Consider the following 288,358-nt stretch of genomic DNA (forward strand, 5'->3'; position numbering starts at 1 on the left):
TTTCTCCCTCCCAGCAAGAGGGAGGACAACCTCCTAATATTACTCAAAGACTTTTCTTCCAAGGACTGACAGGAACAAAATAATGATGCACAATAATACAAGAACTTCCTAGGGCAGGGGAGGGGCAATAAAAAGACACCAGAAACACATTGTGGACTTGGTAAAAATAAGATCACTAACAAGGTACAATTATAACTTCAAGAGAAGGCCCAGCTAATAAATGCATGCATAGTATTAGTTGAATTTCTTTATAAAAAATACCAGGGTCTTTTGCTGATTTTAGCTATGAACTCTGTTCTGTGCAAATAATATTTTGACCAGGTTACTCTTTTTTTTTTTTTTACAGCTAATGTAGCATTGCTAGGAAACGTCTTTTGGAAGAAGCTGCTTGGTTAAAAAAACCAACAACAACAAAAACCCAAACAGAAAACACCAGTAGCTTTGATCTGCGTAAACCAACATGTAAGTTCTCCACTGGAGAGTGATGAATGAAGACATTTATTCCATGTCAGCACTAAGGAATTTTGGAGGAAACCTTTCTGTAAATTACCACTGGCCCAGCTGTGGTAGTGGAAGCATTATTTTGAGTGGTATCAATAGAGCATTGGGGTTTTTTGCTTTTCTGCCATTTTAAACAACTGAAAATTACTTTGTGATTAAGTGGAAAGGACAAAAATTCATCCGGGGAAAGGAAATTAAGTTCGAAAATATTTATGGAAGGAGACAAGAAAAGAGGAGAAGCTGCCTCTGGATTTAAGAATTTATTAGAAAGAGAATTCTTAGTTGGTTTGCTTTGGGTTTTTGGTTGGGTTTTTTTTAATATAATAACCAACATTTTCCTATTTTCCTGGTTTCTTTTTCTTAATTTCATTACCTGAAGGTAGAGAGGACATACTACTTGTCTTTTGTTACACTGAAAAAAAATGCCCCAGAAAATGCAGCGCTCCAAACCAAAGAAAGACAGATAAGCCTTACAGGCTTCTTTCTTTCTTCCTACAGAATACTGATTTTCCCTTGGAAAACCAAAAAAGCTGTTGTATGTGTTTTTAAAATGGATTCATTTTGACTGTAGTTACGTTGTCTTGTTAACATGGCAAAGCAATTCCCCTCAGAATCAGTGTGCCAGAATTCTTTGTGGTTGTTGTTAAAACGGATAACCACCAATCGGTAATATAGTCATGTAAAGATCACAAGATTCGTGAGCACAGTTTCTGTAAAGTAATGTCTGAGTTCTAAGGATTCTTGGTGTGTTAGTAGAGTAGAGGACAAGGGAAAACTGGCTGATTTTCCTCTAGGAGAAAAGCCCCCAATTTAAACACTTGGAGATAGTATTGTCATGGATCTAAAACTGGAGAGGAGAAGGGAAATCCAAGGCGCACGAGGTCACAACAGAACATGAGTAAGAAGTGAGGTGTCTCAAGTTTCCCTCAAGGCTTAGCTTTGTGCAGGTCCACACTGATGTCTCTCAAAACCTTCTGCAGGATCCCTAAGCCCTCTGAACTCTGCTGGCGGTGAAAAATATCTCCAAACTGTTGAAAGTTAGTGCTATATGCTGGCAGGCAAGCTAAGTCAGAGAAGCTCACACATTTAAGCAGCACAAGGCAATGTGGAGCAGAAATACAAGTTGGGGCCTTGCAGTATGGATGCATGCAGCTGCAGCAGGCATCCTTTGCTGAGCCGCCCAGGAGGGCTAACTGGCAGGAGCAGACTGCTGAACTGAGGCAAGTGTACTCTTCTTATTCTTGCATTCAAAGCTAGGTCTCCCATCCCTTCATGGCGCTGTGTAGATACCAAAGTTGTACCCCAAAGGTCTGGGTTTTTTTATGCCTGTAAGCACCTCAGCCTTGAGACTGCAGAGCAGTTAGTACAGCTTTGATCATGTCAGAACCTTACCAGGCCCTTCAAAATAAACATTCTTCACAGTCTTGCTTGCAGCCTCTCTCTGGTAGGCATTCTCAGGGACTGACAGCACTAACTGTGCAGTCCCTGTAGTTAGTGATAGTAGGTTTCCTTAACTGGTAGTTCAAAAGTTAAAGCACTCACATTTGATACAGAAGACAGGACTTTCCAGCTTCTGGAGATTGAGAATAACAGCTTCCCTTTCAATGGAACAATCAAGCCGCGAGCCTGCAGGTTTTTCAGAGGTGAGAACTGTCTTAATTCTTCCGACTGAAGCTAATGCTGTGTGCAGAATAAGATAAAGAAGATGCTGGACCAAATAGCTAGTGGCTGGGACACACTCTTCCTGAAAGTAACGACTGTTGGATTCCTGGCCTGGTCCCAATGCTTTCCCTGTAGTTTACTTTAAAGAATTACACAGCAAAGCAGAAACAAGCTGTAGAGACTCGATTGTAACCAGGTTCAGTCTTCAGGTGTGTGCCCTCATCACTGGGCTAAAGAGTCTGGTTCCTTTTACACTGCTGGCTGATGCTCTGTTGGGCTTTTTGCGCAGTGAAGAAAGGGTAACGTGGTCTCACCAGGGTGGAATATTCAGAGCGTGGCAGGAGACGCTCTGTGTGGCAGGGGAATCTGTGTTTGAGCCCACATCTCTTCAGCTGAGGAAAGAGTTGAACATGGGCCCACCACATTATGCTGTCATGTGAAAGATGGATATCTATACCATCACTTTTTGAGAGAAAGCCTGCATTGTGTTTTGTAGAGAGCCTAGGCCTGTGATGCTTGTTACATGTAACCGTACTAGGCCATCTGGGATCTCTGCTGCAGAAAAGCCTTTTTTTCATCCAGCTAGGTGTGAGCATGAAACAAATGCTAAACTGCTTAGCTCTTTCCAGGCTGTTCCCAGACTTGGGCATAGCCAGAGCTGTTTCTGCAGGGGAGCATTATGTAGGGGAGGAAGGTAAAATTACAAGGTGCCTATGCAGGAACTGCGTGGGTAGTTTTCAAGATCATCTGTTTGGGACTTCGAGGCTTGCATTCCTTAGTGGATCTTGTTTACAGTCTTTAATTTCAGTATTTCCAGTCACCTAGGGCAGTCTCTCTAATGGATAAAATGGGGATCATGCTTAATAAATTTGGATATTATTTAACATTTCAGGATGAACACTAGGTCTTACAATGTGCTCCCAATGCCCGTCCCCATTCCATAACTCAACACAAAATTTAATTATTTTCTTATGCTTTTCTGGTTTACTCTTCTTTACAGTATCTGAGCTGTGTGCAAACATTAAGGTGCTTATTGGAAAGAAGGTATTATGTCCATGGTACAGATGGGAAAATCAAACAAGTTTGTCCAAATTTATCAGATTTAGAATGCCCACTGTAAGACACCTGAAGATGGATAGTTTGAGAATTTAGCACCGTACATTCAAACCACAACTATGTTCAGTTAGGTTCACATGCTCAGGACCATTCTAGATATCAGATTCCAGGTATCTCAAGTTCAGCACCCTGCAAGTGAGTAATGCAGACTTAGTGTCTGTCCCTAAAAGGAAATTAACGTTTGTTATACTATGGGTGAATAAGGACACCAAACGAAATTTTCATAGTCAGTTTTCATTCTGTAATGCCTTCACTTTTGAGAGTTCCTTTACGGTCTTTGTTCAGGCTTTTGAGTAAGTTGTCCTAGGTTTAAGAAAGTAAACAATGGTAAAATAAAGCAAAGGCCCCTCCAAATAGCAGCTTTGCCTTCCAGACAAAGGGTGGTGTTGACAGCCATAGCCCCAAGAGGTATCATATCAGAACTTGCTGAAAGCGCACTCTGTTACCTTGGTCTTGGTCATTAATAAGGACATTAAGAGTTTTGGCCCCTGAACGTGTCCCTGAGAAACACCACCAGGAAGCGGCCACCCTTTTGGTGGACCTCGCACAGCTGATCAATACCCGTTGTACTCCACAGCACAGCTGGTTATCCATTCACCTTGTGGTACGTTTTTTCATTCCGTGTTTCACCGGTTGGACTGTAAGGGTGCCATGGGAGACCATGCTGAAGGCCTCCCTAAAGTCAAGGTAACCAGCACGCACTGCTCTTCCTCCTCTGCCGAGCCAGTCTTCTCATCAAAGGTTTACCCTTGGGAAAGCCACATTAAACCAGCTGTTCTCAGTCACCTTTGTGTCCTTCAGGTGCTTGGAAATGTCTTCCAGGAGTATTTGCTCCACAGTCAGCCTGGGGATGCAGGTGAGGCTGACAGACATGTGGTTCCCTGGCTCTTCCATTCTGCCCTTCTTGAAGTTGCAGCAGTTCAGCTTAGTGTAACGCTCTTGCTATGCTGTGCAAAGAGCAGTGACTACTGATGCATTGAAATGGTCTGTGTCTAACATCTCAGAACGTGTAAGTATGTGTGTGTAAGAAAGAAAAAGAAGCAAAGCTTTTGGAAGCCTGAGGCAGAAAAACTTAAATAATCTAAGGAAAAATGAAGCAAAGGAGAGCATTTTAAAAAGGAGGCATTTTATGTGGTATTCTTGCAAAGAAGTTGAAAATATATTATTGAAAAGTTATGGAAATTCCATAGTCTGCTGTATGCAAGTGTCCAGTTTTAAAGTTCATTAGAGTTTTAAAAAAAATACTTTACAGCTACTTTAATTATGGATGTCAATACAATCTTAAACATGTAGTTATAACCTACATTACAATAATTCCTTCTTACAGAACCTTTCAAGATGTCATAGCTGGCCATTATCTTAATCTGGGCAGATCAACCTGATGAGTACTGGGTGTTTGATTTACTACAAGTCTGTCAGCACTTCTGGTTAGTTAGTAGATTAAAATTACAAGATAATGTATTAATTGTATGTAAGCTAAAAAAAAGATAAAGGCTGGAGCTTCAGGTGCCTGGTGAAGGAAACTGGAATACTTCTTCAAATAGAAATTCTAGAAACAAGAAAATTGTAATTTGATACATTTAGATTTTTTGAGAGGTTTATCCAATAGCTACCCATGGCAAAGTACTGAAGAAGCATCTGCTGTTTCCAACCTGGTATTTTGCTGAATTCATTTTGCTGCTTCTGCAGATCACTATCCTTTTATAAAGAATTGTCCTGTAAAAGGCAAGGTAGTCAATGGCAACATTTCATCAGCTTTGTGGGTATGTAGAAAAATTCATGTCTCTTGGCAGGTGTGGTCTTCTTTGTAGGAAGTAATGCTAGTATCTTTCTGCTGGTGGCAATTACATATAGCTTGGGCTCCCTTAATAAAACATTCCTTCACATACCAAATAAGAGTTTATCCAGCATTAGAGTATGACTCATTTCTAGCCAGATATTTTCCAGAATATACTACCTTGTGTTTTTATTTTATTTATTGACTTCTTTTTATTTTATATTAAGGCGTATTTGCACTATAGTGGAATAATTTCGGTGTAATAAACAGAACTTGTACAGAAAATAATTTTGCTTCTTTTTCTGCTTGCAGGTTACCCACAGAGATCCAAGATTTTTCTCCTTGTTCAAAATTCTTGCAAGGTAATTTGTAGATGTTACTATAGAAATAAGGCAACTATTTTGTTACACAGTAAAACACCTCAAGTGAAACTGTTGTTTGCCTTGCAGATCACTCAACTCCATGTTATCAACACGTATGTTATCAACAATTAAGCAAAGCATATTGCTTAAATATTCTTTTATTTTAATATGTTTCAGTGGTGGCTATATTACTCTTAGCTTTTAGTAGATACTTTACATTTTAAAATGGGAAAAAATTGGATCATTTTCTACTTGGCGTTACTAATAAGTCAGAAGTGCTTATAAATGGCTAATAACACGTATTAGTTTACAAATTTGTAAGATAATATTTGCATAAGAAACCGGAGCTGTGAAGTGATACGTGATAAGGATTTATTCCACAGTGCTACCAGAATCTTTGGTAAGGTGACCTAACTTCAACAATGTGCATTTTAATATAGTTAAGCACAGGCTAATATTTCTAGGAAAAAAAAAAAGTAGATCAGTTATCTGATGGAGGACTGTATTGTGAAAAGTAGAGATACAGGAAAGCAATTAAGAGCACACAGAACTGCTATCCTTGTGGATAAATGTAGCAATAGGGATTTCATTGGTGGAGCAGTATGTCTTGGCCTGATGCTGAGACAGAAATTGGGAAAATGGTTAAGCAGAACTATATGGTTGATTTGAGATCTAGAAACCCTTCTTACAGAAAAGACTTAAAAGGTTTAATCTCTTCAGCCTATCAATGAATCACATAAGAGCTAACACCTGGAATTACATAAATGAAGAGAATATTTGTAACCTTAGAAATTCTTGGTTTAGCACATAAATCGTTTAAAACACGTAGTGTTTGAAATCTGAGCCAAGACACATTTTATGATTAAAAAACAAAATACAAAACCCCCTTAAACTAACTTAGCCTTGGGAAAAAAAAATATTAGATCGATAGGCCTGTGAAGTATTCATTGTCACCTGAAGGCTAAATCAAGAAAGCAGACTTTTTCCAGAGGTTGTAGACATCACTTATCAAACTGTCACCTGTACTGTGCAAAAGGGCAGCCTGGAGAATCATGGTGCTTTCTTTTGGCCTGAAAACCTGTGATGCTATGAACATCACAATGGAGGAAAAAAAACCCAAAAACCCTTTAAGATGTTTTATAAGATTTTTTGAATATCTGCCATAGTATTCTAGTATTCATATAGTATATGGTTACAGACTGCAATGAATGGATTTTAGAATAATTTAAGGAAACAGACATTTTAACTTACATTACAGGTTTTTTTTCTACTTTGTGTTGCTAAATTTTGATGAATAGTCACTAGAATTGCAGTATCTCTTTTATTTAAGGCTACCCAGCCCCTTTTCCCTGATAAATTTCTGTTTCCTTTCTTCATTAGTTTATTAGATCTTTAAAGACTGATATTGCCATGCTGGGTGTTCACCTCAGGATAACTTTCTGGAAAGTGTATTTCTGTATTTGGTAGTGATCATAACATCAAAAGCAAAATGACTAAAGCTAATAAAAACAAATGTTAATGAAAGAAGTAGTTGCAAAATATTAGACAGATTGGTGGGAAAATTTTGAGATTTACCAATTCTTTCTCTTTTATATTATAAACTCTCAGTAGCAGAACTTTTTTTCTTATGTGTTGATAAAATATGAACATGTTTTTGGATGTTTATAAGTGCTAATCACAAATTAAGAAAGGTAATGACCATTGTAAGACATTTAGCTGGCAACATGTAATAATCTCAGTGTCAGATAAACTCTTTTTCCCAGTATGCATATGTAGCTCTTATTAATGAAACTCAAGCTGCACCTAATTACTAGTAACAGAAAATCACTGGCGTTTACCTCCCACGTACAGAGCCACACCTTGCCCTCCAGGAAACCCAGAGAGCTTCCCAAGAACTATTCCTAGCTCTGCCCTATATTTCAGCCTCTTTTGTAGCATTTTACAGTAAAAGTTTGTCACAGCCAATCCTGTCTGTATGCACAGGGTTTGACTGAATGCAGAAATGAAGCTCATCAGGAGATCTGGTCTTAAGTTAGACCTTTTATTACAGTAACTCTTTTGCTTGGTCTACATGGCTCAGCAAGTTTGGTGCTTTATGCAACACAGACTGATGCTGAAGACTATCTCTATTCCCTACAGTAGGAAACAGAGGGCAGAGTCAAAAGTACCATTTTGGTAAAAGTTACCATACAAGATGAAAGGAAGAATTGGACAAGATAGTATTTTTTTTTTTAGTTTTTGTTTCCAGTTTGATCACATTTTCCTCCTGCTTGAGAAAATACTTTATTTATTTTTGGAAAAAGTATGTGTGGGATTATTTATGAAAGAGAAGGTACAACATGGTTACCTTTGACAGGAGAGAGTTAGGGTAAATGGGTTGTTATTTCACCACGAGACTTTTTAATGCATCTGAAAAGAAATGACAACATTCGGTTGATACTGGGATGGTATCCATGAGCTGACAATGCATTTGGTCATGGCCTCTGCAATTCAACTTCAAATGTAAGTGTGCAGTACTAGTGCCAGTATGGGATTCAGGAGACCTGTCCTCAGTTTCCTTCTTCACAAATACTTCATGCTAACCACTCATAAGTCCCTTAGTGCCTTATTCTTCTACAAAACTAATGTGAAAGCATTTTTGCCATATATAGATAAATAAGCGTAACATATTCTAGAAAGAAGAACAAGAGCCCAGCAAATCTCCCAGGGAGTTCTCTCCTGGAAAGCAAAGTCACTGAAAAGCAGCTGGAAACTAAGAGAGTACAATCGTTACTTCTCTGACATGGTGACTAGAACAGGGAATCTAACTCGATTGCCCAAGAATATAGAGAAAGAATAGAGAGGTATAGAGAAAGAATAGAGAGGTTTATACTTTCTCTGTGTCTGGCATTGATGGGGGGTTGTGTCCTAAATTCAAAATGTGTGATGAAAAATGAGAGGGATTTCATAGAACAGACATGAGACATGATTAAAGGATTGGGATACTCCCCTTCCTGAGTGGGGCTCACGCTATTTAGCTTATCAAAGAGAAGGTTAATGGGGGCCCTTTCATACACCTTTCTCTGTAGTAAATACTCATTTTAAAATACATGGGTTAGCTCTAGCAGACAAAGATCTAAGACCTTCAGTCTTAATTTATAGTTACCCATAATTAATCATTGAGAGAGTTATCAAGAATTATGGTAACTTTTCTGTTGATATTTTGTATCAAGATGTGATGTTTCCCCCTTAAAATGATACAATCTAGTTCAGGGAAATCTCTCCATTATACAGGAAGTCAGATGAGAAGATCACAGGTCACTTCAGGCTTTCTAATCTGTTAATTAGATAGTTTATATAAATTCAGTTTAATTGGTTCTGTGATTGATAATAAACAGTACTTTTAATGTATCATGTTTGACTACAGCCTCACCTAATCTCAATTATTTCTTGCTGTACGTGGGTGGTAGGACTTTGTCATCCTACCAGCATCTCCACCTTCATCCCTAAGGGTTGCATCATTATCTTGTTACACAACCTGCAGGGTTGATATTGTTGACATGATGCCAACCACAAAATCATTGAGTGATGGAGTGATGGCGTTGCTGGAGATCCCAACAAAACTGCTCTAGATCCTGCACTCAAGTTAATTGCATCATTATCTTGTTACACAACCTGTAGGGCTGATATTGTTGACACGATGCCAACAACAGAACTATTGAGTGATGGAGTGGTGGCGTTGCTGGAGATTCCAACAAAACTGCTCTAGATCCGGCACACAAGTTATTTATCAAGACCAAGTTCTGTTGTATTTTTAAAGAAACTTAACTAGAACATAGGGCTCAGATGATTGTAGTCTCTTTGCAGGTCTCTGTTGAGGATTTTTAGCATGTCATTCTAGGGTTTTTTTACAACTAAGTGTATAATTTTCCAGGCTTTTATCCAGGCTGAGGCTGATATTTAAAATTTTGTTCTTACTTGTTCATTCAGCTGTATTTTGCTCGGTAGTTCTGTGAACAGCCTGCACCCTGACAAGGACAAACAGCATCCATTGGCCATGCTGTTGTTTCTCTGGGCATCCCTCCAGTTTTGCATGAAGAGCAGCCTGTCCTTAACACCATCTCGTGAGGAAGCAGTCCATCTTTTGGGGGACACAATGATTTCCTTTCCTTTGGGCTCAAGATCTTTCATTCCATTGTGCCTGTTGGCAGAAATTAAATACAGTAATTCTGTTGTTTCAGATGAGATGTCAGTCTGGTAACCGTCACCTACTGGCTATATTTCTAGATTTTATCCTGTCTCAGGAAGAGGCAGGCACTCCACAACTTTCTGCAATTCAAAATTCTTTGAAAAGTGCTGTCCCCTTCATGTTTGCATTCCTACATTGTTTACATTTTTCTCATTCCAAAAAGCAAGCTGCATTACATAGCCCTCTTCACTCTTTTTGTTGTCCCACACTTTGGTGCCAGCTGTCTCCAGTTAGCTTCCTGAGCCATCTGGCCTTTAAATACTTCTTACATTTCCAAGAATTTTGAACAGTTACAACCTAAAACTTCAACGCTACTGGATATTACAGTGTATTCTCAAACCAAGCTTCCACCTACTGTGATTTGAAAAAGACGTTACATGTGTACAGTACATGCAGAGGAATGTGGTGTGGCAGAAAACAAACTATGTACTTGGGGTGAAAAGCATTGCAATGGGTTTTAAGAAAAGCTTTGTTATGAGGTAAAGGCTTAGCGTGAAGCCAGGATAATCTTGTGACTAACAATATATTAAACTCAGAAAAATTGTTTAGGAGCAGAACTTGCTATAGTATACTGGAAGGGGACCCGCAGAAGGAAGGAAATGAACAATATGAGTCTGTTAATAATACATTCTCTTTTTCCCTCCACCCACAGGCATACATCTTACTTGTACCACTACTACGTACCAAACGTGAGAACCATAATACTTCAGGGAGCTAAATGTACAACATTCCTATGACAGAATTAGGTTCTGGGATGGAGCTGGCTAATGAGCAATAAATAATACCAGAATACTATACACTTACTGAAAAGGATTAAAAACCAGCAAAACCCTTACCCATTATCTGCTAAAGATGTAGATTTTTTACAGGAAATGAAAGATGTTCCAGTTGGAAAAGACAGCTGTACACAGGCCAAATCAAAGTTGCACAGGCAAATGTAGTTATTTCCTCACTTTTGAATGCTATATTTTACAGTATTAGAGCTCTTCAGTTTTAAGTTTCTCTTTATATGTTCATACATCTGTATACAAGACTTACTGGAATGCATTTCAGTATTAAGCCACCTGGGACACAGTGCTGTGGGAGTTTGGAGTAAAAGGAATCCAAATATCTGGTCTGGTAAAAGTGCTTTCTTTTCAGTCCAGGAGTTGTTTTTTAATAAGCCTAAAGAAGAAAAAAAAAACCAAACCCACAAATTAGAGTTACAGTGAAGTAAGCTGGGGCATCTAACAACTGCAGTGGAGGGAAATGGCTGAGCTGCACTGAAAGCCAGTCATCTGGGGGAGTCTGGGGCATCTGCAATGGCAACCTCCTCCTGGAAGTATTCGAAACAGAAAATTCAAAGCAGTAACAGATACAAAACTGTATCAGCAATGAAAGAAATATCACAAGGGGCTTTTTTTCTTCAAGAACAAAAACTTGAGTTCTAATAGAGAGTATTGGCAAAGAGTCTATGTCTGAAATATTTTAAAGGCTTATACCTTTGAATGTATTAGGTCCAATTTCCAAGGCTGCTGAGAATTTGCCAGTTGCGTAATTTTCATTTGTAATTATGAGAGATTACTGTCAGAGAGTTGACTTTAATTTCTGAAGCCCAGTCCTGAGGAGATACTGGAAAACCAGGACTCACCCTCAGTATTTCTGGTCATGCTTTAACAGTTCCTTTTGATGGAGCAATACTGGTAACATAATAGCTTTGCTAGAGAGCTTTTGAAAACTGGTCTCTCAAGCTTAGAAAATCTGTGTGAAGAAAGTAATAGTTATCATTCAAACTTGACGCCAGACTCTAATTATTACTTCAAACACAAGAAGAACACAGCATCAACAGATTTATTTTTTTTTTAATCTCTTTGGTACACTGTAGTAGCCACACCTACATCCTCTTAGAAGAAACATATTTCTCTTCTCCTGAATACATTGCACAAATACGTATTAATTTGTGCAGTGCATTCATAAATTTGTCCAGAGTTTAGCTTTTCTAGTTTTTTACCGAATTGATCTTATTGTCATGCTTCGTACAGTACTACATTTAAATTACACTAGACTTACTTCAAATGCTGTTAGCCCTTGAAATTCTCCTTGCTTATGGAAGATACCATGCTTACGGTATACGTGGTAACAGCCATGAAGCTGCTTAGTTTCACTTTGCCTTTACCACATTGGTTTGACTAATCTAATCAAATTGGTTGTGCTCAATAGCATTATGTTTAAGAGTGTCACTTGATCCACAAAGTGCTGGGCTCATATACCCAGAGAAGACCGGCACCATGAAATAAAGATTAGTTTCTTATCTGCAATACCATGTTTCACCTTTATTGCACTATCTGTCTAGCTGACAGCCACTTTAGTCGGACTACCAAAGCAAAGCCTACCAACTCAGATAGCATTAATATATGATTTTTAAAGCAGCCAAACCACATGCTTCATTCCTGATTTCTTAGACTGATTGTATACGTGCTGATTGTTAAAAATTAGGACACTAGAAACTAAAGGAATTTAGCATTAAAGCAATACTGCATTTTATTGAAAAAAATTCTGAAACCAGAAGTTCTCTTTTCCTGCAGGATCCTGAGCAATGCTCACTCTCTCAAAAAATCCAAAACCCCACAACTATATATTTTGACATGAAATATAGGTCTGACTTGCAAAAAACACAGGTTTTCAAATTCCCTATAGTTTTCCAGTAGAGGCATAGGCTTCCTTAAGAAATGTAATGGTTGGGAAATATGTGTGAACTTGTAGTTTGTAGTCATATTTGTGTCTTTCTTAAAGGTTGTCCATAGATCTCTCTACACCCAGGGACTGAAAATCATTGCCATATAGTACACAGGCATATTAGCATATGGTAAACATATATTTTTTAACATGTTTGTAATTTTGTTCTTGATATGACCTGCAGTGGACTGGTGGTGCAGATCCTGTGTGAAATATAATATGAAATTAATGAGAAGGCCTCTAGTTAGGGTACAGACTCCCACGGAACATTTTCCTGAAACACCATTATTTGGAATTTGAAAAGGTCTGTGTTGTCAGAGTTATTTTGGTGACCAATAATGAAGGACAGAGGGAGGCTTTTTTTTGAAGAGCTAAAATAGGACTGACTAGGAGGAGCTGTGTGTTTGTGGGGCAGAGGAACTTACCCATCAAGAATGTAACAACTCTAGGTTGCACATTATACATGTTATCATACAGTGACTTGATATTGTGTCTTACTATGCAGTCCCAGGAATGGAAGAAGCATAAGGAGTTATCCAAAGGAAAGACAGGGAAACTAATTCTGATGTTACCGGAAGAATGGTACCTCTCTTCTTTTAATGTCTGCTTTGCTGTATGGTTCCATACCAAAACAAGACCTGCAGAGATTTCCCATGTTGTTTTCTCACAGCTTTAGCAAGCAGAGTGCCTCCAGCTTGTGTCCTTAGTCCTCAAGAGGGATCTTAAATCTCCCTGGAGAGGAAAAGATTCTTTCTATCCACACTGCTCGTCTTTCTTAGTCTTTCTTAGTGCTTGTCTTTCTAGCAGGAGAAGGCAGGACTGAGGAGATACAGCCTTCAGTCTTGATCCTGCCGCAGACAGGCTTGGAAAGAATATCTTAAATTACTGAGATGTAAAAGAAAATTACCTCTAAAGGTGGGGATATCACTTCTTCCTCATTTGGGCACTGGAAGTATAGCCATGAACAGCAAGAGAGATGGTGTTCCCCAAGAAGAGGTTCACCTCTGCCCAGCTCCTGCGTGGTCCTGCCTCAGAGGCGTTCTTCTGTCAAAGAAACTGTTCACACACGTGGCCTCTCTGACATCTGTCCTAGCAGCCACCCTGGCAGTGCTGGGGACAAGGCTGTGGTCAAGCCAAGGATGTGAAACTCCTGCTGGGGACGTTTCCACCGTGTCAGGACTACACTACCATCCTCTAAACACAGTTTGTGTCATAGACCACGAAAGGTTCCGATTTTATCCTTCAGGTTTTATGGATGATTCCCATGTCTTTGAAGTTCTGTTCCCGCTGAAGATGAAGGCAAATTCCTACTGATATTAATGGGGTTAGGATGTGTCCTTGTCTTTATTTTTGCTGTTCTTTCCTTTGTTGCAGTAGACCTATTCCTTTATTAAAGCTTTTGCCTGGGGGAAAAAGAAAAGCCATGTTACTAAATTATGAAATATTTACATTCATGAAGCCAACCCCTTATGCCTAGCTCCTCCTCTGATATTAAGATGACACTTCTTATAGAGCTACAGCTTCTATGCTGCCATTATTCCTCTGTGGGATCCAAGACCGGGAGGTGACAAAACAGCAGGCCACCATGAGCCAAGTGACAGTAAGTAATACCTAGGCATGCTTGCTGATTTTGACTCGGTGCAGTGGGAAACAACTGTGTTAGACTGATGGTGGTTTGTTTAGTGCTGGAGAGCAAAGCAAGATCAGAGATGAAATAGAAGAAAACATAAAACTGGGGAGGTTTCTAAATTAAACTTGATTTTTACCTGAGAATAAAAGGCCATATGTTGTAGATATATCTGTAATAATCATCCCAAAAGCAAAGTGTTAAAGGCATCGGTTTGCTTATCACCATTTATTTCTATCTTCTTTTGTATTTATGTTTACCTTTTTGCCTGCAGTTCTCTCAATACCACAAGAATGAATGAAGCTTTAGTGTCACAATCCATAACGAAATGATGTGCAGTTACTCTTCTGAATGTTTTGCATCTCTTGTTTTCATTGTATTTTTGTATTGGATGTAAATCTTAATAGTGGTTTCCTTCTTTTTTAAAAAAAAGTTTTGCCTGTTATTGAAGTATGTGTTGTTCAAACTATTTAGCGTAGCTTATTAATTTATTCCTCATACTTTCACATATTTAATGCTTTTTATTTTGCCTTGCCCAACCTCTTGTAGGTTTGGTAAGACAGGTAGTGACTTTCTCTCTGGGTGTTGCTTTGTTTTGTGGGTTTTTTTGATACTTGGGTAAGTCACTTCAGTTTATGCCTTTCATTTTTATCTCTCTGTGGCATAGCCTATGGAGACCATATCTGTAAAATGGATAAATATTAAGTAACTATCATAGTAAAAGAAACATCCTGTTAACTGGATTTCTGCACAGTTCACTCCTAATGGTTCTCTGTCACCAAACTCAAGATCTCTGGCCTCTCTGGTGTCATCCTAATGTTCCTTTTGCTCTTCCCTTGCCTTTTCTCTCTTGCTGACCTTCAGTTGTCTCGCTCCCTCTTCTCCATTTCTCCTGCAAGCTCTCTTTGCTCCCATTTATCTGGTCCTTCACATCTTTTGGCAGTAAAGAGGAGGGCAGGTTGGTGGGCAGCTGGAAACATAATTGTACTGATTGTCCCTATCTGCTGTGCAGCATTTCTTCGATGGTCTTCCTTTGGAAAATGTCCCATGCAAAACTGTCACTTCCCTCATTCTCACCTCGCCTTTCATGAAAGAAATACTTAAAGTAGTTAGAGGGCAAGAGAGGAAAAGATGCAGATTTCATTTGCACAATGCCTAGGATTTACAAAGTCAGCATGAGAAATGGAGCAGCTTTCAGAGCAAGGAAGGAAACAGTTCCTCAGATGTGTACTGAGCTGGGCATTTTTAATCCTCAACATGAAGACAGTGGTGCTGAACATATTCATACTCATATTCATACCAGTGCAAAAATACATTTTTAACACTGCACTATAGGACAAAAACCACTGATTTTTGGCTGGCAGAATCTTAGCCCGAAAAGGAAACCTGAAAAAAGAGAGACACAAAAAAACCTTGGAGCTAAATACTCTCACGCTTTAGAAAGTCAAATGTAAGGACCAAAAGGAAAACACTTTATTATGTGGCTTTTAGTGACCTTTTGGCAGGTTTTGGAATATAATGGGGCAACTACCACTGTAATGTGACATGCTTATTTGTGGGCATTAATACAGGTGAAGACAGATTTTTGTTACTGTATTATGATGCACAACTGTGTGGCTAATTTGCATGCAAAATTTCTATGATTAATAAATTAGGCAATGCTAGTACAAGTGTACTACAGTGAACCACTTGTAGCAATCACCAGCGCTCTAGCAGGCGACATAAAATACTATGCCCTGCTCCAGTAAAGCTTTGAATATTTGAATATCAGTTTGCAGTTCCCAAGCTGCAAAGCGATCAAAGGAGGGGAAGAATGTTCCTTACTTTTATCCCTCTTACAGCAGAATCAGCATAATCACCAGATACCTTGTGTAGAAATGTCAAACAAACTCAACTGGAAAAAATAAAATCAAGCAGATTTACCTAAACCACTTTAGTATAAGAGTAACACAGCTGGTTATAAAAAGCAAGATGTATTTTTTTCAAGTCCTAATGTTTTGTATTGAACGGTTTGAGTAGAATGAACATATCAAATATGCATAGAATAGCATATTCTTAATACTGGGATAAATCAGTTAAAAACCATAAAGGTAAGCATAGAGTGGGCCTGCATTAAAAAAAATTATTATGAGCTAGCTCCCACCTGAGGCCAAGATCTGAAAGTGCTACAACTGATTTCTGAGTTCATATGCCGCTTCTTTTACTTCATTCATGCCAAATTCATAAGGATTATGAGAAAATTCAGCAGATTAGTCCTTTAATCTGGTGTCTCCAATCTAAATAGAAAAAAGTCAGATATGGCTAAGCAACTTGGGGCATCAGGGTATCCAGGAAACACTCACATTGACATCCTAGCTTGAAATTTCAGATCAGGCCCTCTACCTTGTACTATGACGTCTTCTCTACTACAAGGGTTTTTTCCCCCCACGCTTTGCCTAACATAAATATCTATTCATCTCCATTGTCATTTTAAAATTCCTGTCTTTTTGAGAAACCTCTTGTGAAATTAAAGAGGCGCATCATATTCTTGCATCACATTCTGAGCACAGTTAGGCTTTGGCTTTTACTGAGCTTTTAGGAGGCACTGCCAGCACGACTCTGTCTCCTGAACATTTTACCCAGGGCATAGGCAGCTTACATGTTCTGAAGCAATTGCTGTACTAAGTACCCGGTAACGTATCTTTCCCAGAAACTGAAAATAAAGGCATAAAAGAGAACCACATATTAATTTATGGGCGTTAACATATGGGTGTAAGTTTCTCTGGGGATAATTATGTGACTATGCTAATAACGCCAAGGATGCTTTGATACATCACCACAAATTCTCACAATGATGTTCTTGAGCATTTCATTACTGTCAGGAGTGTATATATTTAAACAGGAGAGAGGGATGAGAGAGGCCCACACGTCTTAACAAAAATAACCCTCTCCCTTCATGCTGCAGGCGAGCTGATGAAGTCCTGTTAGACATGGGCGCTTACATTAGATGTGTTTACTGGAAACTTCCCATTTTGAGAGCAGAAAACTACACTAAGTGCGCTGAAAGGGGAGCAGCATGCGTGGTTTGCAAGGATAGCTGGAAGCATGGGTATTACTGACAGTGAAACGATGAAAAAGTCCTGCATTTTGCAGGACTTCTGTACTTTTTTCAAAAAGTGCAGTCTAGCACACTTTGAGGCTGTGGTTCAGAAATCTTCCTGCAGACCTCTGTGACAAGTCCAAGCGCCAGGCTAAGTTATCATGCCTTGGAAAAGGGAAGGTTCCCAGCTCAGTCAGAGAAATTTTTCCCAAAGCTTCCCTTGACTTGCTGGCAAGACAGCTGGTGTGGAGCCCCAGGTGTCCTTGAGAAATTCTCCAGTACATTGCTCAGCACTTCGATCATGAAGGCTCGGTGTATTTCCAGTTGTTGTGGGGACACCAAAAGCAATCACACCAGAAAGGCTGCCCTGTGCAGGGGGCTCAGGCTGCAATGCCTTTGCCTGTTTCCCAGTATTCTAATTGCCCAGCTGAAATTAAACTTCACACAGTTCAAGTTTTTATGCCTTCATATACAATTTTTTTTTTTTAAAGCTTTTCTTCTAGTGAGGCTAACGTCTAATCCTTTGACCTTTTGCATTAAGTCTGCGCACAGCAGACCACTACCCTAACGACACACAGTTATGGGTGTTATAGAAGCATTCTCAGGCATACAGGCATTTATAGATAAATCATCACCATTTTTTTTTTTTTTTGAGCAGTGATAGGCAGACAGAGTTCAGCCCTTGCTCTGGGATAGCAGTGGCTGCGGTGAGGGTAGGAGATGTCCTGGTGGGTGAGCAAGTGGCAGGCATGTATTTCGAGAGGCTGTATTTGCATTTTCTGCCTCTTGTGAGCTTGTCAGGCATGCTGGGACCGAGCCTCGGCTTGTGGAAATTATTTCAAGGCAATTTATACCAAACGACGATCCCTACTGTTCTGTTTGTTACAAACTTGGCTGTAATACAGTAATGTTTAGTGGCTTAATAACATCTGCTTTTGGCCTCTCCTACTCCCTCAGCAAACAATTTTCATATATAACAAATGTTCGCATTTAGTCTAATTAGAACAGAGCCCAAGGGTCAGAATAGTCATACCTGCACGCTGAGGAGGAGACTCTGGGTTTCCAGATGAGAGACCAGGTTTCTCCCCTCTCCATGCCAGGGTCCAAGACTTCTGCCCTTTCCCAGGATGAGCTCTTCTGGGCAGATCCCACTGAAATTGCAGAGGTGGGGCAGCACCAGATGTCCCCTTCTGCAGGAGGTCTGTCCAGTCGAAAGGGTCACAGTAGGTAGCAAAGGTAGCACAGAGTCACTGGGACAGGCAGATATTTCTTGAGCGTTTGGCATTTTCAAAAAGAACAACACATTTTAAAAATAAAAACTCTGAATATATATATAAAACATGCAAAAATAAATATTTCCCACTAACAATTGATCACAGTGCATGCTGTGAGGGTGCATGAGGTTAAGTGGCGTACGGTTTTGCCTTTGCACAGGAAACCTGACAGTTACAAACCCTTAAAAAATCTGTATGGTTTATCTTGTTGATTATCACTCTTTTTTGGGCAACAAAGATTCTGCCCATGTTTCATCATGTGTGTAGTAGAAATACCAGGATATGCAAATATAGAAATTACACAACAAAATCAAAACTGAATTAAAGCTCTTTACAGTAAAAAAAAAAGAGAACCAGAACTGCAGCCTTTTTATTGCTACATCACTGAATGCGCGCACAACCTGGCTATTTAGGTGCTTGTAATGTATGGTGCAACTGTCTCTCCATCTTTCCACTGCTGTTTACGCCTCTTCAGTAACAGCTAAAATGGAGGCTACCGATCTTGGGTATAATGAAAGAGGAATGTTTTAGGTAGTCTTGGGAAGCTTTATGACAGCTATCAACTGATCAAATAATTAAGAATAGCAATCGGCATTTATAATCAAGAGATGGGCTGTTGACTTTTGGCTTGGGGAGCAGGGCTGCGGCAACACTGTTGTGACAGCTGGTGGATGGAGACTCTTTGCTGTTGAACTCTGCGACCCAAATGCTGTGGCTGAGCATCTACCATAAGAAATACAGGTTGTGTCGTAGTTCTGGGTGCCCTCTGGTGCACTGGGGTGAACCTCACCAGCAGTCTCCAGCGAAGGATTTCTCACCATTCCTGTACACTAAGGTCATGCGTATGCAAAGCTATGGGCAGGCAGGCAGGTCAGGTTAGCGTCTGCCATGAAGAGGAGGGCAAGAGAAATGAATTTTATCTTGGCTTATCTGAGTGATGCCCTACCATCTCACTGCTCTGGGTTCTGTGTCACTGGCGATTTTCGCTGCCACAAATAGGTGTTGCTTGACCACAGCTAGGAAAACAACGCAAAGTAGATATGTAAAACAATTTGACAAGCGTCAGAGAAAAAACATGATCAAGCGAATTATTTATCAAATGTTATTTGGTCATATGCAGGGAAAAGAAAAAGACCTGTTTTGTGCAGAATATCTGCAGGTCAGATACATTAATTTTATTTCCTCAAGAAGTATGCACAAATGTTTTCTGAAATAAAATTTTTTGGTACTTCATATGCTTTGTTGTTTGGTTGATTTTTCAGGTTGAAAAGGGAAGGAAATCTTTGGCAACTTCTTGTGGTTGCAGGGCATTTCTTTTTATCTACTTTTTAAGACACTTGTAGGAATTAACATTATGGACTATGAACACAGTGAACCAGAATTATTAGTGGGACAGCCAACTCTTCAGACTGGAATTTTGTATTAGCAATTCAGGAAAAAAAATACAAGTGAGATACAGCCCTATAAATATATTTAGGAACATATTAAATACAGATAAGCTTTTGAAATCTGAACTCAAGAGTGTATGAGGATTTTGCAAGTTAGCTTTGTCTTTATAGCAAGTGCATGCAAACTTCAGGTCCTAAGCCTGAGACTGGAGGTATCAAAAATTAACAGCCACGTTTGCTGTAGTGTGAAAATATAGGTGAAATACCATCTTCCTTTAAATATTTTCTTCTCTTTTTTTTTAAAAAAAAAATATTCCTAATTGTCTCCATTTTTCCTTTGGCAGCTATAAACCATTGTAACTAACCACAAATAACTATAAAGATGGAAAAGGGAGGCTGTAAACAGACCATTTTTTCCTCTTAATTTATTTTGCTTCTTCATGTTTTGGACACGTTTATTTGTTTATAAAATTGCTGTACATCAATAAAAGCACTAGAAATACTCCCAAGCTATTGGTTACAAATGATTTAAAGCTCATTTCTTCTCTAAAAATGAATCATGCAAAAATAAAGCCTTCCTGTCCACAGATCTACTTGTCTCCTTGCCTGTATCCAATTATGTCAGATCTTGAAGAGATTCAGCCCAAATGGAACAGAAATGCTGTGATCAATCTCAACAGCACCTGGAATACGGGGCGATTTGGAAGCATTTTGGGGTACTTTTCTCTTGCTAACTGCCCAGCCCGACAACCTAGCTAACGAGACAGGTTTCTGGTTTTTCTCCCATCCCACATCCAGCATCATTCACAAGTTCCTGCGGGGACATCTGCGCACAGCCACTCCCAGCGATGTGCTTGGGTCCAGCCTCGTGCAGCGGCGTCCCGTCACAGCGCTGATGCCGCGGGGCTCAGCACATGCAGAGCCTGCTGCTCCGGCACCCAGGCAAAACAGCCCTCATCCACCTGCAAACCGCCTGCTTTTATAGCTAACAGCGTGAAGGTCTAACGCATCTGGCTCTAACTCCCAGGGCCATTTTTCAGTGTGAAAGTACAGTTTAAGGGAGACACTTCCTACACTTTCTCTGTGATGAGGGGCGGTACTCTTTGGGAGGAATGGTTTATTCTATCAATGTGGAAGCATCAGTGCAACTTTCGTAGTGAATTATCAAATGCCTGAAGGCTTTGTAGATGTGTTCGTTCTGTGTACAGATGAACCCACCACTTCTCCAAGCCTGCTCAGCAGCACGGTTTAAATCTCCAATGCAGGTCCACTGATCTTTGTATTCCCTTGAAACAGCCCACTTGGAATGATCGTTAATGGAATAAAAGGTGGAATTCGATGGCATCCCTATTAGGTTTACGTTGTAGACATGGTAGTCAAGAGAGCAATTTGAGGGAAGTTTTTGGCCGGAACGCTGCCAGGATTCAGCCAACAAATCAGTCTTCAGTTCCTGAGCCATCCAGGCTGCGTAGATATCTGTGGAATAAAACAGGGTGTGAGGAAATTAGTCTTTCATGTTCCTTCATTTAAGAGGGGACTGAAAAGCATCATCTAAACTGGGCTCATTTTGTTCCAATACCTGAAGTGAGCCAGAGGGGATTTTGCCCCCTCCCCTCGCTTTAACCTTTATTTCAGAAGTTCATTTCTACTTTTCCTTCTTCTGGAAAACTTGTTATAAACAATCAGCAGGAAAAAAAAGGAAAGGAAAAAAATGTCAAGCCTTCTTCATAACAAAAAAATAGCAGGTGGTTCAAACCCCATCTTTGTTTTGTTGTTACTGTTGAATAACAGGAACATTGTTGAACACCTTAAGGCATTTGAAGGACCAGATCTCTTTTTGCTTTGTGGGGCTGAGAGAATGCTATGATGGGACACCATTCCTTGCCCTCTGTTACATTTATTTCTGAAGCTGAGCTTCTTTTTTTCCCCTCGAAGAAAATACTAATCATCAAAGAATATATTAATTGCTTATTTGCTTAGGAATGTGTGAGCAACAGGTTCTCTTACCATCTATGAATAAGTGTGACTTTGCAAAGTGGAGCAAGGTTTCCCCATGAGCTGACTGGAGCTTGGAGAGGTGGCGCAAGGGGCCCGAGGGCAGCCTGGACCCTGCACAGAGCTTCTGCAGATTTGGGAGATCAGCTTGGAAGATGTTAGGGATGGAACAGCTGTAGATTCCTGGATTATAACTGAGCATCTGTTGGTCTGAGAAAAATCCAAAGAAATGAAGTCATGCAGAATTAAAATGGGTTAAAGCAAAGCAATCAAGACCATAAAGTTCTGCCTTGGAAAGGAAGCCTAAATCCTTCTTAATCTTCACAGACTATCTCCTGGAGGGGTCCAGTGTCAAAGTATCTTATTTTAGCAACCAAAAACATGTTTAATTGGTTTGTATTCTGACTGGTCCTGCAGCACGTAGACCAGACAGGGAGAGTATGCTCAGGTATTTCCACTTACACCACATTATTCTTAGCAGAACTGTTAACTGGTGGTCTCAGTCCACTGCCACCTCCACCCAAGCTCATCTTCAAGCCTCTAAGTAGTCACACAGGGCTCAGACAGCATGTCTGACAGCTCAGACAAGCCTGTCCGTATTTACAGGACTAATTCCCAGTCAGTTACAATTGCCAAGCGAAATGAAAACGGAACAGCTGCCAGAGGGTCTAGTTTGGTTTTAGGGAGAACAGAGCTTGACTTTCAGCATCTGGATTGAGTCTGCAGAAGAAATTTACTTCTCTGTACAGTGCACAGCTTAATTGTAGAAGTCTTTGCTAAGGATATCGTAAAAGGCAAGGGAACAAATAGGCTCATTAGATGAGTTCATGGAAGAGCAGTCCATCAGGAACTTTCCAGTCTTTCCAGCTCAGGAAATCCCTGAATCACAGATTACCAGAAGCTGGGAGGATGGAGCAGAAAAGGCATTAGCGTCTTATTTTCTTGTCCTCTTTCCCTAAACACATGCATAGATGCGCTTCCACAAACAGGAACCTGGTTTAGACAGCTCTGGGGTGTGGCCGCCCTGGCAATTTGCACAGCATGTGTGTTTCATTAATATCATTTGAGGTTTGGAAATAAGAAAAGAGAGAAAACCAGTGTGAAAAGTGCTGAAGAGCATGCCAGCATGACTGCTTGCAATGCCTTTTGATAGTCCCTTTTCAGGATTCCAGTACCAGGTATTACTGTCAGATTGTTCTGAATCTTACGGGTATAGGTTTTATTGTTTTTTTTAAATGAATATTAATATTTTTAGTATTGATCTTTTATGTGGCAAAGAGTATCTGGGGAAGTTATGTGTGATATTTATTCCATACTTCATATTTCTGACAAGTCACAGCTACTACTCCAGCTGAAGCAGCGGTTGCCTTACATTCATACATGCAGACAACTGCAGCTGAACAAGCTATTACTGTTTAAAATGATTAATCATCCTACTTTATATTCCCAAAGCATTTTCTATGCATGGACTGAGTTTACCCTTGATACGGACTTGTGACTATTATTATCCCAATAGTCCCCACGGGGAGATGGAGACAGAGTGGAAGAGTGAATTTCCCACATTCACACAGGAAATCATTTGATAAACATAACTGAAGCCAAAAATCCTGTTTCCAGGCCCCACTTGGTTTCCCAGTCTGACACAGAGGAAAAGAAGAAGCAATTTTTGAGGTGAAGCCTCAAGGAAAGCAGTCGGAGGGGTGTGGTGGCTATCTTAGAGAGAAGCTTTTCATACCTATTTCTGTGAACTGGTCGTATTTGAAGGTTATACAGATGGCTGTCTGTCCGTAGGACTCCCCAGTAGCTGGATACCCGTAGCCATCCTCAGGGACGGGAGGGAACAGGGGCACACTGTGAATCACCCAGAAGCCTTGTGTTTTGTCCAAGAGCATAAATCCTGTCAAAAAAAGAGAAAAGTTACTGCAAATGAATTAAGGAGGAAAAAGCCCTGAGACGATAGAGTTGAGTCTGACTTTGGATTTAGTGCTGGAGACATCACACCTCGATGTGTTAATGTCTACAGTAAACTGGCTCTAGTGTAGATTAATGGATTATAGGAGACACTAACATTGAATTGAAATTGCATTGATTCTCTCCTGCATAGCCTAACTCAAACCGTCATCATGTTTCTTTTGAAAAAAAAAAAAACAAAAACCAAAACCCAACAACAAACACAACTTTTCAAAACCTTTCTCTTTCTCGGCTGAGATTTTGTCTTCAAAAAGTCTGATGATTTAATGGCTGTGACCCTCCCTCCACCGCTCATTTTCCTTCTCTTCATACATTCGCTGCCTAAGGGGAAACAGACTCTGTCAACACCGTGTCTTTTTTTCTAGACCAAATTCTTCTTCACGGGGAAGCAGCAGAGAGATCGACTATGCCTCCCCCTGCGGCAGGGTGCTCCAGGGAGGAATGGGGCTGTGAACTGTCCCCATTGCTGCAGCCTGAAAATACAGCCCTGCAAAATGTGTTCATCCCAGGGTCAGGCTGGGCAAACCCCAACTGCTTCCTCAAGGGAACATCTAGACCTTCACCTAAGTTTATGCTTATTTAAAGCCTTGCTTTACTTTAACCGCATGCTTTAGCACTTCTGTGATCTTGGCAGCAGTTTCTTCCCCTGGAGAGAGAGAGTTTGGAGGAGTTTATGTTTAGGGTGCCTTTCCCTTCACCTCTTGTACTGGGGTTGCCATTAGGTTCAGAATGATGCAGCCTGTACTCACTGAAAAGAGCTATACGAGTTTCAATGCTTGAAAACAAAGGGTTCATAAGCTGTAAGAGTTCTTCAACACAGCACAGGCATAGCAAAACCAAAACAGAAGGTTCAGCTACAACAAACAATGCATCATGCAAATCATTCTCCAGTTTCGCTTTAGGCAGTTATTTTAGATACGCAGCTAGACAACAGACAAGTAGATGCTATCCACAACTTTAGAAAGGAGAAAATAGTAGCTTGGGACTCCCCCTGTACCTTTGGTATGTCCGTTTTTCCAGCCATCAGAGTCTGATTCAGGGACCTCATCATTGTATATTGCATATGCAATTCTGTTCTTCTGCAGGAAAACACACATTTCTGAAATATGACATTCAGTAAAGGGAAGACATTTAAGTGAACATCTTCTGCTGGGAACAGAAGAAAGAATTCAGGCCTTCTCTGAGTGAACATCATGAGCCTAATCCTTCTCCCAATTCAGCTGACACAGTCACTGCAGAAGTTACAGTAAAATAAGTGGAAGTTCAATCATGAGAGTAGCCCTTCCTCAGGAGGTCGGATATGCTCACTAAGGCAATTTACATGGGTTTATTGGGCACTCACTTGCAGAGAAGTTCCTCCCTCTATTTTTTGTGCGTGCCTCTCTCTGATTTAGCAACCAGATCTGGTAAAAATGTTTGCTGAGGAAAAATAGACATGACAAGTGTTCTTATGAAGGACAAGCAATTAATGCTTTTTTTTGCAAAATATTTGCATGTGGCTGCTCCTTATTCCCCCTGAATAGAGAACTTCAAAGGAGCTGGGACAGGCTTCCCCTCCCAATGTTCTTTGACTTTGTAAACTGTTTATTACAATTACAGTGAGACCTGGAATAGGACAGTTGACTGGATTGCCGATATTTGACTGACTTGTGGGAATCTCTTCTACATATAAATTAATGACACCCTACCACTAACCCACAGCAGAAATGCAAAGACACACCCAGACTCCCAAGAATACCATGTAGATGGTAAAAATTAACTATAGGCAGATCTTGTGGTATTTTATAATCACTTCACACAAATATGCCGAAGAAGTCATAGTGATTTCAGGGTGAAGAGTAAAACCCAGATTTGATTTGAGACAGAGTGAAACACATGCACATGGGAGGGCTTAAGACAAGGATCTGTAATAGTCACCACTGGACCCGGTCAGAGTTCACAGCTTCAGATGTTGCTCAACATGAATTGCAGAGAAGCCAAAGGGAATATGTGCCAACACTTGTCTAGATGGGCAACACGCTAAATGTGTGTGAAAGGCCTGACTAGAAATTATAAGTTCAAGGATAATTTCTACTTGTAACAAAACCCACAAATAATCTGCCCAGCTGCCTAGACGCTGCCCTTGACGTGTTTTACTAGATCTAGTTGGCCACGTCCGTCCATACCTCCGCATACTTATTTTGGCTAGTTTCATTTCATTTGCATGCAATATCAATTAAACATGCTAACAAAATAATAATTAAATGCCACTTGCCTTGGATTCATACATCTCGTACAGCTGCTTCAGTGTTTGTCCCAGAGCACCTTGTGTCATATTGACAAGGTATTTACTGAGCTGCCACTGTGGAGCCAGGGCATCCATGTACATGTATTCCAGCCCCAGGATGGGAATCTCTCCTTTGGCATGTTTGGGTAGCTTGTAAAGAGCAAACCTGCAACAGTGAAGAGCAATTGTTTTTTTACAACCATCCTGTTTAAATGCATAAATCGTTATCTCCTTCCCACCTGAGGATTTAAGAGAAGGATGACTCCAGGGATGCCTATGATGGCGGGGGACCAGTGCTCCCAGTGTGCAGTGTGGGTGTCTCAGCCTCCAAGTGGTGACCCAGCGCAGGAACCAGCAGCAGTCTGACAGCACAGTATCTACTGCAGACAAATTTGTTCTGCTTCTTAGTGAGGAAGGGAGGCTGATTTGCACCAAACTCCTGTTGCTGTGGCCCAGACTAATGCTGGTACCCTGAAAGAATCTGAGGTAGCCCTGGTCTGGAGTCCCATTTAGCCACCAAACCGCTATTTGCTGCTGGTTCTGGTAGAGAACCTCAGGTCCCAAACTCAGTCTGACATTCTCATGGTTAACCTGGACGATATAACTTTATATGAAACACATGAAATTATGTATTAAAATATAAAATGCATAATGTTATATTTATACATACTAAAACCACAAAATAAGTATAAAGCCATGTGATAATTGTTGTTCCAATTCTGCTTTTCATAACATACTCGCATTCTGCTGAACTGTTGCAGACTGGATATTTGCAAACCGTTAGCCAGAAACACAAATCTTTTCAAAAATTGTAGAGTACTCTATATTGTCAGTAAATGGCTCAGTTCATATTACTGTCCCTGATGAAGCAAACAGCTTTTTCCAGTGCGCAAGTCCATGGAATTAATTGCAATATAATTAATTGAGCCACTTCCTTTGAGTGCTGTTTTTAAGTAATTTGCTATTTATGTCAATGGTAAGAACGGAGTGGCATTATTGCCAATTCTGTACTATTTACCAAAAATCCAGCCTGATTGTGCTTAACTCTTCAGGTATACCAGGAGGAGTAAGCCTCTCCCAGTGGATGTACAGTCTCAGGGTGGTCAAAAAGGGTATCTCTGAAAGCAGGCAAGGAGTGCCGGGAAAGCATTTTGCTAGAGGAACGTTTAATCCATGGGAAACATACATGTACAGGCAGAAGAGAAACACACAGCACTGGTGATCCTGGTAATCCACCTGCATTGCCACTGACTGAGTGATGTTCCTTAAATAGCTCAGGAGAAACTGTTGCTGATGACAGATCGCAGAGCAGAGAAGGTGATTTATGCAGCAAGGCTGGGGAGAGCTGCCCAGGCACGAGGAGTCACGACAATCTATTTGAAATGAAGATTTGGAAAGGAGAGAAATGGCACTAACTCCAGTAGTACAAACTGGTCCAGGAGTTAGTATACAAAGCCTTTCCAAACTACTTTGAAATGTACGGGAAGATTTATGCTCTCAGGGTGCCTACAGCCTTGCATTTGACAAACCCGCGCTAGCAGGTATGCTCATGGACGCACCAGTAGCTGAGCTATCAGTAAATTGCTTGCCAGTTCCCAGTGGATACATGTTTTGGCCCTTTCCAGAAAGCCAGCTGAGTCACAGTTGTATGAAAGTCTTCACTGCTATTTGGGCACAGGAAGTTTCTCATGAGCTGAGGCATTTGTGGGAGCAGAGTGAAAGTTATTTTCCTGAGAACCAAGGAAAAGCAAATCCGCTTATACCCGATTAGGTTGTCACATTGTTTGCTTGTGACTGAACTCTGACTTGCTACAAATAATCACATCTTTACTACTTAGTCACATTTTTACTCCCCCCCCTCCAAAAAAAACAAACAACAAACCAACCAAAATGCCCCAAACCAAACAATGCGCAGCTGTGGCTTCAGCCCTTGACTCAACACTTCTCAGAAGGCAGAGTTTTTGCTTGTAGTTTCATTAAAAGCTTCCCACAGAATACGATGAGTTTGGATGAACGCAGCAAAGATGCTCTGCCACCCTTACAGCCTACGGCCGTGTGCTCTGGCAGCCCCTGTGCAAGGTCGGTGAGGATGGCAGGATGAGCCCCTGAGTAGGAGGAAAACATGGGGGAGACAGTGACCAGCCCAGGCACTGTGTGGTGGGAACTGCAGGCACAGCTGGGGAGCGCAGATGGGATCAGGCCAGAAAAGGCCGGTGATCCCTCTGGTTTAGGGGCAAACGAAAGGGTTCGTGAGTACTAATAATGAGTAATTATAGAATACTGCAGGATGAAACCACTGAATAGCAGGAACTCAGACAAAGCTCTTGCTAACTGAATATAAAACCTGCAGCCCTGTGTGTGTTTGAAAGGGAATCAACATCTTTTGTTTAAGAGGAAGCTTTTCTCAGCAGTTTCAGTTCTGCTTCTCCTATCAGCTTCATAGCAACCAAGTCCAGAACCAGGCAATAGCTGAGTCTTTCTTGTAATAAACTAGAATGACCCCTGCAGATGGGCAAGTTTCTCTTTCATTTATCACGGAATACTGGAAAGGAACGTCCACGCGCCCCCCACCCCCTACCCCTGTTAAATCTGTCGGAAGGGAATATGGTTTTGCCTGTGCAGACCCCCCCCAGTTCCCATCTAGAATGGGTCCCACATTGCCGGTGCTCACATGGAGGCGCACATGAATTACTCCTACCCACAGCTTTCAAAGCATTTTTCAGAGAATTTGCATACAAAAATTGTGTTCATTTAAAAAAGGGTGGTAAATATTTTTGTTTGTTTGTTTGTTTTGTTTGTTTGGGTTTTGGCCTGGAATTTTTTTAGCTTTATCACAAACAGACTCATTCTGCAAGACATAATTGCAATTTGTGGAGAAATGAAATTTCTCATACCTTTAAGTTGTTGGGTAGTTAGCTGCACCAACTAAGAGTCTGATTCCTGAAAAAAATCACGTTATCCAGAAGGCCTTGGCAAGGGTGACAAGTCACAGGGATGGACCGGCCCCTCACATGTTTGATGCTACGCCACTACAGAGCAAAGCTGGCTTTGTGCTCCTGCTTGTGTGCCTGCCTGTGGCATGGGGAGCGCCTGCCTCCCCGGCAGTTAGCTCTGCGTGCAAGGGAAGGCACGTGCAAGAATAGCACCTGCTTCTTTATCACTTGTATCCAAAGTAATCATTTTTCCACGAGAAAGACACTTTTCTTTTTTAAATTAATTGATACTTCTCTTTGGGAGGCTTCTGTGCTCATTTTAGGAGCCCTCATTTCACTTTTCAGACCTGGGCTGCATATTAGGTACTTATACTGCACGTCTTTCATCTTCAAAGCACATTAATCCCATTAATCATTTAACACCCGAACTTGGGCTCGCTGCTGGCAGTGGGATGGTACCAGCTCTAAGCGCCGGCAGCTCGGGCGGTGGGGAAGGACCTCTGCTCCTCCGCAGCCCAGCGCAGCCAGCGCTCTCCTACACTGCCACTGCCACCCCTGCACCCGCCCGGGCAGCTCAGCCTCCACTCCCCCTCGGCGATGGCAGCCAGGGCACAAGTCCCACCGTGATGCTCTTTGGGTACAAGTGATGAGGTTAGGGACAAGACACGGACGTTTCCCCGCTCGGCTCGGGACTCAGGCCAGGCGAGATGCTTGCTGGCATCCTGGCTCCAGCCGGGTGCTCCGGGGGCTGCTGCTGGCAGGCGCAGCCTTGGCACCTGAACACAGGTTACGCACCCTTTGATGATGAGACATGAACGCTGTGTAAAACGGTAATTAATTTTGCAGCTAGTCATCATGCAGTAGGGTGGTTGGTTCGGTGAAACGAAATCACATTTCGGTAACTTATCCTAGGTTTTCCAAATGCAAAATTCAGCTCCTACTCACAGGCAAATGGGATTAGAACAGTGATCGCTATGCATTACTTCTCAGCGATCCACCTACTTCACGCAGTTTAATCTCAAGTGTTATTTACTCACCCAGCACTTCTCCCCTGCGCAGTATTTACTTACCAGTCCACGGTCTCCCCGTCTTCATTCCTGCAGGAAATCTCGGCTGCCCACAGGGGCGCAGAGGAGAGAAGCAAGAGCAAAGCAGGGTGACACCACGCAGATCCCGCAGGCATTTTGGTTTCTCGGCTGCTCTGGGTGAGCACTGAGTAGGCTCTAAAAGGAGAAGTTGTGTTGCATTAGCCGTCAGCTCCTGCTGCGCGATGCAGCAAGCACAGCCCCGCTGGCTGCCGGGAACAGCCTGGGAAGCCAGGCTCCCACCGCAGGGATGGCTGTCGCCAGCGGGGCCCGGGCTCCCAGAAGCCGCTGGAAGTTGCTCGCCATTTCTTTGGGCAACAAAATGGCAAAATAACAGTTATCAAGTTACATTTTCGAGAAAACTTACCTTTGTATTTTAGGAGGTAGTATTTTCATTAGTTAGAATTCACAGTGTTCTGCTTTAAAAAAAAAAAAAAAAAGCTGCAGATACCGAAACCCTTTTGGTTTTCTTTTTCAGTACTGCATGACTGACGTATGAATCTTTTACAACTATCTGAAAAAAAACCAACCCTTGGTGTTCAGACAGGCAAAACAAAATCATTTCCACCTCACTACTGCTCCACTCTGCCCCTGCCACGAGCACAGCCTTTGCACCATTCCTGCAGAGAGGGTTTCTGGTGGAACGCTGCGCCCTGCCTGGGTCTGACCCCAGCAGCAGGGGAGTTGCTTTGTTTGTGGGGATTCAGCCTGCAAGGACTGACAGTCAGAGATAATGCTTTGATCTCTGAGCCACGGTAATTTACTGACAATTAGTTAATATTTTTTGTGCACTAGTTAATATTTTAAGCGCACTAGTGTTTCTCTTAGGAACAAATATGTCTGAATCAAGCAATTTTACATCTGATAATCTAGCAACTCACACATAAAAAGCTTCAATTTATATTTTGGTGTGCAAAATATTCTTTCTCCCTCCTCATTATTCTTACATGAAAAGGTGCTGATTTACATTAAAAGATGTTGATACCAAGCATGGGATATTTCAGCCTCTGGAAAAGTGTAGTGCAATAAGCTCTAGACATTTCAGCATAACAGAAATCCTCACAACCTTTGCAGTATTTTGTCTCTCTAGTATAGCCTCTTCGACACTGTCATGGATGTGTTAATGGGGTGTGTTTGACAGAAGCAGGATAAAACTGTATAGGGCTTAGCACAAACAAAACCAGTGACCCCAGAAAGCAAGGATTTTGGAGGTGGATGAAGACCTGAATTTTGCTGCTCAGACTTGCTTCTGATCCCTTTTGTAGGAGATCAGAACTGTAACACAGTTGTGAGGAATTGCTTTCAACCAGCCCAACCCGGTCGGTCTTTTCTTCTTGCTCTTAGGAATTGCAGCATGCATAGAGGGGGTAATAAAATACACAACAGGTCAAGAACATGATAGTTGTTTCCATGTCCTCTTTGGGACTTCTGCCGGCTTACAAAGCAACCTTCCCACCCCTCACGGAAGAACTCCTTTGGTACTCACCATTTCCACTTGGCCTCAGAGCGGCAAGTCCCTGCGCCCCTGTGTGTGTGACAGGGGCAGCCCTGGGGACGTGGAGCCTGCTGGGCTCTGCCTGCTAATGGGGGCTCTGCCACGCAGGATGGTGACCGTGTGTTGCCAGCTTCTGCGTGAAAATGGAGAGGGCTCAGTGCATCACACGTGGAGCCTGACAGCAGTTGTAAGAGCTGGGAGCCAGAGGAGCAGGAGGTTGTGAAAGCCTGTTCTTGGTGCCAGGGAAAATCAGGACTCGTCTCTAGAGGCTGAGCCCAGCCTGGCAGAGCCAGCGCTGGTGCAGTGATGGCAGAGCGCACGGGTGTGACTGCTGCCTGCCCCTGCACGGCTGTACCTGCAGGGACTGAATGCACTGGGGCGCTCTGGGTTCAGAAAAAGATGATGGAGGTGACACTCAGTGACAGTCTGTATAGTCAGGACTAATCCAAAGATGACGGACAAGAGAAACTAGTTCAGTGTTACTCATGTTGTATGATCTGCCCCCCATAATAGCTTCCTAAAGCGTTTTTTCTTCCCATCAGGACTTTGCAATTTATAATGGAAATATTTTCATTATCACAGGTAACCTTAGAAATAAAGGCCATGAACATTGTTTATGTTTCATTGACTGAGCGTAACTTGGGCTTCCACTGAGTTCCTTTACAACAGTCCCGTATTTTGTCTGCAGATCAAGGATGTAGAAGTCCTCAACTGTGAATATGGCAAGAACACAATTAAGTTCCTTCGCCTTCATAGAGAAGGGAAGAAGCACTTCGTTAAAGAAGTGGAAGTCTGCACGCATCTCCGGCTGACTTCTGCTCAGGAGTACCTGGATGGAAACAACTCTCTTGTGATACCTACAGACACCATAAAGAATATTGTCCTTGTGTTGGCCAAAAAAAATGGGGTATTTTTTATTTTTTAACTAGCCTTGCTGTTTCTTCTGACTTGATTTGAAAGTGTTTGTTATATTAACTTTTTATTTTCAAAATGCAGTAAACCATATCTCCCCCCACCGGCATGGCAGGTAGGCACTAAAGTCACCTTCAGTGATTTGGGAGAGATTTTTTCCTCCTCCAGTGCTTATCCTGAGGACTCTGCCTTAGTTTTCCAAAGTCTTTTTTTCTCACAGAGCTAGCAGTTCTTTTTGTAGATTTGTCATATAAGATCCTTTTTTTTTTTAATTTAGTAGTACACAATACTGCATTATTCCTATATTGCATTTTTAAACAGGTGTCAAAGCACGTGAGACTCCTCTTAATTCTGTTAACAGTGTTCTTACCTCCCTCAATTGCATCTATCATAATGACAATCTGTAGCATAAATTGTCTGTCTCAGTAATGAAATCCCATCTTTAGCCTGTAAAACTTAATCATAATATTGCCACAATTATTTAAGCATTATACCCTCAAAGCATAAAGCTTCTGTAGCAGTTTCTCAGTCCAAGGACTGCAGCTCACTGTACCACAGAACGGGGGATTTTTGATGCATCTGTAGCGGCTATTTGCAGTGTCTGCTGCAAGCTGATCAAATGACTAGACAGCATGCGCAAAACCAGATATAAGAGAAATAAGTATTTTTAGTAACACTGATCCTTCCCAAATATTTACAACAATCAGAACACTCTACTTCTGCACGAGGTAATTGCTTCTTTCTAATAATACTGTTTGCTCTCTTAGATCTCAACTTTAGAACAATTTGCTATAGATATCTGCAAACACTTCATGACAACGTTTTGCCAAGTGGCATACGTCAAAACCTACGTTCAAGAAGTACCATGGAAACGTCTACACGAGGTATCTAAAATACTAATACGTTCAGTTTGTTTATGCTGGAGTGATTCGTCTCTCTCTCAGTTCCTGTTTTCAAGTTAAGATAGTCTTTACTTACATGTCTGCTCTGAATTGCAGAACGGCGTTCCCCACATCCATGCATTCATATGCGCTCCTGATGGGATCCGCTTTTGTGAAGCTGAGCAGTGCCGAAATGGTGAGAAAATAATATGCAACTTCCCCTTACTTCTCTGTAAATATTTCTGCTATGAGAGATGAAGATGGCTTTAGAGGCAGCTAAAGGTATTAAGGGCTTACAGCACAGCCAAACCACTCCAGAAGTCTAAAACAAAGAGTACTTCTATAATTTAATTTTGCAGTCCTTGACCTTTGAGACATGGCTGAGGAACTAAGGTAGCTCACATTGGTATGTACATCCTAAACATATAACGGTTACAACAGCACACTCAGCAGAACTGCTATGTGTTCTCACAGGATTTAATAGCCCTCTGAGAATGGCCTGCTTACTGTTTTACATCATTCTCTATTCTGCAGTCTCACTATTATCATTACCTTATAGAGAATGTATTGTGAAACCGCAGTGCTGTAGGCCAGTTGCCTAGTTTGTGGTTATTTTCAAAACCCTGTCAACATGCCTTGGTTTTATTTCTAAGAAAGAAGCAATTTCACTGCTGCAAGCCAAGCTGGCTTGAACATTGTGAGCGCTCAGGTCTATGTGCAAACAATTTCTCACATGTATTTAAGTGTGCTTACTATTTTTGCACATCATGTGTAAACAAAGTGCCATGTGACTTCACAAAGAGTTCTGCCATACTTAAAAGATAACAGGCTTTCAAGCTCAGCTGTTGTAAATTGGCATTCCAAAGGGAGTGCAAAAATTATCTTTTCCTGCTATGACTCACAACAAGAGTGTAAGTTCAATGTCACTGTGTTGGTGTTTCATTTAACCCATCTCTCAGACTACTGGGAACTGAGCTGAGACCACTGCATCATTTTGCACCACGGATTTAGAGGTTTTAGGCATTATTTTGGTATCTGTCTATTACTGCCTTAGTGTAACAATAACCAAAGAGCAATTTTTTGAATATTTTCTATTTTTCTTATAAGAGAACCTTCCCTACCTTTAGCATTCTGCTATGCATTTATCAGCCAAACACAGAAATTTATTGTTCAGTTAATCCTCTCTTTTAACACTTTTCTCATAATTAAAAGAAACCTAGTGAGGCTTAATAGAATTATAGGTTTTTTTTTTTTTAAATACCATTATACTGCTGATAAAAGTCTCAGAGCTATTGGAAACTGAAAACATCGTAAATAACTTAACAGAGTCCACATTTGACAGCACAAGCACAAAACATACTGAAAGCAGAGCACAGGCTGTTCACCTCAAAAACTTTGCCTAAGCGTTATATTCTTCAGTGCCAGTCTTAGGCCAATTGCTACACAGCACACCAGTCAGCCCGCCTTTCAGCACATCATTCATTGCAAGGAGCTCCTTCAAACAAGGCTATGTATTTGAAAATTAAATAAATATGTCTCCAGGTCCACTGATAGTATCTGCACTACATGAATAGCCGTGCATTACAGCCTTATACCCGAGCAATGAAGTCATTAAGATCCGAACAAACCCCAGAATATCCTGTCCAAGGACAGTCTCTTCTTGAGACTTTTTTTTAAGCTTTAGTAAATAACAGGGGGATGTAGCCAAAATTATAGATACACCTCCTTGGACTCATTCAAAAACAATAACGAATGTAAACAAGAAAAGAAATAGATAAAATGCAATTATGATAATTTCCAGTGACAGAGCAGTTTAAAACCCCAAACCTCTAAACGATCATGTCATTTAGAAACATCTGTCACAGTGGAATTATTTCCGGTATAAATTCCTGCAAATACATGGTTTAAAGGCAAAGTCTGTCAGTCTTCCCAGTCCAAGGCAGGATTACTATACGCCAGACATATTCAAGGATTAATTTTGAACGAGCTAGTGTGAGCACTAAGAGCAGCACAGAAACAGCAGCTCAGGCTACAGCCTATCTGTACAGGCTCTGAATATGCCTGCGAGCCATAAAGTTTCTCTTTTCTGCATCTGCTTTTTTGGCAGCTCTGGTTGGTGAGATTTTTCAGTTATCAGTTTGGTGTGCTCTAAATGACTGACAGCTTGAAATTGTTTAGCTGCCACCCAAAGGGTTTGTCAGAAGAAAAAGTTCAGAACACAACTGTTTGGTCTTTAGAAGACGATAATCCACCCATGCAGCAGTGATCTACAACAGCACATTTTATAAATAGTAGCTAAGAGCAAAAACATTGTCAGTTCGAACCTGTGGGTGGCATCTGTACCAGTGCCAGCTCCTGGTAACCAGCTGAACTGCAGGGATTTGCTTTGGCTCCTTGCCCTCTCGTTCTTAGGGATGCAAACCTCACAACAGGATGGGTATGCAAAGCAGATTTCTGACTGAGGCTCCAAGCCTTTGTGCAGAGGGTTTCTACACTTACCTGTATTATCAGAAAAGGCTCACCACACCTCTCCTGTACACCGCACCACTACTAGCCTATTTCATTTCCCTTTGGAGCAACTACTGGTCCCTGAACTGACATCAGTGAGAGCTAACCCAGTGCATACCCCAGCTCCACGAAGGTGAGATAAAGGGTGTCTTCAGCTCTCCTTGACTGCAGGTCACTTGATAGGATTCTCTGTTTTCTAGGCTGAGCTCTGATTTCAGTAGTTTCTCTCTTGTTTCTTGCCATTCTGCTAGCATGAGTATGCAGAAAATAATTTCAAAAAGTAGCTAGACTTACAACACAAGCACACAAGTGAGTCCTGGAGAGAGAGCTTCACGACTGTGGAGCTGTCACTGCAAGTACAAACCCAGAGGTTTATTTCTGTCTGCCTGAAAAGGAGCTCATATTGTTGCGTATTTTTGGATCACAGGTCCTCTGGTTGTTTATGCTGGAATTAAAGATCTGAAACTTATGAAGACAACACAGTCTGGATTTGAAGGCTTCTATAAGAATGAACACACCACGCTTCCTGAAAGGAATGACAGGATTTTATGTGGAGAGCTCTTCTGCAAATGGTCATATGGCGAATGCAAGGATTTTGACTTTGACTGCATATGGTATACATCACATCAAGTAGCGCTTACTACCTTATCTATGATCCCAAAGCCCCTCTATACAACACAGCAGGTGTAAGGGCCAGGTCTGCAGTGGCTGTGCAGCAGCTGCTCGCACAGATCTCAGTGGCAGCGCCAAGCACTTGTCACTGGGGGTGAGGCATGCCTCGGGGGTACTCCTCCCCCGATGGGGTGTTAATGGGCAGTGTTTAAATGGACAGTTCAGTGTTCAGTACAGAACATACTAATAACTGATTTGTTAACTACTTTTTAGCAAGACACCTATTTGTGAATTAAAGAGCAGGAGGGGATGGGAATTTGGAGGTGACTCGACAAAGAAACTGTTCTTCCATAAAAACCCATGTGCTATGTATTTGTCAGAAAAGACAGAGAAAATACAAAAAAAAATCCCTCAGTAAAACATTATGGATCTAGACAGAGACAGCTGATAGAATGTTTTGTAAGACTCTGTGTTACCTCTAGGAATCAAATCCGTGAATGTATCCTTGAAGCCTTTTCTGGGCCACCTGACAGTGGGGAATATTCGCCCTCTTACCAGAAAACTGTCAACTGTATCCAGATGCATGTCCTTTCCAAAGTGTCACAGGTATCTTCTTTCCTCCTGCTGGTGTTTTACTTGAATAATAGTGCATTTTAATCAGACCACTGAGAAGATGAAAATGAGCTATTTCTTCCTCTGGCAGTTCTAAATGAGACTGGAAACTGTTTGGTGGTACAGCTGGATGGTCTGAAAAAAATATGAACACACTGAGAAGTTCATCTGCTGCTCCCCAGCTGTGAACACAATGGGGGAGAATATCACTCAGCGTTTGGCAGGACCTGACCTGAGTAAAAGTGAAAGGGGTGCTACAACATTGTCTACATACTCATTAGATTGCATTTGATCAACTGTACCTACGGGGGTGGGGGGGTGTGGCATTGCCTTTCTTTACAGTGAATGAAAAGATTGCCAAGGCTGTTAGCTGGAAAGGTGCCCTAATTCACTGTCTCATCCATTGTCGCGGTTTCAGGTACAGGTCATAGAAGTCGTCTTGAACAACACTTTTTATAATGTCGTAGACATGAAGAATCTAGGCTTGATTAACGACAAAGAAGTAAGTGAATGTTCCAAACACAGCTTGTCTGGACTCTTTAGAAATACTCAGCCTTAACGCATAGCAGCAGCTCTGCACAGAACAGAGTTAAAGGGAGCAGACTTTCTCCCCCAGCCCCAGTGAAAGCTCCACCTTACCTCTAAAAGAGATTTACACTGATTACAGAAGAAGGATAATTGCCTTCTTGTGTTGTTGGTAGAAGCTAAAGGAGCACAGTGGAATGCTTTGGAGATCAAAGGGATCTGAAACAGAGACTACCTCTGAAAAAATCATTCCTGTTTTCTCCACTGAATTTACTTTTAGTTATCATGTCAACCTGTGCAGCTTTAACCAAGCAGAATGCATCGTGGCATCCTCACACACAGCCAGGCGGTGGGAAAAGCTAGCCACTATGGCTCTTCTTTCTGTTCCACTGGCAGCACCGCTGAGGCCAGGGAGCATCCCTGGTGCAGTGGGGTTACAAGCAGGTTAGCTGGGCCATAGGCTAACTCCAGGTGACAGCAGACCATTGCTCTAAGGGAGCAGCGAAAGGACGTTGTACCCATTAGGAGCCAAAGCTCCTAACAGTGTCCAGCAGTGGAAGATTATAAGCCGGGGGTCAGGCAGAGGGTGAGAGATGTAGAGGGATGAGATATATTGTTTGCTCCTCCCTCCACAGCCGCTCTAGCTGACAGCCAGGCCCAGCTGAAAGTCTGTTATGTTATCCTCATGCGGCAGAGAAACTGGGTTATTCATTTTGCATCAATGATTTATAGTCTGTTTATGCTCTAGTCTCCCTCCCTAAGTCTTGTGATTCTGCTGCCATCTTACCCTACCCTTGTCCTCTTTCAGGTGGACATTATAGATCCACTTTCACTTGTCATAACAGCAACATCTACCATAGATGTTCATAAGAGAAGGAAAGGGCCAGGGCCTGAGCCTATGAGGAGGTGAATAGTTGTGGTTTCTGCTGTGATGGTGCTTGGCACAACCCTGTGTCAGAAATGACCTCTGTGTTTGTGCTTATCCCCCTCAGGTTCTGGTTCCAGTGGAAACTCCCTATGGCTCCTGCGCTTGCACGCTTGGCAGGAAGAAGTTCTTAGAAGCACAAAGCCACATGCTAAAAGATGAGAGGCAAAGTCAGTTTGGACTGGCAGCTGCCCTGGGAAACTAAACCTCTTGGCTACACTCACACCTTCCTGATAAACTTAACAGCATGGCTCTCCTATCAACGTATACGCCCTATTGGCCTCTTATGTTGCTGACTGCTTTTTCCCCTATGAACTCCTGAGGTTGGGATTTCTGAAGGACCCTCAGGAATTCAGAAATCAAAGTCTATCCCTGAACCTCAGTGTGATTTGCAGATTGAAATCCCCTACACTCTTTTGAAAATCCCAGCTGGAAATATTAATTAATTTTTAAACCAGCTATTTCCAGACCTCTTAATGAAACAATTAATTAATGAAACAATTATACGTTGGTAACATCTTTTTGACACGTAAAATCAGCAACTCTGTATATTCTATTTACTAATGTTCCTTCAGTAAAATGAATACACAGGCACGAGACCAGATGTTTCATTGATGTAACCTGTCATGACCCCTTGATGCCACACTGATCTACAGAGCTGAGGTTCTGACCCAGTAACTGAGACACCAATTTCTTTGTAAAGGAAATGAAAAAAAGGAAAAAAACCCACACACACAAGTATCTCTCATATCTCCTTTGCGGTGTGAATAGTTACAGTTGTTGACTAATTTCTCTGCATGTATTCTGACTGCATGGCTGCTGCTGTGACTTATCAGACTATACAATTTCTTTTATATTAATCACTGAAGTGTTTGAGGTTTTGGGCTATCTCTGTAAGTTTAATTAAATAGTTTTCTTTAGGTCTAATAATCTCATCATGACTTCTGAGCAGGCAGGAGTCAACATAAGTAACCCTATTATTTTTGGGAGGGGTAGGCAGAAAGCCAGCCAGCCAGCCAGCCAATGCACATCTTACCTTAGTTACCCCAGGTGATAGCTTTGAACATGGAGATAAAACTACGTAGCCAACAATTCTTGTCTTGCAAACTGTGGCTACCACATTTGTAACAGAAATCCTGCTCTGCTCAACTTCTGACAGCTTCTAACCGCTGCTCTCATTTTCTGTGAGCATCATTTTCACAGACACCATATGACAGAACACAAATCCAATGGGACGTGGCCAAAGTTACTTCCAAAACCTGCAATTCAGTCGCCTTTGTGCCTTCTCAGATCTGCAGCATTCCTCTGGGTACAATCATGAAATTCCTAGGCACCGAAAATGAGGAGCATGACCTGCACCATGTGACATTTTGAGGTGCTTTGAAAAATAGGAACTTGCCTTGCTGAGCAGGATATAACAGATGCGAAGGGAAGACGCTGTTCACAAGCCTGAGATATCTCCTGAAAAACAACAGGACAAATGACACCACAGAGCGAAGCTGTCCCAGATACGCTGTTCTCTGGCCATTAGTCAATTCTGAAAGTTTTATTTACAACACTTCTAGCTTTTGCTGGGGACATTCTTTCCTACCTTGTTAGATTGTGTCATATTGTACTTGTGGGCTTATGTCTTGCTATTTCTACTATTTTTAGGTGCTTGTAATTTATTAATGTATCTTTTAAGGGCAAATAAAGAGCAACATCAAAAAACAAGCTAGTATTTGACTATTTACCAAACAAGAAATGAAACTGTTTACTACTTTACGTATAAATGCAAACACTGTAAAAGAAATATGTTTTAGTTCAGCTAATTTTACCTCAAAAAGTGACAAGTCTTGTTCCAAATGATGGCTCGCTACCAACAGATGGAAAGAAAAAAAAAAAAAAAAAGGAAGAAAAAGGCTCTTACTGAACATTTCAGCATTTACCTGTTTCTAAACAAGGCAGATTTTCACAACCCACCTCCTTTCTACCTTATGAGAAATTTATTGCATTAGGCAGGTGGTTTCCTTCGTTACTATTTGTGCTTCATTTGTGGGCTTGTAAGGTAGCAGTGGACTAACCTTCATGGCAGAATGAGGACACAGAGCAGCAAGCAGCTGTTTATATAGACTTTCCTGTGGCAACAAGCACACATGTATACTCATGCAATGTGGTTTCTATAAAGGCATCTTGGCACAGCTCCATTCAGCACTGCAAACCTGAGTCACTTACGTGGGCAGATTGCTTCTGAAGAAAGAACTTAGGCAATCGGAAGAAGCCCAAATTTTCCATATGGCAGTTAGATTCAGGTAACAATGGCATAAATCGTTCTTGAAAATGGGACTTAGCCAGACTTACTCAGGCCTGAAACCTGACCAAATTCCCATCGGCTTCATTGGATTCAGTCTCCACAATGGACTTGCATTATTTTAATTGAGAGAGATTTTTTTTTTCCAGTTCCTGTCCAGAGGAGCTATTCAGGTTGCTTACCGCATTTTACTCAGAGGCAGCTGTGATGCTTTGCCAATGAAATCACACTTGATGAAACTGAGCAGCAGTTAGCAGATCATAAATTGCCATTTAAAATACATCTTCTTGCTGATAACATGAAGTTGCTGGTCCTGGGCTATATCCCAGTAGTTTATAGGGCCTGCAGCCTCCTACCAAAAACACTATTTCAAGCGTACACACATATTACTATCATTTTAGCATCTGATTCTTTCACATCCTGTTCCTATTCGATTCTGATAGCAGTCCAGCCACAGTCCTCCTCAGCTGATGATCATGCTCCACATGCAGATAATGTCACAAAGATAAAATGTACCAGCTAAACTCATTAGCCAATATCTAAAACAGAGAAGAAATGTCACCGTCAGGGTCAGTACAAGTGATCTGTCTTCACTGGCTGTATTATCCTACAGATATTCAGGCTACTTGCTTTCCAACACACATTTAAACCTGTCAGTTTTCATTAACTATTACAGCTACTTTTTTTTTTCTTCTTTAAAGTTGTCTTTTTTTCTTTTTCTTTTTTTTTTTAATCTTGCTTTATCAGGAATACAGAACCCTGATTCTAAGTTGAACTGAGCTGACAAAGTGTTCAAATAAACCCCTTTCTGGCTAGAAATCGCAATATAAACACTTGTGAAGTTAGAATCCTGCTATTTGTGTACATACAACAGCCAGCCATCTTCTTACTGGAAAGTGCACAGGCTGTATCTAGAAAGGAAACCTACTGAATGTCTCCACTTAGAGGACCAGAAATGTCAACTCACATCTCAGCTATAATTAGGATATAAACAATTTTCTTATTCTGAAATTGAACTTTACCATTCATACCAGTCTAAGAAAGAAAAAACCCACACACATACCTGAGTGCATGCACACACACCTGGTCCCATACGTATACATATATGTATTTAAAAACACATGTATAAATAACACTTACTAGATCAGTTGAAGTATGACTGATCTATGGCAACCAAATAAGAAACAACATGAGCTAGGGTTAGTTGTTACGGAGTTTTATTACTGACTTGCAAACTCTCAGCCGCATTGAGTTGAAGCTTGTCATGTTCCCTTGAAGATCCATCCCAAATTACACACCAGGACAGCAGTTCACCTCTGCCAGGCTCATAAAAAAAACAAGCGGTGGAAAGAACCAGGAAAGGGGCACATACCCTACTGCTGCCTGCCAGAGAGAGCTGGAGGAGTACTTCACGGACCTGGGGGGCAGAAGCAAAGGTAATCATTCAGTCCCGTTAACTGACTGTAGCAAGTCAGGTATTGCTGCAAGTAAATGCTTGCCTGTGGGCACAGGCACTTTTAACCCAGGCCTTGATGGATGGAGGTGCACAGGGGAGCCAGCCTGGAACAGGAACATAACATAACAGAGGCAAGAAAGACTAGAAGATAAGCCAAAAATATGGGGGGTGCGGGAGCAATACAGTGATAGTAAAAGAATCAGACAAACCAAAGAAGGGAGAGAACGGAAGATACAAAAAGAAAAAAGTGAGGACCAGTATTTCTCCTATCTGGATATTGAAGAGCTGAAAAAAAAAACCCCAAAACAAAACCCCAAACAAACAATACTGGAGGAACTCAAAACTAGTAAAATAAGGAGGTAGAGAAACTGTTGGCGCAGAGGGAAACAAAACAGCAGAAAGCAGAGTGCCCGAGTACTGAGGGGATCTTCTGCTGCCTCTCAGGAGTGCCATTAGGCATGAATTACCATGTTAACATCTACACCGGACTGGAAAAGACAAAAGCTCAAGTTTTAATGGCCTCGTAATCCTGCAATGTTTCCAAATTCTAGATTACACATATTTCCAGGTAGAGAAGCCCAGGCAAACTAGCACGGGATATTTGTAGAGATGGGAAAAGGGAGTATAATAGGAGTATCCTTGTGAAACAGGATTGCTACATTCAGGCACACACCCGCCTTCCACACTTCTCCCTATGGTTTGGCCACCAGCTGAGGAACTAACTCAGCTACAAGTTTCCTACTCTCTACTTCCTTCCTCCTGCTGCAATCCACCAGTACAAAACAAAACAATGTTACTCTTGAAACAGAGATAGGTGCAAGTGATGAGCCTTCCCTCTCTTTTTTGGTATGATTTAGCTGCTACAAAGTCAGGGGCATCCTCCACATAGCTAGTGCCGCAGAGGGTTGAGGGGCAGCTGGATCATAGCAATCATCTGAAAAAGGGAAGAGAACATCTTGAGATGAGTGCAAGCCTGCCAATGCAGAGACATTTGTTGTTGCCTTATCAGCAGATCAGCTGATAATACAGCAGTTACAACTGCTGACTGTGCCTTTGACAAAGATGCTCACGAGTGCAGCATATAAACAGTGGCCTCCAGTACTCACCAGTGGCCTTTGGTAGCAATAAAACCCTCATATGGAGACCAAGGGCCACTTATAGTCCTAATGGTGCTCCCCTTGGGCTCTTCGTGTGTTTGAGGTTACAGCTGCATTCCTCAAATTTACAGCATCTAGCAGCTAATGTTATTGTGGGAGTAAGTTGAATACACATCTGGGATCCAATGGAACATCACTCAATCAAACAATTCCCTAATTATAGAGACTAAGTAAAAAAAACCCAACAAACTAATGACTTTGTTACATTATCATATGAAAAAGAACACAGCCTTTCCCAACAGGAATGCAAGCTACTTATTAAATCGGTCTGCCCGTTATTGCAATGAAGACTGCCCTTGCAGGTTGCCAGTGGGCTAATGACAGCCACTGCCCTCTGCACCGCCCTGGGGGAAGCTGCTGTCAAAACTGAGCAATGCAGAGGTGACAGTGCACAGAGGCCTTCGGTGCGATGGAACAGGACATGGATGGCCTCTCCTGGCTAACATCCCCAGGCACAAAGTCCTCTCGTTCTCCCAAAGCAGAAGGCAATCCGCTGCCTGTGTAAATTGTCCCCAAGGTGAAGGTGAGAGAGCACAGCAGACCCTTTCTCTGTACTGCTCTACTCATCCTGCTGCTTACTGAGCCAGTGACGGTTACACTGCTCACATGCATATTTAGTCAATTTCCCATGTGACTTTTGGGACAAAACCCATTCCTGGAAGGGAAGGAACTGCTGTTTTGACTTGGAAGGAAAGAACCAGAATGGAGACAAAGTGAGATAATGTTTTTCTGGTCCTGCTCAGACTCAGCCTTCAAATTTTAGACAATATTGCCATTAAAAAAAAAAAACAACAACAAAAAAAGAAATTTGTAGATTCCCCCAGACTCACAGAAAGTAAGACCCTCTGCTCTTCAGGTAACTGTGATTGTAACTTAAGTATGACAGCGGAAAGAGGAGTGTTGAAGATAACAGACCAATTAAATGCTGATTTTTATAAATGAGAATAAGGTAAAGGACTTGGTAGAATTTGAACATGTTGAAAAAAGGCTATTTAGCAAGTAATCACTGGCAACAAGGGCCTAATGTGACATTCTGCCAGGGCCGTTTCTAACGAGGAGCGATGCGTGGGTAGCTACTCCCTTTGCTACAGCTGCCGAGTCTTGTCCTATAATTGTAAGAGCAAAGAATTTTCTACGAATTGATAAAAGTGTATCACATTAGAGCAAACAGTTTTAAAGGGGATCAGCAAGCACACAAAACAATTTTCTCTGGGCTGAGGAAGTGACCTTGGTGGACAGGCACAGCCACAGCCTCCACACTTTGCTGACAGTTGCCTTATATGTGCTTTATGTGTGGTACTTGTCATCATATTTGCATGCAAAGTAAGCATGCTATGCATTGCGTATGTATCTATGGCTTGAGAGGAGACCAAACAGCAAAGATCAGAGCTGATGAACACCACCTATATATATTTCACTACCATCGCACCAAGAAGGCCATACTGTAATGCCTTCAAATCAATTTAAAAGTTGTATATAAGACTCTGAGAGATGTGCACTAGTGGTACTACGAAAAGGGTAAGAGGAAGGACATGGAAAAGGCAGACCGTGGCTGCAGTGTGCCCCTCTGTTCTTGTGCAGATCGGCAGCAGGGCAGGGGAGCTGGCTGCTGCTTTGCATCTTAAAGCTGCCTCTAGGAGGAGGAGGCCACTCTCAAAATTGCTGGTTCAGTGTGAAAGCAAAGGGACTTGCAGCACTGAAACCATCATCGCTCTCGCACCCAGTATCAGCTGAGCAGTGGGACACTGGGAGCTTCACCACCACCCAAAGCACAGGGAGGGCTTTTGAAAAAAGAGGGACTCTCCTAGCTGCAGGCACATTAAGGGCATATTATAAAGCGGATTCCTGCATAGCTCTGCGACTCACAAAACTGCTATATTGACATGGCATCCAGTAATGCCCATCAGTCACTTCCTCATCTTAACAGCAGCTGTGTTTTCTGCAAGAGGAATGGTAGCTAAAAATAATCTGGCTTTGACTTCCTCTTTCAAACCCTCCAGTCTTTTAAAACAGACTTTTTGTTCTCCCAGAAACAGCAAGGAAAATGTAACAGACAAAACCAGAACAGTCACCTGCACAAAGACAACAGTAGCATTAGAAAGCTCAGAGAACAGCAGGAAACTACAGTAAAGATCAGGGACAGTAAAAAAATCATTACATTTCTGAGCCACATACTCCGAATTCCTTTCCACACTTGCAGCAAGCTTTCTGTTAGGCCTCTACTTGTATGAACCAGTTAGTGGTGCAGATCAAAAGGGGAATACAATCTGGATGTTTCTGAATGCAATTCATTTGCTCATTAAAACATATTAAAAGAAAGAACAGTGCTCAGTAATCACCAAATGCACTCTCACAGCTGCACGGCAGAGCGTTTTACTTCCTCATGGAATAAATGTATTTTACTTTTAATTCTGTGTCACTCTTAGATCTACAAAATGTGTCAATCCCCCACCAAACACGCAAATCGAGAAAAAGAGAATATTCAATTCATCTTTCAGTAACATAGCACTATGTATTCTCCTCCAACAACAGTTCTACAAATACAGGGCTGGTAGGCATCTCCAGACAGCTACACGCAGCTGCTTCATATAATCCTTTTCATAAACATACCTAATCCCATATTAAAATATTTAGGAGTTTCATGTATAATTTTTCAATTGTAGCCTGTAATTAGCCTGATACAGACTGTACCTGAAAAATTCCCAAGGATGATGCTTTCTACCTGAGTCTAGTTGTCCAGAAGATCCCTAGTCCCAGTAAGTATCTCTGAACTCTACCACACTATAAATAAAATTATAAGCAGAAATCAGATTGTGACTTACAAACCCGCTAACAGACTGATACCTGAAGTGACCTCAGTACAAAGGGACAGAAAGAGAAATGGTGAATACATCTCCACCTCCTATCATGTGTCTCAAATTCCTAATAAATATGTTACACAATGTAAAGGTTAGAAAGTATACAAGAAAGCATGCTGCTGCATAGTTTATCTATTATACCACATACCATGAGCTTTCCCTACAGCATAGCTATTAGTAAGGCTTTACCCCTTCTCAATCTCAACACCAGAAACCATAAGCAACTCTTCTAGCACTGTAGTATCAACAGCCACCTCACACTTGGCCAAGTCAGAAGCCAAGGCAGGGCCACCACCTAGGCAGGAGATTACAGGAGCTTCTTCTTCCTCTCCCTGAATCCTATCTCCACTTGGCAGAAAGCATCACCCTCTGTTACCTTCTCCCTCCTCAGCTGCACCCCGCCACCATTTCCACGTTCACCACACTGTCCTGCTTATTTCCTGGTTCCTTTGCCCAACCTCATTGATGCAAACCCACATCCCAACTTCAGGGGTCATAACGAAGTTCTCTGGGCCAGAAAAGATGGTGAGCCCAGAGAGTGCTTGGCACCATCCGTGCGCTATCGCCCAGGCATTCTGGGGTATGTTACCCTGCTCCCCCAGGGCCAGCACAGCACCTCCACACCACTGACAGCTCTAGAAGGGACTAACAGAAGCACAGATGTTACTGATGAACTCTGACCAGGGCTTCTCCTTCAGTGGTATATAACACTAGATAAGAAAAAGCAAAAATAATGAAATCTTTAAATATCTTGGTAGGTGGTCTTAAAAGTAATCACAAGAACATAGAATATTAAGTAGGGTTTAGTACCTTTTTAATGGGAAAATGGAGAAAACCAGGAGTTCCAATATACCACAACAAAGAAACAGAGAAAGTAAAAGATCTATAAAGTAAACAGAATCCAAACATAAGCAATATTTTATTGGGATATAGCAAGCAACCTATCAAATAGGGAACTGGTACAAACAGATTGAACAAGACTCTCTTTTAACAGAGATGTATGGTGACAAGACAGCTTCTTTCAGTTTTTAAAACAAGTATTCAAATCGTTAAGTAAAGCATAAAAAAAAAATCAACCATTACAACACCAATGACAGACAATATTAAAAATGTGCAGAATTTTACTTTTTACAAATTTCTGCATGTTAGAAAACAAGTTATCATAAATTAAAAAAGGAATAAAATGAAGCTTTTTTGTTTTGCAAAGCAACACAAACTTTTAAAAACCAACTATACTTTACATAGAACTACTATTAAAAACAGGTGAAAACAAGCTGAAAATTTGAAGGACAGCAAAAAATACACAACCCAGTTTCACCTGTCTGCAACACCTTCTGCTATCGAAGGGGTTATGTTAGTTGTATATACAGCTTTAAACATTGCAGCATACCGCGAGTAAACCTTAATAAGGTCAAAATAGGACCCTCTGCAAAAAAGGGTGAGTTGGCAAGTGTCAGTCCCATCCTAAAATTATAAGTAGTAATAATTTTAGTATGTCTTTAGTGTAAACCAAACCCTACTTTAATTGGTTTCTGTCTCCCAAAGATGCATGTAAACTTTACTTGGGTTGGGGTGTTTTGTTTTGGGGGTTTTTGGTATATTAATTCATGAAATCAAGAACATGTTGGGCTCAAAAATGAGAATGACATACCTCCCTTTTGATCTGGATACAGTGACGTAGCTATCTCAACATGCTCACTGACACTTCCTAAAAGAGAAAATCATTATGTACTATGTAAAAAATACACACCACCTCTCTCAGTTCAGACTCAGTATATAGTATATTGCCAACTCTATCCAATAGGATATATATCATAATTTGGTTTAAATTCTTAATAGATATATTCTCTCTTTACAAAGTTCCATCACATGAAACCAAATTGCTTATTTATTGTTTGAGGCACAACACGACCCCAATTAGGCAATTCGCTATAAAGAGTTGTTCTTTAGATGTTGTGTCTGTAGAGGTTTTACGTGATATTCATAGATTTTCAGCGCAGGCCCCAGTTTTAATGAAAGTCCAGTCAGTACATCATTTCTTGTCATCAACAGTAATGATTTGCCATCAATTTCCTATAAGAAGAATTAAAGAGTTGATAAAGACAAATGTACAAATCTAACAGATGAGAACAGTCATGCAACAAATGGAAGACTGCTACAGGGGGTCAATGAGAAAATAGTAGCCTTGATTATCCTGAAACTATGTTTATAGCTGCTAAACACTGCTGTCTGCTTTCCAAGTGCTCACCTGTGCTGACTAATATGTAAATACTATTTAGTCAAGCACAAAACCCAAATGAACCCAATTTCAGGATTCCCTCTTTGTAAATCTGTTTCAAATTAATAGGTACGTGTGCAGATTGCCTAATGATCAGCCATTAAGGGAAGGATGCTCTTAAGAAGGCTTATGAAGCGCATTTCAGAAGAATTACCATTGACAGTGATATGCAAGTTTGGACTAGTCAGTATCTGCTAATAACTTCAGATGCCTTCTCTAAAAGACCAACCTTCCCATACATCCTGGGGGTGGGGGCGAGACTCCTGCAATTAGAAATTTCAGAAGGGCCTAACTGGGGATCTCAACAGTCTAAGGGAACTTCTTTTCCTCCACTTACAACAGAAGAAGCTAAGAGCAGCAGCTTCCCTGCTTAGGTCTCGACAACCCCTACTTGTTCCTGCTTAAAATTCCCACTTTAAAATCACAGATATGTTTTGTTGGGGTTTTTTCTCTCCAGCCTTGGCTTTCTGACTTGTTTAGATTAGAAATCCTGTAGGCTTTGGGGTTTTCCTACCTCAAAACCTTGCTCTATGTTTGAAAACCACCTGTAAATGATTTTTTTCAAAGTCTAAATGGAAGAGGAAGAATCCACATCTCAACTCCTATTCAACTCCTATTTGCGTTTTAGACATGGGACCATCCTTTTCTTTACACATTCTTGCACAGTTCAATCACACTGCGCTACGCAGGAAACAGGACCTGCAGCTACACAGCCGTGCACTGACTGGTGTCTTGCAACACAGCCAGACCTCCCAAGGTAGTCACAGCCCAAAGCAGTATATAGCCTTATATAGCATTGTATATAGGCATATATATAGCGTTGTATATAGCATTGTATATAGCATTGTCCTGCGCTGGACTTCACTCTGCTGTTGCTTTCCCTTTTATTTTTAATAATAACCCCCCCTCACTATTAAATGTTGAATTTAACTATTAAATGTTATCAATAGCCAACAACCTGTTCAAATGCTTGCAGATGTTGTTTTCCATGATAATATATTGCCAGAATTCTGTATTTTTATAAACATTCTAAACATCACACATCAGTTTGTCCCACTGCAGCATCGTCCTTGGGAATATTGAACATTGTCTTGGAAATGTCAGAGATCCCATCCTCCATTAAAACTCAACACAAAAAGAGGAAGACGTATTAAAATTTAGCATGAATTTGTCCAGACCGATGTCTCTTACGATTTGACAGTTTATAAATACAAAATATATGGACAAACCACAACATAGTCAAAGATCAGCTGAAAGTGGAATTTCTTTAAAGTCTCCCCAAGAGATATGACTGCTAATGCCTCAGAGTGCAATGTAACAGCATTTCTAAAAGAAAAAAAGGTTCCAATAACTTTTACCCAATTATAGCAGGTGCCTCTTTCCAATTACTGTTGAGAATGTTAATGGTTAAAACCAGTTTCAATCCTCTCTTTTCCATGTGTCACAATTCTTTCTGTGGGAATTCTGACACCAGAGAGTATTTTGCTCATTGCTATGACCCATCTGAAGTTGGCTTTTCTGCTGCTGTTCAACGATGCTATGGAGGAAGAACAGCCTCCAGCTTGGCAGGATCCAAGTGAAGTAAATCCAGTACCTGGAACAGGAGAAACTCCAAGAATAGGAAAAATGCACCTATTCCTTTCCCTTCTTCCACAGGGTAACTACTAAGGCTTTCACTGAATACAAACCCAATTCTTTAAATATATCTGGGTAGAAATTAGTGACTATGTATTCCGAATTCAAGTGTTTTATATCTTTGTGTGTATTGTGAGCTTTACCTCTTCCACTTAAAGCCGCTTCATAATCATTCTAGTTTTTGGCACCAGGTAAGCTTTTGTATGCTTTGGTGACTTCTCTGAATTTCTTCTCTGCTACTTCTCTATTTTCTGGATCTTTTTTTCAGGATGCAACTTCAATGCCAACTTTTGGTATGCCTTTTTAATGTCATCTGCAGAGGCACACCTCTGCACAACCAGAGCTAATGGGGGAATTACCCCACTGTGCCAGGATGACCTCAGCAGCAATACCATGTTGTCTTCAGCAAAGAACCAGAGGACCAGTGAAGCTTCAAGTCCACCCAGCACTCCTGCTCTTTCTCCAAGTCACTAAGAACTGTACAGTTTTACAGTACAGCTAACATACAAGGATGGCAGCCAGCATGCTCACATGCTCCTCCATGCCATGGCTTTGCCAGGAAGCAGCAGCAGACAAGCTAGCACCAAACCCCAGGCTCCCTTCTGGTAAGGCACTGCAGTGATGCCAGCAGACTAGCATTGGCTTACTTGGGCTTATCTGGCTATCGCAATACCAACGGTTAAGCCGCCACAGGGGCGACAATGAAGGTCAGCCATAGCACCAGCATGTCTCAAGACACAGCATACAGCTTCAGTCTTTGAGTGAGCCACAGCCCACTGTGCTCCCCAGGGCTCCTGGCAAAAGCTCAGCCATGTACTGACAAGCAGCAGTTCTTTGAAGTTGTTCACACCCTCATCCTGCATCTGGTCTGTCTCTCTCTTTAGTTATCCTGTGCCTCCAACTTTGCACTTGTCTGATTTGCTTGCTGACATTTTAATTTTATTTTTTTTTTATTAGTCAACATCTTTCAGTTGAATCTGTTTTCATCAGTGAGCTCTTCCGACTTGCTGACATCAGTGGAACTCCAAGAAGGAATAATGTATAATCATCATACAATCATTACTTCTTTACTACCACTTACAGCCACTTACAGTACGGTTTTAAGAAAACCTTCTGCAGTCCTTAAAATGCTGTAAGAAAAATTCAGGTCTTAAAAATTCTTTGAGTCACTTGCTTTGGGTGAGTCCACAGGCATTCAGATTCATCAAAAGGAAGTGTGGACTCAGTTTCTGTTGTGTAAAAGCTGAATGTAATAACAGATTTCATGATTATATTCTGGGCTACCGAAGTTTCGTAAGGAAACCATTATGCTACCCCTACTGAAGCAATTCAGTGGAAAACAATTTCCTAGTGTTGTAGGTGAAACAGAATATTTTACCATTTACAGCCTCATTTCCCATCCAGTACATATTCAGGGCAATAGCAGATCAAATTAATTTAGGTTTCTGAGGCCCAGGCCAGCTGCAGTACAAATGGCATAGAAAAATGGAGGTAGCCAGAGCTTCAGCTGCATGCCTGGTGACTCTATAGACAAAGGATGGCTAAGGGTTCAAAGAGAACCTGACTGCACTGCCATACCTGGAAGGCCTGTGAGATCCCGATAACAAAGACCATAAGTACACAGAGCTGAAGTTAAAGGCTAGGAAACAGTGTAGAGGAAACAGAACACCACCACTGTAGGAGGTTAGGGACAAGGCTGTTCCTGGTGCGTACAGGGGAATGGGCTGGCAGAGCTGGCACGTAGAATCAGGCACTTGCTGCTCTTCAGGCTGCTAAGGGAACAGAGGGCGAAGGAAGTGGCAATGACTTCTGCTGTGAGCGTCCATCCCACATCTCCTGGCTGCACATCCTGGTAGCAGCTGTCAGCCTCTCTCTCCAAGGCTTTGGCATAAAGTGAAGTTGGCAACGGAATCACAGCCACATTTCTGCCCATGGCTATTCTAGCAGAGCCCTGGCAACACATTGCTAAAAAGCAGCTTGCTTCAGCTATCCTCCTGAAGTCACCTGCCCTCACTGCAGAGTAATAATAAAACCTTTACACTCTACTTCTACACTGCATTCCATCAGGCTGTTGCAAATTGCTTTGCCAAAACTCATGAGTTAGCCTCACCTTGCTGCCGCAAGATCAGTAGTAATTACTGCAGTATTATTGACAAGCCAGCTGAGGTGCAGAGAGGTTAAGATATTTGATGAAAGTCAGAGGTATCTGTCAGTATAAGGGAAAAACTCCCAGAGGCCGCAATTACTTTGCCTGTGTGGTTTTTAACCCACATTTCCAGGGCTGTTGAGGAGACAAGGATGCTGGTATTAAGGAATGGATACACTTAATATTTTTGGTCTTGTTTACCCATCTTGAAATTCTGAAAAACTAGTAGCAGCTGCAGGAAGAGCCTCTCTTTGCACCTGGACAGAGAATTACCCAACACCAGCCTTTTTACCCCCAAGAAAAAAGAGCTAAATTTAGATACTCTGTTACACTCATCAGTTAGGATCAGATGGGATTTCACTGTCCAAGTGCTGAAGGTCAGCAGGATTAACCTGACCAACAGTAATGTTATTTCACATTAGATGCACAATTTCCCTGCAAAGCTGCCAATAACTTGCAGTAGCTTCAGTGCCTTGGAAGGTCAAGCCATCTATTTTGATAACTAAATATAACTGTTGTTAACTAATTTCCTGGTAGTCACACACAAACCTGTAGACTTACCAGAGAAGGTGCTGAACTGACAATCTGGAGATCTAAGTTCCTTCTTTACGGAACAGGTGGGCTGTAAGCCAAGCAAGCCAGCTCCTCTATCCTGCCCCACTAACGCTCCTTACCAGTGTGCTGACAGGCGAGTTACAAGGGGCCATATGACTATTAAGCTCTTTGCTGATCAAATCTACCAAAAGAAGCCATCCATTAGCATCAGCAGTTACAAGGCCCAGAAACGAAGACCCAGCCTCTTTCTCAGACCAAGTCCTACAAACATGCTGCTCCTACACCTAAAAAGATTCTTCCCCTTTATTGCCAGCTTGTCCTTTCCCTGTTCACCTGCATGGCGCGTGGCCAATTTCAATGCAACACATCAGCCCCTTTTTCACCTTAGGCCTGCAAAAGCAACTTGCTTCTTAGGAGCCCCAGACTTTATAAGTACCCTTAAGTGTATTTGCACAACACAGTAAGGAAGAAAGAAATTACCATTCACATTTTAAGTAACAAGACAGCAAAACCAAGTGGGTTGTATAGGGACTGAGCTTGAGACAGAAAATTTGTTTAGATTCCTCACCTTTCAGACGGCTGCTGTAAACACACTCCAACCCATTAACGACACCTTGTAGAACAGTATTATTACTCAAAGACCATAGTCCCATGGATTTTCACCCAATAACAGACTCAAATCACCCTATTAATGTAGGATTTTCACTTCCATTTAACTGTATATAACCAGGTCCATGGCAAAAATGTGCAATGTGAGAAACTGGTGGCAGCCAAAAGGTGTTTCCTAACAGATTTACCTGTTCTTGAAAAGCATTGGCTTGCTCCTCAAATCCAGCTGTTCTGAAATAATTCACAACATCGGTAACAGCCCAGTCAGCAGGATCCGGCGGTCTCCCATTCTCTACTGAACTGCAAAGTGCAAATCCAGACAAGTAATCACTAAACGTGTGCAGAAGGTCTGCTGATTCTTTGTGCACACCCTGTGTACATCCCCTCCTTCTTTGTACCTCCAGGAAAAGTAACCTTTGACACAACTCCCCCGATCCTGATACAGAACAGTCACTCCTGTTCCCTTCCATTTCAAAGACCTGATGCTGGGGACAACTGAGGTACCTCTCCCTTTACCAAATAAGAAAAGTACATGAATCTTCACATCAGCCAGAGGTAATCAGTCAGGAACTTTTCCTACAGGTGTGCTGCCTTTGCAGTCGGAGAGCAAAGACTACCATGACTGAGGTACCAGATCCCTGCCTTTCAAGACTGCATCTTGTTTTCAGCTACCAAGTACTTTGCAGCATGCGGATTATTCTTTTCCCAGATGAGATTGTGCTTCATTGTAACATGTGCAGAAACTACTGGAAACCATCTTTACCTTGTAAACAAAACAAAACAAACAAACAAAAAAAAGAGGCACCAATGATTGCACTAATTGTCCAATATAGAAAATTTCCCAAAAGTGTTTTTGGACTCATCTTTGGAGAAATCTATGGACAAAGCTATTCTAAAATAGCTATGAATCCAAGAAAACATCTGTTAAACACAATCAGAATTAATTCCTTCTGTGACTGACCTTTCCACAGTAGCAAAAACAACCAATCACTCATATTACTATCCTTCTGTATTTCTTATCCTCAACCTGCCATCACCCTATCTCAGATAACTTTTGCATATCTTCAAATTCTTGGTAAAAAAGACACACAGTGAGCTTGATTGCCTTTCCTATAGCAATGTAGGAGGATGAAAGGCAAGATATCAACAGAAAGAACTTCTTTAACATGTTTCTCCAACTAGAAGTCCCAAAGTTCATGCCAGATGTTTTCCACTGTTCTGCATGCATAACCATAATGCTAATGAAGAAATAGCAAAAATGTACAGATGGGGGCAGGTGTCAGAATCCTGTCCATTTCAGGTCCTGAAGCTTAGAGGCAGGACTTTGATTTTCAACAGCACCAGCTGGAAAAGAAGCACAGATTGTGCTCTCCTGACAGCATTTTTGTTCTGTCCTTCAAATTTTTCTTTTCCAACTGTCACCACCTCTTGTCTTGCCTAGACTGGCATGTCTTTCAGCAAAATAACTGAGTGAATTGGGAGCCAACCATTTTTCCAACCAGCCATGAACAGGAGCAAACAGAATCACACAGAGTACCTCCCACCACCGTTTCTACAACATCCCAGTTTCTACAGCGAGCTGAGCCCTGGGAAGGGAGGACTCCTGAACACAATGATTTTTGCTTCTCCCCTAACTCTGGGAATGCATATGTCAATACGGCAACAAAACTCTGGTCCTAGGCACTCACACCGTAACCTTGATATCACACTGTATGCTGCACTTGACCTTGTAAAAGCAGTTTCTTTCACTTATCACATGGAATATACACATACCTCAGAGCAACGAGCAAAGGGCCTGAGTTTCTTACTTTTGCTCATCAAGTAACGACTTCATGAACCGCTTCACTGATTGTGATTACATAGAAAGGCAACACTCAGCAAAATTGAAAATGAGGCTATCTGGCCTTATCAGAGCAGCACTTTGTTTTTTTTTGATCAAAGAATGCTTTTCAATTAAGATTTTTGGTGTTGTGCGCATTCTGAGGCTTAAGTAGTAAAGCCTACGCATATTTGTAAAAGCAGCATTTGAAGAATTATATTTAAATTCACATAGCTCTTCTTTTACTGCTAGGGAACTACAGCCTCATCCAGCCCCATCCCAGGCTCAACTGCAATGATTTCAGGGGCTCTACCTTAGTCATTAACTAATCACAGGAAATAATCGCAAGTTCTGGCCTCAAGGAATAGCATCATGCTGGACCTCAGGTGGAGCCAATTTCCACAGATACAGCTGCAGAAGACTCAAAGGCATGTGGCAGACTGTTGGAAGCTGGCTGGGTTTTAACCCATCTACCCACACAGATGCTCGTTTGGCTTACAGACTTCAGCAGCCTCCTTCTTGCCCTGCTGTTGTACATGGGTCTATTCTTTAGGCAAGAAAAAGAAATACATAACAGCCACGGCTAAGCTGTACACCAGTTTATGCCAGACATCCTGGATGCTGTAAAATATTAAGAGGACTGGCATTTTATGGTTTGTAAAGAGATACTAGATGCACTGATAATGAATAAAGATTAGGTTTGTCTGCTTTTCACCACTGTCCCTGTGCCTTTATTGCCATCATGTGGCAGAAGCAGCAAGGCCTGAAAGGATATAGCTGTGAACAAACGGATTTTATCCAAGCTATTTATAACCACTTCAGGAAAGTGCCAAATGTTTCCTTTGTAGATATGCACACATACAATACTGTATACATTCGTTTAGAAACCAGAGCTCCTGATCAGTTTAATTACAATCCCCATCAATTCCAAAAAAACACCTTCTCAATCCATAGTTGAGCCTTTATCACGTAAGCCTCAGGGGGAAACGATTAAATGTGAACTGTCCTTGCTTTGACTGCCTCCCTTCTCCTCCCACCACACAGCGCTCACTGTAGAAGCAAGACTGCCAAATGAAGGTGGCTTCTGAGGGACATACACGATATAATCTATTCATAGTCACTGAACAGGAAAATGCGTTTTATGTTGGTGTGGTACAACCAGTGCCTCAAGTGAAGAGGGAGCATGCTGATTTTAATGGCTGTCATCAGATCTTTTGATGCTGTCATAATCAGGTGTTTTATCAGCAACCTGAAGTGACCATTATTATTATTTATATTACTCTCGTGCCTGGGAGCCTAAGCATTCTCAAGTTTTCTTGGAAGACTTATGGAAAAGGGATCTGAAGGAGAAGAATGAGGTGCAGCTTTGCAGAAATGCTGCAGTTTGAGAGGAAAGACTAAGAAATCTCTCTAGTATCTTTCTTTGTGTTGGTTTTTGGTTTTTTTTTTTTTAATATATCTATATATTTATATATCTATCTCAGCATGGCTTCTACAACTCTAAAGCAGTAAGGCTGAATTTTTCCCCACAGAACTTCATTTCTCAGATCATAACTTCACTCAGAATTGCTAGTCCTAATCTAAGAATTGCTGACCTTTGAGGATACAGAAATGCCTCCAAAACAGTTCCTATCCCTTAGCCTACAGTCTACCACACTAAAGAAAATTGTAGAGCAGTGCACACCCTGCCTCCGTCATATTCCCACCCTAGGTCTGAACCCATCAGCAGTTTAGGGCTTCTCCAGCAAACAGCTTAAAATATCTGTTTCAGAAGAGAACTGACACCAAAAACATATGCTGCTGCTACTACTTAGCTCTAGATGGCTAGGCAGTCAGTAGAGAAGGGTGTATGTCTCTGAATGAGACAGACGGGAGTCTTCCATACAGGACACTTCTCTCTATTAGGCGCTGTTCTGCAAAAGCCACTAGCAGACCCGTGAGCAGAGGCAGGGTATTGATTACGGTGCTACCATCTGCTTTAGTCTCTGGGTTGAGAGGAGAAGTCAATAGAGAAAGGTACAACCCTAACTTAAGTTACTAGGCTCCTACATCTCTCCATTGCTATATAGTCCTCCCACACATCACTTTTGATCAATTCAGTGCCTGAGAATTTTCGAAGTTGAAATACAATAAAAAGTAATTGAGTACAGGAAAGGTTTGAAACGGGCAAAGGAATAACCCTTATTGCCAACCATATTAAGTCAAAGGAAAACTACAATCAAAATCCATGTGCTGTTTACATAAGCCAAACACTATGGATTCACTTACTTTTTGACATCCAGAGAGCCATTTTCCTTGTTTTCCATGTCAACAGTTAGCATGGGGAGGATAGAGGTTTCTTTTACTTCAGCAACTGATCAATAAGGGGGAAAAAAAGCTGTGTTTAATTATTGGTAGTATGAAAAGAGCAACATAATATAACAGAAACAAGCATTCTACAGGGATACAACCATGTTTCCACCAGAGTGTAAGGTGCTGTCAAAGACCGCTTTCCTCAGAAGCCTGGCAAAACGGGTAATAGCTAATGAACTAGGAAAACTCGACCTATGCTGCAAATGCAAGAAATATTTCATGCCTGAAAATCAAGGAAGGTAATATTACTTTTGATCCTTTTTGAAACTAAGAGAATTTTGATCGAACTATATATTCATACACAGAGACTGACGTGCAGTATATAACTAGGTATCGAGAGAGTTTATTATGCCTTTAGCCATCCTGCTACACAGAGGACTCAAACACACATATCATCTTATCCCTAGTGAGGTTTTGAAATCCGTAGCCTTGTTTTACAAATGGGGAATCTGGGATACAGATGAGCACAAAATGACTTACACCCATCTCACACAAAGCTGGTAAGCAGAGTTACTAATTGAGTGCCAAACTCCTGAGGCCTAAATCAGTATCTTATCCATAAGACCATCCTTCCTGTACTAGCACAGCTGCTTCTATAGGTATGGCATACTGAACCCTGAAAAGGAAAGGAGCATACAAAAGACACAGGAGACAATCCAGTTTGTTTCCCTCCTCGCAGCGTGCTGGAGTACTTCCACCAGACAGCTTTTTCCACTGCTCCATGGAACACGCAGAAATGACCCGTGCCTTTTCTTTCTGCTCTCAAGTAAGCCATTTCTATTTCCGAGAGCACCAAAGAACTGACCAAGGACTCAGGATGTTCTTGCTGTAGAATTAATGGATGCCAGTGAAATGTAACAGAGCTCTGGGAAGTACAGAATAGGGAAATCACACTCTTCAGCTAAAACTTTGCAAAAAACATAGGATAGCAATTAATACTGCTGTTAGGGGGGGAAATAAAAAAAAAGACCCTTTATTACACAGCTAGCAGCACGTAAAGCACCACGAAAACAGTAACAAACTAATCGAAAAGATGCTGCTTCCTGCACCACTGACCAAATAACTCGCACACATTCCTTCAAATCACTTCTTGGTTCACCTGAGGTGACTGCAAAACGCCACCCGCACCAGCCGGTCCCGCCGCGGCCGCAGGACCCGGCAGCCGCCCGGGGCTCGGGGCAGGGCACCTTCGGCGGAGCCCCGGCCCCCGCAGCCCCCCGGCGCCGGGGGGGTCCCGGGGCTCCCCTTCCCCCGCGGCGGGGCGAGGAGACGGCGCCGCCGGGGCTGTGTGACACGCGTTCACCATTTTACAAGCATCTCCGAAACCGTTCGCCAGGCAGCACTGCACCACATTGTCATTTTTGGGCTGGGGGAGAGGGGGGGGGGGGGGGGGGGGGGGGGGTAAGTAAGACAGAAAAACCTACCTACGAGCAACTAAACCAAAGCATTGCTACAGGCTGCTCCGGAGCAGCGGAGCCCCCGGCTCCCGCCCCCCCGCCGGCAGCGGGGCGCTCTGAGGCGGCTCAGTTTGACACCGGGCAGCAGCCCCGCCTGGCTCCCGGCCCGCGTGACGCGGCCGCCACACTCGGCCCGCGCCAACCGCCGCCCGCGTCATGGCGGCCGTTTTAAAGGCGCAGCGCTGCGCCGCCCCCCCCCCCCGCCGCGGGGGTCCCCCCGCCGGCCGCCCCGCAGCAGCCCCCTCGCACCGCACCGCGGAGGCTCGGGAGGGGACCCCGGGAGCTCCGCCGGGCTGGCGGGGGGGGCGGGGAGCGGCTGCCCTCCGGCAGCAGCGCCGGGGCCGGGGGCGTGCGGGGGCGCCCGCGGCACGCGGCCCGGCAGCGGCACCCGGCGCCACCTTCGTGACCCGAGTTTCTCTCGGGACCTCCCTGTGCGCGGTTCCTCTCCTCCTGCCAAGGGGGTGTACGAAGTGGCGGCAGGAGCCGGGGGAAAGGGGGAGAATCCGCAGGTAGCTGTGAAGGGTGCAGTACCTGAGGCGAGGAGACGTTACACAAAGCGGGAAACGGGATCAGCCAGATCTCGGAAAACGGATAAAGTGGCATAAAATTCCTTTCTAGTATGAGCTTGTCAGCTTGCCGGGGAACAGCAGACACTTGGCTTCCTCTGGAACCAGAGCATCGGCAGGCTCAGGGTGACCAAGGACAGCATGGCCGTGCCACCCCACTGTGCCACCCCACTGTGCCACCCCTGGCAGCGGGGCCAGGGAGAAGACTGAGACCGCCACATCTCTTACTCCTGTAAGCACTGCACCTTACTTCAGGAGGAGACCCACGGACACCTACAGGATTTGCTGTACAGCAAAAAGTACAACTCCGAGTGCCTACAAAATGACAGACTGGCCCACAGGCAATAAAACCTCACCCGCAGAGATTAATATAACTTTCTCCAGCAATTATGATTTTTTTTCTTTATTACACAATTTTTTAGATTTCTTCTTCCAAATTTCTCTTGATTCAGGATGCTTTCTAACAGCACAGAAGTGTCATGTGGATGATGTGCTGTCACAGGCTAGGGAAAGTAAGCAAGTGATACCAACTGACCAACATACCCTGCCTTTCCCACACACGGGCTTCGCAGGCTTACCCTGCAGCACCAGGGCTGACCCCTCCAACCACAGCTCAGGTGCTGTGACCTTTTGAGCATCCTTAGTAGTCTGGGTTAGTACAAATTTGTGGAATGTTTTACTTGCAGACTTCCCTGCTGAGTCACACCGCTCAAATTACACCCCTGCTGTTCACTGAGAGTGAAGGGGGACATTACAAGCTACCTGGAGATTTGTACAGAACCAACTGGTGACTTCAGCCTGGCTTCTACAGAGCAAGTCCCAGCTCCATGACACGAGTGTCCCAGCTGGCACTGACAGACGGCGCCTGCTGGCCAGCAGAGCGGGCGCAGGGCTGTCCCAGGCAACATGCATCTGTCTCACTCCCAGAAAAAGCTTACTACATCCTGGCTGCGTGTGTGAACAGAGATCAGAGTCACCTAACTGCTAACTGGACACAGTTACAAGCACGAAAATCACAGGAAAAGCAAAGGACTGTAGACATGACTTCCCCAACCATTTCATTTTGCCTGACTTACCTGCTGCTAAATAAATGGCCGAAGCTCACAGAAACAATGCAAACAATGGGACTCAAGTGTTGATAGGAGCGTCGAGAACAGAGAGCAGTGGGAGTTCTTACTGCTTTGAAATTTAAATAAATACAGATAAGCAAGTTAAATAGAGTATTAAACATACTGCACCCTAAAGAAAACCCTTACTTCACATCCCAAAGCATACTATAAAATGTGGCATACTTGCATTGAATGAGAAAGCCATGCAAGGCAATTCTTTTTTTTTCTCTCAAGAAATAAGCATTCTAAATGAGACTGTAATGAGTTTTCTGTATCAGCTGGTTTCTAACTTTGGTAATGAACTGACATTTGAGGATACAAATATAAAACAGCTATTTTACTCACACTCTTCCCTTCCTTCCATCATGTCTTCAATTAATCCTCAGAGTATTCGAAGTGAGGCTCATGCAGTGCGTGCATTCTCTCAGAAGGACCCTGAACAGAAGAGAGAGGAATTTTAAGAAAATGGGCTGTGGAAAAACTCAGTATGGAATACGATCTGTGGTTTGTATTTTCATTCATTCGGGTAAGGTAATTTAATTAAAACAAGATTACATCCGGTGGGAAACAAAGCTGGAAAGTGAATTAGGCTTTTGTTTGACTATTTGCATCTTGCTTCTGGCAAAAAAAAGTTTCCAGGCCACGTAGGGCACAAAGTGAGAACAGGGCTGGCAGATCCAGGTTGAGGGGTCAGACCTGTTCTCAACTTCTGCTGTTACACAAGGGAGACACATGCAGAAGTCAGTGTAGGCATTGGACACCAACTGTTTTCTGGATATTGGGAAATGCTGGTTTTCTACTGAAAACCTTTGTTTTGTGACGGCAGCACACAAAGACAAAATGTGCTGCGCATGTGGCAGAGGAGAGCACGGCACCCTTAGCTGTGCAGTGGCGACTGAATTCCGGCTCCCCCAGAGCACAATGAAGCCCTTTAAACCTTTCTCACTCCAGTGTCCTGGGTAAAAATAGGGTTGCACGTGTTCGTGGGGAAAGCTAAGTAAGGAAACGACGGAGAGCTTTGGTGGCTTCGCATTGAGGGGTGCCAGGAAAGCTCCTCTGTGCAAACTAGTCTTACACAAAGCACAGTGGACTATATCCGCGTATAAAGCATGTGTTTATTTGTCAACAACGACTGAACGTGCCAGGGCTACCCCCGGCACAAGGGCTGGCGCTCAGCGAGGGCAGCCCCCGCGCAGGGCGGGCCGCAGCCCCTGGGCCGCCCCGGGCGGCGGGAAGAGCCGCGGGGCCGCTCCCGCCCGCGCGCCGCCCCGCCAATAGCCGCCCGCCTGGCGGCCGCGGGGCCTGCCGGGAACTGAAGGCCGGCGGGGGCCGCCCGGCAGCGCGGCTCTCGGGCCCGGCGGCGCTCTGGGAGCGGCTGGCTGCCGCTGCTTACTGAGCCACGGCGCGGGATAGCCGCCGCGAGGGGCTACGCTTCTCCTCCGGGTGTTCAGGGAGACGTTTCGGGGCTGGCGCTGGTCATTTGTGGCTCCTGGCACCTCACAGAGGGAGAGGGTGAACCAGAAGGTGAACCAGGTAGCTCGCATGCCCATGGATGTCATCCGAACGTGACTAGCGGCCAGAAAGCATCCGCCTCTCGGAATGTGCTGCACTGGGGCAGGGGAAGCCATCAGGGGGCACAGGCTGGTTGTAGGTAATTCCCATCGCAGGTGTGGAAGTGGCACAGGGTTAAGATGACTGCCTGCCACCCAAACTGAATTAGTGTATAGCTATTTCCAGTCTATTAGTAACAGCAGACTTAAAAAATCCCTTTTGCATCATTTCCTTCCTAGCAATGAAGGGCTAAAAAGGGACCTTCCAGGCTGCAGAGTCCGGCCTCCTGCCGTGGCAGGCGCATCCACACAGCCTCACACCACCACATCCATACCTGGTGCGGCCCAGAGCCGGCTCAGCTGCCTGAATGACCATAGCCCTTTTAGACTCTCTAATAAGCTCTGCATTTTCTGAGCTCATTCCCCTTTCCTCTTTGTGTACATCCACCTTCCAGGAACAGGCTTTTGGAGCTGCACCCTGGGGTGCAGTAGGGTCTCAGCAGTACCTTCCATCTTCCCTGTCTTCCCTGTCTGCTCTGAATAGCCCCTATCTCCACACCACACTTACAGAGGTTTTTTAATCACACCTATATGGCACTGATGATTTTAGACATCCTAGGATTGGTAAGTACCTCAGGGTCTTTTCCACAGTCCCTGCCAGTTACCGTACACAGAGAAACAGGCATAATCCCTGTTACTGGTCCAGGTTGCACTTTTCCAGCACTTCATTCTCAGCTAAGATCTTTTCCACTCCAGTCCATATTTTTTCTAGCTTGAAAAGAATTTTGCCACTTACCTTGCTCCACAGCATCGACAGCTTAATACCTGTCGTCCTGCTCTCCCTTCCCTACTTCGGCAGAGAGGCATGAGGGACAGTTCTCCAGCAAGGTACTCCCAGTCCGCCCAGAGTCCAGCAGTGAAGCACCTCTCTTCAGTTCCTGCCTTGGCCAGGAAGGTCATCCAAAAGCCATGCTGTGTCTTCTTCGCACTCCCCATCTGATCTGCCAGGGTTTTCTGTGTGGCTGAGCACTGTCATGCTGCTCTGAAGTTCTGCATAAAGCCTAGACAAAAGGCCAAAGATAGCATTGGTCTAAAGCAAGTGTGGAGGGAAGGAAGGCAGAAAATCCGTGGCAAGAATCTGGCACAGTGACTTGTACCAACCGGGCATTCATTTCAAAGGCAGTTAAGTTGAAGTGCATGTTTAAATACTAGGTGAGAGCACAAAAGTCATTCACCCTTGATTTATATTCCATGCAGTTACCTGGGTACCCTCTCCTAAGGGAAAAAACAGGGCCTGTAGATGTGCAAAAAGTTTTGTAAAAGCTCCGGGCTTCAGGATCAACATGGATTAAGAGCTCTGCAGGTGCATGGTGCTGAATCAGCAACACAGCTCCCTTGCTGCAAGCCTGGAGGGGAGGAGGACTGCTCAGGTTTACTGACCAGGCAGTAATTAATAGGATGGCAGAGACCCTCTGTTTTGTCCTCATGGGCAATCCTTTAAGTCTTTGCTTTAGTATGCTAAGGTCCTTTTTACTCAAAAAGCATTATCCAACCTTTTTTTTTTTTTTTTTGTAATCCTATGAATCTTCAATGACAGAGTTGTATCCTCTACACACCAAGCTAAAAATGAATGTGTGCAGCAGCTGACTACAATGCAAGGCCAGTGCTATCTTTCTGCTTTTGCTTACTTTGGTTTCCAAGACTGAATTGCTTAAATAAATCTTCCTGCACATGAATTATATACACTTCACCGAGAATTTCCTGCCCTACTTATTTTGTTTTGTTTCTTCTTATGATGGTAGCTGCTCGTATTTAAGAAAACAAGGGTTTAAGTCTGGATGGTAGCTATTTTAAAGCTTATACATTATAAAACAACAACAACAAAAAACATTGTGTAAAACAACTCATCCTGCCCCAGCTAGCAGTCGTACTCGTCACATATTTGCCTAGCTTGTGATAATGTAGCAAAAAGCTTATAAAAACTATTCATATGAAATACCAACATTGTAAAACTGAATCCAGCCTAATAAAATTATATTATAGCAATATGGCTTAGACATGTCAGTGAAATAGCCGTTAGATCTATGGGAAATCTGAAAGGTAGCACTTTGGTTGTATGAAGTGAGCAAATGAAAAAGCACAACATGCTGATGCACACAAGAATGGAAAAATACAGTTATAGACAGAAAAATGTCAACTGTACACAAGCAGAAATCTCAGCTATATTTCAAATGCTACATTAAGGCATTAGTGCTAGGTTTTTCCCCCACTTTTCTGGGAAGCCTTTTTTTTTTCCCCAGGAGTGAAGAACTTGCCTATCACAGAGAAAATATCTAAAGCCTGATTTCAACACCTTGGTGGCCCAGCGACCACTTGGTGACCAGCAGTGACAGTGTGATTCACGGGTGCTGTTGCTGCAGGGGAGGCACAAACCCGACTCCTGTCAGACAACCTTCCCCTGCAGTGGTCTTGGGGTTTGCACTGTACACTTCTATTCTTCCTCCTCCTTCTCCAGATAGTATTTACAGGGGTAAGGCTGCCATCTTCTTAATAACAAGACATTCCTGGCTGTAAAGTTGACTTCCAATACCTCACCAGCCTCCTGTGTCAGCTTTTACTTCCCTGGTCACTGTGCCAGGGAACTGGGCCCAGTACAGAGCCCTGTGGACACCAGTGCACCTATGAGCCTGTGCAGCTCTCACACAACACTTTTTCAGGAGATGGAGGAGACCTGCACCCAGACCAAGGAAACGTTCACCATAGACATCTACTCCACAGGCTGGAAAATATTTTCCATAGGGACAACCCCAAATACCTCCTTTGTTTCTACAACCTTAACTTAGGCATTATTTTTACAATAGGTAAGACTAATATCTAGTTACCTCCGTAGCCACCTGACAGCAGCAATCAAAATGTTCCAATGCAGTTGTATCGAGCTCTCGCTTTTCAGCATGGGTACATTAAGAGCTTTCTCTACACCTTCCCCCCATGAAGGTTTCTGCTCAGTCCTAACACAGACTTTCTGGGATGTTGTAGATTTCCACTTAAAAGCACTGATTCTTGTATCAGCTTTCCGTCAAGTTGTTTTCTTAGAAGCCAAGGTCAGTAAGATTCAGGTCCACGTATATACTCAATAAAGAAAGAGGAGCAGAGGCTTAGTCACAAACCAACCTTGATACCAGGACTCCAGCCAAACCAGTCCGTTCCTTTGTGGTTTTCTTCTAAAGAAATATTCTGAGCATGCACAGAGATCTACACAACATTTGGATAGTGCCAAGCCCTTGAAGAGTGTCCACCTTTGCTAACCATAGCCATTTTGAGGAATGATCATATTTCAGAGGTGTTCGGGCAGACCATTCAGTGAGTTTCTAGGGTGGTGAAGTTTCCCCACCAGCTATGCAGCAGGCAGGCAGTTAGCCAGGAGCACGCAGTTTTAGCCTGCTTTAGAAACATCCAGATTTCTCAGACTTGTCAAACACCCACGTCCTGGTAAATACTAGCATCTTCTTTACACATTACAGTTCTGGTGCAACTGCTAGAACTGACACCAGGTGTGGAAGACCATAGTATGGCATTTCTTCCATTGGTCAGCCAGAGGATGCTGCTACTCAGCCCACTGAGAACAGCATGGACCCAAAGAAGGGTGTTTTCTGCAGCTCTCAGTCACTGGTGCCACTGGTGGCAGGGGGGAAGGGAGAGGAGGGGCACTTACAGGTTCTCTATCTGCTTATAGGCACTAAAGTATAAAGAAACCAAAAGAAATCGTGACAACCCTGTGCTTTGTGTGTAAATACGTAAAAAAAAAAAAAAAAAAAAATATCAAAGGATGCACATTTGGCAGATAGTGGTTGCCAAAACTACCACAGGCTGCAAGAAAGGAACCGCTGTTACAGCACAGGAAGTGTTCCAGATGCACATTAGATGACCCTACTTCCCCTCCCTACTTTCTCCTTTGATATAAACCAAACCCAAACAGATACTCCTATGTGAACACGAGCAGACATGACATTCAAAAGTTATGCATTAAGGTTGTAACAGTTAAACTGACCTTTTAAAAACTTGCTCAGCTCTGAACAGGTTGATAAGGCTCTGATCAGAGATGCTCTCAAGAACGTCTGCTCCAACTGCTCTGGTGGTACATAATTCAGAAAAATATTGAATCATGTTTTTGCCTGTAAATATTATAACTATAATTAGTAGAGATATGTATCAATTTGATCAGCATTCAACTCTAGAAAATGCATATCCTCTCTACTATAAATGCCATATGTTTAATGATCCAGATTACACGCACTTTCCAATTTTTGGTTTTGGTGACAATCTTTAGTTAAAAACAGTGTATTTCTGACCTTTCAAGTGCACATAATACAAAAATGTGATTGTGTGCTATTACAACAGACCCTCTGATTCTAGCCTCTATTGAAAATAGGATTTATCAGTCAGGATTTTTTAGTGGAATTTTCATACGGCATGTACAATAATACATATTATTTAAAAAATGCTTTTGTTCAAATTAGTTGTGTCAAAACTTCCTTTTTTTGCTGATACCGATACAAAACCTGATACTGACAAAAATACTGCAGGTATTCATGATTAACTACAATGATTTCAAGGCAAAAAGGCAACAAAAAATATACTAATGCACAAATAACAAATAGTCATGGTTGGTATTGTATGTATTATCTGACATCTTATGCGACTGGTACAGTCTAAATTTCTCACTCACTACTGCTCTTAAATATTTTTAGAATCTCTTGTTCTTACTACACTCTGCAGCTGACATTTCTTAACCGTTTCCCACCATATAAACGTGCCATCTACTGGCAACCGAACGCAACCAGAGCATATTGTTATAGAGAAGTTAGGTAAAGGTGGAGTCATGAGTCATTAGTCTACAGGTTTTTGTAGTAATCTGGAACATAAAAAAGTTCAAGGAAAGTTGAGTTGAGTTCTGTTAGTCAATAATCTTTTTTTGATTCTGCAGAAGATTGCAGAATTAAGACCAGATTAATAACTTCGGATATTATACTAGAAATGCCCTAAAGCACAGCTTTGGGTTATGCAAATCCCGAGTAAAAAGCATTTGCATTGATATTTCAAGTTTCCTCGTGTAACTTTAAAAAAGACCGACTAATTTATGAGACTTAAGGGTGTTATTTTTCCCCCAGCAATACTTCTCTTGGCAGGGAACTTACCTTGCAGCCAACCCAGTCCCGGTATGAAATTCCCTTCCAGGATGAAGGGGCTATGGGTGTGCTCTGGCCATGGGAGGTGGCTCTCTGATATTGATGTCCTCCTGGAGCCAAGTCCCTGGGTTGTGTCCTAAACCACAGAGCAGATACTTCTGTAGAACACCCGCCCTGACATGAACTAACATGCTAACGTTAACAAACTATATCACTGCATTACACATGTTATGTAGCCCTTAGACCGATTCTGTCACCATGATCTTCTTTCTGGTACAGTATCCTGCTTTTACTGAGGCTACCTGCTCATCTCCTCTTTGCTTTTCCTGCAGGTAAGCAAGCCTGTACTTTCTGATAATACATGGTAAGAGAATGGAGTGAGATAAAAATCATGTATTTACTGGGGACACACATTTTTTATATAGTTTTTTTTTTTAATGGGGGCAGTTGAAAATGAGATTATTTCATAAACTCTAGGCATTTATGAAATAATAAAAATATTGCTTAACCTCAATTAACACACCTGTGAAGTAGGTGAATCACATTGTTTTACTCATCCAAGGTGTTACCTATTATTAATGGAATCCTAACACCTAGATCCCCACTTCATGCAAGCATCAAGTAGCAAGATGACTGTAAAGTTGGTAGAAATTGAAAGGACATCCCAATCAAACATTTACTTTGTTGAACTGATTGATACTTAACTGTATATACATTCAAAGTAGCAATGTAGATACACAGTAAAGAACAAAAGACAGTTCTTGTGATATTGTTGTGTCGACCAAAGCATTGATATTTTTTAAATTGAATCAAATTATCCTGGTGGTGGAAGAATTTCAGAAAGTTAATCAAACCTTTCCAGCACTCCAGTTTTTTCTTTATTGCCCTAATCAACAGTATTTTTTCCTGGAACTGACTGGACACACTCAGAACATACTGTACTACATGCCAGGCTCTGAGATCTTGCTCCGTTTGCGTCTGTATACCTGCAGCTGCGTTCTTTCCAATCTTCCACAGCATCTCGGAAGCAAAGGCAAAGGAGTAAGTCTCTGACCTCTACCTCCCAGCAAAGGAAAACGCCTGTTACTGTGTGGTTGCATATGTACGGGGACAGATCACTGACCTCTGTCCTCAAACTCCTTCCAACTAGAACAACCTTTTCATCCTAAAGAGCTTTCATACTGCAACCACGTCCATATGTTGGGCGAAGTGTTTTCTCTATCTTGTCCTTAGCAAAGATGCCTCATCCTCAGACAGGCTGCTTCTCAACACAAAAAGCAGAAATCGTAATTAGGTACTAGTTTGCTATGGTACAATCTATCACAGTCTAAATCTTCTGAGCTGAGCGCTAATAAGGAATGTGCAAGTTTGTCACTGGGTCTTTCTTACATGCTTCACTGGCCATGACCTACTGCAAATGAACACCACAAATATGTTGCTTTTACATTTTAAAAGCAACAAAGTCACATAAACACGATGTTTAGAAATACATTTTTGCAAAGACATTTGTATTTGGCCCTCTGAGGGATGGAACAGGTCACCCAGACTGAGGATTCTAAAGGAAATTGTACTGGCTTTGAAAGAGACTACTGGTCACTCATCCCAGTGATTCCATGGAAACTTCAAGCTACTGTTACCCACTGAAGCAGGAATTTTTTGTAGTAGCGAATTATAAGAATAAACTACATTTTCAATACGTGCAAGTTTCCTTCAGGCAGGCATCCCTTTTTGTGGTATATCTATATATCTCAAATAAAACTAGAAAATCCCACCACAAAACCAACACCAAAAGGTCAAAATGTGACTAGGCCTCAGATTTAATTCAAACTTTTATTCATCATCAAATTCAAAAGTTAGGAATGGAAGTTACCTGGCCCTGAGATACTCATCTCATCCTTCTAACAAAACTGAACACTTTACGTAATTCCTGCGTAAGATGACAAATATTTACTATCTATAAGACATTTAAACATCTTTGTGGAGCTCTAACCCTTTATACTGGAAGTGATCCCTGCCATTAGATGCTCATATTTTACCCCTTCCGTCAGAGGCCTCAGATCAGTTGATTCCTAAAGCTCTCAATAAAAAAAAGTGTGTGCAAGACACACACTCATAGAACTGTGGTGGTCATACAATTTTATTTTTTCTTTTTCCTAACACATCCAGATCAGCTATACACACCCCAGCTGGAGAATGGGATCATCTTTTTACCAGTTTCTCATGGAATGGGTCTCAAACTCCTATCTGGGGTAAGTCCTCCTTACACGTGGCAAATTAGAAGAAAAACAGATTTCACCGACACCTTCAAATCTGCTGCTTGACATGCTGTGTTTGTATGGGAGCTGTAGTAAAAGCAGAAGACAATCTTTTTGCAGTTTCTTAGCTTTAGAAAAAGTACAAAGGTCTTTAAAAAGTTATATAGCATTTGTACTAGGAAACCAAGATGAACACAAAACCACAGTCAGTAGGCGTACGGCAGCAGAAGCAAAGAGGCCAAAGCTCCGCTCAGAAAGCAGGAAGAGGAGGAGCTGCGTTACAGAGAGCGGGTACCAGAGCCTCTCCGATCACCACTTGCAGAAAAAGCCTCAAGACAGACAATGCCAAGACCATGAACAGTCTTTACTTCTATCAGTTTTTTCACAGCACAATGAGACACAGCACAAAGTTTGTACAGTGGGATCTGCAGACAGTTTAAAAACAGGCAATTATCTTTAATAAAAAGCATCGAGGCTGAATATGAAAATATGAAGACAAACAATATTGCAGCTAACGATCACCTTGCTTGCTTTTGATTGTCTAAGAAGTCCAACTCACAGACTTCTCACAATGCCTTTAAAGTTCTCCACACTGTCTTCTCCAAACACCCCATTTAGTGTAAAGCTCAATGCGTACCAACTAATATGTGTGGTATGTTTCATAACCTTTTCCTCTTGCTTTCAAACCCTGTTTGCAGTGTGTGGGGAGATGCAATGACTCTCATCATACAACATTCTGATTCACAAAGAAGCAGCACAAGTGTTGTACATAATTTAATTTGCACTTCTGTATATAAATGTTTACTATATTGCACACTACTGCAGCACTAAAAAACGTCTAATTATTTGCAAAAATTAGTAAAATACTTTAAAGGATTTAAAAATAAGGGTTTTAATGCAACTGACAAGATAATAAAAAAGCAATTTACTTAATGAGATACAATCCTTTATGTTGGAAAGTTACATACAACTAGAGTACAATTAAAATATACCATATAGTTCAACACTTAATTCCTCAAATGTGTAAAATTAACAAGCTTCTACTGTCATAGATATACAATTTCTCCATACTGTGAAAAGGATTTTTCAAATTAAATACAGGTAACATAATATTCTGTAGTTATATTTTACGACTGTGTTTAAATGAGAGGGTTGTATAATACTCACATTGTCAAATGTACTCACTAACACCTTGGAAATTGCACACTTCCCCTCCTTTTCCAAAATAGAATCTCATTTCCATACTGAAGTCTATTATGCCATATTGGAAAAGTATTTTACTTTCTAACGGGATTTTCATAAAATTAAAAAATAGTATAATATCATGGCATTAAGATGACTTTTCCACTTATGCCCATGTAGAATTTAATCTGGATAGCAGACAGACATGTCAGAACCAATTTCCTAGACTTTTGTCTTATTGTACACGCAAGATGAATGATTACAGTATTTTACAAAACAGAAAAATCTCTGAACTTTACTAGAATTATAAATGTAATAATTAAAAATTAAAATCATAACAAAATCAAATTGTGATCTCCAACATTTATTAAAATCTTTTAAAGTTCATAAACGACAACAAAGTTACTGTAGAATTTATCGCATACAGCTAGCATACAGCAGCATGTCCTTGGTCTAAATGAAATACAAAAGATTTTAACATTTTCATACAAAGGATTTCTTTAAATTTATTAATGTGACGATATATCTTTGTTACATAAAATTTGCTACAGCAAAGTATCTTATACTTTTCTTGCACATATGTAAATATGGGTGGACAAAGACTGCATTCATTGTCAGCCTCCTAATGACGTTGTGCAAAAATGCTCAACAACCTAAACATACAGAATGTTGGATGGTACGTTTCATACTCTTTTGTAAAATGACTACAAAGGCTTTTCTTAAAGGAGTGTCATACAGATTAAAAGGAAGGAATGCCAGTGGTTTATTTGCACTGACATTCAAACAAATACAATGGCTATGTATCAATATAGCTCATTTTTTTTTAAAAACAATTCATCCTTGTATGCATGTAAATTTATCGTAAAATATGAGTCTAGTTTAAACTGTTTAGATGTGCTGTTTTAAGACAGGTCACTGAGACAGCCAGAATCAAGTGTACAAATAAAACTACTATGAATAAGTTTAAAAGCAACCCCCCAGAAAAGTGCTGAGCCACTGATTAACATTGAAATAAATGTGTAAAAGTGCCCAAAGCTAGCACATGGTAGCAATATCTTTTAAGTCAGTTGGTGAGAGTATACAAAACATAATTAAGCCCAAATACTTATATCTGTGTGACCATACATTCTGTTTGATTGAAAGAAAGTAGGTTAGAAATGAAGACACAACGCAACTAAAATAAACCAGCTGTTGCAGTTTTTAAACTTTGTCTCTTTTCTTCATGAATGAAGTGCTGTAATTAAAAAGAAAATGATTGTAGCAGTACTCCATCCTCAAGTTTACTAATATAGTATACCAGAATAAAAACTTGGCAATAACCTCTTATTCTTAACAGCTAACAAAAAATAACCGTGTTCATCCAGCGATGCATCTAGAACATTATTTTGCATTTGCTAAACCATTTGTTTTTCACAGCTAACGGCAGAGCGCATTTTGCTTTTTCTTGTGTGGTGTTTTTTATTGTAATGGAGACCTTTTTTAATCAAAAAAGGCTCAAAACAAGGAATACACTGGGAGCCCAAACACTGGCTTTTTTTTTTTTTAAAAAAAACAACAAGATAAAGTGTGAATCAAAATTAATCATATTCTCTACAATACTGACCAAAACTTGCTTTAAGAGTTTAGGGTTCACGTTCTTAAAAAAGCCATTTCATACCTGCCAACTGAAATGCTGGTAAGTCGACTTGGTTAAATATGGTCCAAAATCCAGACCAGGTGGAATTACTCCCTCTCACAAGACTGTAAGCTTTCCATGGTACAGTCTGGTTATGGCAATTTACTTACTGCCTAGGTGGGAAATACAAAGGAAGGAGGCAGTGACGAAAACTGCAGGGATGTAGAAAACCAAGGCACGGGGTCTAGCTACTGTCCCCTACACTTAAGCCATCCAATTAATTCTACTGAATTTTGGTCAGTCTCCAGGAAGAAGTGTTTTTAAGTTAATTTAGCAGACATTTATATGGCGATAAATACTACCTTCAAAAATGCTAAAAATGTTGGCTAGGTTTAGTCTGAGCTACTAAAAAATTATTATAAACTGTAGCATCAGACACAAGACAGACAAGAATTATTGGCTGGCACAGACTAGAAGCAACATTTATCTTTCACTTCAGTCTAAATCACACTAGCCGCAACACCTTCCATTTCACTCACACAAATAATACATTATTCAAAATAAAATGGAGCATTCTTGGGTAAAAAACTACTTCATTTTAAAGGGGGAAAATGAACAATACACAGAAACAAAGAACGACAGAAACCAAAGTTAAGTAGGAAAGTGGTCTATTATTCTGTGTTACTGCACAAACAGTGCTTGCTTAATTGTGCCTAGTTAGAAGGGTTGGTGCAAACTGCACACATGGAAGATGGCAATAAAGACCTCAGTCAGCTTTGTGGAATGAAGTAACTAGGTAACTGTTTTGACATATGATGGTCTCAGCTCCACCTCATCTGTTAACAGAGTGCAAAGATCCCAATGTGAGCCCTGATGTCATCTTGTCCTCTTACTCCTACTAAAAATCAGCAAATTCTTTTGCACATTTTTCTGTTAGAGACGCACGAATATCTTCTTCTTCATAGTCATCAAAGTTGCTGGTATCTCCAGGGCCTCTGCACTTTGGTATGAACGGAGCCTCTACCTGTATTTCGGGGAGGGGGGTGAGGGGGAAGCACATGAAATGTCATTGGCTTAATACCCTTAGACTTAACATCGTGACAATGAGCATAACAACATTCCTCAAATCCTGCCAAGAAACCAGATATTATAGCTTAAAGTTGTGACACATAAATGAAGCCAGCCTAAGAAGGTGCAGGCCGAAATGTATGAATGTAAGTTGAAAAAGAAAAATAACTCGCTGACAAACATCCATAAAAGTTACTTTGACTTTAAAACAGAGTTTAGTTCTCTTCTTGCAGAAGAGGCCCTGCTCTCTTCAGCTGTGCGGTGCGGCTCTCGGCACGGTGACGGCTGCACGTAACAGTTGCACAGTCATGGTGGAAGCAGAGCAGATTGACTGCCCATCAGTCATGATCTTAAAATCTTAAAATCTCAAAAATCTTAAAGCAGTTTGGAACGCATCTCCTACTTACCAACAATCCTCTATTTCCAAATAAAAACTAACTTACTACTAGTTTAGAACAATTTGTTCTGCAACTCCAACAAAGGTTCTCCTAGGACCTAACTATAAGTGAGAAGTGAAAGCTGCCTTGAAACTACACCACAACAGAGACAAGCAGTGCCTTGAAGGAGACGCTAGAAGACCGTACAGAAAGCCAGTGCAGCTCCAACTAACGGTGGAAGCCCCCTCCTGGCACAGACTGCCTGCACATCCTCTCAGATCCATGCACATACTCAATATTAGCCTTGAGGTTCAGTGCATTTCACGTGCACTGTATGGCAGCGAGCCATTCAGGCTCAGGTACTGGAACCAGTCATTCTCCAGGACCCTCTTAACTGCTGCTTCTTCAAGTTGAGGGGACCTGCAGCTTTTTGATGTTGACCTTACAATAAAATCCTTGTGTCTGGCTACAGCTTAACGTTGTCAATCTTTGTCCCTACTTTCAGCCTCTAGTCATCTTGGAAGTTAAACTGAAGATGACATTAAATGAAGATACGGGTCTGCACGGGCACATACCTGCATTTTCACTCACCAACAGCTTATGCTGGCCGTGCCCAGCTGGGGCAGGAAAAGGAGGAGTTGCTGCCAACTTACAGACACTGAAATGCTATTTTAGGGATTGGACTACTAAACTCTACCTTCACTCAGCTAGTATTACTTCAAAGCTTCAGCCTTTTAGTCTGTAACTTCTCACAAATTTCAAAATTAAGTCTGATTCCAAAATTTCAGTTATTTTAAAATGTAATCAACTGCATGCTGAAAGGAGGAATAGGCAGGGCTGGGGTTGATGAGAGGCAATGATGAAGAACAGATGGTAAGGAAAGGACCAGAGAATAAAACAGCAGGGAGAAGGAAAGATGCTCTACTGCAACAGGTCTAGGACAAACTGAAGTAGGAGGCATGATTATCAGTACCACATTCCTCTCTCATTTCACAAGTGCCCGATTTATCCACCTTTACAGAAAGCAAAATTCTGGCAAAATTATTGAGGTGGTGCAAGTTTAAACCTGGAAATGCAAAGTAATCAGGCAAGTATCTCTGGGACGTGCCAAGGAGGCAGCACGGTGGGGAGACAGATAAGCCAGGCAGGCATGGCTCCAGCTGAGGCAGGGGATCAGATCGTACTGTGCAACCACAGAAATGCTCAGTGCCCCAGGCAGATTACTGATTGCGGGGTGTGTGTGTGTAAATTAGTAAATTAAAAGAGGTACAGCACAAACTAATATAAATTAAGCTCAGCTGAATTTGGGCAACACCACTATACACTCCCAAGAAATAACAGTAACTTGCTGCATTTATAGACTGTGCTACAATTACCACATGTATCCTTTTGTTCCTAAAACAACACACGTGTTTAGGTGATTTATCCTGACAGAATACAGTCTGTGTACATATCTAGCCTACAAAGCCACGTATTTACCGTTACCTGAATACAGCCTCTGTTTTCTCAAACTGATTTTCAATTACTCTCTTACAACAAAGCTCAGAGTACAAGAAATACCTTATTTACTGCAGGTATTTTAGAACACCTTCAAATGAGACGCCTCAGACTTTTTCCTATTATCTTCATTAAGGAAATTGCTAAAAAGGGATAGCAGGTTTATAGCAGGAATACCTGTTTGGCCATATTATCAGGCAGTATTTTAATAGACAACTATGCAAACAGACAAAGAAAACAAGATGATCTTATCTAAAATAAGTAATTGACTGGTCCACTTATGACTGTAGCATAACTAATTATTCACATTACATTAGCTGCCAAGGAACACTACATTTATTCAATGAAACACATGCTGTGGTAACAGCCACTGTGAAAAGCTGGTATAAACCCAAAGTTTATTACTGTATTTCTATGACTTCTTAAATGATATTACAATCCATGCTGTTGTTTCAGACCTTTAGTATTACAGTATTTATATTCCTTATAATTAGAAGCTTCAGACTTATTCAGCATTAGTTTTCACAATCCTTCAGAACTAGCAATAGCTATTCTGATTGTACTACTAGTTCACATTTTAAAACATTTCTTGTTTCTTTGAAAGTAATTCTCTACAGCAGTGCATTAGCAACACTTCTTAGCGTTGTATTTAGCGCAGTATTAAAACATCCGATTTAATATTATGGGGCCTGGGTGTCCCCAAACAGCATACCAGCGAATGAAACTCAGTACATGTAAATCTGCATTGTAAACAGGCATTAAGAAAGCAAAGAACAGATAATTACAATTCTGCAATGGGGGATTCTTTTCTTAAAAACATCTATACTTCATACAAAGAATACACGATGTGTTAATTGCACCCTGTCTTCTAGTAATTAATACATTAGTGAATATTACAACAACCGTACTGTCAGTTTGTCTAGCCAAACAACTGGTTTCTTTTTATAAACTATTGTTAGTGTTTAGGTTTGGCCTTTAAAATAATGCTGTTACAGCAGCAAGTTCATGCCTCTATAATCAAGACTGTCAGCATTTCAACAACGTACACCAATTCCTTCAAATATTTTCAATTGACTCTAACCTTTTCACCAGTATCTACACATAAAACTATTTCTCCACCTGAGTTTTCTGGGACAACACTAACGAAATTATTTTAGTCTTTTATTGTTGTGTATTAAACCCCCAAGAATTCAGAGGCTACATTTAAAAGAACAAATAATTTCACAGGATTTTGCTTCTAGTAACTCACTAATCTACAGGTATTTAACTTTGACTCTATGTTCAAGGGGAGAAGGAGCTTTGGAGCTACTGGAAGACAGACCTAGATTGAATTGTTATCATCCTCATCCCTTTCCCCAGCTTTGCCTCCCAGCTCTGCTTCATTCATCCTGGCAGCCACTAATGTGCTCCCCTCTAACCAGTATGTTAATGGCTGCTCCTGCTCTGAAAATATTCCCAGTTGTCTCTGTTGCTTTCATAGGTAGGTCCTAAGTTCACAGTGCAGACTGGGCCTGGACTTTCTAAAGACAACATTACAAGTCACGTTGGTCAGGCAGGTCTAGGAAACCATTCTAAAAATGCTAGAAAAAAGCATTCAGCAGGGTTCTTCCCATTGCCGCAGCTCATGGAACTGCAGTCAACTAAAGCATAGTGTCAGAAGACAAAAAAATCCTCATTAAACACCGAGGATTGAATAGCCACTCTACATCCGATCTTGTCCCAGTCACAGATAAAGCAAGAGCAAGAAGGAGGGAGCGTGCTTTATCAGAAAAAGAAAAACTGAATCACAGTCTCAGCTGCTAAGAACTAGCTGGAAAGGAAAACAGACTCCTTTCTGGTGTGGAGGAGTATTTATAGATGTCACTATAGCAAGGGTTAAATAAAAAGCAAGAGAGGCAGGAGATGGCTCATTGGGAGATATTCCAGAAATAGACTAAAACACAAGGCATGTTAAGAGAACATGAAAGTACACAGAGGTCCAGGATAAAATACCAACAAGAAACCAACATAATTCAATCAATACATACCCTTTAGAGTCCTAAAGATTAAGCTACTTTTAATTAAAACTAAGAAAAGGTGAAAGTGACATATTTAGAAAAGCAAAGAATTGAACAAAATAATTAGAAATTTTACTTCAACCCTTTAGAGACCTGTAATACTCTACAATAGAACAGGAAGGGTCTTACCTTTCTCTGATAAATGGCAATCCAATCTGTAGTTGCAAACCACTTGTGATTCTTTATGTCATTTACACCATTCTTGAGATTTCCATACCGTTTGGTCAAATCTACCTGGAGTAAATTTCTTAGAAGATCCTTTAGGTCTGAACTGAAGTGTGATGGGAACCTTACCTAAAATTATACATCCACAACATTAAAAAAAATGTACAAATTTGATTCTTCCCCCTGTGAAGTCAAACAACATTCACACAAAACAAAACACTGGGGCTATCTTCTACTCTTCCTCTAAAAACAAATCAAGTAGGAATGCAGGAAAAGAGATACGATTATTGCTGGATATGTGTTTCTGTTATCAATAATGTTACCATGTCCATCTACCATTTTTTCAGCTGAAAGTTTCCCCATCTGAGCTGGGGGGAAATGTTAATTTAACATAACAATGATATAAAACCTAAATTTAACTTCGTGTCTCACCAACACAACATCATCTTAAGGCTTTCTCAACTATTTTCCAGGAATAAATTTTTAGATTATATTATATATATATACATACACAGAGAGACAAGAGATACAGTATAGTATATATAAAACATATAAATCTATAGATACGCTCTGAAATAACAACATTCAGCAATCAAATGAAAATTCAGTCTGGAACTTTATGCTGTACTGTAATCTGTTTCTGATAACTAGATACACCAACATCAAAAGTCTTACACAAATAATACAGCACTACTTGAATTCAGCACGAGTGACTTGCCAATACAACTCATTCAAACCTCGCTAAGAACCATTTGAAGATGATTCATGGGATGTAATTACATGGGGTTTTACTAGCAAAAGATCTACTGACACCACTTGAGATGGCAGAGAGAAAAAAGGGGAAAAGAACAGGCAGAAGGTTGTATCTGTCACAGCTGTAGTCTCAGCATTTGACACTCCTTACACTCAGCTGATCAGTTATGACGTAAATGCTGAACATGGAATTATTTAACATAAAAACATGTTGTGAAATCAAGAGGTCTGATAATCAAGGAAACTGCTTCAGTTTACTTGTCAATACAGCTCTATCTATATATTAATTGAATACCTAGACAGCTGAGAAGTAAAGAAATGTTAATTTTTTTAAAGTAGAGAACTAAGCGCATGAGGTAGATTAAATGAAAGACTTAAGGTTATAAAGGAAACACACTGCCAGCTGAGAACTGAATGTTGGAGTCTCCAGAGTTCACTCCCAGTGCTGTTTCTGCAACCACCCATCCATGGACTCAGTAAAAAAGGTAGACAATCAACAGTTCAAATGTTGAGCAAACTAGATACAGCTGCAAAAAATGCCTAAGTTTATTTAGTTTAGAAGATAAACATTTCTTCAATAATCTATCTTCATAAATGAATTCCCATATATTCCTGGAGACAGCTGAAGGGTCACAGTATTACACAGCCTTTCAAAAAGCAACCGCCTTCTTGATTTAAATAAGGTCCTAGACGGGAATCAGTCTCATTGCAGTGTACCACAGGGCCTACTGAGGCACTTCCCTTCATTAGAATTACAGAAGTACGTACGTAAGATGCAGCACAGCATGGGTTTATGTAAGAACAAGGAAGAAAAGAACCATAACAAATCACATAAGCACAGAGAAACACAAAGAAACAATGCTGGCTGGCAGGAGGAACAACAGAATGATCACATTTTTGTGATGGCACACTATGAGATATTAATGAAAAATAAAAGGGAGAAGCTGGAAACACTTTTTAAAAGCTTTATATAATGATGAAAGCTGAACAGAACTTTAGACATGTCTTGAACTGCAGGACTACAAAAGAAACCTGCTATGAATTATGGAAACTTTTTAGAGTTTCTCAAAAGCTGCAAAAATATTTCTAAACAAGAAAAAAGCTAGGCAAATTAAGCATATAGCTAAATAGTTGTTAATACTCACTGGATCATTTTTATCCAAGCATAAAAAGATACAATACCACAGTGTCTGCAAGTTTAGTAACTTGCATTTTAAATTTGAAGGTAGGGAACAGATTTTTAGAACTTTGATTTTTAATATTGTTGTAACAATGTTGGTATTTAAGAAGTATACATTACAAACTTTTTTCCATAAACTTTCCAAATTGCTCACTGCCTAGTAGCCAGTAAATTCTCTATCTGCTTCACACAAAAAACAGGTTCTGCAAAGACAAACTACACAGACCCTTCACTCACCTTGCCAGACACAATCTTCTCATAAATTTGAATGGGCTGATCTGCAAAGAATGGGGGATATCCAGCTGCCATTTCATAGATTAACACTCCTAATGCCCACCAATCCACTGCCTTGTTGTAACCCTGGACAAAACGATAAATATCACTGTTAGTACAATTTCTAACACAGTTTAAGATTTTCAATATATATCTATGGAATACAAAGAAAGCAAACACACTATTGCTGGTTTAATACAGAATTTACAACCTAGTTCAAACCAAACTGAAGCTCACAGATTCCCAAAGCGATATACCTAAACCCTAATACAATACTGACAGAGCAGCAGTGATGAAAACGAAACATGTTGCACATTCCTGTGCTGAGTTTCAGTGATGCCTTTACACTGATGTGACAAGACTCCCTAAGTGACAGAAGTGGGCACAATTTATTTAAAATAAAAATAATCTTGTTACAGAATGATTGACACTTCTTTCAAAAGCTTAAGGAAATTTTATGAAATGTAACAATACTTCCTATATTGTATATCATCAACTTTTTGCTTGATTATCTGCATTTCAGAACATTCATTTTCACATTTAGTAAACGAGCTACAAGAGCTTAAAAGTTTAGTTAATTACCTTTATAGGTCATTTATGATTTCATCTTTAAAGCCTGAACATAAAATCATGAGTAAATCCCATTTAGTATTGAAAGAAAAAAAAAAAAAAAAAAAAAAGACAGAAAACCCCATGAACCCATCAATTTCGCATGTGTTCTCTCAGTTCTTTTACAAAGCTCAGGGCTAAGACTCAATCTTTCCAGAAAAGTCTTCTATGGAGAATTTGTAGTAGATGCATTACTATTTCTTCTGCTGCTTTAGCTACATAGGGGCAAAAATGCTGCAAGTAACAAACGTTTTCTCCCCAGATAAAAGTATTTTCAGTTTACTTCTGAAGACCTGCTAAAGGTATTTAATTAAACCACATATTAAATGCATAATTTAACAATATGCATTATGATTGTTTATCATAAGCAGTTCCATATACTATAAGGGTATTTTTCCTTTGCAAAACATGAAGGGCTACAGTTGAACAGCTCTATGATAAATAATACTTCTTCAATGTTCAAACACCACAAGTACTACACCAAACTGATGAGCGGTAAGGTTGCATGTACTTTGTGTGTAAAACCAGCAGTTTGTCATGTTTGATTTCATGTTAAGTGCCTTAAACCTGAAACACTCTGAAACGGATTATTTAATGGCTACTGATTCATCCAATAGGTGGTTCTTGTTACCTCTAGAGCTCCTGTTCCAGTCTGCTAACACTTCAGAATATAATCACTCAGATCTGCTGTTTTGATAAGGATGCTACTTAAATAATCTGATTACAGATTTTTTAAAAATCCCTTTTTGCCTCACAAGTTACAAGGCAAGCCTATGTAGAAAGTTCTGTAGTTATGTGAAAATTCCTGCTTTGGAGTAAGTTTTAGTATGCCACAACAATTTACAATGTAACTGTTTACAATTATAACTGACCAGTCAAGATTTAATTTTGGAAATATCTGCAAGATTTAATAATTGGGTGATAGTTTTAACTGCATCAAATGCATGGCTGAATAACAAGACAAAGTACCTTGCTGAGAATTATTTCAGGTGCCAGGTATTCTGGAGTCCCACATAACGTCCAAGTTCTTCCTTTTACTCTTTTTGCAAAGCCAAAGTCCGTGACCTGTCATCAGAAGAAATAAGTTGACTGTAAGAACATTTCCACAAAGAAATTTAAAATTAAGCATTTTTTAAATACTTTGGATAGCTATTTTATAAACAGGAAAAATTATTTTCTCAAATCACGTAGTATCATATAGTCAGATGTACCTTTATTAGCCAGTCCTTCTGATACTTCTAATGCAGACAGACACAAAGTTTCTCATGTTAAAACGAGTAACATAAAATATGTATTTTTCCCCTGCACAAGCTTCTACTTACAATTTTTAAAAAACAGTGCAAACTACGGCTTATCGCCCACATGTACTGCAATTACATTAATAATTTTTCTTATACTTTTCACATCAGACTGTTTATATTGCTGGAAGTTTAAAGAACGTGAATATGAGTAAGATATTTATCTTTTCCTTTAGTTAACAAATAAATTAATCACAAAAAGGGTCAAGATATCTGCCAGTCTTGTAAATTTAGAATTCTATTGCATAACTGTATAAAGGTTATATGTAAAATTAGTGTGGGAATAAGACAGCATAAGAGGTCTTCCAGTAACTTCTGATTCTGAATATCTCTGAAAGCATCACCAGAGACAAGCTTGTTTATTTGAGGACTGGGGGGAAATGCAGCAGTAACTGTATTTACAAGCAGCAAGCTCTTGGCCATTATAATTTTTTCTTCCTCTTGCCATGTTTTCTGCAGCAAGTTTTCAGAACTCTGTATGTGGTATCATCCTCTGATTTTTTCCTGGACTGTACTGCAGAATACATATGGAAACCAGGGAGTTACATGTGAAATTCTGGGATCAGTTTCAAGCTATCAAGTCTATACTTTGGGGATCCATTTCATTTCCTTCTTCTCTACATCACTTTCAACCTATTCCTCGAGGAAAAAAACCCTGTACCAGCAATTGTACAATTGCTACTTATACAATAACCTGCGCTGGTGTTCCTTGACACACTAGTGTCACAATTAAACAAGCCAAACTCCAAAGTATCAAGGCAGCTTTTACTTCATTTTTGGCAGAAACAACAGCAATCACAGCTGGAACCGAATGGAGAGGGTGCTGTGCTGACTAGACGGATCTGCTTCAGTCAGCAAAGAATCATTTCTGTGTTTGTGAAAGCTCATCAGTGTATGTAAGAAGAATACACTGCAGATGTGGGACAAACGGTAACGGCTTTCAAATTCAAAAAGAAAATGAAAGTTACTAAACAAAATTTAGTTGGAGCTGCAGCATCAACATATGAATGCAAACCTGTCTGTTCAGAAGCAGAAGTGAACCAACCTCACATGGGAAGAGTGACTGCTGGACCCATTATTATTTGCGGTTTGCCCACCATCACAAAACCATGCTATTGCACATAGAAGGTTACCAGTTCTGGAGGAAGCTGTTAATAGCTTAACATTAAAATGGTGCCTCCCAACCACATTAACAGAACTTTTATTTCTCTTCTCCCTACAGTGTTATTTTCTTTTCCATGCAAAATTATTTTACAGTTATAAACAACGTTAAGATATGAATCCTTTCCTCTTCTCTTGAACATTTTTATTACCTATTTTCCTGTTAGATTCTGCTATGGAGAAAGGCGACACAATAAGGAAAGAGCTTCTGTAGTTTAAGGACTGCAAAGCATTGCAGAGTGCTTGTTGATGTAAACCACCTTCCCATTTGCCATTTAGATCAAAAACATGGGAGCTAAAAGGAACATGAGGAGGTGCCATGAGAGGCTGCTGCAAAACCAAAGCTGTCATTCGCAGCACTGCCATTCTGACCTGATCTCAACTCAGCTCTTACTCCAGATGTGCCACGAAGGTTAGGACTCCCCAAGGGTAGGATTCAGCTGACTGAAATTTACTACAGTGTCATTGTTGACAGCTAAGCTGGTTATCCTGAACTACTTATATAGTCAATGCACAGAACCAGACATTATAGGACACCTTTCATCTTGTTCTAGGGCTGATGTATAAAATAGGTCAGATGAACAGAGCCATATAATCACCTACTTCTCACCGCAGACCCCAAAGGAAATCTTGACAGCTCGCTCAACTGCCCACAGCTCCATTGTGCATACTTAATTTTAGTCAGAGGAAATACAATCAAATGGTTTTAACCATTACTAAACAGCAGGGCACGTTAATGCTCCCTTAATACAGGCTAACATGCCAACCAGCTTCAGACCATTTATTCTAAACACATTTGCTAGAGTTACCTAACCCTATACTGTAAGACGAGACTCCACTCCCTAAATATATGAAGAATATTCATACCTGGATGTATCCTTGCTGATCAATTAAAAGATTTTCAGGCTTTAGATCTCTGTAGATGAGGTCTAATGAATGGAGGTACTCAAATGTTAGCACTATCTGAGCTGCATAAAACCGTGCATGTGGTTCACTGTGAAGAATTAAAAGAATATTAAGTACCTCAATGCTATGCTAAGATACTGAAACAACCATGTAACTGCCAGGGCTAGACAAATCAAGTATCTTTTAGCTGGTTCATTTACTGTGTAGCAAGAAAAAAAAAAGCAAACAGCAAACATTTTAGAATTGATACACTCATTCCCTAAACTTAAGTCTTGCAGCTAAATACACATGCAAATCAAGATGACCATATCACACAATATAGAGCTTAGATTTTAAATTTTACTTTGAGAAAACATCATCAATTTTGATGACAATTGCATAGGAATTCCAAGATTCTGTCATGCATATATCATGAATGCTTGCATTAACTGGCTGAAAAATAAGATTATAATTACAAGTTTTTTGTTGCATGACTAGTTCAAGTCCACTGAAAGAGAGGTAAAGTAAATGCACTTATCCCTTCACAAATTTTCCTTCAATAGTAACAAATTTTATAAAACCCTCTTCCCAAATCAGCAACATAAGCTTTTTTAAAGGAACTGTGTCATTAATACTCTTACCTGAACCTTCCGATTCTTCTTAGATGTGAAAACATCTCACCACCAGGAACATACTCCATTACCATGTATAAATTAGAATTGTCCTAAGGAAGCATATAAACACACAAATACATATCAGGCATGGTATAAGTCTCTCTAATTCCTACATAGAGTGTATTTTATCAAAGAATGAAAATGAAAAATTTTAGCCATCCAATGACCTTAACAAATACAAAGCAACATTGGTAGAAATTCTTGAAGAAGTGCAGACATGTGAGAAAAGGAGCATCATATATCTCAAGAAATCTTCTTAAAAGTAAATCTGAATAAAGATAATTAATGAGCTCTTGATACAGAATAGTAAGTGACCTGATGGAAGACAGGATAAGATGCCTACTGCAAGACAAGATCTTGCAGTCCTAAAAGTTCAGAATTGACAGCCTGAGATATTCTCGTCTCCAACACCCCCAGCCCCAAACTTCAGAACTGTGAAGATTAACGTAGAACACATTTGTTCATTTAAAATGATACTAAAAAGAAACAAAATAACGAAGAAAATACATAGAGGATACATAATCGCACTCTACATTAGGAAAATACTAATTTGTTTACAGACTGACTAGCACATACTGTCCCGAAATTAGAAGTTAACCTCAAAGTTCTCTCCTTCACAGTTAAGACTGTCTTAATGACAGGCATATATACACACCTTATTTAGGCAGATATTTATATACCTGCCTCAGGTATAAATCTCAAGTAAAAAATCTGCAGAACAGTTACAATTTACCATTTCATATATTGTTAGAGAAATGCATCCTTTGGTTTCTCTCAAAGACAGAATGATGCCAAAAAGCTCCCTGCTGTACAAAAGCCAGGTTCACTCCAAAACAAGGGAAATCTCTAAGAGGTTAATTTTATTTATTTATTTATTTGGAGACGCCCCTTCAGTCATCACCTGTTGAATTGGGGTGTGTGCAACCGTGCACACAAGTGCAGGAACCCTTGCTCAAGACCTAGCAACAGTGTCAAACAAAGCATCTTTGAAAACAAAAATACTTAAAATCTTCTATACTGTAGAAGTTAAAAGTTTTAATAGCTCAAGTTTGAGCATGAACTTCCCTGAAATGCAAAACAAATGCTTTCAAAATTACCTTAAAAGAATACTCCAGTTTTACAAGGAAAGGAAAGTTCACTGCTTGTAATATTCTCTTCTCATTCAGTGTGTGTTCTATTTGCTTCAGTTTGACGACCTAGGACAGAAAAAACAATCTTCAGTTGAAGTATGACACTTTATAGTTGTTGATAAATTTTTCAGTGTAAAACAATCAGCTGAAAGTAAGCTTGTAACTTTACAGATAATGAAAAACCTTATGGATTACTAGTACAACAACAGTGCTGGGAAAGGATTAAAAAGTCTAACAACATTTTAAAGAGTAATACTCATGCAATATGGTTTGCAGAGTGTTTCTAAATACATGCCAAGTATAGGAATCAGTAAGGAAAACATCTACATTTTCTTAAGTATTGCTTGCACTTGTAATGGAGATACTTTTGCAGCAAGATGACAACTCAGTAAAATCCATTTGATCTGTGCACCTTTTGCCAAGAAAGGCAGGAAATTGTGTCAGATGTTTAATTATGAATTTTGTTATGTGTGAACAGCAGTAAACTGATAGTTATTTTACATAGCTCACGTATTAGTGAGAAGACTAAGGAGAATACAAATTCAAAATTTCCATTTTTATAAACAATACCTACTTCTGTCAGACCTTTCAATGTTTTTTGCTTTTCTGCTTAGCAAACAGCTTAGCAAAATTGTTAAAAAAAATTGTAATAAAATGCTACCTTCTTGGAATCCATTATAATGTTAAGTTGCTAACAGGGCAGTAAGTGGCAGATTTCTGGTAAATGCTTTTTCAGTAATTAACAATTGTTTTCCTTGTGTTAAACCCCAACACTGCATAAATAGTTTTTTTCCACTTTACTTAATCCCTGTTGCACAGTTTATCTGTATCTCATTTTGAGAATGGCATGACTTCCAAGTAAACTTACTTTTTCTGCCTGCCCCCTGCTGAAACAAAGAGAAAATGTACGAGCGATCAAAACAAGTCTCTTTTTAGATGTTCAGAAATAAAATTGAACGGCTGTAAGTAACAGATAAGCAAGATATGTTTAAACACATTTCAGTCAGGGTTGGTGTAACTTTTAGATGCAAAAGGTAGTACCTATTAAAAAAACACTACTGTTTTGAAATAGACATCATACAATAAAGAGTGTTTTAAAAATATTAAATCTCTTTTGAACCACAGATCTTTAGGGACCAAACAAAAATTTTGCTCAAATCAGCTCATTTGTGGGAAACATGCCGCTCATTCCTAGAAAGCTATGGTACTGGAATTATCTCAGCCATTAAAGCAAACAAGGTTTTAGTTTGATATTGTGAAGCATTCTGCTGCAATGCTAGACAAGACTTCACCACCCTTCCTGCATCTTTGGCTGGTTAGATACTGGAGGGTGATGGCAGCAGTACCCCAGACTGAAGCTGCTGTTTAACGCTTTGTAGCATCAAACTGGACGTAACTCTGCACAGCCTTGCTCACATTTAAGCTCAGGCTCAGGGCACGTCCAGTGCCAGCTTCCTGTAGATCAAATGATATCTGGTAATAGCAGATTCTCCAGCAGCTTGTTTATGTCCGAACTTTTGTTAACAAAAATTTTTTCCCCAAAACCATTACATCATGAAACTAGGAGCAACAGCTCTACACACAAAACTGCTGGCTACATCAAAATCTATTTTTTAATTTATTTTTCGTGTCCTGATGAAACAAGTGTAAGATTGGATAACAAAGGGACACACAATACACTTTCTTCTCGTTTCAAGTAAAACGTAAATGAAAAATTATAGGCGGCCTGCATATTGTCTAATTTCAGACATCTTATGTTTTCTATAATACAGCAAGTGACAGAAATACACTCTCCCTAAACCATCTCCTATTTTTTGATCAATTAATACACGTTATTAATATAACACTAATATATTTCTAATAGAACACAGATATATAATTATATATGCTAAACTGAGTTGAAAAAATGTGTTATTTCATAAAGGAACACTTCAAGAATTGATTATAGACAAAACCATCAAATTAATTAATAGAAGACTGACACCTGAATGGAAACATCTTTAATCCTGTGAATCTTTTACTGCAAGTCCACTGCAATCATTAAAAGTGCGAATTCTTGCTTTTACCAGATAATTCTATAACTATAACTTTCCAAATTATTTTAGACTAAGAGGCAGCAATGAGTTTAATGAATTATTATTTTTTTAAATTCTCAGACTGTTGTTATGGCAGCTTTCTGAAGTAAATTGCTAAATTGCTCCAGTGGAGACAAGGACAATTGACAAGGACTCATCTATTCATGAAAAAGGGTTCAAAGAAAAACATTTAAAAACCTGAAATTTGATGCACCCCATGCAGTAGTGGGATGCTCATCATACCTCGTGTTACAGCAACACTCCGTGCAAGATGCCACCAACCATACCGAGGTAATGACAAGGTAAATTTCCACATGGGTGAAAATGGTCTGGCTGTCTTTCAGTTGTACTATGTTGGAAAGTCTTTTAAATTTAATTGGGATTTTTATTTTAAAATAATAGTTAGAAACCATTGTTATAAGAGAATGCTGAAGTTGCAAAGATTTGAGCTTTTCCAAGTAAAAGAATAATCCCAGAATTGACACTAAAAGGCAAGTCTTTAATTAAATGACACACTATTCAAGGTCCAGGAACCCAAATCACTTGTAAAAAATATGGGAACTGCAACTCCAGGAAAACAATTTGATTATGTCACTGCCATAGTTTCATTATATAAAATTACTGAAGAATATAATAATGCCTAAGTGCAAGAGCCCACATTGAGTCAATGCCGACTTTCATTTTGTCAGTTTCTGATTATTAAGTTCTCTGTGTCAGATTAATGTTTTCTTAATATGATTTTTGTTATACATCAGCAAACTTATGTATAGTGCCTTACAAAGTAAGACTGACTCTTATATCAGGGACTTTAGAATCTACTAATCTAAATAATGTACTTCTGAAAAACTTGTCAAAACCATTAAAAACTAACTGTACTGATGAATTATTCCTTTAAAATACTTCTTAGCATTCTGGAAATCTATTTTATTTAAAATTTAAACTTTATCACATGATGCAGCTTACAATCTAGGAGTAATAAGCTGCTAAAAACAATCAGGCTGGAGTAACAATACAGATTCAGACTACACCGCTTAAGTTTTCAACACAGAAAATAACTATTGTGTGACAGCTGTTCCGAGAGACACACTACTGTTCTATGCAGTTACTATAGATGCAACAGGATTATTACACAATTATGCACACAAAAATAGTACCTCATGGGTTCAAGAACGGAAAAGAAATAATTCATGCAAATTATTTAATAAATTGTGGTTCATAAGTGAAAATTCTGAGAATTTGATCCAGAGAGTCTTCCAGAATTCTGAGCTACCCTGGAAAAGTTTACTTACTTATTTTAACTACAGCATTATGTTTTGCATTTGTCAAATAATATATAGGCCACCTTACAAAAGCTAAGCAAAGAATCTAATTGGTAACATTTTATTAATGCCTTGGATACTACTTCCAGCCTCTCCAGCTTGCCGTTTATGTTATTGGTGGTTGTAAGAATTCTATGCAAACCCAACAATTGAATCTGCTATAAGACAAAGTCAAGGGTTTAAAAGTATCACCAGTATCCAAGTGTGATAACCAAAAGCACAGTAAGTGCAACACAGTTTAGCCACAGTTACCAGATCTTTGTCTACATCAAACTCTTTTGTACCACAAAACCCACCATAAATTACACCAACCTTCTGTTTGTCCAGTATCTTCATAGCATAATACTGCTCTGTGGATTTATGTTTCACCATCATAACTCTCCCAAATGATCCTGTTCCAAGGGTTTTTTGCCTCTCAAAATCATCTAGGCCAGCAGTATTCTACATGTACAAGGATATAATAACATAATTTACAATCCAATACCCAAAGACAATTTTAACTGTATAAATTGAATTTATGAAAGAAAATTGAGTGAAACTACATTTATTGAAGACAACTATAGCCAACTATACTGTTGTTATAATTTCATGCCTGTCAATTTTTAATAAATTTTACATTACTTCTAAAACAGAAAAAGACTTAACTGAATTGTATCAACATTTCTGTAATTTATCCATACAGATGACACAAGCTTAGTAAGAAACACTTAGCAGTAAACAGATCATGAATTCAACATACAGATAAATAACCCCCTCATGCTTCACAAACAGGAATATTGGAAAATGCAAAAAACCCCAAGCTCTAGAGACAGTTCTACATGTGATTTGTCTAGAGACCATATCACTGAGTAAATTTTCTCAAATATTCATTACTGTATCTTTTCAAATGCTGGTTTAAAGACAACCCTTCCCCAACAAGCCAAACCCCCAAGTTCAATTTTCAGAAGGTTTTTCTCCAACAAGTTCCTTAAACTACCCCAAGCCTTATGCAGTAGGCTCAATACCCTTAATTCCCCTTAAAACCATGTGGAAAATTATTAACAGGTTAAATTACAGACATGCCAATGCTTATTGTTATAAAAAGCCAGCTAAAGCATGCCAGTAGATTTTGAGTCTTGTCATGTTGATGGTGAACATCACTCAAAGTAAGAGAAAGCTGTTGTTCAGTATGAGCATTTCATCAGCTCAAATCTGGAGAAGACCCAAGAGTCTTTGCTGATGAACTTCAATGACAAAACTGACATTAAAAACTGCATTAAACTTATTTATGTTTTCTGCACTGCTCATTGCAGACTAGTAACACACTGATAACATAATAGAAAAAATGCAACAGGGAAAACTATTGAATGTTTAAATGACTGATACCTGAGGGGGGCTTTCCCATTTTCTTAAAAAGTCTTCTTTGGCTTTGGCTAGGAACTCTTTCACTGAAAACACACACAAAAAAAGCACATTTTAATTAATGGAGATGCTTTGTTAACAAAATATGTAAACTTTATTATCAACTTCTTTCTTCAACTTGTAATATTTCACCATGTATGAAAGCAAGCACCAATGCCTCTAGAACTTCTACAATATCTCCAGGTGATCTTTAAGCTTTCTGGAGTAACTACATCATTCTACACAAATTACTTAAACTAAACCAGCTCTAATAACTCACAATATTGTATACGCAAGCAGGCTTTAAGGTGATGCAAGACATTCTTAATTTGACTGGGAAAAAACATGAACACCTGACATATACAAATAGCCATTCCACAAAGTTAAGACTATTTATTTATTTTTGTAAAATAAGTTACATTTTCTTTCAGCTGATTGAGCGTAATGTCAATCTCATTGCTTTTTCCCCTCATCACCTTTATTTAAAGGCTGTTTGCAAGCTCAAGTAGCAAATGAATAGCATTACTGCAAAGACAAAGCACAGGGCTACAACACCACTGCACATTAGGCATGCCCAGAGTCACAGAATATGTATTTTAATCTCAATTTCCCACTGAAATTGAAGGAATGTATAGTAGCAGAATTCTGGATGACTGTTCAAAATGTACACCAACATATTTTGTTCCAATCATCTTTCAGATAATTTTTTTTTTAATATCACGTATCAGCCAGATCAATGCAGATTACTTAATGCACAGTCAAAATGGGAGGTGTTTCAGACATTGCCGTGGTTCTGAAAGAGTAACAGAATCAAAAAGAAAATATCGTACTGGCTTTGTGTTCTCTAAATCATTTCACATAATACAACGATAATAACAGTGGATGTTCTGTACTATGATGTTCTGCCACAAGTAATTTATGAAAATACTCAGCAACAGGCCAAGATTATTCTGGTCTGTATCTAGAAATACACGTTTTCACAACTGTATTTTACCTTCTGATGGTCATAAAAAAATTAGGTTTCTAAGGGGCTGTAAACAACCATCTGATTAATCAAACTTTTCTGTACTCTTCTTTTCAGAGAATATCAGTGTCTACAGAGGGAACTTTTAAAAAATTCTCTTCTACTACAAGTACAGTTACAGCAGCAGTAAAAACAATGGCAGCCCTGGAGAATGCTGGTCTTGCACTTTTTTTGTTTTTCTTCCCCCTCTCAAGTGAGCTACGGAATTCAACTATCACAAAATACTCAAGGGAAGTTTATGGCTCCCACCAACACTGGCTCTGATGGAGCAGCAAACATGAAAATTTCAGAAAAAATGTCAAAAATTTCTTGTGGACTTCATGGTTAGAGAAGTGATAGCCACCAAGTAATTTTGCTTTAACAGAAACTAGCAATATCATAGGAGGAAGAGATTTATTACCCTAAACTTATGGTTAAGTAGAGTAGGAAGAACACAGTTTATATCAAAGGAACTTTTAAATTGGTATTAAAACTCACTGAGAGTTGAAAGTATTTTAGTGGGCAATCAGTAAAAACGTTTGACATATTTATCCTGTGTGGGGAAAATATTTCCATTGTTTTTAATTTAGGGGGGTTACTCATGTAATGACTTTTAATGATCCTAATTTGGGAAAAGGACAGGATTTCCTGTGGCGTGAAATAATTTCTCAACACAAAAAAGGGAAGTTAACGATGTCCAAATTAATGCCTGATGATCCTTTTTCCATTAGGAGAACAGAGATGACTTGATAAAGTGATGACTACTGATAAAAGTTTTTAAAACATCAATTTATGTCAAACTAGCATGAACTCTTAATGACAAGAAAAAAACCCTCAGATGATCATTAAGATTACCAAAATGCGAGCCTTCAAACTTATGTGGCTGTATCTTAGAAATTAATGTTAACTTTAACACTGTATAGCACAACCAAAACATGAAATTGGTCTCATTTTTTTATGTTATTACAGTACATCTTAAATATCCCTCATGCTAAATTCATTGTTCATATAAATAAATATTTTAAATTTCCATGTTTTGCACTGAAATATAATTATTCAGTATTTCTAAAAATGACATTTACATGTAGTCATCTTTGTTCTACTTATAGAATAAGGAATGCTGTTTGTGGAAAATGTGACCCAACTGGAAATATTCAGATTGTAGAAGCAGGAGAAAAATCTCTCATTACTAGAATATCAATAAGCCACAAGCTCTCCTTCAACAAAACTTCAAAATAATTCTACTTCACTTTTGCTCTTTTTTCTTGGAAAGCAGCACTGAATGCATATTTTCAAAATAAAGCTACCTAATGGTGCTCATTTATCTTTAAATCACTATCTTTTAAATATGATTTAATGTTCTGTGGCATGTTTCATTAGAATTACATTTTCTTCCTAATGAGAAAGTGGGTCAAATTGTGCCTGGTTCTCATTTTCAGAGGTCGCCTGGGCTCCTAACACCAAAACACAATCAGCAGGTGATTTCAAATATAATTTAGGCAACTTAAATGCATACACTTCAGTCACTTCTGAAAATAGGACTTAGAATTCTAAGCAGGAGAAGTACTTTTGAAAATTCTCTCTCAATCACAAGACATTAACTCTTGCTACAGGAGAACATTTGATTTCTACTTTTCAGGTGCATAATCAAAATTTACAACAACTGGATTGTAGTGGCCATTGGTATTATTGTGATGATGCAAACAAATAGGTTTATTACATGATTAGACTTAGAAATTTCCTCAAGTGCACATTTTTAGACACCTTACATTGTGACTATGTTTGCTTTTCTAGCCTTTTAAACTGTTTGTAGCATCTGTGACTTTGGGCACTAATGAAGGAATGAGCATACCAAAAGTCTCTATAGGTTCCCCAAGGGTTTGCAGGAACATTCACCCACACAGATGAGATGATGAAGAGAGGAAAGAAAGAAAAGAAAAAAAAAGAAAAGAAAGTTTTATGCATTTCCACAACAAACACATAGAAAACACAAATACATTCCACCCTTTCCCCTCCCCACTCAAGAACAGGCCCTGTAATAAACCAGCCCTTTCCCACACAGACAGAATGAGTCATGCTAAGTCACAGAATATTTGAGCAAAGAAAAGAGAAAAAAACCCAAAGGAAGCTAAATTCAGTATGAAAAAAAGGCGATGCATCACAGAAATAAGCACAGCTTACAAAACTTCAGGAGATCAAGTTGGCATCTTTAATAATTAATCTATTCCAAGACACACACATCCAAGGAACTGTTGCTAACAAAAGCATATCTATCTTCATCGCAGCATGCTGGAACACAATAAAACCTGTAATCGGGTGATCTTCCCACTACTTAGCACTTTGTTGCAAAAGACAGCATGTGTGAATTGCATGGCATGTGGTGGATAGCACAGAAATGGCAAACAGTCTCCAAAAAAAAAAAAAAAAAAAATCACAATCAAATTTCAGTCCTGTTACCCAACAGCAGCCACAAACCCCCCTGAAAAGTCTAAACTGCACAGCTGAAGTTGCTGTATACAAACTGGAATGCATACAGGAATCCTGTATGGTCACCATACAAGTATGATTTAATTTTGTAAGACTGTGGAAAAAAAAAAAAAAGAATCCAGGAAAGAGATGTTGATATATTGGTTCCCATAAACACTGAAGAGCAAGGATCACTCATATATGGCTCAGCAAAGTGAAGATGAGGGTGCAAAGAGTGTATGCAAAGACCAGCAAACAAACCCTATTCCGACTGGTTTCACTGGTACAGCAGAAGTTGGAGTGAAGGAGGCTGAAACTAAAGGGGGAAAAGCTGTTGCTCAAGAAAGGAAGATGCCGGAAGGAGAGAGCAAAGCATGAGTAACAGCACTGGCACGAGGGCCACAGCCGTGGTCAAAACAACTGGACGCGTCAGGAAGGACAGCAGCTGGAACTGGGGAGGATGCACCAGTGATCCAGAGATCGGGTAAGCACAAACACACAATGCAAGCCTAGCTCTTCATGACCAGCAAGCGCAATCACTGGAAGAGGAAGCAAGTTTTAGGCAATGCAGACACCCAAAGCATACAGTAGAATATCTGGGGAGATACGCAAAAAGGTATTAAAAAGTCAGGTAATGGCTGAAGAGTCACAACTGGAAGATTTCAGGCAGTTTTATTTCTTCCACCTGCTTCAGTTCAAACCCTGGTCAGAAGAAATGCTACAGGTACACCCGCAGCTGGACAAGACACAAGCTATCTTCTTGCGTATCACAGGTGGCATGGGACTTGGCCTGTGGAGAGCTGTACTCGGAACCAAGGCAACATGATGGTCAGCAGGAAAGTCTGCTGGAAGAGATTTCTAAGGGAAGGGGAACTCAAGATCCAGAGGTTCCTAGGTAGTAATACCTCCTTCCATGGCAGTAAATACAAAACAAAAAAAAAAACCCCAAACATGAAAAAAATACCACAAGCAAAAACAAAAATCCCCTGGACCCACCCCCAAACAGCAGGGGACAGTTATCTAGCAATACATTCACACAATATTTCCGTTTGTTTTATCGATTAACTCTTGTATGGAAAGTCAGCAGGCTTATAGAAAAAATGGTTAACAAAGGGCACAGTACTCATGTACTATAAAGAGTACCCTGGCCCGAAACACACTTTAAGAGCAAGTGAATCAGAGGAAGGCACCTGAAAAAAAAAAAAGGGTTAGGACCTCTCAAGCTGCAGGGGTGCAGTGACGCAGAGGGGGAGGGGTCACAGATGGAGAGTCCTGAAGAGTTACCATGAATTACTTTGCCCTTCTCCCACCTCCCACAGGCACTGTATTTGTTATTCTCAAGCACATCTCCCACAAGAACCAGCGAGCCAGAAATATTTACTGGGGGGGGGGGGGGGGGGGGGGGCACGCGGAGAGCACGGGGAAAGTATTTGGATGGGATTCATGGCAAGAAAGCAACAACTAAACTGATTAAGTCTAAACGTTGGGCACCACTACAAACGCCCATCTGCTGTGCTAAATGCCAATCTCTGCTTGGTATTTAAAATGCCCTTTATCAAAATACAATTCAATTTTTGTTCCAAAACCGTAATATAATCATTGGAAGTCTGTAATTAAGTGGGCTATTTCATTAAAATCTCCAAAAATTATTTAATGGAAAAGTGAGTATGTATGAAGATATTCTGGTAATTATATATGTATATTTCATTTTTATAAAAACAATTACAGCCTTTAACATTATTGAGATGTACATAGATGCCTCAGTGAATCCTGTGGTTATGGTACCACATTTCAGAAGCAAGTGAGAAGTGTACAATTCAAATTCTAAGTCCCATTCTTAGACCTTCAACTCGTCATCTTAAATGTCTTTAAATTTCTCTTTTGATTGGCAATAACAACATCATAAGGCTTACAACAAGATTTCTCTGTGCTGGTAAGTTTGAAAATGAACACAACTAACCGTTAAATAATATACACTCAGAGGAAGTAGTATGAGCACCAGTTAACAGTTTAATAGCTGGGAAACACTTCAAAACACAAACTAAAATGGTAGCACTGAAACAGACCATCAGCAAGAACAAAACACTTTGTTTCTCACAATGTGAAAACGGTGGGGAAAAAAACTCCAACGTGATATAAGCCTGGCACCGTTCAAGTCCATCTTGTGTTAACACTGCAGTGAGACACACTGGCCCTCCCATGAAAAACTGACCAGCTATGACTTTGTCTGGTTTCTGCTCTAAGAGTTGCAAAGTCAACTACGGTTAGATTAATAACTCTGCATCAATTTAATATCCCATTTATCAACCTTTTGACTTTGAGAGCAAGGTTTTGATCTCGTATTTCTGTTTAAACACCAATTATGATAAAAACAGGTGATGCAAAGCAAACTAACTTACCAGCTGCAATGGGTAAGAACCTTCCTTCAGTTAAAAAAAACCAACCCACAAGACCCAGAACATATGGAGCAGTTCTGAAAAAGACATTTGTTGGAATATAAAACCTAAAAGTTCTTAGTAATGGAATGATCATGTAACAATTAACAACTGCATAAAAGTTTGCTATTAAAATGGAAGCACTAATAATCTAACTGCACACTGCAAACACTTCTATGGAATACTGGGAAGGACTGGTAAGAAGTGGAGAGGACAAGGGATTGGAAAAAACATGAAGAAAAAAGGGAGAGGAACGGGATAAACAATAAATTAAGCCCAATTACAGCTGCACTGCCTAAAGACTAGAAGAAAATACTAGGATCCGATTTTTGGGATAGCATATTCAAGAACTGATTTACAGCATGCAGTAAGTGTAAAATACAAATTGTTCTTATCCATTACAAAATTACAACTCAAAATCTGAAAACAGGCAAAATCTTCTTTTAATTCCGTCCACAATTTTGAAGCCTTGAGCTAGACAGTATTTTGTCAGTTTCATAAAAGCAAATCTGCAACAGTTAAGAGCTCTGTAAGTAGCCCAGCTTTTTTTTTTTTTTTTTTTTTTTTTTATTTTATTTTAGTTTTCAATGCTACAGGGTATAATTTTAAGCTGTAAATTAAAGCTGAAGTCTTACTTAATGTTCACTTCTTTCCTTGGCTGGCAAGACAGCAACAGCCTGCACAAGAGATGTGACAGATTTGGACAAACCCAAACAGGAGCCAGGTTTCCAGCTATCAGAGATAATACCTATTCTTTGTTGAATTCTGAGCAGTACTCTACTGCATAGAACTACCAGTCAAGACTGACTTCCTTCTATTTTTATCAGAGATAATAAAATCAATTTTATTTACAAGTCCTATCTTCAGCCTTTCCATCTTTTATTCTTTTTCTTAAATCATGAAGTACTGGTCCAAACACAGGTGGTGAACCCTGAAAATGCCAGAAGTACAACATAACAGAGACCACTCTGGGGAGACAGGACCAAATCCAACTAACAGTCACTTAAAATGTGAATCCTTTAAATTTTTTTTGAAACTTTCAAATGTATAATGTAAATCAGTAAATTTATTCAGCCACAAACAAAATCAAGTCTTGTACTAGTTCTGCTCAGCAGTTGTACACGTGTATATGTCCCGATTCAATCATTTTCCACCAGAAAACCCATACAGATGAGATAAAAACTTTGCTTCCTTAATCTAAAAGAGAACCCAGACACAATGCTTATAGAAATTTATTAACGAATACACCTTCATTAAAAAAAAATCACTCCTCCCTCACGATACACACAGATTGATGCCAAAAAACTCAGAACAAACATCCAAAACCTATGAATCAAGCTGGGATTTATTATTCAAATCCTAAATTATGGGTTATATGCAAGACTTCCTCAATGCAGACAAGCAGAATAGCTTTATCTGAAGCATGGGACGTGACCTAGTGTCCTGCAGAGTCCTGGTGGGTGAGAGATGTTCCATCCCTTTGGATATTTTAGTCCTTCATGGCAGCACCTCCCTTTCTTACCCAAGCTTTCCTTTCAAATTAAAGTGTTATTAGCAACCTTTTGCTGATTGATTATACAGTTGATTTTTTTTGTTCCAGTTCTCTAAAGCAACCAGTTAGAACTGATATCCAGTTAGTTAAAACTAAGCTTTGGCCTAAGGAAAGGAATCTCCTTCATACCTTGTTCCTGCTTTTGAAGTGCTCATTAAAGCGAATTATTCCAGACTGCTGGAGAAAACACATTTGTAGATGTGCTTCCTCTCTTGCAACAACCCACATGCTTTGAGGCTTAAAAGTCCAAGAAACAGCAGTTTGGTTTATTAGGCTGCAGTTCAGTGTTCAGTATGGACTGGTATAAATAAAACCCCAGGACTGTCCTTCCACAGTCAACTCATTCCTGCCTCTCTATCATGACCTTCCTTGAAAGAGCAAAAGCATCCCTGTGGCTGACTGCCAAACCATGTCAGGGAGCCAGGCCAGATTAAAAAGCAATGGACAGAAGGCAGGGAAGGCCAAGGGAAGCTAATTTTAATCCACAGCAGTTCTCAGTTCTTTTCATCACATGAATGCTTCTCCTGGGGCAAGGGAAGGGAGAAGTGTCATGGAAATGGGCAAACATGTGGGGCAGACCTGCTGCTTTTCTGAAGAAGTGGCAGTTCATGTTAGCGTAACACGGCCATGAAAGTATGGCATTGGACTACTGAAAAGGCTTCTGAGAAATAATTCTTATTTTAAGTTATTAATTTTCAATCATTGCATTAGATAAGTTATTTCTATTAACTTAAAAATTCAAATTAATAAATTGTAAGTTTAATACAATTACTTTCAAATGCAGTACTTAACACTCCCTACATATAAAATTAGTTTGTACAGAAAAGGTTATGTGAAGAAATCTTAACATGTAAAATCCTCAATTATCATACACTGACGTGCTTCATGAGCAATTAGGAATTAAAGCTTTATCTGTGCAGTACCACCCTCTATAGCCTAGCAGAACTTTATCCAGTAAGTAGTCTAAAATGTTGCAACTACCACAGGACCTATAGTGTAGAAAACTCCTTCCTGTGTGAAATGTAACAGGTGTTACTTCGCAAAGAAAATTGAAAACTGTGCAAAAATCGTGAAAATTCAAACACCTCTGGTTTCTGCAGTGTATATATTTCCATGGTTACCACGTGGAAAAAAAGAAACAAAAAATTATACATTTTAAAAACATGAGTTCCAAGAACAAAATTTTCTAGGGCACTACTATAAAGTATCTTGTAGATGTATCACATTCTTGAAAGGGCTTTTAGCAAATTCTAGTAGTTAAATACAAATATACAAAATAATCAGACTTTCCTCTTACAGTCAAAACCACATACCAAGCAAAATGTTAACAGCACCTGCTGCAGTTTTCATCCAGTTGAGCTACCCACCCCTCTACCAGTTAAGATACTGGCTAGCGCCAACTTCCCTCTCTGTACTACTGCGCCACCTTCTCTCTTTGTAAGAGTTCAATGACTAAAAAGGGTCACGTATTACTAGGCAGCTTTCACTGAAGGTATGTTTTATGGTTAGATTATTAAAACCAGTAAGCATAAATCTGCATGTAGTTGCTCTGATCTGCATACTAACTAACAAATTCCCTGCAAGCAGGCAATGCCTCTCAGATCCATCAATACTAGATACTCATGAACAAATACCCTTTTCTTTAGAAGTAACCCAAGTTTTACTAAATTCATTTCTTCTTTACACTCCAAACTAAACAACTGCGGGGGCTGTTCACTGTATGGATGCATTTTACAAGTTAGTTGAAAAGAGGAACTCTTGTGTTGCTTTTTCTTTTTTCAAATATTTCACAAAGGCATCAAAATAACAGCAGATACACCAATCGTGGTTTAAGTGTGCTTATGTCTAAGTCCGTTTCCCACAAGCTACTTTGTCTCAGCCCTTGCACTAGCAAAACCACACAAATTCTCATATGCATGTACTGGGATCAGTAAGACCCATCTTCACAGCTGTCAGGCTAAATCAGCAAAACAGCTCTTCATCTCTGCTAGATTTGAGCTTCTGACACATCACTATACTGACATATCTCCCACAGAAAACACTTTCAATATTTACAGGAAAGAGTTGCCTGCAGTAACTAGCCAAGCAAGAGAAGTTCATTTATAACCTTAAATAGCAGAGAGACTGACTTCCTGAATAAGGAAGCTTATGTAAATAAACACATTTCACAATTCAACACATGCAGTAATAACAAGTTCTTGTTTGCCTCAGGATTAGGGCAGGCAAAAAGTAGGTAAGAGTGTTTTTACTACCATTCTGATAAAGAATCAGACTTTAGAGAGAGACTGGTTAAAGTCAATGCTTATTTGGGTACAAAGCAGGCATAAAACTGGCACAGAAGTGAGCTGCAAATCCTGCAAAAATATTTAAATGAAAAACTAAACCACATCAGTTTTTAATGGGCTGGAGTATCTGTCAGCGACTAGAATGAATAAACAAAAACAATAAAATCATTATTCAAGTTACGAAAGTGCCTGTAAGAACCTCAATAATTAAAGCTGGGAAACTCCTGCTGCAAACTTTGGCCTGCAACAGTGGTACCAGCAGCAACTCTCAGAGGAACCAGGGACTGTAAATTATACAAACAATTTGAGATGTAAACTAAAAACCAAGGAAAGAAGAAAATGTTTCTGGTAACAAAATATGTAAGTCACAGTTCAAGAGATACAAGATTACAACGTGCCAAATCACCTTTTCCTTTCGAAGAAAATTCAATTTTATTAAACTAATTTTTTGCTTACACCCCAAACCAAGCACTTTGAGGGACTGTTCACTGTATGGATGCATTTCAAGAACGATGTCAATGCAGCAACTCTTGTGTTGCCTTTTCTTTTTCCAAATATTTTGTAAAAGAATCAGAACAAAGCATGAAACAGGCCAACACCTAAGAAATTATTCTAGTCCACTGTCAGAGGCTGATGGGTAACATTTAGGAATTTTTGAAAGGAAGAAACCATTAGTCCCGTAAGATGCATATAGGAAGACACATAGTTCTGGCACCTGGAAATTCCATGGCATCCTTCCATTTTCTATAGTCTTTTCAGCAGTGGGAATGATGCTATGTTCCCAATGCACATAACTAAGGTATTTACACTACCTCCCTTCACCCTCACCCCTGAAACTTTCATATTCTCCAGTGTACACAAAGCTGGACAATAATTCAACAGTCTATAAGCATTGCTCATACTGCTCCATCTGTTTCCACACACATTTGATAGCTACTGTTGTAATTACGAGTGTAAATGTCTGTATTGGCAATTACTTCTATTTGCAGTGTTTGAGAAGTACTAGCCCAATCATGTGCTTGCTGATACTTAGGAGCATTAAGCTTATTCCTAATGAAACGGAAGATCTAGCAGAGTAGCACCTTTCAGAACCGACAGCTGGGGCTTTTAAAGTTACTTGGCCTTCCAGTTTTATCTGTTCAAGAACGTTCTGCTGTTCAAAACGAAAACTCCAAACGAAATAAATAGAAAAAAATGGTTTTTCCTTCTTTCAAGTCCTTCCAGAAAAATTATCTCCCATAACTGCAGCTCTCCTGGAAAGAAAAAACCAAACACCACCACCACCCCAAACCCAAAAGAAAAAATCCAACAAAAAAACCCCACCCCACCCAAGAAACCAACCACCAAGCAAGCCAATTGTACTTGCAATTTAAGGAAATTTATCACTTTTTCATCAAGGTTTCACTTGCATCTTGTCAGTCTTTCACAAGGAGAGCATCTGATTTTATCCACTGACAGGATTTTTGTCCACTGACAGTGTAACGTAACACTGCTGCAGTGAAGACAGCCATAAAGGTGCAATGAAAAGCAGAAGTGGTTTAAACGGGGAAACGTTTACAGTGAAGACTTAATCTAATCCTCACTTGGTAGAGCAGAAGACAGTCACCTTTCCCTTGACAAAATTAGACTTCTCATTTATAGAGCTTTTTGATTGAGAACTGACACTTGGTAAAAGTTGCAGATATTTGTTTCTATTTTTAATGGAACCGTGAGCCTGGATGTCAAGATGAATGAAATCTACAGATGCAAAGTGCAAAATAAAACCCCAGGGAGAAGAAAACAAAACACACACACACCCCAACCAACCAAGAAAACAAAACACCTGTAACCTCTTATTCATCTAGTTTGTAAGAAATTTATTCCCTTAAAATGACTCAATCATAACAGAATACCAGAAAAACCCCAAACCACCCATACAGCAAAATTCCAAATTGATGGAGCAGATTTCCACAAACCTTAGTTCCCGTGAAAGCTACGACCTGACTGTAGCTTTCGGCACAGAGAAAAAGGTGCTGGAAAACCCAGCCTGGTAACTGCTGAAAAACAGAGACTTTCTGACCCCTGAGACCTCTCCATCAGTGGATGAAGGTAGCTGTGCGTCATCGAGGAAGCACCTTGAGGCTGTAGTTTCACCCTCACTTTCCAGAGAGGCTGAGCCGGGGCAGGTGTCAGTGGGGAGGTCAGGGTGCCATCGCATCCCTGTGGCACCAGCCCAGGTCAGCTGTGAGCCTGCGAGGCCACACCAGCTCCCCACTGGGCTCCTGCCGGCCAGCATCCCCGCAGGGCTGCGGGGAGTACACCAGGGAGGCTGGGCCACCTCCTTCGGGGACAGCCTGCATTTAGGTTTACTTGAGCAGCCATGACACTGTAACATAAATCTCCATAATATACATACAAATTTCTGAAACCTTGTCTAATAACCGTGCCAGTTTGACATTTGTATATTGTACCTTTGTACACCAAGGAAATCACAGCCACACTTTCCATTCCAGGGAAGATGACCTCAACACATTAGTATGAGATAAGTATATATAAAGCTGGTATTAGATAAGGCAGTAGGATGACTCCTCCCACTCTTTATCTCATGCCACATACAAAAGTGAAACCTTCATGAAGATGGTCCTTTAAATTTGTAGGATAAAGCAAAACCACACACACACACACACACAAACCCCATATAAATGATCAACTGTTTTTTCTTTTCAAGCAATCTCTGTCTCAAGTAATTTTCCAAAGCTCTAGACTATCTGCTTGAAACAAGAATGGTGTAATTTCAGAAACTATTATTTGCTTTTTGCAAACAATTTTCAAAGGATACCAGTTTCTAAGGAAATAAATGTACAAAATTTATATATTTAGTTACAACTTTCAATAATATTCCAAATAAGAATACAGTACTTCATAATTCCACTAAATTCAATGTACCTTATAATAAGTAGCCACAGAGATTTCTGAAAGCAAATACCTGCCTGATAAGTTTGCTAGATCTATTATAGTATCTCACCTCAAATAAGACTCCCCTCCCCTACTTCCATGAATGACCAACTGTTCTGCTATCCCATCATTTAGAAAAAATAAAAACCTTAGAAGAATAAGCTGGTTCAACAAAACAACAAAAGCCAGTTTCAGTTTTTAGGTGATGATTATAATAAATTCAGAAGGCCTCTCTGATTTGTATCAATTCACATAAAATAATTTATTATGAGTAACACAGAAAATTAAGTGAACCGACATGTATACCATTCAATTATAGAATTTTCCAAATCAGATTCTGTGCCTTACTTAATGATTTGTAACAGTTATTTCTAAAAGAAAGCTTTAAAATAAAATTTCAAATACTATGTCCCAGTTATGCAAAGCAAAACGTTTAATAAAAACTGCAAATCTTTAAGGCTGGTTATTTTTAATAGAGACCCACCGAGAGCCAATTACAAAAACAAAGAGCTCGGTACTCGATGCAGCTATGCAGACAAGAAAGGGAAACCTGGTAGATTTTTCCTGATTGTGAAGACGGAACAAAAAAAAAAAAAATAGTGTCAAAGGTAATAGAAAAGACTTACCATTCATGCTGAAAAGCTAGTTTTCAGAACCATATTGCTCCTAATATTAATCCAACAGTTGATGAAGTATGTTAATCTCCACCAAATCAGTGCTTCAATCTCTAAACACACTTACACACTAACTGGAAAGAGAGAGCACACAGAATCCAGAGAGCTGCTCTTCCTTATGAGCTCCTTGTGATGCAAAGAACTATGAAGCGCAAGATACCAGTAGTAAACCAAAATCAATATTCAGGACACGGGTACTTGGTTTTGCTCATTAACTACTACTGTTCTGACCAATGCTACCTATTAATGTCTAAAGCAACTCAAAATGGCAGGGGGGAAAAGCATGCAAACACCAGGAGGTTTTAAGATGTTCTCAATTATATCAAGCACTGGTTGTTTCCATGGCAACCTTAGACCAGCATTATCTGTTGACTTGTACCCAACTAGTAGTTATTTTAAAGCTTTAATCAATTCACAAAATGTACTCTATACATTATTTCGTATTTCACATGTATTTTTCTCTCCACACACACATATATAGTAATTATTCAGCTAAATCTCTAGAAGTCACTACACTGTATTCGGAAGTGTACTGATACTATTTTGAATCTGTTAGAGACGCATCCCTTTGCAATTTAGAGACTACGAAGATGACAGAAAAAGGCACTAGTGGTGACTCTCCTGACCATTTCAGTTATCCAGGCTGTTAATATGTTCTCTTATTATGCACAGATTTGGAAAATTTTTGTATCAGTCCAAGAATAAAAGATTAGCACTGATATTACTGTCTCTACGTTCAAATCCAAGCAGCCTCATTCTCCTTTCCCATATTAATCTTTCAAAAAGCAAAAAGCAACTAAGAAAACAAAGCAAAAATCAAAACGTAGATTCCATATAGTTGCAAGTGGTCACATTCAAGATGCCTGAACTGAGACTGAAATACATCGTTCTGATGACTGCCACCACATTCCCTTCATCCCTTGGCTGGGCAGCACAACTGACCTGGCTACCAGTTCAGGCTGGACAAATCACACGGGCACTCAGTCAGTTTTTTACAACAGATTACAAGGCACAAGGTGCCCCAAGCCACCTTTCCCCTGTTGGATTCTGAGGAATTTACAAAATATTTGTTTCATGCATCAACTAAGAATCCAAGGCACGTTAGAAAAACTCTATGCTTTACATACCAAAATAATGAAGCAAAGGTGTTAAATTTCTAAATCAACCACTGAACCCCCCCCTAAGGCCATAGATCACATGGCAAATTACTCAAACCCACAACCCTAGATGACTGACAACACAAATAAAAAGTTCACCTAACAAGCAGCAGCTCCTTCCCCTTCGGCAAACCCATAGCTTTGGCAGTAACTGCTTCTAAAAGGACACAGGTAGAAACAGACCTGTTACAGTATTTCATTACAGCAGAACGCATAAATATGAACTTCCTTTTCAAATGGATTCTATGTCAAGCCTAAACCAACAAAAATTCTCAGAAGTCACTTTCCAAACTTTTTTCAGGAATTAGAATGCTTTTGCCTCGAACTTCCAAAAGTAGTTCACGCTGTCTGCTATGTAGCTTCACTGAAAACCTTACACCAACACGTCTAAGTTGCAGCGCTATGGGCAGAATAGTTGTGCATACTCAAATACCCTTATTTGAATAAAGACAAACACCAGTATAATTTCACAGAAAGTTCAGTGAAAACAATCTACAGCCTGAATTCAGTGACCCCATGCAATTCTATGTCACTGAACTCTCAGGTATTAAAAATAAATTTAAAAAAACCCAAACAAACCACAACCCCTGTTTCTCTTTCATTTTTCACAAAGAATTTTCACAGATGATGTATTTTTCTAAAGATATAATTAGGAGTCAGTAGTAGACAGAAATATTCACTCCACTGTAGTCCTTGCCTTTTCTATCACTCCTTTGGCTACAGAGGTAGTGAAATGAGAGTTTTGAAACGCAGACTGAGTCCATGTGCACCTACAGTGTTTTTATTTTTTAAAAATAATCTACAAATGGAGAGTAAAGGTTCAGGATAGAGATTCAGAATTTCATCCCGGAACCAAAGCTCCATAATCAACCACCATTCAGCTACCAGCTCGGTAACTTTGGCTCAGAAAAAAATGCATGCAACCACTGTGCTTAATGATGACTTAAAATAGCATTCGCGGAACAGCCATTTTCACCATGTTTATCATCAAGAGACACGACAGTCCATTTCCTCATCAAGCATGTCATATGAGGAAGCCTGCCTTAAAGAGGGGGGAAAAAAAGTAGAGACTTGTACACAAACAGGTCACAATTTGCAAGTGTCAGTAGGTCAAGACCATTTTTTTCTTCATGTTATATAAACAGAAATGCTTCAGTGTTATTTTCTCAAATAGCTATTTACATAAAAAAAAGAGCTTCTACATCAACACGAGTATGCATCTATTTTTACACAAGCTGAAAATATTTTGGAGAAGTGGAAGCTCAGAATTTATGCACTTTCATCATTTATCTTCCCAACAAAACTAGTCAATCCTTTCCCATCTCATTTGGGAGACCTAGATTTAATCTATTTTGGGTCAATGCATTAACACCTTTTTGTTTCCATATTTACTGCTTATTCTCTGAGAACAGATTCACTCCCTACTCATATAATATTTTAAATTGCAAGCAGGGAGGTATAGAAATACTGATTTTCTTCATAGCAACTATGGTGATAAGCATTTCCTACAAAGCCTATTTTCAACTGAAATAATTGTGCTATCTCAAATCCATCAATGAATCTGCAATCTGGAACAAAATCATCATCAATTACCATATTGTAACGTTTTTAAAAAAGTTTTTAACCACAGAGACAACAACCACTTTGCAAAAAAAAAAACAAAAAACAAACCCAAAAAGCATGGCTTTAAAAGCAAAATAAATAAATAAATCACATGTCAATTTATTTAGATTGTGTTATTTTTTAAATCTTTCACTTTCATTACCCAAAATGCGATCATGAAGTTTTAATCCATACAAATAATAGTGAACTGTTCGCTAATTAAGGAATTAAAGCTGACAGTCAGCATTCTCACACTAAATTAATATGCAATAGTTAAAACCAAACAGAATTTTATATTGTTTACCACTATAGAGTGTTCTGATGTCTATATCCCTTAAAATAAACCAATAAATGATACATAGCCCTATAATTAGAAGTTCAATTTGTGCAGCAATGCCTGCCTATTCCAAAGTTTAAACATTACAACCTTTAATGAGTTTTCTAGTTCTGCTGAACTAGTTCATTCAATTTGAAAATAAAGGAAGTAATTTAGAAGGAAAAATTGGGGTGGGGGCTTGCCAAAACAAGTCAACTGTGCTTTAAGCGAAAAGAAGGGACAAGGGATAAATTCTTCTGCCAGCCAATAGCCCATGAACCAGCCCCCCATCTTGCCCTGCCTAATGCAAAATGCTGTTCTTCAAATTAATACCTTTAGGTAACAAATTGTAAAATTGCCCTCGGAATCTATCACAGATCTTTGTTCATATTTGATTACGAACATGCAAGTTCTTCACTTACTGGACAAACTGAAGAGCAACTATCCGTAAAACAAACAAAAACCCCTACTTACTTGATTTGTCCCATAGGACAGCAAGTTCAGAGCAATGATGGCTCTCATTTTCCAGAGCCGTTCTCTGTTCATGCACACCACTCTTCGAATGCCTATGGAAAAGGCGATTAGCAAAACCTTCCAGTCTCTGCAGTGCTGTGGCCGTCCCTGTGCACTGGTTACAAGGTACCTCCTTCTGAGCTGCCATCTATACAGACCGGTGACTTTTACAAAAGCAAAAGAGAAAATATCTAAAGGGAGCTGGACAACCCAGAGCCACGAACAGCTATGCATGTGTCAAGCTTCCTGTATGCAGTGTTTTCTAACCACTACTCTCTTCTACTTCCTGTTAAGAAAAGCTCTATAATGTACTGGTTTATACTGCCGAAAGTCTCTTTCCATGTCAATTGAAAAGTGATGTTTAAAAAAACCCAAACACACACAATAATTGCTCTAGTATGTGTTTTCACAGCTTTTTAATGAATCACATTTTGTATTTAAATGTAATTTTATGTTAAAGTATTGCAAACAACTTGTTCAGAAGATCAGAAGGCAGATATATATCTATTTTTTTAATTTACCACAACCATGAGTGAAAAAAAGAAAAGTGACTATTCTGCAGTGCTTCCCCTGTTACTAAGATGGAGTACTACCATCATCACAGCCAAACACTCAGCTGTAATCTATTTGTTACTAATCTCATGTTTTCAACTAAACAATGTTAAGCAAGGAGGTTACTTGCAAAAACTATGGAATAAACATTTTATTATTGGGGGGGGAAGTATTATTTTTCTTCCTTTGAGAAAAATCAGACTTTAGAAGTTGAATTCTAAAGTACATCTAAACACAACTGCATTATAGTTATCTAAACTGGGTTCTACTTAACTCCAAGCATGAACCAAACGCCTTTAACTTTTTCAGGGATAAGGTACCAGAACAACCAGCGCTGGCAGATCCTTACCTAGCAGCATGCTCACTCTCCCAGCTCCCAAGGCAGCTGGAAGGAGAGTCACAAAGTCACTGTCACCAGCTCCAGACGCTGCTTGTGTAAAAGCCTTGTACACAAGTCTCCTGGAATTGCTAAGAGTTTTTTCATTCACAAGAAATCAGAGTATTTTCAACTGTAGAGTTGAATGGTGTATAGCAGGGAAAATAAATAGAAAGCTGTATTTAACATTATATTATATTAATTTGCAAATTACATAATTCTGCATGCTTACAATGGGTAATACTAAATATTCATTTTTGTGAAAATGGAAACACGTACATTAGGCAGGTTTCCCAGTATAGCCTCTGCACGTATAAGACGTGGCTTGTTAAAAATTTAGGCTATTCTTAAGAAAGCCTGAAATAACTTTCCCACAATCTGTCTCCTGTCTTACAGTCAACATGTGTTAAAGACATACCTCTCATTTTTCACCACCATACTTCTCACTGAATAGTTTTCAAATGCTCACAAATATCCTTCCTTGGACATTACATAACTATTTCATAACAGCTCTCCGTGCTTCAGAAAAAAAACCACCATGAAGACAAACCACCTATAATAATGAAAAAACAATAAAAATGCCAGCAGACAGACTTCACAGATTTGGCCACACTCCTCCTAACAGGTACTTTTAGACTTTTTGTAATAGGCCTCAGTCAACACAAGTTTAAATTTCTAGACTCTACTCAAAGCAGAGAAATGCCCTTTGCTTTCAGGTTCCAGGTATACTCATGAAATATAATTTCTTTCTCCAGCACCTTTCGGTTCAAGATTTGGAACCAACTATTTAAAAGCCTACATTTTACACATCAGTCTGCAAATCTGGATGTGCACCTGCTATCTTGTTGGTGACCAGGCTGCTCTCCCTGGTCAGGGTCAGGTGCTGCAGCCCACCTTGGATGCCAGCCTAGCACCTATTTTGTCACAAGATCAATGCTGACTTCCACCACATCCCATCAGTTCAAGGCTCTGCTGCCAGAAACAAGAGCTAGTGAAGACCGTGGGGATCAGTTTGCCTTATCAAGTCACAGATAAGTAGAGGGGAAATATTATGTCCCATATATAACCAAACTTCATGATAAAGTAATGCTACCTTCCATACAGCAGTACAAGAAATACTTAGACAACAAGATGATGCTTGTTTCCCTGCTGGGTGAAGTTTCTAGGGCTGGGAGAGCCCCTCTGGAATTGTACAGCCATACTTCCCAGTAACTCACCACAAGTTTCTGGGCATCCAGGGATCCTTCCAAACTAACTCTTATTTTCTCTGACCATGGCTGTTTACTCCAGTAAACAAAGCCACCTGGTATGATGGCGTGCTCATCTTAGAATCATAGAATCATTTAGGTTGGAAAAGACCTTTGAGATCATCAAGTCCAACTATTAACCCAGGACTGCCAAGCCCACCACTAAACCATGTCTCTAAGCACTGCATCTACATGGTTTTTAAACACCTTCAGGGTTGGTGATTCCACCACCTCCCTGGGCAGCCTGTTTCAATGCCTGACCACACTCTCAGTGAATTTTTTTTTTCCCTAATATCCACTCTAAACCTCCCCTGGCACAACTTGAAGCCATCTCCTCTTGTTCCGTCGCTTGTTATCTGGGAGAAGAGCCCAACCCCCACCTGCCTGCAGCCTCCCCTCAGGGACCTGCAGAGAGCAGTAAGGTCCCCCCTGAGTCACCTCTTCTCCAGGCTAAACAGCCCCAGTTCCCCCAGCTGCTCCTCGTAAGACTTGTGTTCCAGAGCCTTCAGCAGCTTCATTGCCCTTCCCTGGACACGCTCCAGCACCTCAACATCCCTCTTGCAGCGAGGGGCCCAAGCTGAACACAAGAATCGAGGTGCTGCTTCACCAGAGCCAGGGGAATGACCACTGCCCTAGTCCTGCCGCCCACGCTGTTTTGGATACAAGCCAGGATGCTATTTGTCTTCTTGGCCCCCTGGGCACACTGCTGGCTCATGTTCAGCCGGCTGTCAGCCAGCACCCTAATGTTCTTCCCCACCAGGCAGCTTTCCAGCCACTCCTTCCCAAGCCTGTAGCGTTGCATGGGGCTGGTGTGACCAAAGTGCACTTCTTCTTGAACCTCACACAACTGGCCTCAGCCCATCAGTCCAGCCTGTCCAGATCCCTCTGCAGAGCCTTCCTACTGTCAAGCAGATCAACACTCCCCTGCAACATGGTGTTGTCTGCAAACTTACTGAGGGTGTATGTGACCCCCTCATCCAGATAGTCGATAAAGACATTAAACAGGACCAGCCTCAGCACTGAGCCCTGGGGAACACCACTTGTGACCAGTCACCAGCTGGATGTAACTCCACTCACCATCACTCCCTGGGCTCGGCCATCCAGCCGACTTTTCACCCAGCGCTGAGTGCACCTGCCCAAGCCATGAGCAGCCAGTTTCTTTGGGACAACGCTGTGGGAGACTGTGCCAAAGGCTTTACTAAAGTCCAGGTAGACAACACCCACAGCCTTTCCTTCACCCACTAGGTGGGTCATCTTGTCATAGAATGAGATCAGGGTTGTCAAGCAGGACCTGCCTTTTGTAAACCTGTGCCAGCTGGGCCTGATCCCCCAGCTGTCCTGCACATGCCACGTGATGGCACTCAGGATGATCTGCTCCATAACCTTCCCTGGCACTGAGGTCAGGCTGACAGACCTGTAGTTCCCTGGGTCATCCTTCCTGCCCCTCTTGCAGATGGGCATCACATTGGCTAACCTCCAGTCTGCTGGGACCTCTCCAGTTTGCCAGGACTGTTGATAAATGATGGAAAGCATCTTGGTGAGCTCTTCCACCAGCTCCCTCAGGTGGATCCCATCCGATCCCATATACTTGTGCATGTCTAAGTGGAGCAGCTGGTCACTGTACCTCTTTCTTTTCCCATGGTTCTGAGCCTTTACACTACTGGCATCTTATCTTTCATGCAAGTCTTCAACTAAACCATTTTATTTCCCTGATCTGAAAGAGGGTGATTTACAAAATTCATATTGCTTCACATTATGTAAGTTAGAGCCTGCCAACCCTCTAGAGTCAATGGGGGGGATGTGGGAACTGTCAGAGAGCAACTCTGCCCACCAAAATTCAGAGCTTTGAATGCACTTAAGTGACTAACCTGGATGCTTGAATTAGGTGCTCAAAAGAAGCAGCAGAAATACCCACCCTCCAAGATCACAGAAGTGAACTTGTTTAAGTGAAAACAGGTTATAAAAAATGGACTGTTAGAAGATATCCTAAGAGAAAACTTGTATTTGCCAGAATTTTATAAACTACTGCCAGCAAACACTGTTACAGAAGCTCTCCTCCACATGCAAAACATGAAAAGGAAGTACTAGTTGTATTTTCGCACAGATAGCAACACGCTCTCCTCATCTAGGAAATTTTCAGCATTGATTGTCATTGTCAATGATAATACAAAATGCTACCACACTGACTTTCTCTGAAGCCCACATCCCACATGGACTTCAATGTCTTCATTTGAAGTCCACGATTTTTAAAGGTGGAACCTCCATTTCCTTTTACTTAATCTTCCATCTTATTGACACACTACTGTTTCAAATCTTCACAATATTAGTTTATCAACACCAATTATTTCAGATGTTATATATGAAGCACAGAATCCACAAGCTTTGACATAGTATTTTACTGCCTAGAAGCTCATTAATCAGCAATGGATGGTGCTTTATCAAAGGCAAAATTCTGTGGCTCTGCTTGTTTTAGGATTTCCACTTGCTAGCCAGTACTGCTTTTCCTTAGAACATGTTTTTAATCTTTGCATACAATTAAATGTTTACACAGATATATGCAAACAAGACTTGAGGTCATCTTATTCATGATCCAAGCTGGAAGAAGAACCTGAGCCAGCTCCACTGTAAAGCTGTGCAGTGCTTGTGGTTAAGCTCACACACCATCCCAAAAGAAGAATAGCAGACCACGAACATCCAGATGTTCTACCCACTCAATGCTACAAAAGTCAGAACAGGTGTGCATCAACCCCTGTGCACTGCTATGACCCATATACTATCAGGCCTGATTAGAATGCACTTAATTTCCACTATGTAACTTTTACTCTACAGTCTCTGTGGCCTAGGAAACCTTTCTGTTACAAAAAACCTGCTTACTTCAGATCAGTTATTTAAAAAACAATTAATGTTTGAAGACATTAAGACTAGTCAGTTACCATACAGGTCTCCTACTAGTTTCTAAGGCTGGGCAGTGCTGAAAATCTCCTCTGTTCATATTTATTGCAAAATAAACCCAAGCTACACAGTGTATGGGCTATCTGGTATATGCCAGGCAGCTCACAAACCCGGTGCCTGACTGAGCAACATCAGCTCAGGGGCTCGGTGCCAGCACCGTGGTGTTCTTTGCCTGCAGAGCTCCACCTCTTCTGAAGTGCTCCCAAATACACTGGGGTCAAATCAGCTAGGCATACAATTTAAGAAAAGTGTTAGTTACATGGAAAAATGTAAAAGAGAGTTGTTTCAATGTTTCTAACTGGTTTCTCAAATTTCTGTTCTACAGGAGATAACAAAGTTCCAACTTCTTATTGCAGCCAAAGTCAACACTGAAATGGTGAGAATTTCCTTTAGGCAGAAATTTCATTTTCACTGAATTCTAGCCACTAAATCTTGGCAATATATTAAAACACATCAAAAAAACCAGAGTGGTGTGTAAGAGATTCAGCTATGAATGTGAACATTACCTGTCTAAGCTACAGTACTTTGATAATATTTCAGTAACTTCTTCAAGGTACTCTCCCACAAATTTATAAAAAACAACATAATGATAACAACCATAGAAAAGGGCTAACACTGAGGTAACAAAAGCATTTACACTTTTTCTGATGGCCAACTCATAACCTTGTGCACATTTCCCAGTGGCTGATGCCCTGTGTGTATCTCTCAAGCACAGGTAACAACACACAGCACTAAAACCCAGCCACAGACTCTTTCAGCTTCTTGCTGAAAAAGAATCAGGAATAATGTAGATATGCAGACAATTTCTTTTTCATAATCTCTACTAAAACATCATTTCTCATCTTCTAAGAAGCAATTCTACACTACCAGTCAAGCCTTAAAAATTAAAGGATTATGAAAGAGAGCACACTCCTTTCGTCAAAAAGAATGTAGATGGTTGAATAACAGCATTATTTGTTCAGCCCTGTTTGGAGTGAATACAGGAAAACACACACATTATCATTTTAAAGTATTTTAAATGTCTCCCAAGTAAAGTCACCATGAAATTCCTGAACTTTAAAGTAGTACCAAATAGAAAAACATTAAAAAATACAGCACACTTATGTATCTTTGAAATGTATTTATTAAGATCTAATGCCATACTACTCAGTTTCATACACAGAAGTGAAATTCCCTTGCACTATGTCTAAAATTGGGAGTGTCTTCTCTTGTGTTTAATGAAGTTAACCATTAATATCTTGCAATCAAAAATATAGATGAGTTTTTAAGACAATTAGCTGTATTCCTTGACAGGACTTTGAAAAAATGGAACCATGATGCAAAACACATTTCAGATCACCTTCAAGTCTTAATTCCAAATCTTGAAACCCAGTATTTTCCTGGTTACCTATGAAGCCAAATCTCAATCAGCCTGTTTACACATGTTCTACTTCTCTTTAAGGGCCAAATAAAAATATTCTTTTCTATCTTCTTATTTTAAATGCCTAAAATTAGTATTTCTCTTTCCAGTACTGGCCTTCATCCACAAGTCAAAAAGACATACTGTGACATTTCCTGCACATTTATTTTGTTTGTAATCTATGGAAAAATAACTTTTAAAAAACCCCTTATAAATGAATAATAAAGGTTAAAGAAAGTTTATTTATTTGTTTTCAAAACCGATGGCTTGATAGAGCACATCTTTTTCTTTATGCATCAGTTGTTTCAAGAATGAAATTCCAACTTCAGTATTTATTATTTATTACAAAAGGAGTGAGCAATTATTTGATCTAAAGTGTTAGTGAGGGTTCCTCCATTTGTAAGACCTTGAGGATCTTGCTGAATTTAGCAGGTTTCTTATTGACCAATAAAATACCTCATCAGGTTGAAAGATGCAGCCAACACATTTAATAAAGATGAAATTGTCTCACTTTGAATTAGAAAATACTGAAGTTTATAAACATATAATGACTGCAAAATTTGTTAAATAGTATATACTAAAGAGCCTAGAGCATTCTTTGCTATAAGCTTGAGGAAATATGTGTATTTTTCTACTTGTTATATAAAGCTTGAGAGAAAAGGATGTAAAACAAAGTATACAGAAAGCCATTTCATAGCTTAAGAAAATGAAGAACATTTTCATCACAAATTATGTAATTAAACGCGATCCATTTTGAGTCTTGCCAGGCATGCATATTTCACAAAGAATTATGGGTAGAAATACAGGCAGAAAAAGGCTCTTGGAAAAGCAGATGTATTTTGATTTTCACTACGCATGCAGCACTATGCCACTAGCTTGCATTTCTTTTTAAACACGCAGAAGGGAAAAGCAGTATTTGCGAATATCTTATTGATTGACTGGCTTTCCATTTTGAAACAAAGATTTTTCAAGATGTACCTAAACAAAATAAACATAGGCAGTAACTTCACTGTTTAATAAAACACAAGGAAGTAAACCCATGCAGTCTTAGCGTACCTCTACATGTACATTTTTTCTGAAAAGCTTAACCCTTACTAGAGAGCCCCTCTGAGAGCAGTACTAAAGCTGGGACTGCAGCACTTCTATAAATAGGACTGCCAAGAGGAAGTTGTTGCTATGGAAATGCTGGTCATATTGCTATTTTGACTCAGTAGGCCTCTACTGGCATCTACTGTACACAAGCTTAATTGCAGCAGACATTAATACCTTCATCTCTCACCATCAGGACGCATAAATTAAGTCTCACATGGTCCAACCACATCATTTATTCTTTATCCATGATGATACAAAAGGAATAAACAAATAACTGAAAACTGGGGTGGGTGTGTGTGTGTGTGTGTCAAATTCAGCATCTGATTTTTCACACAGAAGCTAAAAGCTCTCACTCTTCCCATCAGCTTTCTTGTCACCATTTGACAAATTCATCATCAAAGATGATGTGATTTTCCACATACACATACCACGGCAGCAGATCAAGTTTCCTCATCTCTATCAACACATTATCTGGCTATTTTGAAGTCAAATAGCTTGTAGGCACAGTCCCAAATCTAGTGTTGAGAAAGGGACAGAGAACTCTTTCATTACAAGCCAAATCTTCCACAAAACCGTCCAACTCTGAGAACTGGACTTCTCTCCTTTCTGACATGGCTCCCTCCTCCTTGCTTTCACTACAGCCTCCTTCAAGATGATGTGCTCACTGGTGCTTACGGTGTGGACCAACTGTCACACCGTAAGACAGAGGTTTTCAGAATGTGAATAAAAATTACACAATCACTCCATAATAAAAATTTAGCAAAGATCCATCTTTGAAACAGTTACTTTCACGTAAGTACAAGAAATCTTCTGAAAGTACTTTCAGAAATGTTTCGTCCATGCCCTTCCAGATCATAAGCTACTCAAATAACCCTCCGTAGTTACCTCCTAACACAATTTAAGATAGTTTGACAAACAACCAGAAGTTCCATATGAACCCTGTTACTTTTCAGCGAAAGAAAAAGTACCCCAAGACCTGTGTAAGTGGCTTTTGTTATACTTGCATAAAACAGTTGTCAGCCAAAACTAAGTACGGTGTTCTTGGTTTTGGACAAATGCGGTCTAAAAAAAAAACCAACAGGTAAGTGTATAGACTTACTTAAAATAAAACCCAAGGTTAAACTTTGAAGAAATTTAGCATATGACTTCAGTAACTTTGTCTCTCCGAAAAAACTAACCTCAGACAAAGCTTTTGGTCCACTTAAATTACTTCAGAATAATTACTACTGTTGATTAATAATGAGCATTTACGGGCTATCCAGCAAAATCAGCAAGATGAAGTTGCTGAATTAAAAGAACAACCTGGACATCTTGCTCAATATCTGACTGGGTTTAAGGAGAAGCTACATGCTTGAATTCTGGCCGATCTCCCATCAGAACGATGATATTGAAGATCTGGCTCTCGCAGACACAGTAAAGGTGCCTGCAGGTAAGCAGCTGCTCTGGAGGAACCTTGGCTACAGAAAGCTTTGGGTAGAGAAGCTCTACTTTTTCTAGAATCTGCAGGTTTGGTCTATCCTTCCTCAGCTTAGCCACTTAGCTATATTAAGGAACTGCCCCATAAGAGGCATATTCATGTTTGAAAACTGCGCAGGACAAATGAAGCATTCTGTGCCCTGAGTCAAGAGTGCCTCAAATAAGTTATGATTAAACCTAAGAGATATTGGGTCACATTTAGAGCTAATTCTTGATATGCGATAATGGGAGGAAGTAAGAGGAGGGACAGTAGTAAAATGCTCACCAAAACTAAAGTCTTTACTATATTAGTAGCTACACTCTACTACCAGATTCTGTGTTGTACAGTATAAGATCAGAATGATAAACACTTGAGTAACTAGAATCATTTTAGGACCTCTTTCAGGAAGCCTGTCTGCATTTTAAATCACCAGCAAACTCCCTAGAGAGAAAAAAAAAACCCACACAAAACCCAAACAAAAACAACTGACTCCACTCTGAGCTAAATACTTTACATTCATACTTCTGCTTGCCTCCAAAACTGGAATGTTCCTTTCCTTAATTATATAACATTTAGGTTCAATTAGGAAAATAACCAAATAAGCAAGCAAACCCAAAGTTACTCGATTGGAAGGGATAGTGCTTTTCCACAGAATGAAGGAGTACTGAGTGTGGATTATAAGACAATAGTGGCTTTCATAAAGTATGATCTAAAGTACAAAACATTTGGCCACTCGATGTGGAGATGGGCATGCCTCTGCTTGTATTAGGAACAGATCCTGTACTCCTGTACCTCACCGCTAGACTACAGACTGCCCTGGAGAGCAGCCTGGTCCCTGCACTCCTACCACCAGCCTGCTGAGCTTCAGGTGTTCTACAACACAGGGGAAAGACTGAATTAGTATAGATCTAGCACTATCCCCCCCAGCAGCTTAGATTGGAAAATTGGCATTAAATGCCTGAAAAGTAGAGTGGATGCTGCTGGCCCCAAGACAAGAGGCTGTAGAACGTGTAAGAGAATATTTCAAAGTTTGTTAAATGCTCCTAATACACACTGTGCTAAGCAAGCAGTATCCCAGTTACAGGAACTTGCATGAATAGAGGGGCAGCAGGAGTACAGCTCAGACAACAGGATTTCTCTACATATTGAAGTTAATTACATTTGGTTTACCAAATTTATGTTAGTCTGCATTTAAATGGAGTAAAAAATGCCATCTGCTGGTTTAAGACCAAAGTGTGAGGTATGAAGACTGTGATACAAACAGTAAGTTTTGTAAGTACTCTGTGATTCATCTATAATGTGTTCTATAAACACAACTAAATACCTCAGATCTTTTAAAGGGGAAATAATTCACAGACCAACTTTCTAATTACTGGCTATTTTTCTTAGTGAGGTAGCAGCAAAATGCACAGATCTTACTTTTTTCCCTACCTGTGATAGGTTTTAATTTATAAATTACAATTTATAGCCAGTTTGTTGCATGTAAGGTGAATTTATTAGCAGTCTGGATCTATTCTTAAATAGTATTTACATTTGGATATAATAAAAATCATTTACCAAGTAAAAAAAAATTACTTGAAATGAAACATTTTCCTTTTGATATTTATGAAATGTGTTTTTCAGCTACCAGTAAGGAAACAGGCACTTCACTTCTCAGTCCACAGCATCCTTTGGCATTCTCAAGTATTACTTCACAATAAAGGCTAAAACAATTACAGCTCAGACAGGTGTCTTGAAATTGAGAGAACTTCTTGTTGCAAGATGCTATTGCCAGTAGGCAGAACGGTCAGAAGATCTATCCTTCAACCTTACACTTATTATTAATGAGAAAAAATACATTACTACAAATATATTTAATTTATTCTAGTATTTGTTTAAAGCACAGAAGAGCAGAAAGCACTTTCCAAGGATAGAAACACTACCAGATTAAATGCATAGCTATTTCTTTTCCTTCTTTTTTCTTAAAAGTAAACCTGCCAAGATGTTGTTTCCTTGATATTTATTAATACAAGACAATTTTAACAATTAAGAATTCATAAAACAAGATTCTAAACATTGCTATATAAATATCTTTATTCACAAACAGAATTCTGATAAAAGCTTTAGAAGCAAGTATGGATTAAATACACCATTATGCATAATTCCCTGAACAAAATCAAACAATTCACATGGTATAACAGCTCCACATGCAGTCTGAATTACAGCAGAGAAAAGATAAAATTCCTCAATACTGTATCCTCAAGCAGCCACAACCTTGCAACTGTATTTTAACTCTCAAAGCAAAATGATCAAAGGGGTTTTTTTAATAAGATCAAAAGAAACTAGTGATGCCCTTCACCAGCTTACAGACAATAAGTTACAAGCTGTGCTGAACATACAGTTTTTGCTCGGTTTTAGTGCAAAATCAGTGCTTGGTAATATGTAACATCTTTATTCCAAGAATTCTCAGAATTCTGCATTTTGTTTAAAAATCAGTGATCTTCTTTCTAATAAGCAGGATCTCATTACGCTGGCTGACTTTATTATAGCTCACTATTAGACTGCACAAAAACAAACTTTTCCATAGTTCAGCATTATTTATGTTTATTTGAAAATATTTCTTTTCTTAAGTGCAATATAAACTTCTGACAGGTAAACCAGTAAATCTTCTTGAAGTTATTTTTAATTAGATATAAGAATGTGCATTAATTTTAACCGGTTTTACCTTTAATTTGCTTTAAAGGGAAATAGGAGCAAACATTAATTAAAAACGCATTCTGAAAATCACTATTTCATACTGTGAAATGCCACTAAGGGCAGCTTTGCTCAGTAGGTCACCTCGAAGCACTAACAATTAACCCCATATTCTCCCGAACAAGGGTATTATTGCAAGACTTTTCTATACCACTGTTATTCAAATACCCCAAACTTGTATTCAAGCAAAATCTGGCCATGCAGTGATCTTTCCCTTGGCTTACTGAGCTAACACACGCATTCAAGGTAAAGAAATTTTTGCAGCATGGATCCAATGCATTTGATAGTTAACGTTGTTCAGTACCAAACTTCACTCTCCAGCTTTCTTTCCACTAGCTTCTTTCTGATATATGAAGAAAGGAAATGTTCAGGACAATGGAAATCATCTCAACATTTACACACCTGTAACTCCATTCTCACCTCTGCCTCAGAAGCCAACAGACCTCTCCAATAAGAAATGGCTGTCACAGACCCAAGAGGTAACAATGTCTAGCCAAAGAGCTTTGAGTCTTACTCTGAACTTCCACAGATTAACTATGAATTGTTTAGGCTTATTATGCGATGACTGTATGAAAGCAAGCCAAGAAAAACAAGTAACTGTTCAAAGACAGGTTTTTGGTTTGCTTTGGAGAGATGCCACTGGTATTTCTTTTGATTTTTCCTATTCAACAGAACTCTCGCAAAGAAACCCCACCCCAAACAGCACACAGGAAACCTGCACAGGTCAGAATCTGTGAATTGAAACAATGACAAATGTCCAAATATTTCCATCCTTGAATGACACCTATCTGCCAAAAAGTCTGCAGTTGCAGAAATGTGCATGTCAAGTATCTGACAGCTTCACCACACACCTCCACTGCAGATTGTACATGGGGAAAACAGAGAGCTTCCCTACGCAGGCTTTACCATTTGGGGGGTTCCTGCTGATAACTGGGAATGTTATCCTTAATCTTGCAGTGATATGGTTGTCCTATCCATAACTGCTACATAAAAAAGAAGTTTTGAATATTCCTGTTTTGAATAGGTAAAGTCTACCTTATGATAGCATCACGCAGGCCCTTTAATTTCTGGGAAGCAAAAATCCCTCTAATTTGGCAGAGCTGGAAGGCATGCTAACTCTTGAATTTATTATCTTAATTTACTCTAACCATTGAGAAAAATGCCTAACATTTTTCAACTAGCCAGAGGCTTCTTTTCTTCCTCCTGGAAGAACAAACACATTTCACTTGGAGCTGGTCTCAGATGCTCACAACTTTTCCTAACAACCTCAATACAGAGTTGTTATTTCTGGGAGTCACATGTCATGTGGGAAGAGTCTGGTTTTCTTCCAACTCCTCTCAAGTTAAACTCTACCCAAGAAAACTGCCAAAATGAGGTACCATTTGCAATACATTGGGTGAATTTTTAAATTTATTTCCACTATAAAATCCACCTTCCTTCGCTCTTGCAGAGGCGGGGTGGGGGGGAGGAAACACATGGCATCCTTTTTAAGTGAAATATCAAAATAATGAATGAACTTAGCAATTGCAATTACTGTGCCCTCTTCTCACCTTTCTTATACAATAGGAAAAACCCAATACTCTAATTAGGCAGAAATGAAAGCCTAAATGAATACTTATATGAAGTGAAAAAGACTGCTTATGTATTATTAGGTAATCTATTCTGACATTTCCATTCCCTTGCTTCTGTAAAGGTGACACTTTCAGAAGAAATTATCAACTGATTTATCAGCCAAACAAGGCAAACAATCTATTATTGTAATTTTTTACACCACCACTGGTACCTAATTTTTCTGAAAAGTTGTGAAAGGTTAACAATGCTAATAAGCTGTCTAATGCAACTCTGCATGGTTCCTGGCAGGTTTGTTGGGCATTCACAATGTCAGACATGGCCCAGTTCTGAAGGTGAATGGCTTTTGGGACTCCACATTGAATGCTACTGTAAGTTCTACTCAGTTTGAAATCTACACTTGAATTACTTTTTCAGGTACATCTTAAATCTATGCAACTCCTACTATATCCAGAGAAATAAAATACTACTTTGGCACACTGGATACAGTTTCTTACAGAACTTTTCAGAGGGCTGAATGAATAGATATGTTCCCATTTTGATCTGTTTTCCAGAACCTACTATTTTAGTCCTGTCCTTAATGTTCCATTTCCAAACCTAACAAGGTACTAAGGATGTTGTGTGGCTAAAATGCAGATATGGAATGATGGGTAGAAAGAGAAAGGAGGAAACGGGCTGAAGGCAATCACAAAGGAAATTATTTGAACTCACTCAAATCATGCTGCTCTTTTCTAGTGCTGCTGTCCTTTTAACTAAGGAGGTTCATTATTCATCTGGGTTTTGCTAACAGTTATAACATGCTCACTTTTTGTTCCTTCTGGAGATTCATTCACTTGTAACAATTACTGGATTAACTACATCTCTTTACTCTCCTTATTATCTTCAGGTATATGTTCATTGAGACCTCTGTGCACAAGCTAATTAAGAACAGATTAAATACAATAGTATTCCTTACTCCATTAATGACAACTGTTTCAGTAACCCTAAATTACATTCAGCAGCAATTGGACTAGTGTACAGCACCAGCCTCTATGCAGAGCAGTATGCCAAACCCAGCAAAAATACATCACATGGATACCAAGCTCTGAAGGTATCTTATCTCTTTGTTTTGTGTAGGATAACCCAACTCATGAACTCCAGGAACAGAGCAGCATATTCTATTCTACCCTCGTAATAAAAAAGCTACACCGCTAGTTCAGATTCAAGAACAATCTTTATTAAAAGCACCTCCTTAAGAACACACTCCACCAAGACTGTTTAAAATTGTATATAGTTCATCAATCTGTTATTTCACAGAATTAACAAAGCAGACTTGACAAATTGTCCAAAAGCAAATACAGGATACGAGATTTGTTTCCACCTTCTCTTATGCTTGCTTCACACACGTTCACTCGGATTTAGCTTACAGAGTTCCTTCCTAACAATCTACACAGCCTACACAGAAAAGATTTGTAAGTGTAACCTAAAATCAGTTTACCTTACTCCTTAATTACAACTTCAGCTTGAAGATCAAAGCTTCATACTTTGCTAGAAAACTTGCAGCCTCATAGCAATTCATGTTGAAACACAAAGTTTCTCTTCCTTCCTCTAAGGAAAAAGGGTATGTATACACTCACCCTAAGAAAAAGAAAAGCTGATATCCTGGGTACAAATTTTGTTCTACTTAAAGCAACCAGCCCAAGAAATACAGACAAGAAAAGCATACTTTGAGTAGAATTCCAAACAAAACCACAACTAATAACCCTGATAAAAGTCCAGCAGTCACCTAGAATAGTTATGAATACAGCAGGGCAACAAACTCAGCATGAACCTTTACATCCTCTCCTTGTCTACAATGAAAAGTTCTTCCAAATATATACATTAAAAAAATTGCAATCCGTGTTTCTTTGGAAATATTCTAATTCTGAACTTCATATATGAGCATCATTATATGAACACATATGTTACACAATGTTTTTGAAAACGAGAACCTCTCTCCCCTTCCTTCTCACTTGGACAGTTTTTATTGAAATTACTTGTTTCACTCCCTTAAGGAGTGAATTCACATTTAGATACACAAGTACACACACACACAACTGGGATAACTGCCATTGGGGAGACAAGAAGCCACATACTCACATGCTGTACAGTGGGGCCAAGCTCAGATGTTCTCTCTGCCTTTATTCAAAGCATCCTTGTGCACCCTTGGTTTTGCAATCAAGTAGCTCTTTGATATAATTTCGTCCCACATAGTATATATATTCAAATATTTTTCAATTCAGCCTGACTGCTCAATATGCCAAAATGTCTAATCATACATTCCATCTCTTTTCATTAATTTATAAGTGTAGTCTAAAAATAATTGGTAGCCTGAAATTTAATATAAAACTAAGGCTTAAATATGGAAATAATTTCAAATATAATTGACTGGGTTTTGTTTAAATTAAAAATAATGTCTTATTTTAGTGTTTCATATGCTTAAATTGACATCCTCAAATTCAAACGTTCTTGTTGTATTTTTTCCATCAGCCAAGAAAATGGATTAACAGCAGACTTCTGACAGTTAACAATTTAAATTGTTTAACACAGATTAAGAGAATAAAAAGTATACAGAAACAAAAGCCACATTTAATAAGGTCTGATTTTTGTCGTAAGTCAAATAAACCATGAGCTGTTAATACACAGCTTAAAACTAAAATATATTCCTATTCTCTGTTGTTAAGTGTCCACCTCAGGAACAACCTTGACCCAAACACAGGGAACATAAGATACTAGAATTCACCAGAATGCCTCTGACACTTGGTCAAAACCAAAAAGTTTGCAAGGATGGGGGCAGGGCGAGGGGAAAAAAAAAAAAAAAAAAGCAGCAGAGGAAGGGCTAACAGGCAATGAATTGAGTCTTGATGCAAGACCACATTAGGGAGCTGACACAAGGCAGAGGTAAAACTGAAGCACGGAGCTAAAGAAGGTGGATGAGGGCTCTACATCAAACAATTACTGTCAATGGAGGGAAAACCTGAGTTCGAGTGTAAGGTACAGAGCAAGAAAAGGCATCTTCACTGGTATCTTCCCAAACAATTGTAACAGTTTTATTCTCCCATGTTAAAACAAAAAAGTGTCAGGTGCCAACTATGGCCTCATTAAAAAAAGCAGACAAAAGATGAGACATGTTGTACAATGCAAGTCCACAAGAGCATAGGCAAAATTTTTCTAGATAGAGAGAGGTCTGGCTTATCTCTGTTCATGAAGAAGAAAAAAGCCTAATACCTCCCCTGCCCTATTTTTTCAGCCATTTAAAATCCAAGGACAACATTTCATGACTACATACAGTTCCATCCTTAATTCTGGTTTAGATACTAAATTTTAGAAGGTCAAAAGCCAAAAACTGATTCAACACAATCTCACAGTCTCAACTCTTTTCATTTCAATTCTCAAACTGAAATTAAAACTGAATTTAGTTACTGTCTGCCAACTGTGCATAAATGAAAGATGCAACACCCACTTCTTTAATATTCTTCAATATTTTAGCAACTCCTGACTTGGCAATAGCTGACTCAGGATACGAATATCAAACTAAAGATACACTTTGGGCATACTGAGAAAAAAAGAATGCCTCAAAACACTAGTGTTTGTTAAATCTGTTTCACTATCCTCCTTAATTTTTATCTGATGTTACTACAGATATCAACTGAGATGTTTAAGTCGTAAAACTTCGCGGCTGCAGCATACTAACGTGTTGACATCTTTATATGAAATTAAAATAAAAATAAAAATCTGACCTTGGGGTGCTATTTCTTCAGCCAGAGACAAGACTACAGCACGATGGGTAGCTTCAGAAACCCCACACAGCCCTACTGCTATTTGGCTCACAGGCTAGGCAATGAAAATACACACAGTCTATTGTGGATTCTGTTTGTCAATGTTTGTCACCTAAGGGTACTCCCTTGGAACCTAAATTATGATGCAGTTCAGACTGCAAAGACAATTAATGCTCTATCGTGTTTTCTCAAATACTGATATCATCTCTGTGGTGCTGCTTATCATTGGAATTTTTGTCTCGGTAACTCTCAGACTGAATTACCACAAACAGCAATTACACAGATTCACAGTCAAAAGCCAGATGACCATTGGTGTTCAACCTAGAAAATACTAAAATCTTTCACTGCCTTGAAGATTCTCCCTTTATTCATTTTCATGACTACAACAATTTGGTGAGGCAAGATCCTGCTAGAAAAGTTCTAACATTGAAATTGGACCACACGCAGCAGAGATAAAGAAATCCCAACTGACTATTAAAAAAGAAATACTAACTTATACATAACTTTTGAGCCATGGCTGCATGACTACAGAATAAGAAAGGTGAAGACTGCTTTCCATTAGTCAACAGATTTTTATTAAGAGACATTTAATACTTTTTGAAGACCTTGTAATATACACACCAGGAAGCAATAATTATTTGGTGTTGAAAGTAAGTTCACAGAGAAAATGTTTACAAAACAAAACACCAAAATATAATTCTGAGCTTATGACTTACAGTATACATCTCATTTTCCTTTGCAGTATCAGAACATTTTCAGCACTGAAATGAAGAATATGGAGTCTCCTCAGCGTGCTCATTTTTAAAAAGGATTTATACAATTTACCTGAGCTGTATTTCAAGTTTTTTGATTAATAAACATAAAAGACTTGAAACATGGCCAGAAAGACCAATGGATAATACAGGACCCCATTAGGAGGCACTTTACCCAGAAATACATAGGAAAACTGCTCTGCAATAGAAGCCAAAAGTTTGCAAAGTACTTTCCCAGTCCATTTAGATTTAAAAATAGATACGTAGTATTATGATACAGCAGTCACATGTGGTACATTTGATCTATTTTGAGCTAAAATTAATAAGCACTTTGAGAACGTGAAGTAAATTGATATACTAATTGCCATAAAATAAGATATAGTTTTATCTCTAAGACTTACCAATTTAAACATATGACTGACGAAAAATGAAGATACACATAATTTTAAGTTACTAGAAGCATTACTATAAGCCTATGGTAATTACAAGGAGTCACTTAACTGTATTGTTGTATGCTTAAGTCTTCTAAAAAGTTATTTGTTTAATAAATATTTGCAGTTACTTGCCAGTTTTTGGAAGAAAGGTGCTTAACAGTGCTAATTAATTTTTAAAAGCTAATAATTTTCCTAAAAGCTATACTTTCCCTAACAGAAATTGAGAAATGGTTAAAAGCAATGAGACTATTAAGCCTGATTGCATTGCCTCTGCCTTGTTTTTCTGGACATTGCGACTGAGAAGTAAGGATTTAGACAATCATATGACTCCCAAGTTTAACAGCCCAGATTTTCAGTGCATCAAGCCCAAGTAGGAAGGTCAACAAATACTGTGGTTTGACCTCCGATAAGAGCCAGATTGTATCTACAATTTTCAAACAGTTATACCATAACCTGACACATTTCTGCTATTCTTACAAAACACAGAAGGGTGGGCTTTTAATAGGGTTTTTAAGAGTACTTTTGAGTTTAGCAAAAGAACTTCCTAATAGTTCTGGTGAGCAAAGGCTTATCACCAGTACCTATTCCCTTCTCACAATCTCAAGTTTTATTCGTTAAACTTGAGGTAGTATCTACACAAATTGATAACTTCTCAAATTTTTTAATAACATTCTCCAAGTTAAGCATCAAAACATACAAGCTACAAACTCTGTCTCTGAAAAAGCTACTGTATTGCCCCTTAGCTTTACTGTACATTTGATAAATAATAAGCACAAGTTCAACTGACATTGGATCAAGTGAATTAATCCACCGCCAACCTATTGTCATACTAACTACGAACATTTATGAATAAAGACAGTAACTGACTAGTAAAATGTGCCACCTTTTTATAGGAAGATAGCTACAAATCCAACTGTATAAACAGGTACTTGTATGTGGCTTACTTCAAACAGAAAACTATGTTTTTAAAACTTTATTTCATATTTTGGTATTCAAAAGCATTAAACCCCCCCGAATTAAATTAGAATTAAAAACATCAGAATTAGCATCACTTTAGTAACCTCAGCGTGGCCCTCTTTCACATATGCTTTGTAACAACAGATCGAGTCATGTATTCATTTTTTCCACGGACTGATGTGTCCTGCAGCACAGTGTATTGAACTGCCCTGGCAGTCATTCAGGATTAGGTGTTGAAGGAAATGTTATCTGTAGGGCTTCTTTATGCAGGATGGAAAGATCTACACAACTCTGGGAAGCAGATGATGATGATGAAGGGTACTGAATGCCATCCTCGAGGAGTGGATACCATCCCTGCTCTGTGAAAAGTTCCTTAAACTACGCTCTTTTCAGCTGCATGTACTGCTGCTTTTTTATCCCCCTACGATGAACAAATGGTATTTGGGTGCCTGTTCTACAAGAAGAAATAATTTTAACTACCACCAAAACGTATATAAACAGCACCTGAATACTTTAGAGGATTTCATGGATTAGGTGCCCCAAGACATAAAGTCTTTATCACATCAAACAGAGCTCCCTAAATCAACAGAAACTTTTTACCTTCATCTCTCTGTGCCTTAGTTGCCTATTTGTAAAATTGGAATAAGAAAGTCTCCTCATTTAGCAGGATGTTGTAAACTTAAATTAATGATTTCTGTAAAAAGCTCCCAAGGAAAAGACTCATGTGCAGTAAGGCAGACAGACATGCACTGAAAATAATAAAGAAAACATACATAAAACTTGCTTACTAAGTACTGTTCAGTGTCCTGAGCATTCAAAGTAGCAAGATCCTTTGAGGGTTGGGGGGAAGAAGGAACATATAGTCATGCAATTTTCTCTCTTACAACACAGGTGCTAGGGAGCTAAAATACAGTTACCCAGGTAATTTTAATTCTGCATTTCCTGCCTTTTGAAATTTGTTTTTGCAACATTACTGTATTTTTTCTTTCTCTCTCTTTTTGATTACAGAAACTTAGAGGTTTTTAAAAAAGAAACCTAAAAGCCAAGTATCACCTTGTGGCATCATCTAGGTGGCTCATCAGTAGACCCTCCCATAAACCTCAGTCACATCAGCTATGAAAGTCTCTCTCTCTCAAAAAAGTTTTCAAACAGAAGAATGGCAAATTTTGAAAATACTAGGTGGGTTTCTTTCACATTTCTCATGACAAACATTTCTATTTATCTCCTTGCTTTCTTCTCAGATTTCTTCCTAATCTTCACATTTACTTTAGCTGCACTACGGTTCTGAATGGTGCCCAGTACATGTACAGTCACAGATACAGAATCTTACAATTCCCCAATTTCTAACAAACACAGGAATAATAAAAAAGTAGTTTTGGCATACCAGATTAAGAACTCTGCAATGTCAAAACTAGTAAGATTTCAAGGCTACGTGAACATTTCACTTTATAATTACAATGAGAAAGTTAGTCCAATACTGCATTGAGGAATTATTTTTTGCTCCCCAAAGTGATTAGAACAGTAAGATCATAAGTGGGGAGGAAAATACAGTTTCATTTTATTCTCTATCCATTGTATTGCTAAACTTTGGTAACATATCAAATCAAATAACTTTCACATAGAACTTCAATAGATTAAAGTGATATGTGTGTGTGTGTGTTACTGTGTAAATTCCACACTGAACTTTTAAACCATAAAGGAGACATTAAATCTTGCCCAACAGATTTAGACAGAAAGCAAGCCTAATAAAAGGTGCAACAAAAACAAAGGCGGGGTGTGTGTGTGCCAATTACATATGAAAGTAGATCAAGAATAATACATAGGAATAAGAGAAACAAGTTCAATTCCTTAATAAACCCCCTCCCCCCATGATACTGATTTTAATTTGCCCAAGCAAGGAATCTCTCAGTTGTTATCAGAGCTCTATGACCATAAAAATTCATTTTTAAGCCAACTCTTTATTCATGGACAATAAAGGTCTGACAGAGTTGGAAGAGCTGCACCAGAGTTTTTTAAAGCATACAAATTTATGTAAGAATCACAAACTCTTTTAGCATCAAGATCACATCAGTTTTGCAAAATAAACTGATGCGCTGTGTATCTGGTAGCACGTGATCACAAACTCTGAGAAGCAGTTTCTGTAGAGAAAGCACATATCGGTATGTAACTGCCCAGGTAAGGAAACTGATAGATCAATTGAAAAATTATGGTTTAGCTTGTTGATATAAATCAGGGGTCCTTCAAACTACGGCCCGCGGGCTGGATACAGCCCCCCAGGGTCCTCAAGCCGGTCCCCGGTATTTACAGAACATCCCCCCCGCCCCCCCGGGGGTTGGGGGGGGGAAACCAAGCAGCCGCAGATGACTGCCTGCCACTTCATCTGCGTGCCAGCCCCCTGTTTAAAATGTTTGAGGACCCCTGATATAAGTAATAAAACATAAACCAAAAAGCAAAGAAATATGACTAGGTAATACAGCAAGTTGATCTTCAGGACAGCACATACTACAGCTGTAAGTCAGTCAAGAAAGAAAAAAAACACCATGCTGCTCACACAAACGCACATTACTACATACTTGACCTGAGCTGGTTACCTGTTTCCATCATCCACTCACCACAAACAGAAATAGGCGAGTTGCTGCTCTCTACAGATTATCTTGATTCAGCCTTGGGTATTTATACAAAATGTATAAAAGCCTGCCTCTACAAAGAAGAGAAGAACCTGAGAAGTCCATAATAAGGCTTCTTTAGTGATGCTCAGCCATAAAACACCTTGCTACGTTTTTCCACAGGCAAGGTTCCACTGCTTACTCAAACTGTATCTGGAGCCTTCTTGCTGCATCTTTGATTCCCCTCAAAAACACATCTTTACCAAATGATATTCAGGTACACTCCTCTTTCCTGAAATATTTCATCAGTGTGCTACCTGTTTTTTTAATTTGAAAACATTTATTTGATTGGTTTGAGTTTTGGTGTATTTTTTAAAATTTATTTACCAAGACCAGGAAAGCTGCATCTCCATCCTTTGCTTTCACTAAAAATTTATCCAGCCCATAATACCAAGCTGTGATAGCAACAAGGGGCAGCAAAAGAATCATATCTCCAAAGGGCGTGAATAATCCTGTTCTTATCAGGCCAAGTAGGACACCAAAAAACACACTGAAATAATGTAATCTTTATTCTAGGCAAAGCAAATTTTAACTAGCATCTATCTAGTAGTTAAAAATACTAAAATGCAGTTTTAAATCTGAAATAGACACCAGTGTTTACTATTCAAAACATCCTGAAATATGAGGTAAAAATATCTTCTTGAAATACAAAGAGTTAAAAAGTACCCTATGACACCTTGTTTCAACAAGATGTACATGTCCTCTATTTTTAAAACTGGAAACGTCGTCTTGATTACCCGAATAGGTGCAGGATTTGAGGGGTAAAGTTCAGTAAGAATTACAATCTTGGCAACCTATGGTAATTTCTATACTAGATGCTAGAAGGCAAAAGACAAAACAGGAGACAGATACACTGTGTATAAACACCTGTTAGCAGGAAAGATACCTCCCATATTAAAAATATTTTCTTTTAGTGAAAATACTAATAGTACTTGTAATTAAAATCACCTACTGGAGAAAAACTTAACAGAAAATACTCTTCAATAAAGAAGATATTCATGTTTTTGATGTTGCTACATGTACTAAAATAGAAACAGTGAATTAAGACAGACTCTCTTAATACTCATAATTTGTTCCTAAGCTAAACTCTGTTAATTAATAAATCACTAACACTGCATCATGCAACTTAAATAAATGAAAATCTGTTGTACTTACATTGTCTAACAGAACACCAGAATATCTGATTCTATTGTAAAAAGCTTTTCAGCTTCTGAAATTGCAAATGACTTCTGAAAAATGCTTTTGTTAAAAGGCTAAACAATTCACAGAGGTAGAGGAAAAAAAATATTGTACCATACTAGCATGAACAAGTGCAACAGAAGAAAAGTAGATCCCTTACTCATTAATGAAATAATTCTAAGAATTCAACTTTGAATAGAAATGTCCAAGTTTTTTCTACCCTTAGACAGACATCCTAATTATGAAATAACTACCTCACCACCACCACGAGACTGCCAGTGATTTATGGCCTACTTACAGGGAGGTTAAATATATACCATAATCTTCTGATCAAAATTACTGCTGTTGGAATAGTAATATCATCCATACATCGAAATGAAAATGAAAAAGATTATGTAAGAGTATATTTCAAATATTTATATAAAATAAAATAAAGGGTAAGTAAAACAAAAATACGTGATTAAAAACAAACCCACAACATACTGAAAGACCCTCCCTCGAAACAAGCTTATCATTTTGGTTGCTTTGGCAAAATTGATGACTGAAATGTGAATGGAACAATAACTGGCCATCATCTCCACTCTTTTGTTCATTTACTTGAGAAATGCTAAAGTGATCTCCAATTTTCTGTAGTATCTCACATAACACTACAGAATATTAATATGTATTACAGAGTTTTAAATTATTAACGCATGAATGCTTCAAGCCGTAACTGCTGACACATTAACTACTATTTCTTCCCATTTTTCTAACTTCAGCTCAAATGTATCTTTCACCAACATGGTGTTTGTCAAAACACATTAAGATGTTTACAAACAATGATCTTACCTGAGGTATGTTTGTATTTGTTGTAATAAAACTGTTATTCTTCTTACTTTATCTAACCTGAAAAATCATGAACTAGGGTGGGGTGGAATTTCTTCTTCCCCCTAGTTCAGAGACTTTCCTTCAGTTAAGTTAATTCCATCTACACATGTTGTACATGCATACTTCGGCACAAAGATGCTATAAATATTAGACTACTGTTACGACTACATTTTCGCCCTCCTAAATTGTAACAACTTGAAGGACCAGATTTGTATCTGCTTGTAGGTCATCTTTCAAAACTGTTCTAATTTTGTGTCCCTTTTTAAATACTATCACTACTGAAGATGTACTTTTTAAACAGCAACAAAGTCTGATTCTAAGCACGGCATTTTAGTACTTCACATAGCAGTCCTCTTAAGTTCAGTTCTAAATTATCCAATGCTGTGGCAATTAAGCTGTATTTAGGCCACAAAACCACACCAGTAAGAACAGACCTCTATAAAAATGCAGAACTGTTTTTGTTTGTGGTTCCAGATTGTCTCCTATCAGAGGATACTGCAGTTATTGCTGCTGCAGCAGACAAGTAATTATGATTCAGATAACCCTCCTCCAAATACACAAAGAAACAAGAACCTCCCAAACAGTAACAGATGTTGGCAGCATCTGCAATTTAATCTTTCATGAGAGAATATGCTCTGCCATATGATGAAACATGAGAAAAAAATTAATGCTACATTTTATTCAATGGTTCTTGAAGTAACCGTAAATAGGGAAATTTTCTGTTTCGTCATATTCTTGGAGAGCAAGCAAAGGCCCGATGGCCTCTTGTCAGCAAGGAGGCAAGGGTCCCGGAGAAGAGTAACTTAAAGAATTCTGTGTAACAGAGGATGATCAGACCTTTTTTCCCACCACATCAAGAAGTTAACGCTCCTTATTACCAATACAGAAAAAATTGGCTTTTACATGTGCAAACAGGCATTTATATATTTTTTTTTCAAATTATTTTATTTTTTCAACATAACCCTAGTGTACTTCTGTATTTTGGAAGAGGAAAAGTATTTCTCATGCTATAATGCTACTGCTGCTACCTGTATCATCAGTAAATATTTAGAGACAATACTATTTATTTGTTCTCTTGCATCTTCCTTCTTCAGTATTTACTACTACTATGACTCACAGAAAACTGCCAATATTGTGTCTTACACCCATAATACTGAATATATTCTGTCTTTTGCAACTGCAACATACCTCTTCCCCAAACTCACTAAATGTCTCTCTTTTTCATGATCTAATGTACATTCAACAAGAAATCAAAACTGCTTTTCATATAACTCTCGCCCCTCTTCAGACTACCCAACCACCACCATGCCCTTTGAGAAAAATCCAACTGCTCACTACTACTCCTCATAAATGTCCCTGATCTCTATTCTCTCCTCCCCAACCTGCAGTCACTTCACTTTCTATAAACCCCTGTCAAGTGCTGCAGAAATAATAATCTCAAGACCAGCAGACTTGCTTTGCTACTCAGCTTCTCCATAACACATCATAAAATACCAGGTTGGAAGGGACCTTAAGGATCAACTGGTCCAACCAACCTTTCTTGGCAAAATCCCAGTCCAGACAAGGTGGCCCAGCACCCTGTCCAGCCCCATCTTAAGTGTTCAATGCAGCTGAATCCACCATTCCCTGGGGGGATTATTCCAATGGCAGATTGTTCTCACTGTGAGAAATTTTCTCTTCTGTTGAAGTCTGAAGGGACCGCGTGTGAAAGGTTTGCATTTATTTGCTTTTCATACTGAACATCTACTCCATTTTCTCAGGCACTGTATTTTGGGCTACTCCTCTTAATAAGACGACTGGCAACAGAACAAGTAAGTTTGTATGTATTAGTGGAAATGAATAAGTCAATTTAGTTGGTGGAGAAAATTACAATGTTCTGAATAGAACTGTGGAAAACCAGCCAACTACTATTTTCTGTTTGGGATTATTTTCACACAAAGAAATGCAAAACTACCAAAAGTTATCTTTTGAAAGAAAGGGCGGCAAGGTTTCAAACTTTATTTTCACTTTAAATGGAAAACACATCCTGCAGAAAATCAGTATCTTCACCATTAAGTGGAAAATAGAGTTCAACTGCAGAAAAGGTAAATGCAAGAGATGCCTTTATTTTTCTTGTCAAAGATCATACTATATTTGCAGTGTTTATACCTCTAGCCTTACTGTATCACTTAGGCTAGCTTTGATATCTGGGTTCTTTCACATCTCTCATTGTGCTACTGCAAAGATCTGCACGTCTCTCTTCTTCCTCCTGTTACTCTCTACTCACATGCTGTATCTAAAATGAGTGTGTATGTATTAGTCATCTTCCAGTTTTATTTGTCCTAACAAATACTTGAGTACATTCTGGAGTAATTAAAAATATGAAGAGGGAGGGTGGTGATCCTTTTAATAACTTTGTCAAAATAAATTTTGCTCTGATGGCCACACGGGCAGTTACATGTAACAGAACTTAACCAGTACAAATACTGCTTTAGTCTCAGTAGCAAGCAAAAATAGGACAACTTTTGCTGATAGTATTTGAGAACAGCAGGGTGATACACATTGTTACAGAAGTCAGTCAGCAGCATCTCTAGTTCAAATGAAGGCTCCAAACAGCCCCTCAAATTAAAAATCATATCAGGTTAACATATCTAAAAGCTTAGATCAACACTGTGCAATTCTAGCATTTTCTCCTTCTCTTCAGTGAAATGCTTAATGTATTTTCTTCAGTCCCCAAATCCTCTTACAACGTCTCAACCTTTCTTTCACATCCCTCCTTTGTATCAATCAGTTCAACAAAAAGTGGGGCCCTATTTTAAGAGAGGTCCATGAAAATAATGGGTCATAACAGCACAGCTGGGTGGGAGCAAGGGTTTTAACCATTCTGGTGACGCTTCAGAGCAGTCCTCAGACAGCTGTATCAGCACAGGAGGAGCAGCAAATTGTAGCTGCAAGCAGAGCAGCAGGGGTGATCAGGGTAGGAATTTTTCAAGTCAGCTTTACTGCCAAAAAAACCTGGTCATGTAACTACTCTATAAGCAGCAAGTTCAAGATAGTTTCATAATTATAGCCTCAAACCTCAAGCTGGAGACAATACAAATAGGGGTGATTTTTTTGTTTTGGGGGTTTTTTTTTGTTTGGAGGATTTCTGAGTGTTGTTGTTTTGTTTTCCAAAAAACATCACACTGCAAAAAATCAGATTCTACTCTGAAAGCACAGCTCTTACCCAGCAGAAGCTATAAAATCACTTCTAAAAGATGTCCTGAAAAAGACATTTTAAGTAATACCAACAAGTAACTGCGGCTATAACTGATTTAGAAGTTCAACCAAATCATCATACAACACCATCCAAGTTGAAAACCACACTTCTTTGGCCAGATTATGTTCTATATTCCTGCTGTCAATTACTTAGCAACTGCTTTTCTTTAATAAATGGCATCGTTTCAAGCATCTGCTCAAAAAAAGAACAAAACGCAAAAACCGCCATCAGCAAAACCCCCCAACTCTTCTGAAGAGAAGAACTTCTGTATCTGTTTAGTTCCTGAAAACATCAAGCTTCTAAAAACACACCACCCGTTCAAAAAAAAGTTTGAAGGTATACAAGTAGCACCTACAATTATCATGATAAAAAGATCAGACAAAAAGAACTGCTTTAGAACAGAAAACAATGGACTTCTTCAGTGCAATGCAAAACTGTCTTACGTCAGACTACAGGAAAACATAGGTGAGGACTGCTAGGAATACAGTTAAATGCACAAAGAAGATTAGGAGTCTAGGTAAATAAGGGACTCACTGTAACAGGTATCAAAGGAAAATGCTAAAGATGGCTGAAAGTATACGACATGCCAAGTATACATGGCATCTGTGGCAGAACCAAAATAAGGAATGTGGCTTGGAGTATCAAGCATGAAACTAGTCACTGGTGCTCTGACCTGCAATGCCACCTCTCCAGCAACAGTGTAACTCCTGGTTACAAGACTGAGGGAACTGTAACACCAGCAGAAGATTGCTGTCCCTGTGACACACACAGGCTTCCTCACACAGTATTTCAGCAGGCTTCATGACATCCAGTTCATCTTCACACCTCCTCTTGGAAAACTCAACTATGCACTCATAATTCACTTTCTCACCTTTTGCCCTGTGCAGGCAGCAGGAGACAGGATCTCCTACAGTCAGAAAAGTCAAGACGCCAGGTGGACCAGCTTGTATTCTGGGCTAAATCCAGAGCCCAACCAGGAAAAATTCAGAGATAGGCACATCCATAACTGCTGTTCAGGGGGTCCTGATTAGCTCCCTCTGGGATAAGGTGGCACACACACGTGACATGGCCCAAGTGGGCCAGATGGCAACCCCTCCTCAAGCTTTTCCAAAACCACTTCCTAAGATGTTCTTTGCTCACCTTTATATTTTCACACTTCTCCTCTAAGGCTCTATGTGATGCAGGATTGCTTCATCAACTCCACTGGCTCTGACCAAGCTGCAACTAGAAGGAAGAAGCTTCACAGGATGATCCTGACACCTGTGGCATTTACTTCCACCTCCTCAGGCAGAGCATCTCTGGCCAGCGTTCATCAGCTCCCTCTTCCAGGACAGGAGAATGTGGACAAGACTCTGATCATACTCTGCTTAGTGCTCCCTTTGGCTCCCTATTTTTACATTTCTTGACCCACACTCCTTTTACCAGCTGTTGCCTGGTTTCTCTCCATTCTCATTTTCTGTAGTTTCTCATTCTCAAGGACAGGTATAATGTTTTGTTAGGAATAAACTGGTATCTGTCCCTAAGCAAAGTGACAATACAAACAGCAACTTGAATTGGCTGCTTAAGAAAAGCAAGAACAGGGCAAGCACAGGAAGGACACTTCTCACTTGCCATGCCACACACAATTTTACAATTTGTATCTTCTGTCTATTCCAGACAGAAGAGATGTCACTTACATAGTAATTCTTCACACGGAAATCATTCACTACCTTTTGCTATCCTTGCCCTCCTTTTCCTGTGTTTTCACCTTAGACATGTTTGTTACCTACAAATGGTAACAAATGTTACTCAACAATGAAAATGCAAGAAAATAAAACCCAGTGGTGGACACATTCATTTAACATTCAAGAATATTCTACCTTGGAGTCCAATATAAAAACCCCCTATGTTAATATGCAAATGAAATAAATTCTGCATTTAAATACTAAATGAGCAGTTGGATAATGATGTACATAGAATCAAAAGAGGAATCTTTTGGCAGAAAGCATGTCATAACAATAGACAAAACAGATTGAAACTGAACTGTTCTTAGGCATTAGCGCAATCTGTGTAAAAAAGTGAAGCTAATTTTCTTTTCATGTCAGTTTTGCATCTGATCATTAGTCCTCAAGAAATTAAAGAGAAAAAAAAATAATCTGCTAATTTTCAAAAGAACCAGCAGATGCCGTAAGAACCGTTACAAAGCACTACACACCCTGAACCTCACAAGCAATTCCACATCCCATGAAGCTGCTGTATACTTAAATTGCAAAGCTTATCTGTTCTGCAACTTGATATTCATATAGGCCATTAAATTAAGGTAAATGATCTAGCACCTTATTTCATTCTGAAGTTTACTTCACATAAGCAAGTACCACTAAAATGTAGAATTATTTTTTTTTTTTTAAGCCAATGGAAAGAAATCAACTTGACCATGGGATGCACTGTTGCAGTCTACTGCTTTAGGTTGTTTAACCAGTAATTCCCAAAGCAGAGTACCAGCGCTGGGATCTGCAGTGCAAGCACAGTCCCAGATTTCAAGGAGACACACCCCCTCCTTCTCATTGCACAAGTTTTCACAAGGACCAAAAGGTACCACTGCAGTGTTACGTTTTTTTAAAAGCATCCAATATAAAACAGTCCTCAACAAATAAATGAAAACATATGTCCTTTCATCATAAGGAAACACCATATCTTTCAAAGTAGCTTGGCATGACTTTAGCTATGTAATGCTCGCACTCTCTCACCACCTACCCAGTTTTTCAATGAGAAACCCTGATTAAAACCTCCAGGCTCTACATTAATCTATGGATCACTTAATAAAACGCTTGAATACAGGTAATTTGCATTAAAAACTTCATCTTAATGATAGAGTTTGGTGCAGTTAAATCACACTTTTTCTCCCTGTGCAAAGTAAGGCTAGATTATTATATGCTTAATTAAAATTTAAATATACAATAAACCTGTTACTGCTACCTGCTACAAGGCAAACAGAATTTCAAACTGCCTAATATCCTAGTAATCAAAACTAACCTTAATTACTATTACAATGCACCTGCTGATATATCCAAGTACGTACACCCTTAATTATATCATCTCATGAGAGGGAAGAGCAAACAGATTCTGGGCACAGGCAAAATAACAGTCTTCTCTATCTTTAAAGTTTCTATCTTCATGCCAGAAATGCAGTTTCCTTTGGTTTAATTTCCTGAACCGCGCTGCTGCCGTGGAAGTCTGTGAGTTTATAGACAAGTGCTAACAGCAAGAGAAGTAGGGTAACAAGTACATACTTGCTTAACTAGGATGAAACGAAGTTACTTATGTCCTCCATTCAAACATCACAGTATTTTAACAAAAGAATAACAAGTTAACAAGAGGCAGAGGGATAACAAACCTAATGCTTACCTTTACAAATCACCCAACAGATTAGATATTAATTCATCTCACAATGTGTTGAAGGAGGATTTTCTGTGCCTCGTTTTAACATCACGGGTAAGATCTCTTAGTATTTCAGTGTCACAGTATCACACAGATACCGTATCTCTCAGAAGAAACGGTCAGTGCAAGGTAGAACAGTAATTCTCTGCCTTTCCTAAGGGGAGAACTTGGTGCAAAATGCTAATCAGGCTTTCTCTGGTAGAGAACAGCTATGTCATGGAAAAGATTTTTGCTTTCTCAGAGTCTGGAAGCCCACGCAGATTGTATTTATATACCTTTATGATATTCTGAAAGATTTTCTAAAACTCTTGAAACTATGGCTCAAAAACTACAGATAGATGATTTCCCAATGTAAAGAAACACTGAAAATGGAACTGGTTGGTTAGCCTGAAGTCATAAGAATTGTGGCTTTTTAAAAAAAACACAACCCCCCAAAACCCCACCAGAAACCAAAACAAGGTGTCTCCACAATTTTACTACAGGGTAGAAAGTTAAGTAACCCCACACTAACTAATGTTAGCCTAATCCTTACTACGCGTGTACCTAGGAATATATATCAGAACTCATTATACCACAGCTAGCAAGCCCTCCATGATTATAGATGAACCTCTCTAGGTGGGGAGAAGCAGAAAATAGCTTAAGGAATGACAGTATGAATGAATGAAATAAAAGCTTTAGTATATTTCTTAGTTTGAATATCAAATTGGCAAAAAGAGAACTGAAACCAAGCACAAAATAAAAAAGTTAAACAAAAACTCTTCCAAAATATTATTGTCTTAAAGATCTGTATGATAATTGTGGAGATGGAAAGAAGCAATGTTTTACTGTATTTTTCTCTATTTTCACATAACTCTAAAGGCTTGAAAAAGCAAAGTCCAACTGCTAGGTGTTAACATCACTCACTAAAAACTTCAAGCCTTGAGGGAATTCATTGTATGAATGGAAATGGGAAATGTATGGGAAAGGAGTAGTTTGGAGTAATTAGTTTTCCAATAAATTAGCAGGGTGAGGTCTTAGGAAACTGTTGAGGTAATCTAAGAGCCCAATGCTAAGAAAAGAGGTTCCTTCTTGCCACCTCATTTCATTGCCAACAGTGCTTCCAGCACTTCCTTGGAATCTGTCTCTTGCCATCTGACACCTAAGCAAATTGATTTGGCGTGCAAAATAACTATAGATAACCCAAAGAGATAAAACCCACATGGTTTTCTGCTTATGTAAGACAACTTATCAATGGATTGGAAAAACACTAGAACTGTGACCCGTGAAGGGTCTAGGAATAAAACTGGATTTTTCAACAGTTCAAACCATCAGATGGACTCAGCTGTTTCGTGAAACTACTCTTAGTGGACGTTACTCTGCTGCGATGCTGAAGAAACAGCGAGCAGGATGACAAAGAGAATGGCTCAACCAAACACCGAAGAGACTGTCATTTACTGGTGCTGATCCCGAACACCACAGGCAGGTCTCCCCCAGCATCTTCCTTTCAGCTTCCTGCATATGTCTACAAACATACCCTCAAACTGCTTTATCCCAATTCTCCCGCTACACAGACTAATAGTTTCACTTTCATCTTGTATTTCCCATCTGTCTGTATTCAACTTCTTATCCAAAACACAACATGTGGGTTTCAGGGAATAAATTGTCTGGTTTGTGTTTGCACAGACAAAATGGGGTCCTGATTAAAGACTAGCCCTCCTGAACATTAGGATAAAACAAATAAACAAAATTACACACAGGAACGTGTGTAATCCTTTCCCAAACATACCTGGGTGTGTGTGGGGGGGAGTGATTTTATCTTCTAGTTTTACAACTCCTAAGACAACACGTTTCTCACTTCACTTACCTCCTCACAGGTCCACTGTGACTTCGTCCTCTCTCCCGTTCCCCAGGAAACATTTCTATCTCACAGTGTAGAAACTGTGCACGGTAGGAAAGGGCTTGTAGTACAGCCTGAAACCACAGCACCACAGCTCTCCTTTCAGCAAAGCAGTAGGTAAGGCAGCCCCTGTTTTGTGCCTGCTATCCAGTCTCACCTCTGTACCATATTCCACCTGCGCCGGTACAACTGTTAGTGCAGTTGCAGTGAACTGAATCAGGAAGCCAATCCAGGTTAACTAAAGTCCCTTCTGCTTTCCCTTTTCTGCAGGGTTATTTTTAACCTAGATCAATTTCAAATTCAGTTCACCTTGTTGTCTCATAAATAGTTGCTCCAGCACACTTGAGGGCACAGAGGCAGGAAAAACGTGGTAGGGGACAGAAAAACAGCACTGCAACTGAAATAAATGCTTATGAAATAACACCTTGCACCTGTAACAAAGACAAGATTGTGAGCAGCACTGCAGGGCAGGCTCTGCCAAGTTCTAGCCCTATGTTTCATAGTTTTTAAGAAAAATCCCCACCCATTCAAGCTTTCTAACACTGACAATTCTGCAAGCGTAAATAACCAGAAGCATCGACTGAAAAAAATACACTCTACTTGGATCTGATTCGGAACCCACCTGCTGTGTAGCAGAGACAATATTCTTTATTAAACTAACTGCTGTAGTTTAAAAAAAAAAAAAAAAGTTCCTGGGCAAACAAGTCCTTCCTGCCGTCTGTGGTAAGGATGCAGGCAAAATACACAAAATCTGACAGCCATCTGAAGGCCTTTTCACAGCTTTCTCCAAAGAAGAGATGTGTCAGTTATGGAAGAATTAACTAACTGGAGAAGACTCCCTGGCAGCCTGATGTGTGGCATGGAGCACAGCCCTCAGCCAGGCAGGGCAGCCCATGACACTAACATGCAGCATTGTGTCCTTACAGTTTTTCCACTTACTTCCCTGTCCACATTCTGCTCCCTGTACCAATGAGACTGTTAACTTCCGCAGCACAGACATAGCCTTAATTACAATAAGGAATAATGTGACTGTTGCCAAAAATATCAGAAATCTGAGTATTTTTCAAGATATTACATTTGGTTGTGTCGTTTCTACAAATGTGGTTACATGGGTAAATGAGTGAACACTAAAGAAAACCAGTAACAAGGGGAATGTCAAGTAATTTGAAATATTCTGCCTTCAAAGCAGTCTGAGGCTGTAATAAAGGCCTAACTACAAAGCTAAATACACAAATTATCACTTGGAGGCCTTCTGACCTTTTGTTATGGTACCATGTGGCTATCATTTACTGATAGCCCCTCTCTTTGCCAGTCCAAGCTGTCAATAAGCATTTTGTTTTTAATTAAAGCAGAATTTTCAAACGGTGCATACTGGTAGTCTTATATTGGTGATCACAGCAAAGGAATTTTTAGGTGTTTCTTCAGCAAGTAATTAAATCCTATTTCTGATTTTCAGATGGAGTTCCTTATTGCTGAAACCTAATAGATCAATAGTGAGACAATACAAGCCCAAAAATGCAAGAAAAGAAGCTTTAAATACATTGTTTGGAGATGTAATCCATACAGTCCATTCCAGCATCACTGGAATACATATTGTTAATTAGTGTTTATACAATACATATTATAGCTGACGTTCGAAAATGTGCAAGCGAGGCTCCAAAGGCTATCCATTTCAAAAATCAGAGAGCATAAACACAATGACCAAAAGACAACAGTCATTGAACAAAACTACACTCAGATCAAAAGCACTGAAACAAGGGTCTCTGGAAAAGTGACAGGGAATCAGCAAGTTTGGAACAGCAATGGACACAGAACTTTTCACCTCTACTTCACTGATTTTAATCTAATAAAGGTCAGTGGTGACCTCCAGTCTTTACAAGAAAAACTTGTAGTGTCTTTTGGTCCTTAATGAGCAAATACAGCAGAATGACCCAGCACTGAATACACATGACAAAGATTTTTTTTAAAAAAAAAAATTGCAGTTCTAAGAAATGTCCCCTGAGGACGTTAAAATCTACTAGCAAAGGAAAATGAAGGCGGCTGCATCTTCCCATCAAGCACATTTCAAAGGAGCACTACTTACAGAATAATTATAAGAGTTAAAAAGGGAAGAAACGACTATAATAGGAACTCTGTCATACTGAAGATACTGTAGTGGGAACACTTTGAAGAGGAGTGAATGAACATAGAACTCACATGCAGAATACACATCACACATGCTGTACTTGGCTATTTAAAGACCACAGAAGTCAAAGTTAGTAAAGTCCCGTTAGATTAATAAATTCCTCATGCGCTGGAAGCTGGCGATCTGGCTACCAGGTAAGAAGATAGGTATATAGAATTGTGTTTTGGAAATCATGTATGGTTTAATTTTAAACATACATTTTAAGAGCAACTTATACCACATATCGGCACAGAAAAAGCAGTAAGGACCACCTGAATCCTGGCTAACACAACTCAGAAGCAAAGCCCATGTGGTTTCAACACCTATTGGAAGAAGAGAAAGCATACAGATCTTCCAGTCACAAAGAGTGTATTCTAATCACCTAGTCTCTCATACAGTTTGATAATTAGAAAGAAACAGACAATATCACAGCTAGGTATTCTTGAATCTAGTGGTGGTGGTGAGGGGGAACAAACAAACAAAACACCAAGCGAGGTTACTATTAATTTCTAAAGAAACTTCTTGCTGTCATGTATGACATCACCTTGCAGATCTAAAGTGGCAAATAATTCAAAGCCATACATAGTAATTACTTAAAATCTGTGTTATCAAGTTATATGAAGAACAAGAAAATATAAAACTTTCTGCAAAGTTTATAATTTGCAAGGCTGACATTCATTCCAGTTTAGAAAATAGTTCTAGTAAAGTTGAAACATTCCCGTTTCATGTAAAATCACTAATGATCTTGAAAGTAACAGATGCACTTACTGGATTAAAAAAAATACCACTGTGACCTTTTTTGAACTCAGAGATGTGTTGTAGTTATGCTTCTTCTATGTTATGTGCTACTTTAACAAATGATTCCAAGACGATGAATATTAATAAAGCTAACATTTTCCTACATTAATTGCAGCAACTTAAGGTAAACTCCTTGTGGCCTTTTTTTTTTTTAAATGTAATTTATCACTTACTGACATTTTTAATTCACAGATTGCAAAAGCAGTTCTCTCAATTACTGTAAATAGAACAGCCGCAAAAAAACCAAACCAACCCAAACAATTCAGTGAATAACTAAAAGAGTATTAGGATGAGGGATCAAACCTAGAGACACTTTTAAGACAACTGACAATTGTGTCTCTTCTGATCTCAAACGAAAAATACTTGTATTATTAAAGACCTTCAGAATTTGTTGGCTTGCTGTGCCCTGTGGAAAACCATGAATCCATTTAAAACAGGTACAGAGTTTAAAACGGGTACCCTTAAGCTTCTCTTTACTAAGGGATCACTTTTAATTTTGATCCTCCAAATCAAAATTCACCGCATATTAGGAGAACCTGGAACAGAAGGGCATAGAAAGAAAACCCTAACGGACTACACCAAAGCCTTCCATCTTCTGTATATACATATATGTATCTTCTCCTCCCTGCTATGTAAGCCTGATTCACCGTTTTGGTGTCTAAGCTTAAGAAACTTAACCAGCATTCAGATTTCATTCACCTGCAACTTCTGCCTAGGAATACTCTGAAACATTTGCTCCGTTCTACCACTAGTGTTGACATCCAACTGGTTTTATTCCTCTTCACAGCCTGAGTGAATCAACAAGTACTGAAGATATTTGAATATACCTGGAAAGCTAAAATAAACAAGAATATAAGGGCCACAGTTAGGTGAAGAGCATTTACTGTGCTGACCACAGATAGTGAAAGAGGTCTCAAATTACACTTCATGAACTTGTAAGCACAGCTATTCAGTGGAAGCTGTGTTACCCTTCATTGTTCTTTCAGGGACCTTAGCATGTCCTTGATCCACACAATGCCATATGCTCCATACATGGATCAAGGGCATAACATCACCTTTACAAGTCAAACCTGGATGTTTTTCTGTTACCACTTCAAACAACTTCTTTTTCAGTGTCCTAAAGTTTGGAATATGTGCTACTAAGAACACTTAACACACAAACAGGAAAACTGGCTCAACAACTTGAATATGTATTCAGAAAATTAAAGCTCCACCACATTTCATGTTTCTTTAGTTTTTCATTGCCATGTGTCGTATGATTAGATTATGCATCAACTTTCACTGCCAATAAACCAAATATTGCTTCTAATAATTTATTACGTGTATAGTATTCATACACTATTGATCCTCCACAGTAAGCAAATCCTGGTCTTTCCCAGCAGTATGTCAATGCTGATCAATTTCTTCTCCTAAGTTACAGAAGCTGTAATCTTTACAGAGCTTTTTGCTGCTAAATACACTAATTGAACATCTGAGCTTGATATCTCTAGCAGCACCTCATTTTTAAACTCTAACAAAGGGAGAGAGAGGAGTTCTGAAGCAAACTCCATCTGCAACTTAAAAATCACTATTTGGTAATAAGAGAAAAGAATTAATTAAAATAGAAGTAAACAACTGTGTGGTGTAGTGTTATTTAAGTGCACAGACTAACAGCAATACAGCTACTATGAAATACAAAATGCGGTGTTTTGTCATCTGAAGTACTTCAAACAATGCACACACACTCTCTCTCCCTCCACACATATCTTGACAGGTAGGCTAAAATACTTCCTATCAAAAATGAATGCACTCAGCTAAATAAATAAAAATAAAAAACACTAAACAATAATGGTCAAACACTCGTAAAACATTTGGACTGTGAATTCTACAATAACAAGAAAGGACTCAAGAACTGAAAGGCAAAACCACAGAAGAACTGGGTAGATGAAGCAGAGCCCCTGGTCCCACAGCTGGAGACACCCATGCAGATCCCCAGGCAGCCAGAGGAATGCTGTGCAGGCTGGCACCGGCCTCTTCAAATTGGGTTACCCGGTTCTACCCCAGAACTCAGTAGTAAGCACACAAAAAGTAAACAAACTGGAAAAAAAAAAACAAACCACCCAACCCAAACAAGTAGTAACTTCAACATTTAAACTTTTTTTCCATCTTCATAACGCCCAAGGAATTTCCAGTAACAAAAAGTATTGTTCTAGGAACACTTGTGCTTGCACAACTGGCTGCCCTCTGCATCTGTGTTTTCTCTTACCCGTCACAAACATACCCAAAGTTTTCCACCAGAAGCGAAGCAAGGAAGTTAACTTAGTAAAAATAAAGTACGGTGTGTTTTTTCCCCCAACAATTGAACCCTATCTGAAGTTTATGCCGAAATACTTCAGACAGGAAAGAAAAACAACCCGCCAGCCAAAAGCACCCCGCGACGGCAAGTTCAGATCAATGCTTTTGTCTTCCATTTTACCCAGGGATCGGGAGAGCAACGTTTGTACCAAGCGCTCTCCCGGGGCGCTCCCCGGCGATGCACACACGCCGCGGGGCCGGGGCAGCGGGCAGGGCCGCCGGGGTCACGGCACCGCGCAGGCTTCGGAGTTCCTGACCTACATTCCCCGCAGCGGGATGAAACCCTCCCGCCGCAGAGCGAACGCGGCGCGGCGGCCGGCCTCCCCCGCCGGCAAGGGTGTGTTCAGGGGTGGGGATAGCGAGCCGGCCGGGGCGAGGATGGAGGCTGGCGGAGGCGCTGACACCTGCCCGCCGCCGCCACCCCGGCCCCGCCGGCGGCTCCTCCTTGCCCGGGGACGGACACCTGCTGCGGGACAGCCGGCCGCTCGGCCCAGCGGCGGCCTCGGCCCGCCGGCCGCCGGCGGATTTAACCCGCCCATTTGCGAGGCGCTGCAGCCCGAGGCGGCCGGGCGGGCAGCGCTCCCCGCCGCCAGGAGCAGGCCGCGCCGAGCCAGGGGCCGGCGGGCGGCCGGGCCTGCGCGGGGCTGGGGGCTCGGCGCCTCGGCCGCTAGGCCGCGGGGCCTGCGGCGGCGGCGGCGCGGGGCGGGCGCACCAGGCCCGGCCCGCCGGCCCCTCCTCGGGGAGCGGTGCCAGGCGACGGGCGGAGGCGACGAATCCCCCCCTCACTCACCGCTCTCGATCTCGTTGCCCTTCTTGGCGGTGGCTGCGTTCCCCATGGCCGGGCCGGGGCGGCGCGGGGCGGGGGGCGGGAAGGATGCCGGGCGGCTGCGGCGGGCGGGGGCAGGGCTCGGCTGGCGGGGCGGCGCGGCCCGCGGGCGCGGCGGCGGCGGCGGCTGGCTCCCCTCGCCCCACGCTGGGTCTCTGTCTCCGGCCGCCGCGGAGGAGGAGGCGAGCGCTCTGCCCCCCTCCCCCACCCCGACACACGGCGGAAATGACGGCCGGGGCGGCGCCTCCTCCCTCGCTACGCCGCCCGCCGGGGGCGCGCGGGGCGCGGGACGCCGCCGTCCACGGCCCCGGCCGCTGCCGCCGCCTCAGGAGGGGGGGCGCCGCCCCGGCCGCCCGGCCCAGGGGAGGGGGCTGAGGGGGCCCGGGCCGGCGGCGGGCCGCAGCGGCTGGCGGAGGGCAGGGGCGGGCGGGCTGCCCCCGGGGCCGCCGCCGTGGCGGGGGCGCGGCCGCCTACCCCGCGCCCCCCGGCCGGCGCCCGGCCCCACGGGGCGGTGGTGTGGGAGCGCCCCCGCCGCCGCTGTCACGGGCCGTCCCGCCCGCGGGCTGAGGCGGGGGCGAGCCGTGCCGTGCCCAAGGTGACCCCGGGCGGCCGAGCGCACCCGGCCCTGCGGCTGCGCCCGCCGGGGACCCGGCCGCCTCCCGCTGCGCGTCGCCGGCGGCCCGGGGACACCCCCCGCGGGGCGCCCACCGCCGGGCCCGCGGCCGCCGACCCCCCGCGCCGCCCTGGTCTGCGCCCCGGCGGCGGACGCCAGGGAGCCGGCGCTTGCCGCCTGCTCACAAACTGTTGTTGCATGGCTAACAGACTCCAGAAAAAACACAGAAAGCCAGCGAGCTGCCAGGAAAGATTTTTTTTCTTTTCCTCCCCCTTTTTTTGCTGCCACTCATGTCATAAATAGCTACCGCTACGCGTTTTCGAACGGTATTGTGACTTCCAAGCTGATGATAGCTCTCTTTGAATATATATATTTACCATGCAACACGCTTCGAGTGTTTTAGCTCTGGAAGGAAATGCTTATCAAAAGGAAGGCGCTATTTTTTGTGCTTTCACGTGGGGAGCGCGGAGAGCAGGCGCGGTAAGCCTGGGGATCACAGACTGTACACATTTTGCCAGGACAACTGATGCGATACCCAGCCCCTTCTGGAAGCGCTCTCCCCCAGGGCTGCGGCATGCATCCATCGCCCTGGTGGCAGCCGTCCTGGCTACCATCTTTCACAGGGGCTACCAGAATCCCCTCCTGACCCCCCGGGCCACCTGCCGGCCCAGCACCCGCCCTCACGGCCTAATGCTGACTCCGTAAGGCAGGTCTTTATGCACAAACGCTAATGCGTCCTAAAGCTGATACCTCTGGGAAATTTCCTATCTCCTGAGACCGTGCAGTGGAATGCATCGCAGGTGAGCGCCAGGCACTTCTAGCCAGCGTGTGGCTTTACTCTGTCAGTGGTACAAGCTGCCCGGATTATCCAGCTAGACAGTTTTGGGAACAGTTGGCTGAATTATCTTGATGTTCTGTAGGCTGAACTTCTATCAATGAACACTTAAGGGACTTTCTCTTGATTGCCACGTTTTCACTTGCATCACCCTGATCTGGGTGATACTGCTTGCTTCAGAGGAGTACCTGTGTTTTTATGATTAAAGAACCAAACTCTGGGGAAGCCAGGTCTGTGTTGCTTTGAAGATCAGAAACATAGACATAGTGAGGAAATAACCTGCAAACCACTGGGGACGGTGAAGCTGCTACTGCTGAAGAGGGTTGTCTTGTTTTGCCAAAGTTGAAGTCTCTGCATCTTTACGCACTTACCCAGAGGTTCAGTGAGTTACCAGTATTTCACTCTGCCAGGGAAGGGCACGTAGATTGCAACGGCCCGATCTGCACCAGGAGGAGAGGTTAAGCTTGAGAAAAGAAGAGGGTATCTCTGCCATCAACCATCTCGATCACTCAGACAATGACAAAATAATGAAATCTGAGGTGCTGTAGTATTTAAATAAACATCTGAAGACACTACCAGAGATAGGTAAAAAAGTTACCCCAGTTTTGAACATTTTCCCTGCTCCAGCCATCATAATTTTCATTTTGGCCGAACTGAATCTGAGTCAGCTGATTTTCATCCAGGTGCTGACAGGCATTTTGATATCCTTGAGAAGACAGCAGCAGCATCCCTAACAAACGAGATATGCTGCGGCATCTTTAGCATATTATTGGCATTACAGCTCATCCCTTCACTAGCAAATTGTGCTGCATAGGCTTCATATGTGAGGATCCACCAAGGTCCAATAGCCATTACTGCCCTTTGGGATTTGGCGGACCAGAATCAGCTGGTTGTTGCACATACTCCAGCAAAATCCGATATATACACTCACAGCACCGCATATATATGTGCAGCAATGCATGACACTAGTTCTCAAAATAAGCACATGCAGCACTGATGGACTTGCATAAATGCTTATACCCAAACACTCTCATAATCAAAAACATAACAAATACAAGTCAACAGTGCTGTAAAACATTAAATGAACCGCTCTCATGATCCTGGAATTACATGTCTAAGTGAAGATAACAGAAACAGGGACTTAGGGCTGGACGTTTGCATTCTCATTCACACCATTTACTAAACGTATGCCATATTAACCAGTTAAATTAACTGCAGAACATAGCGATGTAGTATAGATTATATATGCTAGGTATGTATATTTCTTTAGCATCCAGAGTATCAACCATTGTTCTAGCCCTAATCTTCAGTTTGCCTTAATTTTCTTACATAAAATCCTTTGATGCTGAAATGCCTCATACAAAAGCCGTTTGTCTTCTTTCTTTCAACACCGTTGTTTAAAAAATCAAATCATACAAACATGAAAAATGTTCTGCTGGATATGTTAGAATACTTTAGTAAACGGTGCAATCTAAAAAAATCAGATTTCATTTGTTTTGCTGATCTGTAAAAGATTTAAAAGAATAGCTATACTCTAAGAAAGTCAGCTCAGCAGTTTTAGAACTATACACATTTAATGATGTAGTTTCAGTGACTCACAGTGGGTTTTCATTCATTTTTCTACATATTTGTTGGGAACTATCAATTAGGAATATCCTAGAAGGCCAATCTTTTTCTCTGATAAAGCCTAAAACTCTGTAGCAGAGGTATAGTTCCCTCATGAAACTTGTCTATTTCACTCTACATAGACTCAGAACTGAAAATGAGAGGGTTGTTTCAGGACAGAAAAGATAAATTTCTGTTAGATCAAAGGCTCTCACGTGCTTTTAATGGAAATCACTTTTTCATAAGGTAATTACTTCTGGAGCCACATATCATTTCACTCCATAATCATTGCAATTTCTAGATGAGATAGCAGCATTTCTGTAGCAACTACAGCAGTTGTTTTCAATACACATTTGAAACAAGTCAGTGAATTTGAATTGTTACAAATCTTAATTTTCTTCCCTTGCATTTAAGGTGTGCCTGCATTGCAAGGGATTGATGTAAATAGATTGGTGGTTTTGCCCATCTGTACTGGTAATTCTTACTCGGAGTATGTAGGCTCTTCTCAGGTTCTGAGTATGTACCTGCCTTGGTTGTCATTCTCTTTATGTGGCCAGCCTGCCTTACCATTGCAGCAGTGCCTGTAAATTGCAGGGTTTGAATACTAGATTTGACTGCTCTTCCCCCAAATCTCAGATTCCTGCATCTTTGAATACCCTTGACAGCTTCCTTCTCTACTCCTAAACAGACTGATATATCTGGCATTTAACTCTCTGTTTTCCTTTTAGGTTGCTCCAGACTACTGGCACATTTCCTGCTCTCAGCTAACCCCTGCTCTGCCAGCGTGGGATGTTTTTCTAGCAGGTTGCTAACGTGCCAAGAACCATATGTATCTCTTTGTGAATATGTTATTTTCCAAATTTTACAGCTTCTGACCCAGAAACAGGAATATTCATCACTGCAGCATAATTTCAGACCTGCCAAGAATATATCAGTTTGTCATGTAGATGTGCTAAGGGAAGGGATTAAAGCAGAAGTACGGCAATTCCCCCTGCTCCCTGCACCAGCTACACAGAGAGCAATGAAGTACATCCTTGTGCTGGTAAGAGCAAATCTACTGATGCCCAGTTCATTTCTGCTGACCTCACGGAGTGGAGTGAAACATCTTGTTTCCACAATATCTAAGATTGCCAATCTCTGAATCTACAATGAACCTAGAGCAACTTGGCCAACAACTCACTCTGCCAGATCTCCTGAAAAATGTTCTTTGGTGCTCTCTGACTGTGAATCCAGAAGGAATCTGGAGCCTCAGGAAAGAGTTCTGCACACTGTGACTGTTGCAATTTTGAGGGACTTTTTAGTTCAAAGAAGGAGAGATCCTTAATTAAGAGTAACTTGGGCTTCCTTCGACATGACTAGGTACACTTGAAGCAAGAAGCACCAAAGTAAGTTTACACCAGCAGCCAACACTTCATCACTGCCAGCCTTCCCTTCTTGGCATTAGATGTTTCCCATCTGAAGATAGCCACTGGTCAAAAAAACCCATGCAAACACAGAAGCAAAGGGTTTATATATTCCCTTATTGATTTTTAACTACACTTATTTCACCACAAACCTCTGAAGAGCCATGAAATTTCAAGGTGGGATTTTTTCTGATGTTTTACACATAAAGAACAGCTATGTTTGGGCTATGGCTTTTGCTGTCAGTATTGCCCCTTGACGAGATAGCTTTTGTCAATTTTTCTGTGGATGGTGGCTATATATTCATTCATAGGAGGTGGCAGGTGCTCTCTTGTGATCAATGTCCTGCTGAGTAAACATGTTTTTCACAGAGATAAACTACAGACTTCCTTAATGGGCAAATCCAGCTGTTCAGTTCTTGGCCTTTATCTCCTACAATCGTTTGGGAGAAGGAGTGTAGTCTTTTGCTATCAGCCGAGCAGCACTTTTTTCAGTTGCTTATAATTGTTCTGCAGATGATTCCATATTTGTAGAAGACACTGCCTGCAAATTTGTGATTCAGAAGAAATTGCTAGTTACTGTTAAGGAAAGTTCCTACTGACCTGCCCCTGTAAGTGACTTTGTGATCCTGTTGTTGGTATCTGGCTGCCATCAGGCTCATTTTAAAAGTTTCTTTATCCACACTGGGAGAAGTCCTTTGCTTTTCTATGCAGATGTTCCAAATTTTTTGAATCCATGAAGACTGCTCAGCCTAAGAAAACCAAGATATTTTATATTATCTTGTTTTGCTGCGCTTCTGAATAGTTGTGTACAAAAATCAAGTAGAGAAAAAAAAAAACCCAAAAAAATCAATTGCACATTTTGTTCTTGTATTTTTAGTAGTTCAGCAATGTATTTGGATTGCTGTACATGAACTATAGAAGGAATGAAACAAATCAAAATTGATGGTATGGAATGAAACTTAAATCAAAATTGATGGTATAGTTGTCTGACATTAGATTGTAGTCTAGTCATAGAGATTTGAATAGAAATACTGCTTGTGTAGTCAAAGTTACTGAAATGCATAGCTGTTTTATATAGTAATATATTTTATATAGTAAAACACTTTCAAGGTAGTTGACTTCATTACCTGCATGGTTACCATAATTTAAAAGTGATCAGTATTTATACTGATGTTTGTTTGTTCTTACTATATATTGAGACTGAATCACTTACCTTTTACAGAATAAAAAAGATTTAAAGCAAAAAGAAAAGAGCGGTGTTTTTTAATTTCTCTTTTTAGGCCTTTTCTACAGAGATCTCCAAGTTAATTACAGCTGTTAATTTGAAGTAGACTGAGCTCTATTAAATGTCTCAGTATGTATTTTTCTTCAGAATTAAAAATGCCCTTGATTCAATTTAGCCTAACTCACTTTGGAAGTGAAATAGGCTATGTTAAATGAAGGTCACTTTAATTCTAACTGCAAGAGTTCGCACAAAGAGTTCACCAGGCTTTTGTACATACTCTGCACTCAGTAAATTAGGAACGATGAGGACCAGTAGTCATATATCTAAATCTAAGCTTCACTGTATTCTGCTCAAATGCATGTCCTGTAAATTGTGTCCCACTGTCACATGTCACTGTATTGGTAAAGAAGTCTAGCTAAAAAGGTTTTTAACGCATAATCAGCTCTTAAGCTGTAATATCTTTAGTAGTGGTATCTAAAAATAGAAAAAAACAGTTGAGATGTTTTTCCTGGTTTATTATTTGTATCTAGAAGCATATTTTTTAAACAGAAAAAAACCCCACTTTCCTAAACCTGGAATTTTACCCATTTATCTTTCTACAACCTGTTGATTTTCTCTTAGGGTTACAGCACAGGTCCTAGAAATACTGGGAGTTGTACACATATGACTAATTGAAGGTAATACATCCCATTTGCTCTCCATGGTTATTATTTCTTCTACACACACCATCTTTTTCTGCAAGTGTCCTTTGTTCTTAAGAAAACAGTCGTCCAAAGCAGAGGTGCCAGCAACATGCAGTTTGTTCATGGTTCAGACCCCTGGCGCTTGCAGTCAAATTAATACAAGCTTTTGGTTAACGTTCAGCTTCTCCCATCTGCTTTATTTGTGTTGTTATTCTTTGGTTATGATTTCAAGCTCTGCATGCTTTTCTGCTTCTAATATCTTTGTCTTATGCTATTTTAAGCTCTTGGTTATATCTAAGGTGACAGAGCACTCTAGTCCAACACTTATTCAAGTTCTAGTTTCTTGGCAAAGTCTAAAGTGCCTCATCTGGAGCCTGCTTCTCCCAGGAGTCTATTTCTATGTTATTTGCTCCACTTTCTGTTGAAAACCAGTGGCTTTTTAAAGTCAGAAGGTGGTGGGGTTTTTTAATCCATGAATCTTCATTAGATCTTGCCCTAAGGAAGGCTAATTCCATGCTTTATCATAACACCTGTAACAGATAAAATTGTCTCCCCAGTCTTATAAACTACAAAATATTTTTAAACCTTCAGGTTCAAAGCCTATAACTTTCATATGCTTCATTTTTATTTAGAATATATTACTACTCAATTTTCTGTAACAGCTTCATGAATACCCTCCTTCGCTTGGATTGCTGAAAACTGTTAAATATGCCAAATGCATCAGCACTTGCTATTTTCAGAAGGAAAACCTCCTTCTGGTTGACTTGCTTTTAAATAACACTTACTGCTTCCAGATGTACATTGAAGTGTTCTTGCCTTCTTTTCCAGTAGTTTCTGGTATTTCCAGAGTTTGAGCTTTTAAATGCTCTAGTTTGTTCTCAATGTCTTTCTTTGATTTCTATTTATTGCTAGTGCCATGAATGAGGAGTCGTCCAGGCTCAGAGGATTACAGTAGATGTTCTTTAATCCTGTGCATCTTCAGTGCCTTTTCTTCACACTTACAAGCCACAAAACTAAACCTCTTAAAGAACATTTAGACCGGTAACCTTTAATTAAGAGAAAGAATAAGCAAAAAAATGTTTAGTATCATATTCATAGGTGTGAATCTATCAAAAAAAAAAGTGTAAGAAACAAACACTAAAAGCCACTTTGCATCTGAATAAAATCAGCCAAGAAACCAACTTAGAAAGTTTATTTAATATTTACAGATCTATTTTTGGTTTGTGTTCGACCGACAAAGCTAGAAGGAGAAATATCTATGGTGCTAGCCAAGAAGAACATATTAATCCTCAGCAACACAAAGAAGTGGATATTTTAAGTGGTTGTAATGCAAATGTCAACATAAAAGCTTTTTTCTCTCAGCTCCAGAATCTGAGAAGCCTTTGGCAGAATGTGCTTTGATATTAGTAGTATTTGATATTGATGTTCTGTATATTTGAAAGATGCATGACTGATCCACCAAGAGAGAGAAATTGAATGTTTTCAAGCATTTTGTTTTTAATCTCATGAAACAGAGAACCTTGACTTCTACTTGCGTTTAGTCCAAGCCAGATTTATTTTAAACTCAGATTCACATTTGAAATGTTGAGCTATTTTCTAATAATAGTTGAAATAAATATAGTGCTTCCAGTGAAACTTTATTTTTTTTTAATCCATATTAAAAGATGGCAACCATGTGAAATACATTTTTTTCACAGGAATGTGAAAGACAGGGCTTTTTAATTGGTATTAAGTATTACCATTTTAATCATCACAGTTATATGAAAGAACTTCATTCATTCCACTTTGTGCAAAGGGCAGGTCCATTCCCAAGTAATATATTAACCAATAAATGTCTACATATAAAAATTACCCTCAAGCATTTTTTGTTTCCAATGCTGTAATTTCTTTCAAATAATTTCTGGTAAAGACAATTAATCAGGATCTCTAACAGAGGATGTATAGAAGTCTGACCGTGTTAGGCATAATGCCTGCACTTGCTTGTTATGCCCAAGTGCAACATTGTAACTCAGAGGTGATGGGGTTTTGTGTGTAGATCACTTGAAACAGCTGCTTTTTGTCCTTGATATCTTTTCTCAGAAATCTTCCCTTCTGTCTACTTCATTGATCACAATAAAAAAATCCTGTTATTTAACCATAATTTTCTTTTGTTCCACCTAGTTTTCTTTATAGTGCTACAATTAAAAAAATACATAGATTTCCATTCCTCTCCAAGTAATGTCATTTTCTGTACCCTGAAGACTTAATATGCCTCTGCTTTTTCCTGCTTTTCTATCCCTTTTGGCCTCCCTTCATTCCCTCTCCCACCCTGTTCTATTTACTTGGTCTTTCCCTTTGCTGTACTGCAAACATACTACCAGAATCGTTATTTTGTAAGCATTCACAAAGTTAAGGAAAGTCAGCAGCACACTTTGGTGGTGTTTAGCATCCTTTGCTTCATCCACATAATTGGGACATTAGATCTTACCTTCGCTAATAGGGTTGAACATAAAGATTCAGGCATGCCTCAGTCAGCTGAGGCCCTACCTGGCTGTTACAGAAAAGACACACCACAGGTGAGATTTCTAGTGCCCTGAGCTCAGACGTGCAGGGGCTAAGGCCACACAAGCCACTGTTGAAGAGATTTTTTTTTTTTATGAAGTCTCGAATGAAATCTTGCTTTGTTCATACTTGAATAAAGTTCTGCCATCAGTGAGATCAGGATGTTACCTGCAACACTGGGACTAGGTTGGTTTTCTATTTTCACAGCTGTTACTTCTTACAAATCATCCTAAAGAAAATACTTTGCTTACATGCTCTTTTTCATTTCTGCTATAACATTCAATCACTTCATTGCAAAGAGAAGAGTATAATTAGCCATATCCATTCTCTCAAGCTTAGCATAGGATGGTAGACTGAATGAGCACAAAAGACATGTTAGAAATGGTTCTCCTGGTTAAATAATTTATTTCTGTAATTTTTTAGGAGCGATAAATGCAGGTTACATTGCTCTCCTACAGTTAAAAGCAGTTTCCATACGGAGGGCAGGGGAGGGTATTTCCTTTCTACCCACTACCTGTTTGAAGGGGGAACTATATGGTCTTTATAATGATCCTTTAACATGGAAATATTATTAATACAGTCAATACCAATGTTTATCATTTATGCAATGCTTTTTCATTCGTAAGTCTCAGGGTGAGACAGCCAGATGAAGTCAGAGGCTTCTGAAAGGTTCTGTGGTGTTGGAGGGTGGCAGTCCCATAGCAGTTGGGATTTCAAGAGTGGAGAGAGGAGACAGGCCGGAGGAGGTTCAGGCAGAGCAGGAAACCCCTCGGGGAGGGTGGCTTCACCCTGCTGTGGGGAGGAGGGCATGGTAACTGGTGAAGGAATGAAATAGCGCAGGACAGAAGAGAAGAGGGTTTGAAAATTGGTAAAGGGAGGCAAACAAAGCCAGGAGAATTGGAGCACATACATGTGCAGAGAAAGGAAAATAGGTAAAATCATTATGGAAAAGAACAGGTAGAACTTTCCTCATTCAACAGGAAAATATGCAACGTGGTCTTTTAAGAAAGAAAATAGTAGGGGAGGTAACCTATTTCATTTGGAGAGAAAAACTGTTGCTTATGACTAGGAGAACCTGTGATTTTGTTACAATCTCGGCAACACACGCGTGGTCCAGGATCATCCCTGCCTGTGTGCCTGCTCCATGTGTGGAGCTCTCTGCTCCCTGATGGCTCTGAGTGGAATAATTTGAAGACTTCTGGTCTGGAGACAGTCTTTTCATATATGTTTGGACAGCTGCATCACAATGGGGGCCTAATGTTGAATGAGGTCTCTGTTTTCTGCCATAATTGAAATAATAAATCATAATCACTCAATAACATTGTCACTATCACTTCTTGGACATAAAAATCCCACGAGACCATAAGGAAATGCACGTCATGTTAATATTGTCTATTGCAGTCACAGAAATTACAACCCATAGTCTGAACCAAATTAAAAAACCGTCATGTCAATGCAAAGGATAATTGTAGCAGTCTTTTGTTTCTTTGCTACAACAAGTAATTGTGAAGAATTGGAAGGACTCTTTTACCCCACGCTGTGTGTTTCTCCATAGGCAGGGTGCTCTGCAAAGCTCCTTGCCTTTTTGTGATTCTGGAGACTACAGCACAGACAGGACAGGCGCCCTTAAATCTCTCTGGTTTATCCAGACCAACCTCTGTAAACATCAGTGGAACAACAACATGTGATCTTCAAAAAGCTGAGGAAAAACCAGGTCATTTTGGGATGGACAGATCCTGTGTACCCATACCTGTATGAGGAGGAATATGTTTTTGCAAAGACTTATTTTGCACATTTCTTCTTGCTGCCTCCTGACACACCGCATCTTTGTAATATAAATCTGAACTCTTAAAGATTCATTTAATTTGTGGAAGACCCTCACTGTTGTCCAGACACAGTAAGTACTTCCATTCAGTGCCTTCCTATGTCCTGTATTTCTTGCATGCGGAGCTGTCCTATCTAAGTAGATACTGATGCTGCGCTACTTAGTGTTGTATGGCACAAAATCAGATTTGGTGGGTTTTACTACCTGTTGCAAGAGAGACTGCTATAATTCTAGATTTAACTGTTCCCATAAATGCAAATGAATAGTCCTTGTCTCCATTACAATAACTTCCACTTTCTCTGCAGAAGTATCTTGCCACTTCTATCACTCATGTCCTCTGCTGTGACATCCCAGTTTGAGTGGGTGAAAAACCGTGTGTGCTGACTTCAGGCTGTCCTCCTTGCCAGGGTAACAGGCACTGCAAGAAACTCAACTGCACTGTAGAGGCACCTGAGCATCTGACACTATGTGTATGAGTAAGCAAGCCCCGACGGATCAGAATTCAGTACATGTAGTTAGATTTTTTTGCATTATACATCCTACTGCCTCTTGTAGTACTGGTATTAGGAAGATTTTTTCCTCATGTAATGAAATTTCTTTATCTTGCTGCCCTGGAGAAGTTAGTATTGATTCTAATATCATCTCACTATGTTGGTTTCTCTCAAACACCCATCTAGTAATGAGATGACTAGAGAAATATTTCATCCCTTCTTTACTGTACCACATGGTACAGATACATCTATGATGCCTTTGTAAAGAAGATTAAGTATTATTTCTCTTTTATAGTAATTATGTTGCAATACATCAAACGAACTGATAACTTCAGACTTATTTCAATGAACCCGTATGAAACAATTTTCAGTTACACCTGGTAAGGTGTGGATTAAACAGATACTGAGAACTTTCATACTGTGAAAGGACACATTAACTACATGAGAAACAGCGTAACTTTGGTGGGGAAGAAGTCTCCCTTGTTCCCACTTTCCTCAGAGGTTCCTGACCATAGTGCTTAAATAATGGTTTAATTCCTATGTCCAACGGCAAAGGAGGAGTGGCTCACATCCCTCTACGTGGGCCTGCAGGCTGGCAATAGCATAGGTAGCCTTTAGCAACACTGTATGATCCTACCCTTGTTTGTGAATATTTATGAGAACTGTTTTTATTTCCTGGATGACCACATTAACTTACTTGACCAGCAGATATAAATTTCCACTTTCCTTCAGCTTATGCCTCATTTGGTCTTACTGCCTCATACAGTGGAACTTTTCTATTTTTTTTTAAACTGGCTTGATGGCTGCTCAACCGAAAGAAACTCCTCTCCAAACTGCTGAAGTTCTGGGATGCCCTTTGTCTTAAATGGGGGCAGACAGCAGATGGGAACTCAAAGATATTATTTGAAAAAAGCCCTCCAAGCTTTGATTAATAAACAGATAAACTCTGAAATGATATTTTATGTAGTTAAAAATAGAAGTGCTCATATATAAAAGCTGTTCAAAACCAGGCCTGAACCAAAGGGGGCCCATTAAGCTTGAGAGTAATTGACTATAGTCTACGGATACCCTTGGTGTTACGGTATCTGCTTACATCAGTACTGAATTTCATCCAGAGCATGTTTGGAGTGATGAGGACTATAAAAAGTTATTGTATATGAAATCTGCGTTATGTCAATATCATACTGCTACAGCTTGTAAATTCACATTGATCTGTATAATAAAAGATGTTTACAGGAGTAATGAATTCAATCAAGTACATGTTTACTGATATATAAAAAGAAATAGCAAACCATCTTGCTGGGCATTTGATTTCCAGGAGATAATCCCAGACACTACTCTGAAGATTAGAGAGATGGGAGATAAGAAGCTGTGACAGGCTGGCAGTATCTGCCTGAAACACCATCCCCTATTAGCAGGTGTTGGTGCTGCTGGGAAGCTGTTGCATGGATTTTGCTAATGGACTGAGCAGATGGCTTATAAAAGAAATGGGTGTTGCTTTTGGAAGCAAAAAAATATGTATGGGCTGAGAAGTCTTGTAGCAAGAATCCTGAGGGAATATGAAGTATAGGGAGGGAACTTGAGCTGAACTTTGTTTCTTCATTGGTAATGTTTTCTAGTCAGATGCTTGGAAATGGGTGGGTTTTGACAGCACAAACTGTTTGGACATAATTTATGTTAAGTGGGAAAATGCACCTGTTCAGAAAAGCATAATTAACTACTTCGTAAACATATTCCAAGATGAATGTCTTGTAAACAGAACACACACTTGGAATAGCTAAGTTTCCTGTTATACAGCTACATGCTAGTTGAGTTCCAAAGCTTTTTGATTCTTCATGATTGTTACTTTCTGGTGTTTTGAAACACTGTCTTTTTGGCATTCACCAGCACGAATAGTTGCATGAAGATACAACCTGTTTCAACAGCAGAGGCAAAATGCAACTTCAAGTTTTCTGGACAATATCGGACTGTGCATCCTACTGCGGCTCTGTAAGCTGATGGCTCAGTGGACAGGAGAAATAGGTTTGCATTTCAAAGCCTTTTTTGTGGCTTTGTTCAAAGACTAATATTCTTGAGAAAATTTAATTATCCTTTTTGTAATTTGAAGAAATTATATTTACTGACTTTGAGATGGATTATACATATGCAGCATTACAGTGCTCATAATTATTCAGGGAGTATCTTACTAGTAACAGGAAAGGTGAAATAAGAACTGTGCTCAGATAAATAATCAACCTTTCTCTAAAAGATAGAATTGATATGATTTCCCCCATCATTTTTCTACTACAAAAATTTAAAGTCCTAAAGGTACACACAATCCCTGGGTGGAAAAACAAAAAAAAAAACCTAAGAAAAATCACAGAAACACGTGTTTTCTCAGAAATTACATTCTTCCTGATCTCTGGTTTTCTGTTGTGTCTATGTTTGTTTATTTGTGAAATTCATAAGATGATCTTCATGCCATAAAAGGTATTTTTATTGCTAGTTCTATTTACAGTAATTATCTAGGCACATCTGTTGTCTCAAATGCATCAATGTTCAATATTTAAACTAGCTCAATATTAAAAATAAAACTCTCTTTAATGCTCCTAATCAAGCATCTGTGTATTTAATACCCTGTTTTGGTTTCTCACTAAATTTTGTAAGCTCTAACATTTCAACATGGAGGTAAGGAGCACCATTTACTTCCAGTGATTCAGAATGTAGATCACATTTAAAAAAAGTAAATCTGATCTGGTTCTGGGAAACAATAACAAAAAGCACATTCTGGAAGAGATTAATGCCTCCTGCCTCCCAGGAATGGAAATGAGAAAAAGCATTTATGCTGTCGGCTGTGATCTTTGCTGGAAGGCTGTGTCATAGGTTGTGATTTCCCAGCTGAGACTGGCATCCATTTGCAGCAGTCCTCCTCTGGAAAGAGGAAGCATCAGCTGCACCTGGAAGGGAGGCTGTTTGAAAAAGCCTCCAGGAGCAGAGCAGGGCACAGACATATTGCCAAGCTCCAGGTTTGCCTGTGGAGTATAAAGCGACAGCTGGGTACAACCTCTCATCATGAACTCTCATTTGTGATTTGCCATTCTTCCTGCTATATAACATCAGTTGCTCAGCAGAGATGTGCACCTCAGACTTTGGGGTGTGGAGAGCTGGTTTAGGGTATGGAATGCGGACATACAGCTGAAACAAAGCAGGCAGGATCCGCTGTAGGCCTGAAGCGAGCTTTGACCTGGAGATAACACGCAATGCATGTAAACCTTGCAAATGGTTTCATCTGCAGTCAGTGGCACCGTTCCAAATGACTAACGGAAAGAAAATCAAACCTTTCCTTATGAGCATCCTGTAACATAGCTTTCTCACAGCTGTGAGAAAAAATAAAGAATGCTTACATGGGGATGGGGACAAGCTTAGATCCCATTGCCTCTGTTTTAGCATGGGATTTCTAGCATTAAAATGTAGATCTGTTCGTATAAACTTACCTACACAAACTGGCATGTAAAGTTCTATGAGATTACATGTTTGTGGGCAGAAATTATACCTCTGCTGCTTCTTTTGACAAGCCTAACAAAGGTTTGAGTGGTAAATAAATGATAATTTATGCATATCAGTGAAAACCACAATGTAAACTGTAATCATACCCAATGAAAAATACCATGCCTGTAAAAAACCCTTCAACTTTAAAACCTACAAATCCATACCATGCGTAAGAAAATTCTGATATCTCTTTCAGACTCCCTAAAGGATTTTTCACATGGTTTTCTGTCCTTAACAAATCATTCTAGTATTTGCAAGAAGCTCACAATCTGTTCCCATTAAAATACCAGCTTACCTTCCAAGACGTTAAAAGTAGAAAAAAACCCATAATGCTAATCAAGCAGTTACATTTTCAACCAAATTACATCATTTAACATTGTCAACACAAGATTTAACATTTCTGATGCAGTTCCTCTGACCAAGGAAAAGAAAACTTTAAACTAAGCCTACTGAATATATTTATTTCTAACCGCCTTAGAGAAGCAGTCATTGAAATTCTCACAGAGGGCCTATTCCAGCCAAGAGGTTGTGCAGAAAAGGTTAGACTGAAATCGGTTTTAAAGGTATGTAGTAGTGAGGAACGTGCAATGTAAGAATGTAATAGTACAATAAAGTTGATTAATTGATAAAACAGAAGAAACCCCAAGCATTAGCAACCACAGTAAGTCAATAAAAGATTACAGCTAGCTCCATGGCAAACATAAATCAGCCCAAATCCAACACCGTGATTTCCCTTGCTTGCAAATCTGCCTCCTGACCTTGATAAACAGAGGGTACCACATTACCTACTGAGATAACGGATTAAATTTCAATCGGGCTTTTATTTATTAAAAAAAAACAACCACCATTTTTTTTAAAAAGAAAGTCTTTTATTCTTTCGATATTTTCTTTTAAATCTTTGACGTGTTTCTCCAATTTTTAAATCTTTATTACATTTATCTAAGTCAAGCGCCTTGTGCTAGGGTGCAAAGCATCTCAGAGAAAGACTGAAACGGCTCTTTCAGAGCGGCGAACAGCAGGGAAAACACCGCCGTGAGGGCCGGGAAGGGGGAAAATGGTCTGAAAACGCGAATAAACCGCACGGGCCCAGGGGCTGCGGCGGGACCCGCCAGCGCCGCACTGTCCGCAAACCCCCGCCGGCGGCTCCGGCGGCCGCGCCCCCGCCGGGCCTCCCGCAACCCGCGGCCGCCCGCGCAGCCGGGGGGGTCCCCGCCGCCGCCGCCGCAGGCTCCGCGCACCTGGCGGCGACGCCCGGGCGGGGAGTGCCCGCCCCGCTCACGGCCGCCCTCCCGCCGCAGGGCTCCCGAGGCGCTTCCCCTCAGCCGGAGCCAGGCCCCGCCGTCCCCTGGCTCCGCGGCGGCCGGGCGGCGCGGGCTGTGCGGGGCCGAGGGGAGAAGGCGGCGGCCCCGGCCCTGAGGGGAGCGCGCCCCGCGCCGCCCGGCCGCCCGCCCGGGTGGGGGATGCGCCGCCCGCGCCGTTGCCAGGTCCTGCCGCTCGCGTCCTCGCGCAGGCAGACAGCGCGGGGCGCTCCCACCGCGAGCGGGGCGGGGGGAGACAGGCGGCTCGGGAGGGCTGGCCCCCGCCCCCGGTCAACCGGCCCCGCTCCGCGGACACCGCCCGCCTCCCCTCGGGCGCTCTCGTCGCACGTACCTGCGTGGGAGGGCCCAGCCGCCCCGCCCCGCCCGCCCGCCCGGCCGCCGGCGGTGCCCCCTCGCGGGGAATGGTATGTCCCAGCTCCCCGCCGTCGCCTCCCGCTCCTCCTCCCGCTAGTGCCCGGCTCGGATGCTGCCGCCCGGCAGAGCCCCGCCGCGCCGCCCGTGAGGCGCAGCACGCGCCGCCCGGCCTGGCCCCTCGGCACCTCCGCGCCGCCCGGGAGGACCGGAGCGCTCGAGGGCCTCCTGCCCCGACAGGTAACGGCCCGGGGGCGGCGGGCCCATCGCCCCCTCCCGCCCGCGCTTCGCCTTACCCGCGGCCCGCCGCCTCCCGCGCCCACGGGGGACAGGCTGCCGTCGGCTGGGAGCGCCGCCTCCGGGGAGCGCCGGCGGGGCCGCTGCCCGTCGTGATTCAGCACCGCCGCCCGCGAAGGAGTGCGGCGGGGAAGGGCAGCCCTGCACCAGGCCGGGGGCTGCGGGTGCCGGGCAGTGGGCAGGGGCGGGTTGGGCACCCGCGGGGGTGCGGGTCCCGCTCGGGCCGTGCTGGAGCGCGTTCTGCCGCCGGCCCGAGGCGATGCTCCGGGGGCGGGAGCGCAGGAGGGGCCGCCGGCCCCCGCGCTTCTCGGGCGCGGGCTGCGGGAGGCGCTGCCCGCAGAATCGGGCCCGGCCCCGGGCGGCGGGGGCTGCGGCGGGGGCTGCGGCGCGGGTGCGGGCGGGACCGCGCGGGGATGGCGGCAGCGGCCCCTCGGGCAGGGTCCTGAGGGCGGGGGCGGCCCCGCGCCTGTCGCGGTGCGGGGCGTGTGGAGCAGGAAGGCTGTTCAGGATTAAAGGTGTTAATTTTCTACACCCCCCCCCACCCCCCCCGTCCCCCCACCCCCCACCCCCAGCTCTGCATGCGAAGCCCATCATCCGTGCAGGTTGTACCTCGCGTACGGCCCGGTCTCTCCGGAGCCGGTTAGGGCTGAAATGGGATCGTCTGTCGGCAGTGGTACCCAGCGGAGGCTAAAATGTAGAACAAGTTAGATCTCTGGGGATGCGAGTCAAGTATTTTCCTGTGCTTTCTGCACTTAGTTGAAAGCCCGTAATCTCTGGGATCTTCTTGAATTTCTGCTATTGAAAACACATAATTGTAAGTGAAAGGGAAAAGCCAGGGATGCTGGAATTTGAACATACTGCTGAGCTCTGTGAAACTGATTTAAGGGCTTGATATTGATCGCCTTTGTACATTGCTTACGTATTTGCAGTTTGAGTACCAAAATTAGATTTTATTCCTTCTCAAAACCCAAAACCCCTAAACCAAACAAGCACACCCCCACACCCCACACCCTCCCCTCTGTTTCAGTATACTTTTCTGCCTAAATCCTTCATTAATTTTATGTACCAGGGTGTTAGTACCTGTCTTAATAATACCCAGAGAAATCCTGCTGGTTGCTTTCACAATTGAAGGACTAGAAGCACTTTTTTCTGTGGGAGTTGGTTGTCCCCCAAATTCTACAAAGTATCTCAAAATGTACAGTAATTTGGCATCAGTAGAAGCTTTTGTCCCTGTTTAAGTACTAGGATGTATTTTTTAATTGGAATAGGGTAGGTGTCAGTCCCACTTTGAAGAAAAAATGACAGAAGCAGTTGTTATGACAGGAGTTTTCCTATATGGTGAGTAAATATGACTGTAGTGACATATGGATGTATTATTTTGAAGCCAGATTCTCTGAAGACAAATGTAAAAATGTTTCAGAAAATTACATGAATTATTTCATCCAGAATGTGGCATTTCTTTTATAAGGAAAGAATGTGCTTTAACCTGTAGGTATCATAAGTATCGACAATATTGTGCAAGAAAGTCTAGAAAGATTGTTGTCAGGGTGTGGTATCTTTCTATATTTCTGATGGTTTGGATACATTCCACGTACTTCTAAAGGGATCTGCCCACCAGTTCGGGAGTGTTAGAAGAGGCCAGGAGACGAAGCCTGTCAGCAGTTACTCGGTAATTATTCCAGTAGTCTAGCAATCATTTTGGTAATCTGAGGCTCAGGTTTGCAATCAAATGAGGGTTTGTTCCCATGCCCTTCCAAAGCTGACAGTGTTAAATTGGCAGCATAGATTAAGCTGTGGACAAGTCTGAGGAACTGGGAGGCAAACTGGTCAACAAGCAGTTAGACATGAAACCATCTTGCATTCTTGTATATAGTCAGGATTTTTTCGAAGGTCTTTGTAATTCTGTATGTTGGTAATGAAAGCCATAGATATTTTTTTAAAGGTGAAATATGGCAGACTAATGTTGACTGCTGAATGTGCCTGCTCTGAATTGTCAGCATTAAGAAAGACTGAAATACAATTTCTTGATCTCCATTTGCGGATATTTATTACAAGTTTTAGAAACCTCTGTAGGAAACGTGTGGTAAATGAGTAATTTCTTGAACTTCCACATTTTCTAATGTTCTGACTTTTTTTTTTCTTCTTTTTTTTTGCTCCCTATGTGTTAATGTTTTATTAAGGAGTATTTTTACATTTAATAGATACTTGCAGATGTATCATACAAATTGAGAATGCAGTATTAATTTAAGCATGGAAAAACTTAGAAAACCAAGAAAATTGGAATGAAAACATCTGAAATGGAAAAACTGATAACATTTCCCAAGCTACCTTCCATCTACTTTTATAAAGCTCCTGTCTTAACAAATGTGTATGCCAACATGTTGCAAGATGATTTTTTTATGTGTGTCACTAATGTTTTTTAGTTGTGTGCTATAATTTTATCAGTGTAAAGACTGCTTATTGAAACCAATGATGCTTATTTCTCATATATCTATAAGTTCCTTCAAACTTTTGGAAAATTTTGAGTTTTACTACTGCCTTGAAGTGTTGTGACTTTGGGGCCAATCCTAAATCATGAAGACACTGAATTCTATCTTTAGGCTTTGTATTGGTCTCTGAAGAAAAAGGTGAATGCATGTCAGTCTTTTACTTTTTTGATGAGGTATTTCCATTATCCAGAGTCGACCCAGTGACTCTGTAATGATCTGAGGGGGCAGGGAATAATTGTATTTTACTTAAAAGAGGGCTATAATTTATATGAAGATAACAGGAGTTCGTTTGTATGCGTTTGGAAAGATGCATACAAACTGTCAAGTTACAAAAATTCATTGCAGTTACCACAGCATACATATTGGAGGATACTAGCTGGATTTTGCTTTTCCCTGGTAAACTTTAGAATATTTAGCCTCAGATTCACTTTTATTTTCTACACACCTGGGAATTTAATTGGGGCCATTTGACTTCTTGTGGTAGGATTCAAATGGCCCTTATTAAGCATGTGGAAGCTCTTTAGAGCTCCATTAATGCTTACCTAAACCCCTGCCAGAATGGTACTTTGCAGCTACTCCTTTTGCAGACATTACGAGCTTCCTTCCAAGTTTACTGGAACCAATGAACCTTTTTAACATTAATATTTAAAATACTAATGTATTTTAAATTTAGAATGGAGTTCATTGATGTCTACTACACTGATGGGTAAAAGAATCATCTGTAATTGAGGATGGATACAGGAGAAAAAAAATGTTGTGACATACTGAATCAGTCAACCTTTAAATCTATTGGGTATTAGAGCAAATCTTCCAGTTTCACAGTAGCACCTCCCTTGGAGCCAGGAGCTCTTTCAGACCAGGAGGTTCCATAATGCCTTGATCTACAAGATACTCTTCTTCATGGTGGTGGATGAAGAAACCCACAGGTTCTGCAAGGGTTAGTGTCTTAGCTTTTTGCTTGTTCCCAGTGTTCTTCCTTGCATTCTCTCTTAAATGTGCATACAGCTGTACAAACTAGTTTTAAAATACTACCACATTAATTTATACTCATTGGTTGACATTTTTGCTCTTGCCTTAATTTCCACATATCGGGAAACAAGCTCTAACGTAACAGACTATATTTTTGCTTTTGTGTTTTAAAGGACTAAATGAAGCGGGTGCAATCGTTCTTGCCCTCCATATCAGTTTTACTCACAATATAGGATCTGCAAAATGAAGAGCAATGTATACATTTGTAACATTTCTTTTCCCAATGTTAAAAATATAAGTTTGAATAGTTTAAAATTTTTAAAATTCAGGCATTAATTTTAGAAATATCTTTGCTTCAAAGGCAGTATTTAAGAATATAATTACATGTTTTTTGATGAGCATTCATTTCTGGGGACACAGAAACAGTACTGCCTTATGGAGAGCCCAAGTTAACAATAATGGAAGAATACAAAAAGATTCTGATTCTGATACATTCTGATTTAGGACTCACTTTTCACTTTCCTTTCTGTGGAGTGAGTGCCATGCCAATTCCCACTTATGCTTGTATTTGCTTTTGGAAGGGTTCCATATTGAAGTCTAATATGCACCACTGCTCAAATGCACCTTAGATAACTACATTACTGTTAATTGATAGAAAACCTGTCTGCCTAAAAGGATGGAAGTGCTTTACGCTGCAGTTCAGGAACCCCTTCTGGCCAGCAGTAGTAACAGTACTAACAGTCGCATAAGATGACAGATAAAATTAACTTTGTCATATATAATAAATGCTACAGAAAGAATTGAGTGGGGTGTGGGGTGTGGGCTTCAGTTAGACACAGTGATGTGTTGACAAGTTTATTTTCATCCTTGCTTAGTAGCAAAATGCTAAATATATTCTTCTTTGGTTACATTAAAGTATGTTTCCTTCCAACTTTGTCCTTGGGTTGACATGTGTTTGTTTTATTTTTAGCGTTTGAAAAGCAGCACAGTAATATCCCTATAGGGTGCAGTGGAAGCATTGGAGTATAGCATCAGAAAATGAAGTCAGATGCTTAATACTGAATTCATGTAGGTGAAGAAGCAAAGATCTAGATAGCACTAGATAGCATTTATGTTGGAAAAAAAAAAGTGGACTGACAGAGCAGAGGATTGTGAGATTTGATGGGAAAATTGCTCTTATTTGCTTGCTCAGAATGGAATTTTCTTGAAAAATACGGAATAGAACTATGCGATGGAAGCTTGCATTTTATTTGCATTTGTGGGTGGTTGTTGTGTATTTTGTGTCCGCTGAACATGAAATTTCTGTGAATTTGTTGTATCATTTTGTTCTTCCAATCTTATCTTGGTGGTCTTGGGAATGGGAGAAATGTGGTAGAGGACTTTATATGAATTATTGATGGAAGAGATCTGAAAGATATGCAATTTATTCACCCAGGGAAAGAAACACTCTCTTTTATTACTTTTATTTTGTGTGGCTTTTTAGAGGGGTATAATATTAACCTAACTTTTTATTTTTATGTCATCCTGAAGTCTTTGAAAGACTAAATTACTAGTGAGCGTTAACAATTCGGCATTAAATTGAATAAAAGATTTTTTTGCTTAAAAGTGAACAAGAGTGATGTGAGAACATGGCTTTCGTACATTTTGTGCTGTTTTAACAATGGAAGCATTTGCTGAAAAGAATGTTTCTAAGGATGGTGAGGATATATTCAGTAAGAAAAATAAAGAGTTACTGCGTGATGAGACAGGATTCAGTGCTGTTTCAGACTGTTGCAAGTCTTTAGTAGAGATGGGAATCCTGTAGGATATTGACCCAGAGCAGCATCCACAAGTGAAGAAATAGAAGAAAAGTGAACAATACAGAGTTAATTTGAAATTCTGGGCACCAGTTGAGAAATGATGTAGTTAATGACCCCAGGCAGTCACTTAAAAAAGCCTACATATTACTTTCCTCTGTTGCCTCTAGGTACGAGAAAATATGAAAGGACATTGTGGCCTTTCTGCCAAAAGCAACATTCAGGAATCCAAACACATATAGGAAGCAAGTCTTTGATATTTTCTGAGAAAATGAAATAAAATGTTATGAGAAATGAAAATAAAAAAGAAGATATTTTAATGAGTGGGTATTCAGGAATGTCTGATGCCGATAGTCAGCACACCATTTAGTTTCATTGATAAAGAAGAAATACCTCTCAGTCAGTCATGGGACATGCATGCATGTTCCAGCTGTTTGAGGATGGTAGATTAATGGTCCAGTTGAGGCTGTCTCTGCAACAAATGGATGTAAGAAAATTGGAACCAAGACAGTATGAGGAGCTTGTGGGGAAATCGTGGGAAGAGATGTCAGGAGAGATGTCCTGATTCCACTCCCAGTTCTGTGCTTTCACAGGACATTGTGTCTCAGTTGGTTGCACTGAGTTTCTTCCTACAATTTCCCACTTTTTCAAAGTCCTTGAATTCACCTCGTCTTTGATTTTGGAAGATGTACCTTTCTAATCACGGCCCAAGTAGAGGCCTTAATCCTTGATGGGTTGCATTTTTTTGTTTGTTTGGTCATTTTTTGTTTGTCTTAAGTAGAGTGAAATTTTCATGCTGAACAACTTGGATGGGATTTGTCTCACTAAGTTTATATATCTACAATCCAGATACCTGTAGCAGCTGCTCACACTATTTGTAGGCTGTCTGTGAAGGCAGCCCAAGGAAACCAGCTCAAAATCTACATTGTAGGGCTCTACATTTATACAGATGAATCCACTGTTTTGTCTTTATATTTGAGGAACAAATGTGCTTGCTATGTCATCTTTGGGATTTCATTGCAGTGTTTTTCCCTGCTGATTTGTGTGAAAGGGGGAACCATACTTCTTATGAACTGGGAAAAATGGCAACAAACTGTTGCAGAGCTATTGAATTTTCAGGGCCTTATTTCATTGTACTTATGGTGCAAATATGCACGTTTTTTTTTATTTTCTATTTCACTTGAATGAGCAAACAAGGGAGACATTCTCTGTAGTTCAGAGAGAACATCGACTCTTACAATTTGTAGACTAAAGGGGGAAGAAGTAAGAGGAAATGTCTTTTATATGTATTGTAGCCTTTGCATGTTCGGCTCCCACCTTCATTCTACCTGTATATGTTCCTGAAGGATGGCACCACAGCTCATAGGAACTAAAAACACTTTATGTGACTATACCAGTCACGCTAGAATCTGGCTGTCTGCAATACCTTTGTCTTTGTAGGGCAGGTGTGACAGTAGTGGTGCAGCTGGTCTTGCCCGGCACATGCAATAGGCCTGACTGCTGTATAACTGACACAAGACAATGGAGTGTGGTTGATTTCTCCAGAGTTTTCTTCAGTTTTGTTTTGGTTTGTTTGTTTGTTTTTCCCCTGTGAGGAAAAATAATCCATTTGAACAAAAGAATATTTGAAACCTTTTATTGTCAGGTGGCCTCTGTGGTCCACAGTCCACCCTTATTAAAAGGTACTGAGCTGTCAGATCAGACCAATCTTTTCTTAATGAAAAAGAAAAATAATATGACAAAGATCTTGTGAAATGATGTCAGAAAACAATTTCTCATTGATATAAATTGACATTGTAAAACAAAAGAACCAAATTTAAGAAATGAGAATGGTTTCAGAATACTACAGAAAGAGTTATCCCAGGAAAAGAAGTAATATTTCTCTTTTCATCCCTTCACTTAAGATTTCATTTGGTTTAAAAATTGCTCTATCAGTCCTGGCCTCACTGAAACCAAATAGGTTTGATTTCAAAACCCAAATCTCATTGGTCCAAGGCTGGAAGAGAATCATAACCATTTTTCATACAGTAAATTATGAACTATTCGTCTTCTTTAGCTTAACTTCTCTGCTACTATTTTATGTTATTCTGGTCCTGACCTCTTACTTCTACATTTAGAGAAATCATTGTTCTGGGTACAGTACCTCATGTCTCTGGTATAATTCCTTCCTAGTCACTGAGTCATTTTCTGTTTTTAGATTTGACTCTTCTTTAGCTTATTGTTATGACTAAATCCTACTGACTTTCTTCCCACGGTTCTTGTCACACTCTAAGTAAAGTGGGAAATAATGCATTCTTTTCTTATAATGTGTCTTGCCTTTCTCTTTTCACTTAAAACACAGGGAGAAGGTACCTAGAAAGGGTTAAGAAAGATCTAAAAAGGGCTGGGGATAGGCTAAATGAGAAGGAGCTGCTGCTGCAGCATGTTTGTCCCTGGTATACCAACACTGCCTGAAACTGTATCAGCTGTCAATTATTGAAAGAAAAATCTGTTTCCAGGGGGCTGACTCTTCAGATAGTTTCAGCAATGCAACACTAGCGGTAAGTGATATCATTTTGCTACTTGTACTGCAGAATTATTTTAAATCTGTTTCCATATCAGTGGGAGGTCCTGGTACGGCCGTTTATTCTGCAGTATGTAATCTTGTCAGTTAATTTCATGATCAATAACAATTTTGCACTCTTATCAGTAATTTGTATGCAGAATAACTGGTTATATCTTCCTGCCATATGCTGCTGCTAAGGTGGTTTTTTTTGGGCTGTGTTCTGCTCCCCCTGCCCTCACCTTGCTCTGTATTGCAGCCTAGGTTAATTGAAATACATTGCCTTTAGTTTGAATGCTTATGCATTTTGTCCATAGCATGTATTTTGGAATGAGTCCTTTTTCCAGGATTCTTGGTCCTTTTCTCCATTTTTTTGCTCTTTCTCATCCATCCTTGAGCTCGCACTTTGTTGTTCCTTACAATAGATAACTAGATTCAGGAGCATTTTTTGAATACAGTAATTCTTGACCCATAGCTAGACAAAATATGCTTCTGGAGAAGAGCATGAAGCTTTTCCTGTGGCGATGTATCTATATATCAGCTGCACAATATTCCCTATTTCTGAACCTGTGAATCCTACAAGAGCTATGAAATATGAAGCGCTGTTTCTGGACGGCCAAGCAGTTCTGAAAGTGATCATTGAAGCTTGTAATCTTTGTCAAGAAAGGGAGAAATTCAGAGGCAACTCAGTTATTTTTAGTTGTAATCTACTGTGATGAAGGTTTGATTTAAATGGACTGTAGTTGGGACCTGGATGATACATGGGTTAGTCTTGTTACCAAATGAGTTTGTGTCTTAATTATATGCCTGAATGGTGCTACTGGCAGGGCTGTTCTGGAACTGAAACATTGTGATACAAGGTCCACAAAAGTCAATAGAAATGTCTATATTTACTGCACTGGGCTACACAGAAGGTCCTGTTACAGAGGGCTTGATCTCATTTATGGTACAGACTTGAGAAAAATTTTGTACTTTGTGTACATTTCTTCTGAATGATGCAACTAGGAAATTTCCTGGAGAGAATCTCTTTCTTTGAGCCATCAAAGCAGCATAGAAAGTTGGGAAGAAGTTTCATATTTGTGTAATAATGTGCAGAGTCCTGGATCAATAACTAACTATGAATCCCAGTTTTTTCTCCATTTCTTTCTGTTTGGATTATTAATGGTCTTCTCCTTCATTCTCATCCGTACTAACATTTCGCGTTAAACATTTACGGAAAGAGTTGTTCTTCTGGTTAATAGGTATGTTGTAACTTTTCCATACCTTTTGTATTTATAAATGCTATTGGCTTGGCTTGGTGCATGTCTTTTTTCTATATCTGTGGTTATCAGGTAAATATGATACTCCCTGGCTACAAAAAATTCTTCTATAATATGAAGGGTGTGATGTGTCTGAGAGAGTCAGAAGCACAAAACAATGAACATTGTAATTTTCAGCCTAAGATAATATGATTATTAAAAGAAAGAGCATAGAGATCAGTTTTCAGTCCTGTTTTATTTTGGGGGGTGGTGGTGTGTATTGCTATTATATATAAGAAATAAATGTAGTTTTTTCTTTTGAATATTTGAAAACCGGTTAACTTTGCAGCCAGCATGTATTTGACTGTATAAGTTTATGCTTTTCTGCTTCATTAAGAATGCACCTTTAAAAAAATAGGAGATTAAGGCAAGGAAAAGTCAAATCAAGCCCTACTAAATGAATTGAATATTCTACTGCTCTAGCCTCTGGCTGAGGACTTTTTATTTAGTACATTTCTCAATCACAGCTCTTAATCAACACACAATGACTTTGTGTTTTTTGTTTGTTTGATTGGTTGGTTTCTTTTTCCCTTGGTTTTTAAAAACACACACTCCAGAGCCAATTGCTTTGAAGTGTTGCTTTTTGGGAGTTGACCAAGGTGGATGAGGACAGGACTAAATGTGATATTGTTCCAAACTTGGAACTATGCTGCTGCTGTGATTAAAGTCATGAAGGCGAATACGCGTGCTTAGGGCAGTTATCACCTCAGATTTTGGAGTTATTTTCAACTACGTTAAAAGCTGAGATGCTATTGTCAGTATGGTCTCTGTAGCTCAGAGACAATGTATGATTACTCAATAAATAAACCGTTCAATACTACAGGGTTGCATCATTAATGCTGTACTTGTTCAGAAGGTACATTCTGATCCTATGAGTTCAAGCATATCCTGGAAAATTACTTTCTGGTAGGCTATTCTCATGCTTTCTTCTTTTAAGCACGAATTAAAGCTAGTGTATATGAAGTCTGATGCACTTTATTTTTCCTTCTTAGTTTTGGTATTCAAAGAATTCATTTTAGGGTCAATATTTCAAGCATGTTATTTTTCTAGGCTTTCTGACTACATTCTGTATTTCTTTACAGGTGAGCAGCATATACGCAAAATATTCCTGTAGTAGGATAGTGGAATCTCATTTCATTACTGATGAGGATAATGGCTCTATTTAGATCCCCTACAATAATAGATAAAAATAGCGTGACACAGAGGGTTTGGAGCCAATTGAGCTTTTTAAAGGAATATTTATAAATTGGGTCAGTTTCAGCTGGAGAAGCCTGGACTCACATCCTTTTGAAACTGTTGATTTTCTTCTGTTTTCCTTTGCAAAAATATTTTCAAATAAGTGGTACCCCATTGAGCCCCAAGTACTAAGCTGTGGGGAGGAAAGCATATTTTTGCTGATGTGTTTTGTAGCTGCTGGAGTTTCTGGCTGGTTTTATCAGCTGTTTGTAAAGTATTACTAGCACTGAGTGTTGGTTGCAGTAGTCTTAGTGATACTGTAGGCCAGCTATGAATATTTCTGATGTCATTTATTCTTTACCGAGAAGTATATGGCATAGTCATTATAATATTAGATATTAAATTTGATATTAAAATATTAGATAGAGGTCTACCAACCTTCATACAAGCCCACAAGTATTCCCAGTGGGAGCTGAGCAAATCGATCTATAGTTGGAAGTGTCAGCATAATACGAAAAACAATTCAGTGATCATGGAAGAGCACCTTTCTTGGACTTTCACAGTCAAGCAGACTTTGAGTAGATGTTTCTTGTGAGTGCACTTGGTAGCTTATTCAAGGCCTGATTTTTATTTGAAGTGTGCACATCAGGTGCTGAAACTGCAGGCTAACGACTGCCTGTTTATATTTCAGGCTGCTGTGGGCGTGTTGCTAAACTAGAAAACATTGTTATGTGGCCACACTTGAATTAGGATGATGTAATCCTCAATTGGCGTCATTGTCAGCCATATGTGATGACTGCGGCCTGTGTCTAGAGATGCTGAAATAGATCTATGAATTGTAGGCCTGTAAAACATGAGATGAAGTGGGGCAGAATTCATGTGGGGCTAAGGGGGGTGGCTCTTGCAATACACAGAGGTATGTAGAAATTATTTAAATCATGTTTGTGTTCTTGTAACCCTGAACTTGAGGCTGTTTTCATGCCAAGCCAATGCCACCAACTTGAAGCAAGGGAGGGAGTATTTGATGTGTGAGGGGGAACCTTTTAAAGATATTCCTTTTGCATGGTTTTGCTTTTCTTCCTCAAGATCTTTAGTAAATCTCCCCTCAAGGGCTAATTATAATACAATGAATCATTGCAGATATTTCAGCTTCATTAAAGGATTAGTGCTTTTTCTGTTATACTAAGACAACTATGATGATACATGTGAAATATTAGATTGTCCTATCTTGTAGATATCTAAGATCTGTAGTTTTCACTAGAGAAGTAAATCTTTTGAGGAGTGAATGACAGAGAAAGAAAGGCATGGTTTAATTCCTGCAGCGATTAGTGTGTGGTGTACACAGTTTAAAACACCCTTTGATACGTGTTGGTGGATGTTGACATGCTGTAATGAAGAGCATGGATGGTGCACTGCGGAGTCAAAAGCAGAACAGAGATGTTCCCATAGGTGATACAACTCAATTCCTCTCCTAACTCTCTCATTTACCTTTTCCCCTACCAAACCCACACTCTTAATGTCACACTTAAGTGTTGCTGTTACATTTAATCATTATTGCGCATTATTATCTCTGTTTCTTTCGTTAGCAGCCATGGCTGTCTCACCCCAAAGAGCATTGGCCCTTTGTGTGCGGCAGTCTGGCAGTCAGCATGGCTTCCTGCAGTTATGGTCCCCAACACAAATCAAACAATTGTCCTTCAGCTGTTTGTTTTGAAGGAATGATTCATTTGAGGTGACAGGGGTCCAGCCCTCCTATGGGTGGTAGGTATCATGCTGCTCAGCTGTTTCTTGCAGAGCTGATGTAGCCAATGCACTCTAATGTAGTGTATGTTTCTAGGCTGCTAATGCCTAGATGACTCCAACGCTATTTTAAATGAAGGTGGAATGATTGTTGGGGTTGCTGAGGTGGGTACTTAAAATAAATAGAGGTGCATGTCCATTCAGCAGTGTTCAGTGGAACTTCCTGTGATCAGAGGCTAGGAATACTTTCTGTTCTGGAGTTGGTGAAATGCTGTCCTGCTGACAGATTTATGGTGTTATCAACACTTACTGAAGTGCTGAACAGTAGTATGAAACCTATGCATTGTCTGGGCTTTTTGCTGGCAGAGAGTGAAACATAAAAGCTGGTATTTTTTTTAGCAGCAAATGCCGCAGATATATATTTCTGAAATAAAGATTCTACTGTATAAAATCTTGGTTACACTTTGGGTTGTTTGGGCTATTTTGTCAATATTTTCCTTGCCATTGTGAATGCCAAATGATGTTTATTAAATTTACTTGCATTTCATTTATGAATTATTGATTTGTAAGTCATACAAGTTCTTTTCACTTACCTTTTCAATTAATGTATTTCCTATGTTTTACTGAACAAGAAAAAGGTTCAAGCATTGTCCTTTTTATTGGAGCCTTCTAATTCTGTCTTGCTTTCTTTCACGGCCCTCTTTCAAGATTCAGAATATAACTATGAAACTTTATAGTACTCAATTTGCTAACAGTCTGAAATATGTTATCGCATTAGAAAGGGCTTTCGAAGGGTGAGAATGAGCTGACAGTCACATTGTCTGCTGTGCTATGAAAGACACTTTGGAGGTCATTTTTTAAAGAGAAAATTGATCTTCAGCTTTGAAAGCTTTGACATTGATTTAAATTCGGCCAAGGATTTGAAGTTTCCCTTTGGAAAATGGATGAACACAAAAAGAAGCAATATTGCTTCAAGACAACACTGAAAAGAAAAAAATTGCTTCTGTGCCTAATTCTGATCTCTGTATATTGTGAATAAGAAATTATTAATTCCTGTGGAACTCTTGTCTTGTGACACTTCCACCATCTTAACAGCTTCTAATACCTTTTCTATTTTATGAACTGGGGATGTATACTTACCATTTCATAGACCTTTTGTGATAATAAACGATGAAAAAACTCAACCCAAAGCTGTAAAGTGTAAATTCGGGAAAAACCAAAAGAAAATCTCCTACAAACTGAGACTGCAAAGCTCCTGAGGCTCTGTGCCGACATGGGTGGCTGAGCTGCAGAGCTGGCACTGAAGGATCTGTTTTCTGACCAGACTCCAACAATTCAAGATAACACAACTTTTACGCACTCCAGCAAAAGATACAGGTTCACAACTGTGATGCAGACTCTATTTCGCATTGTGTTTTGAAGTTGTCCTGGAAGGGTCAGGATGGTTTATGCTTTCAGTATTACTAAGTAGACGCTGTAAAATTGTGTTTATTATATATAAGCGGCATTGCAGAAGGTTAAGACTGATTGGGGTCTCGAATGGGAAAGGGCAGCTGTAAGGTTAAACTCACACTAAAGTGACTGTAACTTACCGATGCAGAGGAAGAGTGCTGTTACCGTAGCTTGGTTTGGTTGTTTTGGTAGTTTGTTGGTTCGGAGAAATTTTAGAAGTTTTGGAAATGCTGGCCATTTAGATTATCTACTTCAGAGAACTGTTTTGCAGAACTGCATGATTCAAAAAGTTTTAAGTTGTGTAAATCATGCTGTTTGTATTCTTGTGTAGCTTGTTGCTATCCATTTGGGAAATCAAGCACCTGAGAACTCTCAACATTCATTCTGCCTGAAAGAACTGCTGAATAGACATCTCCTCTCGTTTGGTCGTGAAAGTGAAGGGTGTTGAAATTGATAGATTTCATTTGACTTCAGAATATTTTGAACGAAGCCCTAATGTGTATGCATCTTTAAGCCAGCTGACAGCCTTTTGAAAACAAGCTTATCACTTTGACACATTGAGCCTCAAAATGAGGATTACTTTTTGCATTTAGAATTTCTCTGTGAGAGTAAAGACTTAAAAACACCAAATTGTTCTTTTAGCATGATACAGTAAAACTGCTCAGCTACGCTTGCTTGTAGCAGGAACACTTCAACATACATTTTGTGAAGATGCATATTAAAAAAATTATGAAAGGATATGGGGCTTTTAGTTTTACAGTTTAATTACTGCAACTTGTTATTACCTTGCTATTTGAGGGTGGTACTGAAAAAGGCATTTTTCTCTATTATAATTTCTGTTAATGTCTTAATCTCATTTTGAATCTGCATTTTATAACTTAATTCCAGATCAGCAGTAGATTATAATTCTGTATTAACTGTAATAAAGAGCAGACTCCCCACTATAGTGCATCCAGACTTTCATGCTCAAGATGTAAGGAAGGAAAAAAAGTATTTTAAAGATTAGATTGACAGAACCAGAACTCAGATGTTTGCTAGGCCAATGCTTTGAAGGCTATTTTAACTTCTTTTTCATGTTTCTGTGAAATTTTTGTAATTTTAATTTTCCAGCTAATTGGGGAGTGAGGATTGCAGTGCTGTGGTGTTGTCCTTCCCTCCCTATGGTCATCTGCCAAGTTCTGTAACTGTATCTTCAGTGTGTCTCCGTTTCAGAGTGAAAGCTCCTTATGTCAGGAGCTTTGTGGATTTCTTCCCAGCTACTGTGCGTTTCCAGATCATTTTGACAGCACTAAGTAAATTGCACTAATGGGGTCAGAGGAAAGCAGTTTTCTAGTTTTGAAATCTATTTTAAAATATTCTACTGTTGGTGATTACTTACCTATACACAAAGAATGCAGGAAAGTAGAATAAACCTGACACATTTGTTTTTGTAGCATTTCACCTAGGTTAATAAGAAGATGCTTAAGAAATGTTATTTGTCTTTGAGAGGTCTTGCATGTGCCATGGCTTCAGATCTGCAGTCATGTTTTCAGTTCACGTGTGTAAATTTAAGTGCATGCATAGCCCTTGGAGCTTTTCAAACTGGTCACCAGTAGTGTCACAATAGCTAGAAGGAAGGAAGAGGTTCACATTAAAAACAGTACATGGGTGATAAAGTATTGTCTCTGCTTTGGAACGTGGAGTATTTTGATAGTAGATGATTCTACCATTCTTAATGCTTAAATCTATTAGATGAAATCTATTTTAAATGTGCATATGCAACCTAGTCTCTTTTTGTTAGGGTACTGGTACTTGACTTGAGAATCTAGTTGCATGACTTGATTTTAAGTTTGAATTTGACTCCCCCTTCTCTATTTTGATCTGATTAATTCAACCTTTTTCTGGGATGCTTACTCTGGGGAAAAAAAAAAAAGATTCTGATGGCAATTCCTTTTTAGAGGTTAAAAATAACCTTTTCAGCTCCACGCTGCACCAGGATGTAAAGTGAAGCATCATGAAAGGCAGAGGTCACTTGTGAGCAGTATAGAGCAAAAAACTTAGGAAATGAGAATAATTTGTTCAAAAATATTTCTCTATAATCTAGGCCAGAAGAATATTTTTCAGGCAATAAACAAACTTCTTATGATACACTTGATTTGTGAAAAAAAAAAAAAAAAAAAAAAATGCTCTTAATGTTTTATTTTCCACAACATATTATAACTTTTTATCAAGGAAACATGGATCATTTTGTTAACTATGAAACCACTTCTTCCCACTTTCCCCTGCTCTTCACGCAGACACCCTTGTACCTTTTCCAGACTGTTCCCTTAGATGGACTCAAGCATCTGCTTTGGCCCTGACTGTGTGTAAGACTTCACTCTCCAGCAAAAGTACTCTACCTCTGCTGTCCCTGGAGGAAAAAAGCTCCTTCCCTCTCTTCCCCCCTTTATTTTTTTCTTTTGTCTCTTTCTAGGACAGGATTGTGTGCAGTGTGTCTCTATGGCTGGCTTTCTCACACCTTTGCCAGGCAACAGTAAAGAAAACATCTAATCTATTCCCCCACTTAGAACAATTTTATTCAAAGTGCTTGTTTGTATAAGAATGTGCAAACCTGATGAAGATGCATTTATTTCCTCTTCACAATTCTTTCTCCATTTATAGGTTAGCCACTTTTGTTCAGCCACCCTTGAATCAGTGTGGGTGAGCAACAAACTTCGCCAATTTGTGTGTATTATGATTTCAGGAGAGAAATGATATATACAGCAGGAACTGAGATCCTTTTCTGTCCGAGTGTGAAATCAGAGATTCCTGCTAGCTGACTTGCTAAGGTTAAGCAAGCTCCATCAGTCCCAGTTTGGAAATAGAATACTTTCTTCCATGTTATTAAAAGCAATCTCATAGAAACAGGTTTTTAAGGTGGGTTACTAGAGAGATACCCTCTACGTTGTTGTAGCCGAATGCAGGTTATAGGTTAGGTAATGCTTATTTTATAAGTAAAAACTTGTCACAGTTATAAGAACTGACTTGGAATTTGATGTAATTGTAATCCAGCAATGCTGCTGCCATTACTCTCGCATGATCCGCTGGGTCCTGCAATCCGCTTTGCCCTGTAACTGGCAATTCTGTCGTGGCAGCAGAGGCTGCCCATGCAGCGGTCTGCGCTGCGAGTCTGTTCCTTTCAGCGTGCCTGAGACAACTGTGCTCTGGCCTGCACGTAGGGCTGGACAATAATAACAAATCAAGAGATGTGAGCTAGGAAAAGGTGCCTGGGGAGGACCTGGGTCAGAGAATGAAGTAACTCTGGGTGACTTCTGTGTAGAAGTCAAAAAGAGGAAAGATGTGTGTGTGAGCTCATGGCTGCCACTGCATTGCAGCATTGCAGCTCAGTGCTCTGTCAGCGTGCGCCCCTCTCCTTCCAGCTCCCTCCCCTCAGCAACAGCCCTTCATTGATTGCTCTCAGAGGTGTAGTTCTGTCTCTTCCAAGTGACCCATTCCCCCAGTTAGAGAACTGCTTATCTAAAGTGTAGTCTGAGGGACGGCTGCAGTTTACCTGGGAGGACTGCAGCTTCGTCAGTAGCCTGGTCTTAGATTTTCTTGCTGCAGAATTGGAACTTCTCATGGTACTGCACGAGGGATCTACAAAGCACGGAGGTCTAAGCAGGAGCAAGTCCACTGCTCCCATGGCTTAGCTTGCAATGCACAGCTAGTGCTCTGGGTAACGTATTCCCCCAGATGAGGTGCTGTACCTCTCATCTGTCGCTTGTGGGGCACGGTAGGGAGGAAAGCTGAGACTGTCCGATTTCATTGGACCTGTATTTGTTCTTTGCAAAGGAGGTGGTTCTGGTAGGAACAAAGGAAAGGACTAAACCTTATGCAAAATATTTTGGAAATCTACTAATTTAGAACTGCTGGTGTTTTGGTATTCAGTTAAGTTATTGTTTGGAGATGGGTGACTTGAGAGAAGTGAAGCAATGATAAAACAATTTTGAATTATAATATACAAGCTTAAGGCCGAATACAGTTGAATTTATTGGTATAAGACAGTGCTTCTGAAAAGTCAAAATCCCAGAGTAAGTTTGACTACAGAATACAGTAATGATCCCTTTTGTCTTTGAAGAATTTAGTTTAAATCAGGATTTGACAAATAGAATACATTTGCCTTTGTTACAAGATTTGGCATCGAGGAGTGCATGCTTCAGCTGTGATGATAAAAATTATTTCATTCGTAATCTTCTGAAGAGTTACTTCAATGATCAATTTGCAGAGGTTTTTGTGAGGGTCCAATTACTTAATTTTCCATGTGGCCAAACTACTAATTGCCCATAGAATATCTTAAAGGTGACCATACATCTACCATCAACTCATGTATGTGTGTTAAAAAATTGGTTCAAAGTCATGGACCTTGACTGTTGGTGCTTTCTATTTAAACCCTAAAGAGTGTTCTTCTCGGAGTAGAACGGTTTCTATATGAAGAAAACCAGCAACTCAACAGTGCGGCGAGGTTTGGAGCTTTATGGTCCACCTTCAGAATACAGTGTGTTATAGTAACTTTGGGCAGATATTCTTCTGTGATTATAAGCTGAATGCAAGCTCTATGAGCTGCTTGGGTTTTATTACCGTACCATAGCTTCTAAATCATGCTGCATTAGGAAGGGCTGGCGTTTCTCACAGGGAAAATATTAGTGGTCTTGACATTCTTCCAACTTTGTTAAAAGATTTTAGCCAGTACAGGGAAGGAAGAACTGCTAGGCATTGGTGTATGTGCATAGAAGTCCTTAATTGGCTAACAGATGCACTTCAGTATTATTCCCAGGAACTAAACACGTCTTGTACTCTGATGGTATTCTTAGCTTGAGAAGAGTATATAACATGCAATATTCAGTGAACCATTGTGCCCAACACTGCTCTTCCTTCACAGCGGTTTTAAGGAGGATGAATGCTTTGCTTTCCCATCTCTGTGTCTAATTTGAGTAGGACAGCAGGCAGGAGGACTTTCAAGACACCTTCTCAGATAACGTCATCCAAAACATTAAAACTTCGAAATGACCTGCCAGTTTTAGTTCAGTTTGGAGGGATTTTCTTAGCGAGTTCTGGTTCAGCAAAGTATATTGCAGGTAGGTATAGCTGGATGCTACTGCTGTGCTGGGGAACCTTGTATCTGTGTATAAACTGTCTCCTCTTCTTACTTTCTGGATAAATACGTAGGGTCGTGTTTTAGCGTTAATTTGTGGCACTCCACTAAATCAATATGAAGGATATTTGGCTGTCTTATTAGAAAGCAGAGTTTGTCCCCTAGTAGATTGGTGACAGTCATAAAAGAACCATAAACTGTTCTTTTTATCCTTTTGTATTAATGGACTGTTAAGGGTAAATTTCTGTCTTGAAAGGAAATAAAATATTGCGGGCCAAGGTATCTGCTTTTCTATTTTCTTACCAAGAGGGTGGCTTGTCCAGAATTTAATTGTATTCTCTCTCTCTCTCTCTCTCTCTCTCTCTCTCTCTCTCTGACATGTGTGTACACACATGCATGCAAATAAAAAATGAGGATCTATAAGTAATATTTTGGTAATTTTGCTAATGCACATCCTGTCCAATCTTATGACCAAATATGTTTCACATCATAAGCCATGGCTGAATTTGACTTTACTGTAATTTTCTGCTATTTATAGCTTTACATAAAGCTATTTATCGTCAGTTTTGCAATCACAAGTGGCAATATAAACTAAAATAAAGCTAGAGTAAGAAACTTTAGCCAAACATATGATTGCAGAAAAGAAATAAAAGCATTTAAAAATCAGTAACTTACATTGTATATGTTTTGAAAACTCGTAGATTTGTTTGAGACAGCCTGCCAAAGACAGCATTTGTTTCATTTTAAAAACTGACAATTTATATACTTGCCAGCCCAAAGTGTCTTTGAAACTACGCCCGTTGTGTCATGAAGTGGTCATGAACTCACAGCCAGGTGTTACCAGGTATTATTGGACAATTGCTTAAAAAAATGTTGAAAAATAAGAGGTAGAAAATTATTAAGGTGATTTGAGTTACTTCCCATTTGGTACCTGAAAACACATAATACAGTGTGTCTGATTTAAAATTTTTAATTAAAATACGGTTTAAATTTACTAAAAATTCAGTGAGTTTTGTGGAGATAAGTGTGCAGTATTGATTGAGTTGTATTACCTATTTTCATGCCCCAAATCTCCCATACACATGTGAAACTAAGATAATGAGGTAATATACTGTCATTTTGAAAATTAATACTGCAAAATTGTTTTTCCCAGAAACAAAACAATTGGATTGTAGTGAACAAAGTTTTGTATTTAAAATAACTTGATCAATCCTTTAAAATAAGCATTACTTTTGACTTGTTATTAAAAGCATTTCCATATTTAGTTTTCTGCTGTTTATATTTTTTCAGGATTTCTCTATAATATAATAATATAGTCTCTCTTATCTGTTTACACAGATATCTGTTCATTCTAGAACTAATATTTGCTGCAACCAGAGACTGAAATGGTATGACTGGAGCTTTAAATAACTTGGCTTTGACAACGCCATTATTTTCTGAGAACTTGGAACGAAATTTGGGCTCTGCTTCTGCACTATCCTAGGTTATAATGCCATCCTTGCCTAATGAGGGAGGTATGCTAATCTTGGATTTTTAATATAACCTATTAATTATTCTGTATGCTTGTACCTCTAAGTTGCGATGAAGTAATGTTTGTATTTGTAGTTCATTTGTATATTTTATTTGAGATGTAAAGGTGTTGATAGTTAAAACATTATTTTTCAAAGATAACCATGGAACTGCTCCTCTGACTTTAAGTTCGGAACTACCCTACCAAAGCACAATTAAAAGAAAAGTCAGAAAGAAGAAGAATGGAGTCATCACTGCAAATGTCGCTGGCACAAAATATGAAATTGGTAGGAAGCTACATATTTTATTTTCACCCTAATAGCCATTGACATGAGTGAGTTATTAACTAATGGGGAGAATTAATGGGCTTTGCATCAAGCTGACAGTGAGACATTTCCAAAAGATTTTCTTTTGTAAGAAACCTTTATTCTTTTTTTGCAACATTGAGTTTTAACACTGTCTATCTATTAGTCCCCATTTGTTACTCAGGGAAGGGCCTTGAAATGCAAAAACTAAAGTAATCAAGAAGGCTGTGGAAAAGCCCTCTAATTATGAATTACATATGTGTTTGAAATTTTACTTAAAGCCTTGAAAGGTGAACAGTGTAAATGTAATGTTAAATTATTATACAGGGATTTCTCAATAAAATCTAGTAATGTTTTGTATTTTGATGCTTGGCACTACTTAAGAAAAACCTTTTCTCCTAGAACCTGAGTTATGCCTGGCACAGCATCAATCTTTTTATATATATATATAAATAATGTATGCATTTGCTTTTGTAACTACTGTACCTTGACTAAGGAAGCGTTCTCATCCCCTGTCTGGTGACACAACAGTCATCACTGTTTTAAAATTAACGTGTGTGATAGCCAAGATTAAGTCTAAAAGCTGTGCAAGTGCACTTTTAGTGGATGGTTGTGGAATGCCCTGAAACTCTTTACAGTTCCCGTCAGTGGTTGTGCTCCAATTCCAGCCTCAGCACAACTGAGTTATCGCTGTAATGTAATGACAGATTTGCGGTAGACTGATGGAAATATTGCAAGGTAAGTATATAGCTTGCATGCTAACATTGTTCTCAGATGAAGGGTTGAATATTGGAAGTCTTTAAAATCTTAATTGATTTTTTTTTAAATTTTGAAAATTAATCTATTCTAGAGTTTTAAAGTATTTCCTAAGTATGTGATTTCTCTGTAGTACGAGTAGTCATACGAGAAATGGGATTTGTGAAAACACGTGATGAAGATGAAACAGCTAATCTTATATGGAGTGATTCTGCTGTGCAACAAGAAAAGATTGCTGAACTTCGGAACTATCAGGTAGGGTCGTGGTTAGGATTTCTGGTATATTTCAGTAGGCTTCTTCACTATGAAATATTCAGTAATATATTACTTCTGGCCGTTACATTTGTATGGAGAGGAAACAAAACACCACCAACCAGATTGCAATAAGGCTATACCACTACATATTATAAAATCCTATTCTCTTTTCTGGAGTTATTTGTTCATACCAGTTAGAATCTGGTGTTTAAATATTTGGGGCTGATCTTTCATGCTTTTGCTTGCCAGTTGGGTGTTGTGCATGATCAGAGTTTGAAAGAAGATGCAAAACATCATTTGTAAGTTGCTCATAAGCTTTTAAGCAGTAAGTTAACACACAGACCTCTCTCCACAGTTTCTGTGAATAAATCCTTTTTTCACCATTACTTTGTGACAGCATTGTTTGTTTCTAGGTAGTCTTGTGAATAAGAGTATGATAGTCTCATTTTATGTCTGAAATCAAATCAATGAGCCCTCATGTTTTGGAGGAGAATACAATTTACAGCATCTTTAGTTTTGCTAAGAATACACAGTGTAATTTAAGGTATTATCTTAAATAATTTATTTGTAACACTGATGTTTGCCTGAGCATGCCATTGGACATTTTAAATGATTGTATAAGGTGTGCCACGAAAACTAAAAAGTATCATCTAGCTTTCTTTTTTTTTTTCTCCTTAGAGAATCAACCATTTTCCAGGAATGGGAGAGATTTGCAGAAAGGATTTTCTGGCGAGAAACATGACTAAGTATATCTTTCTTTTAATATTAGGATGTTTTGCTGCCATAGTATTTAATGTGTTAGAATACTAAATTATTGCTTCTAACGTTTGTTTATTTTTGCTAAGAGGCTATGAAAGTACCAAGAATAATTTCCAAGATTCCTTAAGAACTTAAGCTTTGGTCATGGATCTGTAGTATCTGAATGGGCTACTGTATCTCTCCAGTTCACTTCAGTGGAAAATGATATGGCTTCAGTTTTCTGTCTTCATGTTGCAGAATGTAGGAGAACCTTAAATTTATAATTGTATAATACACTTAATACATAATACACCCAGGCATATATCCTGTAGTGGTAGAACAGAAAAAATAACTAGTATGTGGATGGATATTATTTCTTTAAAATAACTAATGACTGTGGTTTTGTGTATATCAAATTTTAAAAATGTGAAGCATTTTACTGTTTATATAAGAAAGAAGTCAGAGAGGCTCATTTGTGTAGTTATAAATTCTCCTTGCTCTGATACAGTAACTGGGTTCTGCAGAATTATCCTAGCTGAGAATCTGTGAATAAGACCTGTAAGAAAACAGTGCTAACTAGTGATTCACCAGCCTGGTAATAACTAAATGTTTAGGGATAAATGTGTGTGAGTATTTTGATTCTTCTAATCTAAATTAAAGAGCAGTTATTAATAGAGTTAATCTTTTGGACCTCAACGTCACCTACGCTGCATTTCCTGTTACCAGAACAGAATTTGGTTTTGTAAATTAATGTAATTAATGTGAGCTCCCCTCTCTCTCTTACTCTATTGACTTTTCTGTTTCATAACTACAACACGTAGCATGTAGAATGTATGCAACTATTATGATGCAAATATTATGTGCATTGCTATGGTGTCTGTGTCCTACATGTAGGCCAGAACTCCCTTGTGCTACACAAGCACTTTTCACTGCCCCTTCCAGACTTACACTCTAAGTACAAACATAGAGGTAGTGCATGGAGGCAAACAGCTATTTGGAGAGCTCTTGGAAACAGTGGAACAACATTAGTTGGTTGGTAGGCAGTGGTATCCCTGTATTCTGTATTATAAAAAAACTGTGCAAAACAGACAAAAGACTTGTTATTAGGCACACATTGTTATCAAATACAGTCTGATTATACCTCTCTCAACCGACTGAATTCTGAGTTGGAAACAGTTTAAAGGTACTTGGTGTGGAAATTGTACATATTATAGATAAGATGGGAATAATTTCTCTGACATGGTCACTCTGAGTCAAACATATCTATGTTGTGACTTCAGTTAATATCACTAGATATATCAGGGTTTTAATCAGTCTTTTTCACAGTACTAGCCTCACAATTCATTACTTGGTATTCATATTTTATAAAAATCAAAATGAAATGCCTTGAGACTGTTTGTGAAATAGACATATGTATGTGAAATCAAGTCAGTTGGGATATGTAGTTTGGCAGGCTTTTCTCTGTGGAGTGGAGGATTTTGTCCTGTACAGCTGCTGCTCTGTCTTAAAATTTATTTGAACAGGATTGTGCAGAAACACTAATTCTGTTTTCTTGATTTTCTGCTGCACGCAATCTTTTCTATTCCTGCTACTGACTCGTACAGAATAGCTGTGGGTTTTGTACTGTCGAGAGTTCATGAAACAACTGCTGAGAATAGGTGGAGAGTAGACTCTTCTTTTTCTTCTGCATCTACCTTTGTTGTTACACTGTTCTCACCCTTCCGTTTCATGCAAGCTGTTGGGAATGGATCAAAAGAACAAATATACTGGATTCTGAGAGGCAAATGCTATTCAGGAGGAATTGCACTTCAGGAATTCTTCTTACAGCCAATATCCAGGCACTCCAGATCACAAGTTTTTGTATGCAAAGGGTGGAAGGGAGTGGTGTAATACGTAGCAGGTCAGATATGAAAGAAGGCAACTCAGGACAGAAAGTATGGGGACACAGAGTAGTGGGACAGATTGAAGCAGGAATGTAATTGAGAACAAAAGTTGGAGCAAGCATAATTTTCAAGGGGAATAATCAGAACACAGAAAAGAAAAAAAAATAGAAGTGCCATTGTAGGGCCATCCAGATATTAATTTCTGTAAATGGTCTCTTAGATGAGGTCTCCTCATGTGAAGGATAAATGTGGTTACAGAATGAATATGGTAAGTGGGGGAGGAGGTGTACAGGATGAATGGGAACAGACCTATGTATGAGATGGCCTTTTTTGCAGCGCCTTTGTTGTTTATGTTTAAAAGGTTTGTGAACTGATTATGGGCCAGGAATAGTTCTCATCTCTACCTATCCACTAACTTTCATACTTGAAAAGTCAGAGGATCATGAAATCTGGGCAGTGGAACCTGTGTTATTAGACTGACAAGTCATGTCTTTAGTAACCTATGTTTTGTTCAACACCTTTGATTCTTTTGCACAGAAAGTGCTCTGAGAAACAAGAACACAGTCTGATAACATCCATGAACTAAAATAGCCCTCAGAAGAACAATAATTTGCTGTTTAAATCTCAGACCTCCTGATAAGGACTGCAAAGGCTAAAGGATAGAGCAGCACAGTGAAGAAGTGGTTACCCACAGTAGTGGATAGCAGATGTGCTGGAAAATAGGGCTATTGTAATGGAATAGGTCTTGATTCTGCAAGCTACTTGATGATGTTTCTAAGCCATTTCTGAACAGGGCCAAGCAGGGAAAGAACAGAGCTGAATTCTTTTGTCAAAAGTTTTAGTGAGCACCAGAACTTGTAAACAATGGTTAAGTGTTCTGCTTCATATTATTGTTTGTAGTCTACTCAGTTATGTATAGGATAGAAAAAGGCATATAGAACTAATGTACTTGCAGTCACAAAATAATATATCTAGAATACCATGAAGCTATATTCACTGTCTAGGGAGTATATGTACTGAAACCTGTAGGTTAGTTAAATGGAAGTCTTTATCTTCAGGATGGATACGGTAAGTAATTTCGAGAGGGATAGAAACTAACACAGAAATTGCATTTTGCCTAAAAGTAGAATAATTTCTGCCTAGATAAGCTATTCACTTAGCAAGGTAATAACATTTGTAAATATATAGTAGATGGAGAGCAGTTATGCATGAGTCATAAATTATACCTATTTAAGTTTTTTAAAACTTTTTCTGAATATTTGGTGGCTTTCATGAAATGAGATTGGTAAATGTAACAGTTACAATGAAGCCGTAGAAACACTGAACCTCATGCAGTACTTCAAGACTACTGTAGCTATTGTGGTTTCTACAGAGTGTTTGTTGGGTAGCTGGCTAAACAATTTGGTGACAGTCTATCTATTATACCAGTAGGGCTTGGCTAGAGTCCTAGCCTTACAGATGTAGTTGGCAGCTCTGTTTTTTTCCCTTATTCCTTGAGTCACTTGAAGAAAGTGTCTTATGCTGCATCGGGAGTATTATGTAGGCTTGTAGTAGAAATTAAAAATTGAAATGCTATTGTAAGTCTCTTTTACATTTATGTTACCCTGATGCTGTTAGTTTTCATTACAAAAGGAAAAGTAGGCCTACATCTGTAACTAATTAAAAAGTATTAAAATCCATCATAGTGTCACTTTTAAAAAAAATTAAAGCTGGGGAACTTCTTATGTCAGTTAATTTCTTTTTAAACACCCAGTCACTTTCTGTTGGTCTGTGGATATTTGTATTTTAGATCTGTTCCACCCTATGTCACAGAGTAGTTTTGAGTTACCCAAACTAATTTCATATGAGGTTATGTATGAAGTTTCAGGTACTCAGAATACCTGAAACAAGCTAGCTGCACCAGTATTTAACTCAGCAAAGACCACATTTATTCTGCTGGGAACTATGGTATACCAGTCTGCATAGAACCACCAAGTCCACATTGCTCCTGTAACTTGGCTGTTAACCAGTATTAAAGCTACTTTGCTTAAAGCTAATCCACATGTATGTAGCCCATACTGCCAGTCTGGTGGGGGTATATGCTTCCTGTCTGCCAGATACACAGCTTCGAGTGATGGAAACTTCTACAAACTGAATTCTTCACCATTTTCCCTCTTCTATTTGACTTTTCTATACAGAAAACAGCTCTAAAGTGAGATATGCTCACTACCTCTTGTGCCACAGCTGTTAAAGCATGGAGATTGGAACCTTGCTCCATCTTTTAACCAAAGTCAGTTTCAGAGATTGTTCCCTGTGGTGTCTTAACATTAGTTTTTTGTTTTAGTTCTTCTGTTTGCTCCTCCCCCAGCCTTGCTTTGTATTTCTTTGCTTTCTTTTGATTAAATAAGGTGTTCAGGGAATGTTATTAACAATATGCTGGTACCAAACACAAATCCAAGCTTGTGTGTTTTACCCTATATTGGAGGTGCATGAGCAGTTGCTTGGTCTGTATCAAAGTGTATTTACCACAATTCCTTTAGATCCTTTTAAAATTCCTTCTAAAGACTAGAAAGAAACAAAGAGCTCCTCCTAAGTTGCTTCCATTTTAATTTTAAATTCAGTCCTTGTTACTAATGCTTTTTTGAGCCACGAAGAAACTCCAGATGTCCCAGGTTCTCTTTTTTTTTTTTTTTTTTTTTTTTGTGTGTGTGTGTTGATCCTCATACATCCCCAAACACAGAGCAATATGAAAATTAAAATACTTGCCAAATATCCCCACCTCTCCCAAGGGGAACAGGAGGAAAAATAAAAGAAAAAAAAAAAAAAAAAAAGAGAGGAATCCCGGAGTCTGTTAGGTAGGGACAGATCTATAATCACATGATCTATTTTACGTTTAATATTTCTAAGAATAGGAATAGCATTAAATCATCTAAGCAACTGAACAAAAAATCTTACCAGGATTGAGGTGGATGCCAGTAACATAATAAGCAGATATGGCATGATAATAAGCAAAAATGCACAAGATGGTCTGCTTTTGTTTTTCTTAAAGTATGCATATGAATATGTTATAGAGCTCTAACTATTAAACAACTGCAAAAGTTTGTTTTCATGTTATAGCATTTTACTAAAAAAGTTTTGTTGTCAAGTTTTATTGTAAGTGCTTTTTAATCCTGAGGATTGAAACATCAAAGTAGTTAAAATATTTTAACGCACACTTTTTTGCAGAATGATCAAGAGTCAGCCTCAGGAGTATAGTTTTATTCCTCGAACATGGATCTTCCCTGCAGAATACACACAGTTTCAGAACTATGTAAAAGAACTGAAGAAGAAGCGTAGACAGAAAACTTTCATAGTCAAACCAGCTAATGGTGCGATGGGACATGGGTAAGTTGTGTGTTAACTTCAGTCATCTTACCCATTCAAGGTTAAATCCAGTGCTATTTACAACACTAACAGAAGCTGTGTATTAGTAAAAAAATTGTATTTCAAAATGTATGATGTGTGAAAGTTCATGTACTGGACAAAGGCTTAACAAGCAGAAACAGCTAAAATACAAAGCTAAATCAAAGTGGTATTTTAATGTTGTTCTGAATGTGGCATAACTAGTAAATGCATTTTCTGATGAAGCTCAAATAATTCTTAAGATCACAGTTATTTTTATTGTGAATTTATCTGTTGTGCTTACATGTAGGGGGTGAGATTGTATTGGGCATAAATGGCAGGGTTTTTGTGGCTGGGGGCTGCAGGGGTGTCACGTGTAGGAGCATGTCAGGAACTTCCACAGCTCTGAGACCAGCCTAACCACCCCATTGTGTGCAAAAACTGCAGCTAGTCGGAGAAGCACATATTTAAGAGCAGCAGCCATGAGGTGTAGGAGAAACAGGAGATGCTGTTGGGGGATGTGGCTGGAGGTGCACTCTTGGGAGAGGTGACACCTATGCTGGAGGAGGGACATTCCTGAAGAGACCGTGACCTGCAGTTGGGTCAAAACAGTTTTGCCTGTGACAGGGCTGCACAGTCAAAAACATTGAGATAAATATTGCAATTTCATTCATAACTCTGTTCTTGGTTTTAGATATTTCAATTTTAGCTTTTATTGCTTTTAATATCAGTTTGGATTATACAGTATAGTAAGGCTCTTAGTTATTGAAAATATTTCAGAATCAGTGTAAAAGTAAAGCCTCCAGACTTTTCCATTTCCTTATTTTTCAGTCCTCTTGATAAAAGGCAAAGATAAGCTGAAGTGAAAGGCAGCAGCGTAATTCAGAGAAATGTCTAGAAAATACTTAAATCTATTAGGAATATTCAGTACCAGAACACTGAAATATATCATAAATAATAGAGGGTAAGATTAAGGCAAGAAAGCTATGGGAATTCCGGGTTAATAATTATACACGGAAAAATATTAGCTATTACAGTTTTTTAAAAGTCTATGTCGTTAGGGACTGCCAGTTTGTAGTCCATATATAAACCATTTATCATTCTGATGTGGAAAAAGTGGAATACAGAAATACGGAGACACCCTTAGTCATACTGCTCAGTGTCCTGCTTTGCCAGCATCGTTACTAAGTCAGGTTAGCACTGAAAGTTTTCTGCAACCTGTATCTCGGGCAGAAGTTGTGACAAAGACTGGAAGCCTATTTTTAGAGCTGCAGGGGGAATAATCACAGAAGCTGGAGACTGGTCATTCTGTCAAACAATTTCTAAGTGTAGAGGGAACCCATTATTACAAATTGTTGAATCAAAGGAAGCAGAAAGTTATTTTGAAATGGGTCATTGCCTTTTTTTGATCCAGTGAAGCACCATAAAGGACAGGAAAAAAAAAGTGTAAGTGAATGGAACTTTTTCTCTTCCCTATGAATTAGACATGTAAGTCTCTTTCACCAGGTAGACCTTAGCCTGACTACCTGGCTGGGTGACCATGAAAATCTATTTCAAAGACTAATGTCAGAGTTCCATGTTTTTAAAATAACTTTTGTTTTTACCAGGATCTCTTTAATAAGAAATGGAGAAAAGTTACAAGCTCAGGATCATTTGATTGTTCAGGAATATCTTGACAAACCCTTTCTTATGGAAGGCTACAAGTTTGATTTACGCGTGTATATTCTTGTAACCTCCTGTGATCCTTTAAAAGTATTTTTATATCATGATGGACTGGTGAGAATGGGCACGGAAAAGTATTATCCCCCCAGTGACTCAAATTTGGTAAGTTGGAGTTCATTCCAATTTGTTGCTTATGCATGTAGACTTTTACCTGTGTAGTGTTTGGAGCAGGTAAAATAAGTTGTGTCATGAGGTTTAATTTGGAATTCATCTGGCTGAACTTTTGCATTGTCATTGAAGAGAAAAAATTTACATGAACGGTATTTAACTCATGCTTTTCTATCAGAATCACAAGTATAGCCATATTTTTGCTTATGTATAGAAATTTTATGTGACTGCATGTATGTATGCTAGAGTTTAAATATTTCTTAAAAGAAAGCAGATGATGTCAATTATTGACATTCAACCCAGAAAAAATGAAGTAAATTAATTTCCAAAACAGTTCGATTGCTTTTATATTTATCTGGGACTGAGTTTGGGGTGGGAGTGAGGATCAGGTTTGTCTCCTGCTAGACTATTGTTTGACATCTCTGAAGTTTAGAGCTTCTGCTGAGGACCCAGCAGTGTTTCAGCCATTGTGTGGGGAGCCTATGCAGAAAAGAGAGAAACGGCAACACAAAAAGCCAGTGTATGAGAGTGGCCCCTGCAATCCCTGAGCGTGAGGGAACCTGCTGCTGGGACTGTTTGTCAGTGACCGCTTCAGCAGGGAGAGGTGTATGTACTTGACAACTTTAGGATAACACAGCAGGGCTGCCTGTAAACTTGCAGAGAACCAAGAGATGGTAAGAGACATGCTAAAGTTTTTGGACACTTTAATCCTCCTGTTCACTCTATGGCATCTTCCCTTGTTGAGATGTGTTACGCCTCTCTTCTGGCACAGACCAAAATGGGGATGTCTGTTAGGGAAGAAGTAGATCTGAAGCATTGGGAGGCGTCAGTAGATCTGAGTTTCTTATACCTCATTCTATGCTCCGTAGATACAGTATCATTTCTTTTCTATACCATATATGTTTAGAGCTGCTTCAGTGTACTTATGCAATACACAACACATGGAGGGGCTTTTTCCCTACTTGCCAATTAATATTGTGACTGTCTTTTAGCACACCTTCAAAGAATAGAGATATAATTTGGAGCCTAGTATAAATGGTATATCTGGAAGTGTTCCAAATTGGAATAGTTTGCTTTTAATGTTTTTTTTATTGTTATTAATCTCAGCATTAGCAGCACTCAAATATGCCTTGAGTGGATAAATACAACAGGCAGTTGTTTCTGTGTTCTCATAACCGTTCATCTTATAGTTTGTCTATTGTATGAAATAACCTGGCTTATCACTGATGGCATTGGGGTTTTTTTGGATGACATTGTTCCACAGTGACATTGTTCCAGATAACTTCAGACTAAAGATTAGTTCAGATGTTTATTAAAACACTTTCATGTCTTTGTAGTGTGAAAAATCATTGTTTTTTTCTGAAATAATTTGGATTTCATGGAAAGATGACAGTTACAATGACTCAAAAACCATAGGTGTGGTGATAGGCATGATTCTCAAAGCAGTAATTGGAAGCCATGGGAGAAATTAATTACTTGTAGTGCTAATACAATGTAGTGTTAATTAGCCTGCAATTAAATTGATTTGTTTTGTTAATTTCATTAAGGTTTTTTTTAAACATAAGTAAATGCAGTGAGATAAATGACAGAGGAAAGCTCGTGTTATCTGTTGGCTAGCTGATCGAAAAGGAGCTGGAACAGAAAGTTTATGGTCAGCTTAGAATATCAACTAAACTCAATAAGGTATAAACATGACAGAGAACTGTCACAGTGATAAGGACACTCATCATGGTGTAGTGCAAGTGGAAAGCTGAATTAGTATGTGTACTGGGAGACAATGTAAATATATAAATAATGATTTATAATTTGGCCTTGGAAAGGCAATTGTTTTGTTTTTTTTAATGCAACTGGTATCACGAATCTATTGCTGGTGACGTTTTGCTCCATAAAGGAACTATAGCACTCGCTCATTTATGTAATCTCTATCTTGAAATTTACCTCCCTCTGATGTATGGCTACCAGACAGTCAAAATGAGCAATTTTGGCAGGTATCAACATGGCAGATGAGTTTATATGTAAAAGATAAAGTACTGCTATCAGGAGAACATTTCTCATAAATAAACTACAGTGAAAGCTGAAATGTGGGATTTTCTGTGAAACAGATGCTGGAGTGTTAGCATGTTTAAAGTTGCACTTCCAAATACCATCTTTATTGTTCGTTTTTTATATGAAATTGAATATAATCGTTCTGTAAGTTATGATAATTCCTCTTCACTTCTTTAGGTAGTTTATGTACAGACCTGTAAAAATGGCAGCTGTATTATATTGCCTAACCAGATGTTGAGGGGTAGATTAGTTGACTACAACTGGTTTAAATACGAGTGCGGGTTTTATTATAAGAAGTCTAGAACGTTCAGTAGGTGAAATCTCCAAGAATCAGACCCACTAAATCTGCACATAGTGTATTTGCAAATACAAACTGTTTGACTACATCATTATTGATTTAATGTATTTTTTTTCTTTTATTTATTTTGAATTGACCATTCTAGAGCTGTATTTAAGGTGTTTTAATGTCTTTTTTCCCTTTTTTAGAGTCAATTGTATATGCATCTGACTAACTACTCTGTCAATAAACATAATGAACACTTTGAACGGGATGAAACAGAAGACAAAGGAAGCAAACGCTCCATAAAATGGTTTACTGAGTTTCTAGAAACAAATAATCTTGATGTCTCCAAATTCTGGAGTGATATTTCAGTAAGATAAAGCTAATACACTTTTCTTTATTTTGTGTATTCTTAGAAAATTAATTGCTTCTTCCACCCACTTTACTGGAATCCAGAATGATTTTTGAAACTTTACTAATCCAAATTCTCAGCAGTGCATGCCACAAAGGACATACTATAAATGATTATATTTTTTAAAAGACTAAATTCAGACTGATTATAAATGTAATGTTAAACTTTTTCTGAAGGACAAAAGCCCTTTCAAACAGTTATTCACATAAGTAATACGATAGAAAGGAACCAACCCATTTAAATTCTTGGAGGCTTTTTTAGAGTATAAAGTGAATTTTATGTGTGAATATTGACAAAATTGTAGTCAGCGTTGCATATGTCTGTAGACTGGACCCTGTGCCATTGAAGTCAGTGGTTATGTTACGGGTGTCCTTAGTTGAGGAATAGACCTAAGATTGTTAGAACTTAGGCACCATCTGTGCGTATGATCCTGAGAATATCGAAAATTATATTGCAAAATGAAATTTGTGAAGAATGGCTATACTATACTTTATTCCCAATATGTCTTTAGTATTTAAATTAGTACATATCTAAGAGTACGTGTGCTATGGAAAGTATAACAATATACTCTAGAGCTATATAAAAAAATATATCCGTTACTCCATAGGAATAGTTTATCTATTATAGACCATTTATTTGGTAATTCTTTTTTTTAGTAGATACTTTAATGAATTTTAAAAAACTGAAGTGTGAAACACATTAGTTCAATATATACTGGTGTCTTCTCTCCTGATGAATTTTTCTGAAAAAAATCCCTACAGGAGTTAGTAGTGAAGACTCTCATAGTTGCAGAGCCACATGTTCTTCATGCTTATCGCATGTGCAGGCCAGGGCAAGCACCAGGAAGTGACAGTGTCTGCTTTGAAGTCCTGGGATTTGATATTCTGCTGGACAGAAAACTAAAACCATGGCTCCTAGAGGTAAACCTCTTTAAACAAATGTAAAGTAAATTTTTGAGAGTAAAGTTAACTAAGCCCCAGTTGAATCCATATCTAAGTAAGAAAACTCCAAAGAAAATCTGTGTGTTGCAGGAGGTACTGTTGAAGAGTACATAGATGGTGCTTTTTTTGCAGCATCCATGTGGAAACACTGCCTTGCAGTGATTTTTGGAGATTCAGGTAAAGGTAATTGTTTTTCTGGAGGAATGTTGCATTTCAGAGGTTTTTGAAAGTTCTAATGAGAAACTTGATGTTGATCTGGGTGTTATTTTAGCTGAAGGGTCTTATTAATAGCAATTGCATGCTACATAGATTTCCTTCATGAGTATGGCTCTGTAATATGGCTCTGGCAACTTTTGTGAATATATGATTTTTATTTTTTTTTGGGGGGGGTGGGGTGGGTGGGGATTCATTTCATCCTGTGTTCTTTTCTTCTCCCATGGCTTTTAAAAGAACACACATAAACAGAGGAAACTAATTCAGTATACATGAAATGTTGTCAAAGAATTGGCATGAATGGACTGGAAGAAACATTTCTCCTCTGATATATTAGTGGTACAGTTAAGGATAAGTGGTGTTTGCACACATTTTCAACCAGGAATGTTTGAGGTTTGTCTATTGTGTCTCTTTAATTACACTACTAATAACATATAGATGAAGTTCTTGCCTTTTTTCAGATTGTCTTATGTCACTGTGTTAAATGATCGGGAGGAAAAAAGCAAAATGTATTAAAAATCTGTCTATTGACAGTAAATCATGAATATGATTTGCCTACTGATGAGCAAAATGTACACAATTTACTGAATTATAGCTTTCTTCTCAGGCCATTAATACTGTCAACAGGTGTTTTGTTGTGCTTGTTTCTCTCAGCAGTTCAGTATAATTTTATTTAGAAAAATAAAATTCCTTCACTGTTGCCCTGCAGACAGACATATTTGGTGGCTTTGACGTGGTAGCCAAAAGCAGCACATGACATGAACTTTGTCTGTACTACACTGACATCTTCTGTTCTTGTTGTGCAAAGCCCACTGTCCATTTGATTTAGCTTTACACTTCCAGATTATCATCTATCTATAGGTCGCCTGTAGCTTGCATATAAGTGTCTGTATTTGTTCAAGTACAGACTGAAGTTGGTCTGTGTATGCATTTCGTCCAGCTTTATAGCATATGGTGACAGACCTCTTCTAGGAGAGATGGTGAGTCAACCTGCGTAGTGAATCTGTTCAGGATACCCCTCTATCTCCTTTACATGCAATATGGAGATTTTAGGAGAGCTGATTCACCATTTGTGATAATGGGTCTCAGAGGAGAATCATACTATCCCAGACTCCTTGTTTATGATGGAGGGATCTCATAAAGTATTAAGTGCTCTGGTATTTTGCGTTGCTAGAGAATACTTCAGGATTTAGAATTGCATACCTGGTTATTATTTTTTTAAATACAGAATTCCAGTTATTTCCTTTTCTGCTTTTGGTGATACAGGTATCCTTCAACTTATTTTGCCAGACATTGAACTAAACTTAACAGAAAGTTCAAACTTTGAAACTTAATAATTCAGTTCTTATACTGATCCACTGACTTTTACTGTGCTTGTTCGTGTATTTTGCAGCACTCCCAAAAACAAACACACAGCATGTACACTATATATGTGTAGTAAAGATCAAATATGCAGTGTGTATATATATATACAGTACACATACTCTGTGTGTGTATGTATGTATATTTATATATAATTATTTATTCCCCCCCCCAAAAAAAAACCCAAAACAACAAAACAACCGTTCTGGCTCCTTCCCCAGCTTTCTACTCTTTTATCTTTCCACCATTTCCATCTTGCCAAAACCCCCTTAGGGGAGTGAATCATTCTTTTTAACAGTGGTAACAAGAACTAATCACAAAGCCCCAAATGTTCCCAGTGTTACAGGAAAATTGCCAAAACAGGATTAGGATGGTAAATCTAGTCTCCTGTTTCCATCCTCATGTAGATTTTCTGTTATAAAGATAGGTTAATAAACTATTATAAGCAATAAATTGTGCTACATTATAATGACTCTGCTTTCCTAAGACGACTTCTGTTTATATTGCCTTCATGCTATGTAGCTCTCCTGCTCCTTGATGGTACTGAACTTCCGGAACCTTCTATCGAAATGAGGGCTGTGGGAAATGCATGATTGCCATCTTGTGGCACCAAATGTTTCTGGCAACCATCTGTGCAGTCCCAGCAGCCTCCATCCTTTCTGAGTAGCAACAACTACCTAGATCTCCTGTCAGTTCCCAGAAAATCTAGGTTTACGCCTTTTGACCAAATTTTCCAAACTATTTTATGTAAGTGAGAGAATCATACACTTGAAGTTCTTGGATGGACTCCAGCCTTGTTCAACCTTATTATATCCAGTTGGGATCACAAGTTGTGATTGTTGGAGAAGGTCACATTTTAATAATTGCCTCAAGTGCAGGGTACCCAACTCCCCTTGTGATTTATGTGGGTGAGAGAAACTCACCTTATATACAGATCACAAATTTATTATTTAGTGTAACTGAACTAGCAAAATCTAGTCAAATCAATCTATTATCAGTCCAGATAAGATGACTTTGGACATCTTAGGCCAAAGTATCCAGTTTCTAATTTCTGTTAATAAAATAGTTCAATTTTATTTTTACATACACAAGCTTTCTGGTATTTACTCCTTTCTCTTGTGTTACACTTACTTGTGCCCCTGGGGATCCAAACAAGGAGCAGGAGAGCTCTACTTCTCAAAAAAACCCTGGGTAGCTTATAACAAGTAGCTGATAGCAAGTTGTCAGAGTCTTGTGTTCTTCACCAGGAAGAACACGCTGTTGATGGTGAAGGTTTCTCCCTATTTGCTCTTAGCTTCACTTAGGGTTATTTTTATTCATTTGCTGCCACTCTCCAGTGGCTTACTGGCTGTTCATTTGCTGGCCAGCAACTTTGCATTGTCTCCAAGTTTTACCATGGTTTGTTTTACATTCCCCGTATTCTGCTCTGTGTTCTCTTTGTTATCCCCAGACCCAGTGTTATCTAGTTAACAAGGCTGCATTCCTGTGGTGAACGCTACCTGGCCACTGTGATTGTTGTACATCTCAGAGTCTCTGGACTTTCAAAGCCTTTGCTATCATTGTTTGCTTGTACTTTTGAGGTCCCTCATACAATCCCGTTTTTTGTCAACAATCTTAAAGATGTGCCTTCCTGATAAAAATACTAACATTGTATTAACACAATCTAGTCATGTGTATGTCCCGGTTCTCGGGTCATTGAATCCAAATAATTGTGTCCCGGCTGGCAGATGCACGTACAATGCTTTGTACAGTTATTGTGAATACCTATTGTGACAGTATCACTGATTAGTCATCAACCGTATGTCTTGTCTGGAAGCAAGGCATAGCCACATGAAAAATAAGGGATAATACTTTTTTTAAAGGGGTATTTGAAAGGAGAAGCAATTTTCTTAACATTATGTTTTTGCCCAAGACTTCTCAATATTTTTAGCCATGAAATTCTGACAAAAGAAGACACTTTGTTCTATTCAGTATTTAGCTCCTTACATAAGTAAAATTACATGCCAATATCAAGCAGCTGAATATTTAGGGTAATTGTATTTGCATTTCTTCTACTACGAAGACTAGAGCTATGTGAAAACACATTTCAAGTGTATGTCATTGTATTTTGGTGGCACTTGAATTGTTCCTGTGATACCATTTTTCATAAAGCTGCTGCATATATGTAATCTTTTCTGTTTGAGATGAAGTTCTGCATCTCAATCAGCAATGTGGCTTGTGGAAAATGACCAACCTTCAGCAAAATAAACCAGATTCAGTCACACCTTGTCTCTCTCAAAGTGTGGAGCATGAGTCAACGTGCACTTACAGTGTTGTTAACTAACTGGACCTGCAGGTTGGTGGCAATGATCTGTTTGGCACCTGTGAGGCCACATCTGGAATATTCTGTCCAGTTTTATGCCCCAGAGTAAGGGAGACACATTGACAACCTGGAATGATTTTAGCAGAAAGGTGCTAAGGTACTTAGAGGGCTGGAGGACATGCTGTATGAGGAGGAGCTGGGGGAACTCATTTTACTTCACCTGGAAAGGGAGGGCTTTGTGGGAAATCACCAGCTGCATGAAATTTAACAAGAGCAAGTGCTGGATTTTTCACCTGGCATGTGGTAATCCTGGTTATACGTACAAATGGAGGGATGAAGAGGCTGGGGAGTAGCCCCGTGGAAAGAGATGTGGGGATTTGGGTTGATGACAGGTTGAATATCAGCCAGCAGCGTGCCCTGGCACCAAAAAGGGCCAGCCGTGTCTTGGGGTGCATCAAGCACAGCATAGATGGCTGGGTGAGGGAGGTGGTTGTGGCACTCTACGCTGCACTGGTGCGGCCCCGCCTCGAGTGCTGTGTGCATTTTGGGCACCTCAGTATCAGGACCTCAGACTATTAGAGTGTGTCCAGAGGAGAGTGACCAAGATGGTGAAAGGCCTCGAGGGCAAGACTCATGAGGAGTGCCTGTGGCCACTTGGCTTGTTCAGGCTGGAGAAGAGAAGGCTGGGGGGTGACCTCATCACAGTCTACAGCTTCCTCAAGGGGGGCAGTGGAGGGGAAAGAGCTGATCTCCTCTCTCTGGTGACCAGCGATAGGACACAAGGAAATGGAACGAGGCTGTGTCAGGGGAGGTTCAGATTAGACATTAGGAAAAGATTCTTCACAGGGGGGGTCGTCGGTCAGTGGAATAGGCTTCCCAGGGAAGTGGTCATGGCACCAAGCCTGTCAAGAGTTTGAGGACCATCTGGATGACACTGTTAGTCACATGGTTTAGTTTTAGGTGGTCTGTGAGGAGCAAGGAGTTGGACTTGACGATATTCTATGATCTAACTGCAGACCTGAAGTGGGCTTTGAGAGAAGGCAGGTGCTCCTCAGAGATGCACAATGAAATGGCTGGGAAAATTCAGGAATAATGCTGACATCAGGGACATGATGTGGGAAAGTTGTTTGAATGAAGAAAAAGAGAATAAGAGAAAAAAAAACACCTGGGAAAACTTTCTTCATGATCTTTTGGGATTTCTGTTACTATTTTGAAATAGATAAAGATGTCCTTTGCTGATGCCTTGATAAATGCATAGGTGACTACGCAAAGCAATTATGCTGCAAGTTACTTGTTAAGGGGAAAAAACTTAAACTTTTCTTCATACAGAGAACTTAAAGTGAGATTCTTATCTGAAAAGTAACTGAACTGGCTTTGTGAGCACCCTAATTTATTATGCCTCGGTGGTTCCCACACAGGTATAAGCCCATTTAGGTTTTACTGTGAGGCTGGCTATTGTTCCTTTGTAATTTAGAACCATTAAAACCAAAAAATTCTGCCAGCTGCCTATTGTGTCAGCTTTCCACAGAGCACATGAATTATATTCACAGTTGATGGGGAGCATCTTAAGTTATTCTGTAAGGTACAGACATCCTCTGCGATATTCATATTGCTCTTAACAGTCACAAATGTTAAGAGGATTTAAAAGCATTCTGTTTGAAGGAAGTGTTCACCACCTAACATGATCAAACAACAGCTCCTGGACTGCTATTTCAAGAATATGTGTATTTATTATATAAATATCTACTGAGCAGACCACGATGTTTTCTCTGCTCTGAAGAGAACAGAACCTCAAACTATTCCATTTTCTGGCATGTTTCAAAATACATAAAAATGTTGTAAATCAAATTTCAGCTTTTTAGAAATAGAGAACCTGAGTATTCATGTTGTTTCTTACTGCAACAGCAATCTCTGGTGTCAGGGTGAGCAGCCTGCGCTGTTATTCTATTGCAAAGTGCTCAATTCACACTTCGTTCTCTCCCTTTAAGTTATATGAATCTAAATAAGAATAGTACGAAAAGTATAATAGTTACATTATTGTGTAAAGCAGAATTGTTAACTACCCATTTCTGGGTGTAATGTTAATAACTTTAACAAAGGAATTTGAGCTTTGAAAATATAAATTTTAAGCATGGGAAGTTTACTTTCTTGTACTTCCAAGAGTTAGTAAAAACATAATGAAACCTGAAAATGCATCTCTTTAAAAGCACTGGATTTTTCAACTATACATTGATTTAACTAACATTTCATTAAGACCTCTTTTGCAGCTTGTTGTAAGTTTGAAAAGGAAAAGCTTATTTTCTCTGTAGGTTTGCAACAGCGAGCACCTGTTTTACTTTTATTCTTCGGTAAAAAACTGTCTGTTTCACATAGAACTTCTACAACAGTCAATGAGGAAGTGTTAGCAAAGGAGCAGTGCACAGGCAGTAATGATCAGTTAGGTGAGCACAAAGCACCATTAATACTGCCCTCCCATGGTCTCCAGCAAGGTCAGCATTTCAGTTATGTGGTGAGTTTATATATATGTATATATGTTTAAAAGAAAAAGCTGTAAAAGCTCAGTTGCCCCTTGACCCAAGAGATTAGCAATGTTTAGAATCTTTCCGGTTACCATTGGGAAGAGCAGCTGATGAGACTCTTTCATTCAATCCTTTCCTTCTTTTTAATTCTATTTGTTTATAACAAAGACGACTCAGTTTCAGTGATTCTTGTGCGCAGGTGGCCTCTCCCTCTGTTGCCTTGGAGAGCCATTTTTGGGGTTCTTTCTCCTGCTGTCTGCTGGCTTTTTCTTCCCTCTGACACTTGTCCATGGGTTCTCTTGCTCTCAAACAGTAGCAGTGAATCCACTAAGCACACAGGACTTTAACTGACTCAGTATTTGCCTTCAGTGTAACTCCTACTCTTCACACTTTTCAAGTGAATGAAGAGTTAAAGAGTGCAGTTTGATTTAACATATGATACTGCGTTACTGTGAGCAGTGTCCCAAAGAGCTGGTCTAGCAACTTGCATCTATCTGGTGGTCACGTTTCTAGTTGCTGTTTGGATGAACATGTAATTTATCATTCCAAGCAAACTATACTTTTACAGTCAGTCAGCCTGCAGAGCTTCCTCACGCAGGGACTGCACACCTCTTGGTCTGGTGTGGGGAAGGGAGAAGTGACGTGAAGGCAGCACTAAGAAGGGGACAGCACCAGACCTTTGTGGCAGCCTGCAGTTGCACCGGACTAGGTAAAATGTGAAACTGCACCTGTACGAGGCAGTTCTGTGGTGCTTAAACTGATCAATGTACCTACTGGAAGATCTCTGCCCTCCTCCTTTGTTGAAGGTGTGCTCCCTGCCCTCTTCCCTGCGATGGCACTGGTACTTGTAGGATTCCTTCCTGAGATGATCAAGGACCAAGGAAAAGTAACTTTTGGTGAGGTTAATCTTTGTGTGGATCATTGGGATCAGCTTCCTTGTTCTCTGTGAATGCCAGTGCCAAGACAATGAAGTAGGCAGAGTATGACAGCTTGGATTTGTATTAGTTTAAGCTGCCATGGAAAACCAACCTTCTGCTTAAGCTGAGAAAAAGGCTGTTAGCACTCTCACAATTGTGAATTTTAGAAATGAGTGATTAGAATGAACTTCATGATTGTCTCTAATCAAAGATCTGCTCAATGATAGCCACTAACAGCATTCTGTGTAATAGGATTTTTTATGGCTTGTAAATTTCTTTTGCTTTTTGTATTCTATTGCTAGCAATCTCAATTACTTTAATAAAGAATGAGATCATTTCCAAAATATTCATGCTGTCGTACAGATTGAACATGTATTAAATCCCTGTTATTGAAAGGAGATAACATTTTATTCCATTGATTTTTGGTTTATAAAATCATTCATATAATCTCTCTTTATATTTGAAAGGGTTTTTTAATAGGTATGTGTGACAGTGGAAAATTTCTTTTCCTACTCCATGCTAATAGGCTGCAGCAGTGGGAGGTGAGAATATGCTCTTTGACTGTTTTGGTGAAATGCGAGGCTGAAATTTATCCTATGTCTTGGTGAAGAAGAAAATGGTGTATGTTACACATTTACAGATTTTAATTTTTGTAGAATCAGAATCCTTTGCAAGTGTAACTGGATAGGAGCCTTCACAGGAGGTACCTCAACTTATGCTTCTGAATTTAAGCATTAGAGATATGAGGTCCTCTACTGGCAAGTATGTAACTATGAAATACACTGGGCTACACAACTGCTGTGCTTACAAGAAGTTTGATTAATTGTATGTGCTCTATTCAGTGAAATTTTAATTATGAAACCAAAATTGAAGATTTCAGTTGGAGGAATTAAAAATTTATGTGGACAAGTTGAGTTCTATACCTATTGCAAAGTTGTAGAAAGTAAAGTATCATCACCCCTAAAGCAGGTATTTGGGAGATAAAACTGTGCTATTGTAAAAATAATAGATGTGGGAAGCATTATGTCCAGGAATCTATATAGAGGAATAATGTATTTGTTTATCAAGCAGGTTTTCTTTTCTGTGCATTGTTGTATGCAACAGATTGGATAAACTATCTTCAAAACTTCAAACTTCCTAAAGAAACCTAAGGCATGACACTGCCATAACTCCAAAATTAGCGTTATAAAATCTGTCATGAGTAGATTCAACCGCTTAGCTGCTAGTTTAAGAGTAGTGCTGATCGTGGAAGATATTCAGCTAGATCAAGCATGTAATTATTTTATTCTTTTGAGTGAGGCCCCAGGTAGTCTATAGCATGAAGACACTGTTAAGGAAAAAGGCATTAGTAACCTTTGAGAACAACTGAGTGGAGCATTGAAAAGGTATTGTGTGGTGAGACTGTAAAATGTTGTGGTCTGCAGTTATTTCTGCTCTTTGCAGGGAGCCCATTGTCTGTATGCTCTAGAGATTAGATTATCTGCTGCATCTTTTTTTTTTTTTTTTCCTGGCATTGAAGAGGGTTTTTCTCTTCTAAAAATGTTATTTGTGGATTAAACCCTTTGTTTTTTGACTTAATTATGATTTCTTGCAGATTTACCCCAAGGGTATGAGTCATTTTGCACATCAGAAACTTAGGCAGTTGGTTCAGGTTATGAAGTTTTGGGTAGCAATGCTGGATGAAGATATTCCGCATTTTTATACCTTCCATAACTCCATCTACACTTAGTGGCAAGTAAACTTTTGGCTGGTCAAAAATAAAAGGTCAGCTGTCAAGACTGCCTCTTGAAGTTTCTGTAGTGAGAAGGGAGATGCATGGAACAGATGAAGAAGGTTAAAGAGAAAAGTTTGTTAGTGAAGCATCCTTGCACATAGTCATACTAAATCAAGAGACAGTTCAAGTATACACATAGAAAGTTAATGTGGAGTATCTAATGAACTTTAAATTCACACCTGCTTTCTATGTATTAACTTTCTGTTTGCACGGATTTTGTTTGTACTGGACCTGCATCTACTGCTATGTGAAAGATATTCCACCAAGCCAAGTTTGCGGTAGCTATCCAGAACTGGATCACTGTTTTTACTGCCCCTCTGGTTACTCTTCAGGTTTGAAGTCACAGTAGGATTGGGGTTTCAAACAGTCAGGAATGGTGTGTCAAAAAATGGAGGATGCGGGTGATACAGTAGTGCTCCAGTTTCAACTATGCATGCCATAGCTTTTCAGCCTCTTAAATGGCCGCGTTAATTTAACGCAGAGTGGTTGTCTAATGTCTCATAATAGCATTTTGCTATTTTGCTTCATAATAGCATTTCAAATTCCTTCTTATATCTTTTTTAACTTTAATTTTCTGCTTAATAAACACAGTCAGTATGGTTTTGTTTGTTCAGAAGTGCCAGATGTAGATTTTTGGCAAAATTCACCCAGAGGAAAGAAACTGTTATTTAAACTGTTGTACACTTTTCATGGTGTTAATTCTCGCTGGTGCTCATATAATTAACACATATTTATAAAATTTTTATTAATGCAGAATATATGCCCAACAATATACTTCAAATTGTTGTAAATCTAGGAAGTACCTAAGCCAAACATAAATACAACAGTGTATACTTTGTATGCTCTCAAGCTGGATGCTTCAGTGCTGTGTGAGCATGTGTGTGCATCTCGAGGAATTCAGTATTGGGCCAACACAACATTTCACACGTTCCAAATAAGTCCCTGTATTTAACTGCAGTCTCACTGGATTTAAGGATTCAGTGTACATAAAAAATTTGAAATTAATCTGTTGAAGGTTTTAATAAATGTATTTCTGTCTGTTCATTTGTAATGCATGCAAAAACTTTATTTTGAAGTAGAATATTGTTAGTTGCTACATGTTTGTATGGAGTAAGAAAAAAAGTCAATACATGGTACAGATATAATTTTGTTCAATACCTAACATTTCTCCTGAAGAAGGAGTTGAGGCTTGCTTTTATGTCTCTGTTTTCAGTCCAGTGAGCTTTTTGCATACTTAGGTATTTGCTGGACTGAAGCAAAAGGCTCTATATTGGACCTTCATGCATATCTTTTTAAACATACATAAATTCTTCCAGGATTAGACAATATAGACAAGATCATAATTATTTTCAACTTTTTTTTTCAGTTATCAACTGCATTTAATCAATGCAGCTCTAGTGAAAGTGTTTTGTTTAAACTTCACATTGAAAATAAGATGCATTGTGTCTGTGGTCTCATCAACTGCCAGTATTCTCCAATAAAATGTTGGAGAACTGGGTTTTAATCCTTGTGTTTGTTTCTCTAAATGTCTACATGTTTGCTTAGCTGAAAGTGGAATGTTCGCATTTATAAAACAACAGATGTCAATAAATGTTTGTACTATCACAGTACGGAAGAAAAAAGATTGAGCCCTTGGGATGTGATAGGAGATGAACACATCAGTCTAGGGAGATTGGTCAATTAAATACTTGGATGACAGTCTTCCAGAAAAGAATATGTATATACCTTTTCACCATTTCTGCCGAATTTTCATGAATTGTCTTTCAACACCAGATCTCATTTTGCACTTGCCAACCTGTCAGCAAAACCAGCGAACAAGCTGATTCTTAAAACCAAGAGGTACCCTTTGGCTAAAAGCATAAGTGATGGGGCATCTGGGGCTCAGCAACAGGGCAGTTGGTGGCTCACCCCAGCCAGAATAGTTTTGTCCCACAACGGCAGAGGCTCTAAGATGCTCTTATGTATCTGAAGTGTTAAACCAGAATTTTAATGACCTGGTTTTGCTCTCTGCTTTGAGCATACTAACTGTATTGCACTTTTTACTTGTGTGGGGCACAAGGTGTTCGTTTTCATTTCTGAAGCTCTGTCCCTTCTGTAACCAGCACTGCCCATTCACTATCAAGGTGAGATTCCTGCCTCTCAGTAGCACCCATTGCTCATGCATACATTTTTATACCAGCCTGGAAGGTGTTGCTAGAAATGCTGATGCAGCTACTTCATTATCCCTGCTCAAAGCTTTCTGAAAACTGCAGTTCTTCTGCAGGGCCTCCAAAGCGTGGCAGTGGTTATGTGGCGGTTGGTTGAGACTCCTGGCTGTTAAGCATGTGATTGACTCTTACTTGTTCCCAGTTGCATTTCCCTTGTTCCTCTATACTTACGGTAACATTTTTAATCTCTTATTTTGTACATAGTTTATAAGCTTTTTGTTACTGAGATTATTAATTATTTTATGTTTTCACAGTATTTACTGATTTAATAACTTACATCTCTAGGTGTTGCTGTAAAGTGTATCTGAATAGTTATTTAAATACACTTGAGAAGACCTTGAATTAGAGCCTTTTTCTGTCCTTATATAGTTGTTACTGTTTAGAGAATTGTTCAAAGTTGCTTTCAGACTGGGAACTAGGAAAGAATTTAACTCTTCTTGTGCTGGACTACCATAGCATGGCACATGGTCTGTTACAATGTGTTTAACAACACTTTGCATGGTAAATTTTCTGGTTGCAGTAAGCAAGAATAAATCAGACTGGATTCACAGTGCCAGTACTTGATGGTGTTCATTTTAAGTGTCTGGATAACTTGGTGGCTGAAAGGTACATCTCTTGGCTCCCGATATCTGTGATACTCAATACTCTTTCTGTTATTTTTTTTTTTTTTTAATACAAATGGAAATGAGCTTCTCAACATTTATTCTCTTAATCTCTGCTATATTTGAAAGAATGGTTTCTCCAAAGCCTGTTAAAATATATACATGTGTAGGTATTTATAGACAATATATACATGTACATCTTGTAGTAAAGTATTTTTTTCAGATAGTTTTTTTTTTTTATTCCAAATTGGTTTGGTTTTGTTTTTTTTTTTTCAAAAAATACAAATGGAAATGAGCTTCTCAACATTTATTCTCTTAATCTCTGCTATGTTTGAAAGAATGGTTTCTCCAAAGCCTGTTAAAATAGATGTGTTCCTAGTGAACCTGAACGTTCCTGAGTCTTCTGTATCTCGTTTTTTCAGATTAATCGTGCCCCAAGCTTTGGAACTGATCAAAAAATAGACTATGATGTAAAAAAAGGCGTTCTGCTAAATGCATTAAAGCTTCTCAACATACGGTAAACTTGTCCTCCTTTCTACAATCTGGCTGTCTTTCTGTTGCTTTGATTTATTTATTTATTTTTTAAAGTTTGAACTGGACTAGAAAATGAAAACCTTTTTTTTCATTTTCATATTTTCAAAACTTAAATGTTTCCCTTGCTGTCAGTTTTGCTATTGAAATTAACCCAAAAATATTTTTTCTTCTTGCTCATGTGCTTGCAAAAAATGGGAGGTTTTTATTTTTATTTATTTATTTTTATTTAATAGTAATTTTCGTACATATATTTTAAATGACTTTTCAAACAGGTCACAAAGTGGGAATATGAGTGCAGTCTTGGGCATGTGGCCACACAGGAAATTTGCTTTAGTTTGCTTTAGTTTGACATAAGGTCAGAAGCTATACCCCTCTGCAAGAAAACTTTGTCATTGGGATATGTTGGAAAAAATCTACATTTCAGGCAAATAGATATAGCCAAAATGATACATTAAATTACAGTACAGAGTCATTAAAGTACATCTTAAAGTGTGAAAATATTGTAGCCATAGAAGTTGATATTTTAAAAAAATTCCTATTGAATGTTTCAGTCCTGAATTTATATCATAACCTGCACATGACTGACTGGAAAATACAAATAATATACTTGAGATGAAAGTGCATCTCATCTCAGCTACATTGGATTGACATATTTTAATATCATCTGTGTTTCAGGACAAGTGATAAAAGGAGAAATTTAGCTCAACAGAAGGCTGAGGCTCAAAAAAGACTGTATGGTCAAGGTTCAATGAAAAAACTGTTGCCAGGTTCCTCAGACTGGGAGAAGCAGCGCCATACACTGGAAAGGAGAAAAGAAGAACTGGTAGGAAGGAAGAAAATGTGCTGTTTCTTGCCCATGGCTTGTGCTCTTGGTTTTAATTGTCTTGTTTTCTTGATTTGTAGAAGGAAAGACTTGCACAAGTACGTAAACAGATTTCCAAAGAGGAGCATGAAAATAGACACATGGGGAACTACAGGTAACTATTTTTGACTGTATTAGTAGGAAGTATTCAGAGCATTCTTTGGGAATAATGGAAACAAGTGTTTGTGGTAGATGATAGTTTTCTGCCAAAATTGTGTAGGTATTTATAGACAATATATACATGTACATCATGTAGTAAAGTATTTTTTTCAGATAGTTCTTTTTTTGATTCCAAATTGGTTTGTTTTTTTTTTTTTTCTCCAAAAATACAAATGGAAATGAGCTTCTCAACATTTATTCTCTTAATCTCTGGTATATTTGAAAGAATGGTTTCTCCAAAGCCTGTTAAAATAGATGTGTTCCCAGTGAACCTGAGCATTCCTTGTGTAGGTATTTATAGACAATATATACATATACATCATGTAGTAAAGTATTTTTTTCAGATAGTTCTTTTTTTGATTCCAAATTGGGGTTTTTTGGTTGTTTTTTTTTTTTTTAATACAAATGGAAATGAGCTTCTCAACATTTATTCTCTTAATCTCTGGTATATTTGAAAGAATGGTTTCTCCAAAGCCTGTTAAAATATATACATGTGTCGGTATTTATAGACAATATATACATGTACATCATGTAGTAAAGTATTTTTTTCAGATAGTTCTTTTTTTGATTCCAAATTGTTGCACGTATTTAGGAATTTATATGACATCAGTCACTCTAGTGTTTGTGCAAGATATTTGCTTGAAAGACTTGATTGTTCATATTCAGTGTATCAGGAACCATGCTGTCATTGTGAATCTGTTCTATAATCACATATGATGATTCTTATCTTTAGGGTGGGGGCAATATAGGGATGTGAGTATTCCCCTATTTAAAAAAAAAAATAATCTCAATGTTATTTATGAGGCTTGCTAAAAGTTTTGAAACATTATTAATGCTTCCATAATTTTTGATAGGATGGCATTTGAAATACTATATTCATATTTCTGCACTTTGATTTTGGATCTTAGTAGGCTTACACTTAAGTGTCTTCAGATTCCTTGGAAATATATGTTCAAAAGGAAGCTTTAACTTGTTGGTTATAATAGAAATTGGCCAGAAAACAAGATTTTTTGTGTGTGATGTTTTTGTTATAATTATTATTTCTTGATATTTGCTTCAATGAGAAGTGAAAGCAAGCCTATGACTATTTGGCAAAAGGGAACAGAGTACAGCTAGGAAGAGATTTACCCACTCTTTATAACATTCGTCCAGGACGTGGGAGGTCTGAGTTCACATCTTTTATTCTGAATTAGTCAGAATGCCTTTACTGCTGTTCTTCATCTCTGCTTTTTTGAGCAGATGTTCTGTAATTCCCAGTAAAGTTCTCATTTAAATAGGTAGATGTTTCTGTGAAATTTTCATTTTTGATGAATTAACATTTTGCTTACAAAAAGTCTTTCTTTGTAACATTCCATTTTAATTACATCCTTTCCTGACATATGTGGAGCTGAATGAGTGCATCAAAAAAAACCCACACTGAAGCAGTTATTTTCAAGCTGCTTAAACTATAAGAACGAGAATCATCATGATGCTTTAATACACTTTGGTTTTTTGACAACTTTAAAGTCTAACTTTTTAACTGATCACATTTTAGGTTGCTTATTCAGTTCTTGACTGAAAATGAGCCAAATGTTCTCTTTATTTAGCTTTTTGGTTAATGTAAATCAATACATATACACACGCTTTTTTTTTTTTTTTTTCTTCCTCCGGAAAAAGTGTCATTTCATGAGGAATGTGCATGTAAAAGGGCAAAACAACTTTGTGTTTTCTTATTACCACGTGTTTGCAAAAAGGCTGAAGAATCAGCAGAGCCTCAGAAGTAAAGGAATCTTGGCTAGAGATGCAGAGGAATTTTATTTGAGCTTTATGCAGTATTTTCTGCTTGTGATGTTTTCATGCAAAGCAGGACTAGCTTCTGCCATGCATTGCCATAGAATCATGGAAATTTTGAGTGCTAGTATTGCTGCATTGATTATTATTGTTTTCTGAATAAAAATCCAGAGAAATCTCAGTCGACCTCAGCAGGCTTTGGTTGAATCTATGGATGCCAGTTCAGCAGTTGGCTTAGTCTCCCGTCTGTCTGCAAGCACAATCAGCCCACTGATTCCAGTAGGAGTCCTGGGCAGTCAAAGTAGGGGCCATGCTTTCAAGCTTTTGTGAATTTATGAGGAACTGAAAAGGATGTGTATGACTTTGAAATGGCCTTTAGATGCAGTGTATTTCTACATATATTAAAATGAGTATCCTTTCTTTAAAGTATTGTTCTGTGGCACTTTTCAGCAGTAGAATCAACACCATTAAGAAGTGTTGACTGCAACTAGATTAGATCTCCTACAGGTGTTTTATGCAAACTAGAACCATCTTCATTTTGCCCTGGAATGGCCCCGAGTCTAATGGGTTCACAACCATCCTTTTTATATTGCAACAAAATAATCAAGGACGATACATTTTCAAGGAGGAAAAGACTGAAAAGGAAGAAGGAGAAAGAACCTTGTATAAAGTTCAGGAAAGATCCACAAAAACATAGAAGTCACATAGTGCCAGTCAATATATGAATGGTACCTAAGCTTTGCACAGTGCAGGCAGAATGAACTTACGGGTTTCTCCTTACAATACGCTAGAAATTAGTCTTCCATCTTTATAATTTCTGGCTGTTTTTCAGGCATTCATGACAAATGGATTGAAGTGGTTTTCTTCAAAGCCCGTTGTGATGATCATGAACAAATCATCAAGTCCTGCTTCTCTTATTGTCATAATCTCGTTAGCTGTGATTTTAGAGATTAATGGCATAGCTGCTCTAATGGAAAATAAGAGTAACCCTGTACATCTGTGTACCAGAAAACCTTTTTTTTTCCTTATAGTATCTGTTTCTTCCCGTTCATTATTTTGGTGGATTTAGTATTCAAGTGCAGTACATATTCATCTTTAAGTTACCTCGTGCCCATTAACTCCAAGCAATTGCTCAGATTTTCACTGTTTTGTGTCCTTTTATTGCTAATACAGGTTACTTTGTGGCTCTGCATTTTACATGCAATATTTTGTTAATAGAATTGTTCACACCTGCATGCATCATTCACACCCACTGAAATTTCAGAGTACTGCAAAACTGAGTTTTGGTATATCTCTGGAATGACCTGCATAATATTTCTTTTGACTAGCTAACTGCTGGTTTAAACAGGAATGTGTTCACTGGGTTAAAATTAGAGCAATGTCCAGAGTATATGTTTTATGATATGATATTATAAAATTATTATAGGTGGGATGTGCATGTATTATAGAAGAGACTGTGAATTAGCTGCATTGCTTTTGTTCCTAGTGTGATAAATAGCTCAGTTTCTATATTAAACTCAGGTTTTTTTTCCCCACTTTTAGGCGAATTTACCCTCCTGATGATAAGACATTACTTGAAAAGTATGAGAGTTTGTTAGCTACTGCTTTCCAGACGTTTCTTGCTGGGAGAGCAGCTTCACTTCAGCGGGAAATGAATAACCCTTTAAAAAGAATGAAGGTACTGAAGCACAAGATGTATTGGCTTTAGGACTTATTTATCTTTGAATTCATGACCTCGTGGATTAGTTTCATGATAATCATGTGTGATGGCTAAAAAATAGCATTTGATAATGTTTCCATCATTTTATTATTATTCTTTGTGCAGCTTGTGGGCCAGATCCTTGAATCTGGATGAACTGCAGTGGACCCAGGGTGGAGACAGGCTAGATGGCTTTAAGCTACTTTACCATTTCCCTGATCCTCAGCCTTACCCCTGGCCAAACCAGAGGTTGGCAGAAACTGCTTTTGAGCTGGTAATTGCCTCCTTCTTCCTCCAGTAATGTCCCCAGCCTATTCATCCACTTGTATGGACTAGAACAAGAGATGTCATAAAACCAGCTCCAGTAGTTTAAGGCATTCAAAAACTCTGCCTCATTGCCTACTTGTGTAGTCAGAGACAGTAGGACAGTGGCTATATTTACAATAACCAACTAACATGGTTTAATTTGAAATCTGAGAAATAATTTCCCATGTTTGTAGTTGGCATAATCCAGCAGTTGTACAGGAATCTTTGCTCAACTCTTTCGTCAAACTTTTGTCTTTAATAAATGTCAATAATTGATCTTAACTTTCAATTTCATGTTGCTTGCAAGCAGAGATGCATGCATCTGAAGAAATACTTTTATATCTTCCTGCGTAGGGATTCATAGTCTTATTTCAGGAATTAGTAACCAAAGTAATTTCAAATTCCTACCACTTGGTGCTTGAATTTTGGAAGGATGGCATATGTCCTACTTTGAATTAATTGTAGTGGAATTCCCATTTCTAGGAGGAGGACATTTTGGACCTTCTGGAGCAGTGTGAAATAGATGATGAAAAACTAATGGGAAAATGCACCAGGCAGCGAGGACCTAAGGTATTTGACTTTTAGATACCAATTTTTTATTTGGCTCTCTAGGGAGGTAGCTTGAGGATTTTAAGTGGGGAATTAGTTAGCTGATCCTTGTGGAAGTTTTATTCCTCAGCCTGCCATTAGCCTTTTTTTTTCTTTCTTTTTTTTTTAATATGAAAAGAAGCATAACTACCATTTGTCCAACTAAATCCCATTAAAATTTTAATGGGATACGAGATCCTTCTTTTGCTTTTTAAGCTACTTTGAGGAATTGATGAGCATGGCAACAACTGTTGTACAAGAGATTGCTTGATTTCAGTGTATGAAATGATTTTTATATCCATAGTCTATCTCAAAAGAATGCTTTCATCTTTAATCGATTAGTTCCACTAAGGAATTTTGAGATCATGGGATAAAAGGCAGCGTGGAAGTCAAAGGATTAACTATGATTATGATGTATCTGTAGCTTGCTGACTTGCTAAAATGGTTGTACAGTATATCTTGGAGCCTGTTTCATATCCAAAGTCTGCTTTTAAAGTGAATGTATATTATTTTTAGCCTAATGCTTTCTGGTTATGTGCATAGTTCATGCAAGTCTTTGCCTTAAATACACTGCATATCTTCTTTAAGCCAATAAAGATAAATAGTTTGGGCTTGACTAAAATAAGTATGTTTCTTATATCCTGCAAACACTTTAGGTCAGGTCTGTTTAGAAGAGCCTACGTTTATGTGTGATGGATTTATTTATGGATGAATGTGAATTTTTTTTATAGCATTTTATGTTTCTGATTACATGGTGTACAAATCTGGGAATTCCTATACAAAATGAATGCTGACAATTGTCCTGAGCTTGCAGGCGTACTTCAGATATGTGCAAGAATTCGAAGAGGTACATCTTGTTACAGGCGTGCATACTGGAAAGAGGATCTGCATACCCAGTCTGGTATTAAGACAGATTTGCAGGAACCTCATTACAAAGATGGGGATTTTTTGAGCTCGTGCTTTAACATTGGTGGATTCATTTTAAAGAGGAGAAAAAAAAAAAAATATCCAGTCCACCCTAGCAACGCACTCAATCCACATTCTTCAGGCATTCTTTTCCTTGAGATTTTATTTTAAATTCTTTAATATAGGGTCACTTAATTCGAGTTTAACATCTCAGTCATTTTTTTTTCCTTTTTCCAGAAGCCTTGTCTTTTCCCAGCAGCCCTCAAAGAGCATCTGTCTGGTTGACTGTACGCACACAGAGTTGATATGTACTATCTCTACACTGGGTGCACACAAGCCATTCCCAGGCTGGAGGCTATAAGGATTTCATAGGGTACCAAGGGCAAATTAAGAAACCTCTCCTAATTAGTTTTAAGGTGAAGTTTGATCAATTTATGAGTGAGACTATATGACATGGTGTTCTTTTATAGCAGGCAAATGGATTTTGTGGCTTACAGGCTGCTCTACCAGTACAATATCATTTGCCCTTATAAAAGAAAGAAAAAATTGCTTATGACCAAAGTTCTGATGTTTTTTTTTTTTGCCATAACATTGATCAAATTAAAAGGGAAGGCAATGAAATAGCTTATCCAAGGAGACTGTTTCTTTTCCTTGCAGTGTGCACAGGATCTGTATTCTTGCATTTTTTTTAGGGTCCAGGTATACTTCTCAAACATTTAAACCATTGCCTACAGTGAAGCCATGGGACTGGAGATTCCCCCGCTTGCATAATATCCTGGGCACTTCCTTTGAAATGCAGATGCTCATTGCAGGTGGTCCTTGCATTTTGTACCAAAAGAGCATCACCTCTTTCCTGTAAGGGTTAAGGTGCATATGACTAATAATATACATTTGATTCGCCACCTTTTTGTAAAGGGTCTCCTGTGAGATATGTAGTGTCTAAACATCTATCTGTATAGAAATCTGGTGAGTGAGGTAGGCAGTAGAACTTACTGTTGCCTGTCAGCCTGTCAGGTAAGAGAACAATCCAGCTGTAAAACTCATCTTCTTGTGATCGTAAATTCCTACAAATAAAAATGCATTAGCACATCAAAAAAGTAACATATGCAGGATCTAATTGACAAAACGAACTTGGGGGAACAGTACTTTTCATGTCATGTTACCCAACGTGAAGGGTTCTTTCAGAAATTTGTGATGTCCTGTCCTCCCCTAAAAGTCAGTGGCTGGCCTGCTGACAGAAGTTGCTGTTAGGAGGTAAGTGCTCTGCCTTGGGCACACTGTTTTCCTTGGAAAATGGAACAGTTGGGACTCAGAAAACTTGCAACTGGAATAGAAGAGAGGTCTTTTCCTCCTCATCCTCCTCCATAACTAAAGACATATATACATGTAACTTATACATACAAATATATATATATTTATATGAGGGGTAGAGGGGGATGTGTGTGTGTGTGTATAAATTAGCTTTGCTTATTCCAAATTTACTAGGAATATCAGCCTTATTATTATTTGAACATGATCAGGAACTCACAGTAAAAAACAGGTCAAGAACTTCCCAGAAGGAAGGCATTTTTGCCTGCAATTACTATATGACTGGATTCTACTTTGGGAAATACAATCCGGAAACGTCTGGTTCATTTGTAGCCTCCAGAGGGCACCTTGTACTCACACACTGCAAGGTTTCCTCATGTTCATGACATTGCACTGCGCAGGAAAAAGAACTAAGGAAATAATATAACAGCCGTTTTAGAGACAATAAGCAATTACTTTTATTTTTCATCTTCTGATATAAAATCAGATTAATGAAAGAAAATTCAGGTTAGCATAAGGGGGAAATCAAGGCGATTAGAATTGCTAAAAGCAGTCAAATATCTCTTATTTTACGAGGTCAATTTAAACCCAGATCTAGCTGTTATTTGTCATTATTGCTTTTTGTAATTCCTTTGACCTTTATATTTAATTCTTTGTTAAATGGTGTGAAGTCTTGGTCAGGATGTTCTTACTGTTTAGTGTAGAATGTGTGAGGAACATGCATATCATAAGTGGGAATGAGATCTGCCTCAAAGCCCCTGTGAGTTTTGATTGAAAATTTTTGTTTTACCTTGCATAACTCATCAGGAATGTCTGATCAGTATATCTCTGACACGTGTAATTTCATGAGTAGGACAGCTATTCTTGAGAAAGCAGTTAAGTGTTGAGGCACCTTAATTTGTCCTTTTGGCAGGTAGATAGATATCAAAATATTCTTTGTGTAATTGAACAGTTGCCAGGGCTGTCTCTTTTCAATGGAATAGTTGTCTTCAACTCTTCCTTATCTGGTCTAACAGCTTGGGCTTGCATAAACATACTGGTGCTTTTAAGTCAGTGGCAGAAGTCTCTTTCCTTTCTTGACTGGAATGGAATTTTAGGTAGCATATGTTCAGTTATGAAGTGTATCTTGCAGGAGAAGTATCTTTGGGGCTTTTTTCTATTGCCCTTCACAATAAATCTTGGTGCATTACATTATGCTAAGATAACAGGGCAATTAAAATTCATCTTGAGACTTCCTCAGTTTTACTCTGACCCCAAATATGTTCAGAAATTATTATATTAATGTTTTTAAATCAGAGTTTTAATTGCAGTCCATTCAATAACCAGGCAGATGAGGCCATCACCATAGCTTCTTATAGCTGAGCATTACTGGAAAGAAAATGCATAGCGAAGAAAAGTGACCGCATGAGCCGCCTTAGGAGAATAGATATAATGGAGGATATTGCATTTTTCTTGTCTGCCTTGATGGTAGATGGAAGAATAATAATTTTCATTTGTAGCTTCTGTTCTTGCATCAGTTTCTCGGTCTCCTACTTCTTGATTTTGGTCTTGCAGTATCCTTGGTAATAGCACAAGTTTAAATACCTGATGACACTGAATCCTATGTGCACATGGGACATGAAATACACCTAGCATAACTTGCTATATTCTTCCAGTTCTTGCTTTCTGCAGGATGTAGATTAATCACTTTCACTTTCTGAAGTCTATCAGCCAAAGTTCCCTGGTGTATTTCTTTGCTTGATGTTGATTGTTGTTGAAGTATAGCTTCAGTTATTGCAAATATCAGTGAGGGATTGAAACTGATTGTAAATGGTGTTCTGATTCACTTGATTTATGATTTCAAACCATAATTCAGTATGTCTGGTAGTGTAAGTCATACTTGAAATAAAATATTTTTTTTCCTCTTACTATATTGTGCTGCTCTTCATGTGAAAAAGATTAGGACTACCATGTACTGAATTTAATGAAATATTTAAGCATTTATTCTAAAATTAAGGACAAACTTCCAATCTAGTTTGGGAAGGTTTAAATATGTACAAATGAACCTGCCTGAATCAGGGACCTAATGTGATAGTAATGTGTTCTTCTGGGATTATGAATGAATTCAGTAACTTGAGCGGCTGTTGCTTTTTTGCCCCCTCCTCCCCCCCCCTTTTTTTTTTTGCTTTAGCCTTTGTGTTCGATGCCAGAAAGTGCACAGCCTTTAAGAAGACTGAAGAACTGCAACAGTGATAGTAGTTGTGATAGCAGTAGCAGTATGTCAGAATCAGGAGAAGAAAATGAAAAAGAAGATCACAATGAAAAAAAAGAGAAAAAAGTTTCATATGAACTTGAAGAAAATAAATACAAGTCTTTGGAACGATCAGGTAAGTTAAATGATCGCTTTTCCAAGTAAGCCTGGCATTCACAATGAATTATATAAAATGCTTCAATATTTTAGAATGCATCAACATTTGTAACTCAGGGTTAAACACTGGTTTGCTTGTTCTGTCTTCTTTAAAATCTTTCCTAAATTAATGAAAGTGGCTTTTTAAAAAAAGAAAAAAAATTAATATTCTTTTGCCAAGAAAGCTAAAGAGAAAAATACACCTGGGCTACACTTGGAAATAGTGTGAATGTTCCTCTTTGCTCTAAGATTTTTTTTTAGTAGATTGTTATTTTTTTTCCCTGTGAAAGATAGTCTTATTAAGCTTGCATTTGCTGGAATATAGAAAGGATAAATAAATGTATTTGGAGACGTATAGAAGGTAATGTACTCTACATGAGATCCCTGCACAGATTTTTTTGATGATTGTTTTCTTGTGTGCTGCAGAGCATTAGTGTGAGCATGTTCTGTTGAACATGGTATATATAGCATGTTATTTTTTGTTTTAGCAGTGTGTTTATGAATTTCATCACGTAATTGCACGCAGGTAATGCTGCTTCTAAAATTTTATTTTTCATAGCAGCATCCTTTATTTACCAGAAGACTGAATTAAAAAACTGTACAGCCATGCAGGAGCTGATGAGGGAGACCAGATCTGCAAATATGGGCTCTATCAACCAAATTTCCGCTACTCTTTCCATATTCTTACAGTCCGGAAGCCACACACAGTAGCCACATACTTTTTGGACCTGTAAGGCATATGCACTCTGTCATAAATCTGATGCATGTTACAGAGGACTGGAGTCTACTTGATTAAATCTGACTATGAGGAAGAAATAAATGGTCTTATAAAGTATGTAAAGTATGTATTATTAGGGGATCTGACTGCTACATATATAGTTGTTAGTCAACATGTAGTGCTACCTATGTGCAAGCATGTTGTTCATTTATGTTATTAGTTGGAAAGACTGAAAAATGGGTGTTAAGAGAATAATAAGTAATTACATCATTTAATTTGTCTGCAGGCAGAATGAACTTGAAACCTTCAATTAAAAATATAAAATCTCCATCATATTCATCCTCCGCATCATCCACGGGTCCAATAAGGCGTTCTGTAAGCTGCCCTCGTTCAATATCAATATTGACTATGCAGTCACAGGCAGCAGAGACACGTCCCTTTTCAGCAAAAGCATCTCTGCAAATCCAGCGTGCATCCTCAGTGAATAGGTCTCATTCTTTAAATCGTAGCCCATCTTCAGCCAGAGTCTCTCAGACACCCAGTTTGGGAACTATGAACTCTTCAGGGGTGAGTCAACACAGCAGTTGCTTTTAAAATGTGTTTGTTTCCTCTAAAACTCAATAAATATATGACTGATTTTTACAGTGTCAGAAAACCTGAAGTACTGTAGTCAATGCTATGGCAGAAACTCGGGAATAAAATCTGTAGACCTGCATATGACTTATAGTGAGTGCTAGCTGGGATGTTTCAGTGTTTCTGGTGCAGCAATACAGCTGTCACATTTTGTGAGAATGGAAATGTTTTAAAGAGTTTTTGTGACTGGGAAACCTTCTCTCCTAGATAGTTTATTGAAGATTGGAAGAGTTTTTCTCTCTCTCAAAAAGTTTCTGTGATTTGTTTGGGGACTTCGGGGTTCTGAAATAAGGGTGTACTTGCCTTTGAAATCTTTACAGCAACAAAAATACATCAGTATTTCAAAACCAGCATATACTCCAAAGGTAACTACCTTGTACCAGAATAAAACTGTAGTTAGACTTTGTATGTGTGTCCATTGTAGAGGAAGGTGTAATTAATTTTCAACCTACTCTACCTATTTTGCATAGGCTATACTACTGCAGTAGTGCTCTACTTCCAATGTGAGCAATTTGAAATTTTTAGGTAGTTGTTGTTGTCTTTAGGATTTGCCACTGCAATAACTGTGTCAGAAGCCATCTTTCTTTTTTAAAGTGAAGATAAAACTTGTTCTTTTTGAAGCCTGTCCCTGAGACAGACAAGCATTTAGACTCAGATAGTCTAACTAAACAATTAATAGAATAAATAGATGAGATTAAACACTTTTACCTGTTTAGAATTTGTGTGGTTGGTTGTAGTTTCACAGTATATTTCTGAACGATACATTTTTTCCCATTTGTGACCAGACTGACATTCTCTTTGGTATCTCCTTCACAGCCCAGGCATTTCTTTTGTGTTTGCACGATGGACCACACACCTACCTACCCCTAGGCAGCGTTTGCTGGGATCAGCCCCCAACCTCATTCAGTGTTGTATTGTGTGCTGGTGCCAGTGCATTTCCATTCATGCTTTGGTGCCTGACCTATATATTTCCTCACCTAAATAATTTATCAGAGATGGGACAAAACAAAGTGGCACTTTTAACCCATATTTGCAGCCTTTCTCTATTGTGGTGAGCTTTGATTGTGAGAAATCCTTTTGCAATGCTAATTAACTTGCTTCATAGTGTTTACTATCTCTAATCATCATTTTTAGCAGGTAGAATTCTCATTGTCTGTTTTGCCCATGAGGCTTTGTTTAAATGACGAAAAAGGATCCTTTTAAAAGTGTGTGTGACATCTTGTGAAATATTCCTTAACATGGTTTTCCATCTTTAAAGTCAGCTAATAGAATTGGAAAGACATTAAGATTGTGTCTTCACCACAACGTGTTAAAGGTATTTTTTATCACATTAGCTATCTCAAGTTTAAAAAGTACCCTTTTATCATCAAGATGTACTCTGAGAGCTTAATGAGACAGGACTAATATAGATCTTTCTATTCACATTAACTTTATATCAAATACAAATTACTGAAAGATTAAAAACAGTCTCTTACCATCTGACGTTAAAAATGGGCTATTCACTTAAATTAACGTTAGCAAGACACCATACTCTCTTTTTCATTGAGAAAGCTCCACCACAGAAATGATCTTGATATGCAGAACAATTATGTTGGGTGATAGAGCTTAGGTCATGCTTCTTAAAATAATGTGAATAAAATTACTTACAGAATGGATAAGAACTAGTCATAATTTAGCACTGTATTGTGAATGGAACTCTGTTCATAATAATTTTTGCAACTAAGAATAATATGCTATATATTACTGCTAGAATAAATTTAAAATTGATAAACTGTAACTTACTAAGAAGAAATCATTTGTGTGTGATGAAGTATCAGTTTATCTATCCTTTGGGCAAGAAAAGAGCAGTGGGCTGCCATTTTTAGAGGCTGCTGAGATCCAAATGTTCTAAAGGTATGGAAACTAAATTTAGAGTAAGCCATTTACAGTTGAGAACTGCAGACACATTATCATAGCAGTAATTGAAAAAAAAAAAAAAGTGGATTTGGAAATATTTGCTATCATATTATTTCAGTTATGTATCATATAGCAAAATATTTTGTTATGCATGCAAATATTTATCAGTTACTTAAGCAAAAATATCCATAAGTAAGTATTGTAGTTCTTACAAAATACAAAGAATTAAAATGCCTAAACATTTTAAATTTTACTTTTGAAAAAACATACAATTATGCTCACTTATTCTTCCAAATAGAAAAGTATGCAAAAGTAAAGAAAAAGGATCAGAAATACTTACAACTAGTGTCTAAAATCTAAAGAAAACCCCAAAACCCTCCAGGGATGGTCTTATGCAGACACTGTAGGGGCTCAAGTTGGTGTTGGTGTAAGAAGCACTGATACTTTAAACAAAATCCTGGACAGCTGAAGACGCTGTCAGAATCCCCACTGACCAGAGTAGAAGCAAAGCGTCCTTACTTTTTAATGCTTTCAGAAATCTTAGCACAGTGACATATAATTGGCAGTTTCTGTTAAATTGGTGCAGTGAAGTACTGAAAGGAAGTTTTTAATGATTAATATTTTTTTTTTCATTATGTTGAATTTAATCTCAAAGTCTGTTATCTGAATTTCAAATTTATATTTTAAATGGTGGGGACCAGAAATATCAAATATATATTTGTTTATCCTGTTTCAAGCAAACTTACATTTGAACTGTTTTTCTTTATTTCTTGACAACTATGAGTAATGATGATGCATTAGTGTATGAGGTATATGTGTGTATATTAGTCATGTATTAGATGATATATCTATATACTTTACTAATATATTTTATGTCACCCTATTTAGAATTTATTTTTGTCAAGGAACCGTCTTTGTAATGTGATCTAATGACACACCTGAAATTTTTCCTCCACTTCATATTGGTTTTTAGAGCGAGTCGTTGCTGCAACAGAAAACAAAAGAGCAAGAAGTTGCTTTGATAAAAGAGACTCTTCTCATTATCAATGACATGAGAATGAAGTTCCCAGGAAAAACAGATGAAGAATCAGAATTAATTATAGAAGATGTAAGTATCTATATAAATAAGAAAGAAGAACTGTTTAGGCCACTAACATGAAGGCAAGTAGAAAGCTCAATTTATGATTCATGAGCTCCTGTGGCCTTAAAACTTCCAAAACTCAGGATAATTCAAAAGATTTCAAAAGCTTGGAGCCTTGCATACTTTCTGACCTTGAAAGAGCAGCACTGAAAACATTCCTATGTCTTTATAAAATACATGAGAAACAACCAGGAAGGTTAGGAAAATACAATTTTTCATTGTGGAGAAAGTTCAAACTTTTAAGTAAGCTAAGAAGAATGTTACAACTCATATTTCATCTGGTGTTGTTAGTACAGAGCCTGACATGTTTAACTTGCTCTAGAATAGGCATACTAGAGAACTCAGAACGGTATGCTGCAAGGCAAACTGGAAGTTTGCTAGTCATAAAGAAAACCAGTCATATGTTTTGAATATTCTAGTCTGCCAGCTTACTCTTTCTCACATCCAACATTATCCTGACCCTCATAGTTTGGTATCAAAGACAGGCGAAAATGCCCAATCTAAAAGGCAATTAAAAAGCAGCACCTAATATTAAGATACTAAGCAGAAAATACATGCTGTCTAAATACCTTTTAAATATCTACTGCAAAGAAACTAACATCAGCTTGGAAAAGAAAAAAAGATCATTCTTTTCTCAGCCTAGTAGAAATATGGAGGGATCTAGTTCTTTAAATTAACACCTGTATTCTGATGTAGTAAGCACAGTCCACTGTGTGTTAGAACTCATCTAATTCAATATCTGACTTGAAATGTCCTTTGCCCTGTGAGCTTTCAAAATGTTGATTATGTCTCTAGCAATCTGTGCAACTACATCACAGTGGAAAGGAATTCTCCTGTAATGATGGTTGTTTTGGGTGATTCTGGAAGACAGCATTCATAACTAGCATATTGAGTCTCTTAGCATAGAAACAGAAATAAAATGCTTCGTTAAATTTTTTCTTTCAGACACGTGGGAGCGTGTGTATTTATGTAGGTCTGGGAGTGTGTGTGCGTGCACACATGCCCGTGTATGCGCTCCATCTAGTGGTACTGGCTCATACAACGCTTGCGTGGTTATAAATGCACTTATGGCAGAACTCTTTTATGGCCTTAGCTAGTTTCTGATGGGAAATAATACTTCATCATGGAAGGAAACAAGTAATGGTATATTAGTTGTCAGTGAGGCAGAACTTGTCGTAGGTCTGCAATAGAACAAAAAGGTAAAATAACAAAATGAAAATAAAAATGTATGTTCACAGCTCAAGCTATTTTGGTAGCACTTAGACATCATAAAAGAAGAGTATTGCAGTTCATATATGACCATTTATAGTAAGGATATTTTCAAGGTATTCCTGATGTCCTTTATGCAGCAAAACCCCTCGCTATTTAAATAGGTTAACAGTTATGCATTATTGAACTTATTGCTGTGTTCAAGGAATCTGAGCTGAGTCTGTCAAAACAAGTTTCTACCTGCTTTGTGGTGTACGACTGTCAGAATCAGGTGGAAAAGAGGGTAGGATTAAACTGAAAGATTGCACATATCTTTGCAAATGTTCCCCCCCATAAATTTGCAAATGTTTTCCATTTCTTTTAGAGAAAATATCTTTTCACAGAGGTCTTATAGATGCTCAGACTTTTTAGCATTAGGAATGCTCATGAATGAAATGTCAGATTTCAGTTGGTTTATGTGTATTTCTTTCATCTTGTGTTTTGCAATGACTACAGATTATGGATAATTGGAAGTATCATAAAACAAAAGTGGCATCCTATTGGTTGGTAAAACTGGATTCTGTAAAGCAACGAAAAGTAAGTAACGTATTTCATTTTTGGCAGATTGTCTGAAGTAGACACATAGCAGTGTTTCTGCTGGTGTTCAGCAGTACCTGGGACTGACTTGAGATACTAAAATACTGGCTGTTAATATTAACCTATATATGAATTAATTAAGTTGCAGAAAATTATGTTGCTCTATATTTAGACAAGCATAATTATCCTGGAATATAATTTCAAAAACAAGTTCTTAAGAAAATAGTTTGCTGAAAGAAAAGTAAACAAATAAATGATTAATTCTGCTTATGTACTTAATTTTTAGCAAACATTCTTAGAAGTGTATTGATTCAGCAGATTTGATTGATAAGAGACAAACCAGTCAGCAGTTCCAGACCAGACGTATTAAAACTCCATTAGTCTTTGTGATATTGCACTTGGTTATTTGAGTCTTTGACCCACAGTATTACAACAGATGATGCTGAATAAAAACCAGACATGCCAACCAATGATTATTGATATTGTTAAAATGCTCAACTAACTGGTTTCGTCTTGCAAAGGACTAAGTATATTTGTTTATCCTTCTGTCTTCACTAATCCTCTGTCTAGGAGGTATTGTAGTACATAACATCTAAAGAGTTTTAGTCTGTTTACAACCTGACACACAGTAGTGTCAGTCATACCTGTATGTCATATGTCAGTCAAAATTATCTTCCCTGTGTAATATTTATTTTCCTTAATGTAGCAGAAATTGTATCTATTATTAACACTTTGGTGCCCCTAAAATGGTATTTTGGGTCTTCCTTTCTGCTTTGGTCACTGACCAAATTACGTGGTAGCGTATCAGGTCCAGGCATTTAATCGCTGTGTGTCTCAGTTTTGCAATCTATTTTTATAGACCATAAAAGAAAATAACTTAATCAAAATGCTGCATATGTGATAAATATTATCATTGGAAAATGTTGGGAGGTTGTTAAAGGAGAATGGAAGAATCATTTCAGATCCTCATCTCAAATTACTTTTAAGAAAATCAGCAGTATGATCCTCAGTCTTTCAAATTGTATTTTATTGAATGTTGCATTAGCTGCTTGTATTTTCATACTGGACAGAAAAACATGTCCATTTGATGTGACGTCACATATATTTGACTATTGAAGTTCAGACATTAAATGGAGTATGTGTCCACACAGCTTTCTAAAACTAAATTAGACATGACAAACTAAAAAAGAATTTAGAAGTATAGGAGGCTATAATTTAATTAGAATTCTTCTCAAACCATGTCAAGGGGCAGCACATATCTATGATTTAGCAGAATTATTTCTTCTGCCATTGACAGGAATCAGTAGAGCAATCAATTTCGTTGGCTGAAATCGTAATTTTTTGTTTGATGTCTACAGCCATTCTGCTGAATAGTCCTTCGCTTAAAATGATCTCGTATTTCTTTTTAATTACAGGAAAGAATGCAGTAATCCCAGTGTACATGCACATAGGTCATTTATATTGTGTGCATATGGCAGCTGTAGCCTTTTGCCCAAAACCAGGGAGTGTCTTGGTGGGGACTTGTAGAAAATGGTGATATGCAGGAAGAGCTGCTGGGAGGGAGAGAGGGAGGGGTAGATACTTACACAGATAACAGGGCCCAAAATTCATACTGCTGCTGCAATGGAGATCTCATTTTCTCAGCAGGAGTCCTTGGGACAGTTGGGACTGGTGAGGGACATGTTGCTAGAATTGCTTTCTTTGATCTATGATGCCACAAATGTGGAAAGGAGTCATCAAACTGGGCCCATCATTGCAGCTGAAATACAGGGCTTTCACATGAGGCTGGTTAAGGTGTCTTTTTTTATCCCTTCCCTATAGCTCATTCCCCAAAACTATGGGAAGGAATCACCACAGGGAGTGATAAACCTGCTCTTTGAGGGACTGAGACTGTTTACTATACATTCTTCAATTGCCCTTCCTAAGTTCCTTTTGGCCATCTGGCTTAATTTACCTCTGTCTGTCTGTTTTTTTGTGTGGTTTGGGTTTTTTTCTTTTCTTTCTTTTCAGTGTAGTCAGATTTTTCTCCTTTAAGCATTATTTCAGAAAGCCAACAATAAAGGGTGGTCCTGTCCTTTGTTTGACTGACAATCGTGTAAAGCCAAGGGCATGTACCCAGTCAGCATGATACCAATTGATACGCTAGGTTGTTATTAGCAAAAACTGTACAATCAGAAATGTGCATTTTTTTGCTCTTCTTGTGAGGACATCTTTTACAACTTAGGAGACTTAGAATTCCTGAAGCACTAGTGGGCCCTTCATCTTTGCTTGCACTGGAAATGATTTGCCTTTTTTTTTTTTAAAAAAACCCCCTGCTTTTAACCTCAATCCCTTCAAGCAATCAGATAGTTATTCTTAGAAGGGTAGTTTATAAAAATGGATTAACTTTGACAATGACATTGCAGCTGAGGACTGCCAAATGTGTAAGCTTTTGTTGATCTGAAAGAAGTATGTTTTATATTCCAATGAGGTGGGTAAAGGAGAAGCAAGCTCAAGGTGGAGAATATTTATGCAAGTAAGGAATCTGTCTCAAAGGTACTTTCTACAACTTTGTGGAATACAAAACAGAACTCAGACCCCTTCACTATACTTACTGGGAAATTCTAACACACAAGAGGAAAATACCTGGGCAATGTACTAGATTTCACAACGTTCATCCCTGACAGCCATATTTGCTTAAAAATTACTCAACACGAGGTAGAAAAATTAAACTTCGGCTCTTCTTAGTGTGTAATATTCTGGCATTACAGCAAAGATACAGGAGGCATTTAGAAGCAAGTTCAGAGTAAACCAATGAAATCAATACGTGCTAAAATGACATTTAGTCTCCCAAGACTTTTAGGAAAAAGAGACTTTTGTATGGGAGGAGTTGTGACTGCTTCATGTTACATCACTTTATATAATTTCTTTAAAAGTGTTTTGATGGTTACCAGAGGCTTTGGAATATGCTCTTTCATAGCATCTTGTTCTGTTGCATCTAGATAATTTGTTATGTTAAAGTAAATGATGTAAATTAAAGTAAACAGAAAGATGAAGGCAAACCAGGGAAATTAACTTAGTAAAAGGAGGATGTAGGTTTCCTGAAGTTTCGGCTCTTACGCAGTGCCTTGTCTCTTTTCTTAAACGGGTGATTGAGGCCAGTTTGCAAATTAAGAACAATTAACTGGGACATTTTCCCCTCTGGCATATTGGCAATATCAACGCAGTAAAAACAGCAAGAAGGTTTTTTTTTCATAGAATACCTGACAGACTGCAGCTTGCTTTAGGATGCAAGGGTCAGTCCTTAGTTTTCTTCAGCTCTAGGTGCTAAAGTAAAACAAAAAGCTCTATGTTGGCATCATAGTTCTTTGTTCATGTCTTTTGGACTATTGAGAGAATCTGTAAGGAGTGGAATTATTCTGTTTTACACAGGAAGATAAATTACTGTTAGTCAGTGTAACATTGCAAAGAAATACATGGTTGATCCTTTATGGGACTTGGTTGGTTCAAATGGGTGCACACCATCACAGCCACTAGCCGTTGTGTGGGAAAGCCTTAGTCAGGCGGGACGCAAGGGAAAGGCTGCTTGAGAAGCATTAAGACAGTAGGCTAACACTGCTAAGAGATTGTCTGAAAATCTGGGCCCATTCCACAAGTGTGGGGCAGTCAAAAACCTGGGTTTAGCTCCTGTAGTGACTAAACAAGATCACCATTCTTAGATTATGATTTACTGCTCTTTCTATCTCACTTTTTGGGAGGAAGAGACCACAGGTGTGGTTTTAGTGTGTTAGACACCTGCATTCATAAAAATTCCCAAAAGAGAGGACAGCATCATATTTGCATAGGATAATAACGTGCATGGAATTAGTGTGAGTTCTATGCATGCAAACTAATCCTGGGTCTTCAAAAAACAGTTTAACTAACATGTAAATGACATATTTCATAGAGATTGTCATTATTAGATATCTATAGATTTTTCTGCCCATTAAGCATTATTCTTTGCTATGCAGCTTCATTGTGCTATTGCAAGCATTTTTTTTATTTATGCTTTGTTTCCTTCATCATGTCTGATCAGATTATTTATGAACAACGGTTTGTTATGCTGGACCACAAAACTGCAATTCCGCATCATGCTTCCATACTTTACTGTTCCCCTAAACCTCCACCTTTTTGAGAGTCAGATGTTTCACCATCTGAATCAGTTGGTCATACATATCTGAAAGGTTCCTATGAAAGCATTGTACCTTCTAATTTGCAGCATCATATACCAAATAAATGAGTACTCCATCAGTGTACCACCCACTTGAGTCTGACTGGTTTTCTGGAAGATGCTGTTGAGAGAGAGTCAGTAAGGGCATCTCCTTTACAGGAAATTATGTTGATTTCACTGACTTTTTTGTTAATAGGTTACATGCACCATAGGTGGGGTTTTTTTTGGGGTTTTTTTTGGTTTTTTTGACAGATTTTACACTGTTCAGAGTGCTGGTGTGGGGCCTAAACACTACTTTGGTCACAAAACTATTCCCAGTCTTACTGACAGTATCTAAACAGGCAGAAGCCAAGACACCCTGGAACCTGTTGCTCTTCAGTGACTGTGGAGGGAGCCTAGAGGCCTGACTTACGAGAACATACAGATGCTTAAAAGCAGACAAGATGAATCCCACCTTCCATGTACCAGTTCAGTGGGCTGTGTAAAGGTGTATCCAAGAGGACTCTGATGTGTTGGATGCACAACTGCGTATAAATCTGTGTGTGTGCACCGAGTAGCTAAGGCTTACTGGGTAAAACTCTCAGTGCTATACTGAATGCAGCTTAGCATTTTCTTCATCCACATCTTTACACATTTGCATTTAAATGTAGTCCATATATAATAAATCCATTGCATTCTACAAACATTGCTATTTTAAAAATCTTGCCAATTATTATCTTACTGATTTCACTATACTGTTTCCTGCATGAAAGGTTAACTAAAATGGTCTGATCTAGGCTAACACTGAGCTTAAACAGACAAACCAAAAGCAGTTTGTAGCTTTTTAGGACATTTTAGTTCTTTCTAAAATAGATGGTATTTCACAAGGGAGTGGGAAAAGAAGAAGATATAATCTTCAAATATGTAATATTTGGGTTGTTAATTATGTTGCCTTTAGTCTGTAAATCTGTCCATTTTGTTTCTTTTTAAACTCTTTTTGTCATTTAAACAAGCTAGTATTGAACAGACTGAAGAAATAGAAATGAACTTCTTTGTAATAAAAATGAAATATTTTGATTTGGCTTTGCAAAATGTTATTGACAGGAAAAGCATATCATAAAAGTTTGCTGATGAATGCACAGAAATGAAACATAGACAGCTGTGGGAATTTATAGCTATGCAGTCATCTGTGTGTGTGTGTGTGTTTGTGTGTGTATGTGTGCAGTGAATCAGTGAACAGTTGGGTTTAGGTTCTGCAATATGCCTTTGCTTTGATTTGCTTGGAATATTCTTTCCTAGGTTTTGGATATAGTCAAGACAAGTGTTCGTGCAGTACTACAGCGTGTCTGGAAGGCTCCTGATATTGAAAATTTACATCTATACCGTCTTTTTAACCGTGTATTTAATCGCCTACTTTGGAGCCATGGTCAAGGTCTATGGAACTGTTTCTGTAATTCAGGGTAAGCCTTTTCTTACCTTAGTCTTCTTCATAACTTCACTATTACAATCTCTGCTGAGATACTTTGCTCATTTTAATTCAAAAGGATGTTGTAATATGTTGATCTTGTATTAAAACCATCTAAAGATACAGAATAATTAGAAATCTAAGAATCTAGGCCAACCATTTCAGTAATGGAATCAGACATTTAGTAATGTATTTACAAATATAAATCTGAGGAAAAAAAAATCTAATTTCCAAAATATCTGAGCTTTAGGTCAACTCTTCTGTTGGATGGTGCACAATTTTGAGGCCAGACCACTGGAAGTGTCAAATGTGGACTTACCATCAACAGAAATCATTGCCGTATCTATTTGAGCTCAAGACTTACAAGGGAAGAATTGAGTCACAAGTGCATCTCATACCAAATGCAATGTCAGTTCTGTGATTTACAAATAATGAGTTGGAATTTCTGTGCTTGATTACATTCACTGTTTCCCACACTGGTGGGAATGTAAGTACATGCAGAATAGGAAATGTCAACACTGAGGTGAGCAGATGCTTCTGGTTTGGGTAGTAAATACAAGTTTTCTATGGGGAAACAAAGATCAGGCCACATATTAACAGTTCAGTATCCTACACTTCAAAACTACATTCCTGAAATCGAAGGCATTCATGTAAGAATAGGTTTGGAGGATCAGATCATACCCCTCTCCACCCACCAAACTTATTCATAAAATAAGAATACAAATGTTTAAATACGAAAAATATTGCATACAAAAAGACATTTTCTCTGTAAGTATATACGATGTATAAAGAATGGGAGGGGGGTTTGATTAGCTTGTGTAAGGTGTTCTAAAAGGTCTATTGAAAATGAACTACAGCAAACACAATAGTGTGCTGATAGATCTTGTACGTACAAAGAAATCCGTTCAATATGTTCTTCACATGTAGTCATTTGTCATATGTAGAGAATGCATGTAATGCACTTGTTAATTGCTTCCCAACAAAATGGGTAACAAGAAGAGGAGGGAGGGATCTGAGAGTATCCAGGCGGCCATCGGTTTTCTGGGCTTCTTTACCACTGTCTTATCATTGCTGAAGGCTTGTTGTTGTTGAGCAAGCTGTTAGGAGTCCACATTTTGTTCACTGAGATGGGCTGTGGGAACCCGCAGATAATGTCAGCCTTAAAATTTGCTAAATGTATGTATTGGGAATGCAGCACACTCCAAATGTTTAAGTAAGGTGAGAAAAGATTTCCGTTTCCAATCTGAAACCTCTTCTTTTTTTTTTTTTTTTTTTTGAAATAATCCTCAGCCCCTGCAGGGTCCCCTCTTTATGCCAGTGGAGGTCCTGAATCCAAGCTCAATTGTTGTTATCATAAAATATTATCATTACTTTCCATTTTAATAATGCTGTTATTATTTTGAATGTTACTTCTAGTGTGCAAATCTTCTAATATGCATGAAAATTTTAATTTTAGATATTTTTTTCTCTACAAAGAATGGATTTTGTTTAAAATCCTCGAACAACTCTGATGCTCACTTGGCTTGGGAGAAGAGTCTTTGAGCCAGCAGAAGAGTTCAATCAATAATAGGATTTCTCATCTAGCAATAATTTCATTCATGCAGAACAAGACTCAGCTGACTCCAAAGTGGAGCTAAATTCTTTGACAAAGATCCAATTCCTTGTAAGAGAGTTACTATGTAAAAGATTCTAAAAATACTGCAAAAGTAATATACAAATATCCAGTATGCGCAGAGATCACTCTCCATGTAATATACTTAATACAGAATTCACAGAAGAAAACAGAAGGCTGTTAGTACCTTCCCAGTATGCTGTTTATTCAGTTACAAGCATCCTGGCTGTGTAATCCGCAGCTGAGAACTCATGAGAGCACCTCTGTAGCAGAGAGGCCATCCTCTCATCACTCTCCCTAGAGTTCGTTGTGCCATTTTAAAGAACAGATTGGAATTAACATAGGGCATGTGTAGAATTTGGGGAAATGTGTCAGGGAGGGGTATTAATGTGCTAATTCAGAAACAACATGAGTATATGAAAATATATTAAGGAGTGCACGGTACTTTGACTATTCGTAAGATAGATGTCTTAGGAGAATAGCGTAGCTAATAGCTGTAAGGTTTTCTCTTTCTGGTTAGGTCTCTGCTAGGCATATGCTATTTTAGCAGAAAGAATGAACAAAGAAACAAGGAAAACCTCAGTCAAACAACTATGATACAGATGGTTTCATAAAGTTACATTTGTTTTACTGTGTAATAAACAATTAAAATTAATAAGAGAAAACTGGTAGAAACAGTTGACTTCAGATGGTTATAGAAAGAATAACATGTAATTGACAATATTGCACAATCAAGCAATATTTTGATTTTCTGGATCTGATGAGGACTCCATGATTTCTTACTAATGTATGGAAACTGAAGTTAAGACGTAATAAATTAAATTTCCTTAGGCAGCAGTTCTCTGATGCCTGTTGGCTGCAGTATAATGGAGTATGAACTGAATCTGCGTAGCACATGGAGTAGGTTGCATAGATACATTTATATGTAAGCTCATTAAAATTCACATATATATTTCTAAATCTCAATCTTTGTTATTAAGGTAACTGTATACTGCTATGTTCATAATCAGCCATAGTTAGAGCAGGCCACATATTCTTCACTGATAAATCTCTCATAACTGTAGGAAAGTGATCACAGACCTCGAAGCCCAGAACTTAAGGAATTTATCAGGAGAGTTTCTTCCACAGGATTATTGAGGTTTATGGATTTAATTAGAATATAATTAAATGTAGCATTGTGAATCTGTTGAATGAATGTAATACTTAGAACTTCATCTTGCTGCTTTCTACCAACCATCACATGATTTAATGAGGAAAGAATGAAGACAATAGATTAATTTCCATGTAAAAATACATGTGGAATATTCCCAGATGGGAAACAATATTGAGAAAAATATATTAAAGAAAATAGTAGCTCTTCAAGTAGTAGGATCATTCTGTTTATGAAATGAAACAGTTATGGTGCCTTATAAACAATATTTCTTAAATAATTTGTTATATGGCTAATAATTAAGGGGAAATGCTTGCATCACTTGAAAATTATGTGTGCGATGGAAATTATGTAGGACTGAGCAGTGTCAGCTGGAATATATCATCTAGACTGAGGATCCAGGATGAAAAATCAGATAGCTATACATACAGCTTATCTTTTAGTCATTAATGTTCCTAATTCCATCCTAATACAGTATACTTTTAAAAATACCACTAGGCAGAAGTAAGCGTGCTGGTTCTTTAACGTTGTTTTAAGGACAAACTTCTTGCATCAATGTTACGAAATCTACTGCTGATCTCAGTGAACAAGGCTAAATCATCCTGGATGCTATGCTGAAGCCAGATGCAGCAAATTTTCCTCCTTCTATAAAGTGCTTCTTTCATGAACAAATAAACCTCAGTCTTACAAACTGTCTGTGCTATTTGATTATGAAAAGTCTTCACAGGGATCATGTTGCCTTTACAACAGACTTAATGATCTGTAATCTAGTCAGAGTTTTGCACAAACGGGAGCATTGAGGTGTCTGCAGAGAACTATTGTATTCTGTGGTACTGGTCTATACTGGTATGTTAGGGTTTGAGGCTTTTTTGGGCTGAGAAATGGCTTTTTAAGAAAAAAAGCATGATAGTCTGCATTTCAAAATTGAATGCTTCTATAGATACACTTTGTGTTGCACTTAATTGTGGAAGACCAACTCCACATAACCAGGTGGAACAATAACTAGTTTCTGAGTGACTAAACTGAGAAACTGTCCTCATATGTTTAGTTGGATAATGAAGAGGAGCGCATGCTAATCTCCTGTAAATTAGTTTTGTATTTATTTCTTAGTATCATGTACTTAAATTAGAACAGTATTATTATGCTGTGTAGACATTTAGAAATAATTTATTGGGTTTTTTTAATTCCTTTAATATCACATCACATTTGCCTTCAGGTGGTAACCTGTTAAAAATAGTAAGAGTTTTTTGTTATTCCTGCTGGAAGACATGCACAATTATGTGACAGTAAATCTTTATGTGCTAAACCAAAGTAATGGCCTTATAAATGCTTTAGGGAGCAAACCAAGTGAAAAATGGCTGTGGACATCTCACATATGAAGATTAATTTAATTTGTGTTTTGAACTCTGCATCTGCCAGCATTGTGTTGTATAGACCTTTCCCGTAAATGGGCAAGGGCATGCTTTTTCTTTTGTTCCTCTATTGTTAAATCTGATATAAAGCAGTAAAGCTCTCAGATTGCAATTTGTGACAGAAAACATAAAGTTGCGTCTTTTTCCGTAACAGGAGCTCTTGGGAAACCATATTCAGTAAAAGCACAGAGGTGGTGACTCCTGAGCAACTCCAGTGTTGCCAACGAATAGTACAGCTTTGTAAACACTGCCTGCTGGTGGTTTATAAATATTCATCAGATTCAAGAGGCTCACCAACTGGGATTAGCCCCCACTGGGATGATACAAGGTATAAATTTCAATATTATTTTCCTGAATTATAAGTATAAAAGATAATATAGGAACAGGTTTCAGTCTATTTTGCTACCACTACAATTCTCTTTAATCCTAGTTCACTATGTATTTAGGAAAAAAAAAAAGACAAATCATCCACCATTTCCCATGATCTGAATTTCCATCATCCTGATCTTTCTAGCCCACTCATGAAGTGCTACTAAAAGAAGACCTGATATACACATTTTGTGTGAAACTGCACTTATTAAAGTCTTGATGGCCTACTGCCTAAGTAGCTGCAGCAAAGGCTTTCCATAAATTGAACTGAAAATTTCCTTTCTTCCCCTTCTCAGATCCCTCAAAGTCACTGATTCCAGATTTGCATTCCTAGAGGTATCCTAACATGTGTGATACTTCTGGCTTCACATTCGCAGTGGGATGCTATAGGGGCACAGCTCCAGCCAATGGTCAGGTAAGTGCCATCTGATTTGCTGTATTGCACAGTTTTGCAAAGTTGATTTCCAAAACCTACAGATTGAAAGTTTTATTAATTCATTTTACAGAGCATAAATATATTTTCAAACCTTGCAAAACAGCATCATATAGTAAAAAAATTATTTGGCACTTACCCGATTCTCCATTGGCTGACCTAGTTCTCCAACTGGTTACAATAGAGATTATAATATTGTACAGGGATATAATATAGTATAGGGATCACTGAAAATACTCCAACTATAGGAGTCAATAATCTGCAATTCAGCAGTTGTAGGTGGAGAATTAAACCTAAGTTTCAAGTTAGTTAGGTTCCAAATTCTATTAATAATGGCAATTTGTACATAAACTGACAAATGCTTTGTTTACATAAAAAAAATCTTACAGACATTATTTCGTAGAAGGGCTTTATGAGTTAAATATTACGTGAAAAGCAAACCTTTGATATATTATCTGTTAAACTACTTTTATGACAGTTGCTTACTTGCTGGATCTCAGACTAGTTATTTGATACACTGAACCCATTTGTTATTATCATATGGATCTTAAGGAACTCAACATAATTTAAAACCAACCAGAAACTGAATTTGTTTGGTTGCAGCAAAAGTAGAAGTATGTTAGCCACAAAAAAAATCATATTCAATATTAACATCTACTGAGCTATAGCAGGGGTATGGTAAAGTCATTTGGATTAGCTAATCCTAGAAAATCTTCAACCTTGAAGTTTTTATTGCTTTTGCTGTTAATACTGCAGAAAATTTTTCATCATGACCAACCACAAACTATTCAAACTGATCAGATTACTCTAACATACTGCAGCTAACAGGCTTACATTTGGAAAGCAGTGAAAGGGATGGTCCAAAAGAACTTTCTTGTCTCCAGTTTCTGTGTTTCTTTGGATATTGAATGGAAGTTTATTCATAAATTTTACAAGCTAGAGGAATCTAAGCCTTCTACATCCTAAATATCAGTATGTCTTCAGCAATGGAGTGCCATAACAATTCTGATTTATTAAAGTTACAGTTTTTATATTAATCTCCACAAATGTTACAACTATACCGTGGATATAGTGGTTTGATAGTTAACCATGGCATTCTGAATTCATGAAATGAAAAATATGTGTGGAAATAAATGCTCTTGCCTGTTATGCCCCACAATTGTAAGGTAATGAACTATTTTTCTAGAAATGGGAGAACCACAATAGTATTTCACATTTCATCTTTCTGTTTTTAAATGATATAAGAATCTGTACTACTACTAATAGTTTTCTTGACTTTAAAACTGTGAAGTGCAAGAAAGGATAGAGAATATAATTTTATAAATGTACAAAAAGTCAATTTTTTCAAGACTATAAAAGCTAATGTGAAGAGCTTTGCTTTTTCTGAGCACAAACCAATGGTTGGTTTTGTTTGTGTTTATGAAACTAAAGCTTTCAAAGATTACAAATATACCTCTTTAGCTGGGAAATTTTTTTGTACAGGGAGAGACAAAAAGATAATGAAAACTGCCACAGAGTTCTTTTTACACTTTTCAAATTTGTTCTCCATCCCATCTCCTAGCTGTAAATCCACTATATGTCATGAAGAGAATGAATAGGATTATTAATGCAAATATGTATTAATGTCATTTTTCCTCACAAAATTGAAAGTGTAAAGAAAACAATAGGAGAGCTCAAAAACTATACCAAAATCTCTTCGAAAGAATAGCTAAAATCAAACTGTAAAAAGTCAGACTTTTCATATTTTGATAAATTCATCTGTGTTACAGATTTTTTTAAAAAACCCATCTAGTGCTAGGTCCTTACAGCTTGCTAAATAATCTTATGTATTACATGGCATATTCTGTAGGAAACATTAGAATTTTTTACTTTATCATCAAGCAAGTGTAGATCTCAGTCTGGTGATGTAGAGAGCTGTCAAGCTCACCAGCAACCCATTCCAAATCAGCCTTTATTTTTTTGTAAATTTTTTAAAAAACGCTTTGGTGATCATAGTTTTATAACAGCTTTTCTCAAAGCTTAAAGAAACCACACGTGTACACTTTCTTATACAGATTGTCTCCCATTGACAGTATGATGCTATGTCTATCCATGTGATTAGTAGGATCAGTCTTTTAACTTATTAATACGATTCACTAGAACGATGCAACTATTTTTAAGTAATAATTTATACAGTGTGTTCTGTTAATCCATCCTAGCACTGACATAATTAGTTCTGAAATTCTGATTTAGTGTGGATGTTATTTTTGCACACTTACTGTGCTCATCTAGTGACATACGATTAACTATTATGAAATGATAACATGGAAAGATTTAAGAATGAATATTAGGCATATGATAAATTATTGTTTGGAGTAGTACATAAAATTCAGGCTATATAGTTGCCTGAATTTAAAGGGTAAATAGTCACTGATTTAACTTACTAGGTTGTAGCATCATTGTTTCTTTCTTTAGTAGAGTAGTGATGATAGCATGTCTATTTTTTGAGAAGTTGGAAACCAAAGATGGAAATCTCTGTTTTTTCCTTTTTTTACAACTTGACATTTTACAAGCTGATTAACATCAATTACAGTTTTTATCTAGTTTAATTTAAATAAATACTACTATAACAGTGGGTAAAGTATTAAGTTTTGGTAGTAGTGTTACACAGGACGCCATTTTTTATTTATCTGCTTGCTTTAAACTAAAGGACTGGAAAGATGTTTGATCCTCAGACATCTTGAAATTTTGGTAAGAGTTTCTCTGAGTTTAGATCTGTTTCCTAAGTTAGCTAGTGCCTAATGCCCTGTATGTTTTGTAAATAGTATTTATTTGACATAATTTCTTGCATACAACAATTATAAAAGCCATGGTGCACAAACAACTAATTCTTTTGCTCTTGAGTGTCACTTTGCCTGTAAACTCTGCTGTATTTTTCATATCCTTTCTAGGTATTTATTGCCAGGACCTTCACTGTTCATCATGAAATCATCCTCGTCAAATCTTAGCTGCAGTTCATCTGGAATGCCTCGCCCTAACATTGTGTTCACACAGAGATACAGTCACTTATGAAGCGAAAGGGAAGTTGGTGTTCTTTGTAAATAATGACACTCCATTTTTTTTTCAAATTAAAATTTGTGATGGAGCTACATATAAGCACTGTTATATATTTACTACCATATTATAATAACATTTAGCTGAAAACCTACTGTAAAAGCATAGTTTTTTCTGGAAACATAATAAACCTTGTTAAGTTGTTTACACACACATGTGGATGTGTAGATCTTGCTAGGTTTATAAGTAATTCCTTCCTACTAGAAATGTTATTTTTGCTGCAGAATATATAAAATGGAACCGATCTTGAAGATCCTATTACAGTGTTACATTATTTTATAAGTACAATACTTTGACTTGAATAGTATGTATTGTAAAGTATACTATTTATTGTCTGAAATGTAACTGATCCTTTACCAAGGCAGATGGTTTAAAAACTATAGTAGAACAGTAAAACTGTAAGAGTAATCAAAAATAGTCTGGTCATTTCTTGAACATTTAAAATAATTCCCAAAACTCTGTAAGCCAAACCTAAAGCACACATCTTTTTATTTCTCCTCTGAAATTACAAGATCTATTTAATGCTGCTAATTTTCTTAAAGGACATGGTATAGTATCTTTTAGCCGAAGTGAAGGCATCTAGTGTACAAACAGTAAAAATATCAGTTTAGGCATTCAGTTTCTAATTGGATTCTTGTAATAAAATGGAAGCCAATGTTTGTTACTAGATTTCCATTCATATTACCTATGTCCTGTGCCTTTAGGTTTCCTTTGGGAGCAAGCAGTCATCTGTAACTCGCACAAGCATGCATAGTGCATAGTTTTTCTGTTTTACTGCACGAGTGGTAAATCAGACATTTTTTGGAAATACTGCAGCTATAAAGTGTTATTTCAACCTAAACTAATTTGTTTGTTGTAGTTTTTATCATACGGTCCAGTACCTACCGTCCATGGCAAGGATACATTCCACAGTATTTTCTAGATTGCTGATACCTTTAAATGTTGAAATCTAATTCATTAGAAAGCTCTTGTTCAGATTCAGCTTCCTGGGCCTGGCTGAAGGGCAAAAAAAAAGAAAATGAGCCAAAGCAGGAGCCTCGTATTAACGGGATCCGTAACCTGAAAACATCACTTAGTTTTGCTACATACAGCCATTTATCCCACTCAGCATTGTGCTATATGAGCCTTATTCATTATAAAAATAATTATTTTTAAAAAGCAGCTATCTAGATTTAAAAATGAATTAAGGTTTTTTTGGTTTTTTGTTTTTTTTTTTTTTTTTTTTTTTTTAACTAAGTAAAGAACAGAGTAGTTATTATTTACCAAAGACTTGTTTACTTACCAATCATGTAACCCAGAAACATGTTTGTAAATTTCTGGTATATTTCAGGTATATTTCAAAAAATAATTTGGGGGCTGATTAGCCTCAGGAGCAAATATGTTAGAGGTTTTTGATATCCAGAGGTTTAAGACAAATTTAAGAGACTTAAGAGATTTGAGACTGAAGTCTGGAAATGACTGGTTTTGAATTTTAGTCATAGCGTATGTAAAACTAGGAATTTGGGTGAGATTTTTGATGCCTGTGCTGTAGTGCCTCAGCTCTAAAACTGCAGGATACATGATAATGAGACTGTGTAAACAATTAAAACCCTCTTAAGATTAGCCAGATATAAGCAGTCTTCTGGTCTGGGAAAGTAATTTTCATTTTTGTGGTAGTACTAGTTTAGTAATATAGGATGTTCACGGTAGTTGTATGTCTCTCTTGGTCCACGCAGTGGCTACTGATAAAGTATACTATGGTTATCTGTAAAAGACTTAATAAAAGCTTTAAATTCCTGTCTTCTTGGGGGAGGCTTCCAATGCATTCAGCTTTTGGCCATGAGGATAAAACCAGCTTCCAGCTTGGCTTGCCAGACTCCAACAGCGCCTTCTGATAGCAGGTTCACATGTCTTCCCCCGCCACCCCCACCCCCTTTTTTTTTTTTTCTTTTAGACTCCGTTATGATCGCTATTTTTGGAAACCAGTGCTGGGACGGGTCGATCTGTACAGAATGCTCTGCCAGCAGAAAGAGGGCTACAAACCGCACCTGCGTGGTACGGGCAGGTCCAGAAAAAGCACCGCGCTCGGCGTGTGCGAGAGCGGGCCCGCGGGGCGGTTTGCACCTGGCGGTACCGGCTGTATTCATGGTTCCCGTAACCTTCCTGAAGCGCTGCTGCCTTTCACAGCGTGGGAACCGGTGCTGTCAACACGGCGCAGCGCTTTCCTGCCCGCTGCGCGGGGTGCGCGTGCATCCCGGCCCCGGGCGGTGCCGCCGGTGCCCCCCGCGCAGCGCAGCAGCGCTTCCCCCGCCCGCAGGTGCGCGCCTTGCGGACGCGCCTGTAGGTGGGTAATTAGCGCTGGCGCCGGGCTCTGCAAGCGGGGCGTCCCTCCCGGCGGCCCCGCCGTCGAGCCTCTGCTCGCGAAGCAGCAAACGAGTCGCACACGCGGGTGGGACCGGCCTCCCGCGCGCCTGTCGCGGTGCAGCGGGGGCGCTTCCGCCTGCGCGAGGGTTGCGGTTGGAAGGAGAGCGGGAGGGAACTGCCTCGCTGCGGTCGGTCGTTACCCGTTTCAGACGCTAACAAACCCGGGTGATGCCGTTTGTAACGCTGCGCGGTTAGCTTCGCAACCGGGCGGAATCCCGCTGGCGCCGGGCTGAGACGCTCCGTAGCTCTCACGTGGGAGCCGCGCGCGTCGGGGCGGGAGAGCGGCGGGAGCACGCGGGGGTCCGGGGCAGCGCGAGCCCCCAAGGGCGGGACCCCGCGCTCGCGCAGGGGCGAGGCGCGGCGCGGGAAGGCGGGCGGTGCTGAGCTTCCCTCGTTAAGCGTTACGGGTGACTGAGCCTCCAGAGGGCCGCCGGCGTTTAGCCAAAGTTGTTGCCCTTTACTGGAGAGTTTGATTTTCCGTTACGTCATCGTTATAATTTTATTAATTGTATTTTTTTTTTAATTTTATTTATTGTATTTTTTTTTAATTTTATTTTTCTCCGAGCGGGCTGGCAGCGCAGGTAGCAGGGTGCCCCCGGCCCTCCTGCCGCCCGGTGTCGGAGCGGGGCCGGACGCGCCGTGAGCCCCGTGAGCCCCGTGCCGGGCTGGGCGCTGCCCTGCGCCCCCCGGGCGGCCGTGGCTGCGGGGAGGCGCCCGCGGAGGGGCCGGCTGGGAGGCAGCGGCAGGTAAGGGGCAGCCGAGGGGGGCGGCCGGGCTCCGGGGAGCTTCGGTCACCGGCTTCGCTGGCCTGGTGGCGGCTCCTTACCGCAGCTCCTTGCACAGCGTGAAGACGCCAGGCGCGGGGCTGTGGGTGACCGTAGTCACCACAGAAGATGCCCGTCCCCCGTGCCTGCTGTCTTCAGGTAAACTCGCGTTGGGAACGGTGCGGTTGTGGGGAGCTCGCGTGTCGAGGAGGTGTTAAAGGAGGAGCTGCTCGCGTGTCCAGGAGGTGTTTAGGAGGAGCCTGCTCTGGCACAACTGTTGCGACGTGACTGGATGGATGCTGGCTCACTGCCCTGTGCCCTGGTTCTCCTATGGTGCTGATGCAAGGGCAGGATGAACAGCTATGGGGATAGGCTCAGAAATGCCGATTATGTAACCTTACAAAGACTTCATGCTTTATTTGTGGTCTAAAGAACAAGAAAAATATATTTTCAAAAGCATTGCTTTGCTGAAATAACGTTAAGGGAAATGTTGCTTAAAATACCTCATAAGGATACTATTTGGTAGACCTTGGCCATGGGTTAATGTCCTGTCTAGAAAGGAAAGTCTTGTCCTTGTTATGGGAATATCATCTCTAATTGTTGATTGTCTGCGCAGGAAAGTAGACAAGTTCTTCAAGTCAAAATTATATCTGAATAGTTCCTTAGCTAGGCTGAGTTCTAGAACATATTCACTTTTCAATATAAAACCATAACTTACAGTTGTTGACTTCCCTGTATACTCAAATGGAAAGACTGAATTGCATTGACAGTTATAATGTCTAATTTAGGTGCTAGTAAATGTGAATATTTGCAGGTTAGCTTTGCATGCAGTGTTAAAACAGTTAACTTGAAGCTGTTGCATTTATTCCTGTTTTCAGGAGAAAATAACTTGCTGTTAAATGGCATACTTACTGGAAAATCTTTCACTCCAACATTTGGTGAAAACATTTGTAACTTTTCCTGTGTGTGATAAAATGCCCGTGCATTAGTTGTTGTTCTGCATCTGTGTTCTTTGTTCTCTGCCAGCCACCTCTGTGCAATTCCCTACGTTGTTGAAATGGCTTATTAACATAGAGGAGTCTTTGTTGGTGTGTAAATAGCTGTAGCAATTTAGGACTCGGGTAAATCAGGGGTAATTTTACCATTTACGTATATGGAACACGGGAGAAGACTGCTTGTGGGAAAACAAGACAGTTATGTTCTTGGTGTGTTTTTAATATGTCCTCATTCCTTCTTCTAAAACAAAAGTATTTGCTTAGTAACGAGATCTCTTAATGCTGCCCTCCTTTCACCACAGGTGTTACTACTCATACTATTAAATGATACAGTTAAAACTGCTTTTTATGGCCCCTAAAAGTGCCCTCTGAATGGGTCTGCATGCTCTTAGTGCTGTAGAGCCAAGTGGAGCCAGTACCTGGCTGAAATGGTGGCTGCCACAGGTGCCCAGAATCGACTCCGTATGCTATGCTGGCTCAGGTGGCTGCACAGTGGTAGTCACCCTCTGCACCTGCCTGTGTCAGGAGTTACTGGCAGCATTGCAAAGGGTAGAAGAGTGTAGGGAAGTGGCATGTACCTGCCTTTCCTGCTGTGCCCTCACCAAACCACTGCTCCTGGCTACTGTCACGTGGTTTTGCTGAGCATCATCACGCAGCGTGCTGCTGCAGTGAGGACTGGCAGTGCAAGCAGTTCACTTGCTGCAAAGCACTGGCTTTCAAGGCTGAGGGTGGCAGTCATGAAGTAGAGTGGAGCCCAAAATGGGTATAAGTCAAGACACCCGGTGCGAAAGGGCATTATCCTGGAGTAAGTTTCACACTAAGGTTTTTGTTGTGTCCATCTTTGTCGAATGCTCTGTTGCAGCAGAACAAAAGACAGTTTCATTTAATGCCATGTATGATTTTTAACTGAGTGGTATAGTGTCATCTGACCATCTGTAGCATTATACCCACTCAGTTGTTCCTGTCATAATTCCCCATAATCCACTGTTTTATAAGCTTCTCAGAGGGACATAGAGGACCTTATTTTCTAAATAGAATCTTTTCATTTCAAGATAAAAAAAATGTCATGCAGTACCTGTGTTGCAAACTTCTATGTAGCGCACAGATTTCTTCATCTGACTCGGGTATTCAAAGCACTTTTGTTGTCATTGCACGTTAAATTACTTTGCAAAGAGAAATACAGCTCCGAGTGACACACAGATGGACTGGGCAATACTCATCAATGGTGGATCTGGCACAAGAATAGATGGAGATGGGAATTCAGTGTGTCTTTCCAGGAGTGTGCACCTGTGCCCCAAGCAGCCCTTGGGTGTAGATACCTCTCTGATGAGCGTCAAGTGGTCTCAGCTCTTACTGGAGTTGCTTCCTTGCAGCTCTGACATTGCTTGCTCTGCCAGAGACTTGTGGGCCACACAAACTGCAGGTTTCACTAGCACAAGTGTTTGGTGAGTTAACCGATATGCAATATTCCTTACAAGGGCAGTAAATGAGTTAAAAATTGTTAATGAGAAGCAGGGTTAAACTGTCCTGTGCAGAGATCTGTACTTTCTCTGGTACCTAATGAATTAGGGGGTACTGTGCATCGTATACATATTTTTAGTAACTATGTTGGTAAATAGCAACAACCTCAGAGATAGATATGTGATGCTGAGCAGAGTTGGGCTTTCTTCCAGCCCAGCAACCCTTTCCCATTCAGCCCTCCTGTTAGGTGATTGCAGGTGTTTGCTGATAAGGTCATCGGGCATACAGCCTGCTCCCTCCCTGTGCAGGGTTTGTGCTGGTCACGGGAGTGCGCTGTTTTCACGATTCTGTGGGATTCAAGCCATCTGATTTCTTTTATTCTGATTTGGAGAATGAATGAAGTAGCTGCATCAAAATGACACAGTACTAGAGAAATATGCTATAGGGTGGTTTAAATTTAGTGACGTTGTTGGTAGCTTTGGTGTTTAATATATTATGTAACCAGAAGCAGTTGAGAAAGCTTACTGGCATGCTGAAAAATAATTTCCTCTGGCACTTAAAATAATATCTACCAGAACGGGTAAGCTGGACCTGACAATATTTTTCCAATCTTTAGTTTACTTAATTTGTGGAATGATTTGCCAGATTAATGAGCATGATTGCCTACAGATGTGTGGTTGGGTTATACTCAGGGTGCACTAAACTTCACTATGTCGCACACCAAGCATAGAGTTTGTGCATACCTTTATTTTTGTCTGCAGTGGTTTCAGAGCGTGTGTTCCTCTCCTTTCACCACATCCTTTGGTTTTATTTTGAAATGTGAACCCGAGATGGCTCCCTAACTTCCTTCAGCCATGAAATGCCTTTTGACATACTGAGAAGCTAAATGCCTTGCTCCACAGGTTTGCCACTGAGTATGACAGTACTGGTCAAAACTGGTGAATAACAGGAACATAGGTAGCAAGAGAATTTTTTTGAAAAACAGTGTACAGTGCAGTAGTTTTGTACTTGCCAGCTTACAAGCTGTTGGTACCTTCCTCGCATGCATCGTTACCGCTGTCAGAGTAGCATGGCTGTTTGCTGTGGTAGAGGAAGGCACTACTAATGCAGACCATTCTTCCTGAACTGTGAAAGTTTGCAGTTTTTCTTCCCCTCCTTTCACCCACCCCCAGCCTGCTCAGGTGGCAGAAACGGTAAGCTTTGTCAGTCTTACAGCTTCCAAATGTTGGCAAATCTAGACTTGAGGAAAAAGCTTTAATAGCAACATGAGTTATCATCTAATGTGAATCAGTGTTCAAACTATCCCAGTATACGTTCTTATCTGTATTTGAATACAACTTTTTCATAGAAAACATGTTTGAATTGCCCAAGCACTATCCATTCAATATATTTATAACCTCTCTGCCTGTTATAGATCTTCTTTCAAGCACGCACATACATGTACTATCAGTGATAATAGAAAACCTACTTAGGATTAGAAAGCTGAAGTAATTGGATGGCTACACTTAACGTCAGAAACACCCATCTTGGGAAGAAGCTTGGCTCTCAGTCGAGCTTTTGGAATGATGGGATCTGCTTCAGAGTAATTTTTTTCTCCTGCACAGGCTGCAACAGCTCAGTGAGGATAGCTTTACTGACTATTACAGTCAAGTCAGGTAAATAAAATTGGTATACAGTTTTGATTTAGTTGGCTGCTGTATAACCTGTTCTACAGTTCTAGGACAATTGTATATCTGCTTTTGTATCAACAATGATAACAATATCCAGTAACACTAATATGCATACTGTCATGTCAGCTTTTTTGTTATTTAGGAATTTCTCACCTGAGTTGCGGTTTAGCTTGCAGAGCCTCAACAGGAAGTATAACACTGTACTGTAATTATTTAATCAACAATAAATTGTACTTTCCTGTGTTGTGTTATTGTGGTTTATTCTTTCCAAAGAAAATAACCATATCTTTCAGAAGCAACTTTGCTTTCATTGCACATCTGCTGGTGAGCCATCACTCTTCAATATGCTCTAGTAACTGGAGTCTAGCAATGTTTCTTTTCTTGTGTCCATACCCCTATAAAATCTAATACCAAGTTTTGCTGTTCTATGAGGAGAAATGGTTCCACAGGTTGACTGTGTTGGTCTTAAGACTATGAAGTGTTGAGATTGTTTCTAGTTCTGGGAACTGTATGTGGAAATCTGAAAGCAACTCAGCCATAAGACAGAACCAATGTACTGCAGATTGCAGGCTGTCATACTGCCTATGCAGTGTTCTGTCTCACCTCCGGTCGTTAGTAGGTGACAGCAATGTCACCAGTTACACGTAACCAGCATTTCCAATAGCAAAGGTGCTGACACCAGGGCCTGTCAGGCAGAGTTTTGTCATCTGCAGGAATTCCCCTTCCTCCCATCTCTCTAATGCTGGGTTTCATTTGTATTTTGGTTCTGTAAGTCTGCATAGACAAGCTTATAAAGAATAATTCTCCTTTCAGAGAAGGGAGGGCTGCCTCAGTCTGCAGGATGTGCTTGTTCAAAACACTGGTGAAATAATCCATTTCCAACCCCAAGCCCTTCAACACAAAGGGCTAAGGTTTTGTGGTGCCATGGCAATAAAGGAACTACTTAAGCATTACTGATGATTTTTCTTAACTATTGTTACTGTTTTCTGCAAAATTGCTGGGGAAGAGAGGGAGATTTTTCCCAACTTAACTTTTTCTTGTTGCCAGGGTCAAGTGAAAGAGCAGTCTAGCAATAATTACCCTAGCCTTTTTGCACTGGTGGTTATTGGTTACGGGGAGAGATTTCTTCTGGAAGCTTAAATTCCTGTGGACCCTCTTTTTACGTCAAATGATGGAAACGACCCTACCTCTGCTTTACTGTTTTCTTAAGAATTGCTCCTCAGCTGTTTTCTGCAAATTAGTATCAAGTAAGTATATTTTTTTAAAAAGAAAATCTTGTGCTATTTTAGCAGGCAGAATATAAGGGCCAGCAGCATTTCTGCAAACAGATATTGTCAGCCAGTAGTTTGAGAAGCATTTATCTACAGGAACTACAAGACAACCAGGCATACACCAAACCCTTCAGGGCTGGTGGTCCCAGCCCTCACAGATAACAGAAGGCAACCACAGCCCTGCTCTGCAGCTGCCCTGCTGTCCCTTCCTGGGAGCTCTGGGAGGCCGTGAGAGCTGTGGGCAGTCAAGCTGCTGAGGAGGTGGGCTTGGGCAGCAGGAGTGAATGGGTTTAAGCTATCAGTATTAGGCTGGCAGGTTGCAAGGAAAACTGTCATGATGGTTTCTGGAAAACCGTATGCTTTGAATTGAGTTCAGTCAGGCTCCACTGGGTTGTAATATTTCTCAGGCTGTGTAGTTGCTAATATCAGGGCTTCTTTTTGAAGCATGGTGAGTGGCACTTAGTAAAAAAAGATTTTGGGATCAAGCCTATGATTGTCACATACAAAAATACAAATCAAAGATGGCATCATTAAATTTACTAGTTTTTAAAAGCAATTTGCTTTTCCTGCATATTTCAAGTTGTTCTGGCATCACATGAAAATTACACCTTTAGTATCTTTTCGTAATGCAACAAAATATTAGTGTTCCTCAAGAGTCTGAAATGTCACTAACCTGTAACTTATATGAACTAAGTGTGTCACAGATAGTTTCGGGGTTAACTTGCAAACCTAATTTGTATAATCTTAGCAATATGGGAAAACTGCAGTTTGGAAGATTAAAACACAGATTATCAGAGGTGTAGAAAGGCCAAGTATTTTCTAATTACTGCTCCAGTTAAGGAAGAAAAACCCAAAACCTTCTCAAGCTCCCCCCAAAGGAGATCTCTAGTTTAAACAAGAAATTGTAATTAAGAACATCAAGTAAAAGAATTACATAATGCTGCTCCATTTTGCTATTAAAAGCTTAAACTTTTTCTCCATTAAAATTGAAAGAGGAAAAAAAAATCCAAAAAGGATTTAATTAACTAGTAAACATCAGTGTTTATAAACTGGGAAAGTGATTTGATTTCTGTAGCAATAGGATAGAAGTCAACTTGCAGATTTTAAAGATCAAAGTTAAAATAATTGCAAAACCCGTGATTGGATATTTATTTATTTATTTATTTTAATTGAACTTTTAAAGTCGGTATTTTGGGATGTTTTTTTCCCCACTTACTATGGGTTATTGGGATTTGGTATTTAACCTTGCATTTATTCTGTAAGTTAAAAGGCTAAATTATCTGGGTGACCTTTAATAAAAACCTCAGTGGTAGAAAGTTGCTCTCAGATACATCAGCTGTGTCGAGGGACTGTAACCCGCAAATTTCTGCCTTCTGTTTGTGTTTGGGCTAGACTGTAACTGAAATTGTTTCAGTTAGGTGTAGTTCAGATCAGCAACAGTGTATTAACTGGTCTGAACTATGAAGGGTCATGGATGTAAAGGCTGTATCCTGCCAGCTGCTGAGAGCTCCAGCCTGAAAGAGTGAGCAGAGCCTTAGTTTTCCCTTTCCCTTGGTCTCGAGGCTGTGGCAGCTTCTCTCCCGCTCTCCAGAGCCTGCTTCCAGGGTGGCAGAAATGGAAGAGGGGCAAGATGCTGAGCTGTACAGGGTGGTCCTTCCAGGGGATCAAGAGACAGTAGTGTTGAGTAGAAAACAGCCTTGCAGTTTGTCAGGGCTGGTTTCCCGAGGGCTGCGGCAATGGGTGGTATTCTGTGGAACCCGATATTTTAGAAACTTAGGGCGGGATGCACGGACGTTACTGCGACTCTTCTTGTGTTAGCAAGCATTAGATCTAAACTTCTGTCAAGTGTTTGAATGAGTGAGCTCTTGCACATTGCAGCACAGTTTTACAACGTGCTTGCTTGTGTTGTAGTCTCTCGGTAGTGAAAAGTCTCTTACCTGAGGGTAGCACAAAGCTAAAAATGTTTTTTCTGCCATTATTTCATGGAAATTCATGAATTGTTCCTTTAGAGCAGCACCGCCTGACTCAAGGTGATTGCACAATACCCATTGAGGTGCTAGCAGGCAGTATTCAAGAGAATAACCAAAAAATTATGGCTGTATGGCAAACTGCAAGAATACCTAGCGAAAGCATAGGAGCAGTGAGTGCAGATACCAAATACTTCAGCTGTGACCCATGAGGTCCGTCCTGGTGATGAGCCCAGGTATCTCCTTAGTTTGTGCCCTGAGGTACTCTGAAGTAGTAGCAGTCTGATACTAGAGTTGAGTAGAATGTTTCCTGTGTACATTTTGCTATCCAAGATGTAGCCCTGGAGCTGCATCCTCATGGGTGGATTGATGCCCCGGGACAGAGTTCTGAAACCACATGCAGGAGGAGGGGCTGAGAAGATCTGCAGCAGACTGTTTCTCGGGGTCCTCCCATAACTCTTCACATCTATTGATCTAGGGCAGTTAGAAGTTTCATGTTAGATGTACTTGTTTGATATCTTGATTCAACCTTGAGTTATCAGTAATTGATTTTATTATTTTTCTTTAATGCAGATAATGCTTTAAATAAGCAATAGTTAGGTATCATTCTAAAACTGTGTTTCTGCACTGTGGTAATTTCTCTGTGTTACCAGTGATCATCTTTTGTTTCAATAACATTATAACCTCAACTTTTCATATAATCAGATTTTCATTCTGGTGCTCTTGATACCAGTTTCCATTATTACAGCTCATCTGATATCCTTTCCCCTGAAATATGCTATTGTTTTGATTTTGTTGTATGTTGCAAAGATACACATTGGGGCAGTTAATTAAAACAGATGATTTTCTGCTCCTGAGGTGTGGTGCTGTTTATGAATTATAGAGTTTATGTTCTTACCATTCATGACTGGCAGAACTGTTTGACTGTGTTATGGCTCCATTAATCTCTCTCTTAACTATTTATAGGTAATAATTGGTTTAAAATTTCATTTATCAAGCTAGCTACATAAAGTGTAACTTCTAGTTACTCCTGGGGCAGCAGCTGTAGTGGGAATACTAATCAAATGGCATGGTCACAACAAGTCTGCTATTAATCTGGTCTGTGTATGGATGCAGCAATTTAGCTACACACGTTCCTTCACAGATTTTTAAGGAAGTTTTAAAGGTGTTCAGAAACTCTCATCTGATTTAACTCTTTTGCTTCCTGGTGTGATTTCCTTTAATTTACAGATCAGATGGGTACCTCTGGATCATGCAGGATAAACAGCTTTTTGAAAAATGATAAAATACGAGATTTTTCTGAATATCAGCAAGTTCTTTAGTAGCTACTTTTTTTTATGCTTATGCAAAATCTGTGTGTTCCTTTTTATGATGTTCACAGAAAAGGGAGGACAAAGCTTTCAAACTGTGCTGGCTAAAATCGTATGGCAAAAACATATTAATATATCTCAGTAAAAGAGGAAGGATTTAAAGGTGCTGAGCATTCGATTTTGTGCCACTGAAATCCACGAGCACCGTTAAGTGTTTGGAGAAATGTATTTTTCCTCCTTTAGTACCTGTAAGCCCATGTGTACCCTAAGGATTAATCTCTTTAATTTAGATTATTTGCCCCGAATGAGAAACAGCCTGAAGGTTACTTGGCCCTGTATAACTACCACATGGAACTGGTTGTAAACATTATTACTGCAGTTCTGTTGCAGCCCAGGTGGAAAGGACAAGGATTATTATTAAACAATTTTATAGCACAACAGATGCACATGCAAACAGTCTTAACGCAGAGGAGACAAAATAGGACAACAGCTCAGGGAGAAAAGGATATAGGGATATCACTGGTGAGAAGGCATCAGGTAAGGAAGACTCTAAACCAGGTGGTTTGTGAGGGTAGGGAGGTCCGCTGAGGACCACATGCAGGAGAGTACGCAAAGTGGGAAGGGCTGTGTTAGGATGCCCCACACTAGGTTTCTTCTGTATGAACAGTGATGGGGTTCTCCCAGTAAGCTACAGCATGAAGTGAATGGATCAGTTTAATTGTCAGATCCTGGTTATTCTGCCACTGTGCACAAATAAATGTATTTACACTGAAATTTTCAGTGAATGCTTTACTGTTTGTTGGTCTTTGCTTTTCCTGCCTTAACCTCAAGCATAGTAAAGTACGGCTGCCATTGCCATATGAAAGAACCAAAACAACTTATAATCTTTTTTCCCCAAAGCTGTTCTTTCAACATACATATTTTTGATTAATATTTTTGTGCATGTAGGTATCATATTGATTGCTTTGGTAAGGTAGCCTGTTGTATATAAGACCTAAGCCTGATGAAGGAGCTAGGACCAAACCAGCTAACTTTTTGCACCATTAGCCATTTATTTGCTGAAATAATGGTGAAAAAATAATCAGCTTTTCAAAAGTACATAAAATTGGAATATATGTGTTATTTGTAAGATCAGCTTTGGAATTAGAGTTGAATAATTTTTTTTTTAAAGGGCTGGAATTGTTGCACAGATAAATTTGTGTCAGTACTGCACATTCACCAAAAGAGAGCAACAGAGGCACACTGTACATCCTTAAGGCAAGTGGCCATTTTACACTGTAAGCAGGAACATATTGTCCTCTGTTTTAGGGTCTATATTTTACCTGCCTCTGAATGTGTTAAAGTGGTGCAATTATTAGTTAGGTTTATGGCTATTGATGATGTATGTTTTATGGATCGTATTTTTTCTCTCAGATGTTTATGTACATGTTTCCTCACTCATTATGATTACATTTAGGATACATATTTATACATTTGCTGAAACATTGCTGCCTTTTCTTCTGTTAGAAACTTTTTTCAACAACAGACTTTGCCTTCATGAATTTTCTTTGGCTAAGATTAAAATGTACTTAACATTTTTAGTTTCCTTAAATGCTTTGGCATGATATCAGCTATATTGAAAAAAATCTTGTGGACTTAGAAATGTGAATTTTTTAGTAGTAAAGATTTTTACCGTCCTGTGTAGAGACTTTTATTTTACATTGTTTCATTCTGCTCAATAATCCTTTTAGCCCCAAAACTAATAAATGTACTCAGATTGTCAAAATACTTATTTAGGTAAGCATGTGGAAGTACCTTGAAATCTCTTTTCTAAAATATTGTGTCCATCTTAAGTTAGTAACTGTGAATTCTTTAAAATAAAAACTTGAGATAGTGATCCTCAAAATAAAATAACAAGGGATTGTAGTACATAAGGTTGTTTTCAGACAAGTACTTATCTGCAGCATCCCAAACCTACTTGTCTCATTTCTTGTAACTTGGATTTGGGATTGGTTATTAGTAACTTGTTTTTTTATATTGTCTATATATTACTATATCTTGTGGTCCTTAGCTGGCATAAAGGTGTTGGGAGCATGGTCTTGTGACCTGATTTAGAGCAGCACTAGATCCTAGGATCTATGTAGGCTGAAATGAGAGTAACTCTTACTGCAGCAGGCAAGGGAAAGGGGGAGATGGCAGTTTTTTTCCTCCCTCTTGTATGCAGGGGAGAATGAATGGTTTGACTCCTTTCTCCTTGTTTTATTTCCTGTGTAGCCCAGAGGTTGAAATAAAACAGATCCAAGTTTGTTACAGCTATATTTCTGCTAAACCAGTAGAAACTGAATGTAAAGTTTCCAGTCAATTCCAATGTCCTAATAATAGACACTTTTTCAGTACAGTAACATGGACTGCACACAGTAGGCTTGTGTTTGAGAGGACATACTGTGAACTGGGGCCCTTGGGTGGTGACAGTGCCAGAGGTCCAATGTGCAGCTTGTGCCAGTTGCTGCCCTGCTCAACAGCACGGATGCCCTCAGGCGAGTCCCGAACTCTGCAAAGCCGCTTGAAAAGATCCTGTAGTCCAAATGGCTTTACTAGGATTCGCTTAAGGGGGTCCAACAAAATGCCATCTGAATGACATCTTCAGGCCTGTGGAAGGATGGAGGGGGTCAGAGAGCAGGAAAACATGAAAAATGGAGCTGCTGAAGAACTGCTGTAGCAAAAGCAGCATCCTATTGCATTTATTAGAATGTGGATGATGCATAGTAACAGAAATGAAATAAGAGATGTATGTAAAATAGGAGTGAGTTTGAATCTAAATGTGGCCACAGGCGATGCAAATGATAGTATGCTTTTAATAGAAACCTCACATGAAAGGCTTGCTGGAGCCTGGAAGTGCTAGGTGTGTGGGTCACTGGAAGGAAAATTACGTTCTTCTGTAGCCTGGATTTTTGAATGTATGTGCCCCTATTTACTTCTATTTAAAATAAAAAATAATTAATTTCAGAGTTCAGTATTCTGTGAAAGTTCCCTGTGAAGAACAAAAGGGTAGTTTTGATAGATGCTTGGTGTGGGAGTGAGAGTATGTTGGGCTCTGGAGAGCTAAGCAAAGATACAGCAAGATTTGGCTGTGCCGGAGGCTTTGAGCCCGCTTTTGTTTGTTGTGGTGTGTCTGTTGGAATAAGCCGCTCTTCATCTGAGACCTCTGCGCACAGAGAGTGACCCTGTGTGTGCCAGGCAGACTCTGCCCCTGAAGAGCCACTCTCACATCTCTTTGCCAGCTGCGCATAAGCATTGGATTGAACCTGGTTTTCACTCCCATTAGAAGAGATGTCTGCATAAGCTGCCCAAAGCCTAAATGTAGGGACTGCGTGTAAATAAAACAAAATATGTGTGTATTTACAGATCTATGTGCACGTACAGACAAGTTTTGTTCAAAGTATTTAAATCCAGAATTCTAGAATAATAGACTGTTCAATAAAAATGTTTTTCTGACTGTTAGCCAAGACATTGTCCTTTTCCCAAATATTTTCAGACTAAATAAGCATTTGAAAGAAGTATAGAGTAATAATTCTGAGGCTGCCAAAGCATTTAAGGCTTAGGATTCTGGATGCTTCACATCTGAGATTGAAATAGAGCATTTCTGAAACTCCTGTTTCAGAAGTATGGGCTTTTGTAAAATAATCCGGGCTAGTTTTATGCAGAGTGGGGGTATACTGGCTCTGTCCAAACGAGAGGTTTGTGGCATAGTTTAAAAAGCTGAATTCAGAAAGGCAGTTGTAGGACCTTGTGGATCACTCTGTTTTATAGACTGAACTTGCTTTCCTAATGCTGACTCCCAATATGTGACAAGGCTATTCCCTTTTTCTGAGTTAATGAAGTTCATCGTAGGTTATACAGCCAGGCTAGAACCCTGGCTGGTTCCCCTCAGCATAAGAGGCATCTAAATGAAAGACCCTCATGGATTTCTTAATCTATGTTTCTGTACATAGTTCTAGAACAAAAAAAAGGATATTTCCTAGAAATTATTTTTTTGTGAAATATTATTGAACCGACTGTTCTTTTGACTTGCTATATTAATTGTCTGTGTACACAATCAATTAGGAATGGTATTTTAACTATTGTGTAAACTTATCAATGTGGATTAAAATTACTTCAGTATGAATGCCAGTGGTACACAGAGAGAAAAAATATGACTCAAAGTTTCCAGACAAAGTTTGTACAATTGCTGTGAACAAAAGGTGCTTATCCTTTACTAACAAGTTATATAATGGTCAATATAATCTGCAGTGTCGTTATTGAACCATTCTTATTTAGAGCAAGGTGTGTAATATTCATGACTGTCACTGTTCTGTTCTTTTGTCGGTGGAAAGCTTCTGCTCATGATGGTCTGGTTTGCAGGAATGCAAACAGTGAAACCACCAGTCCTAGACCAAAAAGTCTGGGAAGTTTTGCTAAATGAGTTTGTGTAGCTGAGAACATGCTTCCTTTAGGTTCCCACTCACTGAAAGTATGCAAAACTAAAAAATGAGGGCCACTGTGTAGGTGGGATGATGTTTCTGTAGTAGTAAGCAAATGAGTGTGTCTATGCTGAGAACTTTGTGTGCACAGGGAGCGCCCTCATATACACAGGAGCTGCTCAGAAGTTCCTTGCTTTAGCCTGCACCTGTTGAGAGTAATGGGCTAGTGCTTCAGACCTGAGCCCTGTTGCTCAAAATTGTGATGATTTCAGCATAAAAAAACAGTTAAGTATGATCCTTGGAATACTCTTCATGGTCATACTGTGCTTCTGTGAAGGTCAGATTTGGAAGGAACTTTACGCATACGCATGCATGCGCACACACGGATGCGCACACACACACACTCACTAAAAAACAACAACAACAACAAAACTGTCATCTGTTTCCCCCATGTTTTGGCCATATTTATTAGTGATCCAAATCTATAGTGGTATTCCAAATCTTTGCTGATTTTTAGTCTACCTCTTTCTAGTTTCCCTCTATTGACAACTATTTTCTGCTCATCTGTCTATGCAAAGCAAAGCCTAAAACTATTTCTGCAGTTGGTAATGGAATTTCTGGCAAAGGTAGATTTCAGCTGCTAAGAGAGAGAAATTATTGGAAGGGGAGAAACTTCCAATTCAACTCTTGCTGTGTTTGCTTCTATGATTTGTTTGTGTAACACAGTACTGTAGCTCTTGCCACCTAAACAACCCTGCATCATCTGGTCCCCTGCTGTAAGGGTGAGATGTCTGAAAGAGCACAGCAGGGGTATGAGAGCTGCAGAACTTGAAGATCAGAATTGACCAATACAGAACTCACAATAATTGTTTAAATCTGTAGTATCCAACTGGTGGTGGATGATGGCTTCAGACTTCTGCTTCTCATAATAGTTTTAATGAAGCTGCGGCTTTCCAGCCATGTATGATGTGAATTTGGAGATTGGTTGTTGCTCTGCAGTGCCCTCAGCAGCAGGATGTAGACAATGCCGCCACACCACTGAAAAGATATAACTGTGTTACTGAAACAAAGCATGTGAGCAGTAGGATGATGTTAGGTATTTTTCATGAAATCATTTTGGCTTTTGTTTTATACAGGAAAGCTTCCTAAGACCAGCAGTGATTTAAAATGCTTTTAAGCATATGACTGAAATGTAATGTGAATTATCATTTCATATTTCATTGCTATTCTTCGCATGCCGTCAGTGATTCCTGGCTCTGTAATTTGTAGCTAAGTTAGGCCAACCTACAAATCCTGATATTTTTGCATAATCTCTGTTGTGAACAGTAAAAGCATGTGTATTCCGCTAATCCATATTCAGATACAAGCTTGCAGTCAGAGCACTAAATATAGCTTGTTTTTAGGCCAGGAAAAATAAGTTATCATTCTTTTCCCATGAAAACACACTTTGAAGCAACTGAAATATTGCCTATTTCGTGTGGTTTTGTTTTTAAAACTATTTTTAAATATTCCACCACAGAGATTCTGCCCACAGAAAACAGCAGGAGAGTTTTCTTACATAATAATCTGACAGATGTGTCATGGTATCTAATCCCTTAAACCTCCAAAGCCCTCTGATAGTGGATGTTTTAAAAGGCCAGATTGAAAAGCATGCTGCTCTTTTATTGAGCCTTTGCCTTCAGTGCCCATTCCACACTCAATCGCTTTATTTCGCTAAAGCAGAGTATGTGATAATTTAAAGTCAAGAGAAAAAAAAAATATCTTAGAAAACAGAATTAAAAATACTATTAAAATAATTAATGCTTAGTGAAAACAGTTTAAAATCTGCATTTACATCTGGATCTTCTAATTCAAGTCTTTTTTCCATGCTTTCTCTGAGGTTCTATCAAGAAGTAAATCAATAATAATTACACACACAAAATGACCAGCAGACTTGCAACTGAACCATCAAGATTTTCACATTCCTTAACTATGCAACCATGTAATCATATTACTGTAACTCTTGTACTCTTTAGTCTCAGGCCTTTTTGTGCCTTCGAGCATCCTGGCTGAGTACACCGTGGGCCATTCAAAGTTGGAGACTCCATCTTCTGCTTGCCTGGGGAGGCACCTGGCATTCTTTTTAAAATAACGAAGTCATTAGAATGGTTTTTGCCTCTTAGCTCATTTTAGCCTTTTCTTTTACAGAGCAGTTATAGCTTTAACAATACAAATGTCAGAGGGAACATGAATTCAGAGGAGCAGGGTTTCAGTTAATCACATTAAGTAAGTTCCCCTGATAGTTAGATCCAGCAGCATACAACCATATTTCAGCTAGCGGGAACTTTGGATAACTGAGGTTTGGGCAATCAGCATTGCAATACATGTGACTACTGCGTTTGCCATAATTTTGTGTTCTACATAATTTAAAAAATCATATCATATAATGTTATGTGCGAGCTGCATCTGAACTTGTATCTAAGCTTAAAGGAAGCAAAGGTTTAGAAAGAAAAGCTGATTTATTTGAGATTTTTGACATTTTCAAAAGTGCAATGTAGTGTTAAATGTTTAGATGAAAAATGGTGTTTTAAAATACATAAGTATACCTAGAATTTCTCTCAAAAATATTGTTAATGGTTTTTTTTGATAAAATCATAGCTTTCTAGTTTTTATAATAATCCTTGCTACTTTTCATAAGGCAATTATTTAGGGCTTTTTCTTTGAAATGTGAACTGACTTGAGATATCTCACCTAACGAGCTTATCAAAGATTTGTGAAATGACACTCTGGGACTGAGAAACTAATCATCTCTTTGATGACACAAACCGGTCTGTCTTTTTCATGAATGCAGCGGCTAACCTTGGCTTTACACATGGTCAGTTTCTACATATTTTTTTTCAGCTTTAAAAAAACCCAACCATTTCTCAACAGACTAATCCTGTAATTCAGTGATTTCTTTTTCAGTGAGGATTTCTCGGTGATTTTTAGTTCAGTTCAGACTAAGGTTCTTTATATACCAGCTGTATACACATAAAATGTAAGATAAAAACAAAAGAGGACAGACAAGAAATGAAGATTATACACAAAGACTTCTAGGTTAAAGTGGTTCTGCCAGTCTAGCAAATGTGAAATACAAGGTTAAAAAAAGGTCTTTGTTACTCAAGTGGCACATGTTGTATTACAGACAAGAGCTTTTCTTTGTGTAGATTACAGTGCTGTCTAAGGATGGCCTCCGTTCACTGTACAGCTCTCCTTACGGGGTCAGGCTTCCTCTGTATTTCCGCTGCTTTTCTTGTGGAGAGCTGATGATTTCAAATTATCGCCTCTCTTTTTAAAAATTATTATTATTATTAATTTTATTGCTGTGAATAACTTAAAAAAATCTATTGCTGTGAGGGCAGCTTGATGCTTGATGCCTCAAATTATGATTTTAACAATTGGGCTTAATATTACTGTATCCTATAGCATGTGCGTTCCTCCTACACTGATGAGATTGGATAGTGGGTTTCAGACCTTTGTCCCAACATTCACACATGTTGTTTGGGAATGGGAATCAGTGATAAAGTGTAAATGCTGCAGTCCAGGCAAATATGGCAGCCCCTTGCTTGATGTGACTGTTCAGGCCTATAAAAGAAAGGAGAATGTAGAAGAAGGAGAAGTTGTTCTCTTCATTTCAGGCTGGCTGAAGCAAAGGAAACCTCTGTTGGTTGGTTTGATGTTAATTTTACTGGCTGTTGAATAATAAGGGTTTTCAGAAGCAAGGGTTTATCTTTTCATGGAACCACTTCATTCCAGAATTGGTGCTTTATTCCGTACACATGTCCCTTTGGTACTGTTCTAATCCCTCTGTAACAAAACAGCTGTTACTGGGGAGTGCCTGCATGGAAAACTGTTACAAAAACCTCTGTTGTACAGTCTTTGGCTGCTATTTTGGTCACTTTACCTTAGCTGATGTGTCCTCAAGCCTGATTTCCCATTGCTGGAAACACTCTACCATTTAAGTTCCTCAGTTAAGGGAGCACTAGATTTCAGCCCTGCAGTACCATAAGGAGTTGAGGGCGCTGCTCAATTCTGCTGCCTCTCTAAAATCGCAGATACACCTGCTCATGTATACAATATGCTAGAGGAAAAGAAGAGGCTGTGATAAAGGTGCTTTGGTTTTTGGAGGCTCCGACTTTCTTTGTGAGTTTTGAATGATAACTTGGTTCAGATTCCCAAATGTACTTGAAAGCCATGTAAGCCCTTAGGCATTTGATTTGTCTTTTAAGTGGCAATGACTTTTTTGAAATCATCCATCCCTTGCTGCCTCCACCAGTTATGAATACCTCATAGCCAACCATTTATTTGAAGCAGAGGTGCTTTCTAAGCTGACAGCAGCTGAATACTGCTCATGTGCAGAGCAGCTGAAACCAAGAGCAGAGAAGCTACGGTGTGCTGAGATGTTCTGAGCAGAATGCTTACCCAGAGTGAGAAAAATTCTGGTGTTTTTTTTTTCCACAATAATAACCTAGATACTGAGCTATAGATAAAGTGTCCGTTCTCATTATGAATATTACTTGTATCAAGCAGAGGAGTTTCAGTGGGAAAGAAAGCTCGTATCAATATTTTGGTAGAGTGGGTTTTGGTTCATGCTTCACCTTGATGGGTTGAATGCTCATTCAAAGTTCTGAGGTACTTAGGTTTTTTTTATTATTTTTTTAGGAGTTTGTTGTGCTTTTTTTTATTATTTAAATATAAAGCAGTGATGGGCTTTTGGTTGTGGAGGAATGGTACTTAGTTCTGTATTTTTAGCAGGTGGTTAACAGGTAACTGTCTGTGAACTGGATCAGGCACCTGGGCTTGGCCTCTTTCACCTGTGTCACATCTAGCTGCTGGAAGCTTCCCACTAGTGCTGGCCCAGTGCCCAGTGGGTGGGCATTGCACAGCCCAGCATTAGCTTTGCAAGCTGCTCTTGTAGATCAAGCTCTTAATTTCTTTGCACCTTTCCTCTCCACTTGTAAAACACAGCATATCACCAGCCTTTGTCACGTCAGTGTTATACGGTGAAGATTAGAGGGTGTTCAGATACTGCATTGTGCTGGTAGGGGCTATACAGGCGTTTCAGCCAACTGTGAAATGGCTTTGCTAAGCCAGCTGTAGAGGTGCACTAAACTGGCAAATTACCACACAACTTAGTTTTGGTTTAAATCTACTGTTTCTGCCTGGATCTTTATTCAAAACCAGCTGGTTTTGCTTGATGAATGCCCAACTTGCACAACTGACCTGCATTTTATGAAACGTGACTGTGAAAGACCTTCACTGCTCAACATCTACTGTCCGGTTGTTCCTGTCTAAAAACATAGTTGCTTGGGAAATATATTATTAAATGAATAATTGCATTTTTACCTGTGTAATTATCATGAAAGTTTCTTATGTTCCTCTCTTAATTTTGATGTACATCTTGACGTAGTTTATGTAACAGAAGACCTTACTTCTGTGATTGAGTTTCAATTGTGAAAAAATCAAGACATGATTTTTTGGTTTTGTTTTTTTTTGAGGTCCTGGGTCCTGATTTTTTCTCTCTGCTAGTGATACTTACATCAAATGTAGTCAGCTTGCAAATAGGAAAAGAGACCTTAAAAGTAATGTTTATATTTCTGTGAACCTTTTGCTACATTGTTGATGCTCTACATTTAAAAAACCCCAAACAACAAACCAGTTCCCTGATTCTAGAATCCTGTTACAGCACTTCCAGATGTTACCATGTGCAATATTTTACAGCAAAGCTAAGCCTTGTGTTTCATTGCTTTGTATACTGAAGGGGCCTTCAAGAAGGAAACACAAACCAGATTTCTAGAATAGATAAAAGCTGAAGGACAAGAGGATGTGCAGGCAGTGCCTTCAGACAATGTGTCATCCTATTCCCCTGAAAATGGGGCAAGAAACACACTGTTCCTACCTGAACATTCAGGGAAATTACAGGCAAGAGGTGCATAAGGTGCTCCTCTGCCTTAAGTCTGTATTCCACTAGATATATAACCACTTTTATTTAAAAGAACCTTCACAGGTTTACTGCATGTATTTGTTAGCAGAAAGGTTACAATCACTGAGAAACTGTTGAAATGTGCCATGGCCCATCTGTCCCCAATTAGATTCACTGTTATCTTTCTACATCCAAAATTTAGATGCCCGGAAATCATGCAGTCAGCTGGCTGGCTATAAAATGTTGTGTGAGAGCATACGTAGAATTTCTTACGTTGAATTTTTTTTTTTTTTTTTTTTTTTTTTACAAATGAACTACTTGTTCCTATGGCCAAAAAGGGACACCTGAGATCAGACATTGGAGCAGCTATCTAGAAGAGGAAGAGGTATGGTCCTGCTTCAATAAATAGTTATTTAAAAGAGATACTTTAAGTTGATTTTAAAAAATAATGTTCCTAATATAGAGTTGCGGATTCCTCCAGGTACCTATGGTTAGGTGGCCTGTTGGTAGGAAGGGTATGCAGCAGGAAAAGCCTGGCTCAAGGGGAAAGGAGGTGAAACAGCCAGGCATACCCTTCTGAACTGGCAATTCTGCACAATTTCTGTGGGATGTTTTTTGTGTGCCATCGCCAGCAGAAAGATTCATCAGGCCAAATTGCTTGCAACTATGAAGAGCCCATGGGCTTGCACAGGTGTAATGGGTTGGAAATTAGTGAAATTAGTCAATAATTCTGCTGGCAATTCAGAAAGAGGAGCAGAATTCACAATCCTGTGCAGTTGAGTTGGTTGGGGTGATTACCTGCACAGGGCTAGCAGGAGTAAGTGTAGGAAAAATATTTGTCAGAATAGACATTTTTTAAATGAAGCTAATGGTTAAAGCCAGTATTATCTCAAGACCACTTTTAGTGAACTATTAATCAGGAAAACTAGAGATACTAGGTTTAGTTTTGCTATGTGACTCTTCTTTGTTACCTAATTGTCATGTAATTAGCCTGCTGTTCACTGGGAAGGCACACAGTGTGACAGCTGTCAGTGGTATCTACTTCTGTTTTTAAAAAAATAATTAAAAAAACCCTATCACATCTTGTGTTTAATGTGGAACTTCCATTATGATACTTTGTGGGGGGCTGTTTGAAGATGTGTTGCAGCTTGAAATCAGAAGTATCGGAAGCTGGGTAGCATGGAAACTTCCATACCGCAGATGAGTTGCAGAGGTTTCTGGCTTTGTGGCAGAGAGGGTTTTCTATTACTGTTGTCCTGCTTGGTGACTGAGGCACATTCACAACGACCAGAAGCAGGGGGTGCCACTATTTCAACCCTTGGTGCAGAATCACAGAGAAATTGGGGTAGACGGGGACCTCTGGAGAGCACCTAGTGCAACCCTCCTGCTCAGAGCAGGTTCAGCTAGAGCAGGTTGTTCGAGGCTGTGTCCAGCTGAGTTTTGAACATCTCCAAAATGGAGACACTGCCGTCTTTCTGGGCAGTGTTTTCCAGTGTTCAGTTCTGCTTACAGGAAAAAAAAAGGTTGTTCTTATGCTTAAATGAAATTTCTTGTATTTGTTATGGCCAAATCCTTTACAGTCTGGGTAAATAAACCCCATGGTTACAACACTGACAGTCTTTAATAACTTTTCTTCCTTTCCCCATTTTCCCAGCACTCATCCATAGCAATGACTGCAAGTAGTACAGCGCAGGAAGATTTAAAGATAGTATTCAGTTGTGGAAAAGGCCTCACTAAGAAGAGCTAGACTTCATTTTAATACTGAAAACTGATATTGACAGGCGTGTACTATTTAGTCATGAATGCTGCAGCTCTTTGCTGGCATCATCCCCTGCAGTGAAGGTTGGAAAGAACATGGGTTCCTAACCAGGCAGACCTGAAGCTCGAGACTGGCAGTAGTCTCGTATGTAAGAAGAAAACGGTTGTAGTCCCCATTTTGGGATGTTTAATGTCAAAGATGTAAATTGCTTCTGCACAGTAACTGTTGAAATGAACGGATCAGCCATAGCTTGTAACACTGGATGGTTTGTTGTCCTATCATTAGCAGAGTTGTTTTCATATTTCAGATTACAGTAAAGTTGCTTCCAGTGTTTGAATGTTTCTGAAGGTGGCTGTGGATGTCTTCCACCGTGGTTCAGCTGGCAAGCTATTGCAGCTTGCTGCTTTACAGTTCATTCAATGAGTTGTCATTTCTTTCCTTCTGAAGCTCTGTTCTGACAGTGCTGCCTCTCTCACCGTTCACATGGAGAAAACTTGTTGCGGGATCAGGATCTGAATTGGGACCAGTGGTCTGTGCTTATTAACAAAAATGCTTAGGGAGTGCAGATAGGTTAATTGAAGTTAGTTGTGTGTGACCAGGTTGGTTTGTCTTTAATCTCTTATGTTTAAATTTTATATGCATGAAGACAATTAATCCTCTTAACTGCTGTAGACTTTGAATGCTTAGTAAATAAGTGGCCTCTTTAATTGATGCTATGGTGTTTGCCTGTTTAAGCCAAAATAAAAGTAAAGAGCTGCACTGGGCCTTGAGGGAATCTTCCTTGGTGCAGTGAGAGGTTCTATTATGTAAAAGGCTTAAGAGTCTTCCCAGCTCATTATTTTTATAGTACTATCCGCTTTGCTCTTTTAAGACAATGCTCTTTTTTTTTAGCATCACCAATTTTGAGATCAGAGAGCACTTCCTGAGTCAAGGCAAATTGAGCAAGATATTTCAGCACCTGACAATCAAAGATTGCACTTCTCGTGCATGCAGGTTAACACTGCTTTTTGCTTGCTTTTTTTCCACTGAAACCCAAAAAGGTATTCCTCTCAAGTGAAAGGCTTGTTATCTTTGCAGTGTATGCGGTAAAATAATACTTCAGAGCTTATTTCGTCACAGCGAATCACAAAGTGCTTTACAGTGTATATTTAGGGATTACTCACTGGCCAACCAACCAAAATACTGATATTCTGACCAATAAATCTGTTTAACAGTTTTAATGAGATGTGAAGAATATCTTCACTTTTAATTGCATCTTGATTTTTGTTCAGGTAGTGTGTTAACAGTTATTCCACTGAATGCCACGTTGGTGACAGTTAGCAAACATATCCCTGTTCATACCTGTGTTTCTTAAATCACTGTTCAAGTGCTGTTTTACTCTGGCCTGTGTGGTGAATAAATTGGAAGTAATAAGGTGGAGGGGAAGAATCCAACAGTTAGAGATACTTCTTCATACATGAGGTATGGTGGAGAAAGGGGTTGTTGTCTCATTTATAATGAAATCTAAATTCAGATGAGTTTTGCAATAAACATTTTGCCAGGCTGCAAATGTCCTCGATATTATGCCAGACAGCAGCTGAGCACAGATGAGAGCTGTTAGTGCCTCGACTAGGCTTTTTCTGTAGGTGTCACACTCGCTCCCTGCCTCAGCCTGATGCTGCATGGCTGTGCTGTGAAGTTCTCAGATCTGATCACGTTTACTTATACATGTAATTGTGTTCATAAGTAACTTGTTATTAAATTCAGCCATATTGAATAATTTTGCGGAACTAATAATGTATTTTAAGTACAGTCTGTATTTTTGAATAACTTTTCTTTGAGGTTCTTAATTTTTTAACACAACTTTTAAGGTCAGTGGTCCGACTGCGTAAATTATTAAATACTTCTGAATTTTTTATAACTTTCCCCAGCAATGCAGACTGGATTTTCCCTTCACAGTTCTTGGGTATGCAGTATGGAGGGTAATGTTGTACATACTTCGTTTTTTGTTTCAGATCATAATTGTTAATGTGAAATCCAAACTTTCATTTTACTAATTGCATAAGTAACACAGAGAATATTTTTCTCCCTCCCAAGAGAATTGACCTGCTGCTTTAATCTAGGTGAGATTGAACAGCAAGTATCATATTCATGCCTTGGTTTGGGCTTCCCCTGCAGCAGAGATGAAGTACAGCTGTGGATCAGTTCTCAAGGCAAGGGCCAGCACTACACCAGAACAGCACTACTACAGCAGTATTTGGCGGTCTGCATTTTTGCCGACTCTGAACTTGAAGATCCTGTCCTAGGACAGACTTTGCTTTGAAATTGTGGAGCAACATGATAGTACTTGTTTTAGCGAGGTAACAGTACAGGAAAAAAAAAATTGCAAGGCAGGAAGAAGTCAAGGTGAGATCCGTTTGAACCAATTGGTGAATTAATTCAAAGAAAGAAGCAGCCATATGGAGATTTTGCTAGATGCTTGTAGGGTACCTCTCAGATCGCTTTAGATTTCTGTAGTGATCACATATTGGGTTTTCTCTGTTGGAGATCCATATGCACATGATCCTGACTCTCTTACTTCAGCATCTAATTGACTGAATCCATGGCCATGGCAAACCTGTGGAATGGGTGCCTTCTCTATACTCTTGCACTCTAAGCAAGGATCAACCTTTAGCAAACACTTGGCAACCCCTGAGAAAAAGCCTTATGATTTCGTAGGCATGTTTATAAAGTATCTCTGTAATATGGGGAAAGAGAAGCTTCCAGATGCCTTTGGGCTGTAAATTGCCTGAAGTTTTACCCCTCATCCTGACCCTCCTCCCCAAGAGTCCCATAAAGGCTGCTAACAAGTCACACCACAGCCACATGAGTGACGTGGAATGCGACTGAACTGAGCTTCTTGGGCTGTCTGCACAATCTATGTTATTTTGCTCTTCCTAATTCTTGAGTGGAAGAGATTAACAACTGCGGGTTGTAAATTTTATTTATTTATTTATTGGAAAGTGCAGTGCTTATCCTTCTTTTACCACTTCCATGAAGAGTAAATGGGTTTACCTGGTAACAGCATATTGTGATGGGCACACAGGATATTGATTATTTGTGAAGGATATAAACACACTGACAGTCACTTGCTGTAGTGATGAAACTCGTAAGTCACGATGAGCTAAAATTTTCCCTGTGTAAGATTTTCAGCTGGACTAGTTTATGCTCATGGGAATTGAGAACTATGCCTTCTGGTATTTTAGTGTCCGTTTCCTTGCATGGACTGGAAATGTTTGTCTTTAAAGCAGTAACTCTGCTAGATAAACTATAGCTTTAGTTACAGTTGTCTAAATTCAGAGGCTTGTTTCACTTTCCCATGAGCACATGTCTGGAACAGTTCAAATAGTTCTCAGCTGGAGACCACCTTTGGAGGGTTTGGTGTCTGCCTTCCCCCTCAGTGGGTCTATTTTAACATTGTGCCTACATTGCCCTGTAGTCAAAAAGTTAAAATGCAGCTGAGTAATTGCAGGCATTTAAATTCAAGTGTGAATTCAAATCTTTGCAACCATGCTATCATTTTTGCTTGGGTCAGCCCTTGGATGCTTTCTGCCCTTATTAATAAAAATCGGTGCAGTGTCCTCCTATCAGTAACAGCCGTGTCAGCTGCATAACCAGCATCTATATAAAGCAAAAATACCATTCACTAGATTTTCAAAAAACAAAAATTACACACTCACTAGGAAAAGTTGCCACACTAGCTAGACCAAACGCTTGCTTCTCTGGCTTGTCTAAATGTAGAAATTTTGGTGATACAAGTATTCTATCTGTCCTGTGGTACTCTGAGTAAAGGAAATGTGACCATTTTTGTTCTGTGATCAATTTTAGCTGTCTTAACACCTTGTTTGCTCTTTTCCTGACCAAGAAAAGCAAAGAAAGAATATCTGTTTCTTTTACTTCAAAGTGCTGGGGGCATAAGAGGTTCTTTTCCCATATTCTTTTAATTCTAGTTTTAACGAAGCATTTTGTAAACTTATCTAAATTTCTTTAGTTTCATCCTTGCTGTAAGGAATGTTTTCAAGTAGTGCCTGGATGTACCTCATGATTGCAAAATCACAGTTCTGTGTGTAAGGAATCTTAGGGTACGAAGTAGAAACTAGGAACAACTTAAAATGTAGAGAATATGCACCAAGATAAATGAGTCTGTGCATGGGATGCTGCTCATGCTTAACTCTACAACAGGTACATACCAACAGATGCCACAGTCTTCAAAAGAGCAATTAAAATACAAAACAGGAATTTCCTTTTCATTTTGCTTGTCAGTTAATAAGAGGCTTGATTTTATGCTGACGGAACTGGGCAACATGTAACATTTTCTGATGCTGCTGCGTGTGCATGCAGACTGCAGTGACCACCCGTTACGTGTCTTGTAATGCCTAGTCTTCTGAAGCATCCCTGCCTTTTCAGGCTGAACTGCCTTGTGCTGTTGCTGATCCAAAGCGGGCTATGAATGTTCAGCATTTCGGGAAATCAGACGCAGCTTGTCTCAAGTTGGGTGCCCCAAATCTTCAGAAAAGGCTGCTAATTAGGTATTTTGCTGGAGGGCGCTCTCTGAACCACCATGAGATAGGGTTACTATGATTGAAGTCCCTTCTACTTTGGCATCTAATTTCAAAATGAGTGACAATAAACACGGTGCCTGATCAAAAGACATGCAAAGCATGGGGTCCCCTCCTGCTGCATATTTATATGTTGCAATGTGTTATAAATACATTTAACTCAGTAGAAACCATTGTAGTTTATATAAATCAGCTGTTATTGAAGAGCTAGCCAGTTCATTAGTGTGTGTGCTTCTGCATATGTGCTGGGCTGCTGGAGACAGAATTTCTGTAGTGTCAGACCTGTGATGGTCCTTTTGCATCCTTTTCCATTCAAAGATATCAGCAGTTAATTACCAAAAGCTATGCAGTAGGTTTTGCAAACAAAATACCCAAATCTTTGTCTTTTAAAGATACCTTTAAATCAGTTACAATACAAGCAGAGAAATAGATATGAAATGTAGGTGACCTGGGGAAAATATCTCTACCTTTCAGAAATAGGTGTTCCTTCCTTTTAATGTCTTTTTGGAACATTTTATGTCAGTGTTTAAGAAGGAAGCTTTGTCTCTCTGGTTTTATCTAAATCAACATGCCTATATTAGGAGAAGACAGGACCCAGTGATTTGTATGTGGTTTTACCTCATAGATGAACTTTATTACATTGTGAGAGGAGAACCATGAGGCTTTATTTGCCCTCCTTGGCATTAGGACCACTGCCATGATGCATGGCTGGGAAAGTATCCATGGATGGAGTAAAATATTTGTGTATCTCACAGTTTTATTTGACCTATGTAAGAGATAGAATTGTACTGTTCGAACTAGCTGTGCATTTTAATTCTCTTGCATTGTTGTATGTCTCTGAGAACAAAATTAGGGAAGTCTAGAACATATATAAGCTAACATATATATATATAAAAAAATAATTTTATCTGTCAGCTACTGTATAATAATGTGTTATAGTCCAGTGGAAACACTTGTTTCTAACATTAGCAGGCTTCCTCGAAAGGAGGAAAAGAAAAAAGTAGGAATACATATGATACAGATGTAATTTTCCAAATACAGAAATAGCTCTTTTCTTTTAAATGTGTTAGTTCCTCCTGTGTGTATCTGTGTATTTTCCCAAGACACACCAGTACTTTTTTGTGAAGTTAAATGTTAATGGTGGGAAAATACCTGTCAAAATGGGGATGTTACTTCTTTGGGGGGGATGGTGGTAAGGGGAAGGAATGCTCTTTCTCACTATCTGTTTTCCGTAGCAGGTGGTATATGCAGAAAATTGCACGTTTAATTGTAAAATCAATTGCTAATGAGCTACTGGGGGCTGTCTTGGAGTAGAAATATTAAGTTTTATCAGTCTCCTGCTCGTTGTGCTTTATGAACATTAATGTTTGCAATATTCCATGAGTTAGTGAAATGTTGTTATGCAAATATTAGTCCCTTTTCTATACTGGTAACAGAGCCTAGAAACAAAAAGCCTTCTCACAGTCATAGGGAAAATCACTGCTGGAACGTGGTGTAACTCTTAGGGAAACATCTTTGCCTGCCCTGTACTCACAGATGCATCAAGATGATCCTTTTGAGTGTTTTCTCAGCGTTTCTGTGTAGTGTGACACCAGCTTACTGCATGTGCAATGTACTGCACCTCTGCAATAAGCTGCTCTGGCAACCATCTGGAGAACTACAAAAAGAAGCAACCACTGAGCAAGTCTCTCAAGCACATATTTAACTTCAAGGCCATTGGACCTGTGTTTTCGGTGGGACTGTTGTCCTATTTAAAATAGCTTACAGAGCTAAACAGCATGTTGAAACAAAGTATAGTTGTAGGCAAGAAACTCTAAAAATCCAGCTTTAACAAAGCTGCCATAGAGGTTTGCACCTCTGCAGAAGTACAGAGCCAGAGGGCAGCTGCTACCTCTGTGCCTCATTATCAAGAGTTGTGTGTTGGCTCGGGAGGTAGCGTGGATCCGCTAAACCAGGGAATCTGTAGACATACATAATTATCAGCTTCCACTGAGCCCTGATTTAGACACCTGGTTCCCTTTCTAGCTGGAGAACTAGCATGTCAATAATAGCTGCTCAATTTACAGAAGACAAGTGAAGCCTGGAGGAGAAAAAATAGTTCCTAATGGTACCATTTGTAAAAGTCTGGTGGAATGTGGCTGAGGGTTGTCGCAGTCACAGACAACATGGTGGGATATTATTTGTGGGAAAACATTAGCAGCTCACATTTTTTTTTGTTCTTTACTGACTCGGATAAATTAGATTAGTCTTATGGAATAGATACATTAGTGCAGCTCAAAGTATTTAAGTTTATGAAAGTGTTTACTCCCTGCTCATTTTGTTTAGTTACACTTGCTAGAAGATAGCCAGATTGACCTGAACTGCATATATCCAGTAATTTTCAATTGGTTTCATCTGTGGGCCTTGTTTATTTAATGTCCCTACTGCACTGTTTTTAATAATTTTATGTGTGCCATGATCTCAAAAAAAATTAGTGGACTTTTTGTAGGGTATGATAAAGAGAATATTTTAGTTCAGAAGTGTGTGATGAGACACATTGTGTAGAGAATATTTTTCTCACATTAGGCAGCTGCTTAGTAGATTAGATTCTGTTGCAGAGCCTTGACCAGATGTTTTCAGTGTCAAGCTGTGGCATCACTGCTCACCAAAGTAAATCCTAAAGTGTTTAATTCAATCCTGAAATAACAGTTTGGGACAGTGATAGTTTAAATGTAGGTAGGATGGGGAAAAGGACCCTGAGCAGGAAGAATTTTTGACAGCAAAGACTGTGCCAAGGAGCAGTGTGCTTTGTTTATGTATCCCCTTTTTGTTATTCTCAGCAGATGAAAGGAGGTTGTGTTTTCTCTGTTTTAAACATAGTGATACTACATGAAGAACTTCTTACCCACAGACTGATTTAACGCATCTGTAATTTTAGGCTTGTCTATTTGGAGAGAAGGTATTTTCCAATGTTTCCTGAGGAGACTTTCTGAAAAGCAATAACTATAATATTAAAAACCTCTAAGTCACCTTTTTCTCCTCACAGGAAATAACAGAGCTTTCCTTGCATTTCTAGCAGTATTTAATTATACCCAAATTCTTACAGAATGACAAATGGCAGGTTGTCTCAGTGGTAGAAGATTTGAATTTTTAGATGCGAAGTGCAGATTGTATGCGTCCTGGATTATCTGGGCTTTGCCTGTGCTTTGGAGACCTGACAGATTTTTCCATTCTCCTTTGTGCTGTAGAAGACACTAAATGAAATGCTGCGGAGAGATGTGAAGTTAGCAGTGTGTCTATAATGTTTGTTATGAGCTCCTGACCATGACACCTCGGTCCAATTTGTTGTCTGACACTGGACAACTCCATGCCCCACACAGGGAGTGTGCTGGGTGGAAAGCCGTGGTATATGCAGATTTACTTACAGAAAGCCTCCTTGTTCTGTCTGTTCTTTTTCCTGCCTTGGTGACTGCATGCAGAACCTTCTTTCTGATGGAAAGGAAACCATCTCGGTCTGGGTTTCCTTTTGGGCATCTCACAGTCATTTTGCAAATAGCTGCCAAAGAAAGGAGGATTTGCTGACCAGAGCGTTCTTTGGCAGCAGGGTCAGAGGCAGGTTAATGCCACAATAGAAACTTGTTTGCAACGTGGGTCCCCAGTCTTTTGCACGTATTCCTAGCGTGGCACTGAAAAAAATTTCAAGGCATCACCTTTTCGGAGATTTAACGGTTTGGATATGACAATATTTTATCCCCCACAGCAAGCCCTCGAGAGCAGTGCTGGAGCTCGAGCTCATGGTTTCTGTGCAGCAAGCCCCATGTGGCTCAGAAGAGCTGTACCTGAGCTGGCTGTGCCATGGGGGACATCTCACACGAGTGACCTGTCCCACGTAGCAAGGGAGAATAAAATGGGGCCATTCTGCAGCAGAGGATGCCACTTGCGCTGGCTCCCGGTTTGGCTGTGTGTGCTGAGGGTCTGCATGTCTCGGGTGAAGTCTGGGCACGCAGCAGGGTCTCGGCGTGCTTTTGGCTTCTGCCCCTCGGTTTCAGCTGAGGAGGGGAGTGGGGACGGGCAGCGCAGGGCGGATCTGCGGGTCCCGCTGGTTTGTTGCACCCCGCAGTGCTGCTGCCAGCAAGTGCCCCGCTCCCCAGATGCGACTTTTGCTTGAGAAGCAATTTTGGATGGAAGTGCCGGGTGTTTTCCTCTGGAATCCAGTGACCCGCGGCGGGAGGGCGGGCGGGCTGCGGCGACAGGTGGCGCTACGGAACCGCGCAAATCCGTCCCGGTTTGCGTTTCGCCTTTTTTCCCTGTTTATCAGTTTCACTTCGCGAATTCAACCACCCTGTTCTGAGATAGAAAGACCGTTTAACCTCCCCTCAGCTGAAACTGGCGGTGCCTCACTGCTTGGCAGACTGCAGGACCAGCTCTGTGGGTGCTCTTTATACTCATCATTTGAGGGGAAAAAAAAAAAAGTAATAATAATAATCACCACCCCATTAAAACACTTCTTTTTATTGTAACTGCTGGTAGATGTGAATGCCTGCACAGACTGGGTCTGACCAAAACTAATCGTTATACCGCAAGAATATTTTTGATGGATTTTCAGCTGCTCCAATGTTCCTGTCAGCATCACTGTGTGGCTTTTTAAAGTTCTTTCCTGTAATGGGTCCCAGGACCTGTGAAAACATTCAGGTCAGTTTAGTACCTGAGTCTTCCCAAGTAATTAGCAGGTAGAATTACCTGGTAGCAGTCAGTGTTTTCTGCTGTAATCCATCCACAGAAGCTGCAGCAGAGTAATTGCTGTCTCTGATGGGCCCTGCAAACATGTCTAATTTAATGTGTGAATAGGGATTTTTCTCTGTTTTTTCATTCCCAGTGCCAGGCTGTGACTTTTTCTTTCAGAAGACCAGACTCAAAGTGAGATGGATATATTGAACATGTGGATTTCAAGGAAATGCTTTTCCTGGCAACTGTAAATGTGTAAAAGCATTCAGAGCTCCTTCTCCTCTCCACATGACTTTTCAACAGGTTAAATAAATGTATGTAGCAGAGATTCTCAACTACATGATCCACAGTTACTGGAGCAGATAAATGCTAAGCTGGCTGTGGTGTCTTCTCACCAGCAGTACAGCATTTCAGTCGTCCTGGCTTCTTTGGGGATGTTCTGGTTTTCTCTGATGCTGACTTGATGATATCAACTACTGGTAAGACACATGTAACTTTTTAGTCTCTCCTTGGTAAACATTTGCCAGTAGTGAAGGAGCAGATGGGGTTGGATCTGCTCTGAGATCCAATGTGGAGTGAGGGTATTTACAGGGTACTCCACAGGTGGGTTTTCTACCAGCAGGCTCTCTGTCATGGCTGCCTCCCTGGGTACTTCCGCAGCTGTGTTCAGTAGTGGTGGGTCAGAGGGCTGCAATTTTCTTGACTGCTTCATTTGTCTAAATACCACTTTCTTACATGTTACATTGATATGACTGTGAGTTCTGTATTGAAAAAAAACAAGGTCCTATTCTGCATGAGGGAAAGCATATATTCTAATGATAAAAGGGGTCATTCCCAAAAGGCAGATAGAGAGATATACCCATTATATATTCTCTGCAGATCTATAAACAGTCCTTTGAGTCTATTCACATCATGCTGTGAGTCACTGATGTTTCCTGTTTAGTTTTCAGTGAAGACCCCAGCATCTTGGTTGTAAAGGAAAAAAAAAAATAAAATAAACTCATCGTGAACAAACCCATTGGGCATGTTTCTGAACAGTCCTGGATACACAACACACTGTATTCTTAGCTATTGAAGGAGAGGATCCCTGAGAATCAGCTGCATTGTCTCAGGGATTATAAGCATACAGAATAAAACTATCCTTCTTGAGAGCATGAGCAAGACCTGATCCTTGGGTGACCTAATTGGCATTGCTAAGCTGGAGGCAGCAGACCCATAATACACTAGCCACTTGATAGTAGGGTCTTCTCTTCCTTTAAGTTTAAAAAAATCCCCTTTTGAAAGAGTAACTAGTGTAGATTTGAAACACATGAGGACTGTGGTGTGCTACTCAAGGTCTTGTTGTTTCCCTTTTCTTAATTTGAATTTCCCAGCTTTAAAATGAAACCTTTGAAATTTAAAATACTAATTCCACTCATATATGTAAAAACTGCAATTATGTTGTAAATGGATATCAAGATTAAATAACTGTGGCAGACTCTATAGTGATCGTGAGCAAGCAGCACAATATTATTAATAAATTAAGACTATAGTTTCATACAAAACACTAGATTTTGTGTGAATTAAAAGATTACTGCTTAAATAAAGACAAAATTGCTTGTCATCAATAGTTACATTTTTAATATAAAAATTATTTGTATTTTGAAGCCTTAAATCTATGCAATATAGTAATGTGGGCCTTTTCAGACAGAAGACCCAGAAGTTTTATAGAGAACTCACTCCAAACTGCCTTTCTATTCAGCAGAATAAAAATTGAGGTCCTTATGCGGTTTAAATGGCAGTCAGAAAATCCACAGGTAATCCCTGTAACTTTTCATATAAATTTGATAACAAAAGAAAGTGTGCTACCAGTATCTCTGTAACATAACTAAGCTTCATTGCATAACTCAAACCATGATGGAGATTTTGACATGCTCAGTGGCAACCTGACAGATGTGTCATAGCGTCTAATCCCCAAAAGCCCCAAAGCTCTTTGAAAATGGGTGTTTCTGAAAGATGGGATTGGGAAACATGCTGCTTTTTTTTTTAAGCTTTTTCTCTCAGTGCCTGTATTACTTCCAGCATCATCTTGTTGCCAGGCTGACTACAGATGTGCACTAACTGGGCTGGCAACTCTGTTTTGTTAGCAAAGAGTTAGAATATATATAATTATGTATATTTAAACTACATATTTTATATAAATCATGTAAAAATGTAATTTGTTTTCAGTTTGTAAAGGTTGAAGTTGGGAATTTATGGCGACTTTATCCCACATTTTCCTTTTCTGTACAGATGTACCTTTGGTGTGACCCAGCCTCAATATTTCTGGCATTAAAAAAAAAAAGTTAACATTTCTGATAAGTTCAGAAAGTATTCTGGAGCAATATTTGAAATGCCAGTTGTAGGGAGGAAAATAAACTATGTGCTTGAAAGTAAATTTGACAAAATGACCCCCAAATTTAAGCGCAGACAGCGTCTCTAGTCCTGGGATTTGCTAGCATATCTCTAGGCCAGACTCGTGGGAGACTGGAAGGAGGTTTCATTACAACATCACCATGTCCTATAGATTGTGCTCACTGGCGTCTCCGTTATTTGGATGACATCCACAGTTGGTAAAAAGAGAAAATTGGGCCAGTTTACATTCTGTTACAGAGCAGCTTCCTGGATGACAGAATAATTTCCAATCAAAGTGCCCTGAATTACTCCCTGCTGTGAGCTAATAGGGTGCTAATTAGCATATTTCTTTTATTTACTTAACTGGGATAAAAACAATTGGGCACAGGTCCCATTTACAATGGTTTCCTGGGGAAGCTGCAAACTGCTGTATGTGTAACCGTGCTGCATTAAAAAGATATAAGCTCACATAAACATAACATGCAGATTGAACACAAACTGGCATGGCTGTCCAATCACCTCATACACAGAGCGGTTTAGAACATTAAATAAAGCTGTATTTCTGCTTCCTTCAAGTCTTTAAGTGGGCTAAATGAAATTAGAGCAGCATTTTTCAAATCTTTGCAGGTCCACTGCTGACAGTACTGAACAAGTGCTGCACTATGGACAGCATCATGCTTTGCCTTGTGCTCTCTCGTGCTCACTATTGCCTTAATATCTCATGACTATAAAGAGTACTGAAGGCTTTTGCAACTACTGGATTACCCATGAAATATGAGTTAGGAATTGTTGTCCTGTAACTTTTTTCCAGCTTTCTCCTGTGCATTCCAAGGGTGGGGCATGCTTGTCCAGCACTTTTTGCCATTGTTCAAGATCTTTCTAGTTGCAGAAATGTTGGAAGTGCCCATTTATTTATTCCTCACCCCCCAGCCTCCCCTTGCTCCCAGTTTTCTGCATGTTGTAAAACATCAAATTTCAAGCACCCAATAGTAGCTCATCTAGGGAAATTTTTCATGTATATTCTATGAGCTTGTAGAGGGTGAGGCAGGAAGGAAAACTCTTCTCCTGCTTTGTTGAACAAAGGTCTCTTTCCAAACTGTTTGACATTTTAAAACACATCTTTGCATTTTTATATCTTAAGAAAGAGTTTTACTTAGGATGAAATTCCTTATCCATTTTGATTCACATTGTGCTTAGTTATGAAAATCTGGATTTGCCCTAAGGCACTATAATATCTCTCTGCATCTGGGAGGCAAGTTCATTAAATGAAATGGAGAGATTTTGCGATCAAGAGACCTGGGGTCTGTTTCTGCCCTTTTTACATCTTACTGTGTGACATTGAGTAATCTGCCCTTCCATTCTTCAGTTTCCTTATCCGTAAACTGGAGAGAACACTTTATCCTGCCCTTCTTAAAATGCTTTAATATTCTCAATTGGAAGATGCTTTTTGGCAAAGATGCATTAACCCCTTTCCCACTCCCCCCCATCCCAACCCTAGCTCACCATTTCAGTACACAATAAATAACCTCCTACCTGAGTATTTGTGTCATGATCTACTTTTTATTGTTTGTCTTGTTTCCGGATTCAACTGGTACTAGGGTTATCAGTCTTGTTACAGTCATTGTTCTGGTCTGAATGACCTGCTTCCTCCTCTCCAGGTAGCCTGGGAGGCCCCTCTTGTTCTTTTCTGTGGGAGAATTTTCCTCTTATTTTTCTGTGACTCAGAAAGCCCCTGAGCTGGAAAAGAGCCATTCTAGGGCATACGTTTCCTGCACTGTATTAAATGAAATGCCACTGTGGAAGAATATTGCCCTTCTGCATTTTCTGTGCTTGTAAAACAGACTTAGAACATCCAAGCATAACAATTTATAAACAAATTGGAATAAAGGTCTGAGCATTTGAGGAGACAGCACCTTATTTCAGCCTAGTAAGGCCTCTTCCACAGGAGATGTGTTTTCTGTGGTTCTTAAAGTTATCATATATTCCATAAAAGCATCCTCTCCACTGTTCAGTACCTGCCCTCTCCTTGGGGATCACAATACTATTCTCTTCTGCAGTGATACATCTTGCAGAAATAAATATTATTCCATTTTGGTGTTCTACGAGTAGACCTAATTGTTATAAGTTAGACAACAAAGGGAATTTCAAAATTAAATGAAACATTCTTTGTTTTGTTTCCTCTAGACCTGCCTGAACATTGTGAAAAAGCCAATGGAGGCACCCACTGAGAACTAGCCCCAGAATTTAAGCATGTTCACTAGTCAGTTTTGTTGCTACAGTATACTAGTACAAATTCAGGAAAAAGTAAAACTAAAAAAAAATTCCCCAAGGTTTATGAATTTATGACCACAGGCCCAGAAATGCAACTGTTGATCTGTGTGCAGAAGAAACTACTGGTCATGTTTCCAGGGCCATTTGAATTCCATCAGGGGCCAAAAATCTGGATGATAGTTCTGTATAATTTTAGTGTGTACCATGTTGGAGAGCTCATCATTGGTCAGGGAACCAATTTTTCAGTAATCTTTGTCACAGCAGGCAAGATAGAAATTGGTCTGTAATTTGTAATCATTACTACTTTGCTTGAGATTAATCCTGGATCACCCACAGTGAAAAAAGATGCCTCCTAACCTCAGGAAGGACCTTTCTCCATGCAGAAGGCCACTGAGGCTTGCTGTTCACAAAAGACACTTTGTCTTGACCATCTTCTTTTTTTATGTCAGATGAACTTTTATCTATGTTCTGCTTTTCTCTACAAGACTGAATACTCTAGACTTTTTACATAAAGCAATTTTCTCAATTCTTATTTCAACGAAAGAGATTGGAGGGTTTGAGGGAGAGCTTTGGAGTTTTCCTACTGATACATTTTTCAGAACGGACAAAAAAAGTGCTGTAATGCACACAAGTAGATGTGTGAAGTGAGTAGAAATAATCTTTATTAACATAGAAGGGCTCTACTTACTAACAGGTAGTTAATATGAGGAATTTGGGCTAAAGGGTACTGTGACTAAAGATCTGAATTGTCTTCTGAAAGCCAAGCATTGACAAAGCAACTGAGCTAGTCTGGCACTGCACTATATATAGTGAAACCTGTGCTTTGGAAAGCCTTTGATATTCAAAATTATTTTTTAACTGACCTCTTTAAGGCAGTACCAAGGTTCTTTATACAATGTTGTTCTTTTTTCGTGCAGTTAAAAGCTACCTTAATTTGGTAATGGATTCCCCTCCTTCCCCCTCCGCTCCTGGCTTTCCTTACACGGACTAAAGGAAGCCCTAGCTTAGAGTTTGGTGTTCTGACATAAAATGTTCCTCAGTTGAAATTAGATTGTTTTCTTCAGTATTGAAGGGCTTCAAAGTAAGACATAACAGAAAAAAGAGGGAAACCCCCACTCCGACAGATATGTGAATTCGTTGCAGGGGTGGCAGTGGGATACCGACATTGAAAATGAATGTGGTCATAGTACTCACCAGGTGTTGTATTTCCAGTAAGGACAGGTAAGTATTAAAACCATTGTACATTCTTGATCAGCCCTATTCAAGAATGATGAATTCAATGTAGGATGGGTGAGAGAAGTCTTCCAGAGTTCTTAGGGCAGTGGAGAGCCTATTTTCTGACAAACAACACAAAGGAAAAAGTTGTGGATGCTGAAGGGTAATGTTAAGTACCAACAAATAGATATGAATGGCCTGCAATTAAACTGGAAATGAAAGATTTCTTAGCATCACGTACCATCATTGGATTATGCACATATCTATATGGCAATATAAAACACATGGTGGTATAACCATCACTGAATAATCTAGGACGTCCTTTCCAGTATGTTTCCTATACTGATGTGTTCCTAAATAGCTATGTTCATGTAATTTTCTTGGATTGGGATAAAATGTCAGAATAATGTTTTGAGATCTCAGTTTTCAAAGAGTCAATATGTGAATTGAAATACATACATAACTTAAAACAAGCATTAGGATTAAGAATCTTTGAATAGCTTGTTTTGGTTAAGTTTTCTCTTGATCTGTAAACACCAGAGTTACTGAGCCTACTATAAAGAGAGCAGCATGAAATACTGGAAAAAGAAAAAAAAAAAAAAAGTCTTATGTAAATTACTGGTCACATCTTACTGACTACTTGTTTTATTTAATTGAGAAGTTAGAAGCCTCTGTCTTGTACTTCAGATTTAAGGTAATTCCAAGAAGGGGCACTGGCAAATTTTGATTTTTCTAATGTATCTATTGAACCTGTTGATTTGAAATGAATTGTTATAGTGTCACTGGAGGGCTGTAGCTTGATTTTAATTTTCATTGGTGTTTGTCTTTGATGTGGGATGTATATACTTAACTGAAACGAGATTCATTCAGAAGCTGGGGGAAACTGGCAACTTTTTAATGTGTGTTAGAGACAGTCTTTGTCTAACTGGGATGTCTCTGGTTTGGAGACTTTCCAAGATAACCTTCATTTATCAATTGTGCCATGGTGTTTTATTATGGTTTTCTTACAGTCCTTCCTGATAGATCTGTTCTGTTTGATTATTCACCAAGACAAGAGAGAGGAAAAAGGTTTGGAATACTTAGGAAGAGGGTTTGTAGCTCTGACAAGTGCCAAACATTTGCCTTCTCTGTGCCCTGTTCCTGGGTTTGAATGAAGGGGTGCCCCTCGTGAGAGGAAAGGTAGTAGCGTGCTGAGTGAGCTAATGCTGGCAGGTTCTTGGAACATGGACTGAATGTGTGAGTACCCTCTGTCTCTGCTTCTTGTCTCTTTATGGTCCAGGAACACAACAGGGATCCAGCAAAAATGAAAGAAAATTGAGCAAAGAGTGTCTGTTTCTGTCCCATTTCTCAAAATATTTCTGAAGTGCAATGGATTTGCCCACCAGTCCTTGCTGCCCGCTATGTCTGCATGTCCTGACTCAGGGATATGTAGTTGAGAGAAACTGAAAGCTCCTCCTGGCTCTAGATGATTTATAATGTGAATATATAAAAAAATTGGGGAGGGCGGGACATTGTGTCAACAGGATGACTGCTCAGAGGAGACAAGTGGGCATTTATGAACTAATGAAGTTTGTCTGTTTCTGCTTCCGTGCACACAAGAGATGTACTTAAGTACATTTACTTAATTAATTTTTGCTATTGTCTCATTTTCTGTGTTGCTTTGTTGCCTGATCAATCTTCTTGTTATTTGAGCTTGCTTGTTTTCTTCTGCAGAAACTGATAAAACTGATATGTGCATAAGCTGTAGCAAAGAGAGCTGAATATTGGAGATTTTGCATCTGTGACTCATTCTACTGTGAACTGAATATATTATTTTCTTAGCCTCTTTACCCTTTAGAAAAGCGTTGAGTTATATATATATATTTATTCCCCACCCCCAAATGAATAAACCCCACCTCTGGTTAAAGAATGATGATGAAGAAGAAAAAAATCCTGTGGCTTTTATTTTTATATTTCTAAATTTAGTAATTTCAGTGAATTAGTGATAGTTTTCTGCATACATCCTACTAAAAATCAAATTCAGAACCCCACTTGATCTATCCCATAACAGCTGAATTCCTTTGAATTTGAAGTTTGTATAGGTTTGTATTTTGCAGTGCTTGCAGGACTATATTTCTTTTTTTCCATCAAATAAATCCTGTTACCTTCTGTGGACTCAGGAAGAGGCTGCGTGACCTACTGGGGAGTCAGGAACCCCCTTCCCTGTCACTGAGCTTGGCCAAATCCATGTTGCTCTGCTTGCCATTCCTTGCTTTTTCCTGCTAATTCCACATTGAGGTGTTCAAAACAGGGATTCTGCCTTACACTTGTTCTGGAGTGGACATCTCCCAGTGCAGTCCTGTTCTCTATCAATACTCCAGGTTGCTGAATAAACTGTAACTTTTTTGTTTTGCTTGTGAATATTATTAACTAAGAATGCTTCAGGAATAAAACGTAACGTCAGTATTGACAGCATGTGAATTGTGTAGTAGGTGCTACTTGTAAGCAGTTCAGCCAGAGACTCATTCAGCTTTGTGGATACCAGCTTTTACTTTCACATTGTTAACTGGAGAGCTAAATGCTTGCTTTCTTAAAGCAAAATGAGGTTCATGTTTTTCTTTAGTGCAGTAAATGACCATGACTTAGAAAGTGCTGGCAGCTGACATTGTCATGACTTTGATATGCAGAAGGAGTTTTATAACTCGTATTTTCTATTAATACTGTTTTTCTCATAAGGTGATGATTCTTAGTTGTGTACAAGGATGTATAGTAATGGCTGTTTTTTTGGTACTTTATCAGAAGTCTTCACGCATCTATCCTTCTGTAAATATATGAAGCTGTAGAGAGAAAAGCAAAGTCACAAAGAGAATTGTTAAATCAGACTTGATGTGCTTTGCCAAATGAAGGAAAATTTCAAACTGCATTGTAGATACAGTGCAAATGAATTTCTTTGCAGCCATAGACACTCATCCATGATCTAATAAAGACCATTCTAATTCTGTCCTTTCTTAAAGACTTTACTGTCTGTCTGGGAATCCTTATCAGAACCACAGCAGATGGGGCAAGAACCTGGATCGCCCTGGGAAGTCGGTCAAGATCTGAACAGGGCCCAAAACCAGTGCTAATCACAGGCCATTTCAAATAGCCTACCATAAAAATCTGCTGGATTAAAGAATAATGTTTTGAATAAGAACACAAATGTTCCTCTTTGTGAAGTCTTGACATTCATAAAAAAATTAAGACAGTTACAATATGCTTGAAAGTGCTGGGGGAGGAAGAAAAAAGAGTGTTCACAAAGACTAATTGAAGCATAGAGATAAATATCTTTTTGTATGTTCCATTTATTATTTTCTGCACTTGCTTTATTAACATGCATCTTGAGTTACATGTTGCTTTAATTTCCTTGATTAAGACTTGCTGAAAGGTTCTGTCATTATTTATTGTCCGAGTGCCTCAGGTCACACTTTTAGTTTTACATTAGCTGTGCCAACTACATCTGACTTGAAAAGGAAATACTAGTTTTAGTAAAGTTTAGTAGTACTGAGTGCCTTTTTAATTATTTTTTTTTTTTTAAACACAACAAAAACCAAAATCAGTTGCACAAGTAAATATTCTCTTAATGCAGAAGACACCACTTTCCTGCAACTGATATACAGGAAATATTTTTTTGAACAGCCTTTCAGAGCTGTTTTCCATGTTCTTACCATAGGTTTGTTACACGTATTGTTTTGCTAATGAAATGCCTGTTTTGCTCTTCTCTAGTAAATACATGTCTTCAAAGCTGAGATATGTTGTCCTTTCAGCCAGAAAGAGTTAACTCAGCTTGCCAGTGCTTTGCTGCTGAGCCACATTTTAGTAGTTCATTGGGGCATTGTGACTGTAAATGAGATAGAGCATCCTGACAACTGTTCATGATTTTTTTTCATAAACAAACTGCATCAAAAGATGTTCTGCTTCTAAGGAATAGATGGTTAAAGATAGTGCTCCCCCCCATCCCTAGAAACAAATTCACAAGAGTTCGCTATGGTTTCAGTCTAAGAGGGGAAAATATGATTTTAATGTAGGATTTTTTTTCCCTGTCAGTGAGTTCAGGAAGATACTTAACGGAAGAATGAAATAAAGGTCCATTGTAAAGGTGGCTAACATCATTACCACATGCATGCTGTACATTTCTGCTGTACTGTTGTATTTGATATTACAGACTTGATTTTTATTTTTTTTTTTTCTCTAAATTGGCTTATATATTCAGGAGTATACCTGGAATGATATAATTTAAAGTGTATTTCTAATATATGGTAAAAGTATTTGTATACATAAAAATACCACCCTGGATCCCCAAACTAGCCATTAGATATCATATTTTGTTTTTTCTTTATATGTGTGCATGTATTGGAGAGAGAGGTTCTGGTTATGAAAGACTCCAGTTATAATACCTTTGTGTTATAGAACATGAGATCTGCTTGGAGAATTGATAGCTGAAAATACCATTTAAATATTCTGCTCTGTTAATGCTTCAGGTTAATAAAAACTGCTGTAAGAAAATATTTTAGGATATAGATATTTAGAGCAGTTGGATTACTTTTGACAACAGTGCAAGGAATCCATTCAAAGCTGATTTCCCCCTTTTGTTCACTGAGGACCTGCAGAATCTAAGATAAAAATGGCAGTTGTCCTCAGGGCACCCTGAGGCATGTCATTAAAATTGGAATTTGATCCTCTTTTCATGGTTACTTGGGACAATCAACCACAGCAAACCTGAAAACTCATCAGTTTTCAAAAATATGACATGCCCTTGACTTTGTCAGTTTGGGTTCAGTGTGCAAGATTTGAGTATTTCAAAATCCCTTTAGATGTCACTCTGTCTTCAAGAATACAAACATTGTGCCGTGTACTATATAAAAGATACAGTACTTCTAAACGTTTCTGAGTGCTTACCCTATTTATTACAAAGGACAAACTAAATTATAGTCAGCACAGTAAAATGCTTTATTAATTGAGAATTTTGAACACTGCTAATTGTAATAAATAGAAATATATGGAGTCTAGTTCTTTTTAACTATTAAAACAATTTTGAAAATTAGATTTTCTGAAGTAATCTGGAGCTTTCTAAAGCTGGTTGAAACTCTCCATTCTACCTGGCTGTGTATTTCTATTTGATAACTGCATTTTTTAAAAATATCTGGCAAATGGATGCAGCACAACATTTTCCTGTTTATTCTTCTGTACCTGGCCTCTTACTGCTTTGAAGCACCCTGCCTTCCACCATTCCAGGATTCCAGGTTTGAAGAATTTACACACGTATTCATATGGTTGTGGTGTTTTTTTGTTGTTGGGGTTTTTTTGTTATTTTTTTGGTGTGGGTTGTTTTTTTTTTTCAATACCAGAATAATTGCTTTTCTGTTCTTTGCAACCGGGCTGCCAGAAAATTGCGTTTTGTCTCCATGGCAGAGAAACCATGAGCTGGCCATTTTGCCATCATGCAGCTTGCCATCGGGAGCCCACTGATGCTTGATGTGCTGGAAGCCATATGGCGGCCTCTCTCTGCTCTTCCTCTTGCTGCTCCCCTGAAAGTTGCGAGTGGAGGAGGACCAGCTGCTGAAACCAAGGACAAACAGGGACTTTATTCAAGAGAGGAACAATGATGGCAAGAGACCCTTGGCTGTACCTCAGCTTCCCCAAGACATTTTCCTTCTAGCTACCTGCTGTCCTTAGACTTTCTGTAATATGCTTATGTTCCTTCCTTCTGTTTTTTGGGGTTTTTTTGTTTTTTTTTTCTTTTTTTTTTGTATGTCTCTTTTTACTTAGTCTGTAAACTAAAGTTCCTAGTTAATATGCAGATTATTTGTAACTGCAAATCAGTTCATTTAATAATTGGCATAAAAGTGTTACACATGGAGCAGCACAAAACTTGGCAGCACTAGGCAGGGGGAGGTTTTGGTGCCTAATCCCCACCAGGCACATGGGTTAAAGTGTTTACTTACGCCATTTGTGTGGGAAGGAGAAACCTTGCCTATTCATGTGGAAATTCCTAATTGCTTTCTTCATTTTGACAGATTTATGGGTTACAGCAAAACATAATTGCAAGTAACATAACAAAGTAACACTCTCATGAGCACCTGTAGTGTTGCTATTTATAATAGGACTACCAATGTACAGTGTTGATTATTGTAAGAGTGCATTCATCTGAAGTACTTGATTTCTCTTGCTGTGTGGGTTACTCTCTTGGTCTTCTGCTTCAGTTTGCAAGAGAATTCTTTTGGTCTTCAGCCCAGACAGGCAACATCTGTTGCCTCACTTTTCTTATCTGTTCAACACTGAAATGGTTAGTAGGATGTGCTAGAAGTGAGTACCTGGTAACCTGTTACTTGTCCTGAATTTCCACTGTTAGTTAAATTAATCCTCTTTTTTTTTTTTTTTTTTGAGAATGCTCTGCTTTGTAAAGTTGTCCTTTGCAGGAAGGTGTTGGACTTGAAGACAGAATAGAATAGAATTGTGCCTCTGGCAGCTGAGGAAGCTACACATTTATATACACACTGGGGAAAAAAACCCCAAAGAGATCCTCTGATCTGCTGTGATGTCCACTTTTCTGGTGTGAATGTTGAGGGACTTCAGGTGTATAAATGAGGGAAGGAACCTAAGGTTGGAAGAGGTCATGGAGATACACCTCTGTTGTCTGCTTACTTCATTTACTGACTTTCCTTTTGCAGTAGTTGACAAATTATCCTATTTCTTTGAGCCTTGGTGTCCTCTATAAATTGAAAACATTTCCACATTTTAAAAAAGAAATTTCACTGGGAGAATGCTATAGGAACACAAAGGTTTGCAGACACTGTAAAACTACTCAGATTAGTTATGATGATGACATATAGTGAATATGTAACATCTGTTATAAAACCATATAGGAATATAGCACATCAAGAAATTGACAAAGAGTTCTGCTTATTGAGGCAGTAAAGAAAGAGAAAGGGAACCTGCTCAAGAGAGCGAGCAGCTCTCTGATTTAGAACTATCTAATTCTTGGGCTTCACTGTACGCTGCACCAGGAAGTGTGCAAACCTGGCTTTCGTCTGGTCCGTGCTCTGCACCTGAGATGTGGTCTGTACACTCACAGGCAGGTCTCCCACTGTCTCAGTCCCTGCAGTAGCCTCAGTTGCTTCATGACCAAATGAGAGACAGGCAGAGGGGATGTGGAATCCTTGTTCAAGCTTTATTAGAGATGAGGTAGTATTCTTTTGCAAAGAAATGAACAATGTCCATACTTACAGCACAGTAGATTCCCTCCGCCCCCCCCCGCCCCCCCCCCCCCCCCCCCCGAGCTCTGAGGTCAAGGTCATTATATCTACAGAGAATGAATGAAATTTTGATGTCTGAGGCTGAGTATGATGGTCTAATAAAAGGGACGCTAAGTGTGCTTGATGATGGCAGAACTAAAAAATGGCTTTGCTTGTGGCAAATTTTTGGTGAAAGTCAGACCCTGTGAACTTCAGTTTTCAAAATTCTTCCAAAAATTCTCCAGCGTACTGACCCCTGAAAAGTTCCTTGTGTCTCTGTGTTATATTGGAAAACCTGTCTGTGGGAGGATAAGTAATGCAAGTGCAATGACAGAAATTAAAGAAAGATTTATTAGGAACTGGAAGTATGCCTACAGGTGTGTAAATGGTTTTGCTTCCTGTGGAAGATGACTTCACATTGGGTTGAAGAGTAGATATGCCAAGAGGTCATTTATGTTGATTTCTCCTTAAAAATTATAATTAAGTGCTATGTGTTACTTTTGATGGGAGGTGGTATGTTCTTAGGGATTGAGAACCACTTCTTAATTTTTTTCTAATTGATTTTTTTGTTTTCTAAATTGAGCGTTATGATTGTCAATAAAATTTGAGAGGAAGGTGAGAGGAGTTGAAGATTAATTAAACTTGCATTTTTATTCAAATTACAGATTTTAATTACCAAAGGTTATTTACATTTATACATTTGGATATCCCTAAAAGACAATCCATAAACTCATGAAAGTATCATAAACTACCATCAAGAATGCTGGTTTAAATAAGAAGAAAACATATAACTTGTAAAGGGTTTAAACATTCTACATTTTCTTAAACAGCAGCTGAGGAACAATATTGGGAACCAAAAAGCAAATTGGCTGTCAAAGATGACTGGGGTGGCGGGAAGTGTGTGTGGGAAGCTATTGGCAATAATCACCTTTTAAATTAAAGACTGATTTTTCAACAGAAAATGCACTTGTGTTGCCTGATTGCTTGCCTCATGCTACCTTTTTTTTTTTTTTTTTACAGAATGTTGCCCCTTAAGTTCATATTAGTATTAGAGAATTTAGAATTTCAAATTTCATTAATTGTAAGGAAAAATGTCTAGGTTAGAAAGGAAAGCTTAAAAAAATGCTTAAAAGTGAAAAATGAACCTTGAAAAAAAGTTCAGAAAGGGGAGACATTTAAAACAAGCTTTATGTAAGTTATTTTTAAATACAAATTTTTAAAGTAAGTTCATTGTTAATTTTTCATAATTTTTATTTATTTATAAATCTTCTGTTTGCTAGTGCTCGTATTTAACATTAATTTTGGATGGATTTGAATTTGTTGACAGAATTTGTTAGAATTTGTTTTCATTAGACTAAAGTAGATCTGCAATAACTTCATTGACCTTGAATAAGGGGTTGGAAAGTAGACTCCCACTCATTCTGTTTGCCCTGCCTGTTCCTCACTTACACTATTTTACAAGAGCAATTTCTCATATTTTTTTTAATTTTTGAACATGTAGATGTTTTCCTTCTCATAGTTCTGTGCCATTGTGTTAAATACCTCGTAAGAGGTAGGAAAGGTATATGCATGTTAGTAAACTGAAAGTTATATATTTTACACCATCCATTAAGAAGTAAATTATGCTGATACCAAAATTGTCTATGGAAAATACAATATAAAATCAGAATAATTTCTGCTGTTACAAATCATGTATTTGGATTGCAGTTGCTGTGAGACTGAGCCATTACAGATTCTTAAACTTTCCTCAGGATAATTTTAAAGCTTCACTCAGCCTAGGATTTTAGCGTAAATCTGTTAAACAGAAAGGTCTTAAGTTTGTCTGTCAGAGTTTTCTGTAGACAGTAACCTAAACACTGGGCTTACTCAAATGCTGACCTCTCTGGAATCTAAGTACCTTGAGCAAGGTGCTTCAGTGCAAGATCGGAATCTAATATTAAAGATAAAATATTGATTGTTTTGATTTCTTGCTGAGAAAACTCATTAACATTTTAATATGAGCATTTATGTATTTTCATATGATATTATTTAATTTATGTTTGGTCAATATGAAAAGCCCTTCTAAGCCTCAGAAATTCCTATCCTTAATTTTAAAGAGACATAGTTTTAGTTCTGTGACCTTTATCATAGCAACAGTGAAAAGTAAATCTCATTCAAAGCATTTAAATGAGGTCAAACATAACCTGCAGAGTAGGTAGAATGGAAATTCGGCTTTTTTTTGTAATGCTTCTGATAGCAAAACCTTGCCTTTAGCTCTTTGTTGTTAAAGCACGACATAAATGTGTTCTGATACCAGTCTAAATTGATACTGATGCAAGTGGCTGTGCTCTGAAATCACTGCAAATGAAGTCCAAATCCAATGCATTAAAAAATGCTCCCTTTAAATTTTAGTGGAAGCATTGTCTTCACACCCTAATAGTGGAAACGTTTTACTGGTAGGGTGACAGCAGAAAACACTACAGACAGTGTTAATATTAGTTATGTACAGATATTTTTGAGTGTTTTTATCATGCTAAGCTGCACTGTGATATATCTCAACAAGTAGTACCAATTAATCATCAATGGTATGCCTTAGTTTTGGTCCATTCGCTTTTCTGACACCGAAAATGTAGACTTGAAGACATTTAATTATGAATATATACTGAGGGATATCTTATTAAAATTGAAGAAGACCTTTTTTTTGTTACAATAGAACATTTGTGAATTCAGAAGTCTGTTTGTTTGTTTTATCTACTGTATCATATTTCCACCTTAGTTACAGATTTTATGATGGAAAGGAAATAGCTCAGTGTCTTGGGTAAAAATGGTGTTGTAGATCACATTATGGGAACGTGGCAATTGGGTAACGATGGGTTTGTAAACTTTGTAAAGTATATAATTCTCCTCCTAGGTTCTTATCTATCCAGGTTTTTTATCTTTAGAGTACTTCATGATCAGTAAATAATATATTCAATTTACTGAAGTTTTGTCATTTAGAAATACTCACTTGGAATATATATTTTTAATTGGCATCAATGGCACATTTCCCAGGGAGCATAACAAAATGGATCATTTAATAGATGCCCAATCTCTCCATCCATCTATCTATCAGTGCAGCACATGATGTTTTGACTTTAATATGGTAATTATCTCAGGCTGACTTCAGAGGAAGAAGCTGCCACCCACACAGCAGTGCTTAATTACTTTAGACTTCGGTTTGCCAAGAGAAAAATTGACTTTTTTTTGCACGTTGCATGGAATTGAAATGATTTCATTGTCATTTTATTTGAAATGCAGCCTGACATCACCATGGCATCATGGGAAAGAGAATGCAAAATTTCTCTGAAATTCTTAAAATAGGCTGAAAGCTGCCTTATATTTTAATGGCTTTCTATGAAGCCTGTGTTCATATTCTTTGAATGTTAATGATGAGCTGCTTCAGCTTATGGGGGAATTTTTTTCCGTGAATACATTTCATTTGCAAGCCAATGAATGCATTTTTTTCTTTTTAAAGTTGCCAAAACGTCGTACAAACTTTGGCATTTTAAGGGCAGGTGATTGTTCAGATTAATGTTTGCACACTGTACAGTTTGAGAACATAACTAATAAGATGAAAGAGATAATGAATTAATGGTAGTGTACAGGCAGCTTAGGAATCAAATAAGTATTTGATTAGCCGTTATCCTGAAATGAGATAAGAAAGGTGCCTATATTTTCAGCAACTGAAAGCTAAATTTAATATCTATGAAAATTAGTACAAGGTTTTATGTATACGTTGTTAAACATGCTGCTAATTGATTTGCTACACAAGTACTGGAGGCAACCTGTTTGAATTAAACACTGTAGACAGATTTTTGTGCTCAAAAGAGAACCTGATTCCTAGATGTCTTACCCTGTGTCCACTGAAGACAAAGGGCCATTTTGGGATTGATTTCAAAGGCTTTATTGCATCTCTTGCAACCGCTAATGCCAGCAGCATCAAAATCCTAGAAGCCTAGGGGACAGAAGAGGAGGCTGAGCAGACCAGTAGCCTGGGTCCCATAGGGAAAAGCTCTTTGTTGCCAGGTTGGAAAA

The 288,358-nt window shown here is 39.2% G+C and overlaps 5 protein-coding genes across 14 annotated transcripts; 2 read left to right on the forward strand and 3 right to left on the reverse strand.

Moving 5' to 3' along the window:
- Positions 1-20,037: 20,037 nt before the first annotated feature.
- DNASE2B (deoxyribonuclease 2 beta) lies at positions 20,038-30,398 on the reverse strand. Its single transcript, XM_005238513.4, has 7 exons — positions 30,347-30,398; positions 29,965-30,117; positions 25,950-26,127; positions 24,693-24,774; positions 23,460-23,621; positions 21,737-21,934; positions 20,038-21,205 (listed from the first exon to the last, which is right to left on the reverse strand). The coding sequence occupies exons 1-7, from the start codon at positions 30,373-30,375 to the stop codon at positions 20,847-20,849; spliced, it is 1,161 nt and encodes a 386-aa protein (XP_005238570.2). The 5' UTR covers positions 30,376-30,398; the 3' UTR covers positions 20,038-20,846.
- A 976-nt stretch (positions 30,399-31,374) lies between these two features.
- LOC101917753 (uricase-like) lies at positions 31,375-39,422 on the forward strand. The gene is made up of 8 exons (XM_055815536.1): positions 31,375-31,457; positions 32,108-32,381; positions 33,154-33,270; positions 33,385-33,463; positions 36,203-36,389; positions 36,870-36,993; positions 37,418-37,501; positions 38,517-39,422. The coding sequence occupies exons 1-8, from the start codon at positions 31,375-31,377 to the stop codon at positions 38,652-38,654; spliced, it is 1,086 nt and encodes a 361-aa protein (XP_055671511.1). The 3' UTR covers positions 38,655-39,422.
- A 144-nt stretch (positions 39,423-39,566) lies between these two features.
- Positions 39,567-59,841, reverse strand: SAMD13 (sterile alpha motif domain containing 13). 3 transcript variants are annotated; one of them, XR_008749009.1, is made up of 6 exons: positions 59,029-59,260; positions 57,521-57,605; positions 53,622-53,733; positions 47,862-48,283; positions 47,021-47,093; positions 39,567-42,156 (listed from the first exon to the last, which is right to left on the reverse strand). XR_008749009.1 is itself a non-coding variant. In XM_055815288.1 (4 exons), exons 2-4 carry the CDS (start codon positions 57,571-57,573, stop codon positions 48,140-48,142), a joined length of 309 nt encoding a protein of 102 aa, XP_055671263.1. In that variant the 5' UTR covers positions 57,574-57,605; positions 59,029-59,841; the 3' UTR covers positions 47,108-48,139. The 3 variants fall into 3 exon arrangements, 1 of the variants encoding a protein (XP_055671263.1); XR_008749008.1 differs by lacking the exon at positions 47,021-47,093; XM_055815288.1 differs by lacking the exons at positions 39,567-42,156; positions 47,021-47,093 and having other exon boundaries at positions 47,108-48,283; positions 59,029-59,841.
- An 11,416-nt stretch (positions 59,842-71,257) lies between these two features.
- Positions 71,258-146,252, reverse strand: PRKACB (protein kinase cAMP-activated catalytic subunit beta). 2 transcript variants are annotated; one of them, XM_055815212.1, is made up of 10 exons: positions 146,008-146,252; positions 90,411-90,472; positions 89,358-89,486; positions 85,619-85,717; positions 84,489-84,571; positions 83,830-83,956; positions 81,473-81,568; positions 79,859-79,981; positions 77,653-77,817; positions 71,258-73,548 (listed from the first exon to the last, which is right to left on the reverse strand). In XM_055815212.1, exons 1-10 carry the CDS (start codon positions 146,051-146,053, stop codon positions 73,423-73,425), a joined length of 1,056 nt encoding a protein of 351 aa, XP_055671187.1. In that variant the 5' UTR covers positions 146,054-146,252; the 3' UTR covers positions 71,258-73,422. The 2 variants fall into 2 exon arrangements, with proteins under 2 accessions (XP_055671187.1, XP_005238508.1); XM_005238451.4 differs by lacking the exon at positions 146,008-146,252 and adding an exon at positions 107,324-107,594.
- Positions 146,253-161,716: 15,464 nt separating this feature from the next.
- Positions 161,717-238,817, forward strand: TTLL7 (tubulin tyrosine ligase like 7). 7 transcript variants are annotated; one of them, XR_008749059.1, is made up of 23 exons: positions 161,717-162,702; positions 182,670-182,845; positions 182,999-183,127; positions 184,035-184,156; positions 184,835-184,902; positions 189,982-190,140; positions 191,745-191,961; positions 194,500-194,664; positions 195,467-195,625; positions 207,965-208,059; positions 208,752-208,899; positions 208,980-209,053; positions 212,410-212,545; positions 213,356-213,442; positions 217,845-218,040; positions 219,065-219,345; positions 220,670-220,726; positions 222,281-222,415; positions 224,153-224,233; positions 229,701-229,861; positions 234,195-234,368; positions 234,706-234,824; positions 237,773-237,910. XR_008749059.1 is itself a non-coding variant. In XM_055815653.1 (23 exons), exons 3-23 carry the CDS (start codon positions 182,821-182,823, stop codon positions 237,891-237,893), a joined length of 2,790 nt encoding a protein of 929 aa, XP_055671628.1. In that variant the 5' UTR covers positions 161,717-162,702; positions 170,355-170,553; positions 182,670-182,820; the 3' UTR covers positions 237,894-238,817. The 7 variants fall into 7 exon arrangements, 6 of the variants coding, with proteins under 6 accessions (XP_055671628.1, XP_055671627.1, XP_055671629.1 ...); XM_055815653.1 differs by lacking the exon at positions 234,706-234,824 and adding an exon at positions 170,355-170,553 and having other exon boundaries at positions 237,773-238,817; XM_055815652.1 differs by lacking the exon at positions 234,706-234,824 and having other exon boundaries at positions 237,773-238,817.
- The last annotated feature ends 49,541 nt before the right edge of the window (positions 238,818-288,358 follow it).

Source organism: Falco peregrinus, chromosome 10 (assembly GCF_023634155.1).
Source record: "Falco peregrinus isolate bFalPer1 chromosome 10, bFalPer1.pri, whole genome shotgun sequence".
In the NCBI taxonomy this organism is placed as follows: domain Eukaryota; kingdom Metazoa; phylum Chordata; class Aves; order Falconiformes; family Falconidae; genus Falco; species Falco peregrinus.

What these genes read in the sequence shown, in the direction of transcription:
- PRKACB (XM_005238451.4), bottom strand. Translation starts at nt 107,510, where the DNA reads ATGGCAGCTCAGAAGGAGGTACCTTGTAACCAGTGCACAGGGACGGCC. An exon ending in AGAAGATTGTGTCTGGCAAG is followed by an intron (nt 77,818 to 79,858) that starts GTGAGTGAAGGG and finishes GTATAATTTTAG; the next exon opens with GTAAGGTTCCCATCACACTT. An exon ending in TTGCCATTTATCAGAGAAAG is followed by an intron (nt 73,549 to 77,652) that starts GTAAGACCCTTC and finishes CCCGAAATACAG; the next exon opens with GTAGAGGCTCCGTTCATACC.
- TTLL7 (XM_055815653.1), top strand. Translation starts at nt 182,821, where the DNA reads ATGCCATCCTTGCCTAATGAGGGAG. An exon ending in CCCCCAGTGACTCAAATTTG is followed by an intron (nt 191,962 to 194,499) that starts GTAAGTTGGAGT and finishes TCCCTTTTTTAG; the next exon opens with AGTCAATTGTATATGCATCT. An exon ending in CCCCACTGGGATGATACAAG is followed by an intron (nt 234,369 to 237,772) that starts GTATAAATTTCA and finishes TATCCTTTCTAG; the next exon opens with GTATTTATTGCCAGGACCTT.
- LOC101917753 (XM_055815536.1), top strand. Translation starts at nt 31,375, where the DNA reads ATGATAGTTGTTTCCATGTCCTCTTTGGGACTTCTGCCGGCTTACAAA. An exon ending in CATGGAAACGTCTACACGAG is followed by an intron (nt 33,271 to 33,384) that starts GTATCTAAAATA and finishes TCTGAATTGCAG; the next exon opens with AACGGCGTTCCCCACATCCA. An exon ending in TCCTTTCCAAAGTGTCACAG is followed by an intron (nt 36,994 to 37,417) that starts GTATCTTCTTTC and finishes TCGCGGTTTCAG; the next exon opens with GTACAGGTCATAGAAGTCGT.
- SAMD13 (XM_055815288.1), bottom strand. Translation starts at nt 57,573, where the DNA reads ATGCTAACTGTTGACATGGAAAACAAGGAAAATGGCTCTCTGGATGTC. An exon ending in GGCTCTCTGGATGTCAAAAA is followed by an intron (nt 53,734 to 57,520) that starts GTAAGTGAATCC and finishes TGCACTTTGCAG; the next exon opens with TTCAGTAGAGAATGGGAGAC. An exon ending in CCAATGCTTTTCAAGAACAG is followed by an intron (nt 48,284 to 53,621) that starts GTAAATCTGTTA and finishes TTCTTCTTATAG; the next exon opens with GAAATTGATGGCAAATCATT.
- DNASE2B (XM_005238513.4), bottom strand. Translation starts at nt 30,375, where the DNA reads ATGAAAATACTACCTCCTAAAATACAAAG. An exon ending in CGACCAGTTCACAGAAATAG is followed by an intron (nt 21,935 to 23,459) that starts GTATGAAAAGCT and finishes GATTTTTCTCAG; the next exon opens with ACCAACAGATGCTCAGTTAT. An exon ending in GTCACACTTATTCATAGATG is followed by an intron (nt 21,206 to 21,736) that starts GTAAGAGAACCT and finishes TTTATTCCACAG; the next exon opens with ATATCTACGCAGCCTGGATG.